The sequence below is a fragment of the Anopheles gambiae genome, chromosome 3 (assembly GCF_943734735.2).
Source record: "Anopheles gambiae chromosome 3, idAnoGambNW_F1_1, whole genome shotgun sequence".
In the NCBI taxonomy this organism is placed as follows: Eukaryota; Metazoa; Arthropoda; class Insecta; order Diptera; family Culicidae; genus Anopheles; species Anopheles gambiae.
Window position 1 is genome coordinate 5269590 of NC_064602.1, and position 286804 is coordinate 5556393.

The 286804-nt window shown below is 48.6% G+C and overlaps 11 protein-coding genes across 16 annotated transcripts; 5 read left to right on the forward strand and 6 right to left on the reverse strand.

The window, feature by feature from the left end:
• Positions 1–4972: 4972 nt before the first annotated feature.
• Positions 4973–6377, reverse strand: LOC1277867 (TBP-related factor). The gene is made up of 3 exons (XM_317373.5): positions 6097–6377; positions 5926–6005; positions 4973–5685 (listed from the first exon to the last, which is right to left on the reverse strand). The coding sequence occupies exons 1-3, from the start codon at positions 6184–6186 to the stop codon at positions 5166–5168; spliced, it is 690 nt and encodes a 229-aa protein (XP_317373.4). The 5' UTR covers positions 6187–6377; the 3' UTR covers positions 4973–5165.
• Positions 6378–6593: 216 nt separating this feature from the next.
• Positions 6594–12008, forward strand: LOC1277866 (endoplasmic reticulum transmembrane helix translocase). The gene is made up of 4 exons (XM_317372.4): positions 6594–9971; positions 10047–10386; positions 10456–10732; positions 11034–12008. The coding sequence occupies exons 1-4, from the start codon at positions 7106–7108 to the stop codon at positions 11148–11150; spliced, it is 3600 nt and encodes a 1199-aa protein (XP_317372.4). The 5' UTR covers positions 6594–7105; the 3' UTR covers positions 11151–12008.
• A 44-nt stretch (positions 12009–12052) lies between these two features.
• LOC1277865 (mitochondrial-processing peptidase subunit alpha) lies at positions 12053–14202 on the reverse strand. Of its 2 annotated transcripts, XM_317371.5 has the most exons (3): positions 14061–14202; positions 12526–13925; positions 12053–12459 (listed from the first exon to the last, which is right to left on the reverse strand). In XM_317371.5, the coding sequence occupies exons 1-3, from the start codon at positions 14114–14116 to the stop codon at positions 12287–12289; spliced, it is 1629 nt and encodes a 542-aa protein (XP_317371.4). In that variant the 5' UTR covers positions 14117–14202; the 3' UTR covers positions 12053–12286. The 2 variants fall into 2 exon arrangements, with proteins under 2 accessions (XP_317371.4, XP_061514330.1); XM_061658346.1 differs by having other exon boundaries at positions 12053–13925.
• A 145-nt stretch (positions 14203–14347) lies between these two features.
• LOC1277864 (ribonuclease 3) lies at positions 14348–19238 on the forward strand. Its single transcript, XM_061658342.1, has 3 exons — positions 14348–15157; positions 15220–15803; positions 15871–19238. The coding sequence occupies exons 1-3, from the start codon at positions 14513–14515 to the stop codon at positions 19142–19144; spliced, it is 4503 nt and encodes a 1500-aa protein (XP_061514326.1). The 5' UTR covers positions 14348–14512; the 3' UTR covers positions 19145–19238.
• Positions 18480–20742, forward strand: LOC1277863 (ribonuclease H1). 2 transcript variants are annotated; one of them, XM_317369.5, is made up of 3 exons: positions 18480–19663; positions 19748–20161; positions 20226–20742. In XM_317369.5, the coding sequence occupies exons 1-3, from the start codon at positions 19566–19568 to the stop codon at positions 20596–20598; spliced, it is 885 nt and encodes a 294-aa protein (XP_317369.5). In that variant the 5' UTR covers positions 18480–19565; the 3' UTR covers positions 20599–20742. The 2 variants fall into 2 exon arrangements, with proteins under 2 accessions (XP_317369.5, XP_061514335.1); XM_061658351.1 differs by having other exon boundaries at positions 19491–19643.
• Positions 20743–20747: 5 nt separating this feature from the next.
• Positions 20748–41370, reverse strand: LOC1277862 (uncharacterized). 3 transcript variants are annotated; one of them, XR_009766145.1, is made up of 5 exons: positions 39992–41347; positions 27455–27824; positions 26686–27382; positions 26286–26600; positions 20748–26179 (listed from the first exon to the last, which is right to left on the reverse strand). XR_009766145.1 is itself a non-coding variant. In XM_061658348.1 (4 exons), the coding sequence occupies exons 2-4, from the start codon at positions 27596–27598 to the stop codon at positions 26353–26355; spliced, it is 1089 nt and encodes a 362-aa protein (XP_061514332.1). In that variant the 5' UTR covers positions 27599–27824; positions 39992–41370; the 3' UTR covers positions 20748–26352. The 3 variants fall into 3 exon arrangements, 2 of the variants coding, with proteins under 2 accessions (XP_061514332.1, XP_061514331.1); XM_061658348.1 differs by having other exon boundaries at positions 20748–26600; positions 39992–41370; XM_061658347.1 differs by lacking the exon at positions 39992–41347 and adding an exon at positions 27939–28230 and having other exon boundaries at positions 20748–26600.
• LOC1275140 (uncharacterized) lies at positions 31687–39976 on the reverse strand. Its single transcript, XM_314369.4, has 2 exons — positions 37333–39976; positions 31687–35622 (listed from the first exon to the last, which is right to left on the reverse strand). Exons 1-2 carry the CDS (start codon positions 37547–37549, stop codon positions 33506–33508), a joined length of 2334 nt encoding a protein of 777 aa, XP_314369.3. The 5' UTR covers positions 37550–39976; the 3' UTR covers positions 31687–33505.
• A 1009-nt stretch (positions 41371–42379) lies between the features above and the next one.
• LOC1277861 (nuclear pore complex protein Nup205) lies at positions 42380–126665 on the reverse strand. The gene is made up of 7 exons (XM_061658341.1): positions 126532–126665; positions 96635–96756; positions 49173–49405; positions 45910–49037; positions 43095–45846; positions 42852–43028; positions 42380–42788 (listed from the first exon to the last, which is right to left on the reverse strand). The coding sequence occupies exons 3-7, from the start codon at positions 49180–49182 to the stop codon at positions 42586–42588; spliced, it is 6270 nt and encodes a 2089-aa protein (XP_061514325.1). The 5' UTR covers positions 49183–49405; positions 96635–96756; positions 126532–126665; the 3' UTR covers positions 42380–42585.
• On the forward strand, positions 96057–128264 carry LOC1277860 (inactive serine protease scarface). Of its 2 annotated transcripts, none has more exons than XM_061658343.1 (8): positions 96057–96474; positions 102673–103723; positions 104137–104390; positions 108699–108851; positions 124687–125835; positions 126332–126486; positions 126555–126832; positions 126901–128264. In XM_061658343.1, exons 2-8 carry the CDS (start codon positions 102673–102675, stop codon positions 127314–127316), a joined length of 3456 nt encoding a protein of 1151 aa, XP_061514327.1. In that variant the 5' UTR covers positions 96057–96474; the 3' UTR covers positions 127317–128264. The 2 variants fall into 2 exon arrangements, with proteins under 2 accessions (XP_061514327.1, XP_061514328.1); XM_061658344.1 differs by having other exon boundaries at positions 96058–96474; positions 102673–102811.
• Positions 128265–128287: 23 nt separating this feature from the next.
• On the reverse strand, positions 128288–129665 carry LOC1277859 (probable GDP-L-fucose synthase). The gene is made up of 4 exons (XM_317364.5): positions 129355–129665; positions 129041–129284; positions 128758–128982; positions 128288–128700 (listed from the first exon to the last, which is right to left on the reverse strand). The coding sequence occupies exons 1-4, from the start codon at positions 129480–129482 to the stop codon at positions 128326–128328; spliced, it is 972 nt and encodes a 323-aa protein (XP_317364.4). The 5' UTR covers positions 129483–129665; the 3' UTR covers positions 128288–128325.
• Positions 129666–230979: 101314 nt separating this feature from the next.
• Positions 230980–238965, forward strand: LOC4578304 (extracellular serine/threonine protein kinase four-jointed). The gene is made up of 2 exons (XM_061657209.1): positions 230980–231250; positions 233746–238965. Exon 2 carries the CDS (start codon positions 235493–235495, stop codon positions 237158–237160), a length of 1668 nt encoding a protein of 555 aa, XP_061513193.1. The 5' UTR covers positions 230980–231250; positions 233746–235492; the 3' UTR covers positions 237161–238965.
• Positions 238966–286804: the final 47839 nt, after the last annotated feature.

The following is a 286804-nucleotide window of genomic DNA, read 5'->3' on the forward strand; positions in this document are numbered from 1 at the left end:
CGCATATATATGGAAAAACTATGAATCAAACTATTATTGATCTTTATTTTCATAAAAGATGGACGGATGATTAATAGTTATATTCTTTGTCTTGTCCATGTGTCATCATGTTATTCGGTAAAAAACAAGTGCGGCCTAAACCATACACGTTAGTCGATGTAAACAACCGTGCAAAACTGCCATAATTACACTCGTCTGCCTCGTTGTTTCGTATTTTATCAAACCCACCTCCCTTCATAGTTCTATTGCTCCTTGACCTCCTAATTTGATTCATTTTTTTCCTATATATATACGGAGCAAACAATTATTTTTGGATTTATTTTTGAAAAAAAAAACACACAAAAAAATTTCATATCAATAAATGAAGAAGACTCTTTTTTTACTCGTAAGCTGTTTTTTACAATAAAATTATCACTAATATCGGGAAATTAATGCACTTCAGAATGCTTCCGACTATTACAACTACTCCGACGGCTCCGACGGCTTCGGACGGCTCCGACGGCTCCAACGGCTCCGACGGCTCCGACGGCTCCAACTGCTCCGACGGCTCCGCCGGTTCCGGACGGCTCCGGCTACCGACTAGCGGCTCTGGACGGCTCCAACGGCTCCGACGGCTCCGCCGGTTCCGGACGGCTCCGACGGCTCCGCCGGCTCCGGACGGCTCCGACGGCTCCGGACGGCTCCGGCTGCCTACTATCGGCTCCGGACGGCTCCGGACGGCTCCGGACGGCTCCGACGGTTTCGGACGGCTCCGGCTGCCGACTAGCGGCTCCGGACGGCTCCGTCCGGCTGCCGACTAGCGGCTCCGGACGGCTCCGGACGGCTCCGGCTGCCGACTAGCGGCTCCGGACGGCTCCGGACGGCTCCGGACGGCTCCGGACGGCTCCGAACGGCTCCAGACGGCTCCGAGGTCGGAGTTTTGCACCTACCTTCCGGAACCGCTTCCAATTTTGGAGGAGTCATTCGGAAGCGATTCCGGATTTTTGTTGAATTTACCCATCACTAGTATGAAGATCGTGTACCGCGCCTTTGTGTGACGAAGAAAGCGTAACAAGAGCACACCCTTAAGACGATGTAACGATGAGCACACACCTACAGTACCGCGGAGAACGCTATACTACTACAAAACAGGTGTGTTATTGAAAGACAATCTTATGTTGGTGGTTTTTTTGTTTATGTTGGAAACTATGCTGCTGTAGTTATCAAGAAAACTTTGATTATATTTATACGGGATGCTTAGATTTCAGCATGCTGACCCACATAAAGGTCAGCCTGCCCACGGACAGTGTATAGATGCCACAGATGCCCGACCGTACACTGTACGGGACATGGTTGAAATCTAATATCCTCCCCCCCTATTGGTTATATCGCTCAGGGTACGCTAATGGGTTATGGGCCACCGTACCACCGCGTGCTGGGCAACGTGTTACTCCTCTCTGCAACGTTGGAGGCATCATTGTGTAATTGTTGTTTCATCTCCCCCTTCTGTGTCATTAGATAACTCTAATGTGCTGATGTAACGGGAGCAGTGTACGTAATATTATGGTAATTGGATAAAGACGAAATGTGTTAAAGGAAATAATTCTGCAATATTTGACTTGCTGAAGATGACGTTGCTTTTACATGACGTATGCTACAGCTAATATAACATGAGTAGCATTGCATTAAGCTAATATGGAATGACTAACGTCTCTCAAACCAGGGGTGGTCCCGTGGTACAGTCGTCAACTCGTACGACTTAATAACATGCCCGTCATGGGTTCAAACCCCGTAGCAAGGACTTACTATCCAGCTGTGTGGTAGTGAATTAAGTCTCGAAAGCCTATATACGCCGGCATGTTCGCGTAGGACGTTACGCCAAATAGAAGAACGGTTCTCAAAGCCAGAGTAGGTTCTAGGCTTTCTTTGAATTTCTGCGAATGGTCCAAGTTTTTCGAGAGAGCATCGGCAAGGTGGTTACTGAAAATAAAAGCATCTTGTTCAGTGTCTTTCATAACTTACTTTAGCTGCGAAAGTGCAAAGATTCATGAATCTCCAAATATTCTTGAAAATCACCAAAGATTGATGAATCTCAAAAGACTCCTGAATCTCGAAAGATTCATGAATTTCACAAGATTCATATCTCTAGGGATTCGTGAATCTCATGAGATTCATACATCTCCAAAAAATCATAGCGCTTGAACTTCTCATTATTCTTCTTTTTGAAGCAAGAACCTACATGATCATGCCATCCTATACAAGCTTTCGAGACTTCTTGGCAAGTTCACACGTTCGCAAGTTAAAGCCACGACGGGTTTAAGATGTTGTTTAAGATGTTGAGGATGTTGTTTGGTGAGACCGCACAAATTAACTTTTTTGCAAATCATACATCTCTAAAGATTCGTTAATCCCTGGAGAAATATGAATTTTAATGGATTTATTAATCTTTTAGATTCATGAATCTTTGAAGATTCATATATCTCTCGAGATTCATAAATCCTTAGAGATTCATGAATCTTTACAGTTTCATGAATCTTTGAAGAGTCAAATCGAGATTCGAATCACTCATCACTGAAGATTCATATGAATGAATCTCATCGAAAGAGCCATGAAAACCCAACACTAATGTAGAGCTCTAGGGAGTTTAGAAGAGCCACATTAGCAAATATATTATTGAATGATGGGAACCATACTAAAAATGTATAATTTTGGCTGAAGAGATTATCTTCTCGTCATCTGACCCACCATATTGTATCAATAAACTTCTGCAATTTGTTGAAGAACCTCAATGAATCTCGGTTTGAGATTTGAACTCAGTACAGACATGTTGGCGATCGGTGCATTTAACGGGTAAGCTAAGTGAAGAGCTCTTGCTGGGAGCAACTAATTGGATTCACTTCTTAGCGTAGAATACAATATTAAACAGCTTGAAGCTGTTTTTACTTACTCAAGTATTCATGTGAATTGTGTTGTATTTCTACCCAACTCTTCTGCACTTTAGACGTCAATTTCTGAGCACCGAAACGAAATAACATCCGAAACGAAATAACACTAAAAAGATATAGCTCATTCCGATCGTTAAGTGGAAGAGCGTACGGAGCCGCGATTTCCAATTTCCGCCAAATAACTTCTTTTATATTTCATCCCATTTCACCCTGCCCCAAAAACTTTATGAACCTCGTCCACCTTCCAATCCACCCACAATTTGGTACCACCAATCATAACTATTAATCTTCCAACGCAGTGGAAAAGGTTGTTGCCGTCGATCGTTCGCTTTCCCCCCCGCGCGTTCCTTCGAAACAATCGCCACAGCCACTAATTAAATGTGCTTGATGTCGTATTACTCGTAAAAATGTGGGAGTAGTAGCTTAATTTTCCTTCCATTTACCAGCCATTTATTATCGCTTCGGCTGTGTAATTCGGAAATGACTTGCACATTGATGACACCGGCACTTAACTGGTCGGTCACTAAAGCTTCAACGCCATTGCCTCCCGAATATTCCCGCCCTGTAGTTACTAAGCCGGTGTGGGAAGTTGGGAGCACAAACCCCCCAACATAGTGCTGACCCAATTCCTCGTCATTCGCTCAACATAATAGCTATTCAATCATACTCGGTGCGCCGGTGATGAGGAAGGAATGCGAATTTAATGCGCTTCCCACTTCCCGATTGCACTCAAATGCCATTTCCCTTGTGGGGTTTAGCGGTAGAAATTATTCTGCAGTTTATGCTGTCGCCGATGCAGCTAGCTAGGATGGGACAGCTTAGCTGGGTTGGGGCGGTTCGTTCAACGACCTGGAACGAGGAAACTGCACAACGGAGGAACCGCTTCCAGAACGGAACCAATGACACCGGGGAGAGGGGTGGGCAACTTCCACCCCGGTCGCAGTTGTGCAATATTTATTAACAAGTCGCGGTGGGTTGAATTGATTTTTTGCCATTCTCTGCTTGCCGTCAGCGTCACTCCTAGGGGCAGTTCGGCAAGGGGATACACAGGGGATCTATTTTTAAGCAGTCACGGTTTGAAGACGCTCGCTTTTACTGCTCCTTTGGCACCACATTTAGGACACATTCCAAAAATCGAATCAATGGACCACCATCCCATTTGCACACACCACCAGCAGCAGCAACGAAAAGCTCGCCGATCGCATAAGATATGAACTCAACACACCGTCAGTCGGATTCGTTCGGGTTGCAGTTGGCAAACACTTGGTCACCGCCGCTTCGAGCGTCTCTGTATGCTCTTTCGAGTGCGTGTGTGTATTCTTCCATTCTAAAATGGATGGCATTCGTCCCCGGCCAACGACAGTATCCTTCTTCCTTCGTCCTGTAGAATCGGTAGGAAAAAAACGACAGAAATCACAGCATGAGCTCATGTTCCGTGCTATTCTACTTTCGGGTTCCTTTCTCTCTCTCCCTCTTACTATCCTTCCTTTGCCACCCAACCTTCCAGCCGATGATCATTGCATAGCAATGATGGCAAATGCTCTTGGTGACAAAACTTTTGCGTCAGTCAACTGCACGACTTCAGACTTCCAGGAGCCGTGATGGTGTAGCCCTTTCCCTCTCCCATACTCGGGGGTAGGAATTTTATACACTCTCGCGCCACATCGCTGTTGCTGGCCGGCGTGTGGCGTCTTGCACAGCATAATCCACGCCACACACACACACACACACATGTGCACGCGCACACATGAGGGACACGTACACGCAAAACGATGGGGGACATAACGAATTCATTCAACTTCCGCGCGTCGCCAAAATGGAATTGATTTCCGAGGGTTGCTTTCCACCAGTGCTGGGGTTTCTGTTTTTGCAACGGGACTTGGGGGGTCGGAATGAATTGATTTGTCGTTACGAAAAGCTCACAACTTATTAGAACCACTTATTCGCTTATTTATGGGTTATTATTATCAGAGGAAATGCTTCAATGAGGGATGAATTACTAATTATTTTCGGCTTTTTTACAGTGTTGGTCCTTCGCCCATGGTGCATTACGACGTTAAATAAGAGTATATTTTATTTTAATATGTATATGCAATCAAAAAACATTACAATTGAGTTTAACTTATTAGCAAATAGTTCAAAATTAAAAAGTGCACCAAATGCGTTTCCTTCCCTAACTGTGGCTCTGTGAGAAGCTCAAAACAACAAAATGCACACCTGCCTGTGGTTGACGGGGGAAATCTAGTTCTTGCGGAAGCTTTGCAAGATTGGGTAAATGTTTTCTAAGCTTTCGTGAATCTCTCGCTGATTTTTAGCACCGGTAAAAACGATCTTGCCATTCACGAATATTAACAGCACGACGCGCGGTTTCACCATCCGATAGATAAGCCCCGGGAACAGTTCCGGCTCGTACGAGCTGAACTGCCCGTGCACCTGGTTAAGGTTTTCCAGCCGGATGGGAAATCGCAGGTCCGCCGTCGCTACCAGATTCTGTACCTTAAAGTCTAGGAACTTGACGTCGAACCCGAGCTTCTGGATGATGCGGACAAACTTGCGCAGCCCGAGATGTGCCTGCTGCTCGTTCTTCGCCCCGGTGCAGATGACTTTGCCGGAGCGGAACACCAGTGCGGTGCAGCGAGGGTCCCGTATCCGCATGACGACACCATGAAATCGGGACGGGTTGTACTCCGAGTTGCGCGTGCGGAAATTGATCGTTTTTAGGTTTAGCTCGCAGCCCACACTGACCGTCGCGACACAGTTTCTGTTTAGAGGTGGGGTGGGATTTTAATATCATATCAGGTTTATTTGGAGAGGAGTTTACGTATAGTGAAGGTATTGCAATGGAAAAGGGATCCATAGAAATGGAAGCATTATGGCTACTGTTCATGGGAAATGGTTAGAGTTATGTGTTTATCGCATGGTTTTGAGGTTTAAGGTATTAAAAATATACAATACTCACAAAACAGTGAAAAACGTACAGCAAAGAAACCAGAAATATTACCTTACTAGCACTGAGTTGATTGCTTCCTGTGGTCCGGTAGGTACGGGAGTTTGCATCTGTATCCCCGCTTGTGGAGGTTGCTGCAAATTAAACGACAGATGCAGATTATAAATGCTCGAAGGAATAACCATTCAATTTTGGTGTGTTTTTCACTCAGAACATGCCACTTACTTTCACTGTCTGCCCGATTGATGTGCCAGCCTGGCGTGGTGCCGAGCTGAGCAGCATCTTCAGCGGAGATTCGGGTGCCGATTTATCCATTTCCGATTGGTAGAACACTCCGGCCAGTTTTCCGCAAGCTCGATACCACCTGTTTTATTTTATTGCACTAAATTATTAGCAACATTTAACCGGCGAGCGTACAAAACGAACACACGCACGGTTTTTTTTTGCTGTGGTTTGTTTACGTCGTAGAGAAGAAAACAACTCCAAACGTCAAACATGGAGCAGCGTCTACACGTACGTTGGTGGGAAATGGATAATGTTTTGGAAATATTTGCAATTCTTTTTCCTGAAAAAATTGAACAGTTTAGCTCTTTTGTCGAAATATGATAAATCCTTGCATTAAGTATTTATTAAATTACGAATTCTTTGACATTTTGATAAATGAGCGCTTCTACAACTGTCAAACTTATGACACCGTGTAACAGCATATTAACACCACCAACTGTCAAAAGAGGAAAAGCAACAAAAAGAAAACTTGTGACGAGTTTACTGCCACGACGATTTCTTCTCGGTGAAAAATCCGTGCTTTCCGGTATTTACCATCGGAAAAGCTCACCACCGTGCATTTTCGTTTGTGTCTGGCAGCTGGCACTACTGTTGTGTTCGCCGTTTCCATCCGCAAACCACCGCACACCCGTTTCCCGGCCCGGCAATCACGTGTCGGGTAGTTGGCAGCAGCAGCGATTCTCCCGGGAGTCCGGCGTACGGCGATGGTTCGGTTTTAGGGTTTTTTTTATCGTATGTGCGTGCGTGTGCGTGTGTGATTTCGACTCCCCACCGTCGGAGCAAATCCTTCAAAACGTCGAGGTTGTGACAAAAGTATTCATTTCCCCGCAAACCCACCGTGTTAGCACCGGTTGGCGGACGGGGCTAGTTTCTTAAGGCGAAGGCGTGAGCACCGTCTGAAGGAAATCTCACCTGCCAAAACCCACGGAAGGACCACGTCACGTCCACCATGGGTACCGGAACGAAGCGTCTAACAGCCGGCAGCGGTTCGCTGGATGAGCTGGTCCAGTATGCGACGATACACATCCCGCTGCCGGTGGTGCTGAGCGGTGCCGTGATGCCGTTCATGGTCGTGTACGCACTCTGGCTGTACCTGTGGGTGTTTGTTTACGGCGTCGAGGAGTACCAGGATGCCGGGCTGCTGTTTCTTGCCGGCATTGGCTTCACGCAGATCTTCGTGTGTCTGTGCTGCTTCTGGAGCGTGCACGTGCAAACGTTCCTCAACTGCCGCCGAACGAAAGTGCCGTGTGCCGGAGCGGTTGTGAAGGTTGTGCCGACCGAAAACAATGGCTCCTCGGAGTTGGTGCGCATTCGCCAGACGAAGGCGGAAGGAGATGCGAAGCTGGACGGCGAACTCACGTACTGGTTTTTGTTTCAAAAAACCAAATACATCTGGGACCCGAACAAGGCCCAGTTCCGGAGCGTCGAGTTTCCCATCTACAAAACGTACGAGGAGTACTTCGAGTCGAAGGGCCACCTGGACGATGCGGACGTAACCCTGGCGCAAGCCACCTACGGTGACAACGAGATGGAGATGGTGGTGCCGGAATTTCTCGAACTGTTCAAGGAGCGTGCCACGGCACCGTTCTTCGTGTTTCAGATATTCTCCGTGCTGCTGTGGTGCCTGGACGAGTACATGTACTACTCCCTGTTCACCCTCTGCATGCTCGTCATCTTCGAGTGTGTGCTGGTGCAGCAGCAGCTCCGCAGCCTGTCGGAGATCCGCAAGATGGGCAACAAACCGTACCAGATCAACGTGTTCCGCAATCGGCGCTGGCGTCCGATCAGCTCCGCCAAGCTGGTGCCGGGCGATCTCGTGTCGGTAACGCGCTCGCAGGACGAAAACATCGTACCGTGCGATCTGCTGCTCATACGCGGCTCGTGCATCGTGGACGAAAGCATGCTCACCGGCGAGTCGGTGCCGCAGATGAAGGAATCGCTCGAGAACAACACGGACGAGCACGATAAGGTGCTCGACATCGAGGCGGACGGCAAGCTGCACGTGCTGTTCCGCGGCACGAAGGTCGTACAACATTCCGCCCCGAGCAAGGGTGCGATGCGCTCGCCGGACAATGGGTGCATCGGGTACGTGCTGCGCACGGGCTTCAACACATCCCAGGGCAAGCTGCTGCGCACGATTCTGTTCGGTGTGAAGCGCGTCACCGAGAACAATCTCGAAACGTTCGCGTTCATTCTGTTCCTGCTCGTGTTTGCGGTGGCCGCCGCCACTTACGTATGGATCAAGGGGACGGAGGATCCGGAGCGCAACCGGTACAAGCTGTTCCTGGAGTGTACGCTCATCCTTACGTCGATCATTCCACCGGATCTACCGATTGAACTGTCGCTAGCGGTCAACACGTCCCTGCTACAGCTGTCCAAGGTGTACGTGTACTGTACGGAGCCGTTCCGCATGCCGTTTGCCGGCAAGGTGCAGATTTGCTGCTTCGACAAGACGGGAACGTTGACGAGCGACAACCTGCTGGTGGAAGGTGTTGCCGGTCTCAAGCAGGACACCTCGATCGTACCGATCGGTGAGATTCCGGAAGCGACGGCCCACGTGCTCGGATCTTGCCATTCGCTCGTACAGCTCGACGAAGGCCTGGTGGGTGACCCGCTGGAGAAAGCCACACTGACGGCGATCGATTGGAACCTTACGAAGGGTGACTCGTGCGTGCCAAAGCGTGGCAAGTTCAAAGCGCTACGAATCTACCATCGGTTTCACTTTTCCTCCTCCCTGAAGCGTATGTCGGTGCTGGCCGGCTACCTGATGCCGTTCTCGAACGAAACGTGCTACATCGGCACGGTCAAGGGAGCGCCGGAAGTGATCGTAAAGATGCTAAAGACCGTCCCCGAGCATTACGAGCGTACTTATCTGGAGTATTCGCGCCGTGGTGCCCGCGTGCTTGCGCTCGGCTACAAGAGCTTTGGCACGCTGGACAACAACACCGTGCGGGAGCTGAAGCGCGATGATGTGGAGCGTGATCTTGAGTTTGCGGGATTCATCATCATCTCCTGCCCGCTGAAGCCGGACTCGAAGTACGCAATCAAGGAAATCATACAAGCATCGCACAAGGTGATGATGATCACGGGGGACAATCCGCTGACGGCGTGTCACGTCGCCAAGGAGCTTCGATTCAGCCGGAGAACGATCGTCATTCTTACGCCACCGGAAGAGCTTAACGGAAGCACGGCGGGCGCGGGCGAATGGCACTGGGAGTCTATCAACCGGGAGCTACGACTGCCGCTAGATTCACGAACGGTTAAGGAGCTGTACAAAGAGTACGACTTTTGCATAACCGGCGAAGGGCTGCAGTATCTCGGTCGCGAACGTCACGCGTACCTGCAGCAGCTCATACCGTACGCGACGGTGTTTGCGCGCTTTGCCCCGAAGCAGAAAGAGTACGTGCTAACGACGCTGAAAAAGCTAGGCTACTATACGCTCATGTGTGGCGACGGAACAAACGATGTGGGAGCGCTCAAGCACGCGCACGTCGGCGTATCCCTGCTGAGCCACATGCCCTCGCGCTCGGAGCGCAAGCAGCAGCGCGAGCAGCAGGAGGAGAAGGAGGAGAAAAAGAAGGCACTGAAAGCGAGCGGACCCAGTGCGGGAGCGATCGAGGATGGTAGCAATAATCGGCGGCAGCTAACACCGCGCGAACGGGCAATTATGCGTGCGCGGGAAAATCAGAGCGCGGCGCAGGAACGGCTGCAGAAGGCGCTGAAGGAGATGGACGAGGAGCAGGTGCAGATAGTGAAGCTGGGCGATGCGAGTATCGCGGCACCGTTCACGAGCAGGCTGACATCGATCAATTGCGGTAAGTGCGGATGGTAGTAGAATGGCATGGAAAAAATGTGCGTTTTTTTTTAATACAAAAATTACCCCCTTCCAGTGTGTCACATCATCAAGCAGGGACGATGCACGTTGGTGACGACGTTGCAGATGTTCAAAATCCTTGCACTGAACGCGCTCATCTCCGCCTACTGCCAGTCGGTGCTGTACATCGACGGTGTGAAGCATAGCGACGCTCAGCTCACCCTGCACGGCCTGCTGACGGCGGCCTGTTTTCTGTTCATCACCCGATCAAAGCCGCTGAAGGTGCTGTCGAAACAAGCGCCCCTGCCAAACATCTTCAATCTGTACTCGGTGACGACGATTCTGGCCCAGTTTGCGGTCCACTTCTCTGCGTTGATCTACATGGTGCACGAAGCCAATGCGCGAACACCTCCACGGTAAGTTTCTGTTGAATAGATTTTCATCGCAGCTTCTAATTAATGATTTATGTGTTGTTCTCTCCACAGGGAAGGAAAAGTGAAGCTAAACGTGGACCTAGCACCGGACGAGAAGCAAGAGTTTGAGCCGAACATCGTGAACAGCACGGTGTACATTATCGGCATCGCGATGCAGATCGCTACCGTAGCGGTCAACTACAAGGGCCATCCGTTTATGGAGAGCTTGCGCGAGAACCGTTTGCTGTCGTACGCAATCTTCAGCTCGAGCGCGATCGTGTTCTGCCTGGCGTTGGGCATTGTGCCCGATCTGCTCGAGATGTTTGAAGTGATTGACTTTGATGCCGATGTGAGTGCTTTTAACCCCTGCAGTACAGGGCTTTCCAAGCCAAGCTTTCGAATGTGCACATCATTATGCATCACCTGCAAGATGTTTTTCAACAGCTCTCAAATCGGTGTACTCAACTGTCAAACTCAATCCTGCTTGCTGGCGTGTTGAAAATCACAAAAATACAACATTTGACATCTGTTGAAAAACATCTTGCGATCAATGAAAAATGTTGTACATATTGGAAATATGAATCGCCGGAAGCCCGTGTAATTCCTTTTAAAACTGCATTTTTAACTGATTGTTGTCTTTTTTCTTCCAGTTCCGGCGGATACTCGTTGGCGTGCTGATAGCGGATATGGTGCTGGCGTACCTAGTCGATCGCGTTTGCTCGTTTCTGTTTGGTGAAACGCGTGGAAAGACGGACATTATTACTTAATGCGCTTGCCGTTGCGGGTAAATAAGATATGGTGGCAATTGGGGAGGCAGGATGGATCGACGACCATTCAAAACATCTCCTGCCCCCCACCTCATGCCAAGAGGTTGCACAAGAGTTCACAGCAAATACTGCGCACCACACGATCGTTGAAGAGCAGAGTTTGATTTTGCAGCCAGGTTTAAACAACATTGGTTTCGATGTTGAGGAATCGTTCGTTAGTATTTCACGAAAACAATCGGGAAGGAGAGCAATACAGAGCTAGAATTCGAATCGAATTGCAATGTAGGTAAGACAGCTCCCGGGGCACATTAGAATAGTTTACTTTAGTTGCATTTACGTACCCCTTCTAAGCTGCTTGTTGGTGTCACGTGGGTTTAAACGTTTTAGCTGATTTGTTTTATATCTCCATTGAATTCATTTAATTGTCGAAACTAGACTGCATCCAATCATTGCGGGAGTGTTTGGAGTGAAAAAAGGGGTTCTTCTCTATTCACAAGCCAAACCGCGGAACCATTTTCAATCATCATCGGGAATGTGTGGCGAGGGGTTTAATTCTTTAAATTATTCTTGAGGCCAAGAAGAGCTTCGGGATCGTGTCGTATGTGTTTGACCGGTTAGAATTGTGTGCAGGGAAGAACAAACAAAAAAAAAGACTTATCCAACATCCCATTGCGTGAACGGTATCGAATTCAATGATTACGGGACGCAAACGGAGACTCGGGCAGGGGAGCTAGTAGTGAAAATGATAAGCTAATGATAAAACAAACGATACAAAGTTGTGCACCGTTTTCTTGCAGTGTGTGTGTAAGTTGAGCGGAACGAAGGGACGCGACAAAATAGACACAAATTCCAAAAATAGATCATTTCTTCTTTGCTTTACGAGAGAAACAAACACACAGACATTAGATTATCACGACATGATCCATACAAACGCACACTTCCTTAGTGTCGCTGCCTGTAAGGATACGGTATATTTCCAAATCTTGATTCTGAATCTGTTGTTTTAACCGAAAAAAAACGCATCGCAAACTCTAGCTAAAATCATAAAGGCTGGAAAATACAGAAAGTTGCAGTTTGGTGGTGAGTCTAAGATTTGCCTAAACGATGATGGAGAGATGTCGCTTGGAGAAGGCTATCTATCGAAACAGCGTCAACCGCCGATTGCCCGGAAACCGTCCCTCGTTTGCCAGTGCCGAATGGATGTCCTTCACCTCCGGAATGCCCTTAATCTCACCGCGGGCGGCCAGTGCCGGTGCAGAGGAAAGCATCTTGCGCGCAACGTTCTGTACGTCTTCCGCAGTGATTTTCTCTGCAAAGAACAACACACAATTAGGTAACCTGTTCATAGTGTAAAAACTTGGAGTTTGCTGCTTACCAATTTCCTGTATGAAATGTTCCGGTCGACGACGCTCTCCGGTCGCTAGTACCTGCCGGCCAATATCCTCAAACACGACCGGTCGCGCCTCCAGGTTCATCAGCAGCATCGACTGCAGTTGCGTTTTCGCACGCCGCAGCTCCTGATCCCCAGGCCGGGACTGCATCGTGAACAGTTCGCGGGTAATGACCTCCACCAGGCTGCGCACGTGCGTCGGTGGTGCGGTCGCGTGGATGCAGAACAGTCCCGTGTCACCGTAAGCGTGGTTGTACGCGGTCGCACTGTACATCCAGTGGTACCGGTTCAGCACGTTCGTGTAGAGCCGCGTGTACATGCCCTTGCCGGGACCACCGGCCGAGAACGAACCGCCGCCTCCCATCATCATGTTCAGCACGCACGCGGCGATGAAATCTTTGTCCTGATGCGAGCAACCCTTCAGCCCAATCACGACGTGTGCCAACTCGGGCAGTCCTACCGCCGCGTACACCGGGATGGCACATTCTTCCAGCTTCGATCCGCCGGTATACTGCGCGATGGATGTGTCCACGCTCTTCGGGTTGGACGAGCGGCTCTTTTCGTTTTCCCACGTGGCCGACCCCTGCACGAAGTAACGCTCAGCCAGCCGGACAAGCTCATCGTGCGGCACACCGACGCCGGCCAGCACCATCCGCTCCGGGGTGTGATGAAGGCGCAAGTACGACAGCAGCGTATCACGATCAATCTTGGGCACGTTGTCGGAAGGGCACAGCTTGGGAAAGCCGAGCGTATTATCGCGGTAAGCGGCCGCGTGCACCATATCCATCACGATCGGTTCCTGTTCCGGGCGCATTCCGAGCGTCTCAAGATCGAACTGTACCGCCTGCCGGGCCAGCTCCACCTCATCCATCGAGAGCTGCGGCCGCAGCACCACCTCGGACAGGATGCGCGTCACCGACTCCAGCCCCCGGCTGTCCGCGCTGGCCGCGTACACGAACGTATCGCGCGTGCTCTGGCAGTCGCAAATGCCGCCGTGCCGTTCAAGCTCCCGGAAGATTACATCACGCTCCCCGTACTCGGAGGTTGACTGAAAGGCGAGCTTCTCCAGGAAGTGGGAAATGCCGCTCGGGAAGGCGAGCTCGTACCGTGGTCCCGAGTCAATCACCACACCGACGGTGCAAAACTGTCCGAAGCGGTTCTCCGACGCCACGCGCAGCCCATTGCTGAGCCGTGTGACTTGCGTGACGTTCTTCTGATCACCCGGCCGGGCGTACTGTACCGGTGGCAGGTCGGGAATGGGCTGCGATAGGGGCGGGAGCGGCGTGACGATATCTTTCGACGGCACATTCACCGTCGTGCCGGCCGGGTCGCTTGCCCGGCCGCCCGCCGTTTCGCTCGCAAACGTTCGCCACTGTGAAGCGATGCTGTGCGGGGGAAAAAAGGGAAGCAGAAAACATTATCGCATCATGCAGCCCGGGTGAAGTGAGTTTGGAATTCCCCTGCCCCACACACACACACACACCGACTGTGGGGACGGACGATGTTGTCGGTTACGTTACCATTTGTTCAGCAGTAGCCGTTTGCCAAGCGCACGCAGATTGTACGGAAGAACCATTTTCCGGCTGTTGCTGTTGCGACCGTTCGGTAGGGTGATGTATTTTCACCGCAATTAGTAGCACAATTGCACGGTCGATAACGTGCGCAACTTCTGGACTTTGTTTTGCAATTTCAAGTGCTGAAGTCGGGCCGGTATAAACGGCCCCGACCGAGCTGTCAACTAGTGACGGGTATTGGGTTTGTGTGGGGAAGCCTTTTCACCGGGGTTTGTTTACATTGCTGCGCAGCGCCGGCATGCTTCGGCTGGCTCCGTGTTTTTGCAAAAAAAAATTAAGAAAACTCGCGTTTTTTTGGGATAAAAGTGGTACAGTTTAAGTGCTCCAGATTTGCTTTAAGTGTTTAAGTAGCAAAATAGTGGAATTTCATTTCTCAACGTTCCTCTACCACATCAACAATGAACCACCAAAGACCGCCGAACTATTCAGCACCGCCACCACCACCGCAGCAGCGACAGAACCATTATCTGCCCCGGGGCGGCCACACTGGTATTCCTCCGCCCGGGGAAATCGCAAGTGGCCACAGTAACGCTGGATTCACCATGCCAAACTTTAACTTTCCACCGCCGAGTCTTCCGCCTGCCATGACGCGACCACCTCCACCAGCACCGTACTACGCCCGGGAACGGCCGGAGAGGAGCCACTCCCCAAACACTGGCTCGTATCATTCCTCCTCGCAGCAACACGCGTACAAGCGCCATCCACCACCGTACAAAGGCACGGGTGGGTCACAGTACCCCCCGCAGGGCAGACGCTACGGATCACCGAGCAATAATCCCGTTCCATCGAACACTTCCGGTGGGACTGGGTACAAACATCCCGGACATTCGTATTCTTCGGCAGGACACAAAACTGCCTCGTACACGCGTCCTTCCGCACCATCCCGATACGCACCGTCGGGAAGATCACACTCTGTGCCCAGCAACACGGACCGGTTGGGCCGACCGCCTCGAACGGATCGTTCCGCTTCCTGCCGGCGTGATTCGGACAGCAATTCTTCATCGTCGGAGCGTGCCAGTTCGAGACATTCTCGTTTTAAAGTGGTAAGCCATTAGCATTCAATCGATTTCAAGCACAATTATGACGCTCCCTTTCTTTTACGCAGGACACGGAGAGGGCTGAAATCCTATCAAAATGGTGCCGCAACTACTGCGAAACGTCTGAGGACATCGCGCGCAAGCTGGCCGAAATGGCCAACGATGAGGATCGCACACTTTGGGTACGTTCCTCCCCGGCCGAGCTGTACTACAAGCGCGTCTCGGACAAGGTGGTCGAATCGACGGCCCGACTCGACGCCCTTTGCACGCTGTTCGAGGAGGAGTTGATCAAGCGGGCGGAACGCATCCGTGCCACTCAAACGCCGTACAATCCGCCACCACGCAAGCGCAAGATGAAGATGTGCCGCCACAAGCACGACAAGTGTTCGTCCTCCTCCGAGTCGTCCGACGAGGAGATGGAGTTTGAGGATGAGTGCAGCATGGAGGAGCTGACGGCTAAGATTAAGCATCCGCTGCGACTGCACGTGGATCTGTGGTACAATGATCCGGGGGAGATGAACGACGGACCGTTGTGCCGATGTTCGGCACGATCGCGGCGGACGGGCATCCGGCATGGGAAGTATCCGGGTGAAGAGGGTTTTCCCAAGTGCATTCCCAATTCCAACAATGCCGATAAGCTGTATCATTACCGGTAAGGTGCTTTACATCCGACCACTTGATCACATTCTTAATTGTCCTCCCATTCTCCCTGGTTGTAGCATTACGATCTCTCCCCCAACGAACTTTCTCACGAAAACGCCCACCATCATCAAGCACGATCAGCACGAGTTCCTGTTCGAGGGCTTCTCGCTGCTGGCGCACGAACCGATCGGCGAACTGCCCACCTGCAAGGTCATCCGGTTCAACATCGAGTACACGATCCTGTACATCGAGGAGCAAATGCCGGAAAACTTTACCATCCGCGAGCTGAACCTGTTCGATCGGTACCTGTTCCGGGAGCTGCTCGAGCTCGTTGACTTCACGGTGCAACCGTCTGGGTCGGGTGAGGACAGCTCCTGCCCGTGCTATCACTTTCTGCCCCGGTTTGTGCGCGATCTGCCCGACAATGGGAAGGAGGTGCTGGCGATGAGTGAAGTGTTGCGCTATCTGCTGGACAATTCGGGGCCACTGGTACCGCCCGACATGCTGAAGGAGATGATGGACATGAGCCAGAACGAGTGGCAGGACTATGTGGACTACGTGAAGGGCATGGTGGTGTCGAATCCGGGCATGAAGCCGTGCTCGGTCCGGGTCGATCAGCTGGATCGCAATGTGGGCGATGTGCCGGAAGCGAACGCAATCGACGAGAACGGGTTAGTTCATCCGGTGATTGTGCACTTTGGTATTCGGCCACCGCAGCTCAGCTACGCAGGCAATCCCGAGTATCAGAAGGCGTGGCGTGAGTACATCAAGTTCCGCCATTTGATTGCAAACATGTCGAAGCCCTCGTTCGAGGACAAGCGGAAGCTGGAGGCGAAAGAGAACCGTCTGCTGGAGATGCGCATGCAGGGACGGATGAAGCGCAACATAACGATCGCGGTCAGTGCGAAAGCGTTCCATCGGACGGGCATTATGTGCGATATGGTGCAACACGCCATGCTGATACCGGTGCTGACCGGGCATTTGCGGTTCCACCGGTCGCTGAATGTGCTGGAGCGGTACATTGGCTACACGTTCACGAACCGTTACACGCTGCAGCTTGCGCTGACGCACCCGTCGTACAAGGAGAACTTTGGCACGAATCCGGACCACGCACGGAACAGTCTAACGAACTGTGGCATCCGACAGCCGGAGTACGGTGATCGTAAGATACACTACATGAACACGCGCAAGCGGGGCATCAATACGCTCATCAGCATTATGTCGCGGTTCGGGAAGGAGCACGAAACGGACAGCAACATTACGCACAACGAGCGGTTGGAGTTTCTGGGCGATGCGGTGGTAGAGTTCATTACCTCGATTCATCTGTTTCACATGTTTCCGGACCTGGAGGAAGGTGGGCTGGCGACGTACAGGGCGGCAATTGTGCAGAATCAACATCTGGCCGTGCTGGCGAAGAAGCTACATCTGGAGGAGTTTATGCTGTACGCGCACGGGTCAGATTTGTGTCACGAGCTGGAACTGCGGCACGCACTGGCCAACTGTTTCGAGGCGTTAATGGGAGCTCTGCTGCTCGATGGAGGTATCGAGGTGGCAGATCGTGTCTTTGCGTACGCACTCTTCCAGGAGGATGACACGTTGCGTGGGATATGGGTGAACTATCCTTCTCATCCGCTGCAGGAACAGGAACCGCTGGGTGATCGGCATCATATCGATTCGTTTGAGATGCTTAAAACCCTCACCCGTTTTGAAGATTCCATCGGTGTACAGTTCAATCACATTCGTCTGCTGGCACGTGCTTTTACCGATCGTTCCATTGGGTTCACCAATCTAACGCTCGGATCGAATCAGCGCCTCGAGTTCCTGGGCGACACTGTACTGCAGCTGATCTGCAGCGAGTATCTCTACCGGCACTTCCCTGAGCATCACGAGGGACATTTGTCGCTGTTGCGTAGCTCGCTGGTAAACAATCGTACGCAGGCCGTCGTTTGTGACGATCTCGGCATGACGCAGTACGCCGTCTACTCCAACCCGAAGGCGGACCTAAAGACGAAAGACCGTGCCGATCTGCTGGAAGCATTTCTGGGCGCACTGTACGTCGACAAAGGGCTCGAATACTGTGAAATGTTCTGTCACGTGTGTCTGTTCCCGAGACTGCAGGACTTTATCATGAACCAGGACTGGAACGACCCGAAGTCGAAGCTGCAACAGTGCTGCCTAACCCTACGCACAATGGACGGCGGTGAACCGGACATTCCCGTGTACAAGGTGATCGAATGTACGGGGCCCACGAATACGCGCGTTTACTCGGTGGCGGTGTACTTCCGCGGGAAGCGTTTGGCGTGTGCCGATGGGCACAGTATACAGCAGGCGGAGATGAACGCGGCGAAGCAGGCGCTGGAAAACTCGAAAGATTTGTTCCCCCAGCTCGACCATCAGCGGAGAGTGATTGCGCAGAGTTTGAAGCGTCAGAAGGTGCCGCGCTCTGCCGGGGGACCTGGTGGTTGCGGTGGACCAGGAGGTGGAGGGGGTGGTGGTGATGGTGGTGGTGGTGCCGCCGCTGGAGGTGGATCTTCCGGAGCGAACGGTGAGCAGGAACCCGGTGGAGAGGATGAGCTGGAGGAAGACGAGGGCACTGGTGAGCAGCAGGCGGAAGGAGCGGCAGCAAAGCGAACACGGGAGCAAAAGAATGCGTCCGTCTTTTTGCCCGAATCGGCCCGGCTGCCGAAACAGTACCAGATCAACCGCCGTTCACGGTCGTCGGATAGCAGCAGTAGTAGTAGCAGCAGCAGTAGCAACGACAGTAGAAGAAGGTCTCCCAGCAAAGAACCTCCCGTGGCCGCCAACGCGGTCGAGGGAAGTGACATTAGCTCCGATTCCGACGTATCGATGACTTCAATCAATGGGGAAGAAGATGAACGTGAGATTCGTGGCACCGAAGAAAGACCTTTGAAACGAACCCACAGCGAGATGGAACGAGAGGAACAGCCCAGAGCGGAAGCGGCGGACACACCGCTGCCGGAGGTGATAAAAATGGAACCGCTCGACATCAAGGAAGAACCGTTGGATGCGTGCGATTACAGCTCCGTGTCGGAGGAGGAAGACTTCGGGCTGGACGACATTTCCGAGGGCGAGGAACAGTTTACCGCCGATATGACCGATGATATTAGCGAGGAAAGGGATGAGGACGTTAAACCGAACGTGGAAGAGTTAGAGGCTGCTGCTCTGAAAGAGATTAATGACGAGGGGAATCGCACTAACGATGAACAGGACGGTGGAGGTGGTGGTAGTGGCACATGCGGTCCCTATGTAAGCATACTGCAGGCGTATCAGTTGAAGGTAGAGGGCACGGATGAGTTGTCGTCCGATTTGGAGGCAGGCGAGATTGATTGAAATTACTATTCTTGTGCGTAATAGGAAATATCCGCAAATAGCTTTTAATTATTATAAGTATTTGAGCAACTAAAGAAATTATCGAATTGCTGTACCCATTGGTCTTGAATCTATAATAGCTGACTGTATGCCATAAAAAAGTGTTTTTCAAGTTTCTTTGTCAATTGCATAACTTGCAAAAATAACTTTAATGCGAAATAGATTAAAAAAGGAGAAAAAGTACAAAACTCCGATTTGAAAAACCCGTTACATCTTCGCCTTGTTAACACACTGTCCAGCTGCTGCCTTGTCGCCTGGGTACTGGTAGCAGAACTGTCAGTTGAATAAACGTAAACAAAGCAGCTTTGGCGGCAACCGCATCCAGCTGTTTCCAGGAACTCCTTTCAGAATCGTAGCCTTCTACGATCCCTTGCCAAGCTGCATGTCCCTCAGACAGCTGCTACAGTGGCTACGCGCACTACCGGGGATGCCTTTCTACGCCGTTGCCAAAGGACGCCAGGTGGGCATATTCTCCACATGGTAAACCAACTCTCTGCAACAGCATTTCTTGGAGTAAAAAGTGTGTGTGTGTTTTACTAAATGGCTGACCCATTTTCATTTCAGGCCCGAATGCCAGGCACAGGTAACCGGATTTACCGGTGCTCGATTTAAGAAGTTCCCGACCGAAGCAGAAGCAAACGCGTTTATAGACAACAACCGTGATGGTGGTGGTGGTGGTGGAGGAAGTGTTCTCACCGGCAAAAAACCATCGACAGCGTCTAGCTGGAGCGGGAAGCGGAGTGCATCCACGAGCTCGACTGGCGGAGCACTTCCACCGGCGAACAAGCAGGCGAAGAAAACCATCCTACTCGACAAAGCTCCTACGGCGGTGGCTAAGATGGTAAAGTACGGCGAGTACAGCTTCCTGCAGGATGAGGACGGATTTGTGCACGTGTACACGGACGGTTCGTGCGAGGGCAATGGGACGGCCAGGGCCGTTGCCGGGCTGGGCGTGTACTTTGCCGAAGGACATGCACTGTAAGTCTTCCAACGTTACCAAAGTGTTTGAGTGTTAAGTACAACGATGTTCCTTTCATTGTAGAAACACAGCCAAACCGGTCAGTGGCCGGGCGACGAACAACTGTGGCGAAATACAGGCCGCCTCGCTAGCGATCCGGCTCGCCCGGCAGCAAGGCATCCGGCGGTTGGTCGTTAACACGGACTCACAGTTCCTGATCAACGCCATCACCAAGTGGCTGCCCGGCTGGAAGCGGCGCAACTGGACGCTGGCCAGCGGTGGGCCGGTGAAAAACCAGACCGATTTTATGGAGCTCGAGCGGGAGCTGAGTGCGGGCGATATCCAGATCAAGTGGAACCACGTGGACGCGCACTGTGGCATTTTGGGCAACGAGCGGGCGGACCAGCTGGCACGCAAGGGTTCCGAGATGTATCGGATGGCAAAGCGACAGGGATGACTGAATTGAGTGATCGTTAAGGATCGTTCTTAAGAAGTGTTTAGAGCTCACAGCTTCAAATATCTGACTGAGGAGTTGAAAGAAGGTGAAATTGGACAACAAATCCGTGATAATACAGTGAAAAACAAACACTACACACCCAAAGGCAATGAGAAATTGTAGTTAAATTTTATTAAATAGCGCCTTTCACCCAAACCCCCCTTTTTATGTTTCACAAACGCTGCTTTTTCCCCTTAATCCGTTCCTCTCCCTCTCTGCAGTTCCCGTAGAAGTAGTGTTTCCATATTTAGCTTATGTTTAAATGTTTTTTGTTTTGCTAATAATTACTTAATTAATGCTTTTTGCTTTGCTTGCTTATATCTTGTTGTATGACGATACTTCTTCTCTCTCTCTCTCTCTCTCTGTTTTGCGAGCGTATTGATCTTGACCAACTGGAGGAGAGAAGCTGCACACTTTTCTGCCTTCATTTTCCACGTAATCATATGCTTAAAACAGCACATTGGGCTTTTGTTTTGTTTAAATTGTATGCAAAAAAGCGTTCCATTGCGTGACTCTTAGTAACTATTAACTTACTGTGTAGTACGCAGTACACTACAGCAGTAGCAGCAGCATGAGCAGCAGCTTTTCTTCCTGTGGTGTGTTGTTGTTTTCTGTTCTCGTTTACTACTCTTTTGCATCACTCGCTTCTCGTCTTTTGCTTCTTTAGCATTTATTGTGGTTTGATTATTTTAAACTGTTTTGTTATAGGTTTTCTACTTTCCCTGCAAACTTTTGATCTTACTAACTCTTCTTCAATGCTGCACCTGGTCCTGGTGGCTACGTTCTGGCACAAGTCTCTTGTTGTGTTTGTTTTGTTTTGTTTTTTTTTGTTCCGAACCACTTTCCAAAACAAGCCCTATGACTTTTATCGTTTTTTTTTTTAATAAACTGGATTTTAAATATGAAAAGCATCGCATGATGGCATTGTTGAAAGTAGAAAACACCGTATCGTTTTAAACACACATATACAAAAACACAACGAAATGGATAGTGGATCAATGAAACTCGCCTTTTGCATGCACGACGGTCTATCTTAATTCTTTCTTAAAATGTAAAAAAAAAACAAATACCCAAGGAAGCTATCATTCGAGGTGATTCATTTTGTTCGTAATAATTCGTCCTGGTTAGAAATTATTGTACGTCGATCGGAAATCGTTACTGATCGGAAAACGCAATTGATACGCATCCCGCCTTCCACTATTACTAAACGTTATTACTGGCTTTGACGCACGCGCACTGCAACACGTCCACACGTGTGCTAGGCGCCTTTGCTGCACCTCGCACATATCCTTTCCTCCGCTTTGGCTTGGTTTAAGTTTAGCTTTTTTGTTTTTGTTCAGTTGCGTTTTTTTTTTTGTTCACCCTGATCGCAATTCCTGCTTGTGATAATGATCTTATCTTACTCCTAATCTACCCACCTAATCCCTCCCCTTTTTTTAAGCTACCTTTATGATGATCGAGCTACGCTAACGAAACGATTCGGTCGTTGTTTTCGGTTGTCCAAAACTGTTTCTTTTTCAAATATCCGTATATTTAGAGGGGAGGGTGTTTTGTTGCTGTCTGCTTAGCATTCTAGAAATCCGACCTTACCTCTCCTCTCATTATCCACCTGTTTTCGTCCATTTTGGGGGGATTGTTTTACTTTTTTAACTTTAATAACAAACTGGTCCGCCTAATTTTCGTTTTCTTGTTCTCTCTTTCTCCCTATCTCGTTCTCTAGTGCGTGTTAGGGATTATAAACTTTTTCTTTTATAGTACGTTGGCTAGGGGCAGCTAAAACATATGTAACACGCACATACATCATCATCATCATCATCATCATTATGGGTTAAATTTACGGCATGGGAATCCAAAGAATTGTCTCTTAATCGTTCCGCCAGACTGTTGGTAAGAGATTCTTCTTGTTTTCTGCGATTTTATGTTACTTTTGTTTGTAAATGCTAACGATAAGTTAATACCTCCCCCGCCCTTATCCAAACCATCCAGGGTGTTCTGTTTTGTGTTGGTGCTGTTTTCTTCTATACCAAATTTGCTTACATATCTAACTTGCGCATTCATTGTTTCGGGGGTATTATTGGTTTTGTGTTTGCTTGTTTGTTTCGTTTAAGCTTTTAACCTTTTCGTTTGTCACTTTCACTTATCGGGGGCTCTCGCTCTAATGATTACTTTCGAGTTTTCCTTTTTGTTCGCATGTATGTTTGGCTAGTTTTTCACGGTACGGTAATCTATTACTCTTTTGCCTTTTCTTTTTGCTTTTAATTATTAAAGCTGATTTAATTAACATTTCCTGTGCTTTTATGTTGTTCTTATTATTTATTATTTTCTTGCTTCTTGTTCTTCTTGTTCTTCTTTGTTGCTCATTGTTCAATAGTGATACTACTGTAATGTCTACCTTCGTCGGTTGTAGTAGTAGTAGTAGTAGTAGATATGTTGAATGGTATGTGTGCATTTTCCCGGGTTAGTGGCTTTAAACTAATGCAATGCTTCTGTTTTCCTGTAACATTCGTAACGCGAGTTGGTAAGTTTTCATGGTTTGGGGATCAATTTTTACGTTTCTTTTATTTCTTTTTTTTTCTCTGCAACTGGACCTTATGAGTATTTTTCAATAGCGAATGTAGCACACATTGCAGTACGTTGTTTGTTCGATACAGGAGCAAAAGCAGTGAGTAGCAGCAAAACCGAACCATGACGCAAAACTTATGCATTTATCATATTCCTCCTCTCACAAGAGCTTGGTCGTTTTTGTTTATCAAGTAGATGTAGAACACTAACACTTTCCGGCTTATATTCACTTCCCGATCACAACTCCGAGCACCCTGTCCCGATAAAACGATAAACGAGTTGCACAGTACCAGTACCCACACCGAATCGAGTTCTTCGCACAAGGACGTAAATCTCCTGGACCCCGCTTCTTTTGTATAGTTTTAGCGTTTAAGTAAAGAAATTCGAACAACACAAAAAAAGCACAATAGCACGATAAAACGATTAAAGCAAAGCGCATAGAAGAACGTTGGAGAAGAAAATTGCAGCTGGAACTGCACCGCTTCCTTCTCGAATTCTTCCTAAGCTGGAGTGTGCTGGACGGTACCACAATCAATAATATTAGTATGTATCACAGGAAACCGGTAAACCTGTTATCCATCGTCGAAAAACCGTTGCACACGCACACACACGCGCGCACAAGGGTGAATGTGAATCAATGCTTACGATATCTGGTGATGATGAAACCCTTTTTCAAAAGCAGGAATGCGCGATCTGTGGTGCCCTTTTACTAAACCGGATTCGGGCGATCATGACTAGACAATATTACTTATGCTGATGCACAAACACGCTTAGGCGGCAGCAAACCCCAACCCAAGCAAGCAAGCAAAAAAAAGCGCGCTCACTACACCTTTATACACTACTATCGGGAGGATAATATCGCTGAAAAGAAGCCCAACACGCACCAATCAGCAACAGAACGAACGGGTGTGCTTTATGATTGTCAGAAAGCAAATGGGGAATGAATGTTGAATGAGCAAAACAAACAGAATGGTATGATTTTACAGTATGCAGCAGCTGTGCAGGCGCGACGTGCGAGAAGTTTAGCCATAATCGGTTGAGTATTTCGATAAAATCATGCCCTAATTACATGCTGCACCACAGAGGCTCTACTGGCACCGGGGGTGGGGTTTGTTCAATGTAGCGGCTGTCATGAGTGTGAAGCAGAAACGCGCTGGGAGGCGTGTGTTGAAACGGTTCGGAAAATGATTGTCAATTAATCGGTGTACGTACGTAGGATCCTTTGGAGGGTGAGAGGATGCGTGTAGACGACATACGACGACGAGGATCGACGACTATCGCTGGGGCGGATCTGAGAGTTTGTGATGTGTTTTTATGGTATAAGCATTTTAAAACAGTGTTTGCAGTTACAACTAACGAGTGAGAAACTAATCATTATCCCTTTTACTGATTCCAGTCGATCGAATCTCGAGTTACGAGTGGTTCATCTTTTTGCCACTTCCTTGTCTTTCCTTGTTTTCCCTGTTTGGCGCGACAGCTACTCTTAAAACTGCAGTTTAAGCCATTCTCTTAGAGCGATCTACACTTGATAGCTGTGATTTTATAGAAAAAAAATGTTGTCTGTAATTCCTAGCGATAGTGTAATTCACGTACTTTCAATGCATCATTTACTGCAAACAGTTCCCTTTTAGTACCTGCCTGGAAGCTGGAACCCGCGACAGTGACTTTCTTCACGCTCGCTAATCACGATGTTATCACCACCTTTACCTTTCTATCCTTTTCTTACACATTTATTCTCTTATCATAGTATCGCATTTTACGACGCAATGCAATGCCTTACGTTTTGCTTACGTGTAAACGAGTAAACGCAACAAAAAAAGCAGGGAACGTACATACAAAGCATATACAGTCAATTATATACATATTCAAGCCGCATTCGAACGAATTATTACTGCCTACGCTCCCAAGGGTAGGGGACAACAAAAAACAACAAAAAAGCTATAAGACGGCACCAAAATCACATTACATCCCCATGGATTGGAAAGAAAAACCCGTACCTAAATTCTACTACCACTGACCAATGCATTGGCCGAAGCTCGTAAGCTGATTCGTGTGCGAGAAATCCTATCTATTCCTGAATTCATCCGTCACTGCTCTCTGCTACAGAATCCCTTTTCCATCTGCTACAGTATGTTTAGTTCACCCAAAGAAATCAAACATGAGAATACATAGAGTCGTGTCGTGGAGTAGTGGAGGCAAAACAAACTCTCAAGCACATTGATTGATATGGACCAAACCTGTACGGAATCAATGGACCAAACTACGCACACAGCGCGCATATCATAACAACTATAAAGCACAACAAAATTCTTACAAAAAAATAATAAGCAACTCCTTCTCCCATTTCCTTCTACCTTAAGATCCGTATCCCCTTCTCGCGCCTGCTATCAAGTAAGTGGTTGTGTGTGTGTGGTTGTCCTGTGTGTGTATGTGCAACGTTTAAGGGGATACAAGTGCAATTGAAGTTGTGCTTTGAACGTATTTACAGCCACACATTGAATATCGCTTACGTACCACCCTTCCCTTCCCTCCCACACAGGTAGCCTCCCCCCCCCCCACAGCAAGTGATGTATTTTTAATGCTTTTTGTTTTTATATGTTGCTGCGGGCACGGTTTCGTGACGTGATGTTATCATTTTTGCTCCCAAAATTAATACTTTTTGTTATTTCTTTTCCATTTTCTTGTGTGTCGTGTGTGTGTCTGTGTGGGCCGATTGCTTTCGAGCAAGCATGCAATCACGCACCATCTCGTACCTATTTCCTTGGGAAATTTCTTATTAAATGTTCATCGAAAAAAGGTCCAACGTGTTCTTCAGTTCAGCAGCAGCTCGTAATTGAATATTGGAAATTGCTTTCTGAGCGAGTGTGTGTGTGGGTATGGCATTTGTTTGCCGCCACCCTTCCGGCGATATCTGTTCAAAATTTCATACAATTTGATGAGATACCGTGACGTGACGGGATGGTGGCACACTCTGAAAATGCTGAAAATCAAATTCGAGAAAAAAAAATGCGTTCCTGCGCTATTTTACACGCTATATGGTCGTTTTGCTTTGACGGTGGTGGAGAGTAGGATGAACAAAAATCTACCTCAGTACGACGTACCCACAACAACAGACAAAGGGGCAGTGACGGGCAGCGCGGCCTCCAAACACGCTTACTCCTCCGTGAACGGATGCTCCGAGGTGTCGCTGATGTTTTTGCGCCGATTTTCCAGTATCTTGGTCGCCTGCTCGAGCGTTTCCAGATAGTACAGGTTGGCGAGGTCCAGGTTGGAGTAGTTGCTCTCGTCGTACCCGAACGTCATGCCGAGGATGATGTTGAACGCGCACGTGTCGTACTCGTGGCAGCCGGAGTACCGGTACAGCGGCTTCTTGTTGTACTTGCAGCCACCGGTTTGTGCTCCTGCAATGGGGGAATTACATTTTAAAGAAAGAAATTCTTTACCACTTCCCACAAAAACACACACACAGACAGAACGACCACATACCAATCGGATGCAAGCACTCCAGCGTCAACGCGCAGCGCACCCAGGGCAGCAGCACCTTCTCGTTCACCGTCGCACTGTTGCGGAAGAACACAAACTCGAGCGATGTCATCGGCAGGAAGTAAAAGTTGTCCACCGCAATCTCGAAGTACTCGAACATCTTCGGATGCGTCCGGCTCGTTACTGGCTGCTTCGTCGCACACCCCAGCACCCCGGAGGTACTGTTTTCCGCCCGCAATCGCACATCCTCCAGGTCGCGCACCACATTGCTGCTACCCCGCAGCCGCACACTGTTCTCGGTGAACAGGATCAGCTTCGACCGGGCCAGCGCATCGTGGATGATGATCGGCCGAAACGCGTGCATGCTCCGGTCGACCACGTGCGCCGGCAGCCGGCTCATATCGTACGTTATCACAGTGCAGTGCGTGGCCGCGGTACTGTTGCACGATCCCTGCAGGATGTGCAGGTCCGCCTCGGCCAGCCCGAGATCGTACACCAGCAGCGGCTGGGCGGGCAGCTTCATAGCCACGTGCTGGACGTACAGCAGGGCGGACGCAATGTCCCCCGGCAGTGCGTACGTGACGATGGTGAAGTTGGCCCTCGCGCTCGCATTGTACAGCGGTTGGGTGAAGCCGAGCTGGGCGAGATACTTCGGGTCAACCTCGGGCCGCGGGTCACCATTGGATTCACGGAGATTTTTCTACAATGATAGGGAAAAGGAAGAGAGATATTGAATGACCTTTCTTCAGGGGGTTTGTGCTCCAAAGCTTACCTTAAAGTTGCGAAACTGCTGATGCGTCTGGGAGACAATGTTCTTGAGCGAATCATTCTGCTGACCGGCGGGACCAAACAGGATCAGTAGAAAGGTGGTCATAAGCACGCACGTCAGTATCAGCAGGAATGGTTTCGTTCTCATGGTTCCTGCCGCGTTGATGCCCCGTTTCTACAGTTGCCCTCTCTACACACGTCCGGTCCTGTCCGTTTGTTCTTCTTCTGTTCGTTTTGTTGGCGCTTCACGGGGATGTTGTGATGATTTCGATGATGCGCAACGCGCTTCTCTACGACGGTTGTTTCAGTTTTACAAAACACGACGACGATGACGGCAACGACAACGCTTCAATTGTTGCAACAGCAAACGGATACTGCAGGTTCGGTTTTGGTGAGTGAGAGAGAGAACATGGAAATAGACCAAAATGGGGTGAGTAGAAGCAAAAATCACGTCGGTAAGCGTAACGATTAATAAAATCAACATTTACACTGTATATCAGCAGGCAAACACAACATTTGGTGATAAAGGCGTGGAAGCGCAAAATTTCGGAACCAGAGCATACGCAGTGAGGCATTGAGGGTACATTGGACGGATGGATCATTGCTTTGAAGTAAGAGATGGTTACTTTGATAGGAAAAATGGAAATGTTTGAAGTTTTTGCTGCTGAGCCGTTTATTTGACGATGCTCATACGACACGTGTCAATGGCGAGACGTGTGAAATCCGTGACAAGACAACTTCATGCCTAGAATATCCACAACGGCATTACCGGGGGGGAAAAACCCCGATAACACCGCATCGGAACATCCTCCCACCATCGAGCGATCATGCAACCAACAACATCAGTTGTGTTTATCCTCTTAACCACCAACAGTGCACACATCGCAAATGCATTTTTAAAACAGTCCTCACCATACTAAGGCATCAATTGTCTCATTCTAATAAGCACATCGGGCAACATTGTTTCCCTTTGCACCATCCTGGCGCTTGTGTCGTGCTCCCTCAATCACGGCACAACAGCGCGGGTTGGACTTTCCCTGTTGGTAGGCAGAGACAGGCACGACCGCGATGTATCGGAAAATTGTAGGTGCGTGTCAACCCGTCATCGGGTTTCACCATCATAGGGCACAAACAGACAGGACGGGGGAAAAACAACGACTTAGGCAGGTTGGTGTTGGTCTCCTCCCCGTCTATTAACGCTTTAACAGACTCGGCGGCCGCAGACTAACAGTCCATTTCCATGTGTCTGGGAGGAGGTGGAGGATATCTAGTGCCGGCAGCCTGGAGGACGTGTCGGAAAATGGAGATTTAATGTTACAATATCCGATTGGACCGATTGGCGCGCGCGCGCGTTCGACACGGTGTGAACGAAGGGCTTTAATAATGCTCCTGCCTCGACTAGTAGGCGCTGCCGGCGATGAGATTGAGGTGAAAGCGATATGATAAGACGTGCCAGTGTGCTTGCTGCGGTAGAACCAAGCAATCGCAGTATGCGGCCTTTAAGCGCGACCCGGCTAATGGTAATGTTGTGTTGGATTTTTTAATGCACACAAGTAGTATCACCAAACGAACGTCGGAAGTTAGCACGCGTATCTATATTAAATGAAGCTCGTTCAAACACACACACACGAACAGTTTGATCCAGCAGGGGTGTGTTGTCGTTAATTAACATGAAATTGAACTATGATAACAGGCAGGCGCATCATCCTCTTCTTCACAGTTGCTAAGGTCAGAGCGGCGGGAATTCAACACCCATAAAAAGCTAAAGTTTATTAGAAGAACTACAACTTCATGGCTTCCTTCTCTTCCCCTAACCACTCCAGTACTAAGCAGAGCGATGCAAATTGGACACGTGACCCCCCTCTTCAACCCAGTACAACCTTCTCGGGACGGGTTGATTTGGTTTCAACCTTTGTTTTCTCCCTCCTTCTCCTTTCGGGGGTGACCTTACTCCGTGTCTGGGCTGGTTGGTAATTGATCTAAGGGTCTCCCCCTCCACCTCGCTGCAGTGTACGTTACTCTCTAGCCCGGATAATTAAATGGCAGTTAATTCCGAACTCTGTGTCGCAGTCTGTGTGCGATGTGTCGCATTCTTTCAATAGTATAAGCTGCTCGCTGTGTGCTCGGTGATAGCATCGTTAAAATAGATACTAACAATTTATTGTTCAGTTTTTTTCGGAACGACCGCACCACCATCGGGTGTCACACAGAAGAATGAAATAACTATTTTTAATAATGACACAAATGCATCTCCCGGGGAAGTGCAGTTTTGCAGCTGCTTATGTTGCTGCGGGGGGCAACTCTTTGGTATGCACCTCAGCTCCCAGATATGGGACAGGTTTTTGGGGTTTTAGAGTTGGGACGACCTAATTCTACTGATAAAAAATAAACGATACAAAGCGTCGGGAATGCTACTTCGCTGCTCCAAAACCCCCGTCAGTCTAGAAGGATTTTATCCAAGTAAACCGGAATTTTCCAGGGTCTAGACGCGATAAGCAAATTCCAACCAAATGCGCTGTGTACTCCAATACTTATTGCCTGGGATAACACACGGGCTTTGGTGGATAAAACTGTATCCACAGGTGTAGGTAACATAAAACGGCACACAGCAAAACACCCGTTTGTACCGGTGTTTACCTGGTTCCCTCTCTTCGAGCGAGTTAATTGACTTTTTATCGTACTACTAAACGACAACAAGTGCCCCGAGCGAGACCACACCGCAATGTCCCAGAGTTCGGGTCGGTGTAGAAACAAACGCATATTTGAAATCCCGCGTAGCTTATCAGCTGAGTGGGAATGGTGCGTACTCGTGCCGGCCGACGAGACTAAACCCTTTAAAAACATGTGTTTTGTGCTTCTGACCGTGGCGCTTATCTGTATGGAGTGGCGGCTCTACTGCCGTCGGTGTACTTGGCAGTGTACCTCATTTGCTGGCCGAATTCCCGTGCTCTGAGACAATAATCTGGGCGCGTGTACATATCGGGGTAAACAAACAGTTAAGCCAGTTCATTATTCCGAAGACAAATTGTGAAATTTCGCTGCAGGAAATAGCAAACTCTTAGTTTTTACCCCTTTTTATCATTTGTAGGAAGCGAAAGGACGTCCCAAGTAGCATTGAAACAGTCCTTTTTATCCAACACGACGGCAGTATGAATCACACATACCAGACACAATGTTATGGCTCCGCTGCTGCTCCTGACAAGAAGGAGGCTACATGGAAGACACGGGGGCAGAATTGATTTCCAACTGCGGCAAATGAAACAATACCTCCGCTCCCCCTTCCAATCACACCGGGAGGCCCGACCAGTGCGCCTCCGGGGGGGCTGGTACATACGAAACACCCCCCACCCACCCAGCCGTCACAAGATGTCACAACAATCCGGGGCCCGACGAATATCCGATATCCGGTGGGTCCTCCCCGCCCAGCGTGAGGCATCCCATTACAACAACAAAGAGAAAATAAGCGGGCCAAACCGAAACCGTATCGATTGACGGCGAAAGGATTATGTAACTCCTCCACATCATCAACATCATCAGCGTCAGCAAGCAGCAGCATGTGCCCACCCAGCAGCGCCGGTTCTCCATTCAAACCCGGGGGCGCCAGAGGTGGTCTTTTGGCCTCGCAGGAACTACTACTACACAGCGCCCGGTGTGCAACCGAAAACAGCCACTATACGAACTATACGGAAGAGAGAGAGAGAGAGAAGGAGAGAATATCCTTTTTCTGGTTGGGATGTAACCAAAGCAGGCAACATATTAAAGAAGTGACACGGATGAGACCGGCGAGGATGGAGAGGAGTCGAGAGGAGTAGGGTGGGGGTTTGCTTTTCTCCAACAAAGCACGCCGCGGCCGCTTCCTTTACAAACTATTGACGGGCGAAAAAGCAATCTAAGCCAGGCGAGCGAGGACAAAACCACTAAAGATTGCATGTTGGCCTTCCTTTCGGTGGTCGGGGTCGTGTGCTACCTGATGAAACATTCTACAACGGGACGTTCTCGTGGCACTTTCGTGGCCGTCCAATTTCACTTGACTGCAGTGCGTCAGCAAGCGAGCGGGTAATTGAACTGGGGCCCGCCAAACCGTCGCCCAAACAATGTTTCCGTTTTTTTCGCCTACTTTGCCATCCTTTTTCTCTTCTGCTTCCCCACACACACACACACAACCATACACACACCTGGTGCCAACCGATTGCTGGTCCTAGTAGGCCGTGATGTAAAATGGAATTCTGTATTAGATTTGTTTTTTTTTTTTTGGTTTGGAAAGTCACGAAAGGCCACGACATAAGTGGCACCCGAGGAACCGGTGATTTCATTTATTTTTATTCTCACCACTAGTAACCGCGATTTAATTAGGTCCTCATGTCCCACCGACTGACGATGAAAGAGGGCGTCGGTGTGTGTGTGTGTGCTGGATTGACAGGGTCGCAACCGGTGTGACCAGAAGATGTCTGTCCGATCGAGCAAAGGGACAGTTTTTCGACAAGCATCCCAGTAGGCAGTTAGTCAACAAGTAGTGCAAAGGCAAAGAGCCCCGGGATCAACGGACGTGTCGTCTGAACTTTGGATCAACTTAATTAACACTTTCCTGTACGCACACACACACCACAACGGTGTACACGGGCCGTTTTCTATCTCTGCACAGCTTCCAAACCCTCAAACCTTCGCCTTCCTGTGGCCGGATGCGATGTATGGTTGGAGAAGCAGAAACAAAAAACTCTGAAGCGATGTTTTCTACTGTTGCTCTAGACTCGGCGGTGGTTGTGTGGCGGGGGAAGCTAGCTTTGCGCGCGAGTGCAACGTGCCTTGGCGGAGGATGGCGTTTTGTGGACTCTTCTCCGTTCTCTATCTGATATTTCTGACGCCACAGATAGGCCCACACTGCCCAAACACACGGAAACAGGATCAACACAGGCCCTGGGTGGGTGGTGAGCAACTTCCAGTGGCAACAAGATTTAATTATCGCGTTGTGGTAGGTGTGGAGGAGGCAGCAGTATCCCTACCACCGGGGCTGTGCTTATCTGTCCTCTCTCGTCCAGCGTGACTCAAGTCGTGGGTCCAATAAAAAGGCAACACTGTCGCTCGCTTTCATTTATTGTTATCATGTGTGTTTCGAGAGGGGTTTTTTACAGTAGTACTTCAAGCCTACTTTGGGTCGGGTTGTATGAAAGATGCTTTGGGTTTGATAACTAATCTACGGAAGGAGGCTGTCCAGTGTGTGTGTGTGTCTTGCGATTAGAGGAAGCGATTGACATCTTCATGCGTGTAGCGTGAATTGACAGGAATTTCTTCGAGTGTGTCCTATGATTAGACGACATTTTACAGCTCCCGAGCATGCAGAGAGATAATGATGATGCAGTACGAAGCATATTTTTATGTATGTTTCAGATTAAAACTAATCCTGTCAATTTAAACCTAACTGTAGACATTACGTAAACCTTACAGGGTTCTCCAGGGGTTCTCACAGTTGTGGGACACCTTCCTTGACTCTTTCTTATGGGAAGTGCACTTCATATGATGGATATCGGATCCCTTATTAGACAGGCTCCTTGGAAATTCCTATTGGATTTGTCCAACAAGGGTGCTATATAGTCCAATTCCCATTACATTAAGTTCATTTCTTATAAGAAAGAGCCAATAAAGTGTCCGATAGCTGTGAGTACTACTGGAAAACCCTGTATTTTAAAGAAAAAATGAAAACTCAATGCCCTAATCGAGACTTGCCATTCTGCACAATACAGGGTGGCCACTCGAATCAGGATTTGAAATTCCCGGTTTTTTCCCGGTTTTTCCCGGATTTTTTAGGGGTTTTCCCGGTTTATTACACTTCATTTGCCCGTAGTTGATTGCCTTATGCGATACTAAAATTTCAAAGCATTTTTTTGACAATGTTATAGGTAACTCTAATAGTATTTATAACTTCGTCTATAATTAGTATGACAGTGCAAAGCTGCATGTTATCGATGTAACAAGAATTAAATAAAATAACCTTAAACTATTATTTAAAAATAAAACTATTAAGCATTATAAACGTTTTTTATAAGATTGCTGAAACAGCTTATTTATTCAAATTACTCATTTTCTCTTCGATTAAGGCTACTTCTTTCTGAGCATCTGCGAGAATTTTGGCTTTAACTAATTCTAATTCCTTAAGTGCTTGATTCGTTGTCTTTTTTCTAGCACTGGCATCGTCCTTTTGTGCCCTTTCCTTTTTCTTTTGCTCCAGGCTCTCGACGTATCGTCCATGCGCGTTTCGGGCGTACTGGATGAGTGATTTATTTATGTCTACCCCTAAAACACCACCGGCGTTCAAAATAGCGTCGTATACTATTCGCTGCGCCACTAAGCTTTCGTCGATTAAATTAACTATCAGACACTCTTTGTTTATAGAAAATCCTCGCTCCAGTGTTGCATTGCCATGTGATAGAATTAAAATTTTTTTTAAAAAAATTCTTAAGTTTGAGAATTCTTTTCTCGAATCCGCAAGAACTTTAAACCAAAAATTATCTAGTCGACATTCATGTCGCTTGTAGGCAGCTAGAGATGACTTTATGCTAGAAATTTCTACCGCATTTGTGAATTCCTGACGAACTTTGTCCGCTACATTACCCCCTAAATGGTCTCTTTGGACCATGTAATCTAGGCAGTACTCCAACCTTTTCAAGGCAATATCAAGCGATTTTGTGATGGTCTCTGGATTGATACATGAGATATATCGTGTAAAACTGTGTGACAGTGGAGAACGGTCACAAATTTTTGTTAAAAATGCAATATAATAAGCTTTACAATCGTTCTTAAACTGAAGGATCACCTTTTCAGATATTTTTCCACTTGTCATTATTGTTTTAATTGCCGCTTTGACTCCAAAGCCTATATCAACTTGCGATGTCGGTAGTGTGTTGTTATCTTTGAGCTCAATATTGGTAATCGCTTTAGCTTTTACATTTAAGCATTCCGATTTTAAAACCTTACTCATTATAGAATGGGTAATTGAAGTTAACTCATCAAACAAAAATGGCGCCATAGGAGCATCACATTGAAATTCTCGCAAAAAGGGTTCCACACATCCAGCTGAGGAAATAAAAAAGGCAAGTTTTGGGCTCAACATTTCATCAGAAATGGTCTTTTCTATTACAGCGAATGGCCTAGACTGAGCAACTGCAGCAAAACTCCTTTTGAAAGAATGGTGACCTTCCTTGAGTTTTTTGTCACGTTGGTTTTTGACCGCAGCCACATAGACTTTCAAATAAGGAATCATTTTAGATGCACGCTCAGCCACATTCAAATTTTCAATCCATCGAATAGGACAAAATTTCAGTGGGAATAAATTGGATCCGGTAGTTTCTTTATAATCTGCACGGCGCAACGGAAAGTCTTTGAACAAATAATAGAGGGATGTCAAAAACTCGTCAATGTTCCATTCAGTGTGCTTCATACCATTTTTAAAAGCATTATGAATAGCATGTAAGCCGCAACTACCTATGTTTAATAAATCAAAAGATGGTACCCCACGCAGATTTCGAAGTTCTTCGCATAAGTCCTTCATTAAACGCCAATTTACATTCGGTCCGTCCATGCTTAGCTGAATCACGTTATTCAGTAGAGCAGGCTTTCTTTCTGTGCACTGTTTCAATCCGTTAAGGAGATCAACTGCACGAGAAGAATCTAAAAACGCTGATCCAATGTATCGACATTCTACCTGTTCCTTATTTTCATTCCAAAATCTCACACTAACATCCATCTGTTGGCGTTGTGAAACTTTGTTCAATGTTTCATCGAAACCAATTACTATTTCGGAACATACATCAAGTTGCTTAAATATTTCGTTTGTGAAATAAGGTGCCAGACCAAAAGTTATTAGATACGCAAGTTTTGTGCGTCCCATCTCGAGCTTGGCGGCAATTTGGCTGTCCGGAAACATAGTTTTGAATAAATTAGTGTTAGCCCCAGCACTGCGATAGGAGTTATGAGTGGCAATAGTTTCCAGAGCCCACACAATTTCAGCACTTGTAACTTGCTCGTTTAGCATGAATCTATTCAAGACGTTGGAAGCCTTAGAGTGTTGATTATCAGTGTTCGTGGAAGAATCTGAAGCTGAGATTTGGGTAGCCATTGCAGTGGAAATTGAAGAAAGTGACGGAGATGACGACAACAGGTTATTACCAACGATTTGATCTATAAAAAAGAAGAAAGGAACTCTCTTAAAAATCAATAACCATATTTTTGCGTGCATAGCACTACCATTATATAACACTACATAAATTTAATCATTAAGCTGAAGTTACAGAATTCGTGAAAGTGTAAATTAATTGCTAGTTATCGGGTTATACACCAACTACCATAACTGTAAATTAGTGATCTCCAACCTGTGATCCGCTGCATTAACGGTTCGCGAAAAAAAATGTTTTTCTAAGAATTGCTTATTACCATACACATAGTGCAATTGTTTTCACACCATCAAGATAAAATTTACAACAGTTACGTATAGAATAAAGTGAAATTGAACGTGAAATTTTGGGGTTTTCGACTATATTGCATAATTTTTTTATTAGAATATGGCTTATTCTACACCAAAAGAAAGGAAATTAAATTCCCCAAGTATCTAGACTAGAAATCATATTGAATTAATAATCTAATGCTTTTCATTGTAACTCCCAGAGTTGTTCACGGTGAAACAATAATGGTCAGCGGAGAATCATAACGAAATGTATTTAATTCTACATTTTAATATTTAACAGTCGAAAAAGTTGGGGAATTGAATATTCTTTCTTTTGGTGTGTGATAGGCCATATTCTCATGAATATTAAATGAAATATAGCAAAATATCTAAAATTGCACATTACTTTCACGCAAAGTCTAATTCGTTCTTATGATTTTACACAAATGCTTAAAAACGTTGAACTAAGTATATAAAATAAGATGTGGGCCGCATCAAATATATTTCCAAAGCCAAGTGGTCAGCGATCCTAAAATAGTTGGAGAGCACTGCTGTAACTATATGATTTGCAGAATATTTTATGCCGCATATCAGTACTACAACCAATATCACAAATACTTTATTAATACTTGTAAATAAAATATCACCAACATCCAGCTATTATTTATACTCATAAAATACATTGTTAATACACAAAGAAACTTTAAAAACGGCCGGCTGTGGGCGCCTTTATAGCGGTTTAGATGAAGTGGGAAGTGAGATGAAAAAAAAAAACAGGTTATGATTAAAATCATTACGTTGCTGAGGTTTTTGTAATCTGATCTAGCTTTTGTCTGATCGGATTAGCTTTGAATCTATATTCACTTTATGGGTAAGGCTGTTAGGCAGTTTTTAAATAATTTTTGAAAACCTTTTTGCACATTTTGGTTTGTATTCTCAAAACAATCAAAACTTCCAAGAATGCCAACGGCATACGGAAATGATTACTGGTGGTCCTTTCCTTGGTGACCGGCATTAGCGTTTTGCGGGAGTAACAACAATCATCGTCAAGAACTGTACTCTACTCACAAGAATAGCAGCGAAGCGCAGATCAAAGAATGTTTTTCTAAGAATTATTGCGGTTGGCCAAAATCTCATCGCACACATAACAGTATTGATGTACTTTGAAGAGTTTAAATCGTAATACAAAAAAAAAAAACTTAATTTTGCTGCAGCATATTTGGTTCAAAATCAACTGCTTGCGTTGGTGATGCCAGCGAAACGGAAAGTTAATAAAAATCAGCATCGGTCGGAAAGGGTTAATCTACTACAAACACTATTTTTAATACTTCTATATAGAACACCATCCTAACTTTGCTACTTTAAAATTATAAACACGTTATAACTTTTACACATACCAAAAACCAAACATTAAAAATGTAACTACCGCCAAACGGTTATTTACTTACTTGGTAAAAAATGGCTGATTGGAAGGTTAGTTTTTCGAACCAACACTTGATGATGATGTGCTTTGCTTTTTTCATGACTAACCAAAGCCACTCTACCCATAGTGTTGATTTTTATTTTTTTGTTACACCATTTGCAAACCGCTGCATATACGTCCTTCGGGTCAGGAGAACACCATGGAAATGAATTTTCATAGTTTGGATTGTATGTGGTAGGCATAGCAGACAATCTATGGGAGACTATTATTAATAATTAATAAATTAACCAATTTGCAGCCAGTGCTGTATAAAACTTACCTGATAGCAAATTGAATAATTTGAAAAACACACTTCAATAAACTGAATATCAATTAATTCAAACGACACCGTGATTTGCACTTGCACTTCGACAATCCAATTTTAAATCTTATCACATCACATCCGATGCTGTTCAACTCAAACCGCAAAATGAACTAAAAGTGTCCACAACCACGGCAATCGAAGCCTCCAACTAGCCAGCGATTCGAACTCTCCTGCCCCCCACCCCCCACCCACCCACTCTTATATACTCCATCCATTATTCTGTTGCAGCTTAAGCTTTTGATTTCATTCTATACACATACCATACACGATCACGGATGCGCTATCGAAACGGTTTGTCTTCGATTCTCAGGAACGGAAACGCCGCAAGACTCATCCATACTACTAGAGCAGAATGGATGGGCTAAAGCAAAACCCCGTGAAAACAATAGAGCAACAATTGGACTGTGGGAGTAAAGGCAGATCAACGTGCGCGCACGATTTCTGAGACTTCACACAATCGGGAGGAATGATGGTACAGACCATCCAAACCGAAACGTAAAAGGCCAATGTACTGGTGATATGTGGTTGATACGTTGAAATTGTTTAAGGGGGGAGGGGGGATAACAAGTTCCCAAAAAATAATACATATCGCCTGGACAAATACGGGGCGTAATGTGGATCACCCATTCCACCCACCGTTAAATCCGCCACTGCCGCAACCTACGGCTTGTTGAACAAAATACAGGCGCACGGAATAGCGTGTACCCGATTCGGCGAACGTAAGTTTTGCACCAGTGCGAATGAGAAGTACAATCAATTCGTACCATACGACGATGAAACAGACTGTGTTTTCCATACACATTGGTGCGACAATGTAGGTATGCCCGCGGTACGTTGCGAAGAATACACAAAAGAGATCAGGTGGCTGAAAATACACTTGGTACACGAGAGCTGTGACAAATTCCCGGTTTTTAAAGCGAAATTCCTGGTTTTTCCCGGTTTTTCCCGGATAAATAAAATTCCCGGCTGATTCCCGGTTTTCCCGGTTTTCCCGGTTGAGTGGCCACCCTGACAATATCATTCCGCCCCACTACAACAGCGAGCTGAGCGAAAAATTAGAACGCAGTTTTCCTTTGTCCAAAACCACCCACCAAACAAAGGTAGCACGAGGGGGGATGAAATGGGGGGGTGAAAAAAATGTGCTAATCATCGACTGGTTCGAATATTCTCCACCGTCATCGATGGGGATTATGTAAACATACACACACACACCCGGCCCTCGCGGTTTCTCGCTTCTCGGTGTCTGATTATGGTAACATGTTCTAAGTGATTATTCACATGCCCTTCTCTCTCTCTCTCGTTCTTTCCACCAACCCTCGGGCTCAAAACAATCGCACAACCCACCACCCGCCCCTTACAGTACATATACCAGGAAGCGCTGAGGGCTGAAGATGAATCACAAACACACATCAAGGCAACCCTGCAGCCGGTTCTAGTTAGCAGCGTGCGATGGGGGCTCCACTACATGTGTCGCCACGGCTACCGAGAAAAGTTAAAGACCGACACCGACCGACCGACCCACATGGGTGGGGGAGGATGGTGAGTAATATCTTCTGCTCGTGAGGAGGCAGCAGCAGGTTCATGCAGAAAGATAAGAAAAAGCTCACCATGCTGACCTGGTCGTAGAAACAGACACACAAAAAGTGAAACCACCTTCGCCGCTGATGCTGTGACAACACACCGACGGGGGCGGTGGGACATTGGGGTATGCTAAATGAGGTCGGCGGTTGGGTTGAGTCGGTTTTGCAGCAGGTGGAGAGTATAATCTCACCCCCCACCCTCCCTTTAATTAAACACCACCACACGAGCAGGGCCGAGGCGCGGGATAGAGAATGGTGACGAGTCTCAGGGCAAGCCATGAAACGATCTGGGCGATACAGCAGCACCGGTTGCTACACAGCAACCGATGTCACCCGTGGTTGACTGCTTGGTTCTGTGCGATGTGCCCGAGTTGATAGAAAATCGTACCCACCGCAGCACGGCAACCGCACGTCGTCGTCATCGTCGTCGTCGCTTGCACAATTCGCAATCATGTGGAAATTTCTTTTACGCCCGGGCATCGAAGCTCGGTGCACGAAAGGGGTAGTGGGTTGTTGGGGGGGAGAAGGGAGCCAGGGAAGGTATAACACACTGGCTCTCGCAGTGTCTAAATCTGTGCTGCGAGCTGGTGGAAAGGAAGGATAAACGCACTCAAGGCTGAGTTTTAATGTGACCGTTTCCTATGGCGAGATGTAACCCGGGTGGGAGAAAGAAGAAGGAAAAAAATCTACAACGCCCCCCTAATTGCGCCCTACCCCAACTGCCCCGTTAGTGGACCTACCTGTTGGTGGTGGTGTTGGTATTGCAGCCCTCGGTGGAAATCCGGACGCTCCGTTAGGCACTGCATAGTGCCGCAAACCCGAAACCGACCGCGAAAATGCTGCTATGCGCTCGCGTGTGTGTGTGTGCGTGTATGTATGTATACGGCGGCGGCGGCGTTGGTGGTGGTGTGATTTTCCCCCAAAATTATGCTTTCCGCTGCGTTTGTTTCCTTTTCATCGCCGTTTTTTCCCCGTTGACGGCGGAGGGAGGTTTTCTCTAGTTAGCGTATTTTCACTGCACTTCGAGCTTCACCAAAAAAAAAAACACACCCACAAAACGGCCACATTTATTGCTTTATGCTGCTGTCACCTCGCACCCTCTCTCTCCCTCTCTTTTGGCCGATAATGAAGATGATGATATTTTTCACTTTTCGGCTTTTCCGCTTGCTCGCGCGCTTCAAATGACACGGAAGAGACGAACAATCACACACACATACAATGCACTCACACACTTACACAGTGCACCACCACCCAGCAGCGTTTGCTACGATGGGCGACGAAAACCGCGTCGATGCAACACACCAGCCGATCACCTGCCTCCCCCGTCCGGCCGAGGATGCTATCGTTCAGCCTCGAGCTTTCCTTCAAGCGCCTTTTCCCCGCTCATCGGTAACGGCGGCGGTGCGCGGCCGGGACGACGACGGTATTACGGCAACCAGTAGCGGCGGAAAACACCAGAAGCATCATCGTCGTCGTTGCGTGCACTATCATTTTCACTATCACGGGCGGGTTTGCGCGTATTGGTTTCCCCCCCGGGCCCCAGCCCAAGCCGAAAGTGGGGTGGAAAAACAGGTTGCTGCGATTGCAATGTGTGCAATCTCCCGTCGACCCCAGTAGCACTCGTTTCACCTTTAGCGAGATGTTGCAAAAAACGGCAATTCACCAACACACACGCACATACCGAGAGGAAAATGGAAATAACGCAACCTGTTCACCAGGCGATCACGGGCACGGCGGCACGAAGATTTTCCGCGATAACCAGCGGCCGACGGATCACGGCCGTTCACGGTCACGGGATTTTTTTGTTGTTGTCTATTCTCCCTCCCTTCTTCCCAGCTTTCGCTCGAGTGCTCGCTGGGGCTTGTTGGCTTCCCTCTGCAGGAACAGGCGAATGCACTTCCCTTGGTCTCTGGCACGGTGAATCCTGTGATGCTGCCGTTCTCACGGTAGTGTGGTACAGCTCTCGGGCTCGCTGCTACCGTTTGCCGTGCGTTTTTCTTCGCGGACCGAACACTAAATGCAGCGCGAAATGGGGGAAAAGATGGAACAATATAAAAAAACCTGTACGGCTCGCTTGCGGCGTTGACAGTTGGGCGTGTGTTTGGCCCGTACAACATGGCGAGCGGTTTTGACGTTCGAATATTGCTGCATCTCGCTCATTTTCTCTACCCGTCCCTTTACTTGCCTATTCGTGCTCGTTTCAAAGAGAACCTTGGTGCTCCTCTTCTCCCTCTTCTACTTCACTTCGAACGCTTCGTCCACCATTGACCATATGCCTTTCGTTGTGTTGGTAACCGTGGTGTGTGTGTTCTCGCTCGATTTTGTGGTGCCGTCTCTTTCGCGCATGTAGACGCGTGAAACAATGGAAACAAATCGTGAAGCTGATGTGAATTAAAAGTGCTCAGTTTTGTTGATTATTTTATATGATATCAATCAATAGAAAATCGGTACACGTGTTATTTTATCAATAGCTGAAAGGGTTTGGATTACTGTGCAACGCATAGAATCGTCGTTCAAATCGGCCGCACGCGTTCAGCAGCGCGAGAATGTGGCCAGGCATAACCGTTAAAAGTGCTTTACCGGCTTTACTCGATTCCCTCAGCGGTAAGGTCACCAGCGAATAAAGACTGTGAATGAAACGGCACTACCGGCTGATGCTTATGCAATAGCAAGTGAGACAGTCAAGCGAAGATGCTAATATGTCACACATATGACATGAAGGACCCCGTGGGGTCAATGAGGGTGAGGTGAAGGAGTGGCAAAATGTATTTTTTTGCCACTTAATTTTGTTCCACCAACACAATCGCACACCAGCGCGAGCTTTTTGGCGGCCATCTTGACCCCTCAAAAACCCTCACAACGACTTACAAAAACGCTCGCCAGCGAGAGAAAATCGCACCGATTTGGAGCGTTGGCGAGCTCGTGAAATCCGTTTTAGCCCTGCCTGCGGTAGAGCCGGGTGTAGCGGGGGGTTTGGAAATTGACTACGTTCAAAGCGGTGGGTTGAGGAGTTGGCCATGGCGAGCCGGTTGAAGCGATTTTGCAATATTTCCGTTAACTTTTCACAGCGCGCTGAATTCGTTGAAATTTCGCTACTTTCTCTTGATTCCTTTAAAAAAAGCGCAAACTTTCTCTCATTATCTGAACATTTTATTTACTTATAGTACAATTAAACCTTCGCTAACTGTGGCGCTCGATCCGTACCAATAGCTACGTTGGGAAATAAAGAAAAAAACATCATTCCATAAGGTCAGCTTACTCGCTATACTGATTCCCGTACGTTCGTTAAATTTCGCCGCACGCGTGCAACGCGATCCCGCTTATCCGGCTGTTCTCACTTGACTGGCACAAACTGAATGGATTGTTTAATTCGTCTAATAAATGACACCACAAAACCCTTCTCCGATTGTTTCTGCTCCATCTCGATCAGCTGCTTGCAGAACGTTTCGTTAAACACGCCGATGAGCGTCTTTTTCAGCGCGATAATGTCCTCATTCGACACCCGCCAGCTGGAATCTGTTTTGTCGGATTGGAAGTCTGGAAACATAGGACGACAAAGATTAGTGACACGAGTTTTCAGAGGAGTCAACAAATACTCACTGTGCCCGGTAAAGGAAGAGCTTCCGACGCGATTGTTTACGGGCAGGACGCGCAGCATGAAAAAGTCCAGATGCGCCCACAGGATGTACAGATAGTGCTCGATGATGAACACACTTCGCTGCAGTTCTTCCTGCTTCGCCGTTACACGCTCAGTTAGCAGATTAAATTGTAATTGAACTGCAAAGAGAACAAACCATCTTTATTTCAAACTTGCTTCACGAGCCTTTGCCAAACTGTACTTACTATTTTTATCTAAATCGATACTCGGCAGTGAGTTGCGCTGTTGCTGTAGGCTTTCCAGCACGTTTCGCTCCTTATGGTAGAACTCCACCGTACACCGGAGCTGCGTAATCACGACGTACAAGCTGTGCGGCACATCCGACGACGATGTTTCCGTCGCCGACCGGTACGTATCCTGACGCAGCAAAGCGGTCGATCCAGCCCCAGAACCGATTGTTTTGGTGGGCGTTGCCGCGCCTGCCCCAGCTGTCGTACCATCCGCGTTGTAGTGTGGCGAAAACAGTACATTTATCGTCCGATGGTCGACCACGTGGTTCGAAATGCAGTTGCGTGTGTACAGGGCAAGGTTGGCGGCCACCTCGAGGAAGTATTTCACGTGCTGCGACCGTTGCTTATGGTCATTCCCTCCCGCCGGGTTGTTGTTCAGTGAGCCGCCGTAGTTTACGCTGCTACTAATGCCCATTCCACCGCTCGCGTACGGTTGCACGATCATGCTGCTTTGGTGCAGCTCCTTCAGCGTTTGCTCCGAAACGATGAAGCGGGGCAGCAGCGCCAACATGAACTTCTGCATCCGGTACAGCTGCATACCGAAGGCTTGGTTTGCGTTCGGGTCAGTTAGTTCGTAAATTTCCTGATTCGCCGACCGGGCGATTAGGTTCGTGATGCCGGCCAGCTCCTTCAGCAGCCCCAAATTCATGCTCGGCGAGCCCGCCCGCAACACTGTTTCAATCATATCGCTATGCGACAGGAAGAAGTGAATGATCTGGCTCAGTGCAGAGTTGTTCTCGTGGCCCAGCGTCGACAGGATCGCATCGCAAAGGTTCAGCGCGGGAAACAGGATCTGCTGGAACCGTGCTTCCACCGGCGGGATGAACGAGGACGACAATGAGGCGGACGCTGCTGCAGCTGCCACTGCCATGGCCGAAGCGTACGACTGCTGATGTATGCTGCCACTGTTCAGGATCTGCACATCGGGGTGCAGATCGTATACCTTCATGCTTCCGAGCACTCCAAGGATGTGCTCTTCCAGCAGCATTCGCGCACCGATCTGGCAGCGGGCGAGGCGCGTCAAGAGAGCCATCTTCGACTCGTACACGTACAGCGCGCGGAACGTGCTCGGATTGGTCTGCAGGATGTGGCACAGGTCGCCATCCTTCTTCAGCAGACTGTTGATGATGTGCGATAGGTAGCCGTGCCGGGCGATAAACTCCACTATATCGATCGAAGCATCCATGCTCAGCAGCATATCGAGACAGGACATGGCCAGCATTTTGCAGATATCGTGCCCGGTCGTACAGTCCTGGCAGATCACGTCGATCAAGCTGTCCCCGAACGAGTTGAATATGTCCATTATCATGTTCAGGTGCTTGTAGTCCTCCGTCTCCGTGCCGTACGGTTTGCGGCCCGCGTTGCTAATCGTTCGGTTCAGGAACGAACCACCGTCGTCCTTATCGCTGTCAAGCTTCTCACTTCGCTCGAGACTGTCCCGATTGCCCTTGATAATGTACATGTAGTTGAGCAGCGCGACGTACAGGTTCATCTTCAACTGTGGCGACCCGTCGCTGCTGATCAGCAGCCAGTCGAGAATGTTTTTCAGAATAAACTTCAAGCTCAGCGCGTTCGCACGTTCCAGATAGACATACGCGCCCTCCTGCCGCTGGTGGGCGGTGCTGTTCATTTCACCATTCAAACCATTCCTGCCACCGGTGGAAAGCAGACTCGTTCCGTTCATGCTGCCATTCTGATGCCGCTCGGACAGCATGTGCAGTGACATCTGTTCCGATTTGAGCAGGAAGCAGCTGCGCAAATTCACCATCAGCAGCGAAATGGTGGACGACGCAATGTTGCCCAGCTCGGGGATGATTTGGTTCGGCACCGCCTTGCTCAGCATTATCTGCAGTATCTCCGTGATGATGATCTGCTTCGTGTCGAGGGACATGATCATGGTGGGCGTAACGCATACCAGCACCTCCGCCACCTGGCCCCACGCCTCCAGGAACTTTATCGTCGAAGCGCACAGGCTGCGCTGCGTGTTCAGATCCACCGCGTACTTCAGGATCGTCTTAATTTCCTGCACGATGTGCGCTCGCTGACCAGTTGCGATCGATTGTATCGAGTCGAGCTCGTCGCGCAGAACGTCCTGCAGCTTGCGCGTATCGATCAGCCGCATGCGAGCTTTGAGCGTGACGGGCATTTCGCAGCTTTGCAGCAGCTCGTGCAGTACCGTGCCGTTGAAGTAGTTCCACTGCGGCTCCTCCAGCTGCTTGATGGTGAAATCGACACAGTCGAGCAGAATGCACAGCAGTCGCTTGGCCGTTTCGCTCGATTCCTTCGTGGCCGCGATTGCTGTCGTCGACATGTCGGCGGTGGCATTGATCGCGAAGCTTATGTTCGTGTTGGTGTAGTAATCGCCCAGCCCAGACGTCACCGGATCGACCGTTGGAGTGTTGATGATTTTGAGCAGAATTTTGCAAATCGTTTCGAACTGCGTCGCTTGATTGCGCTCACTGGTCAGCTTCAGCTCGATTACGATCGCTTTCAGCAGGAAGGTCATCTGGTTCAGCAGGAACGGATTTTTCGCATCCGGGAAGGGCAATGACGTCGTGTGCCGGCAAAGGAAATCGTTGCATGAGCGCAAAAAGCGCAGAAACACTTCCGAGGTGTGATAGTTGCGGCAAATTTGGTACAGCAGTCGATAGGCGTACTCCATCAGCTTGTTGTAGCTCGTCGACAGTGCGTTTCCGGTTCGTAAATGCTAAAATACAGGAATATAATTATTATTTTTGATTTTTGACAAAAATGAAAACAAACGACTTACCTCCAAATGTTTGTCCAGCAGCGTGATGAGCGATTTCGAACAGTGGCTCGGGAAGTTCATGATGCCCGGTTGCTGCAAGCTGGTCAGATGCAGATCCTTCCCCAGATCGAACCCTAGCAGATAGTGGGCCAGGTTCGGCACGACGGGCTGCTGCAAGCACTCCTGAATCAACTGTATGACCGCGCCTTTGATGCTTGTCGTGATGAACGTTTCGTTGGTGCTCTTGGACGATGCTTCGTCCTCCATCGGTCCAACGCCCATCACCCAGGCCGTATCGTTCAGCTGTTCCAACAGTGGCAACGGTTCCGCCTCCTCCGATACGTTCAAATCGGCCTCCAAACACTCCACAAAGCCTTGCCGTATCTCGTTCTTCAGCTCGTCGGTTTGGGTCACCAGTCCGAGTATTAGCTGGTTCACGTCCGGCAGCGTCATGATGATCGAAAGGATACGCAACGCCACCAGGCTATTCCCTGGCAGCCACGTACTGTACGTGATGTGCTTCATTATGTTCAGCATGTGGTTGGCCGTGCCGCTGCGTGGATTCACCCCCAGCAGCAGCTTGTTGATGCCGTTCAGATTCACCGGGCTCGGTGTGCTGAGATGCATGTTGAAGAAATCTTCCTGCAGGTTCAGCGCCTTTTCAATGATCTGCAGACACAGCAGCGATGCGGCCTCGAGGGAACTCTTCCCGGGGAACGGTGTGTACGAGTCAAAGCACACGATTGACTCATCGATAATGTGCAGAATGAAGCGCAGCAGATCGGACTTTGTGTTGAGCTGCAGCATAATCCGGTAGGCCGGTGGCGTGCGGCCCTCCTTCAGCTCTCTCATCTGATTTGCGTTGGCAGGGTTAAAGTTAAAGCCGTTCACAAACATGTGCACGATTTGGAGACACTTCTGTGCCAGTTGCCACTTTTCCGCACCGTCCTTGTAGTTACGGCTAAACAGTCGCAGCAGCACAGTGTTGACCACGTACGAAAGGTACGGATGGATGCCGGGCGCACGTGATCCCTCACCCAGATCGTCCGGAATGGCGGTCCTCATGAGCGAGGCGAGCAGATCGAGCATGGCCTGCGTGAGTGGGAACGTTTCGTTGCGACTTTCAACCTCTTCCAGCTCGGAAATCACGCCACGCGTTTTGAAGTTGCTCGTCGATGGGATCGTATTAACGATCTGCGAGTCTTCCAGGTTGTGCCACAGCTTGATCGCATTCTCTAAGCTCCCGGCCAGCGACGCAAGGGTGCGCACGATTTCCGCCTTCAGTTGAATGGGCACGGAACAGCTGATCAGCCCAACCAGCACGTTCAGTGGCGCCCATTTGTCACTTTCACACAGCGCGATGCGAGACAGCTCGTCGTGTTTGGCGACCGCTTGCACCACCTGCAGCACAGCCTGCAGGCCGAGAATTTCCTGCGGGCTGATGCTTTTGCAGATCATACGATTGCGGTACACCGTTTCCGACTGTGGGTTCTGCTCCTGGCGCAGGTTGAAGTAGTACTCGCTGAGCGAGTTGAAAAAGTGGTCCCACGAGACGGTGCTGCTGCCGGAGTAGGCGCTGCCCTGCTTGAGCAGGTTGAACGCGCTCCGGGCGGCCTGCACGTTGCAGCTAAGCCCGGACAGCATCTTGAGGTAGGGAATGAAGAGCGTCGGTGGCAGCAGTTCACCCGCGAGCCGAATGAACTTGAACAGGCACACCGAGCGAGATGACACCCGGTGTCCCTGGAGGCCGTGGGCGAACTCGGTTGGGCCCCAGTACTCCATGCTGAGGTTCAGATGCAACCGATCGTTGGCGTAGAACTTCCCGACCGAGAGGAGCAGCATTTCGAAGTTTCTGCACAGGTTGGCTGGCGGCTCGATGCCCTGCTGCTGGTAGACCTGCACCGTTCGGGCCGTTTCGTCCGCTCGGCCGCGCAGCTCCGTCACCTTGGAGTGCATCAGTTCGATAAAGTCGGCAAACAGCGTGTGCAGCCGGCGGTAGAAGAACTCCGTGTCGAAGACGAGTTCACTGTCGAGGAAGGTGTAGTACAGGAAGTCGAACACCTTCCCCTGCAGCGCTCCGTTCACGAGTAGCTCGTCCTGGTCGATCATTTTCGAAGCATCCTGCACGAGCGTTTGCGGCGCTAGTCGAAGTGTCGCAATGGACAGCCCAAACGCGAACAGTGTCAGCGCGTGCAGACCATCGTTTTCCCAGCTGTTCGACAGGGCGTCCATCAGGAAGTCGATGTACAGATCGTCCTTGATCATGGGCAGCTTGCGGACCAGCTCCTCGCCGTCCTCTCTCCGCTGCAGTACGCTCAAATCCAACGCGTACAGCAGGCCCATCTGCAGCGTGACCGTCACGTCGTCGATGCCGCCGCTCGATTCCGTGCACTTGTACCCACGCAGGAACTGTACCAGCTTCATCGTCACGCCCCTCGGCAACCCGGACTGGGCGGCGTAGTAGTAGATGCACTGGGCCAGCAGCAGCCGGATTTCCTCGAACAAATCCAGCACCTGCCGATGGTGGCGCGGCGGCCCCAGCGCACGGTTCGTCGTCAGTATGTCGAGCTCCTTGGTGATGTCCAGCTCCTGCAGCAGATCGATGATGCGCTCAAGCAAACCGTCCGCAACCAGCCCGTCGGTGTAGTTGGTCACGATCTGTGTCACTTCCGGCGGCGCGTCCGTGCACCACGACACGCCGGCACGCGATTTGAGCAGCTGCTTCAGGCTGGCCACGAGCGACTTGCGCCCGTCGTAGTACAGCAGCACCGCGACCAGCCCGCGCGTCAGTCCCGGATGGTTGATGGTTTGCTGCTGCGAGGTGCACAGCAGCTCCAGCGCCACATACTCGTTCATGTCGAACATGTCCGACAGGATGATGCTCTCGTCGACCAGCTCTTTGGACAGGATGGTGTGACCGAACTCGGGCAGCGTGATGCCCTCGGTGATGCCCTGTTTGATCGCTTCCCGGCATTTCCCGTTCTTGGGCGGGTTTTTCAGCAGCGAGAGAAAGTTCTGCTTGTGCTTGCGGAGCAACGCTTCCAGCGCGACGGCGTGCGTCGTGTCGGCCTGGTCGGTCGATGGAAGCAGATAGGTTTCGACGTTGTTCAGCAGACATTTGTACGGTGTCCACAGATCGTCCGGCGTGCCTACAACAGAGAAAGCATTACCACGGCGAACGGAATGTGAGCCCGAAAAGCGTTTGTTGTTCCGCGCGCTACCTAACCTCACAATGCCGGTTCGCACTGGATCGGGGCTGTGATCCGGCGAACACACACACTTACCATCGGCCATTGTGTCTGTACTCCACGCTAACCACAAACGGAACTGTACGGCGCACTCGTTAGAGCACTTTTGGGGTGTTTTTTACACGGTTATGAACTTATTTCACTGCGAAAAGTGTCGTTTTGCGGTCGAGCAGCAGCCGAGACACAAACAGGCGGCAAACGAATTCTTTTACTTGTTTTTTCCTCTGTTCTATGTTTGTGCTGTCAAACTGTGGCACAACGGGATGGAGCTACGGTCACGAAGGGAATGCAAACGAAAATTATGCGAAAGAGAACAATTGAAATCAGAAGTAAAATGGATACTTGTGATGATGCAGATTATTTTTCATAAATTTTAATAAATATGCGAGATGCAAGAAGCAAAATGAATAAAATATCATCCAAAACTACATAAATATTGTAAAAACATCGCGATGAGGTTTGCGATGTTTTTAACGTTCAAGGAGGATTCTATCTTTCAAATTGGAAAAATTGCACAAACACGCTATCTCGTGCTCCGTTTGGCCGTTATGCAGTTTTTAGCTGATATTAAAAAAATAAAAAGCTATTTTATATGCTTCATGCTACACGTAAAAGTTAATTTCTATACCCTACTGACCCAGATCTAGGCCAGCACAATCCCAAAGACAATAAAAGAGTTTTAAATGTTTGCAATTAAACTCACTCGATTCCATCCACGCAAAAGCCAGAGCATACAGTAGCATAAAATAGTGCTTTCCATAAGATCGATGATAAGCATCGGCAGCATCGGGGCGCATCATGAAATCCATTGCACTCGCTTGCACACTATCATCGCGCGCGTCCCGTCCACACGTCGACAGCGCGATTTCATCAATAAAAGTCATCGTTTATAAGTGCTGATTATGTAAAAATTTATCGCTTATCGCACGGATATAATGTCAGAGAATCAATTAAAACCGCGCCATCACCGCAACGAAAGATGCGTCCCGAACGAGGTTGGGCGCCGGTTTCTGCGACCGTTGCAATCGGTTGCGCGTGGTTCGGGTCATCTTGCGGCTGTGCAAACGAGCGCTACATGCGCTGCAGGGAAGGATGACCGAGGGGTAGAGATGATCACTGAATCACGATCCTTTTCTGGCGGGCTGGATCGATAGATGATGGCCACAAATATGTTTATCCATCAAACTGTCAAATTAAGAATGAATCTTTCAAATGAAGGAGGTGATATTTGCACAACTCGTTGCTTCTCGCTGTTGCGTATTTGGTTCATGTGAAAACTGTGAATTGAATAATGACATTACTTCAGGATAACATCGCTTCAAACGCTGTGTGAACTTACATTATATAAAAGCAGCCTAGAAAGTGAAATATAAAATACAACTTTAGCCTTTACAAGTCCTGGCTACTTTCAGGATAGCCTTTTGGTGCTATTTATTGGGCATGCAACGTGATCATAATTGCAATATTGTACCAAACTGAACGATCGACGCTGCATCGCCATATTAGAGAGCACTGGTCATCTGGAAGATAGTTGTTGGCAATTTCTTCACACCTCAATTGCTTGGGCTGAAGCTCAATTTCAAACATTTCGGTACCACTTGCTTTACCAAAGCCCCACTCGAGAGAGGTTGGGGTGGTTAATCATCCCAATAACTCAACGCTACTACCCCTGGAGGGCTTGCCCGGTCTACTGCACCGGTAGGCGAATATTTACGGTCATTGAGGTGGTTTGCAGATAAATCTACCCACCGGGAGTCGTTCGGACTGGTGGCTGAGGTAAGAGTCAAAAGGCAAAATTCGCACCGAATACAAGCGTGGAGTGAATCGTTGGTACCACCGTCTTACGAATACTTTTGCACCTTGGCACTTTGGTAAAGGAGCTGTGTGAAGATGAATGAAACGAAATCGCTTGTCGCAACATCGCTAGGGAGGGTCGTGAACGATCGAAAGATTGGGTCGGTATCTTTCGTGAAAGGTGACTCCCGTCGAACTACTGAATTTATTCGCCGTGCGCTCCGATTAGTCCGTAAGCCAAAGGTTAGGCGATAGATCTGGTAGGTTCGATGCGCTGCCCACCCGCAAACCTTTTTATTCGCGGGTAGGTCTATGTGCATCAGCGATCGTTAATCAATTTTCGAGTGGAAAGCTCTTTTAAGGTAATGAGAGCTCTCAACGAACAATCCGGGGAAGTTCTAATCGAGTTGGGTGAAGTTCACTATCGTTAAACCCAACATGCGCCCATTACGATCACTAGCTTATGTCATAACATTCAAATTCCCGTATTCCACCCGAAACACCTGCACTCGAATGGAATGCAAATGCAATTGCATGTGTTGATGCATATCACCGTCGTAAGGCATTAGTTGGACATCATAACAACCGGTACGTTTGGATGCTCCAACAGAGACGACCGAACCTTAACAAAAACCTCATTGCACGAGTAGTACCAGCACCTCCGTAGTCTCGAGAGAGATACATTGGACCTACTGCAGAAGCAGCCGATGATGTCCGACGATAAGGCACGCTAGTGTTCAATTTCAAATGATATTTATAAATGTCACTTTTCTAATGGGCACGCAACTCAATATTGCCCGGTTAGTTGCATGACTGCAGTCGACCGAACTGCCGGCGGATCAGATACACACTCATAACTGGCGTGGGAATGGAGCTCTTTCTCTTCAGATAAATCCATTCCAACTCCTATTGCACAAAAGTTTGCAGATTGGGACAGCTCAAGACACTTCAAAACTGGCCAACCGACGAAAGAGAAGTCATAGACCGACGTCATAGATTAATGATTAAATGTGACATTTGTTGAAGTTTTGTACTTCCTGATAGCATCTTCCGGTACAATCACTCAACCACAGTAGACAAAATTAAGCAATTAACACTATCCTCAAGTAATGGCAACTGAACTCTTGACGCAGTCTTTAAAATATGTTGCTATAAAACGACAGAATTTGATAGATAGTGCGACCTCTTTTGGTGTTGGTGATGAATCGTTTCCACTCTCGCGGACAGAGCTGTATATCCAAAACGTGCCCGGCCAAAGCCACCCGCGGTCATTGCAATAAGCTTTTAAATTAGACAAAACACATAAATTGCAACCACTGCCAACACCTGCAGCCTGTAGACAATGCAAAATACAGTGTTTTGTCATATTTGTGGCAGTCCCAGTCACAAGGAAGTTTGCACTAAAACTGGTACCGGCGCTAAACTTGGCGAATTGTATGCGCAAAACCCCCTGGCTTATCGTGACGCGCTCATCAAACAGAATTTAAATTCTAATTTATCCAACTGCCGTGGTGTGGTGTGGTATACCCTTTTGTTTGCAAAAGTGGCATAATTCAATGCACTGCACCCGGGCGAAGATCAAAACCGTCACACCTCTAATGCGATTCTGTAGCTGTTTGCAGAAGTCATAATTATGTTGCCACCCCCTCCTCCCAGGCTGTAACGCAGAGGAGGAGAGGAAAAACTGGGCAGTTTCGCACGGGATAAGTTATTGTCGTGATTGTTTCAACAATTTGGTGGCACACTCCCAAACGTCCGTTGTTGTGTCACCTGTCAAATTGTTAGTAATTCTCCAACGCTTTTTGGCAAGTTAGTGCACCCAGTTGGTTCCAATTCCAATGTGCTGCATGCAGTGGTGTGAATGAGGGAATTCAGGTCTACTTTTTACATTTTTATTTGTGTGTGTGTGTAGTGTAGCTTTAAGCAGATTACGAAAGGATGTTGTGACAATTTCTCTGCTATCTGTTTGCAGCCTACATTGTAGCGCGAAACAGGAAACCTTTCATGTCAAAGGTTTTATCGTTCACATGCCTTCGATGCGGGCTTATCTCGCCTGAATCGTGTGTCCGCTGAAAGGTCTGGAATAAAAAGACCACACTTTTAAAAACGACCTCTTCCCCACCGAAAAAGGACTGCAGGTGTGTGCATTGCGCTCTGCTTTTGGTCCTGGTGAATCACTTCTGGTGCACGAAGGCGAAGTGCAGACGACGAACCCCATTAATCTGCCCACCATGTTGCGGACGGGTTGGAGAAAGATTGACGATCGTTCACGCCATCGGAAATGGGTAGAAAAGAGAGCGACCACACTCACTTACGAGCAATTAGCGTGACATCCATTGGCCAATTGATAAGTTGGCAAATTTAATACACCAAGCGTCGGGTGCAGCTTTCCGATGCACGCAAAAGGGTGGAGTTAAGTCAGGCGACTAATTTTTTTTGTTGGGTTTCTCTCTCTCTCTCGCACGATTGCCTTCCTGACCGGGAGCAATCAAATGTGGATGGGTCATAAAATGAAAATGAGAGTGTATAAAATTCGTACGTTTTCGTGAAATGAGGCTAAAATTGAACGAGTTTTTAAATGATACGATCGTACGAAAGGTGCTTGGAATGCAGTTTTGTTTGCGATACTTCAACTTAAACGATCGTATCGGGAACATAAATGATCGAGAGGTGGAGAAACGCCCTACTGCAAAGTTAGGATAATTAAATTATATCATTCGAAATTAAACGTATTTAGCCAGTTAATAGCTGTTTTTGTTTGCCCATGCAATACTTCCTTTTACCGATTTAAAACACCGGCTAGAACTGGATGCAACACAACCGCATGGGCCGCGCTTGAGTGTTTGGAACTAAATGTGGGACAACTTTCTTTTCCCCTCTGCTCTGCCACCAATTTAATGTTGGCATTTTTTTGCGTATCACCATCAAAATGCACTTTGACGCCGTTGTCGATCACGCCGGTTGTTGGGATCGAAAGAGAAAGAGAGAGAGAGAGAGAGGGAGAAGGCTTTTTATCTTTTATCCATGGGGTGGTGAAAAATGTAACCACCTCGCGCTAAATGCATGTATGCAAATATGTTATACGGATTGGCGTGTTTTTTTTTGGTCCGGGGGATCGTTTTCGGGGTGGCTTTCTTTTGCAGTGGCTTTCGGGCGTCAGGATGGGGAAGTCGTGTGCGAACGGAAAGGAAGGCACACCCGACCGCCCGACCGAAGGCAAATGTGTGTGTGAAGGATTTGTGGTTGCATAATTGTTGATTGGTCAAACAAATTAGGCCAAGCTTGTCAAACCACACGGACGTGTCGGGTGTGGGGCGTACGGGTGTCATCTTCGACGCCCGAACAGCAACCGTGACACGCAGGTAGGTAAAGGCGCCCGCCGTTTGGCCTATTAGTAGAGGAAGAGGTTCAGCCAAAGAGGGTAAACATTGTTGGAGTTGTGGAGGTCTCACAAGGGAAAAGAGAGCTCTGGCGGTCCTTTATCACTCGTTCTAACTGGATGTTGATTGTGTTTGACAGAAGAACGGAGATTGAAGGTTAGCTGAGTAATTGAGTTATTACACCGACTGACGCGTTAGAAAACTCCCATACCGTGATGTTAATTGGGGTTGATTGACGCATTCTTTTCGCTTCCTCATCGTTAGATCATCCGCGAAACGAACTACAAGAATAATATGTTTATAGCTTAGAATTATCATCTATCTTCTGTCTGTTTCGTTCGAAAACAAACTTTCTGCAAAACACAACAACGCAAATGTAAGCAAATATCCATGGATATCTGTTGGATCGGCTGTTCGCAGTCTTTCTTATTCTCTCTCTCTCTCTAGTTCCATTCCGAACAGTGTGCCCAACAACCGAAGGCGTAATACAGGCAGCCCCCCCGTGATGATCACATGGCGATCGGCTCCGGCTTACAATTCAGGTTTTTTTTCGGGAGTATTCAGGTTTTGTTTGCGCGGGATAAAGTTCTCCGTGCGACTACGACTCCGGTGGCGTCGCCCATTAGCCCACTGCACTGCTGACTTATGGATCGGGCGATATTTCAGCATGTTGTCGCGCACACTGATCCGATCATGCAATCGGACGTTGTAATCCGTCGGGAATCGGGAAATTTGATGCGCCACAGTGCACAGGGGGCTATGGTTGATGGTGCAGGGGTATGTAATGAGGAATTGGACGTTCGTTGCCTTCTGCAACATCCGAAGTATTTTGGGGGTTGATTGAAAAGTAGAGATGTCTGAATTTCAATGCTGCCTTCAAATCAGAAACAAAATTGAGGAACTTCAGCATCGAAAAACAAGTAGCTGTTTGGCCTCACTAAACGTTTCTATCATTAGACTCACCGCGCCAATACCTTCGCTGACAGCGATAAAGCAATCCGATAATAAATTATGATAGGGGTTTTGGCGACGAACCATCCTACCAAATTTGCCAAAATAAATCAAAACGCGCAATTCAATACTTCCGGCCCTCGCTGGTATTGTGACAGCCGTGCGTCTGTCTTGCAGCTACCGTGCATAAATGGCGAAGAGATGGCTAATGATTTCCTCCCAGCTGCGGACGTGAATTGTGGCCAACCTTGAGAGCGGAGTGCAAAATTGTTTTTCCACCCATTTGGGAGGATTACCCCGAACGGTTAGCAGCCGAAACATTAGCGAAAAAACGGTGCTCGATTCATTAATCATCGTAAATCATGGTCAAATGGCTTCCAGGATGTTGCGGCTGCTGCTGAAAGCTTTCCAAAACGAAAACTAGAGTGTAGACACGAAGACGAAGGCGCGCGAAAGAAGATCGGTCCGCTGGGATGGCATAACATGCATTGCTTTGCAAATAGAAGAAGAAAATATTTAAATAAATCAATTAAATTGCATTTTAAGGTGACTTTTATGTACCCGAAATGTACAACATCATTCGATTTCAATTTAAATTCAAAACAGACACTCCATTCAAACGCCCTCTACTGATGTTTCGCTAGTTTTTTTTTTTGGGAGGGAAGGAGTGCACTAATCCTCCTCCGGCTCATAAAAAGTGGACTGCTGTCGCACATAAAATAGTATTAACTAAAACCCTCACTTCATTACAATCGATCGAGGACCGTGACGAAAGGGATACAAAAGGGAAGGAAAATGGTTCGATCTCGCCCGATTTCAATCGAACGCAATAAATTTGAGCAACAATATTAACGCGCTTGTAAAAATGGTAGTAAAATTCCACCCATGCTACCACACCGCGTTGTGGAACACAGCTCAAGACATGCATTTTTGATGCTGCCTTCGATGCTACTGCGATTGGAAATGCATTCCAACACAAAACGGACAGAGTCGAACCGACACCTACAGGTCGAATGGGACGGTTTGTCAATACACGACCTCCGATAAAGATGCATCCTCTAACTCGAAGTTGTGTGTGTGTGCGCCGTTCCCGATGCAAACGAAGCCGCGGTCGTGGCGTGTTGATTTTCCTCCTTCCACCATCCCCCATTTCGTGTCAAAGCCCAAATGTGGTAACAAGTGGCCAAGCGAGCAGGAACAAGTTACTCGGGAGCATCGTTGCATTCGCTTTGGTCGCACATCATAAATAAAGAGAAAGAAGAAGAAGGAGTAAAAGCCACGGGGAAAGGAGGAGCAGGAAAGGCGAGCGAGGTCGGCGCTGGAGACGATCATCGTCCGATCACGCACCAATTCAACGCACGCGTGTTTACGCAAGCGTCGCCGGGCGCAACATTAAATCCTCCCGCTTTTTGGCCCACAACCGTTTGGCACGGGACTGTCGGAGGGGTGGGCAGAGGAATCCGTCTTTGGGAGGGAATCCCGAAGATGAGTCGCTGTAGCAGGATGGAGCATAAATTACTTGTCGTCGAGCGAGAGAGAGCGAAAGCATAATTAATGGTCGCAGCGCAATCGTGCACATGTGTACAACGGCATGTGTTGGGCGGATTTGTTAGCTTTGGGGCCGGTGGTTTGGTGGCGGTTAATTTCGGCATCGGTCTCGTTTTTTTCAACCTAAGCCGACCGGTGTCAAAGGTACCGGGACCGGGCTCATCTGCAGCAACAAACCTGTCCCTAAAAGCTTGGCGCCGCTAGCCGGTTCCTCCGACTTTCTTGTTTCTTTTTACGTTTGAAGGTGATTGATTTTGAACTCCCTTTTGGCATCGACCACACGTGGGAACGGGGCAAGGAATGGAGGTGTTGAGAAATGTGTACAAACCTTCCTCCATCCCCGCCCTCTGCGCAGAAAACAAAATGTCTATGATGTTACTAAACGTGACCTTCAGGCTGCCATTCGTTTGGTGTCATTAATTATGAACCGAACCGAAGACTGGATTCATCCTTTAAGCAGCGGGAGAAAAAAAAATCGGAACCGAACCCTTATGGAATGTACGTTGCGCGCTGCCGAATCGAATCGAATACCAGGGCACTGGGGAGTCTGAGTGAAAAAGGGCCCCAAAAGTGTGTTCGATACTTTTGAATGCAGATTTGGAATTTTTCGGAGGTACGCTTTGAACTGCCCGTTGGTGATCATTTTTCATCCCCAAAATCTAGCGCGCCGAGGTGTTTGACACTCGGCCTGGGCGTACAAATAAGGGCGTGCGAACGGTGCTAAGGCCCTGTACGGTGGCAACAACCAACAGGCACACGGTGGCGCCTGGTGTTTTATGGAATGTTCATCGACCGGGAGCTTTGAGCCCTTTTGAAACCTGACCATTTAAAACCAGTGACTATGGAGCAAGGGGTAACAATAATAGAATTATTAATGATCGATTAATTAACAATAAACTACCCCATACGCCGGACTTGTGATTATTAGATTTCAACAGACAATATTTCAAACGCAAATTTCCTTTTTTTTGTGCTTTGTCTGTCGCCAGTTAAAAGTGAATCATTTAACAAAAAAAAAAAGAAGCCGAAATTTGTGTCAAGGTCGAGAGAACGAGTCGATCCAGCCTTTCCGTCGGCACTGCAACCGGCACTACCCGCTCAAGGAAAGCAATGTCTCAGCTGTTCCTGCCTTATCTTCTGAACATTTCCTCAACACCGCTCTGACCGCCACTATATGACTCGAGCCGAAAATACGAAAATATTTACATAAAAAAGAAATTAGATTAATGGGCGATACCGATCATTATCGACGCTTTGTCCGGCGCGCAGTTATCGCATAATTTATTTCGAATCCGATCGAAATCGCCAAGTCGATCCAGTTAGTTATTGTTTGCGGCGCGGAGGTTAACATAAATGTAAATCGATCGAGCAGTGAACCGTAGACGTATTGCAATCGTTCGAAGGGATGTGCTCCTGGGTGATGGTTGGTTGGTCTACTTCTGGTCGATAGGATTCGCTTTCGCGGTTGATCGATTCGAAGGTTCGATCGTGTCGATGGGTGAAGGGTAAGCTTTTTGATGGTGCTTAATTGGGTGTTATATTTTCAAATGCTACTAAACCCATAAAAGATAGACTTTTAAATGGGCTAACTAAGCTAACTGGGGCGATGTATCTGTTTCTGTGCTTAAATTTGCGTTGTTGTTGCGTGGACCAACATCGCACGAGTACAATTTATGATTATATGACTCCCGGGCAGCGAACTGACCTTTGACACCTTTGTCCATAATGGCCAATAAAGCTTGCTACTCCTTCAAGCTTCCCACCCACGGTAATCGAAACAATCGTCCAAATCGCCTCCAGTTAACACCAAAACCGATCACGATCACGCTGGAACATCGAATAAAAACAAAACAACAAAAACAGCCTCCAATCGATCATCGCTACTATGCTCGCCATTATCACACATTATGTTCGACGACCGGCTCCCCCATCGCCATTATCACCTTTTGCCAGGCTGCAAATGCTGGGAGGGGTGGTACGAACAAAAAAAGAAGAACGCCCCGAATGCCAGCAGCCATTATGCGGGTGGCCGATTGGGGGGTCGAATCCTGGAAAATTCGCTCACCGTTATGCAAACGTCGGACGGCGGGGTCGCCTCACAGGCGCCTGGACACGGTGAAGAATGGGCGCTGCCAACACTATCACCATCATTGGCCAACGGTTTCGGATGGAAGCGTTGCAGATGTGCGGCTGTTAATTTTCCCGCTATCGATGGATTACGATTACGTCCATCATCGGGCAGGTCTGTCAGGCGGGATGGACGGATTCGTCGTGTTTTTTTTTATGACGTTAAGCTTTCGGTACTAGTTTGGCACGGTTTTGGAAGGTTTTTTTTGGTCTTCTCTCGGTTAGTCTCGAACTTAAAACGCTTTAAGGAAAGTCGGGATCGTTCCGGAGACGAGCGAGCGAGGCGGGTGTTTAGCTAATGTGTTCGATCCGTGTGTCCACGCTGCCTGTGAATGGTTAATCAGGGCGAGAAAAATTGCCACTCACGAGTCGCGTCGAGTGGATTGTTATGGAAATGCCAGCCGACACAAACGCACGATAAAGTAATCCTTAAGCTCGTCCTTCGATGTAAGCCGTGGTTTTATCACATCCGGGGGATGCCTGATATTGATTCTTAGTACATACGGATCTAAATCCGGAATGCTGCTCAGTGTGGAGATGCTAATCGGCGGGCTATTAATAGCGCTATTCTAACATGCACACCAGACTAACAATGGACAGTGAGTGATAGAAATATCTGCCTTAGAGGACGGCAAAGCGATTGGAATGTTGGCGCGCTCCACCGCCAAAAGGGAGCATAAAATTTAATCAGCGATGGTGAAATTCGCTCGCGCGCGCAAACACATTTGCTTTTAATAATCCTTTAAACGATCCGATTTACATATTCATGTGTGCCGCGGGCGAAGCTCCGGCGCTCACTGGCCACACTGCTCGGTTGTCATTCCGATGGCAGCGGCGACGGCGGCGACTCGATTCGAAACGCTTTTGCTGCCTAACAGTCATCGACAGGTGACGTGACGGGGTGGACGATGGGGAAAGGGTTGCATGCAGCATTATGTTGCTTGCTGAGCAGTCTCAGTTGAAGTCTCCTATTTTCTGTTTCTCTCTTGCTCTTTCACAATTGTTGGAGGTGGCCATCGAGGTCGGTTTGGACGACGCCCTTCGGTAGCATCAGCAGGGCGTCCACCTCAAAACAATCTCTCAACGTTTACTAACTGCGCTTAACTAATTGGGCGCTCCGGTAATTTAACGCTTGTCCTCAGGGTGGGCCGAAAAACACCGCACTGAAAGGGAAAAGGCACGACAGTTCTCCTCCATCCCACCGAAGGGTTCAATGGGTCATTGGGTCGCTGGGAGGGCTCGTACTCTCTCGTCTAGTTATGGCAGCGCTGTGTGCATTGTGTTCACACCCGAAGGCGGGTGAAGAAGCGTCCGTAGATGATCTATGATGGCGCATTTCCCGAATACTGTCGAAACAGCAACCTGACACAGTGCATGGCAGCCCTTGTGTTCATGCGGGGTGAAGGGTTTTTGGCCCAAACTGTACCGTGCTGTGCTGGGAATTGATAGAGTGAGAAGAAGAACGCAGCGCACGCTAAAGTGACGCGTTTTGGGAGGGCAATAAAGCATAAAACAACATTAAACGATCGAGTGAAGATGTAGCATAGTGTTAGGTTGCTGGGTGCGTTGTTTTTTGTCTGCGGGGCTATTATTATTTTAATGCTGTGCCATGCTGTCATGGCATTGTGGGGTTGAGCTGATGCTTTGCTAGGGCTTAGTGAAAGGGGATAATAATAATAAGATAATACGTTTGGTTGTTATTACATCAATGTCACGCCCGTTTTAGTGGATGTTGCGAAACATGAAAATATTAGATATGACTGTAATGTTCCAGTCATACTTATACTTAGAAAGAAATAAGACGCAAAGTCCATTCGGTGTTCTTAATACAATGAAAGTAAAAGTATCCAACCTAAATTATCCAACGATGTCATCTCTTCATGAACTTTCATCCTACTGCCCCAGTTACAAGGGCTGCCTTGCCAGCCAACTCAATGCGTACACTACATCACAGAGTGCCAAGGCCACAGCACACGCAACGAAGATGATACACCGGTCCCCGAACCGTCCCAGGGCGGGTTGTGACGCAAGCGACCATGCGACCGATGCTCTCGCACACACAACCGATGAATGGATTTCACCAAAGATGAAACACACAATTCCCACCCACAATGGCATTCCGGGGCGAGAGTTGTTTTTCCTTCCCCGAACCTTTGCCCGAGCTGGCTGGCTTGAACTTGAACCTTGGCCCGCTGGCTCAATGGTAGTGGGTGAGCTTTTAATTAAAATTACACCCGTTCTATTGCTCCATATCGCTTCCAAATGGTGGCAGATTCCTTTGCGTCAGCAGGGCGGCCCGTTGCAAGCCTGCAGCCCCTGTGCTGCAGCTTCCAAGCGTAACCAGTTGCGTAGAGGGTTTTGTTTTTGTGCAGTAAAGCGTTAGGGTGTTTTTTTATTAATAAAGCTCTGGATTTACTTAAAGCGTAGAAAAAATGCATTTATGACAGGTTTAATTTGGTGTACATTACTTCTTCAGAGGTTTCTATGGATAATATATATTTGTTAAAGTGAGCAAATGCTTAAGAAAAAACACACTATTTACTAACGATTTGTTCCGCACTACTCAATGCCAACCGTTTCCCTTAAGCAAGTGTTCTTAAACAAAAAAAAAAAACACTACAGTCTTTTCAAAACGGTTACACGTTCCACACGTTCGGACTCCTTTTTATGCTTTCCCATTGTTTGCTTTCGGCACAAAAAGATGACTGCCACCGATAGAAGCCACCATACCACTGCACCGTGGCCTCACCACCGTACTGGTCGTAATATTTTCCTTAATTTACGATTTGATAGCTGCCTCCTCGTGTGTGTGTATATGTGCACCCTCATTAACGCGATACGAAAACGTTCGTAGATGGGTTTTCGCGTCCACCGATACCGGGTCCACGCCGAGCTTCGAGTTGCCGGATACGAATTGCCAAGTGAGAAAGTAAAGGTGTATAATTGTGATCGCGTTACGACTAACCCAAGGGTGCATATGCCCAAACAATACCCGAGCCGTGGTAGCTGGTGCATTATTGCAACTTTTGCTTTGCTACGGCCTTGTTACGGACGAACGAACGGACGCAAACGGGCGTGAAAATTGAGCAGAGATCGTACCGCGATGATAGACCGAAACTGGGGAAACGATTGAATGCTCGCTTCCACCCACCTGAGGTGAAGATTGCGTTCTCTGTTGGCGAGTGGAAGAGGAAGCTCTCCGGCAGGCAAAAAGAAAGGAGCGCGTAGGACCCTGTTTTTTCTCACCTTCTCTTTAGCCCGTTAAGGGGCGAAAGGAATGCAAATTTTTCTCCATACTCCCGCTTGTGCCTGTTCCTTAATGTGGAGTTTCGCCTTTTTTTGAGTGCAAGAGCTGACGCACAAGAGTGTGGCCTGATCCCAACCATGAGTTGTGGAGAAAGGGGAGGCGAGAGAATGAAGAAACAAAAACGATAAGGAACAGATGGAGCATCCATTGCTCGAGAAAGTAGCAGAAGCTTACTTATGGCCCCCGCGCGGTATGCGATGCAAGATTACTCAATAATATTCGCACCATTGCATAACAAACGCTTTTGGGGGAGGTGCATACTCACTGGTAGGATGCAACGAATTGGGAACGGTGCGGTATAACAAATGGAACAACTTCGAAATGGGTTTAAAAATTGCTCATAAAATACACAATAATTGTACGGTGTAAAATAAGGAGCCACGTGCCTCAGCTCTAATTGAAACGCACGAGCGGCGTCCACGATCGGCGTCCACCGATCACACGTCCCGATAAGATGCATTATTTCATTTTATCTCTTTTTCATGAACCAATCTCGCATTATGATAAACGTACAATCTTCTATTCCTCTGCATGTGGCAATAGTTGCACGTACATCTCTCCTCCCGGGCAGCGTTTGTTTACACCCTCAGCAAAGCTAGCCCGATATGGGAGTCACCGCGTGACTGCTGAAGCGAGACAGACATACGTGCCGAGATTAGGTGACCGAAGGGGCAGCCAACAGCCAGCCCAGGACTACCAGCCGAAGACGAGCACGGTGGCGTCGTTTTGCGGTAGCGATTATGTAAATTCTCGACGTTCGCTACTCCCGCACTGTTTGACCAACTTTTCATCGATCGTCCGCTTCGGTACGGTATCAAGCGCCCGGTTGTGTATGTGAGGACACTTTTTCTCTCCCCTCCCCCCCTTCCCCCGTTCCCGAACCCGAGTCCGACATCATTCACTTTCATGCTCATCACCCGCGGTTCCCGGCCTCGGGAACTTGCAAAGCGCAAAACTGCACGAATAGGCGGGTTCGTGTCCGTCCCGATCGCGCAAGTCTTTCGATGCGCTAAGACGTATCGTTTTTAATTTAGCCCCTTTTTTCCTTGTGCGTGTGTGTGTGTGAATGCTTCGGCCGCGCATAAGCGAGCTTTAGTATAATGAAATGAGGCGAAGCCTGATACGTTGATAGGATGCACATTTGATGGTTTTGATAATCCTCTCCACACATTTCTTCCCCTTTTCCACCAGTTAAATCCTTTGTCACAGGTTGCATGATTTTGCGTACGGGTACGGCGCTGTGCGAAACCTTATACCATGGTGGCCTCTGTCTTGGTGGTGCAATTAAAATCGATGAATCAAAAAAAGGTAAGTGCAGCTAGGCGAGTCTGAATGATAGCGAAAACCCCCTGATTTCTAGGAAGATCGCAACGCAACGGTCTGTCCTCATACACTGCGTCGTTATCGTTCATTTAGATACCTTTTAATGTTGGCACACACGCCTTTGCTCCACGGTGGAATAATGCGCGTGCCTTATAATTTTGCAAACCTCACCGACCCGATGACGAGCAGTGCGTGTGGGAAGGGACGCGGGAGGTTCTTTTTATGTTAACGCTTCGTTAAAAACACGCCTGGCAAGAGGGGTTTGTAAGTGATGCAATCGATAGACGCATACACAAAGGTACTACTACGTTGCCCACCTTCTTTGCGCGTAGAAAGCGGCTCGGCATCCCATCTTCTCGGCGGCTGCTCACTCACCTGAGGTACTTGATGTCAAGCTGCACCAGCTGAGTGTCCCGAAAACAACGGTCCAGGTCGCGCGAGTGCAGAGTGTGGTAAACAAACAAATTAGTGTCGTTTGAAGGATTTGTTTTGGGAGGCAAAAAACACACAGCTTTCGGGGTGCGGGTGCTTTCTTCTCGTGGGTTGGGGCTGGAGTACTCTCCAGCAAATCGTTGGTGTGTATTGGCAAATGATAGGCACAGATGAGTTACAAAATCTGCTACCGTGGGGATGTGATCATCGCCGCCAGATACGACCGGATACGGTACTGGTCAGCGCGCAGTATCGTTAGGTATAGATTATACGGCGATACGGCTCGTCGATGTCAAATTAACAAGCCATTAAATAAAATTAAACTTTAGCGCAAGATGGAGTGCTAATGCGCGGCGGTTAAGAAGAGTTTCATCATTAAACTGATGATTTGGAAACATATGAATACGGTGGCAAGACGGTGTTTGTCTCTGTGTTGCATAAGGATGTTGGAATTCAGATGTAGATTGCGCGTTTAAATTGTGATGGGGAAGGAAGAGCGTTCCCCATTTTTATAAATATAACTTCTAGGTTACGATCTTGACCGAGATTCAGTTTGCACATGCTAATCCGCGAAGGGGCAGATTACTATACTTATTATTCCACAGCGCGTGCTCGACAAATGGCTTCCTCCATTGCGGCAGCGAAGCAATATTTTAATGAACACAATGTCGCCGAAGTGGGTATTGTGCCGCGCTAGAGACATCAAGGTCACTGGGTGAGCATCAATAATAGTGTGTCTTTGAAATTAATAATTACCTATGTCGCGCAGGCTGACATATTAGAATTCTAGGCATCTAAAAGACCATTCTCTTAGATCACGGGTATGCGATCACCGTAACTCACTAACGCACACACCCTACGAGCGATCGATCATGCACTACGCAGGGCGACTAATCCATCTTGCGACGAACGATACCACCAGTGTCGTTTTTCAGCTCAGCGTCCCGGCCAGCTCGGTGCTGGAAGCGTAATCTGCATAACCTTATTGCCGCTGCACAAAGAAAGCCGGGGAGGATGGCATTGATGATGATTAACTGATGCACATCTTCCAATGTCACGCGACAAGCTATCGATTACAAGGACTGGCGTCTACCGCAGGACAGGCGGAGGCGAATGAACGCTCTTGAGCTCGAACACTCCCCCTCGAACAGTTTCGTGAAAGCTGTACGAAAGTGTGAGTTACTGTTGCAGTTTTCAATTAGGTCTCAGCTGCTGAATTATAGCTCAATTGTTCGTGCGCCTCAAACTCATTGAACTGATCGATTCCCTGCACACTCTGAATGAATGACTTCATCAGTAGTGGTTCGGCTTTTTATCAATCGCTTGCGATCGTGGCTGTATACTCAGCCATCACTCGCTCGAAGGAATTTGTTTCCTTCGCCGCAGCGCTCACGTAAGATTCTCGATCGTGTGCGCGCGTGCGCCTCTACTCCCGGTACGATCCGTGTACCGGCTCATCAATTATTATTTCACGCATCGTTTCGCGATGTCATCGTGTCCTTACCCCTGGGGACGCCCCGTTTGCCTACCACCCACCAAGCGACGAACCTGCCTGGATTGGATTTCTTCCGCTCCCGTGGGGCCACTTCCTATCTCTGCCCTCGTGGGACGCAAAACGTGCGCTTGTCCTGTTCGCAGATTATAAATTTTAATACACCGTGTGTGTGTGTGTTCGCTTTTTTTTTAATGAACCAAGCACCGAGAATGACTCCGACGCTGATGCAAGGATGCCGAGCTGCGTGCGTGGCGTGTTCTTTTTCTTCATCGTCCGCTCTGCCGGCTTGGGTGTTAAGTGAGTTATTTTATGGATATGATGCAATTTCATAATTTTGCCACGTCCACCGCAGTCGGTCAGTCAGTCGATCGGTCGATCTTCGGGTCTCCTCAGCGCCTGGGTGGTACGGACGGCGCGAGCCGCAGTGCCTAATAAAGTAAGGTGTTGCTTTTTTGCTGCTTCGCGGAGAAAAGTAAAGCGACTTAAGTCTCACTGCACAGTCAGATAAATTTCTTTCGCTAAACCGTAGTTTGTCCAATGATTGAGATAGCAAAAATTTGTCACTAGTGAAGTAATAGTCGTAAAATAAGTGTCACGCAAAAGTTCATAAGACATAAAAGCCACTACAACGCAAGTTTTCGAGATGGAGAGCCAGATTAAGTGTATTAAAATAAATTTCAAAACTACCTTTCGGCTGAGCTTGCTTTGCTGTGCCGTTAAAAATTATTTAATGTGCTGCGCCTGTGCGCTTTAAGCCCACGATGTATGCACCCCACCCCACCGTGACCTATTCGAGTGTGTGGGAAAGGGAAAGGTTTTGCTTTCAATACGATGAGGTGTGTAACTCAAATAACTGTTTGTAGCAAGAAAAACCAAAAAAAAAAGGACGCATTCAGACATGTCAGTCGAACGTGTCACTGTACTTGTCAGGCAAGTGTAGCCATAAATAATCAATTATGCATCTTGCTGTATCGATGAATCGTTTGTACGGCGCAAAACAGCCCCGTTGTAGCTGCGAGAATATCTAGGAAAGGGCTCGTAAAAATGTAGCGCTGCAGAATATCCTCTCCATAAGAGGATAATCCACAGCACCAAACCGAACTGGCACTGATCGTGAAAGCATGCGCTCGTGGCCACCACCTGAAGGGCCAACGAAACTTCCTCCCCCCCGCCTGGGTGGTGTTATGGGATGGTGGATGTTATGCAACGGACGCTGGGCGACCTTCACACCGGTGGGACTTGGTCGCGACCAAGTCGGCGCAAAAGGGAATAGTTTTCCGATAAATTACTTTATTAGCATTTAATGTGTTACGGCTGAGATGGCGAGGATGCGCAACCGGTGGTGTAATTTAATAATAAAATCAGTACTTTGGTGCGTCCGGCCGGGCGCGTCTGCTGAGCGGAGGACGTGATGCTTTTGCCGTGCGTCTGTCTGTGAGCGTCGTGCTGCGGAGGTATCATCTGCCATTAGTTGTGGTTGGTGTTCGTGAACCGAGGGGCGCACAGTGCGTGCCCGTACCTCGTGCGCTGTGCGATAGCCGGCCCTCGTGTGCGTGCGCAGTGACCTTGGTGGCCAGCCAACATCCTTGCCGTTTTTTTTTTGCCGGCAGGGACCGTGAAGGTAGCACAAATAAATTACGCTTCTTACCCGAGGAGCACTGCGTGCTGGTATTTTCGACCATTCCCAGTGTCCCGGTTGGGCCAGAAGCAGAGGATCCACTTCATGCTTTGGGGTGAGAAGTGTTGTGTGTTTGTTGTGGAATGGTTTCGTTTTTGTGTTTGTTCGAAGCACGTGTAGAGTAGTCGTGCGGTTATGCATTATTGCTATAATCCAATCTGCACAATGCAATAAAACAAAGCGCACCAGAAGCTGGTACGGTAACGGTGGCACCAAGATTCGGATGGGAGTGTCCGGTACGGGCAAGTGTCGAAGGGAGCGTGATCGCGTGTCAAATGAAAAACTACTTTCCCACAGGCGCCCATAAATCATGGTGACTGCACTGGCGGCTGCAGGGCAGGACAGGGCAGACGGGCAGACAGGGAAAGTGAAGCGTTATGTTGGTCGCCTCCGTTCGTTCCTTCGCGATCGGTGAAGGACGCAACTGGAGACGATGTTTTTTACGATGTTGTTGTGGCAGAATCGTGTTTTCTGCTCCTTACAATGTTTGCCTGGGGGTCTTCTTTCTTTTCACTGGCAGTGCTGTACCGGTCGTTCTGAGCCTTCCCTTCTCGGACCTTCGCCTCGGGCCCCAAAAGTAAGTAATGTAAGCGACGTAAGACGAAACCGGCGCTTCGCCTACGTGTTTGCAAAAAAAAAAAAAAACCCGCGAGTGTCGTAAATTAATGCAAATGAGGTAAAATATCGATTTTTAATTGAAGACCGTGAGGCTATTATGTGGGCCCGGAAATTGCCTACATTAGTAGGTCGAACGGCGGCAAAACAGCTCTGGAGCAGCTCCTACGAGGAGGTGACTGTTGGTTAGGGAGGGCTGCTGCGTTACTGACCCACACAGCTCATCAGGCTAGTCGAGCTCCTTTGGGTGATTACTTTTATTCTCAAGGAGGCTCCGTACCTTCTTTACAACCGTTAAGCATGTCGTGAGCAAGGCGCACACGATCTCCGTAACGAGTTTGCATGCTTGCAGGCGCACGCCGCTAGAAGTTTGCGGTGGAGGCGTGTTACAAAATTTCGGTTTTAACTAAGCGCCGTTTCGCTTGCGAGTGTATACGAGCACGTCATTCAAACAATAGGCACAATCAAGGGAGAAGTATGAAAAACCAGTGTGGAGCTGGAACCGACGCGGTCACAAGCATTGGCCCCGTGAGGTGACGGGGAGTTTGAAAAATATATGTATGCGACCTAGACCAAGGGGAATAAAAACTAATCAGCACCGAGCGCTTTTGGCTCTCCCCGGCTCGCCCTGGGCTGAGTGGGCGATATTGGATTATTTTCGCGACATTCGCAAAAAGAAAGGATCGCGGTATCGTGCCGCCAGCCTCGGGTTGACCTTTGCGAGGAAAAAGGTAATTTGGTCAAAAGTATCACGAGCTTATACGCTGATTAATAGAGATTGCGTTGAAATGGAAAAAAGGGGCAGGGTAGTGATGCTGGGTTGCTATTGCAATGGGTGGCAACTGGAATGTCCCCGACCAATAGAAGGTGTCAGAGAGCCAGGAGACACGTCAGCTAATGTTTATGTGAGTGGAATTAGATAGCAGACAGTAAAAATATTATTTCAAACGGCTGTATCGCGCTAAGTGCAAGATGAATGTCTCGTAAATGGCTAATCAGCTTCTTATCTTCCCTCCAATACAGCCGCATTATGTATGTCTACCCCAATAAATGGTAGTAATTAGTAGCTCTCATCAGTATCGAGCCTCGCATACAACCGTGATTGCAAAAAAAAACCGTCAAAAAGATGTTTTCGTTCCAACCGTCCACCGTCCTAACCCTAATTGCTGGTGGTTTTCCTTGTGGCTTATGCGCATCTTGCCCGCCAGCAGCCGCTTCTTACGCTCTCAATCGATCCGTCGCTCATTAATGCTGTCGAAATATGAGTGAAATGTGTAGAAAAAAAGAAGCGTTAAAGGCGCCAAAGAACGAGTGGAACCAGCTGAGAGCGGGAGAACCATGCGCGTCAGCCCAATCGAGTTGCAATTAAAATCTTCAACACTCTATTGCCATCGTGTGCCAGGGGGGGCTAGCAGCACCAACTCGTTTGGTACCTCGATACTGGCCTAGCCGAGACGCTTCACCGTCTTCACGCTTGTGTTCCCAATTTGTTTGGTGCAGCCGTTTGTTTATGTTCAGGCCCCTGAGTCAGGCTGACCTTCACGCCCCAAACCACGATGAGTCGTGAAAGGGCTTTTTTGTCCTAATTTGTTACTAATCGAGCCTCATATTCATGTTTCAGTTCCTTCAGCAGAGAGGAGCGAGAGTGCGAAAGCCCACAAACACAAAAGGTTATTTCGCTGTTGTCCTTATGAAAGCCCTTTCAAACATAAGACAAAAAATCAACTAAAGGATGTAACGCGAGGCCCTCCATTAAGGCATTTGCCGCAAGTGGGAACGGAATTCCTCCGGTGGCATAATTGACACGTGAACGACAACCAGCTGATGCGACCCCTTCGTTGGGTACGGATCATCATCGACGGCGATCGGGGTCGAAAATCCATCTTTCTATTGGCTCTGTCATCTCCGTGCTTTTTGATCGTACAGATAATGATGGTGGTGGTAGTGGTGGTGGCAGTGCTCACTGAAATTATTATCTACGCAGGGTTTTATTTTTGGACAGTAAAAAAGAGATGCGTAGATGATATTGTTTAACAACTGCGGGTGCTGATGCTGCTGCTGCTGCTGTTTGTTGGTTGCACCAGGGACCTTGTCAATTTGTTGGACTTGAAGGGCAAAATCAGCGGCCAACGGCTTCTCAGGCACGCTCGTCAGTCAGTCTCGTTCGTTTGAGATGCCTCGATTGAAGATTACGCTAATTGCAGTGCTAAGCGATCAACGGGGAAGCTACGAAAGGCCAGAAGTAAGCATAGCGGAGCCGGTTTGCTAAGGGAGGCTGATCACTGAAGTAATATGTAAAAAAATAAATAATAAAAACATGCTAGAACTATTAACGTTCGAAGCAGAGAAGAATGAAAACGGTTTGTTTCTTGAGCAGTACATCGTCGTTTGTCGGTATCTCTTAAGTTAGTACCAGGCGTTCCCAGCAGAGGGCCTGTCAGTGTCAGAATGCCTTTTTCTTTTTCGAGGGAGTAGGTCATTTGAAGCTTTAAGTACCCGTGGCAGTGACTTTCAACGCCATCGTGCCGACCCGGCGCAAGCAGTATCCCACTGGGCTCTAGGGGGGTGACCTTGCTAACCTAAGCTTCCCGCAGCGATCAATCGGTCCAGCGTTCTTAACAGCGTTGTGATATTGATTATCGTACAGCATCGCTTGTAGCATCGCTGGACAACGCACGCAACGCACGCGAATCGAGCTCATGCCGAAGCAAACCAATTAGTCGAATAGTTCTTTTGCGGGAGGGATGACGGGTGCCTGCTGGGCCCTGTACGCCTGCCTTTGGATCACCAACTTTAACATCTTCTTCGTGGTGAACTGCAGTAGCCGGTGGCCTGTCGGATCGGTATCCGGTGGGCTTGATTTAGTACACGCGCGTTGTGATTGTGTTTTGCCATTCTAACATAGTGTTTCTCGTTCTTTAACCTATGTTGAGTGGAACGTTGAAGACAAATGATACGATCGATTTCCTGCTGGTGTAGTTTTTTTGTTTCTGTGGTAGATGCTCTAAATCACATCACATACAGTCTCATCAATATGATTGCTTCTGACTGTAGTGTGACAGGGTCGCTGGAGGCTAGTGTTCCGTGTTTGCCGGCAGCCGAATTGGGAGAGGGTTTACGAGCTCGTCAGGAAGTGCTCGATAGTTTCATTCGTTGACAGTTGAGAAGCAATTAAACTTCAATCTGAAGACGCAGTACAAGGATAATCGTTTTGCGGCCCCTGCTGTCCGATGCCATTTGGAATTTGGAGGACAGAGAGACTGTTGGAATGTTGGAAAAAATTGGATCTTAGATTGATTGTTTTTCACACACCGATCGATGTGTTTGAAACAGTGTAAACTGATTATAAACAATGTATTTTACGAATTAAAATAAGAAAACAAAACTTCAACAAAGACAATTCATGCGCAACCTTGTCAATCATCGTGCAAAGGAACAGCATCGAAAGATCAGTACGCTCACGCGGTGCACAACTCGATTAGCTCCATTCGTGTTGTTTTTTTGCGTCCCCATCCGCACATCTTCAGTCATGATCTACCCGCCCCATAGCATCTCTTTACCGGCTCTCTCGCACATGATATTTAGCACAAAACCCGGCAATGATTAATAGGTTCCACTCGAAGTCAATCGGAATTCGATTTGTTTGCATTAATGTTGGCCAGCTGTTTTGGGGGCTGTACGCTGTTGTTTGTCTCGTGTGTACGCGTGTGTGTGTGTGTGTGTGTGAGTGTTTGTGTCAATATTTTTCTAATCTTTACAGTTCCTCTTCCATCACATTCCAAGAAGATCGTCTGTAGCAGCTTCGCCTCTCTATACCATCCAGCGGTACAACCTGGCTAGCTCAAGAGAGGCTTTGTGATGGAATATTTTCAAAACGGCTCGTGCGGAAACAAAAGACTTCTCGAGAGGCTGCCGAATAGGCGACGAACCTTTCCCGATTAGGATTGGAAGGGTACCGAGTGGCTCTTCTTTCGGAAACTGAATTGAAATTGCTTTGACTTTTGACTATGACTATTGGCACACTTGGGCGAGCAGTGTGTGAGCATCATCACCGCGAGATAGAGACGGCCCGGTGGGTGGCCAAAGGATAAGGTTTGGAGCCACCGAATTGAGACTGGCTCCTCGAGTTGGTAGCATCACAATAGGTTCGTCGTTGGAGGTCCAGTCGAAGGTGAAGCTTCGTCGTTGGGTTGGTATTCGCGTAGATTGATTGATAGTTTCATGTGTTTGTTGGATAGGGTTCTATCGATGCTACTCTGTTATCAGACGCATTTTGTTTACCGTGGGATAGGTAACTGAAATATAATTGTAAATTAAGGCTTGGATGGCAGGAGGAATCCAGGGTAGCTTGATTGGTTTATTGCATGCTTGTGGTAGAGAGATATAAAGCAATCTAGCAAATCAAAATTCACATTAGTAATACTACTGCTATTCCGGATGTACGTCGAGCACTCTGAATATTTTCAAGATAGTCTACCAAATTCTTTTAAAAATGCCTTCATACCTTAAAATATTCGATCTGATCACACATTCATTCACTGTTCTTACGATCGATAAACTTCCCATCATGCGAACCCTACAAGCAGCGTCTCTTCCACGTGGGAGATCCGTTTATCATTCGTTCGTGAGAATGCAATTACTTATTCGCGTGCATGTTCGAAATACACGTGTGAGCAACTGGCGCAAATTTGCTTTGCACGCAAAATAAACAAAAAAACTGTTTCACTCTCTTTGCGTTTATTCCCTCGCCCAAAAGTCTTTGGTCGTTCGCAGTGTTGGTATGTGTTGTACACATGTTGGTCATGTGTATCTCGCACAATTTACATGCTTCATTGTTGCCTCGCCTGTCGCTTTATGTTTTGACTTCATATCATGCGCATTATACGCGGTCTAAATTTGTGTATCGTTCGTTAAATGGCGATCTAAACTGTTTGCCTTTTGTTCGGGGAAGGTGCATGAGTTTACACGCAGCACGATGGGAGTGGTAGCGATTAGCGTTTAATATGCACTTATTCGGCGTACATGACACTGGCAGAGATAAAAAAAACCACACGAGGAATAATACGAGGCTGAGAAATATTTAGCCGCAGGTTGATTTTCCCAGAGCTTTTCACGTGCCCCAAAACGGTTCAGTGACATGAGTTATAGAGCAATTATTGCCAATGCGTTTCTTTTTACCACAAAGGGTGGTAGCGTTTGGTGCCCTTGGGCACATTTGCCACGAGAAAAGAAACGTGCAAATAGACGAGAGGGTTTTCATACTTCTTCTGCAACGGTGGAAATAGCTCGTTATGCGCGGTAGCGCGTTCGATGTCGCGAATAATTATACGCTAAGGTGCATGCATGCGCTATGCGCCTAGGACATGATGCATCTTGGCGTATCTTCTTCTGCGAACGCGCCAGATTGGGTAATAGAGATTGCCAAGATCGTTTGGGTGAGTATTTAGTTTTGACATTTATTGATGGACTCGCAATCGTTTTCGTCGAACGCGTTCGTTAGGTAAGGTGTCGTTCGCTGGAATGGTTTGAGTTTTCGAGCCGGCGTTTGAAGGATGTGAGAAATAATGAGCAGACATAAGAGACGAAGGTGAAATGAGTTCTACTCTAGCATGGGGTTGGGTTGCCAATTACGGCAGAAGGCTTTTAGCTATTTTTTAAGCGTGTAGGACTAAATAATTATTAGGATTTTATGTGTAGGACGACGAAAGGAGAACGTTCACGTACTTTGTTTAAATCGATCGCACTCGATGAGCAGCGTTTGAGTGATCGATTTTCTGCTGTTTTTCTTCCTACACCCAGCGCACAAGCGAGCGAACAAAAGGATGCGGAGGGTTCGCCAACTAGGTACGCAAACAAGCTCTACCTTGAAATTGTGTTTGGAGTACGCATTTTGTTTGACTGCGCAAACAAAATTGAAAGCGATCGTTCAATTCGCAGCGTTGAACTGTCGTTGTACGATCGCGTGTGCCACCTTTATGCAAGCAACACACACAACAAAAACAGCATCTCACCCTCCCTACCTCCCTCAGGACTGGCAATTGGCATTCCAAGTGACCCTCGTTTTGACCGGCTTCTTGCCCTCTTCATACCCACCTGTTCAAACGCGCAAGTGTAATGGCGCGTACGATTGCGCACATTGGCTCGCGAAAGAAATCACAACTTGAGCGTTTACAAATCTGAAGACGAACAAAAAAGCACCACAGCTAAACCCCCGAAATGCTCATCTTTCACCCTTTTCACGCGTGCGCGCGCGTCGGTGTGGGAAGCGTACGTGTGTACGCAAGGAAGGGGTGGCGCAGGTCGAAACTATTATTTGCACGCCGAATGACAAGCCAAAGCGACACCGATTTGCGTTGTCGTCGTGCAAGGGTGGCTTTGCAATACGCAAATCAAACAAACGTTTCCCGCACCGCAGGGAAAGGAATGGAACGCGAGGAATGTTTATAATTAAAACATAAATTTGATCTCTAACCTCTGGCAAATTAGCGAGATTTGTTCGTATCACTCGTAAAGGGCAGCTGTGGCAAAGTAGCAGAAGAGGGTTGCCGGTGTTAGGATACGTTTGATGCACAAGGCGACAAAAAAAGAAAAGAAAGAAAGGCTCCGGTGGAAAGACGGGGAGAAAGATAGACGCGCAGCCCGGTACGGTCAACATAACAGCATCGTCGAGGTTCGTCGCTTTGGCGCGTTGACATGGCGTCAAAGTCGTTAAGGAAAACACGGCAACAGCAAAACAAAATGTATCAGCCAGACACGACCGTGCGACATGAGGGAGGGGGAAAGGGCGGGTGAAGATGAATAAGCTGTCGAGAGTATGGGCCGAGAGGATGAGTTCAAAAAATCAGCTGACTGCGCATTCCGTGCGATACGTTAGGGGAGTCTGTTTTTGCTGTTGATGGTGTTGCTGTTGGTGTTCCTGGTGTTGGGGACAGCTTAAGTTTTAGCATGCTTTTGGGAGCCTCACACCGGCTGCCCAGTTGCCTTGATTCCCTCGAGACGAGCACGATCGGTGGAAGACGCGCGGCTCGAAAAGTCACGTTATACAATGGGTGTGATACGGGTACAGAGTCAACGGGTCCTGAGCAAACGATCGATTGATCGAGTGGAATGGATGAATCCTGATGAGGAAACCTTAGCATCCTCACATCGCACACCGTTGTTTTTTTGGTCCTCCAAAAAGGCTTTTTTGCCCATTTGAAAGGAACGTTTTGGCCCGCTGGGTGATATAAAAGCAGGAACTTCTGGCCTACTCGAGGCGAAGGGGTACGGGAGGCTGGGTCATTAGGCCGGTTGCCAATAATCTAATTAAATGAATCAATCAAAAATTCAAATTTCCCCATCGTCACCCGTTTTCGGGGGCTTTTTTTGCCGTCTTGGTGCTCCCGCTAAACGAAACATTTCGGGATGCTTTTAGCCCCGGGCTCTTATGGTCCAAGCGGGAGCATCTTAAGCGGCCTGATAAGGACCGGGGGTCGGTTCACCATCAGCATGAAATCAACACCCAGTTGTCACCCCGATGGATGAGCCGCGCTTAAACGTTTTATCACTCGTCTGCTTTTCCTCACCCTCATCTACACATTGCCTATCATAATCCAAGTCCATCCGTTTTGTTACGGATGACATCCCGGGATAAAAAAAACCCGAGTTGGGTGTAAAAGAAACAGCATTAGCTTTGATCCGCGTCTGCAGCGGCAAGCGACGAACCTCTCGATCATATAGCAGCCCCAAGTGACATCGACAGCGATCAAAAGTGTTACATTAAGAGGTCAGCGATCGGTTAGCACGAGCTGCGTTCCAATCAGATGGTGCAACAGGTGAAATAGCTTGTCCCGGTCTGCCCTCCCCCGTTTGGGTCAAGGCAGTAAAACGGCACGCTTTATGGTGCATTCCGGTGGCTCTTGAACCTTTTGGCGTTCGGTACCGACGCTTGGTTGTGGTGGCTGGTGTGCGGTAGGTGTGAAATGCTGCCGGTCTATCGCTGCCGGTGACGAAACTGTGCCAGGCTTCTTGATCCGTGCCCGGCCCTTGCGACGTAATCCGTGTCCAGGCAACATTATCACGCTCGCGAACGGAAGGTAAGACACCTAGGCCAGACCTCGTTAACAGCTGCCACGATGAGATCGATTCCCATTCAATGGATGTTCGCGTATAGTTTGAGCAATGAGTAATGCTTGCGTGTTGCAACCAGGCGACACCTTACCGTTCTCGTGATGGCTTGTTCTACAAATCGGTATGCTGTTAAATGATTCTTTATAAAGGGTTTGTGGTCGTGGGACAGCATTCACTAGCGTGGACGGACATTTTGCGAGAGTGAATAAAACTCCCACGTAAATGTAGTTTTAATTATGATGAAACAGCCATTGCTTTCGTTGGCAAATTGAGCAATATTTGCGAATCGAGCGTGTGAAGAGAATTGCAGAAATCGTTCATATATATGCAAAAATATTCAAATTAATTAGACAACTTTATCGGTCGTCTTTTAAATAAATTCTTGACAATAATGCTTGATCGTGTTGATCAATAGGGGGCCTGATCGTTTCGTTACAATATTATGGACATTAGACCAGCAATAGCCATTTGCATTCACCAGCAATAAAGCGACATAAAACACGATTATAGCACGCTAGGTAAACATCCTACAGATGGCAAATGCTATGAAACAAGGTTTTATTTGTAATGTTCTAAGGTAGAAACACTTCATGTGACATTTCAATTCCACCAAGTGACTCATACTTTCGGGAAAGATAAATTGCAACTTCAAGCACTCCAACGACCTACAAGAAGTGACCTACAAGCATCCAAGCGCATCCACTACGGACGATACAAATTGTACAAAATGTGACAAAGAACGGAACGCAACCGAGACCTACACCCTCCACACGCCCGTGCAGTGGATGTCTGGCTGTCAATATTTAATCATACGGATAGTTCACCCAGGCCCGAAACTATCACCTCCTTTTTTCCCATCCCAGCTAGCGATGATTTTACTGACCTACTGAGTACACTGACACCTCGATTGCATGAAAGTTTCTGCTCGGCCGAAGTAGGGGGCATAGTTGGTGGCGCCACTGGATCGATGGCGGCAGACGGTACTAAAAATGAATATCCAACACGAGTCAGGCGCTGCACGCTGGTCGTTTCATCATCGGACCAACGAAGATCGGTCGTCCGCGAAGATCGTTCAGGAGGAGCGTCAATGGAGCTCCTGATAGTCATCGGCAAGACGGTTCGAGGATCGTGTAGGTCATAAATAAGCGTTCCCTTGATGTTGGTGTTGGTGTGTGAACGCGCCGTGTCCTTAGAGGAATCTTCCAAGCAGATCCGGCTCGAGGGTTTACGTTTTTGGTGTGTCTTCTAACGCAAGGTGGAATCGGCTGGTGAAATACTCGAACACTTGTTCGCTCGATGGATTGCTTTCTTTGATAAACAGCGTGACCAGTTCGATGTCAACACAGTGCATAAATCATCCAACGCTGCCTCGCCGGGCGGTGAAGCACAGTAAGCCAGAATCGTTTTGTCGCATTGCCGGTGGTCCACACGGTCCACGCAGTCCGCCAGCGAGTCAGATGGTATCTTAGCAGACGGCCGAAAATTGTCTGTGGCTTTAATTGAAATACCGGTAGATTGGTTGTGGACATGGTGGCGAGTGAAGATCTACGATTGCCACTTATTACAGTTCTTGCATTCCTCGACGGACGAAGGGCACAGTATTGCCTGTAACAACTCTCAACGATTATTATTTATTAATTAGGCAATAAATCTATCCACTACGGTGAAGCTACAACCGGTATCAATTGCGTTATTTGGATGCATCGCATACGCACACGGTCGATCGTTTAAAATAGAAGAAGACGCGGTTTAGAAGTTTTGAGTGGGCAAGCGTTTGCATTTGCCGCTTGGTGAGAAACGTAAATTAGCATCGAATAGGACAGGTCCACTGACGATAGGTCCTTGCGCGAGGCGCATGGGTAGAACCACAGAAGCGCTTAAGAGTTAGCGCTGCCGAAGAGATACTGGCACCTGTCGTACTGGCTGACAGTAATTAATATCGTTTTATTTTGAATTTAATATTCATTACGCACTGAGGAAGCTTCAGTCTGTGCTTATGGTTTTAGGTTTTGAGCGGTTGATCAAGGCGCAAGTTTCAATTAGCACGGCAAAGATTGTTGGTTCTGTTGGGTTGCAACATACTAATGCGAGTTTGTATGATTGCTTCCTTCATTTCAAACAATTTCATGCAAGCTTTTCACTTGATTCGGGAAAGTGGCAACACTACTTCAGAGCATCCTCGCATATAAGCCCATTTTAAGAAGCTTATAGGTCAGACCGGCTCCAGACAGGATTAATATCATACCCACCGACGAACACCATTCGCTGTTTCGTCCATATCGAGGCAGATGAAAGAGGAAACGAACACATCACGAAATGAAATGTGTTAAAAAATGACCGTGAAGCAAATGCAGTAAACAAACAAACAAACAAACGAATATCAAAAGAAAATGAAAGAAAGTAGCACCAGTTATCGGATGACGAGGAGAAACTAAGGGAAGAAAAGTGCCATAAAGCAACAAACAAAACTTCAGCCACAGCCGTTTCGACACTTTCTTGATTGGCGACAACAGAGCATCGTTTCGATGGCATATTTGTGCCTTAAAAGGAATGAATGATTCTTGAGTGGTAAGGTCAAGTCAGGGATGAAGTTTTAAGAGCTGTTTTAATGTTTGTTTGTTTAGTTGTATTCCGAAACATTATTGTCAATCAAAGAACGGTTTATATAATTTAATTTCCAACAGAACAAGCTCTTGATTGTGCCAAACTTCCCAGAATAGATCAGCGTGTGGCAATAAAAAAAGGCGTGTGGCAAGGCCTGGAACGGTTGGTCCAACTCGTTCGGAACGTCATAAAAATTACGTCACTGTTGCGCGTGAAGTACACTCTCGTGCTCTTGCCGTGATTCGAGTGGACGGCAAGAGCCACACGGCAAGCCAGAACCAGAAACCAACACACCGGGGCCCATAATCGAAACGTTTGCGGAACACTGAACCGGATCTAACGTTCACGGCAACGCGTGCGTACCAAAAGGCAAAAGAATGCCGACCCGCCAGCAAGAAGTCGAAGATGTTCGCGATCGTGTTTTGGTATACCTATCTCCGGTGTCTTCCGATGGTTCGGCAAGAGAAGCTGTCTCCTCCGAAAGAACGAAACTGGTTTAACCGTGCGGTGTTGATGACGAAAGTGCCGTAGGCGTTCTGGAAAAGGATTCTGGATTTATTTTTAGTCGTGCGGCCGTCCACGCCGGAGGGGGTAAACAAGGTCAATAAAACGAAGCGGCTGTGATGTATTTCGGCAGAACGGTTGTAAATTATGCGTCCGGACTGGGTCCGGGTCTGTTTTGATGGTTGCGAATTCGAGGGGACGGAAGAGTGGCAGTTAGAATGACGAAATGACTCACGACGAGATGGCAATCAAAACAAAACGAATGTACGGGAAGTCAGCTGAAACGAACATGCGAGCTATGAACAATTTTATGGACGCTATATATTTGAGGTGTTTTATTGCGAATGTTTTGAAAGTTCTAGAGTTACCCAGCGAAAAGGATGAAGCCTTTTAAATGATAAACGTGTATAATCGAAAGCAAAATTAGGTTAGGCATTCCATTCCGGGAACTCGTTATAATCTGCCCCAACCAAACACCGAAAATGAAATATTGACACACTCCTTGAAAGCTTCAGATTACTGCCCGTCTTCATACGTTTCGCGTGGAAAAAGGAGGATCCGCCTGGAGATTAATATACCGGTAGCAGGCAACGTGTGCTTGCCGATTAACTCGGGTGCTTCCCACACTCTCAGCATTACAAATGATCGCGAGCAGCTTGCTAGAGGGCAGACACGATAAACGAACAGACAGCCGAATTACCGGAACCCCCTTTCGATTTTGGGTTGCGTTGGAGGCTGATGGAGGAGCCGTTCTTAATGTGTGTGTGCAATTTTGGGATTATACTTTTGTGGTTTTTCCCCCACTCATGCCAACATCTGTGAATCGTGTGTATACGATCAAGCAAGTACAAAAAAAGATCGAGCCGGTTCAGTGACTTTTGCTTTTGAGTGTTTTGAGAAAGGTAAGCCGTCACTCGGGAACTTCCACATGCGAAACCCTTGACAATGAAGAGCCTTAAGAACGATTGTGGGCGCTTTCGATTACACCCAAAAGTGCTTCCCCGGAATGGAACGTGACTCACACCGCAGCTCAGAATGGGCATACGCACCGTTGACAGACACTTGAGTGAGTGCTTGTCGGGGTGAACTTTTCATGAAGATTCCTTGAAGATCGCATCCTTTAGATCAGATTCTGTCCAGAGCGAAGCTAAGACGAAGGTTCGCAAAAATAGCCAGAAACAATCGCTCCAGTGTCTTTGGTTGGATGGCTAGCTCTAGACGTGAAGGAGCAGACGGTCTCACGGATGACCTCGAGCGACGTCGTCCAACACCTTAACGGTGAGCGGTGAGCTGAGTGTGTATGTGAGTGAGCGGGGAAGAATCATGAATGTATAATGCATTATCATTATGATTGATCACTTTGCCATCTCTAATCGTTCAATTTGGCATTTTTGTCCAGCCAGACTGTGGTGTCCCCCATTCGTTTTTTTTTGTAGCTGCTGCTGTTTCGTCTGCCAGACCACATCACCTCAGCAAGTCATCGCACTTTTGTCGTCACAGGTTTTTGGGACAGTCTCCGTGTTCGGGGTCCGCTCGGAGCAATTCAGCAGCCGGGATGGGGTGCGATGGTGTCGGAATAGCTTTTAAAAGAAGGTGTTTACATCGCGGAGATCCGGTCACAGCTAGCTAAAGCCGCAGCTAGCCACCGAAGCAAGAGAAGTACCGAAACTACTCCGCCTCTTAACCGTGAATCTAAATGTCATCATAACAGGCACGCATGGAATTATTAAGCGTCCGTTTTTTTTTGTGGCCGCTGCTAGAAGATCGCTCGCACGTACCCTTTTCTGGGATTTTCCGCAAACCAGGGCCCTCTTCGGGCTGAATGATGAGGCGCGTGACAATCTGATTGTGCAGAAGTAGAACACGACGAGCTCTCCGGACTCTTCGTTCGGCCGTTGTTTCGGCCTCTGATGGGCACTCCCCCCATCCCTCGCAACGACCTTGTTTCGTCTGAGAAGACGACAGGCGGGAAGTGGCATTTCGTGATAAATTATGATTTGATTTCAGATTACGCGATCGTAAGCGATTTCTAGGCTCAAGTTCTGCTACCCGCAAAACCTGAAGAAGGGATAGAAGGACGCAGCAGCGAACGCTAATGAGTTTATTCAGATGCGTCGCCGCGTCACAGTGTACGGCAGTGTCTCGTGATGGATTATTTCGATTGTGGCTCAATTATGCGGTGCTTCCTGCTACATCAGTTCAACAACATCTCGCGGGTGTCGTCTTCCTCATTCCACAGATTCTCAAGGAAGATCAGATTGCGCAACACATCACAAGTGAAACGAATTAATTCAATTGAAACAGATAAGACATTCACAAGACACGGAGCTATATCTCACCTCACGCATAACGCGTCACATTTTCCAAACGCCCAAAAGACACCAAGAGCACCCGCACCATTAAGCAGCGGGGCCTTTTGTCTTAATCCAACGATTGATTGGTAATTCAGACTGCACCGGAGGGTCAATCCTAAGGCCACCCAGGAATGCCGTGCACGTGTAACCTGAGCCTGCAGCCGAAAAACGATTCATTAGCAGCAATTTGTATTCCCGAATCGATTACGAATCTCAAGATCGCGCACAAGATCACGACACACGATATGATGGATACGCAGGCTGGCTAATAAAAACTGAAAATGCCAGCTAAATTCCATCTCGGCGCATGGGCACCGACTGCAGCCGAGGGTGTTTTTGTAAAGCCCGAGCCGTAGCGACCCAGCGTTGCCCAATGTCTTAATTAAAATCTATCCGCTGCCCAGAAGCAGTGACCTGCGATCGGCCAACAACACAACAAGCCTAATCCCAAAAAAGACAAGACCCCGGGTGTACGGTGGCTATGGGGGCAGAAAAGCGCAGCATGACGTACGCGTACGCTTGGGAAAGGGCCGCACTCGCACACTGTCTGAGTGACGTCGCTTGGGAGGACGAGTAGGAGAGAAGGTTGTTGGTATCATAATCCCAAAATTAATTCTCCACGCCTTGCAGGTGAAGGACGTTGAAGGCTTTTCTCAGTGGCGGGGTGGGTTGGCTCGTTGGTGGGAAGCGTTTGCCACCTGTAGGGAATCAACATTTTCGGACATGTTTTAATCTAGTAGTTGAGATTGAATTCGTTCTTTTTGCTAGACGCAGGTTAGGCCACGCTTGTGGAAGAGTTAATGTGGCTGTGTCGCTAATTTTGAAATCTAGCGTCAACAAGCAATGCTGGTTCTGTAGTATTAAGGCAAACTAATAAAAATGCAAATCAACTTTATAATCCGAAACTCGCTTTTCGTAATGTGTCTTTTAATTAAGAAATTTCTATAATATTTCCTCCGCTGTGAACTATGAGTCTGGGTGATAATGAATGATTTCCGTTGGTGAAGGATCGAGTTGACGAGTGGTGTAGAAATCGAAAACGGGAGCAAAAACCAACCTGATGTTCCTAATGTTGCTGAGATCAATTTAATCGGTATGTTTTGACCGGATGCAATGGATAAAATTTAAATTCACTGTCTTTTATCTCTACCCGCAAGAGGGACTGGAATGCAACCAGTTGGTTTGTTCGAAGGCAATATTTTATTGTTATTCTGTTTCGTGGATAGGTTCGCACCGTTTTGATTTGGGCTTGCAAAATCTTCAAACAAACTACCAAAACTTGGTTTAGTTAAAGAATGTCGCTGTATCCTTTCGTAAAACTATAATATTTTAAACACAAACGATGCCAAAGGTACCCAAATAAATTTCATTCTATTTAAAGGCTCTGCAGGTGTGTGGTTTCACTGACATAATATTAACTCACAAAAAAAGAAAGAAAGATCCAAAGCCAACCTATCGCGCGGACGAGCGATAAAGCATCGATTGTCCTTCGTATTTTTATCACGGTCCGAAAACAAGTTCCACTATGAAACTGGTTTCGCTTGTTCGATTTTGATGAATTCTCGCCAATAATATTAAAATATTCGCAAGCGGTGGTGATGTTTTTTGTTGTGTTGCTGTCCGTCTTTAATAGCATGTTTTGTGGTTTTAAATAAATTTCATTGATCTTAAGCTGTGCTGTTAGAGTCGCAATTCCCCAACCGGGAACAAATTGTCGATAATCTCATTGAACTAACAAGCGTTGATGGATCACTTTATCATCAATATATACTCTTTCACGTTCTCAAGCCACTTAAAACGATTCTAGACCGCTGCTTCAAAGCAGGTCATTGATCTACTTTACGATCGGCCAATCTTCAATAAGGCTTAGTCACGTATGTTACGGATTTATGGCACCGCGAACAAGTTCGTGAGTTGCACAAAAAAACTTGCTGGCGGATTAGAATCGGTGACGAGAAGGAACACTTTCTGACCGGTTGACACAAATCTTTGAACACGGGTTGCTGAAGAACTCGATCTTTCTATCGTTCGACATCACTGGGAGCGACGAAAAAACAGGAAACTGAAGAATGTTTGGCTAGATAAGCGCATCACGCAGACAAGCGCTTCTCTTTGAACGCGGTGAGTCGTTACGAATTTCCAGAAACCAAATTGATCCATCCTTTTACTCTTTGCTTCCCTTTTGATCTCTCTCTCGCTTTCTCTCTCTCTCTCTCTCTCTTTCTCTCTCTCTCTCTCTGTGGGTAGTTTGCCTGATACTTGCTAATTTTTCGGAATGACAACCACCACCAGATTACCAACGGTGGGATATTTTTTTTTTGTGTTTATCTCACCGATTTCGCTATCGGCTAGAAAACACGCGAAAGCTGCCTTCCTTGTGCGGTGTTTTTGCCTATTATCATCTTCCACCTTCCGCCCGGGCATGCTCATCACTTCGTTGACTCACCTGCGCCGGTGCGGTTTGGCAGAAATCGTCCCCAGCGAAATGGTCACCTGCCCCCGGGCCCGAAAGGTATTTCAAGGAAAGGTCGAACTGTGTCCCCGAACAAGGTTGCGGAGCTGCCTTCACCCCGTGTGTGTGCGCACACACCCTCCAGTCGGGTCCTTTTGCTCACGCCGATGAGCCGATCACCGTTTGGCGGGAAATTTTTTGGTGTATTTTATCGGCAAGCGATTAGGACGACGTTGTTATGCAGTCATTGGGGTAGCCGGGTGAGCCACCGAATGCGTCGACGAGGGTTTGAAACGCTGACGCGCAATGTGGTTGCAAAGTTTCCGATCCGCTTATCAACCGTGATGGCGTGAGAGGTAGCCGATGTCGATGGGTGAGCGAAAAGATGTGTTATGAATATTTACACCTTTTTTCGGGTAAAACATTTAATGCTTCAATGCATGATTTATTGGTCACAAAATGAGGCATGCACATAAACGAGCCGGTAAAAGGGCTTAGGTCAAACGGATGCCAAAGGAGTTATATTTTGAGGGAAGATTTACATTCCACTTGTTGCATCTACGGGGGTTCATCTACGTGGAGCGAACGTTTCAATCCAGCCTGAAGGGCGGATTATTTAAAAGCTCAGCAGTTTCATTAGCAACAGATAAATTATATTTAGACGCAGCAATGCATGATTACCATAAATGAGACAAACATAAACAAATGCATCTTACAGGGTTTCCCACGATTTATTGGTTGGTTCCCACGATTTATTGGTGCGTTCCCACGATTTTTTGGTCATTTCCCATAATTTTTTGGTAGCAACCCACGATTTATTGGTCGGTTCCCAAATATTATTGGTCGGTTCCCAAATATTATTGGTCGTTTCCCAAATATTATTGGTCGGTATTATATTATATTATATTTGGGAACCGACCAATAATATTTGGGAAACAACCAATAATATTTGGGAACCGACCAATAATATTTGGGAACCGACCAATAAATCGTGGGTTGCTACCAAAAAATTATGGGAAATGACCAAAAAATCGTGGGAACGCACCAATAAATCGTGGGAACCAACCAATAAATCGTGGGAAACCCTGTAAAAGGCAAACCGAACGGGAATGCTGTACAATCGCTCGTTCGTAAAATGAGTTCATCGTTGGTTTGCTGGAGGCCTTGTGGAAGAAATGAACGGAAAAATAAAACAAGAAGTCACCACTTCATGACTCGTAAAGCGTGGTACTTAAGATAATTAGTCGCTAATGAGACCATGTAAAGTGAAGGACCCGCTGCCCGCTGTCACTGTGGGCACGTATGACATCTTCTTTCGCTTCGCCGCTTCAATCTGCTGACGATGCGTCCAGGAAATGATATTCCAATTCCATAATGCAAACGGCACAAAGAACCTGATGAGAACACGGCTGGCAATGCCTACACGCGTGCACGCTTTTTACAACGGGTGACCCGGATCACTCATGCGACATCCGGTTCATTCGCCGTTAACAAGGAATGAATGTGTTTCCCTCTATTTGCGTGACTTTGGGTAACTGTTCTGCTGGATCAGATGCAAGCTGTACGTCACTTGAGTCACTCGCACACAGAGTTCAACATCGTTCGCGCAATCGATCGAAATCATGACTAAACGGATGATAGAACTGACGCGCGACTAAGATGGCATGGGTGTGGGAACTCCTAGCCCGAGGTCGGGTGCATATGCGTTAGTGGCTTCGTTTCGTTAGCGGCAGTACCTTAAAACTGTACGTGTGGGCGTCCTGGTGTCTGTGTGTGGACCGGATACCAGTGACCTTCGCGGGGAAGCAACGGAACGATCGAAGCCGCATAAGGAAATTCGACTGAGTCATCGGTTGAGTCGATTAAAAAACGATAATTTAAGCTGCAGATCAAGGATTGAGGGAAATCCGTCAGCGAACGGTTGGTCACCAGTGTCATTGACAAAAAAGTCAATGATGCTAATTGATCGAGATCTAGGATGTGTCTGCAATGTCTCTGATTGTTTCTTCGATTATTTTGAAGTACAGGTTCAAGTGCCCATAGACATTCAGAAGAATCCTAATACATCTGCACAAGGTTGTCGACTGTTAACAAAAGCATTTCAATATCCACTTCACGTTACAGTTTTGTACAAAACTCTCAGGCAGTTCTAAGGTCAAGCATGCAGTTTTTGTTCCCGCGCGACCTAGAAGACCCATTGAACCGTTGCATCATGTTGCGAAAAAAAGCTCAGTAGCCCGCAGTCTTTAATGTCCTCTTACAACAGATACACTTCCCATCGTCCACATCTGGGAACAAAACGCGTTGCGTTTTATGTCCCGCACTATTGGGAGCAGCCGAGGACTCCGGCGATGCAAATTACCCACAATCGCAAACCGCTAAAGTCCGCTAAATCGCTACGCTAATGACATTTGCAAATAGTGCCGCAGAACCGTATCGGCAAGTGTCGATTGGGTGTGTGTGTGTGTATGAGAGAGGGCTATTTTAAGTACCCGACCACTGGGCTGGCGAACCATCCAAATGTTTTGTTGTCGCGCAAAAGGTTACGGGGGCTGGCACACTGCGGCCCAAACCGAAATCGTGAGATTTGAGGCGCTCGATCGTTTTCTTCGAGCTACCCATCCGGTTGAATGTCAATGCAACTGGGCACGAGAATGGGCAATTAAAACGATATTTGCTCGTTTTGACCAAACGACCGAAGCTCCCCGCACCCGCAGTTGAGGTTTTGATGTGCGAATTCTACCCCAGCACACCGAAAAACGCAATCCGCTCAAGGATGTGCGACCGCGCGGAGCGCACAAGCATAAATCATGCGGTAACTCAGCATCTTCAGCTGCATCGCCGTGGCCGATCATGATTATCTTTTGGCGTACCGTTTCCACCTGCTGTCAGCGCGCCGTTGCGACAATCCCACTGGACCGAGGGCTGAAACTCCCAACACCCCACGGCCGGTGCCATTTGGCCAAACGTGCAAATAACGTTGCTTCGCATGATGGTCGGCCATAAAGCAAAAGGTGACATCCGCTCGACTGGGCAAATGAGCGTGCCGTTAGGGCCCAGGTCCGTGTGGATGATCCGAGACAACAGTTTAAGTAAGTAATTTTCGATAAATCAGTCAATCTGTTCGCCCCACCGGGTAAACTCGTTCGCGGTTGTCGCGATTTGGGACGAGTGGCACGATTCCGAGGGTATGATTGAGTCGTGATTTTAATCAAAACTAAATCACTGCTTCTTCCCTCATGCTGTTTGTGTGCTGCTGAGGAAGCGTAGCTTTACAGTCCGTGACTTCTTCCTGAAGCACATGAGATTGAAAGTTTGAACCTGATAGACAGGTCTAGTTTTGGAACCCAATGAAACATTCAGTGTGCGCAGTCTTCTAGAGTTTAAGCCAATCAACTCACTCACTTGTGTCTTAATCGCGTAGTTCTCGCAGACATCATATTGCCTTGGTGGTGACATCTGGTGCCATTGCCTGACCTTTCTCCACTTTGTACCGGAGTGCAAACTGCCGTCTGCTGCTGTTGCTGCTTCTTCTGCCAGCCTGTTTGTCATTTGTCAAGTGAACGCATCCGTCACCCGGACATTAATCCCTATAATCCACCTCGATATGGCTGGCTCTTCACGTGCGCGTATGGGCCCGCTAGTCGTACGGGCAGGTCCGATCGGTTCGGCCGGCTTTTTGCGCAATGGATGCAACGCTTCGATTGCGACACTTTACGTTCTGTCACTTTCTTGGGGCAGAAGATGGACCGCGCCGTGGTTCAAGCAGAACCGGGATGACAGCCCGCAAGAGGTGCTGTGTGTTGGGAAATTTAGTTGTGAAAGGAGAGCTGTTTGTGGAGGTTCTACGGGGCGAAATTGAGGGTATTAAGTATAACAAATGACCACTGGCAGGTCCAGTTTGACTGGTGCGGTGATGGTTGTTTGGTAGAAGGTAATGGTTTCGTAGAAGAGAAAGGAGTTTGAGTTGAGAAAGGTTATCTAATGAACACTATTAATTAGCTGTACTAAAAGGTTCAATCTGAGTTGTGAGCTTTAATTTCAACTGATCTGACGGGACCGAAGACCACAACAGTGAAAGAACACTGTTGAACTTTTTGCTTTGATGATGGTTCACATTTATGCTAATTAATGTAGGTGAGATTGGGAGATTATCGTGGGTGGATAAATGCTGCAAATTGCTTGTCACAAATATTAGCTTAAAAGCCCCCGCCGGAATGTCTGTCAAGCAGCGAAGCGTCACCGTAGTAACCTTCTCGCGTCAATCGGATGTCATAAGATCGCAAAAAAGTGCCCCCGCCTCTTCCAAAACACTAACGCATCCTTCCATTTCACCGTCCAATGCTCCAACGTCTCCAGCTAATTTCGACACATGAACTCAGTAAATTCCTCCCATTTCGTAGCGTCCGGGGGGGCGCTGATCGCAATGATCGCGTGCTCGGAGCACATGATTTCTTCACCCACTCATCAGAAATAGGTCGACCCGGGTGTGTATTCACAAATCACCGTGCCGTCACAAAACACAACACTTACACCGTGCCGCGGTCGATGGATTGGAAGCAGCGGCAGAAGCTGCTGCAAGATGAGAAGGAAGGAAAAAAAACATACCACAAGACGCGCTATCTACCGAAGAGTTGGGGTGGCTGCGGAAAACAAAAGAAAAGAAACACACAGCCGTGGAGGATTGCTACTTGAAATTTGCATTTCATTATGAGCGGTGTAGTAATATCTCCGCCCTTCAAATTCACCAGCGGAACCGCGTAGCTGCCCTGCGGGGGCCACGTGGTGCCGGTGCCACGGCGAGATTGACCGCCTGCAGGGAGATTCCGAGCGTGTGCGCGTGCACCTTCGCCCTCGCACCGATCAAATGGCCCAATTCCGGAGCGTGCTGCCCGGAGGGAAAGAGGACCGAGCAGATTGGTACGTGCACCGGGTTCTACGTTCCAACGATCGTTTCTGTTTGATCGCTGTTAATCTGTGTGTTTTAAGTGCTAATCGTAAGCGGTTCCTTTAAAACCGAAGTAAACGTTTGATAATCTTTCAGCAGTCACATTCCCGTGATTGTGGTTGGGACGAGCAATTTGTCTGAATTCTCCAAAAAGACAACGTTGTTTGGTGGAAGCTCAGGCTCAGGGAATGGTGCTGAATCTCTGGACGCACCACAAAAAAGTACACCCAACGTACCCTTCACTTGTCACATGGTAGACATTCACTCACCGAGGCGGTGTGCGAAGAGCCAGCCACAAACGATTTTAAACGGTACATGGCTCATCGACTTTACTGCTCCACATTTACAGCCCACTAATAATGGACCATTGTGTTGGCTGCGAGCTGCGAAATCGTCCAAACCGGTGGCGAGGGAAGTATAATTTTGCAGCCCGACTTGACGAAACGCCTGCTCGCGAGGCGGGTTGTCTCTCGGGACAACAAAAATGTTTGACCACGTCTGTTGGGTGAGTTTTGCTTGCCAGCGTTGCATTCTTATCTGCCAGTTTGGGGTACTGGCGGGAGGGCTCTCGTTCGTAGCCCCTTGCAAAAGAAGGAAACATTCGTAGTGAAACCCTCTTCCGTGGGTGATGATGCAAGAGGCAAACGAGTGCGATGGTGCGAGTGATTTGAATTAGATTTTCTAAAGAGCCAATTTTGCCTATTTTGCATGAAGGTTCGTAGTGAGTCAACGAATATTTCTTATTGTCGCGTGCCTTCGTTTGGGAACGTTTCAGTGGTGCCGCAGCAAAAGGAAGAGGACACATGACAAGCGTCAATGTGAGCGCCAATAGCTGGTATGCAGATGGAATGTTTTTGAAGCGATAATTCATCCACGGTCCAATTGAGGTCCATCGTTCTGGCTGGACGTCCCAATGAGACGATTATTCGATGATGGACGGATTGGCATTTGATGGTGTCACGTTCGTTATTCAATTTTGTGTGCGCTAAATGGAACAGTTTGTCGTCTTGAAGTCTGTGTGAAAGGGAGACAAGCTAGCGCTAATTGTGTACAAATTAAGATCGAGGTTTTGTGGCAAATTGTGCTCTCAAGATTAGCTTTAACGTCATTGGTAGTAAAACATGTTGATTAGTATTTTACAAAAAAAAGAAGATAATTCGCTTGAACCAATGGATGGTGATCCATGACTAATCCATTGGGGCATAGCTTTATTGACATCACTGCGTCTTTCCCCAAGGCAACACAAACAATGCCAACGCGCTTTCGGATGAAGTACGCTAATAGGCACGTGCTCTCTCTCCCCCTCAAGACATCGAAACATCGCAGAATAAACGCCAAACACACCTATTCGCCCGCAGCTAAGTGGCAAGGTGATTGAAGATGTGCTGACGTTCGGGAATGGAGGAAGTTTCACCAAAGGCGCACGAGGCCACCAACGTTGGGTCGGCACCGGTGGCATCACTAAGCCGCCGTCTAATGGGCTAATGTGCGTAACCAAGGTTAGGAAGCTTACGCGCGGGTCCCTCCGAAAGAAAGAAAAAAAAAAACGCAGCACAAACGCCGAGGACCGTTCCGTAACGTCCCGGTGTCTCCGTTCGGGGCGTTATAAAACTATTTTCGCTAATTCTGCAAGATCATATTTTTTGACGCTGAGGTTTTTATGTTTTGCGTGCCTGCCCCGTTATGGAAAGGTGGAGATTATGTTGCGCGACACAGGCGCCCGTGCCCGTTTTCTGTTCGGGCCCGTCGGTTAGGAATGATTTATTGGCGTGTGAAATAAGTCGCTGAAAGAAAGAAGTCGCTTTATTTGTATGGCGTTCGTGTGTGAGTGTGTTTTTTCGCGGAAATCTTACGCATAATAAGAAACAACCACACAAAAAACATACAGTTGGTTTATGATTCTGACGAAAAAACAAACCTGACACCGCCACTAACGGGTCACTAATTAAATGGCACATTGACGGGTGCCATCGTCCTCTCGAAACAATGGATGCAATCCGGAAGTGTCACTAAAAATTGTCTTCGGTCCAAAAACAAGAGCCTAAGGGGCAGAGAAGAAAAAAAAAACGGGCTATGGTGAAATTTTATAGCCCACTCATCCGGGGGGGCCCAATTTGCATCGACGGGGTGATTTGCGTCTACCTGTACCCGTCAGGTGAAGATCAACTGCCCCCGGGGCGTGATGATGTCCTCAAGCCCAAGCTGTAAGCGCCGGGCGCAAACAAAACGGCCCCCGTGCCCGCGCGCATACAAACAAGCTTGCCAAAATAACAGTGCCCGGGCGCTCTCACAAAGAAGCAGGAAAAGGAAGTGCGGATTAATTCCGCGGAGGCTGTTTGGGTGTTTGAATAGCACCGGAGGGAGTAATTGACATTTCGCAGATTGTTCATTAAAGGCAGAGGTTTTCGGCAGACGCGCGGCGCTGTATCTGTGTAGCCGGTTGAAGTTGAACGAACGCAGGAGAATGGATGAGCCGTACGGCTTTGCGGGCATCGGCTTATTTGTGTCCGCTGATGGTCAAGTTCAAGGGAAATGCACTCGGAGGGTGTTTTTTTGCGAGCAGTAAGCCGAAACTTAATCCCCTTTTAGTGATAAATGTTGGGGAGAAAGCTTGTGCTTCCTGTAGACTTTCGCTACGAAAGGAAATTCGACAATATAAAGGCATTATATGTTATTGATTTGCTGCAGAAAGGTGTGAGCATGGCGCCAAAAAGTAATGTATTATAGAAAGCCCAGACAGAATACGATACAGGTTCAACTTTCTCACCCTTGTCGACAAAAAACTCAAATTCCACGCTACCACGTATGGTACAACAAACATCTTCCCAGCCCCCACTCTGGAGTCTCATTTGTAGACGATCCGATTTTCATTGAGATTAGCCCGATCGTCGTAACATTTGTTCGCTTTATCGTTTGTAATCGCTGTCGATTTATTTTCCTAACGCTCGTTCGAAACCTTTTCAGCCAAGGCTCAGCACCGTGCTTGACCTTACGTGGCCATGTTCTGGTGCTAGATTTAGAGCTGGAGTTTTGTTACGAAAAGCGCTCCGTGGGAATGTTTTTCATCGCACGGACGTAGACGCCCGAGCTGGAACAATGGAAAATTGACTGAATAATATTTTCCTCGCGATATTTACTCACACCCACCGCATCGACTAGCGGGTTGCAAATTTCCCGGAACCAGTTCCAGTTGGGTAATTGCTGTTGCTGCTGCTGGGAGGGCTTAAATCGGATGGAAGTTCTAGTGTATTTGGTAGAGCAGCACGACATAGAGCCGGCTCGGAAAGGGCTTCCGGATGTACTTTTTAATTGACCGCTGTAGGTGCGTAGGCTTAACCGCAAAACCTAATTATGAAATAAGAGAGAATAAATACAATTTAGGGCTAACATAAATCCCGCCAATTGAGCGCGGTGTGGAACCATTCCTAATGCGCTGTTTGATTGTCGGAACAAGATTGGTATCGTGCGGTGAATTTGGAGGGTACACACGCTACACCGAAATAAGTCGAAGAGGATGACACCAACTGAGCGTGAAAAATTGCAAATGAGAATGTTTTATGGGCAATTCCTCGTTCGGTCCATGGCGATATCGGTGGCGCCCTGACCGTGGAGAGGTTGTAGCAATTTAACATTTATAATTTCCTCACCATAGGAACGCAACGGGCACTGTTTTTTTGTTGATTGTGGTCCACGCAAGCCCAAATTCTAACAAAATGCCACAGGGAACGTCGTCGTGCAGTTCCGGGATAGGGACAGGATTCTGAAGCTTTGCACTGGCCGGCCCATTCTTCATTCGGAGGCAGATGAGCTGTCCACAAAGAAGCTCCACAAAGAGGGATGGTTCCAATTCGGTACATCCGGGTGTGATGGAAATCAGTTCTCGCCCGCGAGGCTCATGGGCGCTAAGCAGAGACTTCCAGCTAACCAGCGCTTCCCGTGAAGATTTCTGAATTGCTGTGTTCAGGGCCAGCGATCGTGATCTAAAGTGCCCTGGGGCGGATGAGGAGTGGATTTTGTGCGTTCTTTTATTATTGTCAGGTGCCATTTTTGTTTGCAATCTTGTTTTGAGCGTCCGTTGGTTGGATGATTTGGAAAGAAACGATCGGTATGGGACTTATTCATTCGTAACTTTTTCCCACTCGGTTTCGGCTGCCGGAAGTGGAATTGCAAATGAAAGGGCGTTTGTCATAGGTTCGAAAATGGGGAGGAAATTTCGAACGCAATCTTTCGCAAAAACAAAGAACCGGGAAATCCACACAAAGAAGAACTGAACGCAGGACCAGCGACAGTGTATCCGGGAAACCCCTAGAATCTTCGCAGAATGCAGGAATAAACAGCGAAAACATGTTTTGTGCTAAAAGCCCCGAAGGAGAGGACGCTGGGTTCCGGGTTGAATAAATTGGATGCAACAATAATATGCCTAAGTGGTTCTGCTCATTTTGTCCGACACATTAAAGTGTTCCATTTAGGTTGGAAGCGATTAAAAGAGATTGAGAGGAGAAAAAAAAACTGGTAATGCTTATCAAGCATTAATTGATTGTGATCTGAAGAGCATATCGAAGCAAAACGATGCGAAGATGACTGCAAAAAAAAACCTGCTTGCGACTCTAACAAGCGCTGCCCGAGCCGAAGACAAATCGGCTGGAATGTGTTTACTCATCGCCCTCAAGTTACAATGCTGGCAACAAACACCCCTGAGAAGAATGCTCACAACACAACGTCATAGACAATATGCATCGCGTTTCTGTAAAACATCGCTCAATTCTAAATATAGCTGCGAGCGTTCGACGCGGCCTAACGGAAATCGAAACTGCAAACAATCTTCTAGCGGGGGAAACTATCGTAGAAGAGCATCTTGGGGAGCACTGGCGGAAGTACTAGCGAACAGGCTGGGGGTGTTATAATTAATTATTGGGAAGATGTTGTTGTTTTCTGTTAACCTTTGTAAAATGTGCGGTATACACAAAAGGTAAGACATTGTAGATTTCCGATCGGAAAGTAATTGGAAAAATAATGATAAATCATTTAATAAACACATTCTAGATGGTTGTTGTTCGCGTAATGAGAATAGTAAACAGTTTGCATGTTTTATGCTACTTTTATGTACTTTTAATCCTGGTTATAGAGTATGCAGTTACAGCTTCATGTCTAAGAAGTGTCATAATAAAGTAATTGAAGGAATTACTACTGACTCTTTGGAATAAAAATACTATAAAAATATTATCGATCGATGACTGATTCCTCTGATTGCGAAATGATGCATCAAAACAAATAAAATGCATTAACAAAACACGCGTTGCCGTTCATAAGGTACCATATCGTACGTTCTTTGTCTTCGTGGTCAGTGTAAAAATGATGCATTAAAAGACTATCTTAGCTACATTGGAAAAGGAATGAATCTTCTCTATATTACTGTGGTTATATATGGTACGATCATTAAGCTAGCGTGTCTCAAGACGAACCTAGGAAAGGAATGGCTCTTTCTTATCTTTATAATGCGCTTGGACCATCGAAGACACTCCGTCAAATGCAATTCTGAGAACGATAATGCAGATCGTACACAATGTCTGAAGTCATTTTCTTTCTAGGGCTTGCAGACTTCTTACGCACTAACAGACTCCTCGTAAACGATTTCGTTGAGCGGCCAAAGTACTCATTACCCTGGGAAATAAAACTCAAACATTACCTGCTCATATGGAAGCGCAACGACGTGCTTGTGCCTTCGGCCCGTTCGTACAGGTTGACTAACACGATTCGGACAAGTGTTTCGGTCAAACCGGCGGATAGACATCATCCAATAGCACTTTAGCAGGTACGGCATAGACGCTTAGTCACCGTTTCAGTTACTGTTGGCATAATAAGACCGATCAATTTATGAGCCTGTCTTAAGGCACCCCAATGCCAGACGCTAGATTAAGCCGAAGAAAATCTCTTGGAGGTCTCCGTGCGGTTTTGAGGACACACGATCGGTATGTGAACTGTATCCGGCTCGATAATCGTGATAATCACCTTCACCTACTGCTCGTCTGCCGGTCGGTATGTTGGCACCATGGCACAAACGATACCCCGGTTGGAATCAATTAAACAGTTCGCTCGTAGACCAAAGCAGTGCCACCCTCTGCGAAAAAGGCCACCTTGTAGCGCCTGCGCGCTACTCCTGGTTCTGGTGGCGATGGAATGAAAAATCACCACCGAAGGATGCTGTCAAGATCGAGGCAACGATGCTGCACAAGAAAACAAGAAGAAGAGGTCAATCGCTTACCGGGCCGGTGACATCGATCGCATGGTTTCGCAGCCACCGACTTGATACCGGTCGTAAGAATCGGAAATTGATTACCACTCTTGCATTCTCGTTTAAACGAGCGCAAGCGCATCAATCAAACTCATTGTCCGGAGCATCGAGAGCTTCGGGCCGCGTGAGGAGGTGCAGAGCGCTGCGCTTTTAATTGGTTTGTTGATTGGGTTGTCATTAAATCGAATGAACCGAGAAAAAATGGACAATGACAAGCGCGATAATGGCTTTGTGTTAAGTGATCAATTTTTCTTCACCAATTCACACGTTGACATATGTTATTTGGTCACAGTCTGGTGTAGAGCGGGAATTCACTTTGGAATGCTCTTATTGTGCGCCGCCCTAAGATCACAGTCACTGAAGGATATGCACATCAATAGTATTTGACTTTAACATGAAAGAAACTCCAAAAAATCAACATTTTGCTTACGGAGGCTTTTGATCAAGCGTGCCGATCGTACGTGCTGCAGCGACAACAGCAGCAGGCAATGCGATGCGATGCCAGCTTGCGAACAATCGTCAGCGATGAGGTGAACAAGAAATTTGCATCTTTCGCTCGTTTGGGAGTGACCCCCGGTTCGTGTAACTCACGAGAAGCTGCGGCAGGTTCGTCGCCTGCCAGCGCTCGGCAAGTCTTTTCTGGCGCTATCGGTGAGTCTGAGAGTGAGCGCCCAGAGTGTTTGGGTACCGTCTCGCGAGAGTACTACGCGTGTTTTTATCCCGCGTGCGTACCAAACGGAAAGGGTGAGTTGTAAGCAAAGATCGCGATGCTGATGACGATCGTAACTTCTAGGTCCGTGATCGAGTCTGAGTGGCTGAGCGCTTGGGCCACGTTTGGCGGGCACTCACGCGCCAAATTCCACCCGGATTCATCTGCTTCCTCCCCGCGAGCCAAACCGTCCCGAGTGAGAGAAAGATCGCACAAATCGGAGGCGACCGGGCACCCCGGACGCTAAGGAAATCCCCGCCGCCGGCACACACGGGCACACGGGCTATATATAAAGTGTTGATCTTGGCGACCCGCACTCATAGTTTAGGTGGTCGTTCACCAAAATCGTTCGTTTTAGCGACTCGCCTGGTTTCGTCGAAGCCCGGGTCGAAGTGACAAGAAGCGTACCGTACCTGTAACCCGGACCACCCTTGCATGGACCGCAGCAGTGCACAGTGATTTTGGGAGTTTTTTTTTGTATGCGAAAAAATTGAAAAAAGTACAGACGAATTGAATCGACCAAGAACAACACAAGTGTGAAAACAGAAAACGGCTCGTGTTCCGTGCCGAGAGCTTCGGAGAGTGAAACGAAAGCGAAAGTGTTGATACGTTCTGTGCGTTGCAGCTGAACGGCGGCGAACAGTAGTGTGCAGTGCAGTTTGGAGTTTCGTGACAAGATTCTCGGTCTAGTTGGAGCGCTGTGAGAATATTTCAAAGTAAGCATCAAGTTGTTGATTAAATGCTGAACATGCAATAGATTAAGGACAAGCTGGGATAATTCGACAGTGAAACAGTGAACATTTCATCAGTTGTGACATTATTGGACGAAACACACTTTAAGTGGTTTTAAAACGGAACGGGTTATGATTCTCTTACCTCTCGTCCAAGTATCCAGAAATTTCGGTTACACGCAGCAGGACATCGGGAATCAATTGAAAAACTTAAACTGGCGTCAAGCGACGAACGTTGGCATCGTCGCTATATCGTGTTTGTTGCGTCTGGAATTTGACAACAATTTGCGATTATTTAGCAAGAAGTGAAATTTGATCAAGTGATACGATCCTAAAGCATGATGTTGGCACTCAGTAGTGAACCATGTAATGGGTGCGATTTGGGAACTGCATTGTGTTTATTTTCAATAGCAAATAATAGCACTTATCGTGTTAACCATGAATGTGAGCGATATTAATCGTTGCTTTCAGTAATTTTTGCTGAGATTTTGGTGTATTCTGGTTGTGTTTAGATCAGTTTTGCATTTTTCTTTTAATCGTTGTACATAAATTTGAAACTTTGAGCAAGGTGTTGCAAATATTTAATATCATATTTTTTAATTCAATTTTTATTGATTTCTAAAATTACACATTTGAATTGGAATGTATTACGAGCTTGTGAATGCAGCTCTTTGTATGCCCAACACCGTTCAAACACTCCGACACCCTTTCAAGATTGCTCAACTCCTACACAATCACCTTCGATTGATCGCTAACGCATTCGAGATACATGACACATCCGTTTGTGTCCGCCAAAAGATCGGACTAATTTTTGTGTGTGTGTGTGTGCTCCATAATCTTTGCATGTACCGACGACCGGGACCAAAGTGTACGGCCCGCCCCGTTCTCCCTCCATGCCGATAAAACGATCCCATCGGACCGTATCTGTAACACTCAGCCATCTCACCTTACCACGCGGCAGGGACAAATCGCGACAGCCCGCGGGCAAGCGTGTCAACGGATTGCGAGTTAATCCGAAATTGATTAAACACTTTCAATTATCGTTGACTTTGATCTCTTTCTTTCACCATCCCCTTGCTTGCTCCCGGGCCGCTTGTCGGTTGGGAATCGCAACCTTCTCGCAAAGTTTGTGAAAGTATCCATTTCCTTACGTGTGTCTCCTGTTCGGGTTATGAGTAGCCTGGTAGCCTGGCTGCTTCCCATCCCGAACGAGTTCGAGTGCAGCAGCGGAGGGGGGTTGGACACATAATATTAGAGTATCATTAATTACGCCACGATGAATATTATTTTGATTTTTTCCTTCTTTTGTTCGTCGCTCGCCTTTGGTCGAAAAATTCAAGTCTCCGCGCTTGCTGCGGCTTAAAATGCCACAAAGCAAACGGACGAAGGAATACGGCAAGAAGGCGAAAAAGACATGCGCCCCGAGGGCATGGTCAGGGTCTGTAATCGTGTCGGGATCGTTTTAGATCGAGCTGATGTTGTTATCCTCTTTTAAAGCGCTCGGCGCGGGTTTTTGTGCCGCCCGGTCGTGTTAGCATTAAATAATGCAACTGTAATTGACACTTTATTCCTGTTTCCCCTCGGGCGGGTGGCGGTATCACACCACGAACGGGTGGCAAAAGTTCGAACCGTGTTTTTAACGACCATCATTAGCTGGCTATTAGTTTTCTAATATCCAGCTCCAGTTCACTTGATTCGACGTATTCGAGTAGGATGGTTGACACAGGATCGCGAAGAAATTGGAACCGCCTGTTGTGTAAACGTTTAAATGGTATCGGGTGAGAGTATTATTTAATTGTTCTCGGTTAAATTTTGGACGCTGCTGTGGCTAGAAGAATTAGGCAGGCAAGAGTGGCCCAATCGAACCATGTTCAATTCACAGTTTTTGTGTCCGTACACGTTTTATCGCTGAAGGCAACAGGAAAGGTCAAGCCCGCTCGACGATGAGTGATTTACCTGCCCGGTGGCACAGTCAGAAGCTCAATGCCAGCCGGAATTACTATTTTTCACTCAAGCACCCAGCGCGACAAAGCCGCCTCTTGCGCTACAAGCCGCACGCAACGCTTATGCATTGTCAATTCACATTGAACACAACAGATGGGGTGAAGCCCAGAGAAGCAACAACAGCTTGAAAAAAAAACGGCCACAACCAACCCTCTGCTTTTCCCTCTATTGATCAATCGCTGTTGATGGTGTGCAATCTTCTCCGTGTGTCAAAGAAATAGACGAAAAATTATGAAAACGTACATCGTGCCGATCGGGCCCAAAAACTGGACGGCCAACTTATGCGTATGCGCAGCCAGCCCGAGCCCGGGCCCGGTGCGGTAAGGTCAAGTTGAAGCCGAAACGGCAGGCAAATGCGCAAGCCTTGCCGGCATCTCGATAGCGCTTAATCAATCGCTATTTTTGGAGGAAAGGCTCTATCGTGTCGGAACCGACGCCGCGCATTACCCAATCCATCGACGCATCCTCTCTCGAGGACGCAGCGGACGGACAACAGGTTCGTTTTGAGGGAAAAATATGAGCATTTTTTTGTTGTTTTGTTCGTGTGATGCGCTGCTTGGTGTCCTCCCCTTTTTGCTTGGCTCTATTGAGTGCACGAGGGGTGGCTTTTATTTTCATTTTATAACATCTAAATTAATTCAGCCCCGGGAAGGGTCCGCGTGTGAGATTGCTAAACGTCGTATATCCTACGCGAACTCTATTTTTCTTCATTACAAAAGGGGTTGTGCCACAAAGACAGCGATTGGGTGGCATTTAGAATGGACGCTTGCTGGCGTGCCTTTAGTTGCAGAGCTTGGTCCAGCTACAATTTGTTTCGGGGAAAAGGAAAGGAACTTACGATTAAAAAACAGACCCACGGCTAGTAAAACGCTTTCGCTTATGCAACGCCGTGGAACTGGTTTTAGCACTGTGCCATTTCTTTCTACTGAGCATTTTCAGTCCACATCCTCGCGTGAGGCTCGCTGCCTTCAGTACGCTCGAAGACTCCTCTTTATCCCGATTTTGGCTTGGATGCTTCGTCTACCGATGTGACCCGTTTCGATTCGTAGCGGTTCACACTTTTCCCGTGCCCTAGGTCAGGGATGGGGATGGTGCAATCGCCTTTGTCTACAGCTCTTCTTCGAGTCGGGTTGCATAAGCGAATTGCTCGGGCAAGCACGTTGACAATGTAACAACAATCGTTAATCTTTGTTTCTTACTAACCAATTCACACCATTCCGAAATCGATGTAGGTCTAAATTTGACTAGAAGATTACTGGTTTGGGGACAGATCAACAACTCTGGCGGTGATACTTTCCTTCCTGCCGCTCTCGCGGATCACGATGCCACAGACCGTGGGTTTTAGAGGATGTTTGTGGCGCACTGGTGGTGTGTGATTGAAAATTATCGCGACTTTACTAATTGGTCGGTGACACAATAAACCTCAAAAGAGAGAGTTGCGATGGGTTGATTGATGGTGTTAAATTGCATTTAGCACATGGCACTAGAGCGTTGCAAAGGGAATAAGCCAACCATTTCAAGACAAAAGAAGGAAGAAATAAAACACGGAAACTGTATGATGAAGCCAATAAAAAATAAATAAATGGATTCTCATCAGGCTTTCAGGCTAATCGTGCGTGTTTTAGGCACCAGAACGTCTCCTTGAATTGAGGTAATTTGAAGCTATTAAGCAAAGCTGGACTCACTTCCCTGGGTGATGTCAATTTCGGTGCTGACCTCACGATTCTGATTCTTCGACCATTTTAATTCCCAACCAAGCGGAGACATTGTATACAAAAAATAATAGATCCACATCCGCAGAACGAGCCAAACGTTTTGCTCTTTGAACCACCCCGTTGCTCTCAACCAAACAGCTGATCAGCGCATTCTCATCGAGCTAATCATCCGTTGCCCGTTAGCAGCTGTGAGATGCTTGAAGCACTCTAGCCTTGGCAATTGTGGCGATAGGCAAGGTAGTTTACGGCTACCAGATAACCATCGGCGGTGGGCGCGTATAGAGATCGCCCCCTTCAGGACGGGCTCAATCTAGCAATGCGCTGTTCCGTACAGTTTATCATCATCGAGCATCGAGGAAGCCGTCAGCAATCTCGAGACTCCCGACTTTGATTTATACGGCCGAGGGTGATTTGTTTGCTCAAAAGGGTTTACTGTTTGGCCACAGCTCCATCTTTGGGGACAAAGCTTTTTATTCTTTCAAGTGGCAGATGCGCACCGCGATAAAAACGGTACTCCGTACGGCAGCGATGCACCGAACTGTGGAGGCGACAAACGATCACACGTTAAAAAAAAACTCTCCTTTTAGAGCGCATAATTATTTGACAGCCTTTGCCGAACAAAAGCGGGAATATATTTTTTAATGTTCCACGGTTTCAAATTACCCACCGAAATAGCCGGGCAGCATAATATAGCACCTATGGCGGACGGATTGACAGGCGCACAGCGGACGCTTTGGAGGCGTGCACAAGGTCTTTACTTCCGCCGTGTTGAAACGAAAAACCCTTTCGGTGACGATACCGGTCCCTGTAGGGCAATCGGTTGTCGGCCGTTTCCGTGGCTTAAGGTCAAGCGGAGCGGTGCGTACACGAAGCTGCTCATCCACACGCGCGCTCCCTTCCGGAGATGAGATGAGCCAGCCAGCGTGCCCATGTGATCATGTGATCGCGCCGCATCCATAAGGTCGCAGCAGCACGAACGTGTGTGTGATTTTGCTGCTTAATGTTAACTTAATTTTATTCGTGCACCCTGGTGGCAACATTAAATGTTTTTTCGATCCTTCGCGATCGGGAAAGAAGGTGAAAAAAACGCACGTTAAAAAGAAGCTAGGCGGGCAACAAAACATGCTCCGCAGGCTTGAGTGAGCGCGCGCACGCACGTAAATAATGTGAATTTAAAAAGCGTAGAGGTTGTAGTAGAAGCATAAAATAACAAGCGAAGAACAACAACACAACAAAACAGCACTCCGATCGTGGCGATCAAGAAACAAGTTGAGAAGATGATCATCTTCACGCATCTACCCCATCACCTACCGCCGAGGTGCCGGGGGAAAGAGGCCGCTGACGAAGTTCAAGGTTGGCAAGTTAATATAGTGGAATTTTTGGTTTTCTCCTCTGCTCCAAACCCTCCTCGCACATGGACCTACAGCCCGTTTTGATAAAGGTGAAAACGATCATCTAAGATCTAAGCAGCTAGAAAATGGTAAATTAAACAAAGAGGAGCGCAGATCCGCTGTTGGGAGGCTGTTGGGAAATTTCCCGTCTCCGGATGCGACTTTCGCAACACCTACTAACCCGTGCGTACAAACAACGGTGGTCTAATGAAGCTGTCGCTCGCGATCTCGGCACGATGCACGAATTATTAGCATATCGAGCGATTAGGACCGCAACTGTTGCAACCATTCCTTTGCATGAGGGCTGCTGCTACCGGTGCTGCAAACAAAAGGCTTTTGACACATTCACAACCATTCACCCGAAAGGGCCAAGCGAGCGTGTAGATTATCCGTGAGATAATCTCGTCGAGACAAAGGCCTTCGGCCCTTGGGGAAAGGGGCAGGCTGCCGCTAAACGTGGACCAAGTGGTTGGGTTAAAAATCGATTAGCGCCGATTTGCTGGCAAAGATGGAACAGGTCTCGCTGGCCCCTCGGGCGTGTGGAGCGCTGGCTGCGGCAAGAACTCCATTGCCGTTGTCTTCTGGTGGTCACAGCTAATCAAAAACGCCAAAACAACTTTACATTTTCCGTTCCCCACGGCTCGGTCGGGCGCGTGCATTAAAGTGTTTTTGGTGAGAACGTTTTTTGTTATTCTTTCTTCTTCTTCTTGTGCAAGCTGGAAGGGAGATGTGGGCGATGCTCTAGCAACACTGTGTGCTATTGTGTGCACGACATTATGAGATGCGCACATACACAAAGTCACACACACGCTCGTTGCGTAAACGAAGCCGCTCACTCGTTCAAAGTTCGATGCGGAATTGGTAAAGGGTTCGTCGCTTGCTTCTCACGAGTCTTTCGAATAGAACTACCAATGTAGCGGCAGTAGAAGAATGTCGTTTGCTTGGCGTGTGTTAATGAGGGAGTTTCGTGCCGTTTTTCTGCATCTTCAGCAAGATGTCTTTGTTTGGATGCTTCGTATCGTGCAGCGTTTAATCGTCATATTTTCTATCTCTCTCTCTCTTTCTCACCCTAGATGAACCATCGAACGAGGGCCCTGGTGGGGCTGCTGTGCATAGCGGGGCTGGCGACGGGCCAGCTGAACCAAAGCTACCGTCCGGAGTTCTTCTCGCCCGGTCAAGGCTTCCAGTCGGTGTCGGCGCAGATCTCAAGCAGTAATGTTCAGCAGTTTAAGCGACAGGCTCCAGGCGGTGGCGGTCCGGGGGGTGCCGATGTCATCCCGCATGACCAGAAGAAGCAAACCACCTTCTGGTGGGTGGCACCGGACACCCCGTTCAAGGCTACTAAAATCGGTGGTGGTGTCCAGGAGCCGCCCAGTGCCGATGGTGACGATGGTGGTGCGGCCGGTGCTGCTGCTGCTGGGGCGGCAGGAGCGGGTGCGGCAGGTGTTGCCGGTGGGCAGACCGTGTCCCAGAGCGCTTTCCAAGCTTCGGCCGCGCGCACCGCGTCCGGCCAGGCTGGGCAAGCGTTCGGAGCGGGCGGAACCACAACTTCCATCCAGTCGGCAACGGCTTCCCGCACGATCGGCACACAGACGCAAGGGTTCCAGGGGGCCGGTGTGGCAGCGGGCGGGGCGGCCGGTACGATCGGTGGCACGCGGACGAGCATCAGCCAGAGCTCGTCCAGCCGTACGTTCGGCACGCAGGGAGCCGTGGCCCAGCCCGCCGTCATTGCCGGCTCTTCGCGAACCAGTTCGACCACCTCGAACACTCAGGTCAACACGGGCACGGTACAGCCGGGCGTTGGTGCCGGCGGTCTGCGCACGTCCACGATCATCCGCCAGTCGAAAACGCAAACCACGACCGGTGTTGCGCCCGTTCCGCCTCCACCACCCACCACCTCCATCCAGAGCACGACGACCGGCGTGCGGACGGACACCATCACCTCGAACGTTAACCGGCCGGTGCCTCCCACCACCGTCGGCATTACTAAACAGACTAACGTAGATACGCAGCGTACCAATACTATCCAAACTAACCTCTATCCGGGGCAGCCGGGGCAGCCGGGCAGTACTTCCACCTCGTCGGTCGTCGGGACCGCTACCAGGACGACCGGATTAACACCAAGTAACCCTCTTTGCTTTCCCTTTTCTATCTTTCCGCTAACTCCGATTTCAGTTTTCAGCTATAACAAGCGGGGGGGGGGGGGGGGAGTTGGGGATGGCAGGACCCTCTCGAAAGAGACCCCCTCTCCCAAAGCAAGTCAGTAGCGTTTTGGGCAGGATTAATCGATAAGGAAGTAGTTTTGCATGCCTGTAGATTAGACAACTGTTTGATGTCTCAATTTCTCCGTTTTATTTCGTCTCTATCCGCTTCTGTTTTGTTAGTAGTTGTTGTGAGTTTGTTTTTTGCATGCGTTTGGTAACAAGTTTTGTAAAGATTTCAAGCTTGGTAGTAATACTGGATATAGCAAAATACGGACAACAACAGCCCGTGTAAACACGCGTAAACTAATGCTCCCAATTTGTCGCACGTCGCAGATAACTACGGCGGCACGACGGTGACGAAGACGCAGGAGCGTACCGACGGTGGCATCACGAGCAAGGTTATCACCACCGGCACGATTACGCGCCCGTACTTCAAGCAAACGACGCTCACGTCCGACGGCTACAACTACCCAGTGCCGGAAACGATTCCGTGCTACGAGCCGAGCAAGATCTGCGCCCCGAACCAGTACTGTAACGATGGATTCGTCGACGAGTCGCAGCTGAACCTGTTCAACACGAACAATCAGGTAGGAACAATAGTTTACCTAAACTCCAAAGCGAAGACATCCTTGTAGGATGGAAGAATGTGGAAGGATGTCATTAATAACAAGGTATCAAAGCAGTGACTGTGAGGTGATTGGAATCAGAACTCGAGCTGAGGGCTGAAGAAGCTCGAGCGTGGCATTCGGCACACTCCAATCGAAATGGTAATTGGAGGGAATTATTCAACCGACGTGCTCACGACACGCACACCTTGAGAAAGGCGCACGAAGAATAGGTTACACACCGCGCGATAGTGTCAGTTGCTGTAAATGATTGATGAAGTACGCTTAATCGCTTGGCCGTGCGTGTGGAATTCCACTCTGCACTCGTATTACTGTTTTGAGTGGTATTGACATTTGACGGGGTGGTGTGGGGTTGTGCCATCGTCAGAGTGACTGATCGGACGGAGAAGATGTCACCTGGGGGTTCCGTTGGGTGTACTAATAAACCCACCATAACTCCCCCACTTGTGTGTTAGTAGGCCAATGGATTTCGTTGGTGTCGTCGTGCCATGATGACCATGATTGGTCACTCTACTCGTCCGTTCACTGGCGCCCCTTCCGGGTGATGAATCGTCTATTAAACTTTCACTTTTAATGCACTGCTCGAGGGATGCTTCATCTTGGAGTTGTGCGACAAGCAATGTAGTACCAAGTGACACAAATTGAGCAGTTTGTGTCGCTGTTAATGCGCTGTAAAGCTATTCACCGTCACTCATTGAATTGTGATCATTAGCCTGCTTCTTTGCCTTTTTTTTTCGTTACCCAGCTGCTCATTGAAATGTCACCACCGCACGCCATCTTGCCTAGAACGGCGTGAGGGCGTGACATTTGTACCACATGCCGGCACTTTGTAGCTCAATGCGCAACATTTTAATCCACGAAACGAAACTTCAAAAGACGCGTTGCGGTTTCGCTTATCGGCAAAGCCTGGGCGGTGAATGATTAATAATTTCATAATTGACATCGCTTCAAAACCGTCGATCGGCGATTGATCTGCTCGGGCCCAGGGTGGCGGATGACCTACTTTTTTGGGGCAACGTTCCGAAACTTCGGAATCTACCAGTCGGCACAAACCGAAACAGGCGACCATTATTGATAGGATATCATCTAAATTGTCGTTGCCGGCATGATATAACATCGCCTCGTGCGTTACATCTGGGGGATCATAGAAGACACAGTGCGGGACACAGACACACACACACAACATCGAATGTCTCATCCCACTACAGCAAAGCACCGAATCAAGTGACATATCAATAAAGCGCGGAATGCGCGAAATGTGACACGCCGTCAGCGGACGCGTTTTTGGGGGCCTCTGTCTGCCCGTTTTCCGCTGTCTGTCGCATCTAAAATTAACGGCCCAATCCGCGCATGCCTACGTAGTCCGCAGTCGGTGTTGCCTTTTTGGTGAAGCTCCCTGTACCGGTGCGTTGGTGCTTCGTTTTTTTTGGCGGCTGCTCCTGTTGTCGGGTTGTTGTGGTTTTGGAATGTTGTCTTGTGAGCTTTTTTTTTGCTTGGTTTCACCTCGTGTTACCGAACCCGCGTGAGGTTTGTCCAGCTGATGCGCCTACCAATTTAAGAGGAGCAAAACAGCCGCTACAAACAGCCGCACGGTGGAAGCAACGCCAAAGTAGTTCACGCAATCCGGGACGGCGTCGTTTCTGTCAGATAAATTGGTTTTCGCACGACGTGCGCACGTGCTCCGAGCGAGCGTTGGGTTTTGTTATTTCGTTTGCTGAAAAGAAAATGGCCATTGAATGTGACAGATGAATGTGTGCAATTGGAGTTTTCGTGTACCTGTGTTTATGGGTACAGTTGTTGGTCACGTTTCCCGTTTTCGGCCTCTTTTATCGAGCGACTGTTGCGCGATGGTAATTTGTTACCAATTTCGTGGCACATGTCCGGCACACGAGGAGTACTGCTTGCGGATGCAAACGGTTCCGAGGCTCAGGACGCTCCCAAAATAGAGGAAAACTGCAAGAGCTAACAAATGTTGGTGGCAATAAAACTCTAGACGCCACACTCATTGCGGAATCCATACGAAAGTAGCTTCGATCTCACATATCTTGTACCTCCAATCAAGCGATCGTCGTGTCAGCACACCGCTACATTGCGATCACAATTTGCATCCTTATTGCATAATGCGCAACCGGCGTCCGCCGTACAATTTGTCATTCAAATGAAGCAACCTTGCCATTTCGTGTCCACGGGTGCATCCCACCAGGAGCGGGTTGCGAGGTGAATTATTGCTGGCGAAACAGTAGCCACCAGGGCCGAGAACCGACTCGGACTCCTCGATGGCACCCCGGGCGCAGCAAGCGCTGCCAATGCGCAACGGAACGGTAATTAAAATGGAATCATCGAGCGATAAATTTGCGAAAGATGCACATTCCACTGGAAAGGGGAAGAGGCAAGCGGGGGCTCAAGCACGGCACACGGCTTCGAACATCTTCGAACAGGCCCCTGTCGTTTGCGCTGTCATTGAAGGATAGTTTACGCGTGCGTGCCATCGTCGCGATGAGGGGGAAGTGCCTGCCGGAGGAGCCTGCTGGGAATTAATCTAACAACGGTGCAACACACCACCTTCACTGCGTGCCAGGTCAGTCACTGTGTGTGTGTGTGACGGTAGAGGAAGCGTTAATGGCGCCAAAGCGCAACAAACACCGCTAGAACGCGCAAAGGTTAAACATGGGTGCCATTTAAATCGCTTTTAAATCATCCATCGCTCAGCGGGCTGATTAAAGCGGATCGTCCCCACGCTGACAGGCGCTGCAATTGCACACGCAGGACATTGCACCTGTCGCACGCCGAGATTGAAAGCTTCTTTTTTTTCGCTTCTGGTACACCTGTAGCACCGGTTGACTGTAGCATGTTTTGGATAATTTTACCAACCACTGCAATCGCTGCTGGTAACGTCGACCGAGAAGCTTCCGAAGAAGCGTGCGCGCCGCCTGCTAACGAACCATTCAATTGCGGGTTCGTCGTCTTTGGCCCACCAGTCACCGCGGTGCGTCGTGGGCCAAACGGTGCTTTATCAGATGGTGTATTCGTTAAAAACGACCGATTGTATCGTAGACATGCATTTTTGCATGCTGTTTGCAACACGATGCGATGCATAAGGGCCGCGATAGCGATGGCAGCAAAAGACGCAAGCGTAAACAAACCACCGCAACACGAGCGTGTGAAGTGTTGGCTTGTTGGGTTGGGTGCTGTGGGAGAAATGTTATTCGCATCGTTCGAATGGTTTGGCGCCCGAATGGTACGGAGCTGGCGGAAAGGTACGCTGGTGTAGAATTTTTGGGCTCCGATTCGGTGTGACCTTCTACGCCGGCGTTGGCAATGGATATTAATGATGTTTTCGCATGCTTGCCCCGTTGCATCAAATGTGTGTGCTGGGTGGTGCTGAAACGCAAATCCAAACGCACACACACAGATATACAGACAAGCGCGCACGTGTAAGGTGAGGAAGTAGATTAACATTTTAACGAGATAATGAGTAGATTATCTTCGTGTTTCTTTATGTTGCGATTTATCACCCAGCCGGCTGTGGGCTGGTGAATGCTTGGGAGGGAGATGCTGGGTGTGGTGCAGGAAATGTGTCCACTTCGCAGTCACGAAAACGGGGAAGAAAATTAATGTCTGGGAAGGTTCGGAGCCTTGGGAAAACCTTTCCATGTTCCGAACATTTCGCCATCAACCTCAAAACGGGTTGTGATGGATTTTTGGAAGGCAGTTTAGGGGTTGTCTGAAACTGATGTCACCTCAATAAATACTGCTCACTTCCTGCTCTCGAAAACGGTGGATTGAAACACACACACACAACCTTCATCTGATGATCGATGTCAACAAATTACGGCTCGCTTGGCATTGATACGACGATCGGTACCGTTCGATTAGTCATCCTTCCACGATGTCTACGGGTGCGTCTTGAGAACGTTTGGCAAATCTCCAACCACACGCAGCTGCCAGGTGTCTGTGTGTTCGTGCACACCTGTTTGTTTGCACGAGCGTCGGCTCAAAAGAATTCTCCCATGCATAAATATTCATTGATTTGTGGTGTGTTTTTTTGTGCTCGGCTGTTCGCGTTAAGCGACACGGCATTAGTCAAACACTATTATTTACATCATTCTGGAGGGAATGCGTGAGTAGCACGCGCACATCACACACCACAGTTGCCAGGCTAGAATGTGTTCAATAGCTGAAAGGAATCTTTTGACGTAGACTTTACACTTTCTGTCAACTTCTTTCTGAAATAACTCATATCGTTTTTTGTTGTCCCATCTTCCACAGAACTGCAACTCGGCCACGGAACAGTGCTGTAAGATTCGGCCGACGCCAGCCACGCGCTGCCCGGACGACAGCTACGTCTGCGTATCGCCCAGCTTATGCAACAACGGCCTGCTGAACTTCGATGCACAGAATGCCATCTCCACGAGACAACCGGTAAGTCGACGCCGGGGCACACCGTTCTCCACCGCAAACAAATGCCGTTCGCCGTCTGGTGCAAGGAAAGGTTCACTTTCCCGAGCCCAAGCCCCCATTCCAATGGGGACCGAACATTCGGCAACAGATATGCCTCATGTTATCCAATAGCCTGCCAGCATGTCTTCCTGTCTTATTTAATGGTTGGCTGTCGTTTTTTTTGGCGAGGATTGCCTTCGAACGTCCCCAGACGGCCTTGCCGTTCGCCGGGTGACTTTTCACCTCCCGCCACAAGGGCTTCCGCCGGTTGTGACCAACAAAAGTGAAGCCTAAATGGAGGGATCTCAGAGGTCTCGCCCAAAAAAGAGTCAAACAATCGCTCTCCTTCCTTTTTGCGCTGGGGTTTTTTTTTTACGAAACTTTAGCTGTTTTCTTTCTGGCGCCGGAGTCTTGTTACACTTTTCTCTGGGGGGTATGAAACGAAAACCTGGTAAAGTGTGTCCTCTCCTGTAGGTCACTTCCAATCGATCGCTAGAGGAGTGGGAGCCCGTTTTTTTTGGTATGTTTCGATCCCTCTATCATCACTCTTGCCTGGTTGCCACGGGCAACGGCACGAAAGGGGAGTGTGAGTGGTGTGAAATGTTTTATGTATATTTGCTTTCATTTTTTTTTCTTCGGCTCCCTCTCTCTCTCTCTTTCTCTCTCTCTCACTTGACGATTGGCGATCAAGTAGCATATCACTCGACATCCTGTGCGAACGTGATCGAGAGAAAGTGAGGAGCCGAAAACAAAACAAAAAAAAGTCCGCAGTCCTGCAGGAGCGGAGAACACGAGGACGTTGGCGACGCCTACGATATAATTGCGATCGACCCATTGGTCGATTGCGTAATAGGGGGTCTCGCTTGAGACCTTTCCTTTCCACACTGCCAGTCTGCATCCTTTTATTCGACGTTCCTGCAACGAGGTGACCTACGAGCGTGAGCGCGCAGGACTCGTAGCCAACATTAACCGGGGGGTTCGCCACTGTCAAGTCGCGCGGAGATATCGACGCGTTGATAGGGAACTAATAAACGAAGAAGCATGAAGCCTGAAAGGAGTCGGCCGAAAAGGAAGCGAAAAGACAGCGCAAACCGCACCGCAAGCGGCAAGGATTCGCCCGGCCGTACGGCAGCGTTTGTCTTGTTTATGCCACTAGCGTAACGTTAATTTACCCCTCCCCAAGGATGGAGCCACGATGAGACGCTGACGACGGAGGTCCTCCCGGAGTTACGTAAAGTCCTGACACGTTTGTGGTCGCTTGTTGTTTTTCGTTGTTTTTTTATTTGCCTTCGAGCGGGACGACGACTTCACTTCGGTCACTCACCCACTCACCCAACAAACAAGAGCGTCCGGATAGTTTTCCCTGTGTGCGGGGTAACCGGTAGCTGTGGATCGGCGTCATCGGCCACTTCCAGCGAGCCAGCGAGCATCGGCACTAACCGGCCTAACCGCATCACCACCACCACCACCGCTGCCGCCGATGACGTCAAAGGTATTCCTGAGCGATGGCGTAATCGAGCTGAGCACGCGTGCGCTTTCGCGTGGTTGTTGTTGTTTTTTTTGGGGAGGGAAGTAGCACGCGAATACCATCACACCCATTTGGGGTTGGTGAATGAAGAAGACAAGGGAAGGAGGCTGCGAAACGCACACCAAACCTAACGCCAAATCGCCAACCCCGAACGTGCGGAGCGCGACAAGACGATGATGAGATGTCGGCTGACGATGATGCCGCCGTTCCGATGGTAATGTTGTCTTAACCTTGACTTTCGGCGTGGTGCGTTAGTGTGTAGAAGAGTGTCGTCCCGCGGCCCGCCGGAGCTCCCGCATCTCTCAAGCGGGAGTAAGGTTTCATTTCGTTTCTGTAGGCGAACTGAAGGGACTATTAGTACATAGATTGTGCAGGTGTACTTCCTACTCCCACATTGCGTGATGCGTGGTGTGGTGGGAAGAGCAATCTGAGTGCAAATCGAGTGAACTTCCTCTAGGCGTTAATTGCTGGAAGCAATCATAGGGAAGGTGTGCAACTGCTGTGTTGACTTTCAAAAATGCCAAGGTACGCGCTGTGTCGAGTTTGTCGAGCTTGCTGGAAGCATGGAAAACGGCAAGCACCGAGCTCCAGGCTGGTACTACAGTAACGGTGTCTTTTTTTGGGCATCATAATCTCTATTGCGAAAATAGCAAGGTTGTCGCTGTTTGCCCGAGAATTCGGAGGTTACGGTTGAGATTATTTTTTGGTCCAAACAAACACAACAAGCTACTCAAATCTTGGAGGAGACATTTACACCAACATCATTAGTGGTTAAATACTTGTGGTGGTTTTCCCCATCCAGCAAACAACCCCCGGGTTCGATAATGACCGATCGATAAAGCTGACGATCGATCGATACGCGAGTGCGCGTGTTAACGTTCCCGCGTTTCAGTGTCAAAGGTGACAACTGTGGTGAGGAAAGTGTTGTGTTTTGGTGGTGTTTTATTTTTATTTTTCGAAGACGGCTCGATTTGAAGGTTAGATTGAATTTATGCTTTTGCCGCCACAGCTTGTTTAGCCGGCGCTGTTTAGCCTGTTGAAGGTGATTATGGTCTCTTAATAGGTGATTATTGGCTCGTGCGTTTGTACACGAAACCCACACAAGCAAGTGAGTGGCACCGTTTGTGAAGTGGACTTCATTTACTACCACTTTTATGGCATGAAATATGAGAAACGTTGTATCGATGCCATGTAGAATTATGCAACTGCAAAAGCTACTACTACCCAACACGCTGCGGTCAGCCTCGAAGCGTAAGCATTCAATATATTCACCGAAAATGAGAAACTTTAACCACACACAGCCGCATGTAGTCCGCAAATCAAGCGCAACGGGAGCAAGGAAAGCCCACCGATAAAAGAAGAACATACAAAAGCGCGGGGGTCGATCAAAACCGCAAAACAACGAAAAGGCATAGCCCAGTTATTCGCAGAAATTAAATCGTCAATTCATATCCTTCCTTCGATCGAGATCTTGTTTTTGCTGTTTATGCTCCTCCGGTGCAAGTTTCCCGTTCACGAGGGAGGAACCGTGGTGTTTTACTTTATCGATCGTAGCGCTTTCGAAACGGATCGATTGGCTTTTGGAAGTTGCTGTAAAGGGGTGGGGAGAGAGTGTACGCCAGTACGCCCAGCATATTATTCCACTTCATTAAGTTGTAATTGATGAAAATTAAGCAAAAAGCGTCTCGCAACGCAATGCAACGCAGCACCCATGAAGAACAGTGAAATGAAGTTCGGGCAGGCAATGGCGCGCATTTCGGTGGCGAGGAAATGGTGCAATGAGTGGATGTTTCGCTCGTTTTGCTTTTACCGTGCCGGAGATGATGTGGGCTTAATGACAACTATTAAGCGTTATTTGGTTGCCGCTGGCGGGAGGATGAAGTTGATTGAACGATTCGATGCACGGGTGCACTCGAGGTGGTAGCGAGATTAATTTGATTTATTTCCTGCAATAAGGTTAAGTGCGATTTCTTTTCGGTCGAAAAATTGAAGCTTTTGCTTTTTTGTACTGGCTAAGTAATTGTTTGTAGATTTTCGTTACGGATAGTAGAGCTTGCGCGCCGCAATCAAGCAACATTGTGAAGAGGCTCAAGTTCAAGATCGTTGCGAATCACTTTCAGTTTCAACACTTTCGCTACTTTCGTGGCGGCGAAGCAAGCAGTTCCAAGGTTTCGCTCGTATGTGTGTGTGCCTCGTCTGTTTCTCCTGTTACGCCACCAGTGTGACCCCTTTCTGCAAAAGGTTAGATTTGTTCGGCAGCTTTTTTGTTAGTTGCAATTTTGCAACCGAAGGACACTTGCGGTGACCGGGTTGTCGATTCCATCAGCAGAAAGTAATGGTACATCCAATCATCATGCAGATTCAGTAGTTCGATTGGTGATGATTTCATCGTGGAGTGCCCCGCAGTGGCCCGCGGAAAGTCACCGCCGGGCCTTTTGTTGCCGGTGCCGTGACCAGGATGACCCGCTGAAAGGGTGTGGATTGTGATTTGCAGCATCGGTTGCAACCCGCGGGCTGCCCAATCCGACCCCGGGGGGGGGAGGGTCTCTCCAGCACGCCAAAGAGAAAGATGAAAACGGAACGCAACGCTTCTTCTTTCTCCGCTTCTTTCGCACACACGGTGCACGTTCGATTTCAACTTAGAAACCCAGTGCGAGCGCAATAAAAACGAAGCGAAAAGTCACACTGACCAAGAAACGGTTGACTCGTTTTGCATGTTTGGATTGGCATTTCATTATGCACCACTCTCTCTCTGTCTCTCCCTGTGTGAGTGTGTAAATGTGTTGCTTTATACTCTCCCCCTGGCTACACCACATGCCCTCGGGTTCAGGTGGCCCAACACTCTGGGGGGGAAAAGAAGCCAGGTCAACAGTCCCTCGGGTGAAGACGAGCCCGCGGTCTGATGATGATCGGTCGGTCTGAAGAGAATCGATCGAACCGGCGATGATGCAGTTTTGCAGACGGAATGATCGCCACGGTGCACGGCGGCATCATATTGCACAATAAGCGCAAAAGGCGAAGGAACGACCACGAGCGCGTAAACACGTACTCAGGGCCGAGGTGCTCGTACCAGTGCGGTGACAGTGCAACCCAAGTGCTGTCGCCGTCCGTTAATCCCGCTGCATGTTGCGATTGCAGCAACTTCGATTGGTTGCTTCGGTTGCTTTTCTTCTTTTATTAGGATTACTGGAGAGTGCGCGAGAGTGCGCGCGTATGTACCGGTGGCAGAGGTCAGGACAGTCGTAGGGTAAATGATTTGCATCTTCCCAGCGATCGACGGCCGCCCCGGACTGGTCGATGCGCGGGTGGACCGCTAAGATGGGCGCAAAATTAGGTTTACGGCCGTGCGGTTGAAATGGTTGCGCAATTCATTTGTCTAAATGTCAGAGTTAATTTCTTTGACAGGCCTCGCTAGGTATGTGTAGGTGTAGTAGGTGCAACCGTCATTGGACGTCACATTTCGCTTGATGTATGACTTTGTCGGCCTTTCTAAGACGTTATCAACAATTGCTTTCATGAAGCTCAGAGTTCCAGCCGACTGGAAGATTGTTTCCAACAACGAGATTAACGATCTAAAAGACCGATCTAGCCCGAAGGGAGGCAGCCTGCTATGTCCGCATTTCGATTGCATTTTTCAACAATTGCTCCGAATCACGCTAATGACTGTACAGCACGATGCACGCTTCTCCCGCCAAGCGTGAACCTCACACCTCATTCGAATGTGCATCGCGAATGAATCTCGACACACGAGTAGAATAATTTGAACCCGGATCCGACTGTTCGGTCGGGTGGGGTTCAACCGGGATGCACCCACAGGGTGTTGAGCGATGGAATTACGCGAAATTGTTGAGAATCCGCGGAGGCAGGAAACTCGATTGCAATCACTGCTGGAAGCTCGCACGGCCGCTGAACACGGCACGATGCCGTTGCTCAAATCATTAGACCAAAGCCAAGGGGAGTGAGAACGGAACTAACAGACGTCATTCGCATGCTTGCCCCGGGGCAATGCGATTATGATGATCTTCCGGTCATAAATAGCCACCGAAAACGGTCGCGCGTTCTGGATTGTTAATTGTGCCCGTTAGAGAGCGGCAGTGAAGTCAGCAATTAGTCACTTGACAATCGGGTTAGCCAAACTCTTGTTGTGGGTTTATGATCTTGCCAAAGCAAAGAAGCGGACCCGCTGCCCACTCGGCAGCTACTTGACCGTATACAATGGACGTTCTCGGATCCGGGTTCGTCGCTTGCAATGGAATTGAAATCTTTCGCACCGATACGCTTGTTTATGGCTCTTTGTTTCTAGCGCGACGATGCCGAACGTTGACAAATCTTTGAACTGTTACGTAACGTGTCGCTTTAAAAATCATTATAAAAAGGCGTATTATATTGCACACTCGAAACCGTTTCCCATGTGCTGTAACGCTTTATCCTCCCCTGTTGTGCTATAAGGTTCGACGCTTTATCCTCGGATTAGCCACATCGCATTTGCTAGCCGGCTGCCGGCCGGGGACGCGAATCGGGAAAGCGAACGCGTGATCAAATTATGCAAATGATGACCAGGGACTAATTATAACCGATTGCCGGGTTGGTTTCGCGATCGATCGGAGATTGGTGAAATAAGCTGCACCTTTTGTTGTTGTTTTGTGCTCCGTTCACACCATCCTGCGTTTGTGTGTCATTTACGGCTTGCTGACCGAATTCCAAAACTGATTACGACTTTATTGCTCTCCTCCTGTTAAGGTAGGTTTTTGTGTTGCTTTTCTCTAGGAGCAATAGGAACCATTTTTGAACGACAAACGTACGCACGGGTTCAAATTGCTCGAAATGTTGTTGTTTTTTTTTTGCGAGCTTATTGTTCGATGTTCGTTGGCGGGTGGCGTTCGTTTCACAGGTCATGATCGCGTTGCATAATGAAACCAGCGATCGACGGTGCCATTAATCAAGATTCTCATCATATACAATCGACAGGCGGGAAGGGTAGTGAAACGCTGCAGTGAAGCTGCATGTGCGTCTGTAAATGCATCATACTTCACTGATTGATAAGTAATGAGCCTTACGCACTGCGTAAACGCATGCAAATAGAATGCAATTATAAATCAATTGCTCCACGCATTTTGTTCTCGAACAAGCAAACATAAAAATAGTTATTTGGATAAACAATGCACTTTTGTATCTTTTCCGGCATTGAAATCTAAGGTTTTTTATAGAACATTTATATACAAATTGTTTCTTTGTAAGGTTTACACGAAAGCTTACGTGTTTTTCCTTCCTTCAATTGATTGTTAAACATCATCAATGATCACACCAAACCCATTAACCTCGCAGCCTGCAAATTAATGCCTACTAAGCCATCCCTAAAGGATGCAATTACGAGCCTGCCACGTCCAGCACCTTTGATCGACACCTGAACGCGTGGCTCGATGACTTTGTTGCACTAGGATGCTACATTCCGCCTCCCGAAGCCTTCCGTATCGATCGCTATCGGCCGTTTGCAATCGATTCTCTATACGATCGTATCGCGAATTCGCTGGAAGCGCTTGGAAGTCGTTTTTTCTACCGGCCACCGCAAAGCTTCACCGTAATCGATGGGAGATTCGCTTGACGGCGAATGGTAGCTATTGTGTCGGTGGGCGGCGAGTGGTTGCCCGCTTCATAGCACCACGCTCACCACGCGGCATCACCCTTGATTGCCCACGGAACCCGCGCGAAACGACACGCTCGGTGCTGATGGAGTGCAGATTCTAATCAGTTAATTAAGTACACACCGTACAAGACAATGCGCATGTCGAATTAATGACGTACGGGGGATGGTCAGAGAGCCACCTGTTTGTGCATCTTTGCAGTTTGCAGTCAATGTGTGAGTGTAGTTTCTCACGGGCACGATTTCCTTTGGCTGGTTATTTCGATGGGAAAATGTACCTTTTATCGCATTCCGTTAACGGTTACACATACTCTTGCGGCGTTTTCATCAACAAGTTTCTCTTTCAAAAAGCTTGTTCTCAACGATCCATCTAGAAAACGTTTTTAGTTTTGGATCCTTCTCACCAACACATCCAAACACAACATATGATGGAATGTCTTGTTAGGTCGATAATTAGTCGATGGTGATCCAATCCGAAGGACTTCCTCTTGATTCGATTCGTAAATTAAAAAAAAAAAACCTTTCACAATCCGCGTCGTCCCCCTGTTGTCCGAATTTGCTCGCCCGAAACTTGTGAAAGATCGTTGATCAGTTTTACGAGCAAATAATGAAGCAAGGGCTCGGGCTTTTGGTCCGTTCTTGAATCGCTAATCAAGCGTTTCGAATGAATATTCAAATAAGATGATACTTGATTTTCCTTCCTTTTTCGTACCAAATCAGTTTACCATCTCATTCAAAATGCTGCTTGTGTGAGTGTGGGGATGGTTTCGCACCGTAAGCCCTATCCGAAAGGGTTGCAAAGCCCTTCGAACACGATTGGAATGTGCCTTCCGAAATGCGTTCATTATTTGTCGAACGAATTTGATAGCTAAGCACTTAATGAGGAATTTAATTTTATGCCGATTGACGATTGTGTCGCTTCGGACGGCCAAGTTTGAACAAACTAATCCTTTGTTCTGATGGTTTCGTTTACCTTTCGTATGATAACATCCTAACGTTATTTGTCCCTTTACTGTACAATAGCAAGAAAGGAAGAGTACATAAAACCAGATAAAAGAAGTTTGCAAAGCATTCAAAACAAGCCCGGCTGGAAGCTCCGTATGTGTGTGTGCTGTTTGCCGATCAAATTCACACCTATTCCATGCGGCTTACGTTGTTAGCTTCCGCAAACGCAAAGTCTGTACGTTCAAGGGACAGGGTGCACCGAAGAGCGGAACGGTTCACATCGTATACGCAGACGATCGGTACATAGCATTGACCGTCAGCAGCCGAGCAAACAGAAGACTTGACCGAGCGCTCAAGTGACGAGCGCATCGCTATCGATCATTTCGAAAGATTGTGCCAAAGTGCAAACGATTTATTATTCCGCACTTCAGGCGAGCGGGGTAAAGTAAACGAAAGCAAAACTACGATAAAAATGTGCGATTTTTGTGCAAAATGTACGGTGGTGCTAGAGCAATAGGCAAACAAAAAATGGGACAATATTTTTGGCACACTTTTTCACACTTCATGCTGCACCAGGCTGACCTCTCTGTAAACTGTTTTACTTTTGCCCGTTTGGAACCGGTTTTTCGGACCACTGGGGTACGATTAGAGCGGACTTGACATTCCTACACAGGAGGCTCGGTAGGAGAAGCATGAAGAAGCAAATGAAAACGGTGCCGGTGACAAATCTTCACCGCTGACAGCGCAAAACCATTACCGCTCATATTAAGGGTAAACTAATATCGTACATCGTACAGGGGGGGGGGGGGGGGACGAATGGTTTGAATGTCACACCGAAAATGTGAACCAGCTCACAGATGAGCCAGCTAAACGCAGCTGTCGGCTAGTGCGCTAGTGCGACGCAACCCATTAAGCGGATGGGCTCCCACCGTCCCTCGAGCGCTGCACGAGACGGACTTGCCGTGTTCAGAGGCGCCTTGTGTCGAACACCTCCGACCAGAAGGTTCATTAGGTATGCCGCCTACGCGCACGAAGCACGCGCTCGGTCGTGTCTAAACAAGGTTAAATTGGCGAACAATGTGCTTGATGGAGGAGGAGGAGGAGGAGGAGGAGGAGAAGACGGCATCAAAAAGAGATCTGAATAAAAGTGTGAAAGGAGATGCCAGAAAGTACGCTAATCCCACGTAAATTGGGTGCTTCCGTCAATGATTTGATTGCTCAATTCGGGCAACGGTAATGACTCACTGTTTGGGGAAGATGCAATCGACGTGTTTGGTACGTGCTTCAGAATGCGAGATGTTCGTTAACGAGGCGAGGAAACAATCACCGAATTTGGAAACCGTTTGAAGAATGTATCGTGGACCTCATTAGGTAGGAGTTTGTTGTGATATCATTATGAATACACGAATCTAATTGGTCGCGTAATAACGAAAACTGTTGACTTCTCGTTGCATCATCAACGAAAAAGCATCGATTATCCTTCAGCATGTTCTCTGACAGTTGGCCCATTCTTACAGCATACGATCGCTGTCACTGGCTTACGTTATCCTCCCAAGTGACATGACCTTTCCAACTCGTCCAAGACGGATGCTGTTCGATTGACATATTAAAAAACCTATAAATTTCACTGTCGTTCGAATCGATCTCCTCACAAAAAAAGTAAAAACGAAACCTTACCGCACAGTTATCAGCAAGTCCTGCCCTCATCCAACCGCAGCCCTTTGCCACAAGGGAAATGCACATAAATTACCAGCGCGTTATGTCAATGCGCGACCCGACGCACACGGTGTGTAATTGTTTTGGTCTCCCCAACTTTTTTTTTTGAAGGAGTTTGCTTTGATACAGAAAAATATTACACGGCGCGGTGCAAAACAAGAGCGATCGCCTCGAGGGCACACAACATGGTCCAATGTGGAGCTGGCCCGCAAGAACCACAATTACGTAGCGTTCATCGCTGAGTTATTAAGCCGTTTTGGGGCACTATATCGGGGAAGCGGAACCATTCGGCACAACGGTTGATAAGCTGGTCCTTGGGTCCATGGGTGAAGGAGGGTGGTGCAGTTAACGAACCGGGCGGATGGGTCTTATCCAATTCACAAATTGGTCCTCCCGCGGGTGACACATGACCGGGCACGAAGAATGCGGTTTTTTGGCAGGTTTTTCTTTCTGCTCGTGTTTTCTTTTTTTTTTTGTATGATGTTTTTGCTTTTCATCTTCCCTTTCCGCACATATGCAAGGGAGGACGCTTGGCTGCTGTCACAACACACTCACAAATCTTTGCTGTTGTCTTTTGCCAGGGTTTTTTTTTCTGTTCGTGCCGTGCCGTGTTTCGAGTTTTTGATTTCCTCCCCAGCGGCACCGGCCGAGCTGTTGGAGGGAACCGGTTTGTTCCTCACAGGGGGAGAGAGCCGGGAGTTCGGGAGCGGGTTGGCATGAAGAATTCACGCTCCGTCCCGGTTTTTGGTGTCTCCGCAACAGGTGATCATGGGTTTGCTTTCGATTTTGTCTGCCTTTTTTGTGTGTTTGTGTGCGGAGGAGCTTGGAGCTCGTTGCATTCCAGCTCGTGTAACTTCCTTTTCACTGATTTCAATGCGTTAACGATGGAGCATTTAAAAAAAAAACATGGGCAGACAAAAAACAAGCCCGAAAAGAGGGAACTGTTTCCTTATGGGTAGTTATGGTTGCATTTTTCGCTTGCCTTCCCCACCTTGAAGGCATGTGGGTTAAGTGATAGTGATAAGTTATCACCACCCAGCCCATGGAGCAACCGAAAAAAGGAGTCTATGCTTATGCAACAACTGGTAAATTGCACACTCGCTCGCAAAGCTCCGGGTCAGTTTGGCAAACGGAGACAATGTTGCTATCAGCAGGTTTTTATTTGCACCCCATTTGCACGAGACGACATAAATCAGAAACGCACTTTAAACGGTTCACTCCAGACGGCTCCTTGCAACGGTGTTGGAATGCTGCATCCCCGAATGAATCATCATGCGCCTCCATTGTGGCAATGAAATGCCACAAGGTTGTGCGCTGATGGCCTGAAGGAGGAAAACAAACACGGTTTCGTTGTTGATAGTAAGCATCAAATGCGATCGTCGACCTTTGATTAACTGCTAGTATCAACAAACAACAACGCGTTCCCAACCATTCCGCCGAAGGTGCCAATGGGCAACGTGCTGCCAGTGCCGTGACCGTAAACGGGTTCCTAGCCGGCCAGTAAAACGCTTAATTTGTTGCTAGATTCCTAAACAAACAACGTTAATTAAATTACAGTAGAGAAAATGAAGGGGCCGACTAGAAAGAGGAGGCCATAATGGTTGCAAATTAGTTGTCCGGAGCTCTGGACGAGAAGAAACATATTTGCTAGAGGTTAAGCTCCCTGTTCGAATGTTGTTGTGTTACCACGAGGACCCTGAATTGGTCGTTTTCGGTGTGATTTGGCAACGGTTTTTTTTAAAATGGCGATCGCAAATTTCACAGCCCACTTTATGATCCCTTTCCTTTCCCCGGGCGGGGTGGTGCTCTAGATTTAGTTTTTATTCCTTTTTTATTGCTCATAAACTGTTCTCCCCCCAAAAAAAAAACAGGGGGCGTTTTCAAACGGAGGGAGATTGATCGATAAGCTGTCTAGTACGACTTTTTGGGCTGCGGCGATCGTTTACTTTGGCGCCACCGTCGTGGGTGGTTAATTGAATGTTTTCAAATCGCGATCGCGGGAACGCGCTGCTTAGAAAGAAAACCGAGGTGGTGCGTTTTAAAATGGAAAGCTTTGCGTGCCGCTTGCTTTACGACTCCTAATTGAATGTGATTTACTGGCGAGAGGTGAAAGAGTCGTGTAGCCGTTAACAGACAGGTAAAACCTTTTCGTCCAATGCTACATAACATTCCTGTGTAATTTGAGAATCTCCCTCCGCCACTGAAAGTACGGAATTTAAAGCAAGATTTATCACACAACTTCCAGTTGTCTGGCAACTGCTCATTAAAACCCGTGCAAGCGCGCAAGCGACGAACCTTGAAACCCACCTTTTTTCTAATGGGTTGTTGTTTCGGATGCACTTTATTAACCACACACACACACACAAAAGCCTGCTACCCGAGCACGGTATGCGCAAGGTCAGGTGCTGAAGGTGTCAGCGTGTCGGTGGTCAAATTTATGGTTGCCCTTTTTTTCTCGTCTTCTTCACCAGCCCACCTCGAAACGCCAGCTGGTTGGGTCGTGCGATGTACTCGTCTCTAATTTGCTTCCTCTAATGGCACGGTAAGCGGACTGTTGTCGCAGCCAGCCGCTGCCAGTGACGTTCGCCCACCGAAGAGTGAAGCGCTTGTGGCGAGATGTTTTGATGAATGTTGTTTTTTTAATCTTCTCTTTGCCAACCTCTCTGTCTTTCTTTCCTCCAACCGCCACTACCGAGGAAAGTCATGTTTATGTAGCGCGGGTTTTTTTTTACTGTTTTCGTTTCGTTTTTTTTATATTGTCCTTCGTGTTGTGTTTCATGGCAGCAAAACAACAACACTCAGCGCTATCGTTGAAGATGAGACGCCTAACACGCGTGTGACGCTCCAGCAATAGCAACCCGTCGGAGCCCGTCGTACCGTCGACGGCACGCAGTTCGAAGATCACTTCAGCCGAAATGTGGCGACGAACCTGCATGTGCTCTTTTTTTTCTCGGCTTCCCGCCCCCCTCGCCCGTGGCACACGAAACGGTCAAGAACCAATCTGTCCAATAAATCTTTCGCGTGGCGGCGGTGCTGGCTCAGAATGTCCCCCAGCATCCTGCCGCACAGCTGTTCGCCGCATTCATGTTTAATGTTGCTCGAATGGAACAACTCCTACTCGAGTCGGGGGCGATTCTTCTGTCACGCCCGTCAATCAGCGGTAAAAACGGCAAGCTCCCTTGTGGTTGCCGGTCCGTAAATCAAAGCAGCAGCAGCGGATCGTCTCCTAGCCCTTGCGCACAAAAAGGGCTGCCGATGCTGTCAACTGATTGTGAGTGTGTGTGTGTTCCGTTCTGTCGGTTGACATTTGTTTACGGTCTGCACGCAACTGTGTCAATGGCAAATGGTTTTACGCGAAACCCCCAGCACCATCTCCTCCACACTGCCCGGGTTCGACACCGTGTGGCTTAATTTGAGCACATCATAACCATATTGGCAAATGTTGTACACGATTCGCGCTCGCGGTCGCCGTCGGTGGAGGATACACGGATGCGGATTGTCATAAATTCCCCCCGAGCAGCCGAGGGTTTTATGTTTCACGCTGCCAGAACGAACGGAAGACAGCACCCGGATCTGGCCGTGGCTCTCCGATGTCCCTTTAAGATGAAGAATTCACGCAGATGTTGATGACATGTTGTGTGCTGTAGTTTTTTTCCTCTCCTCAGCTGGCTTTGGGCATTTTTTTTACGACAAACCGTTCTACCATTGCGTTGGTCGCTTCTTCTAGCCCTTCCACACTTTCTAAGCGATCAAATAAATGGCCAGCGATTAGCATACGATTTGCATACATCAGCTCAGTGGCTCAGTGGTGGTTTCGATAACACGGATCTTGCGCCTTCCAGACCGAAACCAGGATGTAGAAGCGCGCAAGCTTAACAACAGTCTTTTTTGGTATTTGGCAATAATCTCAAAAGCTCTTTAGCAGCGCTTCGTCGTAGAAAATCTAGGAATTCCCCCTTGAGTTTCTCTGCTTAAAACACACACACAAAAAAGACTCCCAATAGATCAGATACCGATCGATCAACTCGACCCAAGCGTGCCTTTAAACGGGGGAAGTATTTGACAGTTTCCCTGGGCCCGCCAATCACAGCACCAATCAAATATTGATCTTTGCCGCGTTCCACGTGCTCTCCCTGTGTTTGACGAATTGGCCCGTTTGTACAGCGATTTGTCTCGCCAAACATTGACAGTGGCTACCGGTTGGCCTGCGGCACGCACCTCATGTGCTGGAGGCTGTGTGCTTACATCCCCCTGGCAGCTGCTTTGTGTGATCGGCCGCACTTGAAATGGGTCAATATTTTTCTATTACACAAAATCGATGACCCATCGAAAGCGGGTCGGATGACTCCGGACCCCCTCTTCCCCCGGCTCCTTTTGGTCGAGCGGGGATGGGATGACACCGTTCGATACCGGTATGGCGGCTCGCCCCAAACCTCTCCAGCTCCAGTGGACGATCATTTATTTGCTGATCGTGATCGCGAGCCCGCGGTTTTGCTTGCCTTTTCCTTTCCTTCCCATTCCCGCCACTGTTGCTGGTATTTTGCACCACTGAAACTATGCTGACTCAATCGACTCAATCGGGATTATGTAAAAAAAAGTGGGCAATACTGCTCGGCCAAGAGAGGGAGAGAGAGGAGAAAAAAGTAAGCCATACACACACACGCACCGAACTCCCGCTCATGCAAAACCGTGACCGAAAGGGAAAAGCAAAAGAATCCAGCCGAAACGATCGGGTCGACGTCGCGATTATGCGCACGCTCCTGACTCTGACCTACCTGCCCAAGCCACCCAAGTCACCCGCGACGGGGGCTACATCCGGGATCGGGCCGGTTTGTTTTTCGGTTGAGCTTCGCTTTTGTTTCGTTCCGTTTTTTTCTCCATCGCCTGGTGAACTGGCCAATCAGGATCAGGAACCCTCCTGGAAAGGACGGGTCAACCGAAACAGTGCAAAACGGTTCGCTGAACGGGTGAGGGGGTTTGTTGGGCCAAAGAGAGAAGGATTACGAAATGTTTCGCGCTGATAAGAGGTGTACATGTGGCGGTTGCGGACGAAAGTGGAGCTGACATCTTGGATACACTTGTCCTATCCTAGCCATACTGTGTTTCCACACCACGGTAACCCTTTATGACAGTCTGACATCTGACAGGCCCCTTCGATGGCCCCGCAAAAATGGTGGAAGATGGAATTAAAAATTGTCGGTCGTTACAGCCGATGCCGATTGCGGGCTACTGCAACTCCGCAAGCACGTCTCCGCGTTGTCTTAATTCAGCTTGGAGGCAAAGGCCACCGCAACATGACCACCATCGGCAGCAGCAGAGCGCGCTCCGGGCAAATGTGTAAGGCTAGTAGCAATTAATTATGCACGTTTCGGCTTAGCTGCTCCGCTTGGGGTTTATGGGCACGAGTGGCGAAGATCGCGCCGTCGCCATTAGCTGGCCATCTCCAATTTTGGACACGTACGCGTTAGGAGACTTCCAGCGACTTCCAATGAGTGGATGATGATCAACAGCTGTGCTGTGGATGCTGCTAAAGAACGAACGCTTCGGCTTAAAGCCATCGTTAATCCAACCATAAACTGATTGCCAAGCCCCATTCATCTTCGGTGCGAAACTGAAGAAGAAGTGCAGCGAAAAAAACAATCTGCGCCACGTTTAGACAACGAATTCTAGGCTGCGCGTCCTTCACCGCTTCACCGAAGGCCACTGGGGGATGATTAATGTGGACAAAAGTGTTTGCGAAATTGATTGATCGGGTACTGTGGTCCGTCGTGCCAGATGGTCCCCGCTCGGGGAGCTATACTTATGAATCAATTTGCTCTCGGCCGATGACAGTTCCTAGCGGGGATGCCCCCCACCCATGCACCACATGTGTATGTGGTGTTCTTGAACGTTTTGACCAAACATTGCCACCCACCGACCTTCTTGATGGACATCCCAACTCATCACACACAATTCTTGTTGTGCTCTTTTCTTCTCCCCTCCGACAGACTGGCGAATGTTACGCACCGGAAGTATGCTGCAAGCAGCAGTCGCTGCTGTCCCAGTCGACCGTCCTGACCAACGAGGGTTACGTCGTTAAGGTACCGGAAAATCAGTACCTCCCACCGGAGGGTCAAAACACCGTCACAAACATTCAAACTGCACCCCCACCACCACCACCCACCACACCTCGCCCACCGCCCACCACAACACGCTATGTACCGCCACCCACCACCACACGCTACGTCCCACCGCCGACCACCACGCGCTACGTACCGCCACCGACCACCACCCGGTACGTGCCGCCCCCGACGACGACGCGCTACTTCCCCCCACCGACCACCACGCGTGCACCGTTCCGCGGCGAGGAGTACATTCCACCCAGGGAGGAGGTGCCGGCCCCGTCCAATGACGACCCTAACAAGATCAGACCTCCACAGGACGAGATCCCGAACCCGGCCAACGACACGCCGGTCGTGATCCGGCCGACGACCCAGCGCCCCTTCCAGCCGCCGCGCCCGCAGGGCCCGGAGGCACCGCCGCCACTGCCGCCGGTAGGCTGCTCCGCTGCGATGAACTGTACCGAGGAGGAGTACTGCTCGTCGACCGGCGTCATCTCCAAGACGCCCGTCGTGCTGACGGAGGAGCAGAAGCTGTTCCGCGTGCCGGTCACGCCGTGCCGCAACCTGGAGCGCGGCTTTACCGGCGTTTGCTGCCGCGATCCGGACTACGTGGACCCGTGGCCGGTCGGTCAGCTCGGTCAGTACAATCCGGAGATTCTGGGCTTCGACGACGGTTCGTACAAACCGACCAATGGCAACGGCAACGGTAACGCGGTTGGTAATGGCAATGGAAACGGCAATGGACGTCGTCCGGGCGAGCCGATTCAGGCGTCCCCGTCGCAGGTAACGTCCACACAATCGTTCGCACCGAACCAGTTCGTCAGCCAGACGGCCTCAGTCACACAGTCGAAGTCGCAGTACGATCGGGGCGTAACGGCGTCCGCTTCCTTCCAGTCGACCGTCGGCCAGCGGGTGAACGCGGCACCGGCCGGGCTACAGTTTACCAACAGTGGCAACACGCGCTTCCGCCCGTTCCAGAACCAGCGTTCGGAGAGCACGTTCGCTAAGCCACAGCAGTGTGCGCCGAGAAACTATGTAAGTATGAGCTCCGTGTGTGTGTGCGATCTATGAATTATGATCATCAGAAGGGGTAATCCAACGATTGCGACTATACTTCAATGTCACATCGAAATGAGGCCCTTTTTTGGAGGGGGATCTTGTAGACAAACCGTTTGACATAGCAGGTGACGGTGCAGGTCAATGGATTTATGAGCGTCATAAAAGAATCTGTGAGCTTTCGGTGATCCTCCGCCGATCCGATCATAATAATATGCTAATGCATCGCAGCGAAATGGAAGGCCTCTGGATTACCTGGTCGTATATCAACTGCGTCTTGGTTTAGGTTTTCACCCAGAGAGCCATCGGAGAGGTCGTAAAATTGATTCTAAATGCCAATCCAATATGATCGCCTGTTTGATAGGTCTTGAACCGGAGGAGTAGGTCAGCTAATAGCCATCTTGATGTCTTATTTGTGTGCTTTAAATTGTGATTATTCTGTGTTATTGATGATCTTTGGCTTTGGATGTTACAGAACACACAGCCACGCGGGGCAGGACCTCTTGGAACCGGATTCGGCGAGTTCCCGTGGCAGGCGATGGTGCTGCTGGAGACGAACAAGTCGCTGCTGTGCGGAGGAGCCATCATTTCGGATAACACCGTCGTAACGGCGGCCAACTGTGTCTATGGGTAAGATCACTCATCAAACTTCCTGCAGATGTTCCAAACACTCACCCGCTTGCCACTTTCCACTGCAGACTGAACCCACGAACGATCCAGATCAAGGGAGGCGAATGGCGCCTGGGAGTCGACGCGGAACCAAAGACATTCCAGATCGTGCGCGTCAAGGACATCGTGTACCATCCGGCGTACAATCCGACCACGCTGAACTACGACGTCGCCATGCTGGTGCTGGAGGACCGCCTGAAGTTCGACACGCACATCGGCTCGATCTGTCTGGATGAGAACGACGTGGTGCCGAGCGCTTCGTACGAGAACTGCGTTACCACGGGCTGGGGCAAGGAAGTGCTTAAGAGTAAGTGTTGATGAAGGTGGCAATGATGCGAGAGGCTAATACTAACGTGCTCTCTCTCTCTCCCACAGTTCACATCCAAAACGCTCTGATGCAACAGATGTCGATCTCGCTGCTGTCGGAAGCGGAAAGCCAAAGCCAGCTGCAGCGCAACGGTTTCGCACCGGAGTCGCACATCTGTGGCCGACCGTCCGGCGACGCCTGTGAGGTCGATGTGGGCAGTGCGCTGGCCTGTGCCGATACGAGCGGTACCTACTACCTGAAGGGCGTGTACTCGGCCGACAACGGTTGCAACCGGCCGGATCAGATCGTTTCGTTCTCGAACATCGATGTGCAGTGGATCAAGCAGGCGCTGAAGAACCCGAACCAGTTCATCACGCCGGTGCCGAACTATCAGACCGCGGCCAACAGTCCACAGGTGTCGCGGGTACAGCTGCAGTCCACCCAGGGCCCGGCCTATAACAATAAGTACCTGCCACCGTATTAAGGCGAACCGGACAGAGTCGAAGACACGGCAGAACAAAGCACCTACACCAACTAATCAACATCCAGTGATAGTACACGAATATAAACATACACACATGAACAGGAAGCTCCGTGGAAGGTCCCTGAAAGTAGAGCAAGAGGATAATGGTGGATCTTTCTCGGCATAGAGCAATCCGTTCAGCATTACATACCATTTCACACGTAACGTACCACCAATCAGCATCATTATTACACGCCCATTTACACATTACACTAGAACAACCAGTACACAACCACACACATATACATACACACCTTTCCCGGGTGGTGCTACACTTAGGCGTTAAGTGAATCTTGTCCCCCTTCATTTTACACCATCGAGATGAAAACACACGAACCCCCCCGAGAGAGGAAGAAGGGATCCAAATGGATGTTCAAACCAATTTTCCCACAACACTACAAAACACTTTAATCTTCACCATCTTCACCCAACACGTCCCCAACTCGTCCCCAACTCGTGCTCCACGTTCAAAGCTCGGGTCCCGGGTGTGTTGCTGTGTGCGCCAGAGCATCACACGATGTGTCTTTCGGTGGCCAACACTACTCACCATTAGCCTGTAGTGAACTGCTGGATTTTCTTCAACAACATAGTAGCGCTCGTATCCACAGATCAAGTTAATCGTCATCACCATAGCAACACATGACACACGCAAACACGTGGCTACACGCGGTATTGAAGCACATCACTAAAGTGAGGACTCTGGAGCACCTGGGATCATACTCCGGTGCGCTCCGGCAACGTCTCGCAAACACGCACACTAAACTGGCAGAATGGCACACCAGCCACACCGTGACCGGGCGTTGGAGCGCGAAGCACCACGTGGGCGTTACTATCTTTTTACATCTGTAATATTATTTAATTACCTGTACATAATAAATATTGTAAGCTTTCATCGTTTTTAGGAAATAATTCAACTGTCTTTCATTGCAAAATTCGTATCATGATGACTCTTCTGTTCTGTTCTGTTTATTCACTTCCTCGCTTTGTCGTAGTTGGCAATGTACCACTGCACGGTATCCTTGATAGCAACGTCAAAGTCGGTAAACTTAAAGTTGGGCAGGTGCTTCCTTAGCTTCGCATTCGAGGCCGTCTTCTTGTACTGACCGTCCGCTTTGGTGGTGTCGAACTCGAGCTTCCCTTTGAAATCGAACGCTTTGGCAAGTGATTCAGCCAGTTGAGCGATCGATACTTCGGCCGATTCATCAACGGAAAGGATGATCGGCTCGACGCTGTTGTAGTCGCGCAGCACCCAGATGAAAAGTTTGGCTAGATCCAGCGAGTAGATGAACTGCCGGAGAGGCTTGCCCGTTCCGTACACGGAGAAGGATTTGCTTTCTTGCGGTTCCTACAAATGAGGAAAGAGTCAGAAGATGTGTTTGAAGCGACATCATCGCATACTCACGTCGGGGTTTTTAACAAACATTAGTTCATGCAGTCGATGGATCATGCCGGGAATCACGTGGCTTACACCCGGCACAAAGTTATCGTGCGGTCCAAATACGTTGCAAGGCACTACTGAAGTGAACATGTCGCCGTACTGCTGGTTGTAGGCGCGGTTCAGCACGTCGATCATACGCTTGGCGTGGCTGTAGCCGAAATTCGAATCGTGCGGCGGTCCATTGTGTATCTAAAAGCATATTAAAATGAGACATTTCTTCCTTGCATGTGTTGGCAACCTTACTAACCATAGTTTCATCAATGGGATAAGACGTTTTATCGGGGAAGATGCAGGTCGACAGGCACGATACGACCTTCTTCACCTTCAGCTCGTGACTGAGCAGCAGTATGTTATCATTGATCAGCATGTTTTTGCGAAAGAAATCTAAATTATTGCTCATGTTGTGGAACAATCCGCCGACCATCGCTGCCAGGTGCACTACATGCGTTGGTTGATGTTTCTGGAACATTTCCCTCGTTGCTGCCAAGTCGCTGCAGAAGGAGAAGATTGTTATTAGAGAGAAACTTGCACTTTTGCTGGCAACCTGTCAGCATAACTTACGTTAGATCCGCATCTTTCGAGCCGACAAAAATCCATCGCTCATCTGCCGGATTTTCCTCCTTTATCACCGTTTCGATGGCCTTTCCTATCAGCCCGGTTCCACCCGTTACTAGCACCACTTTACTCATTTCTTCGGACCGGTAAAAGAGAATTACAAAGGCGAATGATGTAAACTAATGTTGGCTCAGTTTAAAACCGGCACACAAACATAACAAACAGCGTAAAACACTAAAAAAAGAGTTGCTAACAATATTCTAATGGATTTTGCTTTCTGTTCTGCAACAATTTGACACGTCAATAGGGCCCAAAATGTAAACATTGGCCCAACTAACAAAATGCTTGTTGACAATCGGCGTTTTATAGCAGGCAGCTTAGCATGCTATAAAATGGTGAAAAGAAAAGAATTAGACTGTGTTGAAAAAGGACTAGAGGTGAATTGGTGATATCTAATAAATTTTGCCAATGACAAAAGCCTACATTTAGATGCCTTTGCGATATCTGTTGGTTGAATGTCATACACATCGGCGTGTTGAGATACACTTCTTATGAATTTGAATATCATATGATTCTACCATAAAAAATATTTTAGATCATATTATAAAAATATTCAACTCATCCGAGACAACAACCTTTCTTAGTTCGAGTATTGTCCGTAACAACATGATGACGAGAATGCGCTAGTGTCCAGTTTGGATTTATGTGTTCACGAGCTATCTTTTTCATCTATTTATCTAACAGTCTAATTATTTGACGAAGTGATTAATATAAGAAAAATCTACGTATACTCTTCGTTACTATTATATTACAAAAACGTTGAGTGGTTCAGCCCTACTAATTGATGACTAATTGATTCCCCCAGAGCAAACAATATAATGAAACCAACCTCAATGATCTTGTACTATGGTTTTGACGGTTGTACTAATCGGCCTCGAGTTGTATACCGTTTCTGCAAATAACGACTTTCATATTGCCCGTTAAAACGACTAGCCTTCATCTACATACAGACCTGCACTACTTAAACCGATCGACGTCTACGCCTGGGTGGCGACAGTCAAACAAACCTACCATTTGATCCTTTGACGGCGCACAGCGATCAACCGATCGTCATATCCCATTAATGTGCACCATTTTTAGAGCCTCACACAACCTTCCCGGGACTAATCCCTTCGTCCTCCCTGACTTCAACCCCCGTATAGGGTGCGAGATTAAGGTACGCGCACGCACCAGCACAGAGCTTGCATTGTTATTGCGCTCATATTTCAGGATAGTTCACGAAGTGTGAAACGAAATGGAAATGCAACAATACGCGAGCGAGCGATAGAGAGAGAGAGTAAACAATCCATTTCCGCGCCCTATCTCGCTCCGGTTGCGGTAAATTCTGCAGGCGTAGTCTGAAATGTCCTAATAAGCCGCTCAGGGACATGTAAATAACACCTCGGAGGTAGAGCGAAGTGTGGCCGATTTATACCACCCGGCCCATGGACCCGTGCTCTCCCCCAACAGTTGAACGTCACGCAGCGAGCACGAGTTGGTTGGGTGATTTACTCGGCACGAGAGTACTGGGAGAGTACTGGGCAATGGTAATAACGCTTTGGCAGATAAGAGCAAGGCGGCCTACACTCGCTGTGCCCGCGCGAAGAGGTGTCACCAGGGCCGGTAACGAAGTAGTTTCACGCCGAAGTAGCATACGCGCGGCGAGCTAATGTGAGGCCACCAGTACTGGTCCAGCGGTGGCGGCGGCAAATATGGCAATGCGAAATGGCGAGTTCCTTTCCATCTCATTACCAACGCACCACAGCCCATATGGAGTGGCGTTCCCGTTTCCTTGGGTTCGTCGCTTGTTGTTCTTTTCTTAATGGAAAGTGAATAAGTGACCGATTGCGATCGGGGTGCGATGGAAGGGGGCAGGCTGGATTACGCGTGAGCGGGAAATCTCCAAGACAGACCTTGTGGACAATTGATCTATACCGTTTCGATTCCGGTCTGTAAGATGTAGCATATTAAAATGAACTATCGCCCCAACGCAGGGCGTTCGCTTGCGCCACCTAGACGATTAACAAATAATCAACATTAATAACAATGGTCTCCGGGATAAGATGCCCCACACGCATGCCCTCTCTTCCTCTAGATGGGTGTGGCGCTCCCGACCATCGAGGGAGACACCCGTTCGGCCGTTCCTTCCAGCGAATGGACCATCTGCAACAACGTGCTAAATAAAGGTGTAATTTATGCCTTCATTCTTCAGCTTCGTGGGGTCATCCTGCTGGCTGCTCGGTGTCCAAAAGAAAGGACGAAAGGGAACACACACTTTTGCAAGGACGTGTGATGTGTGAAACGTAAAATTTATGACGGGATTGGCCGAGGGGATGCAAAATGCGTTTTGATTATGATTTGAATGGGTGCTAAATTTCAATTTCTGTTTTTACGGCCCCATCGTTAGTTAGGGTTTAATTCAATTACTGTTTTCTCTCTTCTCTCTCTATCTCTTTTTTTACAAAATAGGAAGAGAAAGAACAAGGCTCCACAGCTCCGTTGCGGAGGTGATCGCGGGCGGCTTCCGTAAAGTACCGTCTTCTTCCTGATGTACTGAGGCGCAGAGTGCTGAGAGCGCTGCCGTATCGCCGTACGTCCCTCCAAAGTGTGGTGTTGAAGGGTACACAGAATGGATGGTGTGAGTTTGGTCTACAAAAAAAGACCCTCCACGGTGCCGCCACGATGCTTAATCGGGTGAGTGATGAGGGAATTTGTATTTATTAAGTTAGTGCCGCGTTGCGCTAGACGCGTTTGCTAGGATTTGGCCCGGGGCCCACGGTCTGGGCACGATCTTTGCCACGCATGAATTATGGGTGTAATGTAACGACAGAGGTGAACAGAGTGAACGGTTGTGGAGGAGGCCGGTGTTGATGAAGAATATCTTACTTTATGTTGTATGGATGATGTGATTAGAAAGGATGTATATTCATCACGGGAAATGATCGCGCTTATAGCAGAGAGGAAACTGTTGATTGGAGGTTGATTTATGCTTAAGTCTAAGGGAATGAAAGCAATTCGCATTGGAGTATTGATTTTTGTGTACTCTTGACTGATGTTAGTTGAAGTTTGCTTTAAAATGCCAAATATAAATAGTGAAATGTAGCAAAACGTAGCATAATTCAATCACTGAATGTCATACCTTGTATATTTAATTCCATCTCAGCGTTATTACGCCTTCCAAACTATGAATCATTCCAGCCTTCCAATCGTTCATTACGATCTTCATTTCGATCATCACAATTCAAACAATCGACCTCAAAATGCAACCCATCCCATCCCTAGCTCGATGACGATTGATGGCGCAACAGTCGGAATGAACTTAAAACACAACGACCCGATCCGGTAGGTACACTCCCTCAACAAAACGGGCTAACGATTGATTTCATCCATCTCGCACCCTATTACCGCGGTCACGTAATCTGGCTACAAAACCCGGCCCGGAGCGAACCGACGGATGGATGAAATAATTTAGGCTGGAATTGAAAGTAGCGAACGCCAACCGCTCTTTAACTCCAGTGTCCCTGCTGCTGATGTTGCCAACGACGGCCCCTTTCGACAATGAATACCCTATTGCCATCCGTCATCGTGTCCTCTCCCGCAACAGGGGGAAACGGGGGATGAGATTTTACTTTCCACACGATCGCGAATTGGGCTCAAATTTCGGAGCTTGCGAAGCGTGTGGGCTGCACCGGAGCCGGTATGTTTCGCAACCGTCCAAGTCCAACACTACGGAATACGGTCGTCCTCTGCTTTGCCTTGAAAGCCTGTGAAGACGAACGGTGACGAAGGCTGACGGTGGGATTAGTATTTCACGGAGCGATCCTTTACTTACCTGCTGATCGCGTGACCCATCAACGGAACCTTCTGCGCCAGCGGAGAGGGATCTACCGAGATCTGCCCACCCCAAAAAGGGAGAGTGTTCCGTTTCTGCTGATGGCTGATGCCCGATCGCGTGTCATAAATTTCGCGCATGGTCATCGGTCATCGGCTGGCAAAGGTCTCTCTGGCCGGTCGCCCTCTCCTTTGGAGCGTTAAATGCGTACTTTCGCTTTCGCCCTAGCGTTTCCCCTTGTTTTTTGTAGGATGGCAGATAATAGAAGCTAGGCGCCTCGGACTATCTACTATCTTACTCGGGCAATCCTTTCCCGAAATGGACAAGCGTTGGTCTAGCTGCGGCAAGGGAGAAATGATCGACTTTACTGCTGCTGTTGGTTGTGCGAAGTTGCCCGTTTGCTTCCTTTCCGTTCCGTCCGCTGTTCAAGAACTGTCATCATATTTCACCAGGGCGGTATGAATGGGGAGAGCAAGGGTGGAATAAAGCACTGTTAGGGAGACGACGTTGATGAGGACGATGACAGCGGCCGTCTCGGTGGCGATAACGATGGTAAGTGAGATTGCGGATGTAGGATGAGGAAGTTACTGCAGATTGATCGAACAGACGATGGAAGTTCATTCAATGGTGTAGAAGAGAGCATTTGTATGAGATCGAATGAACAAAAGACTAAGAAATAGATGTCAGCTTGAAAAACTAGGTTCAATTACTTAGTCCTTACTGTACCCAGAGTCATCGTTTCCTTATCTTAAAGCAACTCTTGATGAAAGCCTATACATAAATAGACATTCATAACCTTTTTCATCGCTTCAGCTACGCTCAATGAGGCTTCAAAATATTCATTAATCAAACTCATAAAAAGCGTTCATCGCAGCAACATTAGCAATGGCAAATGTGTCGTTTAGCCCTTTTCGACGCGCAGGCCGGGCTGGCAGGGAAAAGGTTGACCGTTTCACTTTCGCACGGTGCAGTGAAAGTTCCACCGGTGGCGACCCCACGGCAAGAAACGGATTAACAAGCCGCAGCCGTGTTTTGCAATGAAATATGATTGGCAGGCCATCGGGGGGAACCCAGCGTCCCGGCGGCAAGCGTTTCAAGCGTTGTGCAAATAGCGGCTCAGCCTCAGCTCGACCCCGCGGGAGCATTCCGTATGAGAGAAGTGGCACCGCAGCGGCACTCGGCTGGCTATGACATTTATGTTGCCCTCCCCTCCCCGCAAGCACAGCCCGAGATTGGAGAAATCGATCGCGGAACACACCAATTCCCCCCCCCCCCTGTTTGTACGGCGGCAAAGACATTAAAACCCATCCCGGGCGCAGTGGCGGACAGGGGCAGCAAAAACAATCATCCCGGTTTATGATCCGTACCGAATACACTTTCCGACCGTGTTCCGTTTTGTGACCCGGCAGGCAACACGGCCCGGGCAGCGCTACCTGCTACCGAAACCGTTCCGTGGCCCGAAACCGACCGACCGACCGGGACCGTCGTCGTAAATCAAATCTTTTAAATGTTATTATCGTAAATTAGACTTAAACGTGTCGTGCCACATTCGCCGGCCCTGGAGCAGCTTATCAGCGGGTTCTCTGTTTTTTTTTTTTTGTACAGCGCCTGTGTGTGTGTGTGTTTGGTGAGATTTTTCCACCCCAGCCCACCAGCACTGGGGTTCTTCTGAGACGAATCGGGCTTGGGTAGAATATTTAATCGGGTGGCCGCGGCGATGTGGCTCTGCCGTTCGAGACTCTGTCGGACTTCCTGCTGCGTGTGTGTGTGTGATTTTGCGCCGGACCGTGCTGTGGGCCACCGTGGCTGTGTGTACGCTGCGTGTGCTGCGGGAAACTGTTCTTGTTGCCAAATCCTTGCCACCTTTACGTCACCACATCAAACGGAGCAGAAGCGGGCTTCCGAAAAGCGCCAAACTCCACCGTATTTGTGTGTTTGCCGACAAAAGGCCCGGGAAGGAGGGTGGCGGGATGAGCGCACTTGGTTCATTTTGAGCAGGTTTTGAAATACGATGTCCGAAAGGCTTCGGCTGACCTACAGGCGAAACGCAGGCTTGTGGAATAAATTTTCCAACCATTTGGAATCGGTACGTGACCGTAGCTCGGGGCGGGCGGCTGCTGCGACTCCTGGCGGCGGGTGAGTGAGCGCGTGAGCTGATTCGCTAAGAGCGGGCGTTTGTTTGATTTATGGCAGAATGCAGCTCATTTTCCGGTCGTTCATTACCCGGTTTGGACCCTGGGGTCGGCCGCGTTACGCAGCTGTGTGGGGCGAGATTGCCATCTTGCGCTGCGGGGTGGCCAGCGGTTTGCGTTCTATTGCAGGCCGGGAAGTGGCTTTCAACGGTGTCGAATCGTGTATTAGCTTGAAATGTGTTTGCCGTTCCAAAGGAAAAGCTGTACTTCTCCCTACATTAAACTAAAGCACCGCTTTACTGCACATTTTCTCCACCAATTATCGATCGTGCCCTGTAAGACAAACGTTTAAAACAATGCTCACCATTGAGCAATCACTCGATCGCTCACGCGCATAACCTCCGCAGCTTCCATGCAATTGTGTGGCCGTAATGATCACTCTCAAATGAAGCACGATTGATTTTGCAGATACGAATCGGGCGGGTTCTGGGGCAAAGTGAGCCAGTCGTCGTCGTCGCCTCAGTCGCCGCTAACGAGTGTGGTGCTGATTGCGCACCGGATGGACCGTCGCCCATATTGAGCGCGCAGTCGATCGCGCGACCGATTGGCGATCGATCACGATCGATCGCATTGTGATGGGTTTGCAAAACGGCACACAATAAAATAGTCAACTGCCGCTATTGAGAGGGAATGGGCGATCGAGAAAGGGGGAAAGAGTGGATAGAACAGACCGGGAAACCGGACTTATCCATTGGAGGGCCGATGATACGCTTCGCTGTCAAGCGTTTCATTGTAATCAGATGATTTAATGGGCAACTTGCGCGCTGTCGGTCGGTGAAGCAGGTTGGAGAAAGAATCTTGGAGGGAGACAGGCAGGCACAAGCGACGGGTTTTTTTGGCTGAAACCGGTACTAATCCTACGCCTAGAAACAGATTGATTGCCATCAAAAATACGACACATCAAGATTTGTGTTTCGGATCTGGGTTCACCTCCCGCCCCTCTTCTGCCCCACCGCGTCTAGGCTCCAGAATCTTCTTCCCGCACCGTCGCAAGCCCTCCCAGCAACCGGGTCTCAATCGAGCCAAGAGGTTGTTTTGCTTTTATTGTTACGACTGTTCGTACGGTGACGTGAAACAGTCCACCGGCAGCGGCAAAAGTACAAACGATCGCAAAACCGTTTCTATCGTTTTGTATCTGGCATGTTCACAGATTTAATCTGCTCCGTTCTGGGCGCTCTCTTGCTATTTTTGGGATCCGGCACTGTGTTGTGTTGTCTAGTTTGTCCATGTACACGCGCACACACAGTTGCTGCATTCTTGTGTTGAGAAGTGGAGCCTATTTTTTCGTCGCTGAGCCGAGAAGAACCGGAAAAATACACATGCTTGTCCACACCTGGGCTGTTGTGTTCGTATCTGAGTGATGTGTTGTACTTACGGGTGAGTTTTATAGCATACAAATGTGTGTTTTTATCGTTAGTGGAGTGTAGGTGTAAGTTTTAGTGTTAAACATGCTTTATAACTTATTAGTATCTTCTATTTTTATTTCCTTTTAGTTCTTTTCTATGTTCTCATAATGTTTCCGAAATCCTGTCATACTAAATAACTCATCTAAGTACATCCATACTTATTAATTTGCTATAATTCTTGCATAGTCTTTTGCTATAAATTATTTTCATTCTAGTGTTAACAGAACCCCCACAAAAACTGCAAACTTAAAACAAATGCCTCTTCAAGAGCAAATTCCCATGAAACGTTGAGCGATCACCTGACCCATGCGAAAGATGTCATGCCAAAATCATCCCAAACCACACACACACACCCATAAAACGCGTTTCCCACTCGGCAAGACCTAAATTCGAGCAAACGGAACAACCCCCGGTAACATGTCACCGTTGATCGTTTTACGATAGTGATGTTATTTTTGTGTTTTGTTTTACTTGCAGATCGTTTGCAATGTGAACGACGTCTCCCTGGTTGGTCGGCTCCGCGGCCGTTCTATCGAGCCTGCCACGAACCATTTCTCCAGCCATACTCTCCTCAACCCATTCTTTCAACCCCGGAGCCGTACCCGTGTAGCCCATAATTATGGTCTATCGATCCGAAATCGATCGCACAGGTTTCGCGCGCACAGGTTCCCTTTTCCGTGCGCAAAATGCGGCTGTAGATTATCTGAGGCCCCGGCAGTGCCCGGGACCGGTTTCATAATTTACAGCCCCATAACATCCCGAAACTGTCCATCCGTGTCCATCACGCCGGGGTGGTTTCGCTGCCTGCGAACGGGGGTGGCTGGGAGGTGTTGCTTCGCTGGAACTGCTGAGGCCAAGCGTTGCAGGATGTGATGTTTTATTTGCTGGTCCCGTGGCCGAAGATTGATGGCTGCTGAGTTTGAGCGAGCGAGCGAGCGTCTTGCGGGTGTAGAATGTCGAGTAAAACCGATCGGTTATCGGGGCCGCCCGATCAGTGCCGGAAGCAATCCGCGATCGACACAGGACCGACACGGGCACACCACTCGGCGGTACCATTCCGATATCTGATATCCGCTCGGGGAACCTCACACACACACACACACACGGTACGTGATGGGTTCGGTTGCTACCGATCACCGGACTACCAACCGGGGGACCGCGCGCTGTAATTTGCAAACTGAAACCATCCGGCAAGTAGCAGCCTGCACTTGGGCGCAGTTTGTGATAAGACCCGGCCCGGTGACGTATAAAGTAATTTCGGGGTAGAAATATAAATATTAAGCTGCGGGCTGTTCCATGAGCCTGACGGATGGATTCTCGGGCTCGGGTGGTCAACACGGGTCGAAAGCCCAAACTGCAATGTACTCCCCGGGCTATGGATGAATATCGATCGGTCAGCTTTTCCATGCCAGCGAAGGGATCCTTGGTGCGGTTCGTCGCTTGTATGGATCGAGGATATTTTATTCCCGAAAAGCGAAAAACCTTACAATAATAACGTTTCATATTTTGAATGTTCGCTTTCGGCTACGTTTAAAATGATTTTTGACATATTTCGGGTCCTACCGGGCCCATCCATTCAACCCCGAGAGGCCGCATAATATACGCCCTCTGTATCGATGCATATTGATCTAGAAGCAACAGAGAGATCAATGCCCTTTTTGTGCCTTCTGGAACACTGGAGCCATTTTTCGTACGTCAAATATGGTCATCATTCGTGTTTGATGCTAGCGATATCGATCGTGTATCCGGTTTTGTAGTCTTCTTTTAAGTCGCAACAGGATGTGTCTGCGTCAAAAGGATAAGTGACAAAGAAAATGTGTGTCGGTAACGTATTATTTAGGAAAAGTTTTATGGTTTTGACCAGTTTTGGGTTATAAAATTTGATCGATCATTGCCTTAAATGATAAAGCAGCCCAAAGAGACGCATTTTTAGAGTATTGAAAGTAATCAAGTGGATCATAAGACATTATGTTCATACCGTTTTTCGAATAATTTGCCTCAACTCAATGATGTGGAGAGCAGATATTTTGTGTTGCAAATTCCTTGTAATATTATCAACTCTATACAAAAAACGCAGCAACTGCAAATCAGACCGACGCAACCGTCAACATCTCAATCGATCACTTGCGCAGTCGCAGTACCCGTTCTCAATCAACTGTTGAGTACCGTGCAAGCAACCAACACGACCAAACAAAACCCCCTCAACGCACAGCAAGTGAAAGCAAACGCCGTATAAAACAAAAACCCGACCCGGCCGATCGGGAATCGGTCAACCAGGGTTTTGTATACGGACGTCAGGACGCTGACGAAGACGAGGTCGGCTGCGAAGGTGTCTCGAAAGTGTCCAGCAATCGTCGTCGTCGTACTGCGTGATTTATCGATGCAATTTATAAATGGACACATGTATGAAACCGTACGAAACACGCACACACACACGGACCCATAGTTTAGCCTTTTTGGGGTATGCTTTTTGGTGCGTACCGGGCCTAAGATAAGATGAAGAGGCAAGCGGCGTGAAGGAAAGGCGTTGGATTTGGGCGTTGGACCGGTATGGTAGGATATTTCTGGTTCGTGCGTGGTCCCGCGTGGATCGTGTGCACTTGAGTCGTCGAGGGCGGTCGAGCACTAAGTGTCTGAATGATTATATAATATTCAGAAAATACACACACCCACACGCACACACACACATACGGTCAAGGGGAAATGTGGGAGAAAAGCTATTTATCTTCCGTTACCGTTTCAATTCTCTGGCCGTGTTTGATTTTTCCCTTTTAATCATCCGCTTGTCCATTACTCTCCGAAGAACGGATTTGTGTGTGTGTGTGTGTGTGTGTGTGTGTGGGGGCTTTTCGGTAAATCGTTGAGTTTTATCTTATAATTTTCACCCCGCTCTTGAGGGTTCATCGCTTTCGCCAGCGTTGCTGTCGTTTAATTTGCGATGTCATTAAAACAAACGGAACCGAACGCAAACGACTGATGATCGTCGTTTCGCGCAATCGCGGTGGCAAATGGTATGGTACAGCACGACCCCCTCCCTCCCCTTCAATGTCCCTGTTCGTATGTGTGTGTGTTTGTGTAATTCTTCGATGCCTCGGTGTGGTCCGAACGGTTCCGCGCACGATCGAATCGATGTGACAGATAAATTCGATCGCCGGGTGGCAAAGTGACAAACCGGCGCGTAATCGTTTTATCAAGATTTTACGCTCCGGAACGAAAGCGTTCCACACGTTCGGGTGTATGGCAACCTCCCCCCCCCCCCACACCAACCTCATGTATGTGTGCATGTGTCCCTGCCTGTTCCCTGCGCCGCTCGGTGGAAAGTGCGGTCTTTCGGTGATAAAGTGATTCCCATTTAGGAACGGTTCTCGATCATATCGTAATCAGATTTGTGCGTCCGGAACGTCCGTGTGCCGTCTGTATGAGAGCGAAAGAGAGAGAGAGAAACATACACTCAAACGGGATGCGGCCGGGGTGTCGCGCTTGTGTCGTTGTTTCGTTCATTTCTTTCTTAACAGCAACCCTGGGGGAGCAGCACCGTGGGCTTAAGCTGGGAAAATATTTGTCTCTTGGTTAAAGGGTGTGCGCTTAGCGGCAGGAATGTTTCATTTTTTGTTTTGTACCGGGCAATGGTTGTGGCTGTGGTGTTGTTTCAATGCTTACATTATAATTTCTCTCCATCTCTGCTTCTCTCTCAGCCCGGTACCCGGATTCCTTCTGTTCATTGTGTCGGGCCGTTTGCATTTCCTCATTCATATGCGGTGAAATTAATTCGTTTATAATTGTTGCAATGGATCTTCCGTACGGGGTTTTTGATTTTATTTTGATCGTAATCGGGCTGAGGACGGTAAACAAATCGTGTCCCATCTTGGATGGAGCAGGACACAGAAGAAGGGGGACTACAAAATTTGTAAGAAGCTCACATTAATCATCTCGCTATCGGGCACGATCGACAAGCTTTGTGCCGCTGCTGCACCGAGCTGGCCCCGAAGTGTGGGAAGAAGGTATCGATCAGCAAAGTTAACTGATTTATCCGAACCGACCCCACCACCGGGAAGGTGTGCAACTGCATCGATTGCGTTTGTCCGGTTTTATTGAAACTTATCAATAACACACGAACACACACACACACGCATGGGGTTGAGTATATAAATAAAGCAAAAAGCGGAGCAGCAAAAAAAAAAAAAACAATCAACAACCAAAGCACAACTGTTCAGCAAGATAATTCTGATGTAATACACTCAACCTGTTTGTGCTTGACACTCAATCCAGTCAATCAATATTACAACTTGCTTGCTGCCACCGCGTCCCGACCTTCCTTGCCTCCCTTTCGGCCGGGCGCTTTCATTTGTTCCTATTTGTTCGCGCGCTACTTTTGCGCTATCCGATGCTTCCATGTCCCTCGCGCATGTGCATGTGGTTTTGCGTGGCCAGCGTGGCTCACCGACACATCGCGACCGTCACCGTCGAAACCGCGATGATGAATGATCGACAGCCAGCAACAGCGTGCCGGCCTTTTTATGGCATACAGTATTTTTCCACTGTCTGCACTAAACGATGACGATTGTCGCGCGGGTGCAGCCCCGGCAGTCAGGGCAGCAAGCAAGCAATCCTGTGAAAACCGTTTATTGTCACTTCGCAACCTATTTTAGATATTTCACAGAATCGCTGGAACTGGAACCGGACGTGCAAGCCGCGATGCCGCCACCGAGAGCTTAATGATGCGCGGGAAGGGCTGGAAACGGAGGGCTAAGCTGGAGAAAAAGAAGCCCGAGTGGATGTGCAGATGACACAAAATAATGAGAGAGGAAGAAAAAAAGAGCGAGGAAACAATCCTTTCCTATTTTCACAATTTCCACTCTGGTCGGCTTGGAAAGCAAGGGGAAAGATTCTTTCCGTCGTCGAGCGATGGAAAAACGCCTTACTGGGACCGCGATACGCAGAAGCACACCTGAGAAAATGCCGCCTCTGATCCCGTAACAGAGGGTTGAACAGGTTGAACCGGGACGAAAATGTTGAAAATTTCATTAGAAGTAATTACACCGAAGACGGGGGAAACGGGGATGGGCAGCATGATTCCGTTCTAGGCTGGGCCAACAGGGGGGGGGGGGGGGAGTGGGGGGATACTGTAATCAGCTTCCACCGGGCACTTCTCACACTTGTTGATTGCGCTTCAGCAATGTTTGATATTGCAAAGCGCTTTCTATGGAAAGGATTTCCCGCTGCCGTCTATTCTACTTGAGTGTCTACTTGGGAGGACCTGAGACGCGTTTCACAGCTGTCTCCATTGTGTGTATGTGTGTTTGGTCGGACAGTGAACGGGTTGACAGCGATGAAAGCGTTTCGCAACGTTTTTCCCTCCGTTTGCAGTCGGATGGCACACCCATCATAGGCCATCATTATCCGGCCAGCTGCATTCTGCTGGTTCAGCCTGTCTTTCCCTCCGTTTGCAGACACACACACACACATATATATACGTGCGACAATTCACTGGGTCGCTGGTCGCATCCGATTGTCGCCAGCGGTTCGTCGCCTGCCTGCAATCGTTGAAATCTTTCGCTAGGCAAAAAGACTTAAGCTGAGCGCGCGTGTCTAGGTAGTGGCAGGGCTGGCTGGCTTCGTTGACGTCCACTACGGACGTACTTCGTTTCCGCTTCGTGCAGATTGAAGTGCGGTACGAGGGGGACATTAAATGAAATATAGATATGTGCTTTAATTATAAAATATTTTCCTATACAGTCCGGTCGGTCTCGGGCTTGATTAAAACCTGTTACTAGTCGGGGTTTCGCCGCACCGCAAGGGGGTTGGCGATATTGTTGCGCATTAACGCACTCACGAAACCGAGACGTTTGTAAATCATGGAGTGCAGCGCGGAACACTTGATGGGACGCTTTTCTTCCGCCAGCCCGTTGCATAGTGCATAGCCTTGCGTTGGTTGAAGTGGTGCAAGTGGCTTTAATTATTTCTTTGCGATTCGATTCGCGGGAACTGTTTTCGTGCGGCAGAGGTTAGGCTTTTGTGTGTCATTTCCACGTTGTCCCCAGTTGCAAGTGAGAGGGTGGAAAGGGAGGAAGACGGAAAATGGTGTGAAAGGTTGAAAAGGGAATATTTTAATGTTCTTGTTGGGAGCTGCCTGGTTGTTGGAACGTTCTTGCGGGCTGAGCAGTGCGGCTAGAAGATGAATGCAAGATGAATATTTATGTGCGTACCGTATGGAGGAATGGAAGAGCCATACAATGTAGCGAGCAATAATTCCCGAGATCAATGGTAGGAATTATAATTAAATAGATCTCTATCAGCACAACCCCTTCTTAAATATGAGTAATGCTGCTCAATAAAATAAAACTGTATTTTAACAGCTTCACGAATGGAATGAGCAAATGGATGGGGAAATCCTACACAAATCGAAATGCAGGCACATTCTCTATTTCCTTTTACGCCATAGAATAGTGACGCACTGGCAATAACAACCACAACAACAACGAAAAAACGTCTCAAGGTGCGACGAACAATGCGGCATATTTTCACATTCGTACGCAGTCGCTCTAATTAAATCAGTCGCTGCTCACCACGGCCGGCCGCCGACACCTGACGAGGTGTTGATTTTAGGAAAAAGGCTGAACCATTTATTCCGAGGCCCCGGGAATGGCACACCATAAGCGTCGTCGTGTTCGTGGTCGCTGTGGTATGGAAGGCCATCGCCGGTGTGAGGACGGTGGACGACATTCTCCAGTAAGTAGTGAAAATGACATCGCACCTGTTTGGGCAGTGCGATCCATTCCATGCGCAATGCCAATCAAAGCTCCTGCTGCTGGCTGTGGCCGGGCCTGCGCATGCCAGCTAGAGTGCTGCCGGACGTGCCGTGCAGGTGCTATTTGAAGGCGTGTGGGGAAGATATTGATGGTTGGGAGGAGCAGAGCGAGAAAAAAATGGAGCAGAAAGTAACGTTATAATTTCAACACTTTCCATGGTGGAGCGATTGGTATGATGGTGAGGGGTCGTGTGCGTGTGTGTGTGTTGCAGTGCTGCATTATTTATAAGCAAAGAGAATGCTATGAATCCATTTTCCAAACCAGACCAAGGCTTGCGACTAGTTATGGTTGTAAAATGACATATATTATGATATTTATATACTAAAAATACAGATTGAAGTTGTTCGAAAGGCCTTTTCACATCTCAATCATACTTTTTAGGATGGATTATACGCCAGGCACACCCTTTTCCGGTCCATCTATGTACGATCGCATGCGATTTACTGAACCCAACTTCTGCCTTTGTTACGCCATACCACACATCAAACGTTCGAACCGCCTGTTCTAAACAGCGCAACCCGAAAGAACGAGACGCGCTTTAGATTTAGGAGGTTTGAAGCGGAAAGTTATGATGTGATACACGTTCAATTTCCTCTCCCAGCATCCCCCTCGCCCGGATTTGATCGGTGACATTCCTGGGCTAGTAAGGGGCACGGGACCCCCAAACTGCGAGCGGGGGTTCGTCGCTTTTTGGGCTTAAAGTCGGCAGTGTAGTGGGGGGCTTGCCCGACCTCTCTATCGAGCCCGGGAATCAACCGAATCGACCAATCGATCGCTTGTTTGCATAATCAGCTCATAAATTATGATCGTGTCATTACAAATTGCAACTATTCCCACTCGTTTCATTCCTTTCCCTCCAACGGGAACGCTAGATGAATCCGATAGGCACGGCAAGGCAAATGCCAAAACGGTGGAAAAATCGTGACAAGGCGAGGACGGCGAGGTTGACTTGCAAATAAGCGTTTGCAGAAGGGCAGCACGGAAGGAAGAGAGTGTGGGAGAGCGTTAGAGAGATAGAGCGACAAAAGGCTGGCTGAAAAATCACATACCATACCCAGACCCTGAGCGATCGTGGAAACGGAAAACGAACGCCCGAAATGCCGCACCGACGACGACGGATAGCATCGATTATGAATTTGCCGCCGCTAGAGGCTTTTGATCATGCAAGTCAAAGGCTTGTATCGTTTGATTTGTTGTTTCTCTCCCTCTTTTTCTACAGTTGCCGGAGTATGCGTTTGGGGTTTCGAAGTTATTCCGGCATCCGTTGTTGAACCAGTTGCTCAAGTTTCGGGACTGGCCTTTTGAAGCCTTTTGCTCAGAGCTGTTTGGAAGCTTCGGGTTTCGTAGAGAGAAAGAGAGAGAGAGAGCGAGATCGCGGGAATGCTCTACGGTTGTGAACTATGGACACAGCTTTGATTGTTCCGTTTCAAACAGATGCTGTGTTTGTTTGTTTTGCAGCAGTGAAAGATACGATGAAGTTGAACCGATAAGACCTGAGAGTTGACGGATAGTGAGTTTGCGCCGGTGAGCCTGAGGCGAATTGGAGTAGAGCCTGAAGTTGTTGGGTAGTAAATTGCTTCATCAGAAGTACTGCGTTCGGTTGGGAAGCAAAAGGTTGGGTCGGTGTCTTTTGAAGCTTTTTGGATTGTTTTGACAGCGAAGCTTTGGAGAGGTGCAGCGAGGCTTAATTGTGGAGTTAAGTGCAAGCAAGACGTTGTGCAATTTTTCTGGAACTTATTAAACGATTTCATATCTCAAGATGTTTGATACTAAGTTGAAATTAAGATATTCAATAAAAGCTGTCTTATAAATGATTCATTTCTTTGGAAGGTAAACAAGAAATATATTTCCCACTGGTTTGTTTGTGAATGAAGGCTCCACCTCACAATACCAACGAGTTCCACTGTTGAAAGCTAATTTGTAAACTGATCTTGTCCGGAGACAATATTACAATGTAGCTGACAAACTTACCGAATTCCAGGCAAAATTGCCCTCCAACTACCGAAACCGCGTTGCTGGCGTCGGTAAGCATCCCTTCCCCGCGGCCCCACAGCCGGCAGACATTTGCGGACAGACCACCGCTCCAGGGACAACCGCACGCAATTTCCGGTACAAAAATGTGATAACAATTTTGAGGAATCAATTATTTGACCTCGACATTGCCACCGCCAGCCAACCTCGAACGGCTCGGGCCGCGGAACGGTGCAATGCAGTTTTATCGGGGGTCCCGTGTACACCGGTGTACACCCATGTCAGCGCTGTCAGCATTCCGGCATGTTTCGCTTTAAGGTCCGAGTCGCCTACAGTACAGGGAAACCCGTGTATGGTCGCTGGGTCCGCTTCTAGATATAGACCTCACGCCCCAGACATGGGATTCGAAGATAATAAACGGGAACTGTTGCAGGTAGAGGGAGAGAACGAGAGAGAGAGAGAGTGCGCGCGCGCAGAGACACACAAAAAAGCTCAACGCTTAACTAAACCCCAAATCGGACAATCAGCGCGAAGGCGAAGGTCTGGCCGCACTGGAGCACTCTGGAAGTTATGCGAGTGTGGACAGGTCGGAATGTTCACTACCGATACCGGGCAGGAAACGAGGGAGAAGGGTCGCCGCAGAAGGCAGGAAAAATCCAAAATGACACGAAAAAAAAAAGGCAGCCACTACGATCACTGCAAGCAAAACACTCGGTGTGTCCCAGCCATTGCGTCGAGGGGAGAGAGAAAGAGAGACGTGTGCTGCCCGCCTATCGGCGGAGGGTAATACTTCTGGGGGCTCCCAGAAGATAAGAAACCGACTCTGAACTGCGTGTTCGGATCGGATCTTTGACCAGGTATGCACATACACCTCCAACCACCTGTACCGATAGTCGTGAGGAAAGGACTCTCGAGGACGGTAGTGGTGGTGGTGGTTGTGCACTTTGCTCGCCGAAACAAGTAAAATATTTTGCTTCGCTTTTGATAAACCACTCTCGCACACGGTACACGCTTTTGATGGTTGTGTCTTATCGGTTGACCTGGGTCGGATAAGGTGTTGGGGGTATAAATTATGTCTGTTTTTATTTTTCTTTCAAAATGGACAACCATAGTGGAGGTTTGGAGGAAAGGGAATTGTTGTATTTTGGAGAGAAAATAAGAAAAAAACAGTAATGATGTTAAAACGGTTGCTGAAAGTGGAAAGGCATGTTGTGCAGGTTCGTCGCTTGGCTCATTTAGACGCTCAAGATAAGCCGCACTGATAGCAACACATCATAGAGATTATGAGTCATCAGATTGGGTAGATTGGGACTGTGTGGTGCAAACATTGGTGACAGCCACCCATCAACCTTCTAACCTCACCAACGCTCTCGATGACTCATGAACTCCAAAAACGCTGACCAAACTCCTGCCAACGGAGACGCATAGAGAGCTGCATTGAAAATGACACTCACTGAATGCAAAGAGACACAAACAAAAAAACAGCAAACGAAATCGGTCTGGACATTTGCCATAATTTATTTCGCTCCTTCACGCGCACAGAGCGACCCCGTTTGCTGTTGGGCCGTTGCGTCACCGTCAAACCGTGGTCCGAGTGTCAGTCAGTCTGGTCGCGCCCGCAAAACAACCCAGACCCTCCAGCGCAGGAGCAAACATAAATAACGGCCATTATTTAGCCGGCTGTCATAATGTACCCAGGTTGCCACGGGAGCACCATGGAGCCACCAAAGTTTGGCCAGCTGGAGTTGGGGTTTTTTTCCTCCGTTCTCCGTTGAGTTCTGTGTTCGGCTGGCTGGCGCGTATTTGCTCGAACCTGGAGATGATCTGCCTGTTGGTGATGCTGAAGATCTTCGATGCTATTTGTTGAAGCCGCGCAGGGCTCAAAGGTGGGACGCGTTGCAACATTGTTCGGTCCGAAGGTGGAGGAGTACTGTGCGGCTGGTTTCGTTTCGGTTTCGTAAGCGATCTTTGCTCCAGATGGTGTGCACACAGCCACGGGTCAGCGACGAAATCAACACTCGGCGCGAAAAGTTGTCCATCAACGGGTTGCAAGAATGTTGCGCCGGCCGTGCGGGACAGGAAGTGCAGCTGCGTGTGTTTAGCCGGGGGAAACAGGGTCGCGTCTAGGGCGCCACGACCACTCGGCTAGACACAATCCCTTACGGCATCGGTTGTGCAAATTGTGCACTCCACAAAGAGAGCAAAAAAAAAGGGTCCTCGTGTCTCGTACGCCAGACACGACCGGTTGTTGGAGCAGTTGCTTTTGCTTTGCTCCTCTGTTCGTCTCTCCCATCCTGTGTCACCTCTCCGTTTCGATCTTGGGGTTATGATTTATGGCAAAGCTTTTGAGACGTTACAAATTTGACGTTTTGTACGTAACGGCGCAGAACAAAACAACAACAAAAACCGCTCCGTCTCGTAACGTCTAAATATTAGCGATCGCATCAACAACTTTTCACCGTTAGTAGGGCAATGAGCATGAAAGCAATAGCCATGGACCTCACCTTCTCTCTTTACTGTCTTTCTCTCGAGTTGGTCACAAGCTGCAAAATGCATTTCATTTTCACGTACACACACACAGACACAGAAAATGCACCCACAATCGTGCAACGATTTCCCCGGGGCCGGATCAAACCCATTTACGTCATCGGTCGCAAACTGAGCCGATTTGGTAAGGCTCGTGAGGCTCGTGGGCCCCGGCGAGATTGATTGCTGAAAGCGGCCACAGCACTTCCCTATCGAGGTGCAATCATAATTTATTTTTACTTGTCCCAACCCCTTTACTCCTCTGCCCAAAAGTACAACCAAACTCCTACTTACCTTCCGTACTCAGAGCGGCTGAGAGGGAGGGCTTTGCACCCACGCACGTTAGCAAGGGGTTGACTGCATTCGGTGAGAATTATGATTGGTGTGAGGTTGCGAGGTTTCTCGCTGCAGTGGAAATAAAACTCCCAGCCTCAGCACCGAAAAAAAGCAGCAAAGGAGGGAAGAAAACAGTGCACAGTGTCGAGGTTTCTTTCTCGTGCTTCTTTTGGGTTTTGCGATATGGCAAAAGGTAAAACACAGATGTCAGGCCCGCTGTGGTGTGGTTGGCCTCATCGATGACGCAGCGATGATGTGCACTGGAAGATGATTGATATACTCCAAGTGCAGTTACGGGGCGGGAATTGGGATCAGCGTGGCGATTTCGATATTGCCAGCCAGCTATTTATACCCATCGCTGCGGAGAAAGATATTGATTTAGTGTCATAAATCAGTGATCGAATGGCAGGTAAGGTTCAGTTGCATCTGCGAATAGCTGAGAAAGAGCGCATGAAAGAGTTTTAGTTGAAGTGAATTATGCTTCAAAAAACATCTACAAGTGAAAAGTTTGAAAATAAAGATAACGATTAATATAAAAGGTTGAACTTCATACTTCAAGGTATGTGCAATTCCTCAAAAGACTTAAATGCTAGCCCAAGCAGCATCACAAACCTGTCATTTCTGTTCCAAAACAAAGCCAAACCTGTGTGCACATAATCCACCTGATTCCAACAAATGATCTACGATTAGGCATCTCCCCTAAACCATCGATCCCTTTTCTCCTCTCGCCAGCAGTTCACACACGTTTGACGACTCAAACCAAGTCAAGCCGGTTACAGATAAGACATCCTAGCAGCTCTCGAATGTCACCCCCCTTTCCGCTAGATCGCGCGATTGATCGCACACGTCTTTGCAGAGGGAAAAGAAATAAACAAAACTAACACGCACAAACACGTCCCCAGAGCCGGCAGGTGGGAAGCAGCATCGGAGCCACAAAAGCTAAAACCAAACTCCAAATACCATCCCAGCCACACATCGTCGGAGGTGGCCAGCCGGAATGGCAGCTTGCTAGCAAAACCAGAATCGAAAAACAACAACAACAACAAAGCGGGCGGTTAAACAAATAAACCAAATTGATACGTATAAAGTGGTCACTACCGAGCGGCGGACGGCGAAACGTGTGTAAGCGCCCCCGGGGTCATGTTTTTGTTTTTTTGTTGTTTTTGCCCCATTCCTACGGTTTATCCTGAGCCTTGACATCGTGCGGTTGACTATTCTCACGTATGTTCCAGATAGGAGCCTGGGACGATCGAGTCGTGTAAAACCTTTTTCCCGCTGGCGCAGACAAAGCGGATAGGGATGCTGACGGTGACTAAACCGCCAATCCTCGCTCACTTGCTCACCGTGGGTCCGAAGGGGGGAATCCACCCATCGGGGATCCTCCAAATGCGGGATGAAATACACACACACACACACTCACTCGCGCGGACACACATAACTCATCCAAAGTGCTATCCGATTAGCTCAAATTGCTATTGGGAAATCTATCAGTCCTAACAAATTGCCATAATTAACTGCCACTATCGGGGGTCATTTATAAAAATTAACGATCGAAAAAGCTCAACTGAATTGATTCGAATGGCCGATCATTGTGGGCTGTGTGTTTAAAGGGAGCGTATGTGTGGGTGTTCGGGTGGGTGGCTGGTGGTGGTGCCTAAGCCCTGAATATTTCATGTTTGCTTGACATTCCCTTGTCCGAAACACCTGTCCATGTGTTCCAAGCCGAACCATCCGATTCCTGTAGCCTCTTGGGAGGCTCTACTACGCTCTCTCTCTCTCTCTCTCTCTCGGTCTTTCTTTCTCGATGGGTGGATAAATCGATCGCCAAACATGGCACAAAGCGCACTCCCTGGAGGGAAGACATGTGACAAATAGACTTCGTACGACTATTTTCAGCGTAATATCTGCATTTACATTTCCGCCATGGGACATCCTCGGGCCGTCCCATGGCTAGCGCGCCTTCTCAATCGTAAAGCTCCACGGAACTGGCAGAAAATGGTTTGTTGTGAGTGAAAAAAAAAATAGGAAAGGAAAGCAAATGTCTCCATTTACCGACAAATTTATGTAAATGACACTGGACGGTGTTGGTTTTTGCAGACCATGCATGCGGAGGCTCCGATTTTTGTGTCCGGCCCTGTCTGTGGTCGAGAAATCGGTTTTGTTTGTCCACCGTGTATCTTCTTGCCCGGCTAGACTATTGTCGTTCCGGGAAGGCTGAGAGAGAGAGAGAGGGGGAGAGAATGCGAACGTATCGACGTGCACGGATGAAGGTACTTAAGCCATATTGCTAGGCATTAAGATGAGTAATGAAGACCATTTTGCTGTAGGGGGTTGGGCTCTGATAAATCCTATCCCGCAGGCGTAGAGCCGTCCATGGGGACACTGTGATGGAAAAGCTGTGTTTCAACAAAATTGCATTCTAGAGAAAAGAAAAATAGCAAAACAGGAGAGAAATTGATAGAGAAGAGTAAGAAAAAAAACACACACTCGAGACAATTGTTTAGCTGGAGATTATAGAGAACGGGGTGGCTAGAATCACACATCCGGGTGAATAATACGGCCATCCCATTGATACCTAGTAGACTTGAGCAGGTGGAAAGAAGCGAAAAAGGCACGAAGAGTTTTATTGAATGGGAAAGGAATCATCTTAAAGTTAGAAAACTCATGCGTCATTGCATTGTTTCGAACAAAGATGATCATCGATGACAAATCGTGCGCAATAATTTGCGCTAAAATCGTATGCAAAATCGATGCGATGTTGTTGTCATAGAAGCGGATTTAAATAACGACACGCTCTGGCCACGCGTACATCAACAGCAATTTTTCACATTGTTGTGATGAAATGCCTTTTGTTGTTAGATTGAATGAAATTGTTTGAGGGACTATTCAAAAGTGAGGCGTGTTTGCATGCTGGTTCTGGAACTGAAGCGAAATCAATTCCAACCGAAAGGTAGATCGATTTTTAGTACATGGGGGAAGAAGTAGGGTTACAGCTTGAAACTTGGCCATTATATTTATCCATAAAACAATAATATTTTTTTTACGTTCATATTTCAAACATTGAAGACACCATTTATCCAAAAACGTTTAACCTAAAAAGCTCCAAATCCATCCTGTAATCCTCGAACTCAATCCTCTTTCGCTTTATTTATTTTGTACCCTCGCCCCAAATGATCATTTTAGCATGTTTCTGCAATTGGAACATGATTATGTCATATTTTCTTAAAACATTCCATTCCTTCTTCCATCTCCCCGCTTTGCCTCTCTCCCTTCTTAACTCTTTAACACATTTCGAGCTTTACGAGCTTAGCCCACTCGTGTCACGGTTTTGGTTGGCGATGGCGGTTGCATTCAGAGGCATTTCTCGTTAAACGCGTTGCTAGGGTGCTTTAAAAAGGCATCAGGTATGCACCGACCGATCGTAACTGTCAGGATTTTCACCACACCACCCCGTTTCGTTCCCATCCGAAGATCAACAACAACCGAAGAAAAGAAAAAAAAAACACCGAACGCACTGTTCCATCCGGAGAAAGGAAGCAGCTTGTAAGAAGCAAACCAGGGGGAGAAATAACAATAACAAATGTTCAACAAGCATTCATTCAATTTTGGAAATTTTTATTGTAGGCTTGTGTGTGTGTGTGAGCAGTTTGTTTCTTGTTGTGGTTTGTTTTTTTGTTGTTCACCATCGTCGTCGTTTTTTTGCGAATCTCTTTGCATTATTCTTGTATCGTGCAAGAGTTTAAGAAATATTTTCGCTTGCGTCTCCCGTGTACCATCGCCGCCCGTTTTGGCTGAGGTTGAATGGTGGAGGCTCCTGCTTCTGCCGGGCTAGCAGCTTCTAGCGTTAATCCATGGGGATCCTTTAATCCTTGCGCGCTTTCGGACTACACCTCACCCCCCCCGGGCACCAAACAAAGGTCTGGGAAGGCGTTCTCGGTGCATGGCGAAGGAACGATAAATTTTGTGTTTTATTCGCGTGCTGCATGTAACGTGCCGGAACCGGGTCGCCGGAAGGGGTCGCCCGTGATGGTGATCGTGCTTTTTTTTGGTGCATTGCTTTTTTTACGTTTGGTTTGGTCGTTTGCTGCTGTTGCATCGTGTCGGAAGGATTGAAGGTGCTGGCCATTGGAACGGGATGGAGCTTGGAGGTTTCTTTTTCGGCTTTGCTCCCTTCTTGCACCCGGGGAAATGTTTCACATAGTTTATTGGTGGTTTTATGCGTGTTTCCCCACACATGGCCCGCGTGCGGCTGTGGTCCTATTTCGGTGGGCTAGGCACACGGTAGGATCGTAAAGTGTCGCCCGGTTAGCTAATTTGTGATCGTTTTTTAGCGCTGACGTTTCAATTGCCGATTGCGGGGCCGGCAATTTGAGCGAAATCATGCAAGCTACAGCCGCGGCCAGCGGTCAGGACGGTCAACAAAAGGCACATAAAGTCGAGAGTATATTTGTCATAATCATTCTGTGCGGAAATGGGAAAGGAGTGGCAAGTGCGTTCTTGAAAAGCGACATTCGAGCGAATTATACTTATTTTTCTGTGGTTTTATAGCCAATTTTTTACACATTCATATTGCTGCAAGTAATGTGTGGTAACTACCCTTGGCTGAAGGTCACAGAGCTTACAAAGAAGTTTTAACGAATGCATTTTTTACACAAAACTCGAGATCCCACTTACAATAATCCAAATCATGCCCGAGCGCTCGTGTTGGAGGTTTAAGGCTTAAGAAGCTTCCCTACCCCCCTCCAAAAAAAGACACCTATCGTACGAAAAATCAATCATCGCTCAATCCCGGTGATTGACAGAACCTCCCGGCAGGCGCGCAGCAAAAAGCAAGACTCATTCAAACAAATGCACAAAACCACGATGGCACGATGTACGCTCGATGTAAAAAATGACATCTGTTGTACAAATTATTCGCCAACCAACCGGGTGCACGGGAACGCAACCGAAAAGGCTGACACCGAAAAAAAAGAATAGCTTTGCGTTCTGGGGAAGCATTCGATGAGATCATGTATTTTACGGCAAAAGCGACACACGATCAAGGGGGGGGGGGGAGGCAAACAACATTTGAAACACGCTTTGCTTACAAAACGATCGATGATGGTGGCTGGGTGCTGCTTTTGGCAAATGAGCAGCAGTGTATAAGCACCCCCCAAAATGCAAATAAAATACCATCCACACACACACACTCGCACAAAAAAAGCGTTCTAAAAACTCGAAAGAACAAGAAAAATTAAGTCATGTTTGGTTGCCTTTTAAGCGTTACTGTTGCGCTCTCTTTCGGTCATAAGCAAGAGTTTTGCATCTGGGTTGCATCGGAGTGTGGTTTAGCGTTGATTGTTTGGACCAAGGTTTTCGTTGTGTGCTTTTTTTTAATCTTCCGTTGAGCGTTTAAAGCCCCCAGCCCCTCCTTTCTGTGGCCAAACGCGCGTTTTATTTGGCCGAACATTAATCTCACCGTTTTCGGGAACTGAACGATTTCATGCAATTTCGATGCCCCGCACGAGAATGCGTTATGCATTTGTTTTGTTTTGCATCTTTGCCATTTCCTTCCCCCGTGATTCCCCCGCCGTTGGAGGGCTGGTGGGAGAGGGAGGGGGGAGGATTTTTATTTTGCAAATCAGCAGGTGGCAAAATGTATTTTGCCGTCCGTTTTTCATCACCCTGCAACGGCGTGGGGATGCCTCCCATTGCGAGCGCTGCAGCAGGAGTCACAAGTAGACCGAACAAAAAAAAAGCCCCCAGAAAGTAACCATGTACCAGCGCAGCCCATACAAGCGCGCACGAAGCAGCGAAGCAGGAAGGAAGGGCGACTTGCCGAAAAAAAGCAACCAAAGAAAGCAACGTATGATTGATCATGATCATTTAGAACGATTGCTTGCACATTTTTGCGGTCAGTTGGCAACGGTGCAGTTTGATTGAAATGGCTCGAATCGCGCGTCAAATCGGGCGTCCACTGATCGGCGTGAAATTCGGGACGAATGCGTCATTGCAGGCCACTGGGGGCGCGTTGAATTGCACGGTTTGTTTCATCTTACGCTGTACAGCGTTCCTGCTTTTTCGCAAAACCACAGGCGTGCAGCCGTTGCTAAGCGTTGATTTAACGGCGATTAGGCGCCCCATTCAGCGCAACCATAATCAATTGACACGTCACACGGTGGTGTTGTCTTGCGCGTGGAGACGCTTGGTCCTTGTTTTGGGGCGATCCCCTTTTTGTTTGCTCATTGCTTGCCGCCCTTAGATACTCCCACAAAAAAAAATCCCTCATCACTTAACCAGCCCCCGGGCAAGCGTGCGTGCGTGCACGCGTCCTGGTCGCCACGTCGGCCATTTCGGATCGAATTTATGAATTACACTCACTTGCCGAGCATTAATTCAATTTGAATGCTTTCCACAGCACGAACGCACGAACCTTCGTATGGGAAAATGGACCCGCGATCGCGCTGCACGGTAAATCGAAAAACATCGCAATGCAGCGAGGATGCTCGGCACAGCCGCAAAAGGTGTGACGGTGACCATGCCCGGAGGATATTTGTAATATTTTGCTTCGCAATATTTCGGAATGTTACGCGAATTTAAACAATTTCAGCCCACGCAGCTCGCGCAGTGTCGCGGCAGGGTAGAACGGTAGGACGCATCAAGCAAATAAAGCTGCAGCACGTAGAAGAAGATCTGCCATTGCGACGGCCGGGCAGATAAATTAAAGACAAGAAATTGAATAAAAAAAAACAGGCCTGAACCTGAAACGAGAGAAAGGGAGGGGAAAAAACCCCAAGGAAGTCACTGTTTATTATTATTGTGTAGTAAAATACTACCGGGACGAGTCTCCACGGAGAGTTCGTTGTCCTGAATGGACGCTACCCAACCACCGGGGGCTCCACTCAAGTGACCTAATGTATTGCAATGATTAAATCGCACTAGGAGGTGAGATGGGCTGCCCTCCCCAATGCGTCCAGGAGCGATCGGAAGATCGGAACGGAAGGTGTTCGGAAAGTTCGGAAAAAATTTACACTTGAATTATGATCCCACTGGGGATACGTGCATACCCAGCAGCCCGCCTGGCTGTGACTGGCGGCCTTTTGTGGGGGTTGCGTTCTTCTCCGTCTGGAAGGAATCGGTCAACCTGGCGAGCGGTCCTCGAAATTGAATTCTCGCAAGCCGAGCCACTTGCCACTTTTTGCCATTGTAAATGCTTGCTCGCCCCTCCCCCCCATCCCTTGCTGCAGTAAATAAACCCCAGACACCCCGACGGAGAAAGTCAGCATGGCGGCAGTAGTCGCCATGTGGCCCTGGCGACGCATATTGTAATTTTAGAATTTATTTACGCACTTAAATAAAAATCCTCCACCATCGGGCATCGATGAAATACGGTTTGCGGCTACCTGGCACGCCCTGGGCAATCGACATTAAACGACTCCACAAACACACACACATACACACAATCCTTCGGTTTGTCTGTCTCCCGTATGAGGGCGGATGGACGAGAGTCTTGCATCCCGCTGTCACCCGAACGCGCCCAATCTCCCGTCCGCCACAACCGATCGGCTATTTGTCTCGGCTTTTATTGCTTCATTGCGTGTGCATTGGGCGGTTTCGGGTTGTTTAGGGGTACGTTGACCTTTTGGTGGGCTTTCGCACCCCCAAGGTGCCTGCTTGAGGTGCGATAAATCGAGCAGTAGGCAAAGGAATGATTGTGAAATGCTCTCGCCATGGTTCGTTTATGATTTTTGGCACATTTTATGAACTGCACTGCGTCTGGTATCGAAGTGAGGAATGCAGTTTTTCGACTAATTACCAAATCATTTCTTAGAATTTCTCATATTGAGGTTTTATGGTCTTCGAAGAACCTCAGCTGTGTTTGCATCGGTTTGATCGGTCACTTTCTTGGCAGTGACTTGGCACTGTCCAATAAAAGAAGGACCCAGAAGTGCCCACCTTGCTCTGCTGTTCCCATTGCATTAAACCGCCGACTTGTTGCTCGATCTCCCCTTCGGTGTAAAGTTTTATATCGCGCCGGGTCATGTCAATGCACTGCAGTGCAATAATCCGTTTCCTCTTTATTGCTCCCGGGCCACATCGAACGCTTTTATAGCAGCCCGCCCAATCCCGCATACGGTGGAGCATTTGGCATGGGCATCGCTTGCGAACACGGTGCTCAGGAATGCCAATCCCATCGGCTGGGTGCAGCAAATTGCAAATCACACAAAACCCGATGACCAATATTAGTCCTTGGCGGCGCGCGATGCACACAGGAAGTGCACCATCTCTGTGTGTGTGTGTGTTTGTTACGTGAAAGACAAGCGCGCTTCTTTTGTGGTGACCGATGTGCGGTGCTTGGTGGGTTTAGTTTGGTAAACATCAACCGGACCAAACCGGCCGACTCGCCGCAGCGCAGCCGGAATCACATCGGATCTCATCGGATTATGCAAAGCGATCGACCAAATATGATTCCAGCCGGTTGAAAGGAAGCCGGTTGGACGCTCAAAGGTGTCCCACAAAGCCGTGTGGCGGTTCCGGAAAAGAAGCCCCCAACCCCATGTGTGTGTGTGTTCCACTGGGGGAGTGGTGGGAAGAGGCATTTGTTTGGCATTAACGGAACACCTCCACACGAGATTCATCGGCGGACGCGGGACCGTACCCGCGGAACGACAGCGAAGATCAAAGCGCACCTTCGAAGGTGGCACGAAACCGCTTAACGAGCGGCTCGGGAAAGCAACAGGCCGCACTCACGGCCGCCGCCATTAAACGGGGAAAGATCGGGAGAGAAAACCTCGCCCAGAAATCATAACGCTCCGAAATGTGCGCGGTGCGCCCGAAAGCACAAAGCACCACCGCACCGCAACGGGCGGCCCCAGTCAGTCAAGCGCGGGGGGGGGGGCGGGGGGGGTTATAATCTCCCGGGCCGACCAAATATCTCCAAATATTTGCGGTGATTTGTAGCGTTTTTATGTCTAATATCTCTATCAGAAAGCTACTTTGCTGTTTATGTGTGTTTTCTTTCCCGCTCTCGGGCGGGAGGTTCGTCGCTTGCTGGGCATGTGACGAAGCGATTTGGGTGCGGCTTGTAAAGCAAGCCTGTAACCTTAAACTCGAGTTCGGAGGGAGGATATTTGTTTTTTTCCTTCTCCTTTCAAACCAGCCGGTAGATTGTATAAAGATCGAGAAGAGTAAATTTCGCGTTTTGATGCGACATTTCACACATTGTCGATAGTGGGGCGGCTGCAGCGGCTTTGACAAAAAAGGGGCCTCCCCTTGCGCATGGGTAAATCAAAATCGATCCAATATTAAGTCGCCACCATTAAGTCGCCATTAGTGACGCGCTGGTTTTAGGGTGTTTTGTTGTTGTTGTTTCACTCGCTTCTGCGCCGATCTTTCGACTTTAAGCAGAGTCGCGAGAGAGACAGAGGAAGCATACAACTTCAAACGCTTGATCGACAGATCGCGCAGCGGCTAACGATGGTATCGGAGCACCGCAGAGATGCTGCACAATCAGGTGCAGGCCGCGTTGTTTCGATTATTCAAAGGCAGTAAAAGCGATGCAAAAAAAGGAGAAAAGAAGCAGGGAAAAAGTAGCGCACCGAAATAATTTGCGTTGGCTCTTAGCGTTTTCCACCGCACTGGACGAAACGCCGCACCAAAACCGCCTACGAAAATGGCTAAATCTCGCTAAAAAGACATTTGTGAATACAGCTTAATAAACGTGTGTCCGGGCCGGGCTTCACCACTGCCGCAAGACCCGATGCACGTATGCAAATCAGTTCTAAATGGTTCGCCTGATGTTGTTTCGGTTGAATGTTTCTTATTTCTTGCCGTTTGCTTGCAGCACACACACACACACTTGCTTGCTTTTATTTGTGCGAAATGTGGTTCGGTCCGGTTGATCTTATCAGCGGTTTTATGTAAATAAGGTGCAGCACGCTGTAGAAGGAAGCGCATTATCCACGCAAAGCAGGGGCGCTTAGGAATGGTACGGCACTGGTTTTTGGAGGCAAGCAGAAGGTGGCCCGAATGCTTAGCCCGACAGATTAATCGATCACCATCAGTCGTGCGAGCGGTGGTCACCAATGACATACGGCAGGGCACATACACACACAAGACTGCGGTCTGTCAGATTTGGTCGGTCGGTAAGCGAGAAACGTTTATTGTATGTAAATATCGAACACGATCGAATCGGTTTGTTGGCCACTGGTACATAGCACTGGCAAACGAGGGGGACAGGAGAGAAGAAATCAATAAAAAATCAAGTCTAGTTGCTCAGTTGTGTATGGTTTGGTGGTCGTAATCGAAAGCGCCTTTTTGAAACAGTGCTAGAGTAGGAAAATCATGATAACGAGGGAACATTTACGCTAGATCGTATCTCAATTGGACCGTGATATATGCATACGCTGATTAAATGTAATCTGTTTTAAGATCATTTTGGATAAAGCATGAGCTTGCTCAGGGAATATTCGAACTGTCCCAGGCGATGAAGATGTTGAAACGAGCTTTTGCGAAGTACATTCTGTTAATATAAATTAGCTCAACAGTGCATGTGCGAAATCAACCGAAGAAAAACACACCAAACCATTGCAACAAGAACGCTCTTGCCCTACTCTATACTCAATCACAAAGAAGCAAAAGGCTAGAGCGCATGTTTTCGAGCATTGTAAAGGGCAGCGACAATAAATGTTTCCCCCGTCGCAGTTACTGTACATGGATTATGCAAGATTAAAGTTCATTACGAGTCGAGCAAGGGCTCGTACCGTTCTTCAACTCGGGGGCGCCATCAAAGCGCCGAATGGGTTCGTTTTCCATTTCACCCGCAGCTCATGGGCTGGATCACAATGTCACTGAAATGTTTCGCTTTCGCCTGCTGGGTGGACTCTTGTGCTGCTTGATCGTGAGAATTTGAATAGCAGTGCTCCTCCGTTCCGGGAATGGCTAATGGTGGGTTGGATTTATGTTGTTGTTACTGCTGCTGCTGCTGCTGCAACAATGTTGTCTAATTTCAGTTCAACGAGAACGATGGGCGGTTGTTTGCTTACCTAATTGGCGATAGCTAATTATCGTGAGCGGTTCCTTGAAAGTGATGCTTTTTACTTACGTTGGCAAGCATTCCGAAAGGTTGGGGTTAATCGTTTCAATTGGAAGTAATGAAAGTAACGTCGGAAATCGAACGTTACATTATGTGTTCCCAGAGCGATTGGAAGCGTTCATAGCAAAAAGGAATGAAACCCGTGTGCGATACGATCTATTTGTACCCATAGAAACATAGACACCAGTGATAAGATCAACCTTTTCTATTTTCGATCGATACATTTAGTGCGGCGGGCACTCGCTACCAGCATTTCATGTATTACGCGACGTCTCCTAGCGTAACCTAGTTCACCTGACAACCATCGGGCGCAGCATGTCAAACAACGAAAATGATGATTGATATCTTTCATCCCCATGACATCTATCCGATTGAATTGTGCCTTCCGTAGCAACGCGCCCCGCGAAGGTTCCTTGTTTTCATAGCGTTGAAGTTCTTTGAATTGAGTTGGAAAACAAAATAAAACCACGCGTGGTACCAGAAACTCATCATCAAGGATCGATCGGAAAAAGGGACACGCATAAACAAAAAAACTGTATCGATAGGTATGCTCTCTGTCCCTCTTGGTGTCCTTTTTCGTGTGCAAAGATCCTGTATGTTTGCTTCTTGGGCTGCTAAAGTTCGTGTATGTTGCCTCCCTTCCAGAAGCGTAACGCTCCTCCGCTGGAAGCAAACATAAGCCAAGTGTCATGTTTTTGTTTCATTTACAAGGGTTAACCACTTCTCGGATCGGATCGAATACTCGCCCGGTGAAGCCCCAAAACATACCAAAAACAAAAACGAAGCAAGGCTTGATCTTCCGCTGGCTTCGGGATTGGGCTCGAGAAGGAATGGTAAATAAATATCTTGCCCCGATCCGATCCGATCCGATCCTCCTTCGCATCGAGTGCTTTGTCAAACGGTCATGTCTGGTGGCAAGTGCTGTGTGTGTGTTAAGGATTTTGAGGAGCCATGGAGAGTCCAAGCCGTAGCAGTAGCCATCGATCAACTGGAGTTGACCATCCTTCATCCTTCATTTTATTATCTCCAGTTTATACTCGTTGCTACTCGTTCTCGCACCAAACTTTGGCCATTCTTTTCCGTCTCACTCCAAAGACCCCTCGGTACGGTATCTTCCCGATCGACGCGGGCAGGAGATTCAAGTTTATTCCTTGCTTTTTTTCTTGAATCTCAAATTTTGATCCATAGTCGATCCGAAACGAAAGCCAAAGCGTCACCCCTGGGATTGTGTATTTTTTGTTTCAGGGGATCCGCGCACTGAACACGGGGATCATTTTTCAAATACCCGCTCGCTATCGTATCGCTCGATCTAATTGCTTGTCTTAATGTCCATCGTTTTGTGTCTATTAATTATGATGTTTTTTTGTTGGTCGTCTGTTTCGTCGCTCCGTGGCTGTCTTGCTTTCCGTTGTGAACCAGTGCACAGACACATGTTTTGCGGAGCAGGGAAACTCGGGGACGGTTTCCCTTGTGACATGATTGAATTTGTCATCCTCGGTTTTTTCTTCGGGTTCAGTTCAGTGGCCCAGATCGATGTCGGAGCGATTCTAGCGGGCAAAGGAATTTGGAATTTAGCGTTAGATTGGAAAAGGGGAAAAACTGTAGCACAGATGAGTGGAACCACTGCTGCTTGGCTTTAATCAATCACCTTTTTCTCCTTGGACTACATTCCAATCGCGTGAGCTTTTATCAGCAATCGAAATAGAAAAGACTGATCTCGACCTTCAAGCGACGAACCTTGGTGAAGAAAGATGTTTAGTTTCTCTTGCTTCATTTCCCCCAATCTCGCATAGCGGCCCGACAACGTAATCGAGTAGATCGCATCCCGCAAACCGGAAACCCACCGCTGACTAATGCCTCAGCAATGCTATGCCTGCTCTGGGTCTCAAAGCTACCGAGGGTTACCGGTTATGCTGTGCCATGCGTCATTATGAGCGCGCACGCTGTCTCAATCGCAGTACCCGGGGTTTTTTTTGTGGGTCTAACGGAGTCTGCGCAAAATATGCGAATGCATTACGATCCTTGCGTTTTGCCAAGGGCGTGTGGGCTACCAACGGGTATGTTTGTTTTTGCTTCCCTACTTCTTTGCATCGCCAGCGTGGCTCCAATCCTTTTTATGGAGATTTCGCGCAAACCCACGTGGCTGCTCGCGCACAGAACAATGTGTCGAATCGGAGGGGGGGGGAGAGTGCGCTCCAAAAGCGCGGCCAGCAGCTGCAACCACACAGCTGCACAGCTGTCGATGCTGCCGATGGGAGCTCGGCAGTTTCACTTTTTATTCGACTTCTCCGCCCCGGGATGGAGGTTCCGGGTTTTGGAGGGTCCAGCCAGACAGAAGACAGGGGGGTCGTGACAGGGCTCTCGAGGGGAAACGACGGTTGACGGTTGTTGCGTCGTAGAATAAATCTTTTCCCCCTCCCCGCGGGGGTGTGGGGTGGCCAGCGCACAATGTTACAATACCGAACGCCCATTGCTCGCGCCCCATTGCTCATATCGAGCGATTCCTTGGTGGTGGCGGTTTCCCGCGTGGAGTGTGCGTTTTCTTCTGGGCTTCTTGCCTCGGTGCGCCTGGGTCGTGCACAGTCGCGGGTGTCAGTAGAAGGATAATAATAATAATAAACAGTCATAGAGCCCTGTCGGTGGTTGGTGTTGACATGACTAAATCACCGTCCCAGATCGTTAAATCAAAATCTCCGACAGCTTGGGCCCGCCTCGTCCGCTCTCGTAGCATTTTTTTTGAGATTCTGTCCAGACGCCGGTCCAACATGATTTTGGTAGGGGCGGTTGCGCGAGGTATTTTGAAATGTTTTTCCATCGATTCGGTGCGACAGTTTGGTGGAGGAAGCGGTTTGGGCGTTACTGGTGGTGGCCGTCTAGCAATGAAATGTAGCTCAATTGTTGGATTAGCATACGCTGTGAATAGGATATTCGATTGTGTGTTGATTGCACGACAATTTACGCAATTGTTGAATGCTTTCGACTGCCGATGGTGGGCTGTCATCCTTGTACTTGTACGAGCTGAGGAAGGAACTACGTAGGTAATGGTAAAGCACGATTTGTGTCATTAGATACACATGAATCGAATATTTGTGAGAAAGCGGTAGTGAGACTGATGAAGCAGTAGGTCAATTACATACCTTTTGGCACATTTTTTTTATTGTTTAATTTATAGGCACAGAAGGCACCCATCGCGGTAAAAGAATGAGTTTAATTTGAGTAATTCTACAAAGTTGATGAAGCTCCCACTACTTGATTGGAAAAATAATACGCCTACCGAGGGCACAAGCAGTGTTTGATGAAAATGGGCTCTGGTTTTATGTTACCACTAACGACAGTTCATCCACCTTTTGGGCGCTTCTCCCATGGCAGTAGGTTGAAGTAACCACAGCAACGAACGGAGCCACACGTACCAGCTCCAGTACGCTACGCATCGAACAGTGCGGTGGCGGAGGGTTTTTTTTCGGAGGTTCAATTTGTCAGCCGGCGCATACAGCATACCGAGCGCAAGCTGTAACCATTGGAGATAGTGTTTCACTGTCTTAAGCAGGGCGGAGATGAAGATTGAGTACTCCACGAAAGGTTGGCAGGAGATTTTGGTGTTAGGGGGAAGAAGCTCATAAAGATACCAGCCCTACAAAAACGCTAGTTCATTTAACTGTCATAGCTATGGTAGGAACAGTTTGTTCGACACTCAGCTGCTTCGCACTGTGAGTGTGACGGGTACACCATCCTTATTCGCATCAGCATACGCTACCGTGTCGTTTTACAGTACGGCGGCACATTCCTCCGGTGACAGGGACCCCAGATGCGTCGATGGCGTCGACGGTCGAACAAATTAATGTCCGAAAACGAGGCAAATATGCCAACCGTACCCGTGCGCGTTGCAAGGGCCGCCGAGACGCTTTCGGTATCATAAAAGGCAGCTTCTTCGGGCAACGCAGAACAATCCGTTTTTGCATCACCGTACCATTGCGCATTTGGGCGGACGACGGCGCAAGGAATTCTTCCGGAACAAGGCTTGTTTTTTATCATGCGCTTTGAGCTTAAGAACGATGGATTGTGTGGTGGAGTAGGCTCGCAGACGGATGCAAGCGAGGGTAAGAGGGCCCAAAACCGTCCGCAAGCGCACAAGGTATCGATTTACATGCAAACACGATGTGTTATATGCAGTGCGAAATATATTAACATCAAGCAAGAATGCACCCGTCGTCATTGCAGTTGGGATTTGTGGAGGAAGCGTTGGAGTGGATTGCTTGCTGTTGAAGTTGCTTTCCTGGTGAGCCCTTGCATTATTACAGCATTCAGCCTTATAAGATATTACAAAGAATGTTTACGGTTGAAAATTATGCAATGGAAAGTTTAATTGCTCCAAGTAATAAAGCCACAAAACGCAACATTTAACATAGACCATTGGTACCTTCATTTCTTAAAATAATTGGTAATTTCTCTTTCTCTCTTTTACTTCCTTGTAATAATGACCTTGTGCTTTCTGGACCAATTATTTTACTTTTATGTGTGCAAAAGTGCACTCCTTTTTAACAACTTCAAACCCATCTTCAGGCTGAACCTTGAATGAAAGCAGCACGGTGAATCTTTTGGCTGAGTATGCATTAAACGCATTCCGCAGCAAGTTTACAACCCTTGCGCAAATTGCCACACATCCGTTCTTACCTTCCCCTCTTAAGCTTAAGCGCAGAACCGAACGCATTGATTTGGTTTCGAGCATACCCCCGGGATGTGTACCAAATTCCTTGCACTAAGGTCACACTTTCGACGCCTGAAGCTCACCCACTCGTGAGCCACCAGCAGCCAAACCACCACAACCGTTCAAGCCAAACCGGAGGGGACGAAACAAATTGAATGAAATCGAAGACAGTAGTAATTATTTTTCTTATTTCCTTTTTTCCTTGCATTTTCGACGATCGTTTGGGGTGACGGTTTTTGTTTTTTTTTCGCATGCTCCAGCATGCAGTCCCTGTCCGTACGTTCGGTCCGTTTTCGTTTGCCATTTCGTTTGTTAGTGTTTTATTTTAATTTGTCGTCTCGCCGGGCCTTTGCCCACTGCGCGCGTGAGCGGGCCGGAGGTAGTGGCACTTTGGTCGTTGGAGCTGCGTAAAGAAAACACCCATCAGCGTGCAAACGATCTGGCACAAATGCACCCAGTTGGCAGTTGGTGCGATCGGTTTGGTTAGTGTCGCCCAAGGTTTGGTTTGCTTTCATCCGATCGGGTAGTGTGATTTTGGTTTATTTGCTTCGTTTGTTTCTTTGTTGCGAGCCTTTGCAGTGGATGGGTAAGATCGAATCACGAAACCGGACCCGGAATAGAGTGTTGTCTGGGTAGTTGCACGCGGGCAAGGGGGTTGATCTTTGGCGTTTTGTGGCCCCCGGGTTCGGAACTCGATCGTTTTCACGCTCGATCGGGGATGGGGCAGACGCGGCGGGCGGGCGGGTGACTGGGTGGGAACCAATTTGGATGAAAATCAGCCTGCATGCCACGCGTGTGTGCACCGTCGCCAGCCTTTGTGCACGGCTGCAGATGCATCTGAAAAGGGTTTTGATGGTGGTGGAGGTTGTGGAGCCCGATCTTCACGCCAACCGCAACTCCCCTCCCCCCCACACAGCCCCGCGAGAGCAATCATGATTCAGGAGGTGCGAGCGAGTTTATTTCCACTTGCGAAACGTGTGAATTAATTGGAGGTTAATTATAATGTTAATCCACTGGCACTGCCACGGCTGAGTCATATTTTATTTCCAATTCCCCCTTACTGACGGCGCGCTGGCGACAAACGGTGGCTGTCAGGGTGACAGGAAGGTTGAACAGGACACGGGCCGGGCTTCCGGGCGGACGGAGGGGGTCACCGGGAAAAGAAAACCGATCCCAATTAAGACATTAGCAAATCCGAGCCTGACCCTAGCCTGGTGTGTATATTTGAGGGTTTGCCTTTTAGCCCCCGTTGATCCGTGCTCCCGTGGAGGGTGCCCCTGCAGCTTGGCGAGCTTTTCGATTTGTGTCTGTTTGTGTGCTTTGTTTTGTCACCTTTGCGTGGCTTTGGGTTCGCATTCTCCCCTCGTGATCTCTACACCTTGCTGTATTCGTGTTTTACGATCACGATCGATTAAACCGGTGTCAGGGAGTGGAGTGAGTGAGCTATTGAAGTCCACTGCCGGACTTCCCGGCCGATGCGGAATGTTAGATAGTCTAGGCAGCAGCTTGAAGGACATTAATTGTACAAATAGATCACATAATTGGAATGCTCCAACAATCCCCACGATCAATCATAATTTGTCTATTGCCCTATTGGTAAGTCCTGCTAAACTATTATGCGATACAAAAAAAACAAACAAACTTCAAAGCCATAATTAAAATTATTGCTATGATAATTAAAATGTCCGGAATGTGTAAAGCGCAAGACAGTTCGATCGCACGATCGCTTATCGCGCGTTTGCATGAGAATTCAAAGCGTGTAGTGTAAAAAGGCATACCCACAACACCTTTATTGCTGCTGGCGCTGGGGATCGCGATTGTGATCGCGCGGCATACCCGGCACGCTGCCTCCCCCGGCAACACCGCCTACCGCTTGGCCGTGCAACAGCGATCGGGCGCAGGCAGCGCTTAGCATATCGTCACCGATTAGCTTCTCGGCAGTTGCAAACCTTTCGAAGGGGTGCGGGTGTGCTGGAAGGGTGGAGGATGCGAGGACCAGGAGACCGCAAGTTTCATACCGCATCAAGGCGTTTTGGTATGGCGCGCAAAAAAAGGAACGACTAATTGAATGGTTGAAAGCAATCGAAAGACTTCAACGCAACGGTAAGGCAGGTAGGAGGCACACGGTACGGCTGCTAGTACAACTTAATCCCGTCACCAGCTACGACCGGGGCGCCGAATGATGGAGCGCTTCTAGCCGAAGGCACGAACGTGAAGTGTAGATCGAATTCGGTGTTTGTGCGAGGACGATGGCGTGCCACGCGGTAGATTCGGTAAGTAGCCCGGGCGCCCGGTCGCACCAGCCCGATCGCTGCTGGTGAAAATAATTAAAATATTCATTTCAATCCCCCGACCATCAGTGTGGCCACGGAGCTGGCCGTTCGATCGCTCGTTCACCGGGTGCAACAATTTCTACATTTTGTCGCCGGTGCCGTCCCGGTGCTTCTTGTGTGCTGTTACGAGCTGCTTTTAAGCCACTTGAAGGCTACAAAACGCAGGGCTGCGTGGAAGCGAAATAAATAGCAAACAAGCGAGCGGTGTCCGACGCGGCGCTATCTAACTGTCCGCATCAGGCGCGAGTAATTATAATGCTGACAAAATGAAAAATAATTGCGCAAAACTTCCCGGGCCGTCGACACAACTGTGGTGATGCTAAACGGTTGTTTGTAAAGGGAGAGAAAAAAAACGCGCGTAGAAGCCTGATGAGCGCTGCATCGCTGGACAGATAAGGCTTCTTCTCGTTCACGGTGTTGAAAGGCTACAAATGGCCTGTTGAAAGGACATATTGTAAAGGCGAATAGAGCTGTCACAATGGGTTTAAATAGATGATGTTGATCGGAATGAAAATGATGCGTTAACAATATGTAATCGTTTGTGGGAGTTTTCCGTTTATAAAGACAGTTTTAGGGAAGAAATAAAACCAACACCATGATTCATTCCTCGCTGCTTGCTCGGCCAAATTTATGACAAGCCAGCATTCGAAGCATTTCAATTTTCGTTTGCGTACAGCCGAAAAATAAATCAACACACTGCCCCGGCACGGCGTTTGCTTCGCTGCGCTCATGTTAATAAGCAATTAATAAGCGCGCAAGATGCGAGCACATTCCCGAGCGCTTGATTTTCTCATCGCACGAATCGCACAACGCTTTGATTCCTTCCGCCTGCGCGCTGGAAACAAGATAAAACATTCCAGCAGAAACATAAACATATTGGAAAAGGATTCTTCAGCTCGAGCCTCCTTCACCGGCGGGCGTCTATTTTTCTGGGAAAAGACGGAGCCAAAGAGAGGAGGGTTCCCCCTAACGCAGAGGGAAGGTCAGTTTGATGCATTCCTGACGAAGCGTGAGATCGGACGGGATGAGCTGAAGTGTTTCTATTTGCTTGTACTCGCTCTCACAAAAAGTTTATTTGAAAAAGCTCACATCACACGATTCTTTTTAAATATTTTCTTGATCGGTAAAGAATTCTTCAAATGCCCGTAAAATACACACCAAAGTTCAAGGTCGACTAAATGCAGACATCTCGCTGTGATCTGTCTAGTTTATCATCGTTTCAAACCGTTTCTGCAGCAGCCCACCGGTGCGATACAATTCCTAACCGCTGATTCACTTTTAGTTTCGTAAAGACCGCCACCGGTTCGTGATTCATGCAGGAAGCTGCGGACCGTTTTTCATTAGCATTCCACCCAGCGCCACCAGCGCGGATGAGATGGAAATAATTCATCATCAATAGACGAATAAATCAATTTCCCTTTTTTTGTTTGTCTGCTTGCCTCACCCACAGCCACCGAGAAACGTGCAAACGCTTCGTGGCTGGGCGTGTGTTGCGTCTTTCTGGTCCTCGCGTCGCGTCGTTCCACCCAGCAACCGAGCAGCAGCCTTGAAGTGCACGCCAGGAAGTCCAATTTGCATTTTTTTTATCGCACCAAAGTTTGATATTTGAGCATGACTAAATGGTGTGCGCTCAACCTTTTTGCTCCGCGACGGCCGGCTGTGTATTAATTTCATATGCTGCAGTTATCTATCCGCTGAGAGTTTTCGGTTTGGGTCGCAGCCACGACTGCAAGGGTGTGTGTGACCTGTGCATGTTGTGGCTGTTTGTTGTTTGTTGCAGTTTATGGAATGTGCCAAGATTAAGAGCAACTTCACAACTGTGTGGGAGTTACTTACGGGACGACTCGATGGTGGCGCTTTTTTCCCCGTCCCGCGAGCAGATAGCTTGAAAAGACAGCGAAAAAAGGGAGAAAGAAATCGCTCCGAAGGTTATCGTGCGCCGTGAAAAAGACCACCGGAGAAATGGACACTGGACACACTGGGTGTAAGAAGCCCATCGGTGCCTGGCCGTAAATGGAAAGGCTTTGCTAAAAAGCAAACTAATCAGCGACCTTAAGCGATCGTCAGGCACTGGTGGGGTGAACTGACACAATTTTTGACTAGCCGAGGGTGCGTTGGATTTCGAGCGTTTTAATGGGCGTAGTGTTTCAAGACCGACTCCCACCAGCAAGGATCCCACGCTCGTCGACACGTGAAGTGCATTTTTATTCCGCCCCAAAACGCTAGCCGCGTAAAAACAATTGAACAGTTGTTTATCGAGCTCCGAAAAGGCACGATCGTGATCGTGTTCCCTCGCTTGCAGCTGCTTCCCCATGCAAACACTCCGCTTTCGCTTCGTTTGCTTTAGCGATCAAAATTGGTAACAAGCGGACGGGACGCAACGTGTTGCGTCCTTCAAAGCGCTTTCGGGAAAAGATTCTCACCCCGCGCAACTTGGTGCGATAGAAAAACAAAAACACGACGAGCGCTTTGCTTCGGGTCGACGGATAGGCAATAGGAAAAGCAAACAGTTTCAGCTCAACGACGAGACCGAGATCGAAAGATTGTTAAATTTCTGTTTAAAATCTGTTCGCCGCTTTCGTGGCGGCTGAAGTATGAGTCCGAATTTTTCGTTTGTGTCAGCCAGGCCAGTTGGAAGATTCGATTTCTGCGCTGAAGTACCTGCTGTACGTTGGTGCGGTGTGCGTATGGAACTGGGCAAGGATGAAGCCACTCGAGGCGCCCCATCGTCGCATGAGGACGGTTGGCTGGGGAAGATTGTTTTGCTATTGAAACTATTTATTTATTTATCACTCCAACTGTGAATACCACGGAGGGTGAGTGTAGCATTTTTTTCGAGAATTTCCAGCCCGATCTGCTGACGTATGTACGTTGCTGACCAGCGATAAGCGTTCGTGTGGTGGGATGTTTCCGTTGCTTGAGGATCGAATTGATTTGTAGAATCGTTGTTATGGAATTCGTATGGAGCGGGTCTGTTTCGGAGAAGAACTGATTGACGGGTTTGATAAATTCTAAGCCACGAATATGGTAAGGAATGTTTGTTTTGTCTTCAGAATAAGGTATATCGTACGGTGAAGATGGATTACGTCGGGCGAATTGTTTCTGTCTTTAATATGGAAAGTATAAACATCGAAGAGGAAACATAGAACGCATTGGAACGCTTCGTGTGTTCAAGCTGCTTTCAAGGATCTCGGCGAGTGATCCTGCTCCATTTGATCGCCACCCAGATCCTATCGCGATGTAGATTGCTCCGCTTTGTCCTTCGTTCTTGTGGTGCGCTTTTGAAGCACTTTGAATATTCCGTACCATTGTCCACCTTTTAAGCTTTAATAGCCTTCAATTTATCTCAAATTGCTTCATCGCTCAAGCTCTCGCTTTCTTCCTTTCGGGCACAGCCCCTTTTTGTCCACTTTCGCCGCACTATCAACGAAAGCGGTTACTTTCTATTCCCGCTGTACCTTTCCTCTACAGCTTTGTTTGATTAACTACACACACTCGCGCTTTCTTTAGAATAAAACTGACGCTCCCGCTGTCATGTGTGCGTGTGTGTTTTGTTGTTCCTTTTCGTTTTGTTTCTAATTTCATTCCATTAATCCTCGCGCAAAGAGGGGGACGCTTGCTGCTAAGGGTCAGATGCTGTGACAACTAGAACCGACCTCGGGAGACACATTTATTTCCAGTCAAAAATGTCACGATTGCGATGACCCTTTTCTTTACGTTTGTGCGTTCCGTTTCCGTAGCGCTCGTTGAAGTCTTTTGTACCGAGGCAAGCGCAGAGAATACGTACACACGCATGAATGAGGACGTTGGAAGCTAAAGCGGGGAAAAAACGATATGAAGATAAAATATGACCATCATTTCTATCTCTATCATTCTTGTGACTGTGTTATGGAAATTGGAATTGTGAAGGACATTGTGGTGCAGGCAGCACGATACTGTTTCTTTGTATTGTCGTTTGATGAGCAAGGGGAAAGGGATTCCACATCAGAGATATGGCATGATGTGTGAACGTGCGGGCTGTGTTGGTAGCAGCCTATTAGTTGGGTCGTTGTCAGTGACTCATGCTGTGATTGGGACTCCTGTTCAAGATTTTGCGTGCCCGTGGCGTTGTATGCTGTTCAGAATAAGCTTAGAAACCATTGCATCTCACGTCGCAAAGGCTCGCGACTGTCCACATTGTCTGGATGCATACAAAAATGATCACATTATGCCGTGAGATGGTGAGAAGGCTCATCAAAGTTTGTTGGCGTAGGTAAATATAAAAAACATGCTAAATCTAGTAAAATAGAAACTTCAACTTATGGCATTACTGTAAACTATTTTGGACTTTGCAGAGCTTTTATGTACTTTTTCACGTGCGTTTTCGTTTGAAGCCCTGAGTGCTGAATTTCCACAGCCGATACGAGACTGCCTTCCGCTGGTGCAGGAATTCCATGTTCGTTCCACCGCAATATCAACTGGCCCGTATCTTTCGCCCCGATGCAACACGCAACCACCGCCCGAAAGGGCGTAACGTAACGTAATCCGGTACGAAAACATTAGCCACGACAATTGGTGGCCACTGCCTTCCGGCAGCATGGTGTGAAATACGGCACGCGGGTCAGCCAGTGAACAGACACCGCAGAACGACCAGCAGCAGCAGCAGCAGCACGAACGAAGGGGATTGCGGATGAAATCTAAACACTCTCCTGCGCCCGGTGATATCTCATATATGCCGAAGAAAAGCACTAAGCCGTAAGAAATACAATGTTAGGGTCACGGGAAGCCGAACAAAACGCGCACAATAAGCGACGGTGGGGCTTAGGTCGTGGCATTCATCGAAAGCAGAACCCAGGAGGAAGATGCCTGCATGATCACGCATGAGTAGAACGCAATCCGAGACGATGCGTAAGGCAAGCAGCCCGATAGCTTGCAACAATGTATGGGCTGATGATGAGAAATGTATCCCTTCCCCCGCGCACTGATGAAGGCGTCGTGTGTGTGTGTGGTAGAAGGTGTGGGAGGAAGTTGTGATCGTGCACCGCATTATACCCTGTTTTATTAATAGTTTATTTTTAATCGACGTCGAATATGGCATAGAAATGGAAGGCAATGGAAGAGAGAAGTATTCGAAATGCAAGGAATGCTGTATAGCGTTTTGAATCTATTGTGTAGCAGTTGAACTAGAAATTTAACTATTTATAGTTATTCAACGAACCTTTACTTCTCTTGTAACAAAACCTTTATTTTCCTCCGTTTTTCTAACAAAACGCTATCATTCTTTTACATCTCGTTTCATGCGCCAGTTCTTCGAATATACGATTCTGCATGTACCTTGAGCCTCATAAATTAGACACTCGCGAATAATTTTCATCGACGCCCCGAAAGAACCTCCCCGGCACAATTAATGCAGCTCGGCCCCGTCCTACCAGGCTTACGCAGAGCTCACCGCTCACTGAACAACCAACATTGCGAGAGAGGCTGTTTCTCTTTCTCCTTCCATTTTCCCTTTGATTCAACGCACCATCTTTGGGAGGCACGATCCCCAAATTTTTCCTCAAAAAAGCTCTCTCTGCCCCGCGACGAGGGCGGATTGTGCGATATAAATCAAAAGTCGCAATTGCTTCACCGCGCGGACCGGGTCGGCGCAACAAATTACCCTCAACTCATAAACTGAACCCTCACCCCGGCCGTACCGGCACGCCCACCACCTTTACCGCTGTAATTAAAAGTTCTAATTTAATTATCGGAAGTAACCGTCCGAGCGGACCGTCCGGGGCCGTGCGATCCCGACGGCCACACTGGGATCGCGAAAACTGGGAGGAGAATCCCGGGCAGCGGATCTACGCTTTGGTCCGGTGCTTTCTTTGTCCATGCTTTTCACCGTCAGCTTCGTCGACGGTAGCGCTCGTGTCTCGATCGTGTGTCCACACTGTCCAAGCGGGTCTGATGATCTTGCCCCACGACCGCCCCCTTTCGATGGGTGATGATTATGACGATAATGACCGTAAACGGTGTGCGTGTGTATGTGTGTGTACCGGTACAATCATAATATGTTGGGCTGCGGTGTAATAAAACAAAACCGAAACGACATCGCAAAAGGGGCAGAAGGGGCGTTCTATGGGGAAAGCGATTGAAAGAAAATTGATGTACCCGCTTGTTGTTGTCGATGGTGGTTGTGCTGCTGCTGCTTCTGCTGCTAGAAGAACGGATGTAGTGGATGGCGAAAGAAGCCGTGTTTCGCTCCCCGCTCGTCGGTTGGATTTGAGATGTCGATTCGTTAATAAATTAATGATAGGATAGGGTGGCCATTTACCCGGGACATCTCGTTGCTGCGCGCCCATTATGTCTCGGATCGAAGGGGATAGGGGGCTGTTGTTGCTGCTGCTGCTACCGTTACACCACCGTGGAGTAGGTGAGCTTTAGCACGCGTCCAGCGATGCGTAGAATGACGCCTACCGTCAGGCGGGGCTAATGATGGCTGCTTCGTTTGTTTCTCATCAAGGAGGAGTTCATTGTGTTTTGCGTTGTTTATGTGGAAAAGGGTGTTAATTTATGATTTTAATCAAAAAGTTGTGCAATATTTATTCGATAAACAAATAATTTAGCTCTTAATTTTACTCCTTGCGGCACTTCCTTCTCGTTCTAAAACGACCCCCAAAACGTAGCATAAAACAAGGTGTGAACTCGATCAACGCTCGCCGCGTCTCTAACATTAGCGCTAATCAGTTTGATTGCATGTTCAGTGAATCATTTATCACTGATAAAAAAGCGGTAATTTCGTTTACAGTATCATCACTGTGTGCCGCCCTTGCCTCAGCAATAGCAGGTCGGCCACCCAAAGCAGGAAGAGGAGTACAACAACAACAAAAAACCAACGCGGCCTCACCAGCGATAAAAAGCGCGAAGAAGGTTCACCCTTTAAATCATAACGATTCATTCGTTCCACCCCAAAAAAGGTTTCGTTATTTGCCCGGTTTGCCTCTTGTCCGTTTGCCTGGGCACGCTCTGTCGGTGGTGGAATGGGTGAAAAAAGAGCACTGACACACACACGCTTAACTAGTGCTGTGGTTGGTTGTGTGGAAGGCAGACCACCGGCTGGAGCAACGCAAAACGGGGATGAACGAAAAGCCATCGACACGAGGAGCCTTTGCCGGTCGGAAGCATGCAAGGGCGTGATTAGAGCGTTTATGCTTGGTTGATTTTTATTATCGACAGCGCTTGTGATGCACCGCGAACCAGTGTCGGTGGAACATTGCAGCATGCATGCAAGCGAAAAACAGCAATTCGAGCACGGAAATCAGTGCATCATTTGCAGAAAAGCGATCCTCAGCTGGCTAGATCGTGGCCGGAGGATGCAATTCAATCGTGCCAAAAAGCAACAGCCAATGCTCCCCAACATCTCTGTTATTATACCATAAAAGAATGATTGAGCAGTTTTTTGCTAATTATTTTCCTAACAGCTCCACTCACACACACAGACACCAGTCGAAAAGCCACCAGGGAGGACTGAGAGCGTTCGCCTGAGTAGAAAAAGTAACAAACCGGGCGAAGCAGCAGCAAAAAGTAATATCATCAGAAGGAGTGTTTGAAACGAAAAAAAGAAAACATAAAGACAGAAAGAATGAAGCAAGATACTTACATTCGATCTTCGTGCTGATGCTACCGAGCTTCGATGGAGAGCGATGGAGCGTGCACAGGAGAAAAAAAGCTCCTTCGACAAGGGTTGGGCAAAACAAAAACAAAAAAGCGTTGACGGTACAGCCCCGTTCTTTCCCCGTTTGTGAATGGAAGCGCAGGCCGGAATGAAGTGTTTGATAAGTTATTGTTTATTTGCTATTATGATCACTTATTTAATTGATGGGGCGCATGGTTTTGCTGTTGGGTTGCTTGCTGGAGGAAAATCGGTGAGAAATTCTACGGCATTGGTCGCTTTTGAAGGAGCGATAGCTTCTGAAGTAGGGGAGTTTTCTCACGCCAATGCACTTGCTGCGAGTGTCGGATTGGATTCGTAAGTGTTTATAATCTAACTGTTTCTTTGTGGTACCTGTTGAAGGGGGTCTGACGTGTCGATTCGAAAGTTAAGCAAAAGGTTCAGTTGACTTTGTTTCAATTAATCAGTTTATGTTGTAAGCTAGAAAATATGATATATTTATTCTGAAAGAACTTACTGTTGGGAACAAACAATTATTACACCTTTAAGATAAGGTTTTAACAGCTTAAGAAGAGTCTACATAAGTTTGATTTCCTCTATAGCTGTTAGTTTTCTGACGTAGCTCAATAATGACATAGACAGGAACCATTTTGTCCGCCACGCTTCTACTATTAATAGCTCCACAAAAGGAAGTCCCACGGTCCGTTCAAGAGCAATCTTTCCCGTAGCCTTCCCAGTGGTATGCGATCAACTTGCCAGATCGCAAAGATTTCGTTGTCGATCGTGTCCAATTGGACGGTGGATAAAGATCGACATCGCCGCTGCACCGCCAGCCTAACACTAGACTCAAGCGTTCGGGCAAAACCCGAAGCAAAAGACTACTATTCCCCCGGGGCTGAGCAAAATGGCATCCAATCAGCAAATCCGAATCGCCAGGCTGCGGGAATTAACGCTCCCCTGTACGCCGTTTCCGACAGTGTGACATTCGCTCCGGAGCTCCCATCACAGAAGGTAGGATCTAATATAAACTGCTAGTTTACGACGCGACGTTTCGGTGTGATTTGATTAGCTTGCAAACCAACAAAAAAAAAGGAATGGAAGAATCGAACAGCAAACTCACATACCGGCCGATACCTAATGCGGGCGATCGAGAACGTGGACAAATCGTGTGCCGCGAGCCCCTAAATGCATGTGACGGTGGCGTTCGATCTAGCTGAAAGGTGCTAGATGTAGCGAAAAGAACAAAACACAAACCTGCAAAGCAAGTACGACCAAGAAGGCCTGGATCCAATCAGCACGGCCAAGTGACAGAATGGGCGACGGGTCCGAACGACGCCATCACAGTCGTCATCTTAATCATCACACGCGCAGAGTACGCGCGGAGGCAACACTGTCCAGGGAGATCGGGTGGGTGGGTCTGGACAGGAACGACGGGAATGATTATAAAAATATGCAGATGAGGGACGGCTAGAATTATAATATGCCATTGGACAGAGGATATGTGTGGTAGGGACCTGTGGGCTCGAATCCCGTTTTTGCCGCCCCACAAGGAGAAGGTGGAAGTTGCTTCGGTTTGGTTGGTCAGTTGGCTTGTCTCGGCTTGATCGACTAATTTAGCCATAGGTATGGCAAGATTATATAGCTTGTCATAAGCCGAACGGAAGAAGGAGGAGACATCTACAGTGACGGCATTATTGTTTGCGCAATTTTATGTTACAAACAGTATGGCGTCCTAGAGAAGAATCTTTGTGGGAGTTTTTTATTTGAATATTGCTGTTCTTTTACACATCTTAGTGACATTTATAAGATTATTACACTACTTTTTTGTAACAACATTTTAATGAAAAAAAGAATCAACCAAATCTTCCTCCAGACTCCATCTTTTATGTTCAAAACCATTCTTCATTTCCCTTGTCAGGATGATGAATCATTCCCGGTTCTTCAAATTACGCTTAATCCTTAGCAGAAAATGCGCCCTGACAGCTGGTGAGTAATTTGTGGGTGACGATCAACCGATGCTGCGTTGTCAAACAATGGTGACGATCCCGTGTCCCGTCCTGGCTGCGGGATCCTTTTCATTCCATTCTGTCATGACAGGATGCTTGATGGAAAGGAAACATTTTACCGTTCAAACTGTAACACAAGATGGATTTTAGCTCTCTGAATGTATGACTGAATACGTTGGTATTTTGTTGCAGATGAGAAAGGTTACGAGGATTACGACCGACGAGAGATTAGGACCTAGAGCGCATTTTGGAAAAGGTGAGAATTAGAGTCATGTTTCTTGAATATCCTAACAGAAGCTCAACTGATGGTGAGTTCGTTGAATAGATGGGCTCTAATCCAAACACTGAAGGATATTGTACGGTACAGAAACTGTCATCAGTGTTGTTTTGTAGGATTTTCAAGCTCCGAAATGAACGTCTCGTGTGATGATTTTATATTTGAAGATTTAAAATCAATACGAGTTCCTTCGGTCAATCTATGTACTCCACTATGTGTGAATGAACTATCAAACTGTTGTTGATTAATCCTCTAGTTCAGCAAATGTACAATTTAATTATTATTAGGAAGGAATTTCAAATGAACACTTAAGCAACATGGCTGGCCTTTGAGCAAGCGCAAGAGCTCAACTCTCTTCACCCTGACAGCGGCACAGAACATACGCGTGTCATAAAATTCTGTACATGTGCACAACTGCGCGAAACATTCATTGCACTCCACGGGCAAGATCGGCTTCGATCGACCACGATGGTAAAGATTCCGATCGCGTCCGGTATGGTGTGGTAATACAAACGATTTCAACGAGCGCTTTTCGTGTCGCACCATTCCCGTAGAACGCGAAATCACAGCGCAGAACGGAACAGTTGAAGGCAAGTTAAAGAAACGCACGGCGAGGTGTTGCGCGAAGGACTAAACTTCGCGCCATGATCATCATCATCCACGCTTGTAGGCATTCTATTTCGCTGTCGCCCCGCTGTTCGGCCCGATCTAGGCCCGCCGGTCGTCTGCAATGGATGCACCGGCATGCTGCTGCTGCCGCTGCTGCTAAATGCTCGCTGGCGAGGCGTGAAGTACGGACGCGCTCTCGTTGCCGTTCTGCGCGTGCAGAAATCTCGACCCTCGACGGGCAGCCTCGGCTAACCGGGAATCAAAGGAACGGCATCAGTGTCTGCGTCTGTGGCGGCGTCCCGTGGGCTAGGTCTTTAGCGGGGCGACTTAAATGCAGCGACGAACGGCGAACCTCAAGCAGCGATCGGTCGGATAGGCATTTCACCCTACCACCGCACGCCTGTTTACCGCCCCATTTCCCGGTCGTCGCCGTTTGGTGGCCGCCACCGTGTAGCGTACAATTCATTCAATTTGTTTACTATTTTATTAGGCATTAAATTATTCAATTCCTCTGTTTCAACATCTTGTTGCGCCGTGTGTTTACGTTTGTTTATAAATATGTATATATTTTAATTTAATGAAACAATTGCCGGTTGCGACTGGAGCGCGCGATGCTGGAGAAGAGGATGCAACAGCAGCGGCAGCATTCGTAGCATCATCGTACGTAAGCTCCCAGGCAGCGTGGAGCGGGACTGCTCGTCGTGAAGTCGGCTCGCTGTGGATGCCTGGCTGGGTGCAGTTGTAATTGAGTTAAGGAAACGTAGGCGCAAAACCGCAAGCAAGGCTCGCACACGGAGCGCCGTCGCCGCAGCCGTTTATGAAGCGAGACGAAGCACACCATTTGCAGTTGCAGAAGATGATCGTGCGGTGGCGGCATTTGCATCACGCCCGACGTCCCGCCCCACCGAACAATTGGAAAGGAATGATCGGCCGCTGCGAAGGTGAACGATTTTTGCGCCCGCGCGTGTGTTGGGTGAAGTTTATTTGCGGCAGCGATTGACACCGTACTGCCCCGTACGTCCGGGGGGAACTCAGGGGGGACGTTTGCGATCGTTTTGATCGTGCACGATTCGCGAGATGGAACGCGTTCGGGAGAAAAATGGCAAATTATGTTGTTAAATTATAGAAAATTCAGTGGTAATTAGAATTTTTCACAGCTAGAAGCAATGGACGCTTGCCCGCATTCCTGAGCAGTGAGCGGAGACACAGAAGTGATACTTTTTAAGTACCGCCATTGAGTGGATGGTTTGTAGGGTGAGAAGTGAGAGTAGATTCACGCCGCTAAGTGTGGGAACTTTAAATGAAGGATATTAAATCTCCTCCGTGATGTATGACGATCGTTTGAGGGATGGAATTTGTGAGTCTTGTAAGTGAAACGGTTCAATATTGTTTGTTGCATTCTGGGGACAATGTTTTATACTTTTTCTTTAATTTTATAAGTATTTTGTACTCAATATATTCGTTCATACAATGCTACAAGTGTTCAAGAAACACAGACAATGTTGGTCGATTGCATGCTTGTTGAACGTAAATGAGCCTTATCGCCCTATTTACCATCCGCATCGCATCGGCCGTGTTTACACTCGCCTATTTGTTTACGAGATTTTTAAATCAAACAACTCGTAAAACCCTGCTAAGCCCATCGAAAAGGGAGCCTTCATTCCGCGGCCGCCGTACCTGGCCAGCGGCGAACATTAGAGGTGCCATAAAATGTGATTGATTTCCTAGCTTTCGACACCGGAAGGCCTCTTTGAAGCATAAAAAAAAACTGTAAAGGAAGGTATTCACTTACACCGAGCCCTGAGAAACAAACACGAACGCATACACGATACCGCACAAACAACTTCTCACCTTCCTTGCCTTCGGTTGGACGATATGCTTGCTTGTTTTTTTGTTGTTGTTGCTTCTCCGCCCCAAACCATGTATGCTCAAGCAGTGCTGCAACACTGCACCACCATCATCGTCTGCCGGGGCGGAAATAATAACGAGCGTAAAAATGGAGCATGGGAAATAAGCAACGTCCAAATACCGCACCGAATCTTCACCCCCAAGTCTTTCTCCCTCTCCCTCTAGTTCACTTTCTGCCTCTCTCTCTTACTCTGTTGTGCGGAACGCTTTGCTCTATTTATTGCGACCGGCAGGTCCACAGGACTGGCAGGACTCGGTCAGGTTTCGTGGCACAGCGCGCCCCGAAACAAACGATAGGGGCCGCCGTCTGGTGTCTGGTCTGGCAATCGTGAACGTTAAATAGAAGAGCATACTTGTTCGGCCACAAAAGCGAAAGCACTAGCAAAAACCAAAACCAACAAAAAGCAAGCAAGCAAGAAGCCTCAAGAACAAAGCTCAAGTACAACATCAACGCGGCCGCCACCGGGCGATCGTTCGTTGCATGCCATTTGCGTGAGTGCTGTGTTTTTTTTTTTTGTTGAATTCTTACTTTTCCCTCTCCTATGCTCCATTTTTGTGTGTGTTTCTGTATCCTGTAAATCACACCTTTTGCCGGAACGATTCTCACCACGGCCGGTATGTGTGCTAAAGATGATCGGCCGCTCGGTATATGCCTTTGGCCGTGGTGGTTCAATTCGCACCGCAAGCGCAAAGCCCCCGGGGCGGAAAATGCACTTCACAGGCGTGTGTATTCATTTGTCCAGTTGTGTAGATTTGTCTCCCGGCTGTCGAGGTGGAACGGATGGGCAGGCCTTTGATGACAAAAGAACAAACGGACGGCAAGACATTTCTGAAGGGCCGAAAGACGCAGTACGTGTGAGTGTCTGGGCTGCTTCCTTTCGGAAATTGGAACAGCCTGCAGACTCAAAGGTTCATAAATAATAATGGAACTGAAACTGAATTTGGTTTATTGATTTCTTGAGTGCTCGAGCGTGTGTGACAAGTGTGGCCGAGGCGCGTTGCTAGTTGCTTGAATGATTTACATGCGCCCGGAATGCACCAAATGCATTGCAAGAAACGGAAATGTAAAGAAAAAACACAATTTTCTCATTTCCTTTTTGGCTCGTACTCTCCATTTGTCCAAAGTGTCACAAATGAATTGGTTCTAAAATATGTGCGGTGCAGCAAATTCCTCCAACACACACACAACACCCAGCACATGCAAACAAAAGCCCACAAAAAAGCGATGCTAACTCAACCGAGCGCACCTCCGAACCAAACGCCACAACATGAATCAATCTAAAGGCTCGGCAAGGGCCCCTGACAGGATTTGCCTGCGGGAACCACTCGAAGCGCGATCGAACCATTCTCGCGTTCTTTCTCTCTCTCTCTCTCTCTCTCTCTCTCTCTCTCTCTCTCTCCCTCTCTCTCTCTCTCTTGCTCTCCCTTTGCACTGGAGGCCACATCCTTGCGGTCTTGTGGACGCGACCAACAACATGCAACATAATTTCCGAGGCATAAACATACAACCTGTCCCGCGCCCCGTTTATCCTCCGAAGTTCCCCATGCAAGACGAGCGTCACTTTTTTTTCTCCACCGTTCCGTTCCTTGTTTGTCGTCCTCGTTTTTTTTTCGCTGCTGCTTCCAACTCTCCCTTTTCCCTTTCCATTGTGTGCGGCACTGTCGGCGTCCGTCCGTGCGATGGTGTGGCAGGAACAAATAAAATGTAAACACCATCAGCATGATTCATTTGTCTTATTTGAATAAAACCACGCTCCACACGTTCCACACCCGGGTTCGGGCTGAGGCATTTTTTTTTGCTTTCTTCGCAGGTTGTGCGTTTTCCATGGCTCTCATGCTCTCCCTGCTCCCTGCTGGACGGCACCGGAACGGATTGCACGCGGCGAAGTTTTGCGTTTGCGCAAAGATTGTCCCTTTTTCTCGGGCCTGTGTTTTCTTTTTGTTTTCGCTCCATCCCTTTGCAGAAGGGTCTCGATTTCTGCTCGCTTTTCTTCCTGATCTTTCGCCAGTATCCAGCTTCCCTGGGCACTGCTTGGTTGCGCTCCAAAACCAAGCTCCTGGTCGGAAAATGGCCGAAAAGCGAAAACAAAATCGTTGCTCGTTCAATACTGCAAGTGCAAGCAGGTTTGGCGATAGGGCTGAGAGCTTGGAAGAGAGTGGGAAAATGGGGGGTTTGGTTGGAGGGATGTGGTGATGTTGCTGCTGACGTTGTTGCTTCGGAAGCCTCGTGGATGCCTGCGAGCGATGCATGAAATTCAATCGGTTCGCTATAGGCTGTCGCCGAACGCGCACAGGTTGGTTGAAAATTTCCCGCAAATGAAAAATGTTTGGAGAAAAGAAAAGGTATAATTGCGAAAAAAAAGTTAGATAATCATTAAACAATCCAATTAGGCGTATCATGTTTTTAAAGTGTTACTAGGTTGATAAAATAAATATTTTATTATTCAATTTTTCTGTAAAAGTCTATATGTTCTAGGCTTCTTAAAATATAGATAATTGGATTTTGATTGCCTTTTTACTAGAAAATATTCGTGGATAATTGAATAAATATCACATGATAGTTGAGCAGTACGTTGAAGAAAAATAAACAAGTTGGGTAAGAATTAAAAAATCGATACTCCTTCCATTACTTTCCAAATCAACCTCAACCACGACATGGCGCGAGCAGGCGAATACACCTCAACCCTCCAGTACAGTAACGATCCGCGATCAGTTATCGACTCTCGTCCAAGCGGCAAACAAAACCTCCGAAACCGATTGCGCTCGGCGTCCGGTCGTCGATCGGTGCCAAGCGCGGAATAGCCGGCGCAAAAGGGAAAAAGGGCCTGGTGCGAGCTGTTGCGACGCGGTTGCGCAAAACGGGCACTGCCAGCAATTCCCATCACCTTCACCCTCACGAATCACGAATGCATCAAGCAAAACGATTGCAAAACGGTCGTGAAAGATTTCCCTCCTTCACGACTCCTCGGAGCGGTGGTGGGCTTCTTTCTGCCTTTCTTGCTTTCGGCCCTTCTATTGCGTGGTGGCATCGGGGAATATTGAGCGACGACTGTACAAGCGCGGCACTTGCTGGGCCCTTGCCCAGGACACCAGCCACACAGCTCGACAGATAAAGAACGCAGATATTCAAATAAATTCTTCTCCAGTTTGTACGAAACGGAATCAATCTCCGGATGATATATTAAGCGCCGGAGCCCACCGTGGGCGCGTGGCGTAGTTCCCCCCCCCCCCCCCACTCCAGTTTGTGCAAAAGAAAGAGAGAAGAGGGAGGGAACTGGCATCGGCTGCATTAGCATTCTATTTGTCTCCTTTGTTTCACAGTTGTAACATTTAAATTAAAAATCTTTCTTGACATAATAATTTGTCAACTTGATCTCTTTGATCTCGCTCGCCCCGTTTTGCGCTGCACTGGGAAAGGGCAACAGGTGGGCAAGAGGAGCGGCGAGTTGGCGCGTGTGCCACGAAGGAATGAAACAATTTGCAATAGCACCCGGTCCGCGGCAAGTGGACAATGTCAATCCAGCAGATTGAATCAAGCGGGGTACGATCGTGATCGACATTTGCGTCGTGAGGAGATCTTGTCGAGCTGTCGCATTGAGCGTTGCAAGCGTTCAAGAACGAGCTGTAAGGGGATTGGGAGTTTTTTTTTTTTTGCTTGCTGCCCCTTTGCTGTCTTGCTGTCCATTGTTCTCGGGGAGAAATTGCAAAGAGATGGTGTGTGGAGAGGAGCACAAACCAACAAAAAAGCACCAGGAACAGGAGTGAACCTCCTGCGCAATTGCATCATTCTCTTTCACCGACATTCTCGACTCGACTCGGTGACAGTTCCCCCACCGATCCGACCCGTCCACGCCGGCTGTCACCGGTGACAACTTTTCGCGCATTTTCACGCCACCCGTCGATCAACGTCGAGCGTGGTCAAGCGCTTTGCTGCGTCCAAAAACCGCAACGCGACGTACCCCAAAAACGCTATCGCTTTCGAATCGGTTTGTCAATCGGGGAAGGAACACTGAAGAGTACAGCTCAACCCACCTGTTTGCAATCACAGGTTCACTTTTACCTTGATTTACTCGTTTGTTTTGGTGCTTCCATTGTCGTTGCAGACTGTTTTGTTTCTTTCGATTTCGATTGTCTCTGCATTCGCGCGGCTTGGTTTCGCGAGCGCATTGGCACATTTGCACAGGAATGCGCGTTAATGCACCGGGAACGGTTCGCTCCCGGCGCACGGAAGGTGCAAGGTTCGTCGCTTGCGTCTCGGTTTCGACGCTCGGTCTTTCGTACCCACCGTAACGAAACGGGCGGCCCCGGTTTCGTGCACGCACTTTTTCCCCGGTAATTTAAATGCGACCGGGAAGACGATCCTCCCGTGTGCTGTGGCAAATGACAGTGGTCTGCCACCAGTCCCGCTTCCACTTCCCAACCAGCAGTGCGCGTTTCGATTTCAGTGTGGTAGTCGATTGAGCGGTATTCGGTAATTTGAGACGCGTACAGCGAAACAGTAGCTGAGGGATATTGATTGCACAAATGAAGCAAAAGGTGATTGGTTTTAGCTGGCTGCAAAACGCAACACGCGAGTGGCAACGCGATGTGGCGCGTCGATACGATTAGCCGAACGAATCAATCGTTCCGCAGCATTGCTGCGCAGAGAGAAGCAAAAAAATAAAAAATAAACGCACAGAGTTGAGTAACGAGCAGAGTGAGACGAGGGCTCGATTTACATGGTCGTTTCGTATCATGTCACCGTCGTCTCGTGGACAGGAGAGCCTTTTCCACCCCAACCGGCCACGACCGTGTTAATGCGTTGTGCAACATTTTTCATTTTCATTAAGGCTAATGCTTTCACTACCATTAAGTTGAGTGATACAGTTGTTGTTTTTTGTTGTATTCCTTCTCCGCTCTGTACCTCGTACTATATTGTTATCGTGTTCTTTTTTGAGCGTATGTGTTTGAGCCACGCTGGTGGGTAGTAAATCTAGTTTGTGGGATTATTTATTACGTATTTTAGTGAGCGTACTTTAAAAGGCATAATTTGTTGGCAAGCGAAAGCTGTTTTGCTCGACAAAAAGGAGGTTAATACCTTATTGCCTCATTGCAACGGTTCAGCACGGTTTTGGGAGGGTGAAGCTCACGGTTTGTCTTCTGCAACAAATTAGTCTGCAATCGAATCAACGACAACATTCCTTTGATTTGGATTTCAAACTGCATGCGTGATTGAGCTCGTCCAAAGCAGAGAGCTCGGAGCGGATGATAGCGGCATGATACGCTCAGCTGTCGCCCGGATTGGGGGATAAATATTTTCCCTCCCGAGCTCAATTAATTGTTTACTAAATAATCACTTCGCGCTCCGGTTCCTTCGACAGCGTGTTGACGGGCGGCTGAGTTACCGTGCGTGCGCACAGTCACACAACGCACAGCAACGCACTACAAATACGTCCGCTCCGTCACGCGGTACTCGCACGCCATCAAAACCCATCACTTGACCCCGGCAGCCTCGTTTCAAGCCCAATCAGGCCAGATTCACCCGTTCGTTCGCCGATCAAGCCGTTGTCATCGTACCATTACGTCGTGAAGCTCAAACACACAGAAGAAGAAAAAAAACGGGATCGAGAACACAATCGGAAAGGGTCCGAACGAGCGGGGATAGTTTGTTGGATAAACAGCTTCGCCCGGGCTACAATGCGTTCGATTGTTTGCTTTCTTCCTGCTTGGCATCTTCGAGATGCCCGTGGATAGTATTACGAAGGCTTGTGGATCGCCGTGGCGTTGTGGTGTGTCCGAAATTGAAACTATCCAAAGCACCGAGCGATGCGACTACAACAGCAAGCGCAAATCTGAGCGAAAGCAGCCCTGACAGTGTTTGGTGAAGCGTGTGAGACTACTCGGCTAGACTCCACGCGGCACCAAGAGGTGATCCTCAAGGCAGGCCACAAAAGGGGAGTTGTAGACTTGAGACTCTCAGGAGCATAATGTTGCGGATCTGGCGAGAGGCAGGCGCGTACGTGTTGATAAAATTCAAGTCATTCTCGATCAAAACTCACCACCCTCAACCTCAACCGCCAGCCTACGGTCAACTGGGGAACGACATAAATGTCAGGCACCTTCAATACTGCCACGCCACGGTGTCAAGTGTTCGCCCTCGTCTTGCGCAGTGGTGAAACGCTCTCTTGCACTCTTGGTTTGTTATTATTACTTTCATCATTCTACGTGCGCTAGAGCTCACGATGCTGTTGAAGTAATCCTCTGTGTGCGTGTGTGTGTGTGTCTGCATGCTTCTAATGCGCTCCGGCAGACCCCGGCAAGATCTCGTCATCATTCTTGCTTCGCGTGCTTCAAACCCGCACTCCGGACCCGGAGGCCCCGATAGTTGGGTAAATATTTATTCAAATAATCCCATTCACCTTCCCCGAAGGCTTGATGAGCTCCACCAGAACGCAGTCACACTTATAGGCCTACTCCCTGCCCTCCCCAGGCCCACGCTTTCAATGGCCGATCAATGGTCGAGGTGCGTGTGCGTGATTGTCCGATACGGGTGGAGTGACTGGAGCGGCGGGAAAATTGTTGAAAAGTAACGCAAACGGACACAAAGTGTGGCCTAACGAACTCTGAGACCTTCGGGGACAATGCACGCTCGATGACACTGCAACTAAGCGCGGCCGGCGACGGGAAGGAGATACCCTGTGCGTGGTTGATGCATTTAGAGCAGTGCGGTGTTGTTTGGATGGAAAAGCTTGATTCCGTCATCTTGTTTACGCTTCGCTTTGTGTCCCGCGCCATGCACAGGAAGCGAAGTTTTCCCCGTTGATTAAAAGTAAGCACGGTGAGCGCGTATAAATCAACCACCTTCAGCAGTTTAGTTTTAATGCTGAATGACTGTCTGGAAAGTGGAACATTGTTGGAACGCACCAGAAGGAAACACTGTGCTGTGTGATACTTGGGCTAACCCGCGCTCCGGTTTCGACGAGCGATGTACCTTCGGGGGAAAATGGTCTCCTCTGTGCCACATTTTCCAGATAAACATCACTCCACGATCACTCTTCTGCTGGTTGCACAGATTTTCGGTCAGTTGTGTTTACTCGCTATTAAAGCGGGCAGGCAATTTTCGGCAACCCCCGAAGCCCGCACAACCGAAGCCACTCGCTCAGTCACTTATCAGCACTTTGCCATCGAGAACCACGAACCAGCTCCAGCGGTTCCCGACAAAAGGCGCAAACGCCGCAACTGTACGCGCGGATTCATAATTTAGGATTCACGCGGAATCGATCCCACCGATCCGCAAGTTCAAGTATCGTCACCTCGGGGCAATTCCTCTACATTGTAGGCACGGAAACGTTTAGTAAGATCATTTAACGCTCCGACTCTTTCGCTCCGTCCGCACTGAGCGCCCGGTCGTGAGCGATCCCCTTTCGGTAGGAACCGTTGCCAATCCTGCCAAACGTTTTGTGTCCTCCGGTGGCCGTCGGAGCACCGTCGCCGTCGTCGTCGTCGTCGAACGTGAGGGATGAATATCATTAAGGTAATTTTCCTTTAATCAAATAATTGCTATCGCGATCACGGAGCTGGACCGAGGTTTGGGTGCATCAAACTGGAGGAAAACCGTTTCCCAACCTCTCTTTCTCTCTCTCTCTTTCCCTTTCTCTTTGATCGAATGTCGCTCGCTGAAGGGCTTGTTGGAAGGTTGCTTTCCGTGTGCGTTTTTGCGGTTTTTGCTTTAACGGCTCGAGAGTTTCTCCATCCCGAAGGGCCCCCGGTTTCGCAAGCAAACACAGTCCGGGAGGACGATGGTGGTGTCTTTTGTTCTAGAGCGGTTGGCCTGGCGTGTGACGGGAGACGGGAGGGGCTTTTTGCTTTCCGGCTGTGAAACCGAGCTTAATGCCCGGGTGAACGCGCGCTCTCGTTCAATGGGTAGTTATTATTTTATTATCCCTGGTTCGCCGGCGACGAACCCCGCGCGCGGTGAAGGCAAGGCTTGCGGCTGGGTGGTGCTGAAAGGTGAAGAATGTGCGGGCATGAATTTAGAACGACCGACAAACACCTTCCGGCTTCTGTAAGGAGCTGGTCTGGTAGGGGCGGAACAAAAAACGTCAAAACAAAGACACCGAAACGCGGCGAAAGGGCGAACGCCGGTCGGTTGGTGTTTTGGTAGGTTAAAAAAGTTAATTTCCCTTTTTTTCTCTCGTTCTCGAGGATGAGTGGGAATCGTGCACGGTTGGTTGTTGAGCGGCAAAAGGATGGCAAGCAAAAGAAAAGTTTGGGAATAGCAGCTTTAGGATGTGAATTTCGAAATGAGTCGCATTGAAAAGGGTTGAAATCTTAATGTTTTCCAATTTATAGATTTTTGAACATAAATCATAGAATCTCATCAACTTAGTATCTCAACAAATGAGGTTATGCCCTCAAAAACTAGCGAGGCGGCATTTTGTGCTTTATGATAGATTCAAATTGCTGGAACAACGGATGATTTAATCCGTTCTGACGATTTTATTGTTGTATGCCTTACTCATCGGCCTTTCGATTTATTCTTTGAGCAATTAAAAATATTATTACCATCCCAACATGAACACAGATATCAGATCTAGCGGTCCAGTTAGTCATAAAAGTTGACCTCTTCTCCCTGTTCAGATTGCTTAAATCTGTGGCGGTTTATTCCGTACAGACAAAAGACGTGTTCTATGATTTACGATGCTCTTTTTCTACTTTTGATTTAAGAAAAGCAGTGTGGAAAGGAGTACATTAACATTCCATCGAAAACATCCCTCATCGAAAGCATGGGCGCATCAATACACGGCACCGTCGGCGAGGGGATAAGAAAATCGATCAGCATTAAAAAATGTGAGACCGCCAAAAACGACCACTTCCTCGCGACCACTCCGCGAGCGATCAGGGGAAACAGTTTTCGTACGGAATTTCTAAGCTGGAATTCATCTTTCGAATGGCGTTCCTCGTTTGGTGGTTAACTGTCATAAGCCTAATCGAATCAACAGCCGTGCCTTACTACTCCCGTCGCCCTTCGGCCTCCCCCAAAAAACGGTTGATGATGTGCCAGTGCCATTGTGTCGCCATGATTGGGAGAAGTTCCTCCGCAAAATCAACCCCGTGCCATTCCTTGCCCGAGCGCTAGGTGACAAGAACACTCACATCGTGCGCCGTGTGATCGAACGATCGAACGATTCCCGCTGTAGCTGCTTGCCTCGCTCCTGTCCCCATCCGGAATGAAGAAATCTCCCCCCTAAACGCGGTCCAACTAATTTCGTTTGCGTCCTAAACACCTTGAGACCTGTCAAACCGTAGCCGGTCGTCCGGCCCGCCGTCCGATCCGTCCACGCCGAAGGTCCGAAAAACAGCGCTTGATGTGTATAAATATTGATTTTATGATTTTCCAAATTTATGATCTAACGTCAATATAATGTCTTGTTGAGCATCGGTAACATTTCTCAAGTGCTGGTGCGATCGATCCGGGCGACGCGCGAGCTCGCGCGTTTGTATTTGTGTGTTACCTTTTTTTTTTGCTTCTCTTTCCCCTGGCACTCCACCTCGTAGGCTCGTTGGTGATGGCGCGCATCGAACCTCTTCGCCATCGATGGTCAGTTGATCAACACTCGGTGGTCTTTTCGGGTTTTGTTGAGTCTTACTCTTCATCTTTCTCCCTTATCCCAACCCGATCAGTAACGCAAGGGAACGGCGGAAGAGAGCGGGAGTGGGGCAAAGGGAATGAATTTTAATCCAAACTGCTCTATTCGGGGCGAGCGCGAACCATCTCCTAACTTCACGACTTTCCGGGCGCGGATCGTTTCGATTTCTATCGTTCTTTGGCTACAAAGCGCACACACACCCCCGTCACCGGGCGGGTTTGTCCTGTTTAGCGTTTGAGGATGTCTTCCGTCCATCTCATCGACAAAAAAACCAGCGACTTCTCCACTAGCGTGGACTTTTGATCGATACTCTCAAATTTCAAAAATGGTATTGTACCTTTCTCGAGCCTGCAACAGGAGTGGGGTATGGTTGGGCAGGCTAGGACAAAGGAACGGGGAGTTGATTGCGCCCGCGAGAACAAGATCGATCGCCGTTTGCCGTTGTCAAATCAAATCCAATGATCGAACCGACACACACACACAAAACTGAGCCGGCCCGCGAAGATCGGCGTGCGAAGATCTACCGCGGCGCTGGTCGGCAGCGCGCCAGAGGAAATCTAATTTGTGTTTTGATGTGCGTTCGAATCGGGCGCAAGATTTATGCGCCGTTGCGGGTTTGCGGGACGGGTGGACGAGGGAGGCTTTGTTTCTCGAGAGCTTGAGCGCTTGATGGGGTTCGCTTTGGGTGGGATCACATCTTCAGGGTTGATGGCCGAAGCTGTCGTGGCTGTGGTGCGAGATTGGGGTGGGAGGCGATCAGGATGAGGAGTTGGAGAGTTTTTGGAGGAGATCGTTTCCTATGCAGGAGATCGTGATCTATGCCTATGAAGTTTGTGTTGAGAAACAAATTAGCATGATCTATATTCTTGTGAAATTCAGCAACAGTCTAGAAGTGATTCATGTACGTGTGAATATTACAATTTAACTTAGAAGGATCAGAGCTTTTAAAGAGAAATCGTACAAACATGATGTTCAATCCTTAATTAAGTACGATCAAAGTTGAAGCCGATCGTTCGTTACAAAGGTTCTTCATCCCAAAACCACATCCACCTGATCGAATCAAATCCTTTTGTGTTTGTGTGCTTCTATGCGAGCATGATGTTTTATATTGAAAAAGAAACCTCGGTTTAGTTCTATGCAAGGCAGCAAGAGTCAGAGTTCCGTTGGAGCTCACACAAAAGAATTCCTAGTTCTCGATGCATTCCTTACTCTTTCTACCTGTTGGTGTGGCTAGTTCCGCTCAAAATAGAAATGAAGAGAAAATTAGGAGCGCAACCCACACTAATGTAGGCCAATTCACAACCGTACAGGATGTTCTCCTTGCGACCCGATACCTGGATGAGTCTTCGCTTTCTGTCGGCTGCTCCCATTCAATTAGATCGAGCAGCAGCAGCAGTTTGAACTATGTTTCATCCCTACCCCAGTATGATTCAAGTTTGTGAAGTTCTCGATTTCCACCAACTGCCGGCGTTTAGGGAAGGAGTGTATTTCTTCACGCCGTATTAAGGCACGAGCAAGAACACGGTGTGGCTGCACAGCCGTAGCTAGGAATGCTTCGTGTCAACGGTGCGCAGGTTAATGGATGCCAGTTCAGGGTTCAGATCTAAGAGAAAAGAAACGTGGAAAGGGAACGGACATATTACAAACACGCCCGCCATGAGGTCTGGTAACGACGTACTCGTTGCATTGTGAGCGAAGGAAGCCTTGTCGAAAGCGCGAGCTCTAATTGAACAGCTGGAGGCAATGAAATCGAACTCACCGCTACAGATGCAGCTGGAATGTGATGAAAATGGCATTTGGTGGAATTGGGATGATGATATAGAGAAATTGAAGCGTTAGAATAACTGAGAAAAAGCATACGATTCAACAAAAATGCTGAATTTCGTAAGGCTCACTTCTTAACAATTTCTCTAGTATTTTGGAATAGACATTCCAAGGTGAGACAAGCAAGAAAAAACTATGAAAGTATTCAAATGCTAATCAGAAGGTACAAAAAACGCACCGAACGCCATCTCCCTATCGATCCTATTAGAAACTATATTCAAATCGTCCATAAACGTCTGCCCCAGCACCGTCTCGGTCAAAATTAACGTTTTGGTGCCAGCCTGGGCCAGAATGGTTCAAACTCGTAAAAGTCACTTTACCAAAAGTAGATTTATGTATTTTCGCTTTCTTTTCATCGACGATCGTCGCCCGTCCAATAAAACTGGGCTGAGCTTTTCCCAAACACACCGTTACCGGTGTTATCCTCGGGATGCGTTTCCATGGTCCCCATGCATACAGACGAGAGCAGTGTGTATATTACTATTTTGCCATCTGTTTTACTAACTGCGTTACGGTGATGGTAAATTCATTCCACTGTTTTGTTCAACCTTTTCCCGTCCGTTGAAGCGTTTTGTTCGCGCAAACTCCTTATCTGGCTGCGTATTTCAACCGAAATGGCCACGGAAGGCAAGAAATTTGCTATACAAACCCATCGCTCTCTTCACTCGTTTCACTCTGCGCAGCTTCACCAGAATGTCGGGCTGGAACGACATTTTATGATCGCGTGAAATTTTATGGACCATCTTCCCTCGACGTCCCATATTGTCCCCGAATTAAAGGGTTCGCTTTCGCAGCCTACAAGCCACTTGGAAGCCCACGTTCCAACGGAAATAGTTTTGCTTTTTTAATGTGTTAACGACCACCGTAACGGGCTGTTTGGGGGGAGGGACTGGTGGAAAAATAATCCCAACACCGATGCGGGCAAGGCTAACGCCAGTGGGCAGTGGGATTCGGAACTTTACACTAATGTGTCGTTTTGTTTGGGAAGGAGAATTATTGCCAGCCTGTGAGCGAGAAGTAGCGTTTCGATCCAGCCTGCTCGGGTGTCCCCGGCGATGATGGGACGGGGGGGCCATAATCGTTGACAAAATGGGAATGATGGCTTATTGTGTTACTGTGGCTCCAGTCAATCCTCTGGCGCGTTGTAGAACTTTCCCGGCCTCATGCGAGGACTCGAGTGCTTATGACGGCGGGGTCGAAGTTGTAGCATTGTTGCGTGTCCGGACTTGGAAACGAGTGTCATACTGGTACGGTCAATCATCTTTACGTGAGGCTGGGTGAGATGCTTTCATTTTAATGTTCTATTTCCACCCTGCACCAACCGGCGATATCCAAAATCCTATCGAGGCAAATAAAACGAATTAAGCATGTGGGAGTAGCAAATGGCTGGAAACGCCGCAACGGCCACCCAATTCAGCCGTGTGCTTTCGATCGTTTGGAGCGCGTTTATCGATTGGAAGGATTTTTATTGACTTGTTCGAGCAGTTTTGGTGGGAGTCCAGAGACTGAGGGGGGTGATATAATCCGTCCCCGAATGGACACCTTGTCCGGGCGACCACGGGGATGATAATAGGATTCTGGTTTATGTTTAGCGCGTTTGTTTGGCCGCACCGGTCACAACCGTTGTTGGCTGGCCGTAAATCATACCGACATTTTCACCCGGGTAAATCACGCACACACACACACAAAGTCCACCAGACCGTCTGACCTCGTTATTATTTATGCTATTGGATTTCATCGATACCTTGGTGATGCGGCACGCGGAACATGTTTTAATGGATTTTCACTGCTTCACGCCAAAAGATACCGTTACTGATTAGATGCGCACAAGCGCGGGCGCTAGAAAATGCCAGCCAAAACAACAGCACACGCCTGTCGCCTTAACGGGACGTGTGGATCCTTTGCTAAACAACAACAACAACAACAAACGCACGCTAAACAACAGGCGCATATTGAGGACAACAGCTTGCAACAGCAGTAGCAAAAAACTATTCAAAATGGGAATAATTTAAAGGAAAGAAAACGCGCTCCACGATCAATATGCTGCCAGGCGGCTGTGCAGTGGCTTGCGATGCATTAAAGATGGCGCTATCAAATTTGTCTGGTACCCCGATGTCGATCGGTCGCTCTCTTTCGGTGCCGGGGTGAGCTTTTGCAACCACAGTACCTTCATTGTGAGATCACGTACACCGCTACCTACTCGAAGCTTCCTTTCCTTCGGCCATCGTTCGCCGTCATCGAGAGCAATCATCGTCACCAGCGCGGTTCGTCAAGTCTTCATCGTCAAGGATCGTTCGATCAGCGGTAAACGTAAATGAACTTTAAAACTTCCTTTCCCCTTGTGCAATTTCTGCCCATTTCCCGCTTCCCGTAGCCCCACGAACGGGCGAGTCCTGCTTGCAGTTGCAGTGCGTTTTTGTCGTCGCCATATCGGACCCTTTTTTTCGGTGATTCGCTGCTATACTCACCGAGTTCCTTTGGAGCGTTCATAAGTTCGTCATCGTCATGTCTCGATGTCTCTTTTTATTCTCCTCCCATCCGGGGCCGGGAGAGTTGCACACATACGCCGGCACCATCGTCGATTCAATTGGTACACACACGCACACACACACGGTGGGAAATCGTACCACATTCTGACAAATCGAACTCCACCCCGGCCAAACCAGTATGTGTCCAGTTTGGTGTGGCGGGTCCGAAAGGTTTCCAGCAGCCCAAAACCACCAATCCAGCCGGCCGTGGTTGGCTTTGCCGGCACCGCGCTCGTTTTTTTTTGCGCTCCATCATTTTCGTCAGTGTCCGGGCGCAGTCAAAAATCAGGTTCGTCGCTTTCGGCGCAAATCTTTCTCTCGGTCTCGGCAAAGTGAGGGTCCGATTGTTTGTTCTTGTGTTTCTTGCTTTCCTTCTTTTTTCTTCTTTCCTCTCAATTCGCTCCGAGAAAGAGTTTGATTTCCGCTTCAATTTTCGCTCCCTTCACCCCCCCCGTTCTCCTCCACTGATCGCATTTTCGCCTGACGCGCTGACATTCCGCGAAACGGTTTCGGCCAGGGGCTCCATTCCGTGGGGAGATGTCTTGAGTGCGCCGAGTCCGCGCTCTCTGCTTGCTGTCACTGCACCGGACGGAGTGGACGGAGCCTCGGCGGAGACGCGAGCGCTTTCGCGCTGTTGGCTGTCTCTCGGCTTTTATGATGATTCTTGTTATAGTTATTAATTTAAACCGAAAAATGTTAAACGAAATCAAACACTTTGCACACACACACATACAGAGACAGACAGGCAGCCGGGATCGGGAGTGCACAAATGAGAGCGACGCACCAGTGCCATTGGGTAATGCCGATGGCGGTGATGGCGGTTCAGCGAGCGCAGGATCTGCTTGGCTGTCGGTTCAGTATTTTTTTCTTGCACAGGGAAAGGGTCATGCAGCTGGCTACCTAACGTACCGATGCCGATTGGATGGGTGTGATTTTTTGCTGTGTCTCTTTTGCGAATCACTTATTCGTTGATTCGTTTGATTTTCGGGGATTACCCGATGAATGAAAAGGAATGGAATGCGATTGAGAAACAAGCAGCTAAACCAATGGCAAGAGAGACTTGTACTAGATTTTAAGGGCAAAGAACGGGAAAGTCGGATGAAACACAGTGCATTGCACCGCAGTGTACCTTCAAGTGAGGAATTTGACGCAAAATGCTTGACAGCCGATTTGTCAGTGTCATTAATTGCACACTGCATGGATGCGGTAGCGATCGCAACGATAGCAAAGCAGTGCCCGTCACGGTAAATGAAGATCTGCCTGTGCCCTGGCCAGCGTTTTGCAGCGCTTGCATTTAAAGATGTTCCAAACCTCCTGCAAAGCATCAGCTATCTACCGATCAATAATCATCCTCCCGTGAGATCGATCGTAGTACTGGGCAACGTAAGCCACGATGGTTGGACTATGAAGCGAGCGGAAGAAAAAGAGAAAAAACCCACCCAATGCACCCACCAGAAGTGCATAAAAACCAATTCAGGCAGGTTGTGTGATTGCTTTACACCCTGGCCACAAACCAGTGCCATTTGATCGGCCTCTCCCCACTGGGTGCTCGGTGGGAAGTGAACCCTTGCCTGGAATCTTAATCTTCAAACGGATGATGATCTTCAGCCGCTGACTGGTTGACCAGGGGCTACCCTGCATCCACCAACACCGAACGGATCGGACACAGTGTGAGCTTATGCGAACCCCCCTCTCCTTCCTTCCCATTCTTTGTCTGTGTGTCTCATTTCCGCCATGCGTCGGACGGAATCAGTCGGGCGATGATGAACGTTCCGCTGGTGACATTTTGACAGCCGTAATCAAGCGAAAACACGATGTACTGTCAGCTACTGGAAGCCTTAATCGGTTTCCCAGTCCCTCCCGAAACGGGATGGCAGCTCCGAGAAGGGCAAACAGATGAAGTGAGTCCGAAAAATAAGAGCTAATGGCAGACGAGAAGCCAATCAGTGGTGATCGGTAAGGATGGTGATACCGTACCGACTGCAGAATAATCTTTGCAAAACAACTGCATTCTTTCGTGCCTTGGTTTAGTCGTTCTAGTGAAAGAAAATTGATCAAGTTTTACGATCAAACAGCGCTTTAGTCCACTTGTGTTCGCGGGAGGGAATATAAACGTGTCGCCAAAAATAGCGGCCAGACCAACACTCCCTCAAAAAATCCCGATGGCATGCTGCTTATGGAAATAGGCTTTCTTATTATGATTATATGCACCCATTAGTATGCCAATGTAGCGGCCGTTCGGTCCGGCACCGCTGTTTTTGCTGGAGCCGTTTTTCTTTCGCTGGCCTGCCCTGCTTGACATGCGGGACCACCGCCGGTGACTCACTGATAAAGCGTTGTGCAAAATTAAGTTCTTCTTGTAATGGTATCTCACACGTCCGCTTCAAATATTCCAAAACCGATCGTTCGGATGCTCGCTCGCTGTCCCCCTTCTTCCTCGGCCCTGCTTCCTTATCGATCGAACGCCTAGATGGAACGCCACACGGCTCTGTGTCGCCGGTATGTCGCTGGCGTTGTCGCGCCGTGCCTGTCGCAAATCGTCTCAAGCCTGGTGTCCTCCAAACGAAAACCCCAGTGAGAGTATCGCATTACCACCAGAGCGCGATAGGCAACCGAAAAGCAGACGGAAAAGATAATAACATTGATCCTAATTAAAAGTGTGATATATGCGATATAAAACAAATTAAAATACTCTCTCTGCCTCTTTCTTTCCCCCGTTTTCCTTCATTTTCATACACAACAACACGATTGAATAAAAACTAGTTACGGCACACAGAAAAACACAAAAAGGCTCAATTTCTTTCCCCATCCCCCACCCGCTTCCCTCCTGGCACTGGATAGAAATCGATTTCGGTTGCTTTCGTCCCGTTTCTCTGCTCGACCGCGGATGATAACGTCTTCTTCTACGTGCGAGACCCGCGGCCCCCAGTGCCCCAGAGTGAAATGGGTACGATTCGTCGAGATTCGTATGTGATCGCAATCGTAAAACGATGCTGGCGATGGGCTTCGATATTTGATATAGCAGTGCGTTTGATATCAAATCAATTTTTATCGATCAAACACCCAACGGTGCCCATCGGTCGGTGGGAAATGAGCCGCGTTTTTGCTGAATGGAAACACCCTGGCGAGATTGTTGTTTGCAGAGACAGAAGGAAAACTAATCTCGACATTCCTTTCTTCATGTGTTGTTTTGCGAAAAAAAGGTTTTTATTGTTGTTTCTTAATTTTGAGAGGAAACAACAGCTTGATCAACGGCTGTACGCGGCGGCGAGAAACCGTTCACGAACCTACTGGATGATGAAGCTGCTGAAGTTCGAGGGGAAGAAAAACACACACAACAAAAATATCTCAACCAATTCCCTACCGGAGAGGACGATGCTGGAGTTTGGGCGTCCTCCGCCCGGGTCATTCTATATTTTTGATGGCACATTATTATATTCTGCCCACGTCGTCGCGATCGCACCATCGTTACCAGCGCCACCGAAAGTGTGAGATTTTGGCTTAACAGGTTGTTAAATTTTACGATCCCTATCGAACCTGTCAGCCCGATGCGCCCGATGCCTGCACCAGTCCCTGCGCGGAATGTGAGCGCGGCCGAAGAAAGTTCCCCCATGCCGTGCCGTGTTGTGCCGTGGTGTTGGCGCGTTGCCTGGCAGGAAAAACGAAACCACCACCACCACGGGGGGAACGATATCGGAAAGTGTCGCAAAAACGGTCCCTTGTCAAGCGGTACGAAATTTACTGTTATTGATTGTACACGCTGCAAACTGACTCGCACACACACACACACCGTGTCCCTTTACCCTTTTGGCCGGTGTGTGATGCAGAGTTTTATTGATTTTCTGCCAGGATGGGAATGGGGATGGAGGGTACCAGTGTCGTGCTCGTCGCAGAATCGATCGCAACGCTGATCGCGGGAGGAGTTGCTTTATCTCTGCCTTATTTATCCATCCGTTTCCAGGGGGGTGGTCCCGGGCGATCGATGGCGCATGAAACTGAGGGCTGAGGGCGGTGCTGATGCTGGGAAAGATGTTCCGTTTCGAGAGACGCTGTGTTTTGTTTGTTCTTTTCGCATGCGTCGTGTTGTGTCTTTCAATATGGGACCCTTTTTTTCGACGGCTAACGACAGCAAACTGTGATTCGCGCTTACTGCGTACGGTCGAGCGCACAACAGGGTGGTGCTGTGGCGAACGGTTTCCCGCGCAGAGGGTGATCATGGCGAAAAGCGTGATTAAGTTGTTTTGACACATTTCACGCTGCTGAATGACGGTGCAAAAGCAGGTTCATATACTGATGGTGGAAAGACAGTAACAAACTGACCATTGATAAATGGTTTTATCGTTTTTTTTGGCGATTGAAAACTTGTTAAGAGCAGGTTTCTTTTTTCCTGTACACAAAATAGTTTAATGCGAATAATAAAAATATTTTACTTTTCAAAGGCCACTCTCTAAAGCAACGGTCAAAACAAGCGCCTCGCCAGGCAGGACCACGTAGAAAGTATTTGCCATTGTTTCGCCGCCGACTCCATGGTATTTGTTTTTTTGTACAAAGCCAAGCCAAGCTGATGCAAATGCACCGAAAACATTCACCCGTGTACGGGTGAAGGTGTCTGCGTTTATTGCGATAATTTATAGCTCCAAATTTTATCACCATTAATCGGCTTCCCGCGATCTGGCGCAACGGGCCAACGTGCAGCGTGTTTTGAGGTGCATTTAATGACTTCCTTTTACGTTCGTCACGGAGGAAGTGTTAGATATTATTATTAACAATCGCTTTTGATGAGTGTTCGATCAAGAATGTTTTTTTTGGTAAATAAGGTTGGGAAGGTAACCTTAAATAAAAGGAACAATATAACACATAGAAAGGATATTCCACGGAGGATGATAAAACACGATTGAAATTGTGCTTCATATTCGATCGATTCCAAAGTCGTCTTAAAGACGGATTTCGACCAGGGAAATCAACACGGGAAGAACGAAGGAAAAAAAAAATACCAAGCCTCCCGATCGGAACCTCACCGACCGACCCCCGGCTCAGGGCGCAAATGGGTTACGCCGGGCGCTAGCAGAAACGGGGTGAAGCGACCGACGTTTTCGAAATAGTATTCTGTACACTTTAGACTTAATTTTATGTTGTTTTTATTTCACTCTTTTACGATCGAAAACTTAATATCCTACATAAAAGTGGGGAAACACATTTCATGTCATTCCATTCCGTTTTCATGGCGCATCATAATGTCGCGGAGGATTTCGAAGCGCAAGCGAACGCCGAGGAGGAAGCTTGGGTTTGGTGTGGTCGCGCGGGGGTTGGTTTGAATTTGGAAACCGATTTATTCTGTGTGTTTGGGCCGTTTCGGAATATTTGAAAGAGGTGTAGCCTTTTTTTCTCTTACTGATTTAAGCGCTGCGTTTTCCTTTGCCGAAAAAAAAAGTTTATTGATCGTTGTTGTAGGACTTTCTCGCGAGATGATTTCGTGTTTTACGTACTCCTACACCATATTCATACAACAATGGGGCTCATTTTGTATTGGAATTGACATTGCGTGTTTTGGTCGATAAAATGAGAATAATTCTAGTAATATGAATCTATAATTAATAAAAAATGAACATGAAATAAATTGTATCCTTAACACGATATTGCACACTATGAACTGAACACTTTAACTTTATCATATTTCTAAAAAGGTAGGATTGCCGACATCACACAACTTTGACGGGATGGATCCGTCGGGGAATCACCGTTTTATATTGGTATCATATTTGGCGTCGGTGTCGTAAATTCATAGCTCGCTTGTTGTTGCTCTTCCCCCGCTCTTCTGCGCCGGGTCCTTACCTGCCAATAGCTCACCCAAGAATGTCTAGGATGACCTCCCAGAGCCGGTCAGTGCCGCCGGATCGTTTAGTTGTTTACCGCCGAAAACTCACTTTTGCATTTTACGAGCCGTATGTGGGTTGTAGTTGTCTGAAGAATAAGGAAAAAAAGTTACAGGAGGTAATAAAAACTACCCGAAAGAAAATCACATTATAGATACAAACAAGCAGCCCTTCCCTCATTCCCGGACAGCTCTTTGTGTCACATTTCGCTCGGGCCTAAGTGGCGATGTCATCGACATCCACGCCGAGACCACGCGTGATCGTAGGATTAGAGCAGCCCGATTATCGATGGCAAAAGCAAAAATGGTTGCACCGGATCGCACCAGCATCAGTGCGCCAGTGTCGCGCCCTGCTGCTTGTTAGATATGTGTGAAACAAACGGTAAACATGCGGACGCCCCCGCTCGCATTGCAGCGCGTTGCACACACACACACACACGGGGGGGAAAACGGCCCCAAAACCCCGACGGCGACGGTTAATCGGTGTGCATCAGCGGTGTGACCCTTTTGCGTGCCAGCCGCCCGTTTCGAGTTGCGGGTGAGTGCGAGTGAGTCAGTGAGCCGGTGCCTATTTGCATACGATGATTTGCGCGATGCCCGTGGCGCTTTCTTCCACGATCACGCCGGTCGATGATAATGCGTCGAGCGCAGTGCAGTGAGAAAAGAGGGGCGCAGTGAGCGCACTAGCAAAAAGCGCTAGACATTCTTGGCCACAAAGGGGTTAGGCTAGCCGGGGCAGACCGACCAAGAGAAAGCAGCAAAAAGGGCAAATTAATCCATCGTTATCGCTGATGGGAAATTAAACATGGGAAAACATAAAGAATGGCTATATGCAGCATTAGAGCATAGTTGTACGAAGGGAAAGATAGTTTGATGGACGTGCATCATAATGCATATTTATTTTAACATGCTTGTAGCACGCTTTGAATGTGTCTTTTATGTTTTATGAGTTCTGTAAGTCTTGCATCAAACCTCATCAAGAAATTGTTTGGTAATTTCCTTTTAAAACTCGCAATAAATGACGTCTTTAAGTTTATTTCCTCTCTCAAAAAAGGGCATGCTGCATACATCCAGCAGCTATAATTATGACGTTCGCCACAGTTGGATCACTCCCGGCTCGCTGACCGCATTCCGCTGCCATAAGTAATGCCTTTTTATCGGTGATTTCTTTTACCCCCGAAAAGCACTCTTTTCTATAAAAATAATGTTTCGCACAAAAAAATCGAAGGAAGGCGCATGAAACGGCAGCGCACTTTAAAATGTGTATATATATATGGGCTTGTTAATATTTCTTCGGACACCGTATTATAATTCAATTTAATGTTGCATCCGCTGCCAGGAATGCTGCCACATCAACTACTCATCTCGTTGCCGCTTTCCGCTGTCGTGTAGCGGCCCCGTTTCACCTACCGGCGGTGATATAATTCTGCGGTGCGGCAAGCTTCACGCGAGCTCGCGACTCTCCTACTTAGCGTTCGTCGCTTCCCCTTTTCGGTGTGTGTGTGTGTGTGTGTGGTGCTCCTGCCCACCGCGTGGAATGCACATTTCGGGAGAGTGATCTGCATAAATTCCTTAGCACGCGGACACAGACACTCACACACACACACACACATCACGGGAGCCCCCTTTCGCTGGTTGATTTCGCTTCGGGGGGTTCCGCGGTCGATCAGAGCGCAAGTCGTTGGCATTTTTCTGCCATCCATTGTGCGTACGGGCGTCCTTTCGGCAACCATGCTGCTGTTCCTGTCCTGCTGCCTGCCGACTGTGGTTCCGTATCGATCTGTAAGCTACTGGGAGCTTTTCGATGCTCTTTTTCATTGGTGAATGAAACGATAGGTAAAGTAATGTGCTTCCAGCTAGCAGATACGGTGCAATGAGGAGAAAAATATAATAATAATAATGATAGTAATATTAGTAATCATACAGTACAGAGTCAGCGATTGGGCAACGAAAGCGCGTAGTTGGTGCGTATGGCTGACTGTGTTTAAAATATATATATCCGTAATCACCTGCATGAACGAAGGAAGGAAGGCTGCAAGTAGCTCCGTAACGCATTATCTGACATTTTATTTTTCTCCAAAAAAACATTGTTTTCTTGCATTTTGAGGAAACATTTCCAGAGGCAAACAATAAAAGTCGTACAGGAACGATCATTTCGATAAGCTTTTTTAACGTTATCTTGCTGCAATTTTTAGCCAATTGCAAAGGTATGTCCTTTCATGCGCGTTCCCTTGGTGGTTATAAAAAAACATCACTTTTTGTCTTCTTTTGTACGCAACACACTAACGCAAGCGCTGCATGAGGATGGTTTGATGTTGCTCTTTGATTAATAATTTATACGAAAATTATTATGATAAATTATGTTGGCTGCACTCTTCGCTCCCCCCGCTCCATTATCGTTCCACCTTGCAGCCGTTCGTAAATAGTGCCGCAAGGGGAAGCATGGAAAAACATTTTCCAAGATGGTTGATAGTGAGCCTGGGGTGTGAGTGATTTCTGCCTCGCACTCGGGAGGGGGCGGGTGACGCCTTCCATCCATCCCGCTGGAGCCCATTATGAGCGATAACACCATTTTGCATGTCGACTATATTTTACTCCACTTGTCAAAGCGGCCATATTATTTTGAATATTTTACCATCATCCCTTACACTGCTCCTCTGACCACTGTTCCCTCCCCTCGACCCTGAAGATCAGCAATAGAGGGGTGTTTATATAAGCGCTGTTTCGTATGTGTGTGTGTGCCCCGGCAGATCAAACTCCTTTCCAACCGGCCGCTTATCGGTGCATAACATCGCAAATGGATGTTTTAGCTGCTGGACAAACCGGGGGGCAAGTGGCGCAAGTGGATGTGTTTTGCCGACACAGGTGACCAATCTGACGGCATCGGGGCATCGATCAAGCACGGACTGCACCGCTGCATCAACCGACAATCATCCGCATCATCATCCTCTTAGTGGTGGGCTGGACTGAGTGTATGCATGCAGCTCAGCGACAGCCAGCCCGGCCCACCGCCGTGCCCGTATGTAACATATGTATGTTGCCGAGCTGTATTCCACTCCCGCCGTTCCAATGGGGTGAGATTTTAACGGTCAGATTATGTTATTTTAAAGAGTGCAAAATTATTTTGTGGGATGTTTGGGCCCCCTTTTTGTGTTGTTGCTTTCACTTCACTCCCCGATCGAAGCGGCTGGGCGGTGGCGTTCGAACTTGTACATTTAAATGCCATCCCGTGCGCGTTGCACATGTCGAAGCAACTCCTACCGTGTCGAACTGGGATGTATGCACAATTACAAGACGCTACACACGACAAAATGGTGGACGGGACGGGGCTTGATGAGATTACTTGGCGGCCGTATCGCGGCCGCTTGATCGCTGGAGGTTTCGCGAGATCGATGTAGATCCCAGTCGCGGTCAGGGCGGGCCGATCGGTGCGAGCAGGTGAGGAGTTACCCTTACGGAATCAAATGTGACGAAGATCCCTTCATTTGATATGCAAAGTTTCGCATGGATGCATCCTCGGCTCTGCCCAGTGCCGGTGGCACTTTCCGGCTGTGCGATGCCAACCTGCTGGCTCGGCACGGCGCGCAAGCGGAATTGCCTTCCGGTGCTCGATCGTTTGCTCGGTCGTCCATTTTCTTTTCCTCCTTGCACTTGCCCCCCCTCACTAAACCGACCACCAGCCTGCGTTCCCTTCGAGAAAGGCCGCGCGAGAACGGATCGAGATTGATTGTTGATCGATCATGCAATCGCCCCGCGGATCACCTGCGTGCATTTACGCCTGCACCGTTTTGCCGGTTGATCTTTTTCGCTCCGTGTTGCGCTTGCACACACACACATGGGGACGCGCAAACACATTTTGCGCAAAAATTATTGCTCCAAAGTATGGGGCTGCAGATCTGCGCTAAAAACGTCCTGCGCTGCAGGCTGACCGGTGATTGCAATTAGTGATCGGGCAGGAAAAAGTGAAAAACAAAACAACAACGGTGCGGTTGAAATTGTGCAATGGTTTGGCAAAAAGGCAGAGAGAGAGAGAGAGGGATAGAGAACGAAACAGAAACAAAACACACATATGTATAAACGACTCATGCTTCATCACCGGGGGTTTGCGCTGGTGTGTCACGAACATTCTTCATTATTGAAGAAAAGAACCGACGCTGATTTAGCGCTGCTTTGGCCTGGCAACCCACTCTGCACGACAAGTATGATCAGCGTGATGTCGTTTTCGGGGCCTTGCTTCCTTTTCCTTTCGTGTGTGTGTGTGTGTCTTTTACCCCTTCTGTTGCTGCTGGTTTGGCTGCAAACCGATAAATCCCCTCGAGCAGGAGCAGTGCAATCGCGAATTGCGCCCGAATTGATCCCAGGCTGAAGGAGAAGACGCGAAAAAAACACGGCGCACGAGAATTGCTTAGCGTTTAGGTTAATGTTTCATTAGCAAATTGATTCACGCTCGCAGCGCTAGCGAGATCGGTTTGGTGGCCGAGCGAACGGCCGAAACATTGAGTTCATTGTAATTTTGATTGCCTCCGAGTGAATTGAAAAACGTTTATCGAGTTACAGAAATAATGTGTTCACTTTCAGCGGCGTGTTTCCTTACGGGGGGGAACGTTGTTACTGAAGGAAACGAACGTGCTTTTGATACTGATGGTTAATATAAGAAGGGAATTTTGATCCTTTTTCTTTCGATCTGCTGTATATGTGAAACGTTGTTGATGGTGAAAGGTATGTTTTCTTGTTTATAGTAATTATCCCTTTTTGCAATAAACATGATGTGATTCCGAAAGTGTCAAAACTAACACACGTTTCCACTTCCCCTTTTGTCAATTATATGTTTACTTTGTTCACTGATTTACTATTTTACAACCTCACAAAACCGATCGTTTTCCCACATTTTCCCTCCGATCTTTTATGATTGATCACAGTGCAATAAATTGAAGCCACGCGGCAACATAGTTCATCCCCATCATCCGTCGCACTGTTCGCCTGTTTGTTTAGCCTGCTGCCGACACGCCACGGCAACAAAATTGAGTCGCTCCGAAAATTCACACCTTTCGCCCTGCTCTCCCGCCGCAACCGCCGCTCCCACCTCGCACGTCTCTTTGCAACGAAAAATTCAATAAATTGCCCACACTAATCATCACATCATAGACCATTTACGCGGCGGCATAGAAACACACTCCCTTTTGCCCGTTCACTTTTCACACACACCCGCAGACATAGAAGTGTTGTTCCCTTCTGCATATTCACTAAAGTCCATCCCGGCTTCAACAGGGAGGGAGAGCGAGAGAGCAACGCAGAGGCCGGTGCGCGTTAATCAACACATCGTCTGTCATGTTGGCTGTCTTCATTACCACACCTCCGAAAAGCAATCGATAGATTACCGATTGCTCACGGGCACGTGATTCGTGGACCCCGCCGTCCCAAGTCATGCTTCGTGCTTTGATGCTTCGCGCGCGCGCGCCCGCTCACACACTCAACCTAGCGTTTTGGGGACGCTCCGGGGACCGGTGGAAAGTGTCGACAGACAGTGGGGCCAAAGGGGGCATGCAATATGTGCATACAAGTCATCGGTGTATCGACACATACACACATACACACGGCTTCAGCATGCTCCGTGTCGATCCGTTTGCCACGCCGCGATGCCGTTTCATGCGATTCGTGTCGAGCATAGAATGTATGTAGTCCTCCCCGGAACGACTGATGGCTCAAACGACGGCAACGACGACAACGAAGACGACGACGACGGGGACTGGGGACGTTTTTCTCAACTGTTCTGTTTGCATCGAAAGCGTTTCGTTTTATGTCGTCTTTTTCCCCGTTTGTTTGTTTTCGCCTGGCATGCCTGGCACCGTTGAAGGCAAATCGATACAAACGAGAATCAGTTAACATAACATTTCAATTTCCCTTTAAACGGTTCATAAATTTTCTTCACCGTTCGAGGAAAAGGAGCGTTTGCTGCGGGTGGCCAAACAATGTGGAATGATCGTGAAATGAGTCTTTAAGTGAAAAATGAGTCACACCGAGTAACGTCGCACCGGATGGTCACTTTTTCCCCGTTCAATTGTTTTGGGGTGGGCTGCTCGGAGACACTCACACACACAAACAAAGAGGCGGCGGATGTGCCCGGATGCGCTGCGTGAGTAAGGACCAAAGGCACCGGCTGTCGGGGATGAAATTCGAGGAATTTTCGTACACAAAAAGCTAGACAGTGCCTATTCCACAGCAAAAGACGTCAACGCTTCGCCAAGACACGAACCCCGTCGGGATGTAAACCGATGTGTCCGAATTCTTGGAACGTGGATTGCTCAAATTCCAAGACACCGGTGAGCGACACACGCACACACACACACCGTCCTCCTTGCATGTCCTTCGTGTGGTCCTGCCACGCTCTGCCCCGCGGGCGAACATCCTGGAAATGGGATCAAGCTCATTCAATGGCGGTGCACGATTTACGCCATTTTCCGTCCGTTCGTCTATTCAGCTGACGGTGCGCATTGAACCGAACCGAAGCCGAGTGGTGGTGACGTTGGTAGTAATGAGAAGCGGAAGGACACACACCATCCTATACCTGAAGCCTTCGGCGGGGGGTTTTCGGGACTGTTTGATTGTTGTGAAAGGATCTGTCCCGACCGTATCACAACAAAGCGCTTTGGCTTTGGCGTTCCGAACCGTGAAGCAGGAAGTAACGCTGACGGATTTAAGCCGTGTGAGCCGATACTTTATGGGCATTGTCTAGGGAGCGAGAGAGCGAAAAAAGGGCAGTTGGAACGGTCTCGGCTGGATGGTTGGGTAAACGGTTTCAAGTCTACTTTATTTTAAATCAGCTTACTCTAACCACAAATTACTATGCTGAATGATCTGTTTTCATTAAAAGAACGAACGAATGAGCTCAACACTGCATGCATCTTCATCACACCTTCGCTTCGGCCACATGCAATATTCAACCACATCAATCGTGATGAGTACAGCCAGATAGGCCCAAACAAAGTTATTACAAAATTTGTTTTCCCGCACATTTGCGGCTAATTACCTGTCACGTTCAAAATTTCCGAAACTGCCGCCCCTTCAGCTCCCTTTCTGGCGAATGCAGCGGTAGCGGCCGACACCGACAAACAAACCCGACCCTAATTAATCCATCCACCAAACAAAATGGCCGTACCGGATCAAAACTCATCAAGGATTCAGCCAAGCCGAACGGCGCGCCCGGACAGGAGAGCCAAACGCCCCAAGAAAGAGAAAGAAAAAGGCAAAACACATATATCTACACACAGCAAACAGCGAGCGGCACCTACTCACAAACATGCTAAACATCTTCTTCGAGGGAGGGCTATCAAACGCTTTATTATCGTTCGCACAACCGGTAGCTTCGTTCACAATATTTTTACTATCTGCCCACCAGCTCGCGGCTAGCACACCGAGCACCGCCATACTACGCAAAAACCACAATAGGGGGTCCGAGCGAGCGAGGGGCGGTGGCTAGAGGAGGTCGAATGAAATGATGAATACAACGAGGGAGAAAAGGAAAGAAAACGAAGGCAACCGTCGACCAGCATCGGGCATATATTCAACAAACCACCCGCGCGCCACCAAGCACTTGGCGGGGGCACCCCATTTCGTTACGGCGTTCAGCCCTGCCTGCTGTCTGTCCGGTCTGTCCAGCCGGCTTATCGGAGGGAGGAAATCTTTACGCTACCAATTAATATTTATAACAACTTTTAAACATCTAGACAAACTTATCAACCTCGCATCAGCGAATCGCCCCGATCTGCCGAACGAAATGGAAAACGAACGACCCGGACGGTGGATGGTGGAAGCGGGACTGTATCTATTACACGCGAAAGGAAATGGGCGAAACGACCAAGGACGAACGGTGCCGAAATGGGTTGCCAATGGAGATTGTTTGGCTCATAGCTTTGGTATTCAAATTGCGCCCATTTTACGCACCTTAAATCAGGGAGGAATTGTGACTTTAAGAACCCTTTTCTTGATTCATGCTTGTCGTCAATGAAAGTTTGTTTGAGAGAGTGTCCCTCCCTGCAAGACGAGTGACTCAATCAATGGCACTTCATCGGTGCAGGAATGGGAATGGCCGGGGAGCAAAAACAGAAACAGAAAGCTCACTTCCTGTAGGCAAACCCAAGCGCACAGAAAGTGTGCGCAAGCAACAAACCAAGCCAAGCAGCGAGCAGGAGGAAATAAGGAAAAAAATTATCATAGATCTTTATCGCGCCTGCCTGGTGCCTGCCTGGGTGAAGTTACACCACCACCACCACGAGGGTCGGTGTTGCTGGTCAGTGTGCTTCACTCGTCGGCGCGACTTCCGTCGAGCCGTTTGCCTTGTTTGCCAGCGACTGAAGCCAACGCAAACGCAACACATTACATTGCATCTCATTCCATCTCCAAAGCCAGCCCAGTGTCTTTATATCGCTGATGGTGATCGTGCACGGTGGTGTTGGCGGTGGTGTGTAAATGTGGGCTTTCCAGCGTACGCCCGCCCGGTCCCATCGGTAGGCGAATGAAAATGTTCCCCTGTGCGTATGTATAAATAATCATAATCTGACAGCTAACATATTAATTCGAATTTATCACGTTCAATACAAGCACCTACACCTCGCAGTTCGCTCGCTCGCTCGCTCGTGGTTCCTATTTCCGGTACGGTTGCCCGCTCCCGACCCTCCCGGCCTTCCTTTTTCGGGACATTTATCCCACGGTGCGCTGCAAAACCAGGCGCGGAATGCACCCGTTCGTCGCGAGCCAGTTGAAATATTTGGTTCAATTCGTTCAAATCAAAACACTCGCGCGCGCTTTTCCACCGTCCCGTAGTTGGGGCCCGGCAGTGAGTCGTGTCGAAAGCGGCTACAGAAATAAGACAAAACCGACTTTGAAATATTAAGCGGCTATTTACCACGCAGCATGCGCAGAGACAGAATCTGTTGGCAAACAACCATATGGAGCTCGATCTATCACCTCGTGGTAGGGTTGCGCGTTCTGCGGGGGTGCCTGAAGCTGTTTGTTAAGGCTTCAAGATGGCAATGTTTGATTAGGGAGCAAGATTGATGCCTGAGCAAAACTGTTGGGCTGCAATGCAGTGGGGTTGGCTACAGTGGGTTTGACAAAATTTCATGTGATTCGTGCTCCGTTGCATTCAGACATGTTCAACGCTCAAATTAAGATATAAAGCGAGCCTTACAGATGGTTAGAATGCTGTGATGGTTTCCTATTCAAGGGAAAACATTGAGGACTTGTTCAAAAGTAAATAGTCTTCGGTTGATTAAAGTCGTTACATTAATTCAAAACTCTCGTTCGTCCCTTCGAATCGTCATTACCATTATTTATGTAATAAATGGCTCTCCAAATATGTTGCCATTGTCGATCTAGATCAATCACGAGCCGTTCCCAGGAAAATTGTTTCCCCTGGTTCACTCCATACACTCACGGGCTTCTAAGAAACGCATTCCTCCGAGGCTGCATGCTGTTTCTTGCCGCCATTCTAATCCTGCTGCTCACCCCAGGCGCAGGCAAAGCCACCGCCGCCACAAGCAATGGTGGCAACCCTCTAATGTAAATACCATCACGTTCCGGTACTTGAATACCTAATGATCTCATAAACATGCGCCAGAATTATCCAATTTGGAATCGATTCTGTCACACATTTTATGCGAGACGCGCAGGCGGGATAAGGATTGCCTTTTTTCCACCCCAGATTCCGAAATCGAAAACGAGCTGACGGGGGAGAACGGAGGACAGTCTAAGTAGCCGACGGATTGGTGGCCGACCCATCCCATGTACAACCCCGTCCTAGCCGTTCCGTTCTGTGGAACCGACAGTAAGACGGTTAGCATAAATGCTTTGATATGTAAATTGATTGACACCACACACATGAGTGCCGCTGTAAATGATGCACGTTTGGTTGTGTTACCCTGTGCGTGTGTGTGTGTGTGTGTGTGTGTGTGTGTGATGTTGTATTGCAAGCGATGGCTAGAGGAGGAGAGCGATGAGAATGCGAGAAAGGGAAAAGAACAAACATAAATAATTCCATCACGGCGATGCGTCGGAACGTGCGACGGTGTGGTCTTCCAAATCATTCCACCTCAACCGGTCCTTCGTTTCAGATTTGTCCTCCTCGTGGTTCTTTTTTTTTTTGGGAAAAGAAGGGACCTTAACAAGACCGTCACGTTTTCAATGTTCCCCCTCTGGTGTACCGGCGAGCTGGCAGAAGGGTTCTCAATACGTTTCTAAAGTTACTTGGCGGTAATCCGTGGGTACGAATAATTAGAGCGCTTTATGATGCCGCAACAGCCCTCGTGTGTATCACCGAATTGGCCACACACATATGCACTGTACAACAAGCCCACGATCGTTCTGTGCCACCATCTAGCATCCACTCCACTCCAGGTTCTAGGCACGCTAATAAGGCCAATAAGAGTCAAAGAGTCGTGAAATCGAGCAGGTCGTTCAATATTGCCATAAACGAGAGTCCCTGGCAAAGCTTCGAAAAGAACGTCCGTCTATCTCTTTTAGTCTAGTTTTTTGTTTCTTTCACTTCCGTTCCCCGTGTCCGTTGGCCCCAACATACCAGCTTGGCGTGACTAGCAAGCTCCTTGGAATCCTCGCCTCCTCATCTGCCTCCTGTTTGGCACCGTACCAGAAGTGTCAGCCTTTGAATTGGAAGCGACGAGACCTCGAACAGACCGCTCCTAGCGAACGACGAACGTCGCTCACGGCAAGTCAACACACAGCTCGCGCCACGACCCGGAACGGGGGTCGCCCCGTTCGTTCAATACTGGAATATTTCTAATAAAATAGAGAATTTATTGCCGCATATCATGAAACGCCAAACATGCAAGCCGCCATCCACTTTGCAACGCAAGAACAGCGCGCAGAACACATCAAACAACCAGAGCACGTGGGGGCAAGGGGAGGCAAGAGCTCCGTTTCCGATGCTCGGTTTTGGGTCGTTTCGCCCTGATCGAGCGGCGGTTGGCGGCGGCAAACGGAATGTACCCAGTCCTTGGAGCTTGGTCGACCCTCTTATAACCGAACCCAATGAGTGGGGGGTGTAGGGAAGGAAGTAGAAGCATCCCCGCAGTTCGTCGCATCGGAACAGATATCGAAGCGGGCGCGGAATAAAATTCTGATGTTCGATCGTAAAAAGTCGTAAAAATTAGAATACACATAAAACGTAAGCGTGAAAAAAATACTTCTTTTACATTTCTATCACCTTTGCGGTTGGTTTAGGCTGTTGTTTTATCGGCCCGTCTTCTCTATGGTTTTCTTTTGCTTTTTTTCTTTCTCTCTCTCTCGGTGTGTCAGTACTATAGCCTCGGTCACATCATCTTCACGGTCATTCCGTTTGTCGCTGTTTTGACCGGATTAAGTTCTTTTGCCTCGTTTCGATCTCCATCTCGTTTTCGAACTATCTGGGAAAGCGTACGCGTACGTATGGGGATTCAGCATTTTGGGTCGTTGTCTCTTTGTTGACTGTTACTTTTCGAGCCGCGATTGAGGTTCGTCGCTTGCCCTTGACGGGTCGTTTCTTCCCACCTCCCAGCGGCATTGAAGTCTTTCGTTTGCGTAACAATAGTAATGCGATGGCTCATTTCTTCTGAGCAGCATCGTTCCGGGGTGGCTTACGAAGCTTACCGTCTTGGATCGTTTTACAGAAAACATCCCAAAAGGGTGATTCGGTGAATGGGTTGTGTTCTTTCCACTGCATTCTAGCATTCAAATTACTCACGCAAACTAAACCCGAATGATGATCACTGTTTCAGTTCCTTCCAAACAAGCTCATCTCTCTTTCACACAGACACATCTATTTGATGCGGTCTGTAATGAGCTTAAATATATTTGTGTTTTAATATTTATTTATTTGTTTACAGCACAGCCTCGGCCGGTCGGAAATGGCCGGAACACGGAATGCTTAGCCGTGCCCAAGCGTGTAAGCCCAACCCACCCTTGAAACGGACGCTTGCCGCAGAGCGAGTTTGGACAGTTTAAAAGCTAATTGAAGATTAATTTTCCCGAAAATGAATGACACTATCGAGCGAGAATATCTTTTAAGCCACCGGACTGGGAATGGGTTCTGCGTCGTTTGAGGAACAAAAATATGCGGTAACCGTTCCTTCTCGCACTGAAGATGCGCCCTCTGCAGCAACACACACACACACCGTTCCAGTACCACCTCACTCGCGCTCACTCTCCTATTGTCAGGCAGCCCGCTTTTATTCCATCCATTCACCCTCGCACGGTCAATTTCGTTCGGCTGCGGAACCATGCACACTTCGCGCACCGGGGTAGCCGTGTGTCGTATATTTAAATTTTACGCCGATTGATGAAGCTGATGTTTGATAATGTCACTCCCCCCGGTTGCGACCAGTCTGCCGGCCCGAGGGCCGTTAAATCGATGTAAATTTATTTAATGTAGTGTATTTTCCGGTTCGTAACGCGACAGTGAGGCGCTCATGAGCCCGTCTCATGATAAATGAACTTCCCATTTTCGAGATGCAAACAATTTCGAGCGCATCGTTTAGCCCGAAATGGTTAACCGTGAAGTGGCAGCGTGAAGTGAAGTGTTGTCCCTTGGCGTTGAGGCGTTTGCGCGAAAAGAAGCCTCCTGCGTCCAATGGCCCCGAACAACCATGAATTATTTTAGTTGTTTTTATGATACCGTCATAAATACTTTAATTGCCGCTTAATCTACTGCGGAAGGATGTTTTTTCGGAAATGAATCTTTTCGGCCGTAAACGATCTGATCGGAGTTGATAGCTGTGTGAAAAAAAAACGCCTGCAAGTGTCGTAAGCGGCCAGGACGATTAGCGCCTGGTTGCAAGCGGGAAGAGGGAAAGAGCGTGATGCGGGATTAAGTTTTACACACTCGTTAAAACACGGCACTGGCCGTGATTGAACATGTACGCCGCGGTTGGCGTGATTTGTATGGGAAGAGGGTGAAATATTTCGCGCAAATAAAAGTGGCTTTAAATTGCTCATTGTGACCGCATCGGTGGAGGACAAAGCAAATGCCTCTGCCCAAAAGCCTCGTCACAATCGCTCACTTACTATGCAAATCCTTGACAGCGGTTTCAACTGCCTATCCATTTCCAAATTGCGCTCCGAGCCAATCGCGTATCGCGCGCGCAACGACCAGGCGACGAACCCCATGCCGGTCCGCTTCTAATAGTCCCGGGCTCAGGAAACACTTTCCATGTCACAAATATTATGCAAATATTGCGCTGCACTTCACTCAGATCTGGCCGCCGTTTGCACTCCATTCGACATCCTGATAGCACACTGCCTCTCCCTTCCCACCCCGATGCTGCCCCATTCTCGCTCCCTCGGGAGTGGAATTTCGTTTATTATTTTTTTCACACTTTAATCTCGCCCCGGCACGCACATGTCCGAAATGCCGAATTCTTTTGCTGCCTTTCGTTGGACGGTGGCCTGGAACTGGAGCAAGTGTTGGGTTCGGTGCTGACCACCGTGCCTACAGCGTCACACAGTGGGCCCCGGCACACACACACGCTGGTCAAAAAGTTGGGTTCCGAACGACGACAAACGAACGAACGGGCTTTCGGAAGGATTTCACCCCGGGAGCGACGGGTTGCGACGGTCGCAAGAGGCTGACATCGGCCCAAAAACCGGCGGGAGGGCCTGCTCCTGCAACAGCAGGAGGTGTCTGGCGAACTGTTCTGTGCCAGCTTTCCAGCATTCCCCGCATCCACACGCATGCACACACACGGTGGGGGGAAATACGACAGAAAGACTTCCGAAGATAAGCCCATTACGACGATCGCAATGCATTGGCACTATCGAATGGTGGAGAAGAAGGAGGAGGCGAAGGTGTAGGTGGGGATAATTCCGTTTGGGGTCGCTTTCTTGGGTGCGCTGGTATTTATTTTTTCGGGGTCTCCTTCCTGCTCTCGTTCTGCCGGTGGGGTGGGGTTTATCGCTCGTCTTATACTTCTCGCCACCGACGCCTTCCGCTCGATCCTGCCCACTTGAGTGCCATTTTCTGTGCCAAAGCGATCGTGTTGGAAATCTTTTTAACGAGCATTCGATTCCCGCCAGGGGAGGCAAGGTTCTGTGGACGAGGTTTTAAGGTGTGTGGATTGAAGATTCCGTGTGAAATAAATACATTTAAAACAAACCATTCATAAATGTTTTCGAAAAGTAAAAAGTGAAATACAATTTCATAGACAAACTGTTAAGTTAAAACCCCTTTTTTTCCCGTTGTGATACTCCTCCCACCAGGGTGCTCCGGTTGCAGACGAGTGCCAGTTCCTTCCCCCCTATTCATGTGTTTATCTTCACCTGTCTCTTCTCCCCATCCACCGCACGACGTGTCTCCCTTTTTACGGTCCGCTACTTGCAGCGCGCTTATTGCAAAATGCCAAATGTCCACTGCATCCGCCAACGATTCAGCAACTGCACCACCACACCCCGTTCCCGGACCCGATCCCTGGTGCGAACGGGATGGCAGTCGTTGGCAGTATTCATTATCAACTACTTAAGAAAGCGAAGATAACTCTCGTTTTATTTATTGACATGACTTTTTAATGGTTAAATGGTTTTTTGTATCATTCATTTGCCGTCCGCCGTACCGGAGGAGTTTGCGCGATCCCCGCTCCCGCACTCGATTGCACTTTGTCTCAAGTGAGCTTTTGCATTTGGCATCCAATGAGGAGCGAAGGGGGTGGGGAGGTTTCTCGGTTGACGGGACGGATTAGCGAGAGTTCAAAATCAAAGGCTCGCGAAGGGGATGCAACGACAACAGACAAACAAAAAAAACACGAAACGGAAAGGAAACGCTTTCTGGGGCTCCCGATGATATGACTTATAGCGCGATCTGACTTCTCATCCCCCCCTGCCTTTGGTCTTCTTGTTTCCGGGCGGACGGATTTATGTGCGAATCGGCGAATGTATGTGTGTGTGTGTGTCTCGTTGTCAAGCCAATTTCGGGGTGATTTTCATGCGTTTTCGACCGCGGACCTTATCGGCAACCCCGGGCAACCCCGGGCAACCCCGGGCCGGCTTCTTTGCGCTTGCCGTCCTTGATGAAGGGGATTTGGGGCACCAATCTGGCAGCCCGTTTCTTTGAGCGCGTTTGTTGTTTTGTTTTTTATAAATTCTTTGCAACTCATTACCGCAAGGAAACTTCTGCCCGCGGCTTAGCCGCCAGCAATCGTCTCAAAACTGAAACCATACTTCAAACCGTTCCGACCGGGACGGAAGCACATTCGACCCGAAATCCGGTGGCACCTCCAGCGCCTTCGCCTTCCGTCCTAGGCTTCCCGCGGCCAGCCGCGGCCGTGCATCATTGTTAAAGGATTAAGTCATTTAAAAGGCAAGTTGTCCGTTTAAAATGCAATCATTTGCTGTGCGGCTTTGGGGCCCGCAGAAACGCGCAAGCACAAATAAATGGCAGGGCACCCGGCGGCCGGTTGACTTTCGATAAGTAAAAGCGCGATCGACGGATCTTCGGACCGACGGGAGCGTTCCTGCGAGGCAAAATGTCAGCCAACATGGCGTACCTTTTTGAAGGGTACAGCTGGTTGAACTGTGCACAATACGCCCGTGTCAAGATGGGAAACGTTGCGACATGTGAGGCGTCTTTGCTGCGGAACAGTTCCAATGGGCGATCGGGGCTAACAGAGAGGGCTGGTGTGCTGAGGAAACAGATCGAAATGACTAATCGGACTAATGGTGCGCGTTTCGTGTTTGAAATCGGGCAGCTGCACACACACACACACTCATTCAAACATGCTCCGGTCGGATTTGCAATCGCGAACGCCCACACGGAATGCTCGAATCGGTCAGTCCGGGCCGGTCACTTGCGTTGATTATGCAAATCGGTCGGAGCGTTTTCGCGAATCGGAATGTTCCGACAGTTTTGCGTGAAGATGCGCACGCTGAGCTTACCCTCACGACTTTGTTGCAACGCGACAGGAACGATTTGCAAAAAACAGGCGCACGTGCGTTGATTGTGGCCGGTTTTAACTCCGCACTGACTTAAACGGCTTCAATTCCACTGCAATTTGCAATCGGCATTACTTCGGTTTGGAGTAAAAGCTATTATTCCAAGCATACGGCACACCCCGTACGATCGATTTATCGAAACCAAATTCATCAACCCTACGGCAGCGTTTGTCGTCCTCCGATCGGTCAGTTTGCCGTCGCACTCCCGGTGCCATTCCCGGGGGACCCCTGGATCGATTTGTCTCGTTTCCCGTTTCGCCCGTACATTCCGACCACAGGGTTCGAATCCATCAATCGCTTATCGCTCGCACCATTTCCTTGGTCCCTTTTTGCTGCTTCTACTTGCGAGGAGCGGTCGCTCGGTCGAAGCTTCTCCTCGGTTGCCTGTTCCTTCGCCCGAATTTCTGGTCCCGAATCCCGATGGGAATGAGGACGAGGTGGACAATTTAATTTATACCTAAGCTCCTGGTTTGATTAATAACTGCAATAAACAAATAAATTAAGCAAGATATGTATATATATATTTTAAAACATATTTAGCTCCGTTGGTTGGTGGTAGTTTTTTGTTTCTGTTCGTTTGGGCTCCTTCTCTACTTCTCTTCCTTCACTGTTCAGTTCCTTCCAGTTCGAGATTAGCGTTTGTCGTAAACTTGTTCGCTCGTTTGTATTTCATGTGTGTGTGTGTGTGTTCGAGTTTTGTTTTTATTTTGATTATTCCCAGTGGTTTGCTAGATTTTGTTTAAACGATCCCCAGAGAGCCCGAGAGTTTTGTTTTAGGGTTTGTTTTGCAGTTGCTTGATGCTTGTCTAACTGCTTTTCCACGCCGGGAGATCATTTGTCCCACAAGCTCCCTCCCCATCTACCCCACACTCCTCCACACCATGCGACACACGCAGGAGACACACAGAATGAACGGAAAACAAATGACTCCACCCGACGCTTGCGGGCACCGTCCTCGGGACGTTCGGGCAGTGGCGGTTTTGGGAAAAGCGATTAAAGGAACGGCCAAATGGAACGGCAGCGTGGCATTCGAGCAAGCACCAAATCCAAACCATTTGATATGTGTTTTAAATATTTGGAGTGGAAGCTAAATATTTTGCATAAATTAATCCGACGACACCGACTGCGTTACGGTTAATTTCGCGGTGCTGCTGCCTTAAACAGTTTTCCGTACAAGATTAAGCTCGGACAGCTTGGGAGTGTGAGTGAGTGCGAGAGAGAGAGAGAGAGAGAGAGAGAGAGAGAGAGAGAGAGAGAGAGAGTGATGGTGGCTTGAAGCATCAGCATGACGAGTGGATCCATGTTTTCTACTAATATCTTGCACGCAGAAGCATTGCAGATGTTTTCACAAACGGTCGGACATTATCAAAAGCTAGTTTTGGGAAGAGGTAAAATTTTGTTCTATAAATTAAGCTTTGCTGCGGGGGCTTCCGTAAGGCAGTGAACCGTTTTCGGGGTGGTTAGCAAATAAAGTGAGCGATAAGATTGGCTGGCGCCTTGTAAATAGTTAAGCCCACAGCCGTAAGCCTCCCCCCCTTGAGCTCGGGATCGAAATAGTTCCCATGGTTTCACGGCGGCAACGGGATTATGAAATTCGTAGCCAAATCGATGCCTACACTTATCAATCTTTCCGTTCGAGAGCTGTCTCTGTGTGCTCCTCCAAATGGTTCGACATACATACGCAGATGTCACTCAAGCTACCACGCAGGCGGGAGCGAGCCTAACAGAGGTGGACTTCGCTTGGTCCATGTCCACTGTCGCCAAACTCTGTTTGATCGTGCGCTGGGTGAAGTGGAAACAGATGAAGCAATTCAAGGAGCTTGGCTGCGGCGGGAAGGAATAAGAAAACGAAGCGATAAACGCTACTCGCTTGATGAATGACTCGCTCTGTCCACATTGCGGTGACCTGCAAGCGATCTTCAAAATCGTTCCACACACGAAGTCGAACGAAGAGACGCCAAGCGACGAACCTTTTTTTCTGGGACGTTCAAAGCACGACAACTGGACGAGGATATTGACAACAACAACCATAGAAAACTAACCTCTTCGGTGGCTGCGTGGAGAGCCTAAAAAGCTCCGCCGGAATAACGATATGGTGCAGGCAAAATCTGTATTCCGTTGCTGTCTGCTGCTTTGAACGCAGCGCTGCGAGAGTGCAAAGATTTATGCCTCGCCTCTAAGGCTGATCTTCTGCCGGTATACAAATGAACAGATCAGTGCCCGACATAAGTAACATTAATTAAATTTTGACAATTATTCCGTTTAATGTGCGATTAATTTGCATTTTCTCCTTCCGAAACCGTTTGAGAAACAACGCTCACGAGACGAGGGATGTGTGCGAAGGTACGCTTAGAAGTTCGTGTAGCTTTTGTTTGCTCACGTTTGTTGGCTGTTATCGTTTTGTTGCCGTCTTCTCCGTCTTTTTTGTTCAGCACGGTGAATTCAAGTCGATTTCTTCCTCGTTCGATCCCGCCTGATGGTGTTGTAGCCGAAAAAAAAGAGTGATAAATCAACATTCTGCTGCCACGAATCATTCTCATCATCATCCCGGCTGTCGAATGTTCGGCTTCACGCAACAATGTTACTGCACGGCATGGTCTGGGCCAAGTACGCCCAAAAGTGCATTCGCATCAACAAAATCTTCCGAGCGGCAAAAGGGACTCCTTACAATTGAAATAAAATTAGCCAACTGGGGCCGATTCCGTCTCCGTCAAAAGAATTATCGACCGTGAGTAATTAATCATGCTGCAAGTCAAAACGTAACGCTCGCGATGAGAAACGAGCTTGACTGGGGAAGAAGCAAAAAAAAAATGAAACGGAACACAATCCACCACTGATCCACTGAAAGTGACGTGAGGAAGCAAACTTCTCCACAAACTCCTGCCCAAACTTTCTGCACGAATAACTGCACAACGCCCCCATTCGTTTGTCTCAAAAGCGCTCCCAAAAGGGTGTCTCGTGCTGCATACGTGCCTGTTTGTGTGTCTGAATTTTGTTTAATGTTCTTTGGAGTTTTTAACGGCCAGCACCCGCCCGGACCGGACGCAATGCAACGATTATCCGGTTCGTGTGCTGTGGCTCGGTGCGTACGCCACCCGCCCCGGGAACGGGTCAATCTGCAGGCGGTCTTTGGTGACGAAAAACGAATAAAAAATGATACGAGCAGGGAGTAATAGTAGGTTTTTTTTGGTCGGAAACTCCATGCACAAAGACGTGTACGGCGTGTGTTTTGTGTGTTTGCACGTTTGCTGAAAAATTGATCGCGGCAAAAGAAACAGAAATCCACAGCAGGCACGGAAGGACCTGAACTGGCCGCTGGGAACGAGGGGGGGTGGGGGAGGAAAGGGCCAGGCACCGAGACGAAAGGTGACAGCAAACGCTCGGGTGGTGCTTTTTTACATGCTGTTTATTTATTGGTTTGAGCCGTTCGTTAAAATCGTTACTCGTGTAATTTATGACAGCCAACAACCCAAGGGAGAGAGGCCTGGAAGGATTTGCAGGAGGCGGGAAGGAGATTTGCCGTGGTCTGATTACCTGAAAACATCAAGAAGAGCCCCAGAGGTAACGCAAAGAAGAAGTTATATGAATAAAATGATTTTAAAAATGTTCTAAAAAAGTATTCTTTCAACAAAATAGCAGCAAAAATATCCTAAAATACCTTATGACTCATATTGTCACACATTGGAACGTCATTCCTCTCCAATGCCTGCCTATTGTACCACTGTCATCAATCAACTCAACCTTTGCTTTTCCACCAAACAATGTAAAGGAAGTGCATTTTACCGGTCGCACCCGCAACAGAAATTATCCTTCCCGTTCGTCTGCTCACGCGCAATTAGAATGCTCGCCGCACCGAACCGAAGCGGCCCACTTGACAATAGGAAGCAGCCAGACGGACGACGGCAAACCCAGCATTGACTTCCTTCTTGAGCGCAACCAAATCAATTACTCCACGGCACAGCATCATCACAGCAGCTAAAACACACACACACACACACACACACACACACACACACACACACACACACACACCAAAACGGCCAGCGGTTGCGCTGAGCCGCTCTGCGACAGGAAGAGAAATGTGCCATGTAATGGTTTGCTGTCAAAATCGACACGAAACGTGGCCCGGGCGAGGCAAACCTGGCAGGTGGTGGCGGAGGAGAACCGGGTGGGACGCTTTTAATCCGACAGGAATCTCCTTAGTCATCGACGGTGTTTAGGAATGGTAAGATTCTCTCGCTTAGGGCTCGTTTTGTTCTCAGTTTCTTGCCTGCTCGCTTGCCGCATCTGTGGGGTTTTGCTTCTGTGCGCACCGGTGCATCCTGCAATCAACTGTGTGTACGTGTACAAGCGTAAGCAGCTTGCCTTATGTCAGCAACACGCACACACACACACACCGAGCCACTGAGGTGAAGAAAAATGATCAACAAACAATGAGGGACTACAACCATTGAGCAAAAAGGGCTTTCGGTAACGAGCGCAACAGTCAGCGGCAGCCGATCAGAGTCCTTCCGAGACAGACGGTCCGGACATACTGGCGCGCCTCGTTGATCTCCTCTTCAGCCAACGAGCTAAGGCGACAGTGCTCGAAGCTGTAAAAAGGTTCGTCGCACCAGGGGAAGGATTATTACCGATTCGTGTGGGTGTTCGGAGTCCTCTGTTCTGCTGAAACGGACGGAAGAGGCAGCCCTGTGACAATAGGGCGACCCAGAATCGGCCGTCCCGGAGCTCCCTGTAAAATAAAAAGGGCTCAAATTTAGTCATTTAGGCGTGTCGTGACTCGGGTGGAAACAGGAAAAGGTAGTTAGGTGCTCAGATGCCACTTATGAATTTTCGGGAACCCTGAGGGCTGAGCTACCTGTGAGCCAGCCAGGGGGAAAACGGTCGCAGAAAAACCACCCTTGTGATGATTGTTGTGTATTTTTTCCTCAACAAAAACTACAAGATGATAAAGTATTGCTTGTACCTTTACCTACCATCCTGACGTTCGTTGTTTTTTTTTTTTTGTCGCTTTATTTTGCTACACGTTCCATGTGTGGGTTTTGCTCCAGTTCCTGGTACTGAGCACGAAGGAATGCGATCAACGAGCCTCATCCTCGTCTTAGCATTCCGTGCTTCTCTCTCCCTTTCGCAAACGGCAAACGTGGAATGTTTGTGCTGTGGTTTTGTTTTGATGCGATCGTAACGTGTTGGTTCAAGTTAAAGGCTTTGGAAGAGAAGCTCAGAGCTGCGTCAACGTGCCTTTGCCCTACTGGTGCCATGTGCTTTTTAGAAAACATTGAAATTGTTTGCCGAATCTTTACTTTGCGGCGAGTTGTCCGCACGTTTCCGCTGAGCGGGTATGGAACCGCACCCGACAGCAGCCACACACGCACAACAAAAAACCGGCCGCAAAACAGACTGCCAAATGAGATTCTTAGCTCACCGGTGCAAGTTCCAGGATCGCTCGACCGGGGTTTGATCATTTACGCCACATCAAACCGCTCTAACCCGGCGCAATGCTAACCGTGTGTGTGAAGCCGGTGCTGGGAGGAAAGTGAAACGCGAAAGGACGCACAATCACAAACACACAGTCACAAACAAAAGAAAAAGGTATAATACCAAGCGAAAGCCGAGGACACAAAAAGCGCACCAGCAAACACCAGAAGTAGTAGCAGCGCGTTTCTAAGAGCGGGGCAGCAAAACTTCAAACCCTCTCTAAAGCGACGAACCCGTCAAAAACGGTTCGGGCACGGTTGGATGGAGGGTCGGACGACGGACGGACGCGGGCGGGGGAGCGCCGACCGGAGACAGATAATATGAGTGGCATTTCTGAACGTCGTACGTCTGTCTGTTTCTTAATTTCTACCAAATGCCGAGCTGCCGAGGAGTGCCCTCTTAGTGCCGTCTTCCTTCTCGTCCAGCGCAAGGACAGTGTACAGTATGTGTGTGTGTGTGTGTGTGCCAGTTGCGGGCTGCCGGTAGCGGAATGCAGCCGCTGGAACCTCGGAAGCCACTCGGAACCACTGTTTTGGGTGTCTCCTTTTCTACACTTCGGCCTGGAGCAGGCGGACCACGAAGAATGCCACGACGGTAAAGTATGTATTAATAAATCGAGAACGAGCTGCCGCATATTAGAAGCGGTCACACGGGTCCACACGGGAAGGGAGGGGAAGCTGTGCTTTAGGGAATCAGGAAACCGTGCTCGTTAGAAATCAATCAAGTTTGTCATTGAGTGAGGTTAGAGGAAGTCGGGGTAGCATAGCAAACTCATTGGAATGTTCCTATAAGAGTAACAACGTTTATTTAAATAATTATGAAAAATAATAAAAATCTATATTATTGTTCTACAACACATAAGTTGCTACAAACTCCATCTTAATCTTATTTTATCGAGATTTTTCTACAACCTTTGCACCACCATGGCCATTCATCCGAAGGCGAAATAGAGTAAACTCCCAATCGAAAAAGAGTCTATCATAATTTATTATGCGTCCTCCAGTCACAGTCGAGTGAAGAAAGGGAACCGATTCCAAAAGGATATGGACATACCAGCAACATTTTTGTCTGTCCCCTCACTTCCCTCCACTAGAAGAGAAAAACCCAGCCAAGACAGATACTTGACAGGCCACCATCTCATCAACAGTGATCATTGTCTTTTCTGACGTTTTCGACAAGCGTTTTGTATGTCACGGTTTCTCGCTTCCTCCCCGTCCACGCGGGGATTAAAATCAATTGTCAGATCGGGGTGGGGTCAACGCTTTAACTAAACTAATTAACAGAAATAGTGGCCAAACAAACAACCATCCCATACACGGTGTCCGAAACTGCTCGGGAAACATTGGGTGACGGGGGAGCGTTCAAGATCTTCTAGAGCACAAATCAACACGGCGCGATATCTCAGTCCAATCGCTGCGCTGAAAAGGGAACAACTTTATTTATATTTATTTTCCTTCACGCGTGTAGGTGGTTGTATATGCTCGATTACGATTGCTTTTGTCTTGCGCAGTGCGCAGACACAAGACAATAAAACTGCCCGACGAATGAACTGCAAACATGTACTTGGTGGTGGTGTACTTGGGAGGTGAATTATTGCTGCCGGCCCAGTTTTTATCGCTTCAATCGACATATGCACACGCGATTTATAATTCAAATGTATTCCTCAAGGTCGATGGCAACCATACATCAACGATCAAGGAGATCAGATAAGATCATAAATGGGTCTTGCTTCAGAGAGTATGTTGATCGAAGACAATTGCTTAGCAAAAGTGTCATAAAGTTTTGACGAAGTGCATCAAGTACTTACTGGTGAAATAATTCAATTGCATCATAAATTCCATTCGTTTTCACTTATCCTCATCCCAGACAGCCATCCCATCTTACACCTCTTGGCTCAATCACCTTCCCTAACAATCGATCTGCCCGGTCCTGTGCGCATAAAACAGAAACCGTCCATCACGCTGTTTCCTGTTGAAACGAGATCCCCTTGTGTGACCCCGTGTGCACGCATTCGCCATTCGTGCCGAGGTGAGAAAAGCAAACGACGTGTTCTGGCCAGTGTTTTCCGCACGTGTAACAATACACGACGCCATACCCGAGCAAGGGGTCGAGCAGCAACGCAGCCGATTCCGATCCTGCACAAGGACATTCTGTGCGGCGTTTGCTCTCCAACGGCATCGTGTTGTAGTTTGCAAAACAGAACCAAAGCATGCGGGAAACCGTGCCATGGCACGGTGGATGTTGGCTGGAGGAAAACAGGGAGGAAACCACACGAAGCGGCACCGAATAACCGGTGGGGACAAGTTATTTTTTGGCAAGGATCGCATCGGAGGCTTCCTGTATCCCGCATTGCACCGATCTGGCGGCTCCGAGTGCGGTGGAACTGAGCTTAAATTTCAGCAGCAGCAGCAACAGCAGCAGCATAAAAAGGAGGTTTGCTCTTTGTTTGCACCGTGTTTCAGCTTCTTCGGCTGTGTCTGCACAAGAGCTCAATGGATGGCACCCGCTTTTCGTGCAGCTCTCTGTGCGGATTGCGACGAGAAAACGGGGGATGGCGAAATGATACGAAAGACATCAACGATCGCACGGCCGACGAAACCCGTGGAATGTTGTAAGAATGTTCATTCGTCTTCTGTGTTTAGCGTTGTCCTTCCCGGTTTCCCGATTCTATTCCCGGCGGCTTTGGGCCATTTTTCAGTTCAGCTCTTTTGCGGGGCAAAGGGTGTGTAGAGTTTTTGGTTATTTATATAACTTTTACAAAGGGAAGCATGTGAGTGAAAATTAATGGAATATTTTTATTCTTTGGACATGTTTGTTTTAAAACTATCCAAAAATGAAGAAACAACAACATTTTCCAATCAAATAAATCATTTGTAGCCTTTGAATTTACAGATAGTTTCCAACCGTTGATAACCTCTCACACCTATCTATCCTGCCACACGCACATGCAAAGTAACCATCAGCAACGAAGGACTTTCGCTACTTGACACTGTTCCCTAAGTGCATTCCAGCTTCAATTGCTGTGCCGTTCAACAATCGACACCGAAAGCCCTCGTTCAACAGCCTGCGGGCTGCGCCGAGCCACACGAACCAAACCAGCTTCAATCGGGACCGTTTGGCAGCGCTCGGACCCGTCACACGGGAACGCTAGCGTTTGTTTATGCTCTTCAGTTTACCCGTTTCTCTCTTGTGTTATTTCAATCTAGTTCGTTTGGTTCTGATCGTACGATGAGCAATACGGTTTTTTCAAGTGTGAATGAAACTATCACCTACGAAACATTATTTATTGTATTGTGAACATTTTACCAACCTAAAAGACATTTTTTCGTTTTAATGTTAGCATCTTAAAATGCTGCTCAATTACAACCAGTTGAAATGTGAACAGCTGAACCTCCCATTCAGCAGCTTCTAGCGGACCTAACGGAAGCAAAACCATCGCGCAAAAGTTCTTAAAAATCGCCACCCTGCAGAAGCGGAAAGTCCCCGAAAAGTAAGGTCCCGGTTTGGACAGGCAAACGGCACCGGGCCGATCGTCGCACAAGAAGCGCATGAGCGACGGCAAACGCAAAGGCAGGGCCAGATAAAACTGACACGTGAGAATATATGAACGTGATGGCGAGCGCTCGATACGGAGCGCTCGGGACCGAACTTTAAATGGTCCACGACCACGGCACGCCGGCACGCCGGTGCGCTCGTGGTGCTGGCAAGTTCTTACCCCGGCCACATGCATTTCGGGCAGCGGGATCCTCCAGTCACGTAGGTGGATTTGCCGCACTTTAAGCTCCGCAAATAGATGGCTCGCGAAAAGGGCATGCGAGGAAGCCCGAATGCCGGAGGAAGCATAAAGTGCGCAAAGGGTTTCTGTGGAGAGCGCTATTGCTGCAGCCATAGCCAGTGTGTTGGTGGTGTTGCTGTTGCTGCTGGTGGTGCTGCTTCTGCCGGCAGTGAATGCTTAGGAGGTTATAAGCATATTTTATCAAAAACGGGTATTAAAGAGTAAATGGTGTCAAAGTGAACCGTTTAAGCTTCGTGCGGATTGTGCCTTGCATGCCATTGCAAGATTTAATGGAGGCAAATGGCACAAACAGGCGAGGAAGCAAGAGAGCAAAATGTGTTGCATTCGGTGCAGAGTTGTCACTGGCACTGTTGCGTCAAAGGTTGGGGACCCTTTGGCGGTGGACAGAAGTGGGGTTGTGTGGCATTGATTTGATAAGGTGGTTGCGTAAGCAAAATATTCAAATCGTAATTGCCTTTTCGCAGGGTTTTTTTCTGTAGCTTTGAAAGGGATTATTAAACAAATCCGAGTCGAAGGACCATTAAAATCAAGTTGATTTTTACATAATAATTTTCCTTACAGATATATTTGTTTCTTATACTATTCATAAATAAACATCACGTATACTAAGAGTTCATCTCATGGTTGTCTTCCTTTGTCCTTGCAAGAAAACAGAAATATTTAGATTTTTTTGTAATTAAATGCACCATAAGCATGAAGTACAGCTTTAATACCCCATGGAGCTCAGTACTATCAATCTCTTCGCCTCTCACATGATAGCAAGGTGTACCATATATAATGAACGATCCTTAGCACTGCAGCAGCAACAGTACGACACAACAGCGACACCTCCGACCGGCACGCCAAGGACCGGTAATTAATTTTGATATATGTTATAATTAGCTCGAATTGACGTTACGGCCTGTACTGCGTTTGATGCCCGAATGCCCATTGCCCAATGCGCGTGTGGAATTTGCCTCCCCGTTCTCTTTATTCCAGTTTTTCCCCATTTCCATGAAAGAGCTTCCAATTTGTATCCAAAGGTACGGTCTTCCGGGCGGTCAGCGAACGAACCAGCCAACGTGTGGAATCACCAATGGATTGCACACGTTGCAGAAGGAGCATGCAAAAGATTCTAAGTAGTTCTCCCTTGAGTATTCCTTCCCCGTTTGACGAGGAGGAAGGGAATTGCGTAAAGCATGAACATAAACCAGGCGCTGTTCTAAAACATGAGTTAAATCCAGAACGACCAATGGAAGGGAAACATAGGGCCACGTTGAGAAGAAAAAACTACAACTACCACACACACAAAGCACTTGCACGAACACTTGCACTGCAGAGGAAGATGCAGCCCGGCTGCTGAACTGGCCCGGTGCATCAACTAGCACTCCAGGCGTCCGGTCACTTGCCCCTCCCCGCGTCGAGAGCGATAAACGTCGAAGCGAAAATACTTTATAAATCTTTAATAAACGAGAAAAATGTTATTATTGTCCCTCGGAGCTGAATAATCATGTTTTATATATGTTCCATCCATCCAGCACGCCGGGACACGGGGCGCGCGCTCGCGCATCGGATGCATTTCGCTTCACGTTCATCGCTTGCTGCACTGCGCTTGTGAATCGCAACCTGACGCGCGGCGAAGCGATCGCACCATCGGCAGCGCCACCATGCCATGGGCAAGGAAGGAAAGGAGCGCTGGGGGAGCAGCGGACAGCAGCGAAACAAAACAGCAGTAAAAGGGACGCAGCGGCAATGGGGTTGTTTTATTTCCCCCTCAAGGGTTGTGGGGGGCTCTCGGTTTGTGCCACGGCACGGCGAGGTTGAGCGACATCGGTTTCGTGTGTTTTGCGACAAGAGCCACTCATGATGGGGCCTGACACATGCTGGCGGGTGGGTGAAGTGAGTGACATTGCAAAGGGAGCGGGATGGAGCGAGCTGAAGCAGCATGCAAGTATTTGAAAGGCAGGATGGGAAATAGTACGTACGCGCACGGTACAATCCATCCATCGATCGCAGATAAATATATTGCAATGATTAATTGATTATCACGCTGGGCAGATCGCTGGGGGACGATGGTGATAAAGCAGCAAACCCGGGTGGGATTTTAAGCACTCGGGGAAGCAAGGAGAGCCAGCGCTCCTCTATTTGTCTGAGAAAGTTTGCCCGCGTGGCGATGATCCGAAGGGGGATGATCCACCGCGAGAATCAACTGTTCCACAACTCCCCACATGCGCTTTCCGCGATCCCACGCCTTAAGGGAAACGAAGCAAAGGGCACCAGAAGATGGCATGGTGCTTGCACCAGCTTCCCCCCTCCAAACACTCGCAATGGTCGCAAATCGTTCACGACACGACAGCATAATGTGCCGGATTACGATGCCGTCACGCTTTGCGCCCTCGCCCGGGATACAATTTCCCGCCCCAACTGGCTCGATTGACGATCGAACTCACCTCGCCCGGTTGATCGAAGATCTATTCGGGCGACTCTCATCGCTGATGTGCCGTGTCAAACGCGACGCATCGCAATCGCGCATCGCTGATCCTGCGCATGGACGGAATCGTACGATCGATCGGTAGGTGAGAGCTGGAGGTGGTGGTGGCGGACGGTGCGCAGTTGTTCGCGTCGATCGTAGATCAGTTGATTGAGTTGACTGCAGGGGCTACCAGGAGGACGATTGACGGCTGTTGGCTGCTGCTGCTGCTGCTGCCGTTCCTGGTGTGCTTCTGCTATCATCGGTCGTCGTTGGTTCGCGTTGGGGGTAAGGTTGGGATGGTATGTGTGCACCGTGCACGTGTGAGAGCGATTGATTGTTACGGGCGAAACGATTTGCAGCAGCAACAGCGTGGTTGCAGTTCGTTCGCCACACTGCATGGTACAGGGACTGCTTACCCTTTTTGCGCTATGACGTTGATTAATTTGCCTTTGTCGAGCGGGCGAGATGGTATCGGCGATTATCGATTGGTTTTGTGTTTTCGAGGTTTCCTATTGTTTTACTTAAGAGCTGTCCGACAAGGATACAAAAATAGCTATTAAAACGTTTCTCGATGAGCAACTTGACAATGAAAGGTTAATTCAACTTCTAAGCTGAAACACCTTCCCCTAGGCGGGTTCGTCAGGTACCGTTTTACCGATGTCAAAGGTTCGTCGCTTTTCTTGCATCCAAGTCTCTTTCTTGCAGTCTACTGATAACACACCTTCGTCGCTTTAAGTCTTTTTATACGTTCTATCGATTTCCCAAAGGTTCGTCGCATGCAGTCTTTTCTGTCAAGCTCCAACTGCGCCGTTCAAACGGGAGCTCAAACAAACTATGGCTATAGAAACAACATTGAAACCATCCAAAAATTAGCTTCATACATTTTCTCCACCAGTGTTCCGTTAGCTTGTATGACCATCAGCTCAACTCAACCGTGACAGCTCATGGTCTAAACGGTGCGCTCCCTAGAGCCCGCGATGCTAAGTGTCAGTGTAGCTCATCATTGTGTGTGCCTTCGTGCCCGGTTTTCGAACCAATCAAAAGTTTTGAAGAATTCATTTGCATTTTCAAATGGCTGGCTACAACCAAGCCCAAGCTCCATGCTTTGTACGATGGCTCCTAAGAGCCCTGCGTTCAGCGAGCAGCTCTAGCACATCGGGAAGCGCCCGGGCCTGGGCACGAGGGAGAGAGAGAGAGACAGAGAAAGAGAGTGGAAAAGCCCATCCTTTGGGACGGCCGTTATCATAATGTGTTTTAATGCTGCGCGTAGTGAAAAATAGATATCAATAAAATTTAATATGGTATTTTCTTATCGTTCTTTCTGTTTCCCTTTCCCTTTCTTGCCTCGTCTGGTGGCGTTTCCCTTCAGCTGTGTGCCGTGAGTGCCAGGCTCTATCGCGTTTACTTTGTCACCGGTACCACTTCGGTGTATGCATATGTGTTTGTGTGGCTTTGATTGTAGCCGTCCCGTTCGAGCAACTTGTTTGTGGGACACAAGATGTATCGAAAGTCCATATTCCACCGCCGCGCTCCGGCTGCGAGATGTGTCGCAACAGCCACGCCAGCACGCCAGCGCTTTGAGTGGCTCATAATTCATACTACCGTAATAAAAAGGCCTAAGCAGTGTCCGTGGCAGTACGCATGCTGCCCTGAGCGATGATGATGGGGAGGCTCGCAGACCTGCTATTTGGACGTATGTTTTTCAAATGATAAAGCTCGTAAAATCCTAACCATCGATCCAAAGCGTCGGGAGGGTATTATTTTGCATCAGGCTCGGCCGACACGTCTGTCCGGTGCGTTCACATTTCCACCGGTCGGAACAGGGCTTGGGCCAATGTCACATCCGGCAGGTCGGTAGGAAATTGTGTGAAAGAAGGAGCGAGAGAGAGAGGGAGAAAAAGAAATTGTTCCAAGGGATGTCATATTGTTTACGCTTGGAATGCAGTTCCACCTATTTCTCGCGCAAGGGTTCGTTCCACGCAAAGGGTACAGCAGCATTACGGCATACCACGCTGGTGTGTGCTGGTGATGATGATGATGATGATGATGATGATGATGTGGTTGGCAGCTGGTTCTCTCTCCCCAGCTCTCCGGTCGCTCTCTTTTGCACACGCGCACACGCGGGAGAACGTCCGATCTCTTTTACCGAAATCCCCGACGGCTACACCATAAATGCCAGACAAAGATCGTGAACGATCATGTATACACGTATTAATTTTTTCTGTGTTACTTTTTTGTGCCTTCTCCTTCGCTTGCTTCTTGGCGAGCGGTTCTATGTTCTGCACTTCCAAGCCGCCCTCCAACCGCGCCGCTCAACGCAACCCGCATCCAGTGGTCGACGTGTTGGTCTCCTGCAGCAGCCTTTCAATGGACAGTGTGCTCGGACGGTCTCTCGCAGTGTTGCGATCTCTTTTCGGCCAAAGGTGTCTTGGCAGTGGTGTTGCTGTTCACAAGCAAAGCTTTCAGAAGATTAAATTCTTGTTTCACTTTTTATGTTTTCTCTTTGCTCTCGCTCTTGCCTGTGAACGCTGCACGACGTTTCATTCGCACTATCTACACCGACATGTGAGAGAAATGTTTAATTTCTAACCAATTTTAACCATCACGGCTGTTTGGATTTTTCAGAACGTTTATGCGGAAAGTACACGGTTGTCCTGACCTCCTGGATGCGATTTTACACAATATTATACACATCAAAACCCCACGAAAACGTCCACATACCACAGAAGGGCTTCTTGGAGGGTGCGAGCATGCATCGAGCATGGAGGAGGTGTAGACAAGCACCGTGATATCGATGTTCGAGCGAGCTTTTATGAGAGTTGCTCTTGCCAGCCAGAGCGCGCGCCATGACTGTGTTGGTGCAAGACTGGAAAGCTCACTCTCATGCTGCGCTGCTACTCTCCTGGGCATTGTTGGATCGTGTTTTAAAAAGAAAAACAAAACCATTCTTTGGCAGAGAAGAGCGAATGCCATGCTCGTGAGAAACGATGTACGACGCGCGTGTGTTTGTGAATTGCACGCGCTCATTGAAGAAATAAACAGAAGAATCATTCGAGGAGAAGGAGAGACGCACGATCGTGTGAGCGAGATGCTGCATCGTGCCGAGCTTTAGCCTCGAAACGCTACCCGGAACGTGCAGAAGATTGCAAAAAGATTGTCGATGCCGCAAATGCCGTCGGCAAAATGGACCTCTTGCAACTGCTCGGAGTTTAAAGGGAGAATTATAAGTTTATTTGTGATTTGATGAATTAATTTTTACAGAAAATGTGAGAGAAACTGATCTTAAAGTTTTTTTTCATAATTTTGCGTAAATACGTTGCAAAACTTGTGCTAAAGTTGTAGCATTTCTTCGCTATGACACATGATTCAAGCTATTCCAAGATTGCAACGCAATTTGTTGATACGTAATAAATAAATTGTTGTAACATCAGAAAAGAAGCCATAATTTACTCAAAGACAATTGCTCAGAACAGGGTAAAGAGTTCGTCACTTGAAGTCTTTAGTGCCGATCCATAAGCCTATTGAAAACGGATTCAAGTTAAGTTCGTCGCTTTATGTCTTTCGTATTGATTGTTTGAATACACGCATCCTAATCCGAATAAAATCTTAGTGTTTTTTTTTTCAAATATCATACTTTAAAGTTAACACTTTTCGGAGAGAGAGAAATAAAGTTTTTTCCTCGATTATTAATTTAAGTGCCAACAAATGATACCATTTCTTATTGTTGTCACTTTCAAACTTCTTGAAAACGCTGTATGCCATTGAACAATAAAATAAAACTATCCAAATTGTATTTTGAACACACTCAAACCCCAAAACCATCCCGCTCATATGCCGTTAAATCGTCCCTTTGCTTCAACATACTGCCATGGACGAATCATGAGAGCCCGAGCGACCGATCGCACAATTTTTGCGTTTCCACCGGCAGCAGGGCTATCGGTTGCGACCGCCCGGCATTGCGACACTCCCAGCGGCTCACAACATAATTTCGCCTTCCCCACAACAGTGTTCCAGCGGTCCAATTGAGTCGAAACTTTCCACGCCAGCGCCCCCGAAAAAATATATCGCAATTCCCGGGCGCAACCCCGTCCTGACAGGCATTTACATTGCGTGACAGGCTTGCTTTGATTATTGTTATTAATTTTTACACCCCCCGTTTTCCACCGCCTCCTTCGGCCCCCTCACCTTAAGGGTTGGTTCTTGCTCAGTTCGTTTCACTCGCGCACGCACTCCAGCATGCAGATTGCACAAACGAGACAGCTAGTGGTACCCCGTTGGACCGAAAAGCTCACCCGAAAGCTTTCGGCTCAGCTCGCTCTTTCTCTCTCTCGAGGGCGCGCGCGCGCTCGTCCCAAGAGAGAGAGAGAGCCGAACGAGATTCACCTGTGTGTGGGTCGAGAGATCGAGCCCGTACCTGAACTGGCCCAGCAGCACCACAACGAGGAGGCCACACCGAGCCGGACTTGCTTTCGAGTCACCAATTTTGTGGTAGATTTCGTGGCGAACGGTCCTTTTTTCGAGCTCGCTCCCGTGTGTTGTACCGAGCTGGCGTGTTCGCAGTCTCATACTGAGTCGAAGTACGGTGTTGCAAGTAGGCAAGCGCTTTATACGACTACTTTAACGAACTTGATTGTTCGAGGTGCGGAATTGTAAATCAAAACAGCAAAGTGTCAACAGTGTTCGGCTAGCATTAATACGGTACGCATTAGTTTTAAGCTATGTAGCTTTAAGCGAGTGATAGCTGTGTGTGGTGAAGGTATAATGAAGTGTTGTGGAACTGTTCAGAGTGTGAATCAAAGTGCAAGAACTCAACCAACTCTTGAGGCGTGCCGGCGGTAAATGCCAAGTAGTCGAAACATCCGACGGGATAAGTGTTTGAACGCTGCAGTTCATTATCAAACACAGGCTCAAGCCTCTGCGGGCTGTGATGTTTCGTGTGCTGTTCTCAGTTCTTTCCAATGTTTTTCCCTACTTTGTACGGTGAACGTCTTCGATAGCGACGCTAACAGAGCTGATTCAAAACATTTCTCTGCGGTTTATGCAGCTTCAGCGATTGAAGATTTGGGTCACCGAACCACTGCATGGTGCTGTGCGTGTGTGCGTGTCTGTGGACTGCAAGAGTGGAGACTTCTAGCCGATATCAACACTGGCGCACCGGCGTGTTGAGATACCCCCGTCTGAGGGTGGACGGTTTCTACGCATCCCCGCTTGCCCTCTGGTTGAAATTAAAAAAGGGATTCGGATCCGATGAAACACGAGATTTTTCCCAAAAAACAGTTTCGTTCGCTAACCGCACACGGCAACGTTCTACCACAACGCCGTTGAGTGACGGGGGTGGGTGAAGGAAGGGGCCCATTCCGTCCGTAGCTTTTCATCTCCGATTTTTGGACGATCCAGGAGGCCCCTTGAAGAGCCCGGACCAAGCTCTCAGGATTTTTGAGGACACACACCAAGACACTCGATCGTGTACGGGCGGAGGGCGGTGGCTTGTTTTGCCTCCTGTGTGCGTGGTGTGTGCGATCGATGTGCGTAACTTGAACCGGTTGATGTTTTTCGTCCCCCTCGTGGTCAGTCCCTTACCCACCCTACTCGCCATGGCGAAGATTCACCGTACATCCTAAGAAAGTGAGCATTGAAGACATTGAAGCAGGGCACGGAACGGAGGACACAGTCCCCGCGTGCAAGAATTGGACGGGTGTGTGGAATACCTTCTTCAACTGTCGAGTCCGACACTGTATCGCCTCGAGCCAGACGCACACACACACACAGAGTTATACACAAGATGGGTTGGCCGTGGCTCGCACGCAGGATCCGGACACTTCATGTCGGTCCTCGCCCATCAACTCCGGGCGCTGGGGATTGGTAGGGGGCTTGCAGTTTTTCGAAAAGCGGGTGCGGGTAAGCGATAAAAAAACGGCTAAAGACGGAGAGGGAGCTTCGAGAGGACTCGCCCCAGCCCCGGCCCTTGTGTGGTCAGTGGAGGTGGGAGCCCCCTGAAGCACTGACTAAGCCGCTCAAGTGGCGACGGGCGCAGCAGCAGCAGCAGCAGCCTGAAGAAGCTTCAGGTGCCTCCTTCTCGTGCGTGTCGTGTGTGTGTATGTGGAAAACGGGCTCGGGACAGAATTCCAGTCCCCGCCAGGCGAACACCTCGTGCTTCACGTGCGGAAGGGAACAGAAGAAAAAAAAATAAAAGCAACACAAGATGAAAGCACACACACACACACACACACCTACAGACACACACACTCAGACACTTGCAAGATGTGTATACGCGCTCGATCGGGGTCGGCTGAGGCCGAGGAAGCAGGCAGGCGACTAATCAGGCGGACCGGCGGAACGGCGAGAACGAGAACGATAAAGAATTCCAAAAGGCCATCCCCGCGCCATCCACAGTGGTCGGGCGCGGGCGGGCGGACCGCGGTGTGGCTGCAAGCACGAAGAAGGAGAACACAAAAATCTGAACCCCGTCCCTTGCGCCGCCGCACGGGGACGCATGGGTCGGTTTGTGCTTTTTTTTATTATTTCGGGCCAGCACGGCACGGAACGAAACGAACGAAAAACCGCCGCTGCCATCCGATTCCATAGCGGACGGATTTGGGATTTTGGAAAGCTGCACAAGCGACGCGCGCGGCCGGAGCGAGCCCCGGGGAAGCGAGCGAGAGATTGTGGGTGTTTTGCGTTCGTGTGGTTTTCCAGCCTCCCACCCTGACCACGCGGTTTCATTCAAGCGTCGCTGGCTTGATAAAACGCTGCGTGCTCTCTCTCTCTCTCCTGCGTCTTTGTGTCGTTCCTCGCTGTTCACTTTGCTTTGAGGGAGGATCGGAGCCGCGGGAGGAGGCGGTGCAGCAGCGGGTGTCGGTTGATGCATTTCTGTACTTAAGATTATTTATAAGGGTCTCTCGGTGTACCATGCTTCCATTTAGAGAGCTTAAGAGGCGATTCTCCTTCCCCCCTGCCTGCTTGGTCCGGGTCCGGTTTGGAGGACTTAATCGAAAAGTGTGTTTAAATGGAATGGAAAACGGTTGTGTTATGGGGATAACATTGAGCGCGAGCTTAAATATGGAAATACATTATTACCACCTCCCACCCCTTCTTTTCTCTCTCGCTCACCCTGCTGGGGAGAGCATACATTGTACCAGCACTCGTCTAACACGCAGCCTCTGTTTTCTTCTCTTTCTCCGCTCTCATTACAGGACCAGGATCCAGAAGCAGCCAGCAAACGAAATCAAATTGCGCGGTGCGAAACGACTGTAAGCGACGAACCTCCGCCCGCGTGCCGAACTGTGTTTTGAGCGATCATCCGCGCCGACATTCGCGGTGAAGTGTTTGCGTTTCGGTCTTGCGCGCGATAAGCCGGTACCGCGTTGACGTGTGAGCGATCGTGTCGTGCCGATGTAAAATGATGCCCCGAAACGGTGGCGCCCAAACAGTGGATCAGAGTACCAGTGCAGTATCGGCCGGAAATCAGCCCCATCGTCGGTGGTGGTGCTTTCGCGACTGTCGCCCCTAAAGCCGCGTGCTGTGGGAGAGAGATTTAGCGCAGTGAGACCGAGTTACGTACTTATACACACACACACAAAAAACGGCCAAAAAGAAAGCAACGTTCGGTGCAACGGGAAGTGCAAGAAAACATAAAAAAGAACGGCCCCCCGAAATGGTGGTATAAAAGAGCATATGGTGCAGCCAGTGAGATGCAAGTTCGCGTTCGCGTTTCGCGGTGATAATAATAATGTGTAGCACCTTGCCGGTTACTGCCCTGTTGCCACCGCCAGCAGGAACCGTGTACTAACGAGCCGCAATCAGTCCTGTGCGGGCGATCCTCTGCCTCTCGCTCTCTCTCTCTGTCCGATCGTTTGGATCGCATATCGCGCGGCAAATCGGGCCCACGACAACCGAACGACGGCGACGGGCTTGTTGCGGGAAAAAGGATTTATTGTCCCCAATCGTGATCGGCAAACAACCCCGGCCCACAGCCCTTCCCCTTCCCCGCCGTGTGTGTTGGTGTGTATGTGCCAGAGTGAGCCTGTGCGTACCGATCAGTGAGCGCGTGTGTGTATGTGTTTGTGCTTGTGTGTGAGCGTTTGTTGATGTGGGGCTTCGAGGAAGCGGCCATCAGAATCGTGATTGTGCTCAGCATTGTGCCAAGCCATTCTTCCTTGCGATTTTTTGTTTTACATTCTCAGCAACCCACCTTCTCCTTTTGCTATGCGCCCCGGACGAGTGAGATCGAGTGAAGCATCAGCAACAACAAAAAGTATGAAATAAAAATAATCCTTATACGTCACCGCTTCTGTTGCCCACCCCCGAGTGGCCCTTTTTGCAAAACGATCCCCCAGTGGTGCGTGATTTCGGTTTATGTGTCCTGTGTGTCTGTGTGTCTGTGAATGTGTCTGTGCTGATGTGCCGCGCGAGTGTGCGTCTTGCGGGCAAGTGCGGAGGAGTTCGTGTTCCCCAAGGAGGGTTCGTCGCTTGGTGATGTGGTTGTTGCTGCAGTGCCGTTTATTTTCCGTGCGCTGTTCGCCTGCCCGGATTCTGTGAGGGAGGAAGAAAGAGAGTTTATCGCACACAAATAAATCAATTATTATAAGCTCCACACGCGCAGTGGAACGCGCAGTGAAAACAACGCAAAGAAGATCGGCAAAAGCGAGCGAGTGAGTGTGTGTATGATGCGATCGTGTGGGTGAAAAATCGTGAACAAACCGAAAATTGCTGTTGCTGCAAGTGTTTTAAAAATGTTTACGCTGTGTTAGCGATACGAAAAAGCATTAAAGTGTCCCGCAGTGTCTAGTACATAAAACTCCTAACGTGTGTGTACGAGTGTCTCTTGTGTATGTGCCCTCTCGATCAACAGCGGAAAATCAATCACAAAACTTAACCGAGCAGCAGCCAGAAAAACGTCCTCCCCCCCGCAATCTGGTGTGGTGTTTCTGCACGTGGAAAATGTTTGACGTGCGTACCGTCGAAGCGGGTGCCTGTTGTGAACAAGAGCGTGATAGTGCGGACGGCGCAATGTCAATGACCGCGCGGCGACGGCGCGCCTTCCAGCGGCAGGCCTGTCTGCTGAGCGTGCTGGCCGCGTTTTCGCTCGGCCTGGCGCTCGGCGTGTTTGTGCCGCTGATCGGCATCTCGCAGGCCGCCTCGAAGGGTTCGATCGTGGCGGACGGCAGTCCGGAGCAGGAGCCACAGCAGCCGGCGCTGCAGGCGCTTCATCATCCCGCACACCAGATGCCACACTTTCCGACGATCGACGACATTCGCTCGGCGGACGATGGGCCGAGGGGTCGGTACGCGTCCGTGTCGTTCATTGCGGAGGAAAAGCTGACCGGCGAGGGCGAGGATGTGCTCTTCCATCCGAAGCTGGAGGTGGACGGGTTCGTGGAGCGAAAGCTTCCCTCGCCGGCCACCTCGATAGTGCAGCAAATGTTGGCCGGCAGTTCGAAGATGGCCCAGGCAGCGGTTCCGGAGCGGCGTGAGTCGCGGGCGAGTAAGTTTGACGATGCGGAGCGTGAAGATGGCGAGGGCGTGATACGGGATGGCATCTACTGGGGCCCGAGCGTTGAACGAGCCCTGCCCGATGGCTTCGATCAGCGGCAGAGCGAATCTTGGGCGCGATACCTGCACGAAGCGGAGGTGGAGCGGCTCGAGATCGGCTGTGGCCGTATGCAGAACCGTTTGCTGGTGTTCCGGGACGGTACGAGGGCCTGCGCGCGGTACCGGCAGAACACGGACCAGATCCAGGGCGAGCTGTTCTCGTTCTATCTCGGCCAGCTGCTGAACCTGACCAATCTTGCGCCGAGTGCGGCGTCCATCATCGATCCCGAGGCGCGACTATGGGCTGCGGCAACGGAAGAGCTGGCCGGCGCCCAGTGGAAACCCACCAAACCTGTCGTGATCACCAAGTGGATCGGGAACCTGGAGCCTGCCGGCATCCCGCAACCGTTCCGGCCGCTCGAGCGACATCTGAACCGATTCGACGTGCGCAACATCACCGAAGGACTCGATCGGCCGCGGGATGGCGTGCGAAGGCTGTTGCTCGACCGGCTCGGCCCGGCCCGAGACGGCCCAGCGGCCACTCCGGCCACGCCATCGTCGAGCACGAGTACGCTCCCCGCGCAGCCTCCCACGCCCGAGGTGCTCGAGCGGCTGGTCGAGCTGGCCCAGTGGTCCGATCTGATCGTGTTCGACTACCTGATCGCCAACCTGGACCGGGTCGTCAACAACCTGTACAACTTCCAGTGGAACGCGGACATCATGGCGGCGCCGGCGCACAACCTCGCCCGCCAGACCGACTCCTCGCTGCTCGTCTTTCTCGACAACGAGTCGGGCCTGCTGCACGGCTACCGGTTGCTGAAGAAGTACGAAGCCTACCACGGCCTGCTGCTCGACAACCTGTGCGTGTTCCGGCGGTCGACGGTGCGGGCGCTCGAGGCGCTGCGCGACGCCAGCGTCGGCCAGCGGCTGAACGCGCTGTTCGAGCGCACGACGACGGCGCAGATACGGGACGTGCTGCCGCCGCTGCCGGAAAAGTCCGTCAAGATTCTAGTCGACCGCATCGACCGGGTGCTCGGGCAGGTGCAGAAGTGTCGGGAAACGTTCGCCGACCGATAGCCGCCGGGCCCGCCTGGTGCTGGAGGTGCAGTGGAAGCGGCCAGTCGGAGACAGGTGGGTGGGTGGGTGAGCGGCGCACGCGCCATAAGACTGTGAGTCCTTTGTGTGAGCGATGGGAATTTATTATTATTATTATATTATTGCTAGTTTGCTAGTTGGTTGTTTTTTTTTTTTATTTTGCATTTACATTTACGGACTGTAAAGGTAGTGGTAAGGTTAGCCCGTACAGTTAGGCTAGGGATGCAAGACTAATCGAGGAATGATGATAGTAGACAGCGAGATTGCGTGAGAGCGAGAATGAATGATAATGAGTATAGCTTAACAAAACAGGTAAAAGAAAAGAGAGAGAAAAAACAGCAGGAAAGTAACACAAACAGAACAATTCCACTTACACAGATCTACCACTAGTTTGAGGGTAACGCCAGACCACAGTTTTGCTGCTCTTAAGGGGTTGATGCATAAAACAGAGCGATACAAGTAAACTATTTCCTCAAAAACTACTTTTCAAATCCCACCAGCAATGGCTTCGAAACAGTGAAAACTATCAGAGATGTCTAGGTTAATACGATCTAATCTTCCTAACGTTTGTACAGCCGATTTGACAGATGAACTATCTGCTTCATCTTCGTGAAGCCTTCGCACACACACAAACACACACCTTTTGCTCGTTTATTTCTAATCTCCATTTTATTGTTACTCTTTTACCGACGTCTCCCTTCTAATAACTGTAAGCCATCAGTCTGTCTGTCTGTCTGAACCGTGCTCGAAACAGCGCCTACTGCGCGCCGAGCAACACACAACCGAAAGCCAGCTCCGCATTAAAGGACCTCCTGGCGCGGCAGTTAAATAGAAATTCCCCCCGTCGAAAGGCCACCCTTCGACCAAAAGCGGTTTCATTTTGTGAGGGAAGCGTTCTGTGTATTCCCATTTACACACATGCAAACACAAAGCCAAAATACACACATATACACTTGAGCGCGCCCGCGTTTGTAATCGCGCTTCAGCTCCCAGCGCTAGAATGTACAGGCAGAGACTTGCGCGAGCGTGGCAGTGACGAACCCCTTGCCAGAGGAAATAGAATTTTCGTACGTCTTTTGCGCTGCGCAACAAAACCCAGCCAAATCGATCGGCGAATCGGCACCGGCAATCGAATTACACGCCAATAGAAGGCCGCACGTAATCAAGCGTCATACAATAAGGAGCGGATGAACAGGGGGGAGGGGGTGGGAGGAAGATTGATTCGCACAGATAGAATAGAGCTGGAAAATTGGATCGATTGAATCGCGCGCGGTTGATTTGATTCACGCACGCGGGCATGGTCTAGCCTTTTTTTGTTGTTGTTGCGCCTCTTGTCGTTTCCATTTCGTTCGCCCGGTTTTCGGCACGGCCAGTGCGCGCGCGCCGAAGGGTGGACGACGCCATCTTGTCAGCTTTGCGAAACAGTTTCCGCTGCCGACAGCAGCGTGTGCTGCATAATTGTTACATGCAATTTTGCGTGGCTTCTTTTTGCTGTCCGAGGGCCCCAAAAGCTATCTTCCCTTGCTGCTGCTGCTGCTGCAGAGAAGAAGAGCTTAGAAGCCACGCACCATAAATGCTAAAATTTCGTGTGCAAGCGCATTACCTCATCCTGGAGAGGGACAACGATCCTCCTGCCCGTCGGTCATCGTTGTCGTCGGTGCAGAATATTTCAATTTTCTCACCTTTCCCCGTTTTTTTTCGGGGGGTTATTTTTCTTTTGCTAGTGGTGGTGATGGTGGTGGTGGGAAAAATATTGTTTCTTCCTCCTCACTCCCGCCATGCAAAAACCAGGGCTGGGGAGGCCATTGCAATTGTCCCTTGCGTGATGGGCATCTTTGAAAAGTCGGGATTGGGGAGATAGAGAGAGAGAGAGAGAGAGCGGCTGTCGCGTTTTTAAAACAATTACCCGCCAGTCGCTGAGCCCGAGCAACCGTTGCCGCCCACCTCCCCCTCCCACCTTGTAGGCTGCAGAAGAAAGGCCACCAAACATCACACACATGCAAACAGGAAGACGGGCCTGTTTCGAAAGCACACGTTTCGAGTACAGGGACAGGGGTCTCTTGCACTCGCTCTCTCTCTCCCTCTCCCTCTCTCTCTTTCCTGCCTTTTGGCGCAAAGTCCTGCCCGCCCCGAAAACTGACCACGACTCGAGCTGGCCGGTGCCGCTGCATCGAATAACCCCCGTTGGCTGTTCGAGGTCGTTTTACCGAGTGGCCTTTCCTTCCCTGCACGCGCGCACACGCTCCACATTTTGTGCTGTTGTGCAGTTCCTTTTGGGTAGCTCTGGATATTGCGTTTATTTTTGTGCGCTTCATTTTTCGTGGTGGTGCTGCAGTTTCTTCTGGCTGGCTTGGCATGGTTACCTCCAATGTCCCCTCCATGCGCCACCCCCCCCCCCCCCCCTCAATTAGTGGCCCAGCTCGAGAAGACTCTAATCCTCGCTACGGTCACAGTATCCAAAACCCGCAAGGAAGGGGTGGGGATCCTTCCCACCGAAACGGTTGGCTCATAATCTCGTGTGCGATATTTTCGCATTTTAGCTTATGCTTTATGAAACTTATCTTACCTGAGCACTCCACAGTCCTGGCCCATTCCCCACACACACACACACAAACACTGATCTCCCACGAAATGAGAAGGGTCCCACGAGGTGGGCAAACCGGCCGGAATGCCCTTTGGCAGCGAGCGCGAGAGCGAGCTAAAGTCGAATGAGGGAAGTTTGTCTGCACACACAACAACAAAAAAAACAGCCCCGCGCAAGGAAGAAACACGGCGGCGCGATGAACGGTAACGCTGGGCTGTAGCTGTGTGTATGCTGCTCTGCCGTCTGCCGTTGGTGGACACGCATGGGTCCCATGCGCAAGCGCTTTCCGAGCGTAATCTCGCAAAACTCGCCATCGCAGCTAATATGCGCGATATTGTACCGTGCCCCGTGTGTTCCGTGCCACAACAATTGACTACCGAGAGTGGCTGTTCAGAGGGAGTGGAGCAGGGAAGCAGGGAAGGGTCCTGAAGATAAGGAGAAAGAGTGTGCTTTTTCCCTCCGCAACGCGGGGTAACAACCGACGATGACGCCGCTGCTGTTGCTGGCAGTAATCGTGGCTAACCTCGCGAGATAGACTGATGAGCCCCAGGGAGCGAAGAATTTTTGTACAAAGAATATCCGTAACCCCCCGTCCCCTTGTTCCCACTTTCCTTTCACCACGTGTACCGTGGTCCCGTGCGCGATGGTTCTTCTTTCCGGCGGTGGTGTGCAACGTGGTCTTGTTTTTGCGCATGCTCCACAGAAGCATATCGGCACGGAACGCTCGGGTGCAGCAGAAATGCAGCGGAAATGTTGTGGGTGGCGGTGTCGTCGGACAGCGAATGTGTTTGTTGTAATGCGAGCTATTATTGTGGTTAATTTTTCTTCACCGGGCTGGGGGTATGGGCTTGCCATATGGAATTTCGATACCATTTGATAGGCAATGGATTTTAAACGAGGGCGATTCCGGAAGACCTATGGCTTGTCTTGTAAAACGTGTGTTGTATTAAATGTATAGCGAGTTTTGGAGACTCTTTGGAGAATAGTTTGAAGAATGATTGAAGCATGGTTTGATATATAACAACTCATTAGTTGGTTGATGCATCGCTGGCAGTAATGGATGTCGTTGTGCAAGGGACCAAACAAGTTCTAAACATTTCCAACACTCTCACACCGTTGACCAGCCGGCTTTCCCATAATTCATCGGCTTAAAATGATAGTGCGATGGCGTCCCAAAGGGTGGGTGGCTTTTTCATGTGCATCAAACCGCGGGAGCAAGCAAAAGCGTAGGGATGCTCGCTGCCCTCAAAACTGTGGCCGTCTGCCGTCCTCGAATAATGTGGTGAGAATAACAAGCAGCAAGGGCAAAAGTACAGCAACGATGCGCGAAAAACAAAACAAAAAAAAAACAAGAACCTCAGCACAAGCAACAAGCAAGAATGAAAAGAAAACAACACACACACACATACAGAAAAGGAACAAGAAAAAAACGAACGACGACGACAAGCGTGACGTGGAAAATGTGGAAAAATTGTGATCTACTATATATAAAGTAATTTATCTTAAATTTATCTAGTAAAAAGCTAAATAAAAACAATAAATTTACCTTGAAACGAGTCGCCCGGGTCGTCGCTTGTTTTCGCCCCGCGCCCGGGGCGCTCCCTTCCCCTGCCGCGACAAGCGTGCGCAACAAGGAAACAAAAGGGCCTGCCACGGTTAGGGCCCGGGATGAAAACGAGCGACGACACCGACGACGACGACGACGACGATGAAGGAGCAGAACGAGCGTGCCGTTCTTATCACGACCTTTTAGCAATGATGAAGCATCACGAAGGTATCTTCTGACCCCGCCATCACCGACGCCACCGCTTCCATCTTACCCCTCACCGACCCTTCTCCCACGCAGAGATGGGGGTTTATCCCCGCTCGCTCCACCCGGGACGAACCATCAGTCGTGGCATCCCCGCCGGGATTAAGGGAAGGCGAATTTGGGAAAGGGAAGGGGCCTTAAGCTTTCCTCTTCGCTGCTTAAAACCCTCACCCAGGGCTCCTCTCAATACATCCGCTCGGTTGTGCATTTTTCCGTGCACACCCTTCCTTTCTGCCTTCCCTCACCCTCCCTTTTGCAAGAACGAGATACCTTCCGGTTGATGTTGCTTTGTTTTAATTTTTCTTTTATATTTTATTTTCGATACTGCACCACCCGCCGATCGAACAACGGCAAACACAAAAAGGCCTGAAGACGGAGAGTCGGAGATGGGAAAAGGTGGAAGAAAGGGGTGGGTCATTGGTACAGCAGCTTATCTGCAAACGTTGAACCGTTCTGGTTAAGAAATGGGGGAAAATGCCCTAACAAGCGCGGCGTTTGAGGTTTGAGGCGCGAACGGACAAAAAACATATGAACGTACGGTATGTGTGGTAAAGAACAACAAAAAAAACGAGTAAAAAAGGTGTAAAGATCCGCCCCGTGCGCAAAACAATTGTATCATAGAACGATTTTTGGAATATTGTTCCAGCTTGTGAATGTGCGTGTACATAGTTAGTCAGTAAACCAGGTGCCAGCAGAAAGCAGTCAGCAAAAAGTCAGCCAATCAGGACAGTCAGGGAAAGAGGGGGGAAACAACGATCAGCTGGCTCAGTTTGTAAAGTAACGTAAATCGTGAGCCAAGCGCGTCCGGGAAGAAGAACTATGTCCCTCAAACCTGCAAGCAAGCAAAAGCCTAAACGAAACGTAGGAGATAGGCGACTATTAAGGAGATGTGTGTGTGCTCGAGTGCATTGTGAAAGGAAGCTGTATAAAGAAGAAGAAGAAGACGAAGAAGAGCAAGTAGAAGCACAACAATCTTGTACCAAAAATTGTGAATGTTTGTGAATAAAGCACTAGACAACGGAGGTTTTGCCAATTGAACCGGGCGAACCGCCAACACGTAAGACGGGGCATGTATGCTCGATGGAAATGAAACGATTCTGAGTTCGCTTTATTGTTGTGTTTTTTGTGCGCATTTGAAACGAGTTTGAGAAAGAAAGGTAAAGTTCGTTTGCACTAATTTGTCGGGTTCGTCGCTTGTGCTTGTCCAGGTAAAGCAGTCTTTCGTGCTCTTTTCAGCGTATCGTTCAAACGGCAAATGCATCTGTTTCTCCGATAAGAAGATGACGACGATGGTGATGAGGATGATGCGTACAGTCGACAGCAGGTAACCTAACAACAACCAAAAAACTCCCAAACGCCTCGTAAAATTTTCATTTTAGCGTGCTGTACCGTCATATTTCCGTCATCATGGTCGGACGGACGCTCCCCAGAAGTTGGGCAAGAAAGCAGTCGTCCCGCGTGCAGGTGAAAACGACCTCAACACCGTGAAGAAACCACAACCAACGGGGATGGGAGGGCATGACAACAACACCAGAGCAACAACCAACCCCCCCAACCCAAAAAAACGAAAAAAAAACTTATGTTTCATCTTGTCACCAGAACCTCGACCATAAAATGGCGTTTCATTTGTTGCTCCAACAACAGCACCGGCCAGACGGCAGGATCCGACACCGGAAAGGCAGAAAGGCGGCAGGTCGGACAGGCAGGCAGGCCCGTGCACTGAACTGGACTGGACGAATGTTCGATGAACCGAATTTCTTCTTCCCCGCAACCCAGCCGCCACAACCAGCCTCCCTCGTTCCATCGTCAGCCGTCGCCGTCATCATCGCCGGTCGTCGTCGTCGTCGTCGTCATCAGCACGCACCATGGCAGCATTGTCAGCTTCATCAGCGCTAAAGGGAGGGCTTTGCCGGGGCCCGAGCCGAGCCCGAGCCTTTCCGTTTTTGTTTTGCGCCGTCTGCGCTGTGGTATTCACATTTTTATGATCTTTCTGCTCCCCTTTGCCGCTTTCCCTTCGTTCCGGTTCCACACACACACATACACACATACACGCAAGATCCCGCCACAGTTCTCTGCAGCTCCGTAACCGAAAAACCGGGCTACGGACCGGGCCAAGCTTGAATGGTGACAACGGTAACGATTATGATGGCTCTCGATCGTCGCCCCGGAGAAAACATTCCGTCCGCCCAACGGTTTTGCGGTGTGTATGTGTGCGTGTGTGAGAGTGTTTGAACCATTCCAACCGACACTGACGGAGGGGGTGCCGACCGATCGTTGGTTGGTGTTGGTTTCATGGTTTGATCTTTGCCCAACTGGGGTGTGTGTGCGAGAGCGCGCGCGCGTTATCAATTCCAGCTGACCAGTGGAAACACTTAATGGAAAGGCATCGCAGGCACTTTGGTAAGAGGGAACGTGGTATTTTATCACCGAGTAAGGTTTTTTTTTGTCACACTCCCCCATTCCCCCAAAAGCCGTCTAATGACTGTGACATTTATCAAGCAAACAAAACAGCACTGCTACATGCCCACAACACCCCAACCCGCCAGGAACAGTCGAGGAAAGGGGTGAGTAGCAACAAAAAAAGGCTTGAAATTGCAGCGTCAGAGAAAGCCCCGAAACGACCCGAGTCTGAGCGCTGCGGCGGCAAAGCATAACGAGCGCACAAACATGATTAGGGAATGCTAATGCTTTACGTGAGTGAGTGTGAGGATGGACCGTTGCGTGAGGCAGACAAAGAGCGGCGAGCGAGCGCCGTGTGTGAATGTTTCCGTTTCGGAAACATTCTGATCTGATGTTTTTCGCTGCAATGTTTCCCCACAAGCTGGTAGCTTGGCTGCCCTGTGCCCCGACAGTGGAGCTGGAGAGTGAAGCAACTGAAAAGGAGGCCACCGCCAGCTTCGGGAGCAAATTTTGGGAACGGTGCTCCATGCTGTTTGCGTTTGGGTGCTGTTGTTCTACCCCTTTTTCTACCGTTTTTTTTAACAGAAAATAACCACCAACTTCTTAATTGTGCTAATCGTTTAGGTTTAGCGCATCATCATCTGTAGTTTGTGAGTGTATGCGTGTGTTTTTTTCCCTTCATTCTTCTGTTTTGCTTTTTCAGTCCCTTTTTCTACAGATCATGTGTGAACCATCTCGGCCAAAGGGAAACTGGACCATCGCGTCTGAAGATATGCATTCGGTGCATCCTCAATGATAGGGGACGGGGACGCTTTTGTGGGATGGGCTTTCAAATAATAGTGGAGAGCGCGATGCGCTTGAATAATGAAGCAGGTTGTGAGTCATCGTGTAAAGAATTCCCGAACCTCTACATGCATGCCGAGAGAAGCTCCCATACATGGTATCTGACGGCGTGCGGACAAACAAGGTCAACAGATCGGTCTATGATAATGCAAAATACACACCAGCAACACCATCAGATGTCTGGAAGTGATCAGCCCACCGAAGGCAGTCGTGTGAGGTTCGTCGCTTACTAATAGTCTTTTGTTTTGCAGAAGGTAAGTTGAACACAGATTTCATTCATTCTTTTCATGCTGGGTGTTTGCTGTCCAATTCGACACGGATCCAACACATGCACGCTTACACAGTTTCTGGCAATATAATGATAATTTCTTACCCTAACATCTTTCAGTATAAATATAATAAAACTTTATTCAGCACAAGTCACGACACAGCATCCAAATACCACCAACCAGTGATTAAGTTCTAATGCACTTTAAGCTCTCGTCACGCTCGTACGCTCTGGCACCTCCGCGGGAAATCGCTTCCCCGGTGACCGAACCGAGCAGCCATCCAGCCGAGGTGTCCATAATAATGGCGAAAACTGACAAAACGGGCGCGTCGAGAGTGCGCGAAACTACGGAGAGCTAGAGAAACAAACTACATCTCATTACGCACCATTCACACCCGTGCGCTAATTGGTAAATATAATGATCGGCTCCACCGGACAGCCGGCACAGGGAGCTCGAGCCAAACCCAAACGGTGGGTGCCCTGGCCAAACGGAAGAAACGGGACAACTGCACAACCGCAACATCATCATCATTTTGGTATTTTGCTATTGCACGGTGGACACACACACACACACACCGTAGCCAGGACAATGTCAAGGTGGAGTGCAGTGGCGTTGATTGCTCGTCGAAGCAACGTGGAAGGACTGCCGGGCATACCACGAGAGGGTGCGGTAAGTACACCACTAAAAGGGGAGGTAGGGAGAAGTAAAAAGTACACCAACAGAAATCACGATCCCCTTCGGTCAAATGAGCGCGGCTACAGCAGCAGCAGCAACAGCCATTGGCATTTCGCACTTGTGCTGGCGACCTCGACTCGCTCCGGTAGCTTCAAAAAAGCACACGCACTAAACGCCTTGGGACATCGCCCCAGCACAAAACGGGACGGGAGGAGAGGGCTGGAGAGGACAAAGGGTGCATGGTGCATGGTTTTTGCCACCGGTGTCGCTTCTATGTCGCGCGGCGGGTGCAGCTGCGTGTCTTGTTTTTCTTCCTTTGGGGAAGCGCTTCGGCCACCGCAGCACCGCAAACGGTTTCCATTTGATGATATTTATACGCTTCCCCCGAGTGTCGGATGTACTCGTAACGCTCTCGTAGTGGACTAACCCAACCCAACGGTGGTGGTGATGGTGGTGATTGCAATTGGCAATGTCAACGAACGGGCTAGGAAGCGCTAGGAATGAGATCGGAAATGACTGCGGACTTGGTGTGGTGTGAAAGAAGGCAAACAGAAGCAAGCAAGCACAACGCAGCGTAGCAAAAAAGCGGACGCATACTTTTGAGCAGGCGTAAGCAAAGGGCGGTGGTGTGTGGAGCGCAACAGGGTCCGGCCACTGAAAGTGTCGCGGCGTTGACGATTGACGAAGTGCAACAAACGTTTCAACGCCCCGCGCGATAATTGTCCACGGTCGGTCGGGTCGGGTAATTTGGTGACGGAACGCTTTGTGTCTTTGTGTCTAAAAGGGGGAGAGGGCCTTTTCTTGTAAGAGGGTGTGCTGTGAGGTCCAGCAGACACGTTGAAGGAAGACTGGATTGGGAATGATTTTCTTCCAAAAGTAAAGACACTGTCCAAAGTGCTTTTAAGATCGAATTGGTTTGATTTTTTGTTGCTTTACCTCATAGACCACAGTTTCTTCTACATTATACACGCATTTCCTTTACTCCCATGATCCATTCTATGACGCAAAAAAATCCCGAATTGCCATTGCGCCCCAAACGTGGCAGATCGGACGGGTTCGGCGCGAGCGATCGAACCGCGAGAATCAAACTGTTCCACTTCGAACAAGCTGCTGCCCTCTCGTCGGTCATAGAGAGCTGGTCTACACCGGGCAAGGCAGGGAGCGGGGAGGGGAAGAAATGGATGAAAACGGTGCGGTGCCACAGGGTCCCACGGAAGATTGTGTTTCTGTTCGATTCCGGCGGGCGGCGATCGTACAATTATGTAAATCTACTACACGCTGGCCTAACATGCAGACACACACACAGCACACACACACCGAGGCGTGCGCGAGAAGCGTACGAGATGAAGTAGGAAGGAAAATAATCACGCTCGTTGTATCTGCCCATATGTGTGCGTGTGTGTGTGTGTGCGTTCGTATGTGTGTGGGTGTAGTGTGAGTGGAAATGGTACTTATGTTCTTCGGGGTGTTGCGGTTGCTGCTGCTGGCTTCGCTGGTTTGACTTGGTTGCGCGCGGTTGCTTGACATTGTGACGCGCTTTTTAGCGTTTCCGACTGCGACTGGTTGTGCGGGAAGTGTTTGTGTGCGTGCGTGTGTGTGTGTGTGTGTGTTGGTGCCTCATCAGTGGGCCCCAGCAGAACCAGTTTGGCCGTCTGCTGTTGCTGATGTTGCTACGCGTTGGGGCGCGCCGTCGTTTCTGGAGCGACGCTCGCTGCGGCTGAGATTGCTCCGAAGATCGGAGGACTGCACAACCGGCCGCCTCGCAATGACAACAAAACGGTTCTCGCACGCACCCTCACCACCACTTCAACCCCTCCCTGGGAGAGTGTCCAAGGCGTGCGTGTGTGTGTGTGTGATTGTGCACGTGGAGAGATCGATCCGGGCGGACCTGTTTCCACCCGAACACGGCGTTCAATGCGCCTTCTTTGCCCCTTGGAGCGCTTGTCCCGGACTCCGTCCCGGAGTACGTTCTTCTCCTAGCCTCAACAGCGACGGTAAGTGATCGATCACTTGTGCCCTCGTGCCGCGCCCGCGTCCTCGGGAGATTCACCCCGCCAAAGCACGTGCTCGGTGCAACCTATTTGCGTTTGGGGCCGCTCGTGCAACGGCGACGAGCGTACAGATCACTCGATCTCGCGGGGGTCACGATCGTACCGTGCTGTCGCACCTTTGTCACAGGGTGAGAAGGGAACTGTACATGTGTGTATGTGTGTATGTGTGTGTGTGTGTACAAGAGGGTTATGCAGCGCGAACGTTCAGTGCTGTATGAGCGATGCCAGCTCGGACGGAGGCACAGTAAGGTGTAAAACATTTCAATTAGGCGCTGCATTAAACAGCCGATCGATGTTTGATTAAGCGCATATTGCTATGTGGCTAAGATGAATTGCTGGCAGACGGATCGCACATGTGGATTTCACATTAAGCTGGGTAATATTATGCATTATCGATGGTGCGATCTGTTCGGAAAAAGCTTCAGGTTTTAAAATTTAGTTTTTATTTTTAATACCTTGATTTTTCCTTACGATTTGAAATTGTTTTTAAAAGATGCTTAAATCTTTCATATATTTTCCATCACAATAAACTTCATCACAGAATGGCTATAGAGTTCCTCCAGTAATTGCAAGTAAATCAAACAATCAAAATAAAATCAGCAAACAAATCAAGCCTCCAGCTAACTTGCTCTCGTAAACAATAATTTTTCATAGCGTTCCGCTCGCCCGTACCTATACATCCTTTACATTCACTTTACACACTGCAATTAAGCTAGTGATATATGTTGGACAATCTTCCCTTCATTTCGGGGCTCGCTTCCATTACAGCACGTCACTCATCTCCGCACCGACAGTTCTTATCACAGCGGCTCGACGCTGCAACAGGATTTTTGGCGTATAATCTCCCGTTTCCCGTGGCATCCGCGGCATCCGTTTACCGCCCTTAAAAAGGACCGCTGGCGATTTTGCATCGATTTCAGCAATCCATCGCCCGGCTGATCATCGGTTCGGAGCACTTCCTTCGGTGCGCCGAAGTTAATCAATCATCGGTCCGCTGACGCCCCATTTTGGGAAGGAAACACAGTCTCCGAGGAGTCCCCATTTGCCTTGCCCGTCGAGTTTGCACAGTAAAATTAGAGCGAAAGCCCACCGCATCCCATCCCCCGAGGGAGCTGCACCGGGGCGGGTTTACACAAACCCATGCATACTTTGACAAGGCTCCTTCGACTGTGTCGGCCCAAACGGTTCCTCGGGCCGGCGTTTCCAGTGCAGCTCGAATTTGCCTCCTCAGGCCAACGTTTGATGGAACGCGAATTAATGCGAATTTAATACAAGCCAAAGCGGGCGAACATTTGCTGGAGTGCACTTGGTTGTGGGGCCTTGGCTGTAAAGTGCATTTGCCCAACGGGACGTCCCATTTTTTTGCATTGCAATTTTCACACAGGGAGGGAGGAAAAACTCACACACACACAGGAAGACAACAACAAAAACATGAAACACTGCAAAGTAATAACTTAAATGTGAACTTTTTGGTTTGTGTGTACGATCCACTCGGCGAACGGCGGGCAGGTGCGGCAGCAGGAATGTGGATAAGATCCCGATTGGAAGAGCCATTCATCAATCCTTGACTTTGGATCCGGCCCACTGCGCTTAGGGAGGGACCGATCACATCATAGTTGATGGATAGCAAATTAAAGGCTGGCAGTGTGTATGTGTGTGTGAGAGAGAGAGCGTCTGCTGCAGACCGTCAATGCAGCCCGCTGCACCGCGATGTGCCCCGTGTGAGTGCATTTTGAAGGGCGGACGGATTGAACTTTAAAAACTTGCATTTAACTTACGCTGCATATGAGGCTTTTGCAATGCCTTCTTACTCATCAGGCCATGCGGTACCATTTTCTCAATATTTTAACTTTAAATAGCAAGATTTTTCATCAAACAAAATCGCTAAAAAATCTTTGGAATAACATTAAACAAACAACAGTTGCTTCTGCACAACATCAAATGTAAAAACATCCCATATGCGATCAATCGAAACGCAGCCTCACAAACGGTTGCGCGTGATACGCGCACAAACGGAAGACTTCAACGCCGGAGACGCAAGCGACGAACCTGACAATAGCGCTCGAGTGATAATGCTCACGGTTCCACAGCTCGGTACCTTCAAAAACTTCATCCACTGAACGGACGTCTGCCTCACTTTCCTTCCCACTCTTCTTCTCCCTGTTGCTCAGTCTTCCTCGCCTACCCTGTTGGTTTGGGTGCTGTACGCTGTTCGGGGTTTTAATTTATGCACGGTGTCAAAACTGCAAAATGAAAAGTTGTCCCGCCGACTATGGCCGTGGTCGTGGTGCTGGAGCGGGGTAAAGGTGCGTTCCTGCGTGCGCGACAGGCAAGCTGGTCGGGGATGGAGCAGGGAAGGATGGCTCAAAATTGAGCACAACGGAAGGGGACACAACGGGATGCGAGAAATCGAGACGAAAATATGTTATGATCGGTTTTCGGTGCGTGGCACAACCTTCAAGCGCTATCGTTTGGTGGAATTTTAGCATAAGGTTCGGTGGTTGGTTGTTTTTTTGTCTTCTTCTTTTCAAGCAAAAATATCCCTAAAAAATGCGTGTTTATTTAGAAGAGCGTTTTGTTTTAGTAAAATACGGTGAGCATACTTTTCCACGAAAAAAAAAACCACCACACACACACACACCGACTCATCCCTCATTCGAACCACCGGGGCATGTGTGTCACGGAACACTGGGCACAAAATAGAAACAACACATTTTTCTTCACCTTCGCGGGCCGGGAGGGTAGGCCCGTACCAAGCGGGCGGCGTGGGCTGGGAACGCCAACTCCCAAAAGTCCCGCGCGCACGTTAATCAGCGGACAAGTTGCTCGGACTGCTAGGACTGATTGACTAGCAGCAGGTTGGAGGGATTAGTAGGATCGATTCCTGAGAAACTCTACACCGGATCCCAAGGTCTAGGCGGTGTTCTGCCAACGTCTCTGGGTAGCAGGGGAAGTGCGGAGAGAAATAGAGACAGAGAGAAAAAGAGTGAGCAAGAGAGCAGGATGGGGCGGAGAAAAAATAACAAAAACAAGCATTTAACCCTCGTTTAACACGCAGCAATCGCACCGAAAAGGCTCCCGTCTTGAATTTGATGGATTAGGAGAAACCTGTCGTCCTCTAAGTTTTTGGAACCCCGCTCGGCACCGTGGACGATGACGACGACGACGACGGCGACGGTGATGCTGTTGCGGTTCTCTCGGAAGACTCTTGAAACGCCAGTCCGAGGAATAGCCTCCTCCCTTTCCTCCAAGCGAGCTTGCAATCAAGTATTCGATGGCTGCTGCTGCTGCTGCCGTTGTTGCTGATGCGGTTTTTTTGGTTAAAGTTGCTTGTTATTTTTGTTTATTTCAATTTCTTTCCCTCTGTTTTCCATCCTCGACCTCCCCTCCTTGGCGTGTTTAGCGGCAGTCGATTTTGGTTCGGTTCGGACTCTAAGCGGGTTTTCTCCGAAATCAACCCGGCTCCGGCTCGGGTGCGCACTACCCGTGGCGTACTTATGAATTTTGAAAAATAGCTCCTCTTCCATTCCGACGTTTTCTCACTCGCGCAGAAGTGCGCGCAAGAGTGGAGCCTGGACCCGCCAGTTGAAACAACAAAACGCAAACCACCCAATGGTTGGGGTTGCTTTTGGGAGGGCGAGAGGTAGGAAGATCAACGGCAGCGGAGGAGAAAGATGTACGTAAAATATTAGACGACAGGCGCTGGGTGATTTGTTTTTCGGCGGTTGAAGACAAATATCTTTATCGTGCTTCTCTTTTGCACCAACGTTCGCGCTGTGTGTGTGAGTGTGTGTGGTTGTGTGCTTCAGTTCCCTTTTGCTCTGTGTAGGGCTTTGACCATGGGCCATGCATTTCGGAATAATTATTCAAGCACATAGTGAACCCCCGCCCCGGTTGAACCATTTGCTCGCACAATCAAAATTCACATTTAGCCGTGTTTCGTGTCTCGCTGACCCGCTTCCAGCAGACCCAGAAAATGAACGCGACCAACAACACAACAAAAATGTGTATCAAACAATTTGTGTGCCCCGTTACCCTTCCCTACCGTCCTTTATCTGACACATGTTTCCCTTCACGTTCGCGGCCACAGGACGGGATCAACTTTCTCGCGGACGGCGGGCATCCGTTCCGACAACGGTGACAACCTCCCGAACAAGTGATTAGAAGCGGAAAATGTCAAATATGAGTTCCTGTCAAACTGTTCCTTCAGCTCCAAGAGCTGGATGGAGCGACCTGGAGGAAGCGAGGAAGAAATTCAACCAACGTCGATCAAACCACCGATCGACACAGTGGCCCGGGCGCGTATCTGCGGGTTAGGATGTACGTACAAAACATCTACACAAAATAGAACATCTCCCCTCCCCCCCTCCACCCACTCCATGCGCCACGAGTGTCTCCAGCTTGTCTCCCTTGAGAGCCCCGAAATACTCCCAACTCCCAGGCAGCGAGCGAGACGTTGTCATACAGTGAGCGAAAGACCGAAACTAGTTCTGTTTTGTTTTGTTTTTTTTTTTGTGTTTGTCGGTTTCCACCTTCAAAACTCCTGTTGGGATTTTCATTAATGTGTCACTCCGCTGTATTTGGTTCGTTCGCCTTGTCATGTTATGCCTTGTCGTCGTCGTCGTCGTGGCCGTCGTCGTTGCCGTTGCTCTCTTCTCTTTCATATGTTTAAAACCCTCCGAATCCTTCGTCCACTGCTCGACGGTGGTGGTGGTGGTGGTGGTGGTGGTGGTGTGTCTGCCTTCCTTTTTTGACGGATCTGTCAGCTATCGATTGACGTTTGGTTTCCTTTTTTTTCCTGGACGGCCGCTTTATGTAGCAGGCCGCGTGCGCCCGCTGCTTGTGCAGGAGGAATTCGGGCGCTACGGCCTCTCCATCGCTCCATCGCTCAACGCTGCTTTGCTCCAGATCTTATTCTAGTGTGCCGTTTCCTCTTCGCTTTCGGTCGAAATTTGGTTAATCTTTTACCATTTGTGCCATGCTGCTCGTTCGTCTCCCAGCACTGGTCACAGCACCCCTTGGAAGTGGGCCTTCCCGAAGACACCCGTGGTTTCTTTTTGTCTTTCGTCTCGTGTCCGCTGCTATAGCCATTCATTTTTCCTCGCTCTCTGTTGCTCAAACGCTTTCCTTTCGGGACGAGCTGGGCAAACGGGGCGATAAGAAATTAAAACATTTATCACCGATTCTCTAACCTTCCCCTCTCTCACGCACAGTTTTTGATAGATATGAGCAGAACCACTTTTTTATTGCACTTGTTATCTCGTTCTTGCTTTTGTGTGTGTTCTTGCTCTTGTTTATCTCTCTTCGTAAGCCAAAGAGAGAAAGAGAGAGTAGGAATCGTTGGGATTGTAAAAATTTAAGCAAATTTTAAAGCCCAAAAAGCTTGCTCAAACTAAAGAAAAGTTAAGTGCGGTCAATTGTCCTACGTTGCCTCATTTCACTTTCCACCTCGGCAACTGTGCACCGAAAACAGATAGCTCGGCGGAATAGTGAGCGGAAGAGAAGAGAAGCATGTACAGATAAAACCGTTTCCCTTTTTCTTTCTCTTTTAGCATCGAGCATAGACACACAGACACTGCAATTGAGACGTTTTCCCGGGTTTTGTGATGAGGAAAATTAAGCTTATCGGTTGAAATTAACCTAAACGAGCGATAACATTGTTCATTAGGAAGGGCTAAAGCTGCAGAAATTGAGCTTACACAACACTTAAAGCGAGAGTGTAAGATGGTGAAATAAAATAAAAGTTTCATCATTTGCCCTCAAATGGTATAAATTATTCGTGGCCCAATGATAAGCCTCTCATTGAGATAGTGTTTTATAGTTGTGTAAGAGATTTGCATCACTCCACAATCTTTATAAAATTTGTATCGTTTCTTAGGGTCTTATTCAGAGATAAGAAAAGAGAAAGCTTTCAAAGTTATTCGTTTAGCCTGTTTCATAAACACTTCCCAGAGCGGTTCACAACAATCCAGTCCATAAGTATAGTATTTAGGCTCACCTATTACCTACATACCACATCCATCACCTTGGGTTGGGGTTCTTCATGTGGGTAACACAGTCAACCGATCACCCTGCTCCCTTGTCCGCTAATCAAGCTCTACATTCCTCAATGCTCACAATAAAAAAACCCATTTTCGACACCGGAAGCCCGCAAACGAGCAAAACGGCGTCTGCTGAAATGGGACGAACAGGACGTTTCGGTTCTGTCCCCAAATGATCCGCTCTCCTCCCCCACATACACACGCAAACACCCCTCTGCCTCCCTTCCAAGGATGCTCACAGCCCCCGTCCGGTTTTTGGGGGCCGCACGCGGGGCTTTGAAATTGATTTCAAGCTTAACTAATGACACCAGGTGAAATAATCCGATAACACCGTCCGATACGGACGCGTACAGCGAAATGCTTTCACCAGTCCAGTAGCCCCTAGAGGAGAGACCCCTATCCCAGCCCCCGGAAAACGAAAGAAGGGGAAGGATCAAGCTCCCGAAACAAAATTAAAATCCCTCATGCGCGTTCCCCATCATTCGCACCGGCAAAAAAAAAACAACAACAATGGGCAAAAATCGAACCCAACAAGCAAACAAAACAAAAAAAAACACAGCTTTCTTATCTCGCTCGCTCAGACCCGTTTGGAGAACGGGTTGGAGGAGAAGGGGGTCCGAAAATCGTCGATCGTTCGCCCGACGAGTGGCATGGTTGGCATGCAAAAATATGCGCCCGGTACGAGAAAAACTTGCGCTCACGATTTATGTTTTTTCGACGAAATGTGTCTTCGTGTTTTTTTTTCTCGTTTTTCTTCGAGCGAGGTGCTTTGCACTTGGTTAGGGATTTTCTAAAAATTGCTTCACATCGACCCCATCCGGATCCGTCCGTGCGTTCTGGCGGTGTGGGAAGAATGATCGGGGTAGACGATAGTATCCCATCCTCCCAACGACTTTGGCAGGCAGAAGAAGGATGACCACTGGGCTTTTTGTCGCACCAGTAGCGCCAGTAAATTAAAAGGCCCCCAAAAAGCGCTCGCCTGCCACTTGGGTAAATCGGTAAAATACGGTAGCAAAACGGTTTGTTGAAGGCGTCCTGCGAGAAGGGATCTTTCCTGCTCACATATGTACCGGCACAACCCCGAGCAGTGGGCCGCCGAGTGGACGGGAAAGGGAAGGAAAAATATTATCCCAACAAATGCGAACACAAATCGCTACCTTCTTGGTGCGAATGAGGAAGAACAAAAACCAAAACCACCACACAAGCACAGCTAAAACAAAACGCGCCGAACCAAAAATAGCTAATCTTTGGAGCTGGGACGCAAAAAGGCCCGAAAATTAAGGTGTCGTCCTTAACTTTCAACATTTGCACCGTATCGGGGCTGCCGCGGGTTGGTCAGCATCAGAAGACCCAGCCCGAAAACGCCCTGATCGTGATGTTACGCATACGCTCGGCAAATAAAAAGGGAAACGATAGATAAGAGGACGAGGTCGATCGTTTCGGTGCCGTGATTTCGGTGCTACGGTAAAGCGAGCCAGCGAAGGGGATGCGAAAAAGATAATGAACCCAAAGGCAGCCAAGCTGCCGAGTGGGAGGAAGAAGCAATTAAACGAAAAACAAATCATTTCAACGGAGCCGGCAAAAACTTCTACTTCTGTCGGGAAAAGGTGTGTTTTCTTTGGCTACCAGCTTGCACAAACCTACGACCATCGGTGAAATAGAAGAGAAATGGCACACTTCCGAGCTCGAAAGGGATTTTTGGCTACAAAAACGCTTACTCAAAACTATTTCGGTTTGCCACACCGAACTCGCCGCCACCAAGAATGATGGTGCCCGGACCCGCAGTCAAGTGCCCGCTGGCGATTGCAGGCCAGCAAAGGAAGCAGAAAAGAAGGCACTCTCACGCACGCACACACTCACTGGTAGATAAGCGGGCACCCCGACGAAGAACGGAAACCGAAAAACTCCCGTGCTGTCGTCCGGAAAACGCAGCCGGAGAAACACCTCGCGGCGGGCGAGAAGTCGAAATGAAGAAATTGAAAACGGCCATTAATCACCTTTTCGGAATGCTTTACTCTACGTTTGTCCTGCGGAAGGTTGGATGGAAGCGAGAGGATGCGAGGCGGCAGGATTCGTTGCCGACCACCGGGACATTTTCACTTCCAACAGTCAAGCGGGAGGCACAAAGACAAAGGTACCAGATTAGAGGCACATGTGTTCGCATTACGTTGGCATGTTTTGCTTTCTTCCATCCGCTCCTTCGAGGGTGGATAATTCTTTTGAGCCAAAAATAGCATTAAATTATTCAAAGCTAAAGAGAAGAAAGCTTCCGTTCGATTTGTGTACCGCACAATTCCTGAAAATGGCCAAAATAAGAGTAAAAAGGTAATTAAAACTGATCTTCTCATGCGTGAAACTAGCAGCAGCTGTTGGGTGTTGGAAGTTAATCCGGAAAACCTTCAAAACAAAAGACACATGCATACCTTTTCTTTTTCTGCTTTACACCCCACATCGAATCGCACTGCAGTGCGGAAGGATCAAACGATGTGCAGAAAGCAGGACGCCCCTGCATCGATGTCGGTCCCGAATGGGAATCGAGGTCCCGAAGTATGTTGTTGGACTGAACAAACAAAGCCCATCCCTTCAGGAGCTGACGCTTCGCGCTAGAGTTGCCAGGGGAAGACCACCGGTCGAATGATTAATGGATAGAGCGACGGAAACGGTAATCATGTTTTGCACATTTGAGTTAGATACAGCGGAGAAGAAAGAGAGCGATGCGGTTTCTAATAGGATTTGTTTCACATTTTGAAATCGTTTTGCTTAAGCTTTAGGTTTTTGGAGTAATATTGGAATTTTTCAACAGTCACATTTATAATTCTTCACACAATTTAAAAGTTTGAGACATCTATGCCTTTTCTTCCTCAACTATCACGTTCTATCTTATTCGTCCAAGCGCTCTTTGCATCTCAATCCGATCGTTCCAACACGATCATGCTGCCATCGACATCGCACCGACACAAAAAACGCACCCTCCACCAACAGGTCGAATCGAGGAGTATTGTGCACTTTGCAGGTTATGTTTTGTCATGTTGTGAGCATGGTAAAGTATTTCTTACCATCACTATACACCCAACACCTCTCTGTTCCTGCTCTGGCGAACACAAGCTCTCACCAACCAAGCGAGGCATAATTTATCATCTTTTATTATGAATTTTCGGTGGTTTTGGAGCTCGCTCGCTGCACGCGGAAAGGGAGGAATGTATGAGGGCATGAGCACGGGGGAGGGAGGGGGGGAGCCTCCCGATCGCTCTATCAACCGAGGCTGTTGTATCGGTACCAAGTGGAAGAAAAGGTACAACTCTCCGTAGCGTCTGAACAACCGGGCAGAGAAAATGATCTTCAGCGTCAAGAGGCAGCATGAACAATCCATCGTTCCATCGACGGTTTTGCATTTTTGTTTCCCAGTACACACACACACACACACACACTCGAAGATCACACACACACACACCAACGTACGAAAGGAAAATAAACATAGCCATCCAATTCTGCCCGCTTTCAGTTTCCATGTTCCATGGGTGCGCGCGCGCGCGCCCGCCTGGAATGTGCCATTTTATGTCCAGTTTGCTCGCACCTAGAGCAGCGCTTCCTGGTGGGTGCTCGGGACGTTTCAGCACCCCGCTTTGCTACCTTCTGGAGATCAACAAGAATCACCCAGTGAGCTTAGAGTGATGTGTGTGTGTGTCTGTGTGTTTGTGAGTGGAAAATGAGATGAGCTTGACGGGCTGGAATGAGGGACGGGCTTTTGGAAAGTGTTTGGAATCGGTGGAACGAGTGATGCCCGAATTTGCGACCGCGCTATGATCGCGAAGACGGATGACTAACGGGGAAGGTGTGGCCAGTTGCACAATGATTGGCTGCTATTGATCGCTGCTCAAGAATCTGAGCACAAGCGATACAGAGATGGTGGCCGATTAGCCCGGTCCTGGGGGGGGGGGGGGGGGAAGATCGTTGGGCTCTATTTTCACCTGGATACTGGTGGTTTGGTCTAGTTTTGATTGGATTGCTCAGGACTGGAATGGTTAGTCATGCTTGAAGCTTTCTCAGCGGATGTGTACGTTTTAACCTTTAAACAACCACGATTGTAATTTGTGCTCTAAAAATACTTAAATATGAATTGAATAGTTCTAGCCACAAGACACACAACCAAATATTTGCGTAAGCATCACAAGAACACTCCATGTTGTACCCTTCGCGAGCTAATCTTCCCTCCCCTTGCTAACCTACGTCCACCGCTCGTACCGCTCATCAAAATGCGTGCAAAACTAAACAAACGCAAGATGTGTCTCGTCATCTTGTCGCTGTCGTGCCCCGTTTCGCACACGTTTCCTCTGCACTGCCTCAACACTTCCAGCCCTCCCCTTCGCCCAGTTTTGCGCCCAATAAAAGTGTCGACGAACTCAATTTCCTGCACGTGGTGTGATGGCACCCTTCCACGTCCCCGTCGCTTGGCTAACGAGACGTGAAAAAAGGGGGCGAGACGGTGCTAACTAGATAAGCATAAGTGATCACGCGCACACGACGATCACCGATCAGCACAATGCTAGTGAAAGGGCGCTGTCTGGCGCGAAGGTAGAGAGGGGGAGAGAGAGAGCGCGCGTGTGTGTGCGTTGGAGGGGCAGAATCAAAACATAAAACAAATCTCGTACCCCCCGAAAAAACCACGGCCGGATCGATTGTGTCCGATTCGCGCGGGGATTTATCTCCTGCGAGCGCGAGTTGCGGGCTTTTGTTTGCGCGCTACACTTTTTCTCGCGGGCAGTTTTGTTTGCGCAAGCAATGGGGAGGGAAACATTAGGCCGAGGCGGGCTGGCTTTGCGGGTTTTGGTATTTTGAAAATCATCCTTTTTTTTGCTCCCTCCCTTCCCCTTTCCCCAATAATGCTTCTCGTCATCCTCGTGGTCCAATTTTCAATCCCTCCAAAGATCAGATGGTTGCGATATCGACCTCGAGTTGGAAATCAGCACCACCGAGCACCAGCCGAGGAAACAGGCAAATGGGCAAAACGGTCCAAACCCACCAACTCGCACATAGACACACACACACTCCCCACTGAGTTCGGTTTGACACATAGATTAGAATATTTGCGAAAATGCTCGTGTCAGAAATTAATTGGATTTTGCCGATTCGCCGGCCCGTGTGCGCCATCCGTCCGCGGGTTTTTGGCCGTGCGGTGCTGCGGGTCCGTGCGGGACGAAAGAAAACCAAACACACACACACACACACGAGCGAGCGTCACTATCCTTTCCATCCATCCGTGTGGTGTGTGCGTTGGCCGATCCGATTGATCATCTTTTGCTCATGGGACTCGCGTGCAGCGTGGCTAAGGCACATTCCTTTCCAGCACACAGCTTCTAGGGCCGGGGCGACCTCACGCCGGTATTCGCCCGCGTTTCTGCGCTGCGTACCAGCGTGAGGTCACCGGGTACGAGGGTACGATGTTTGTGTAGCCGGTGTTAGAAGATTCATCAAACAGTCAGCTCGCCCCGTCAACCTTTCTTTCAACTGGAGGGGGTTTTGGGATTGCTAACGCATACAATCATTATCCAGCTGATCGTTTGGGGCAGTAGAAGGCATGTTGATTCATCAATGGGTATGTTGAAGTATTTTTGAAACATTGAGGATGTAAATATCATCTAAATTGAGTTGTAAGGAAGGTCCTGTCCGATTGTTTTCATCAAGAGAAGTCTGAAGAACAAATTCTGTAGTCTTTAGTTGATACCATACGGTCATACTTACATTTCACCATCGAAAACCAAACTCCCAACAGGCTTATTCCATAACCTAATGTGATACTTCATACGCTGGTATGTAGTAATAGGCGCTGATCGTGCTTAGAGAATATAGATCACTCTAAAACCAGCCTCAAATGCCTTTCCATTCCAATGCCGACACTGTTATTGACGCAAATCATCCACTACGAATGACACACATACACACACATGTCTTCAAACTCCTTTCCTTCAAGGCAATGTACCCCATGAGACAACACACGAAACATTCATAACCAAAATGGACAGATATCGGTCGAACGGAATCAGTACACAAAACTGGAGCAGACACATACACACTCACACACATGGGGTCACTGCTCACCGGTGGTAGTAGCTGGTGGTAAAATTGGCAAAACAAAACCTCCGACTCTACACCACCATTCTGATGTCCCACGGTGAGCCTGTTTTGCTCTGTAGCGAGCGAGCAACTCAATCGGATTAAACGACACCCTGTGGGACCGTCGGCTCGTGCCCGTTGGCTTGTAGGGCGTGTGGGGCAGAGGAACAACAACTCACACAAAAAAAAACATATTTCTAAGCGCCTTCAGTTATTCGTTCGCTCGATTCAATCAAACGCCAGATGCCGCCACACTGTGTGTGTGCCGCCTTGTTCCCAAAATCGATCGATTCACGGTTTCACGTGGCGAGCGATTCGAAAAGGAAACTGCGCCGATACAATGGAAATCATCGAACCCGAGTTTCCGTTAAGCTACCTACCACCCCGTTTCATCCAGGTCGTTCCCAAACCACCGATCGTACACTTATAGAAACAATACAGCCACTGACTGCCACTGGCGGGCAAGGGAAATAACTTTTCACCTCCCACGGTGGCCGTAGCGAAATGTGTGCCCCGAACAATTGCTTGGTCGATAGTTCACGAAGCGGAAAATTAGGGAAAAGAAAAGGATCGCACAGAACGCACCCGCCTTACCCTGCCTTAAACAGCCACTTCCTGCCACGAGCGATGACATTCGGTATTTTGTTCGACATTGTTGCTGTTCGTCTGCGCGGGTTCGTCGCTTCCGATACTGCCGGCGACCGGAATAGAAGTCTTTCATCGAATCGCGCTACCTGCGGAATGTGCGCACGGTGCTAATGCGCTCGAAATAAAGCAATTCGTGCCAGACACTTCCCACGTTGTTGTTTTTCATGTTGGGGGTAGGTTGTCCACGCTCTTGGAACAATTGGTCCGTTCGGTCACTCTGCCGGAACGGGAGCTACTGCTTTCGAGCCTTTTTTCCTGCAGGTGACTTTTGTTCTGAAATTTTCGAATCATTCTAACCGTCGTCACGTCGTTTTTGTGTGGTTTTGTGTTTTACAAACTCAACCTAGCGCAAAATTACACCGCCACCGCCCACAAAGCGTACCGCCAGGCTGTATTCAAATTAAATTAATCAAATTGGTGACGAGCTACGGTTATTATCGGTCATCAGTGTAGGGTTACTGTGGGGATTTCTAACGACCTTTTTACCATACATACACATACTCTAACCAGCTTCAATCGAAACGCCATACCAATCCATCAACCTACATCGAACTGTAGTAAATATTACTCACATTCAAATAACCTACTTTCCACAGCTCGTTTTCCAGCACACACAAACGCACACACTCCCACCCAAAGCCATGAAGCCGAAAAGTCATTAGTGTCACATCATTAGTTGCCGGATTAACGATTCCATTTGGCCCCTTCGGCAGCAGCTGGCTTGCGTAATCTGGCCCCGGACGCAGCAAAACAGTGCGCAAAACGATCACGGTGGTCAGCCGCTTCACCGGTGCCGGTGCGAAACAAACGCGGACAGCTGCACAACGCTAAACAGTCTTAAAACACACGTTCTCGCTGGTGCCCGGCTGACCCGGCCGATGTCAATTACAGAAAACACCGATCGGTTGCTGTTTGGTTTTCAATTTTTCAACGGAAACCCACCTTTTTCCACTTGTCGCGCGTCTCGTTTGCGGCGAGCGAGCGTGTGAACATAATGAGAGTGACGGTGGCTTTGCGGTGCTTTGCATATGCTCGTACCATAAATAGTCAACTGCAGCCTGTTGACACGGCCAACTACGGCCCGCCGTTTGCTGATTATTACGATCGTTTAATTGATCGCGCGATCGAAAAAGGCATTTACTACCGGCCGAAATAGTCGGCGGGTGGATTAATCATGATGTCTATTGTGCGGTGGGCTTTCATTACTTTTGAACTCTCCCTCCCTCTCTCTCTTTGTCCACGCTCCCCTTGGTTCCACTGTGACACGTGATTACGCGAGCTCAAAACTCGCACCAATCGACATTAAACCTGAAATTGCTTGCTAAACATGGAGCGAAAACACTCGAACATGAGCGCACAGATAATGCGCGCCGGAACGACAAACGTTTAACGATTATGCTGCCGAACATATGCCACCGTTGCCCAACCTTCCCCCGCAAACCCTGCACTGCACTGTGGCAGATATAAATGGCCCGTGCATGACGACAACGGCAAATAAATAAATCGATACAAGCCATTACACGCTGAAATCGATACCGGCGCAACAGACCGAGGCGCCAAGGCTTGGAGCAGCCAGCGAAAGTGAAATGGCAAGCAAGAGACATCCTCGGGGCCTCGGATCGATCGAAAGGTACGCCGTGCTGTTTGGACGGTTCGGCTTGGAGCCGAGCTTGAAGCAGAAGATAATTCATGAAGGCCGCCGACAGACACGGGCACACGAGGTTCGCTCTGGGCGGCGACAGGCTTATCATCATGTCAGGGAAATGTCACCGTTTGACACCGTACTCAACCGGCTGAGTCGCCTGCAGCCTCCAGCTCGCGATGACAACGGGGCACTTCGGTGCGTGTACGATGGTTTGGTTTAGGATTTCCACTACTTTCCTTTTCATCTTCCTAATCACTCTCGATTGCTTTTCAGTTGCCTCCCCTCACCCCGTTGCCCGTAAGGAAATGTTGGAAAATGTAACAACGTTTCAACGTTACGTTGCGATTTCTTCACCTCACGCGTACGCTGCACACGGGCAGTGGGTTTCACATGCACTCGGGTGCACCTGCAGCTAGTCGCTTAGCTTAGCTTTTCGCTTCTGTCGGCGGCCCACAACTAATTGCTCGCCGCTTACTGCAATGAAAGCAAAAAATAAATCAGCAACGCAAGACACGATTCAGCGCACTGGCAAGACATGGAATGGGAACGCGTTAGCACGTTGACAAATAGCGATGGTGTTGAAGGTTTATGGTGTAAGATTTGTATCAATTAGACGGATTGTGTGCGAAAGGTAGGTCTGCGCTGGCCTGCTGATGTTTGTTTTGATCGATTGACTAGGAAATGTAAATATGGTATTAACGCTGACACACGCACACTCACACACCAGCTGCATATTTGTGACACTTTGTTGATGCTGATTGAAAAATACAAGTGAATTGAATTAATTACCTGTGTGTCTTTCTTTACAAAGTGACATGGTTTTAGAAAAGTTTCTTCCACTACATGGACACTGCGCACCAACTGCGCTGTCAAATAAATGTAAAGTTTATCATTCCCATTCGATGCCACACTTTATTTGTCCTGCTGCAACACATCCTCTCTTTCTCTCTCTCTTTTTCTCTTTCTCTCGTGTCTAGTGTTTAAATATTAGCGACGCCGGAAACGGTGACGACCCACTACCAGCACAGAAAGCACACGCAACCGGCCGCCCAATAGGGTGTACTCAGGTGCAGCTGAAGACAACTTTCGAGCACACCTTGGTGCACGAAAAAAACACACTCACACACACACACACACACCAATGAAACGGGTTGGATTATTTTTGCCATGGCGTGCGCATCCTCCAGCGGACTTCCCGGTGCAAACGGATACAAACGCCGAACCACACAGACACAAATACAAGCCAAGGAGGGACATAAAACTCGCTTCGCTTTCGAGCTGCAAAATCCGCCCGGAATTGTCCCACTCTACCAGCGACACTCCTCCATTTCCCTCCACTTCGGGTGTTCAATAAATAGTAAAATTTATGCAAATCACCTGCACTACGTGGCAGAGGCTGCGGCCGAAGGTGTGATCGAGAAGTATCTTTGATGGGACATAAACCAGTCAATTTAATCGACTAGTTTATGACTATTATGGAGATCGCGGTGCGCGGTTTGGCGGTTTTGCACAGACACACACACTCTCTCTCTCTCTCTTCACCGGCTAGCAAAGTGTGCACACACACACACACTTACAGAAACGTACACCGTTGAGGGGTTGAGTTTTTGCTACTTCCATCGGGTGGGGTTGGGATTGTTGATCTTTTGGCTTCCAAGTTTCCGCTGGTTTCCGCGCGACGGGTTGACTCGCACCAAGCGAAACTACGCAAAGCGGTTCAACGGAATGGGACAAATTGATGGAATTGGTTTGAATGGCAGGATGGTAGGAGGGCAAAGGAGAGTGGAAGGAAGAAATCAGGGTGAGGATTCAGGGGATATGACCAAGATGAAGAGAGTGTTTGTCTCCGGGGTTATGGGATATTTGCATTAATTTCTGAACCCAAGGTTCGTCTCCACCAGAGACTTCCGCACAAGCGTTACGGTGTGTCGCTTTGGCGTTACTTTTTCGATTGTGATGAGTTTCAGAATGTTAAAAATACTAACATAAGTTTCACAATTTGTAATTTTTTTTCTGCTAAGTTTGTTTGGATGATTTTGTCTCTCTAATCCCACCATTGCACCTCGCCCGATAACGGTTTACTGGTGCACTAGGTCAAACCGGACTTTGAACCACAAAAGCTGACCCGTTTTTGCTTAAATGGCATTCTATATTTCATAATGATAAGTCCAATTTATAATCAGCCAACCAACCTATTCACCTAAACCAGCCACAACCCGACTAATCGTAAGCTGCTTCTGCGATCTGCACAGCATGTGATCTAAGGTAAAAACAAAACAAAAAAACTCACAACACTCCAGCCCCAAATCGAACGAACGGGCAGCTCAACGCGGTTCCCGTTCATCGTGGCTCCCTCCAAGGTCCAAGGTCAGGCCAATTGAGCGATAATTAATTAGCGATTACCAGCACCCGGTGGCTCCCGTCCCGCGAATGACGTGATTCATTTCAAACCGCTGCCAAAAGTTGACCATTAATAACGGGGTCAGTCCGCTGAGCGTCGATCGCTACCCTGTGCTAGGAATGTTGATCCTCTTTTTGTTTTGCTTTATAAAGTAATCGATTCGCAAATCACGTGCCCTTGTCGAGCGCTCTTTCGGGTGGTTGCCTTCAGTAGATCGAATCCCGATGCCCTCCCGCTGGCGGGCTTTTGCGCTTCCGCTACGCTAATCAAATTTATCTAGTTTTGTTTCAAATCGGTGGCAATCAATTCCCAGCTTTTCGAAGCCCCCGAAGCCCGCTTGTCGAGCCCGTGCAAGAACTTTGAATATTTTGAGTGTTTATTCCCCTCCCGCGATCGAGCCAATCGGCATTCGGCTAGGTGCTGGATCAACATGATAAATTATCGGCTCATTTCTAAAACCTCCCCGAGAAATATAGAGTGTATCTCCACACACTTTCGATCGTATGATCGTTCTCGGTCGCGGCAGGCCCGTGTGGAGTGTGATTGCAACGGAACCCCCTTCCCGTATGGTAGTGCTACTCTGCATAGTTTTACTCTGCTAGAAAGGAGCGAGAAAAAAATGAGACAAAAGCACCAATAATTCCCATATTTATTGGATTTGAAAATATGGTTCACGTTCACGAACTGAGTCAACTGTGGCGGCTAGGACGAGGCGAGAGCCTCCGCCGTAGCCATAACACTAGCCAGTAGAGCGGTATAAAGAACATGTATTTTCCCTTTGCCGACACGCGCGCGTACGCCAATCGACCGTGGCATTAGAATCGTTTCATTTGCCGCATAGATTACAGCACGTCTAACGAGAATAGAAAAAAAAGCGAAACACACACACACTCACACCGCAACAAAAAGCGTTCTTCTAGCGTTAAAAGCATCGAACGACTTGGCCGGTAAGTAAAGCGACGAACCTCGCGAGCGCGCACAAAACTAGAGGGAAGCGAACCGTACGCGCAGTGACAAAACTAACGGATGCGGATTATTGAAGGTTAATTTTATGGCCCCCGAAACCGATCGTCTCTATCGACGCTGCTCGGAGCAGCGCTGACCGTGAACCGGAATTTGATGTAAAATTTCGCGCACCCTTCCCGGGGGAAGATCGCATTGCGTCGCAATCGAGCCGCAGCTCAGCATGAATAATCAATCGATATTCGACCGGTATCGGTGGTGCCAATCGCTACCCACCAGAAATGCCGCGGCAAGAAGGTGGCGGAGGAGCAGGAGGAGGAGAAAGAGCGAAGCGCTAACGTACAACCACTGCCAAAAATGTAGCCTCACCAGGGTCGACCAAAAAACCTAGTGCTTGGGATGACAAATTCCTCCCGAAAGGAAGCTCGGCAATGGCGCAAGCAGATAACGCTACGGGGAAGATCGCCCGTGATCGTGAGACGAAGACAAATTCTTCTCCAAGCAACTAGACTCTACTACAGCGGGCAAGAACAACGAAAAAAAAACGCGACCAGAATCGATGACCAAGAAACGCCCGAATAATAGATTGCGCGATGGAGGCTACGAAACGGCTACGAAATAGATACACAGGAACAAATTTCGAAGGGAAACCCAAATTAGTCACATGTTTATGGTGATTTTGTCGCTCGCGGCCGTCGCGTCTCAGTCTCTCGGATGTCTTTGCTTCTTTTTCCCAGCTGCCCCGACAGGCCAGATGATTCCGGGTAACATTGGCGCGCGATTGCGATCGGAACCTTTTCGGCGATAGGCGATCGAAGTGACGTGATCGTGTCGCGATCGTCATTTCCGACACACACGCACACCATTTTCTCGCCATGGGGCATGATGATGATGCGAAGAGTAGCGGGAAGGGGGAAGCAAACGATCGGCACACCGTGAAGAGACACTTGCTTTTTATATTATTTGTTTCAACCATCAAACAGTTGGAATAAAATCACTCACCCTTCGTTTAACAGCGATGGCCCATAAAGTCGCAACAATGCTGATTGGGTGAGCTTGCTGTGCGCAAATAAATCGCAGCGAAATCACATACCCAATCGAACGAAACGCCACTACCTCCATCCAAAGATCGCTATCGCCCGAGCGCTCGATTAAGGAAGCGTAAAGTGATTTGTAGCCTTGTTTGACGGAAGAACAAAGCAAGACTACTAATTAAGATCGCTACTACAAGACACGGCACGGCATGAAATGGGTAGGAAATGAGTTCATCTCGCTGAACCATTCGAGGAAGAGGAGGAGGAGGGGCTGTGTAGCTTTGTAAAGGTTCCCGATTTTGTGTTTGGCCATATTTCTCCGGCGATGAGTCCCTTGAACTAGACCATGTCTCCCCTTTCCAATCCACCTAGCGGGCAGATGAAAATTGATTTAGAGTGAATAAATTGATCGTTTAGCTTTTCTCAGCGTTAAATAATTAAATTCAATACATGGAAGTTTATATTATTTCATTTATCTTTATACAAAAGACTAATTTTCATCAATTTCGACTCTAACTAAACCACTTCCTTATCTTATTCCTCCCTAAGAAAAGCACTCAGAAACTACAGCGAAAACGCTTTGTCAAATTCGCAGTGCCCAGACGCCAAAATCGTCTCTAGCACCGCGCCGTACCTTGGCCATGGTTGTCTCCTTTGCACAGGGGGGGCACGCAAACGCGTCCAAGCCGGAGACATAAATCACTTCCTAGACAGCCCGCCACCGACCGGCCACCGACGAAAGGGAGCAAGCCGTTTGTCGTGTACTCAATTTCGGCTGAACAAATTTGAATAAAGCGACTTTGCGCGGCGGAAGATTTACCGCCACCGATCAAAACCGATCACGACCGCCGAGCCCCGAAGTGCGGAAGAACAAAACAAACGGTTGGATGGCGGGAGACGGAGACGGGGACACAACACAAGCGGGATGATTCTCATTAACCTCGATCCGGGACGGGGAAGAATTTAGCAAAACGATGGCTCGAGATAAAGTTTCACAAAGTTAAATTGCAAATAATTCATATCGACAGTTTCGACAAAGCATTTCTCTTTGCTACGTTAGTACGACACACTAACGGGGGCTGTTTGTTTGTTTGACATTCGCAACAAGTACACATTCACACACACACACACACACACACACACACACACACACACACACACACACACACACACACACACACACACACACCGACACCACCTCCGCTTCATTTGTGGGTCAGCAGTTCAAACCAATCACTCCGACCGGACGATGGACATGGGGCCGTCAAAGTCGTCAAACATCCCTCCGTCGCCCCCTCCGTTCGCTAATTGTGTGGGAGGCCCAAAACGGAGGACAAAAACCAGCCACCACTTCCAAGGGCCAAAAAGGGACAAACAGACCACGGGCCACTTCATTCACGACTACCGGGGTTGAACGGTGGGGTTTCTACTAATAAATAAATCATACCGCAATTGGAGTAGCCGTTTTCTCTCTATCGATTTCCCAGTGCAGTTGGCATTTTATTGCGTGGAAGCGCTGGCACTTATTCACACGAGCCTCAGTGATCGAATGGCTTCAGTGTTGGTGTGTGTGGGACAGCTCATAGATGACACTGACACGGTGTGCGGTGGGCGCGTGAAGATCGAACGGACTTGCTGCCGCTCAGTGCCGCGTCGTTGCACTCAAACACGCCTGGACGCCCCAAGCGTTGTGCTGCTTATCCCTTATGCTTTCCCGAAATGGAGGATAGAGAGGGGGGCTGCAAATGACATTCTTCGGTCCTTCGGTCGCCAGGGCTGCCAGGGCGCCAGAATGCCAGCAGAACGCCATCCCCTGCAGCCCTTTTCGCTTTGTCTGGGCGCGGGCTTGGGGGCCTGCATGAATCGTTGACGAACGAACGCACTTGCGGGCAGCATTGGCCATTGCCAACCACGTGCAGCCACGATTGCAAACGGCGCAAACAGGGATTATAGCTTCCGTGTCCAACCTCCAAGCGCCCGCCCCTGCGTTTCCAGGTCACATCCGTCACATAACGCTTTATGGCAGAAATATTTAAAGCATCGTTAAAAAAAAGAAGAGCGTATGCACCACCGACCTCTTGGCGAAGTTTAAAGCCCCCGTCCCTCCCAAATCCCCCCTGAATGGCCACAAGCTTTATTTTGCAGCACGGTGCCAAACAAATTGGTCGTAAAAACGGTGGCTCTGCATGTGAGTTGCATTTCTTTTCTTTTACTTACTCGTTTAACTTTTAATGTGTCTGTGGCCGTTTTGACTTGTGCCCGCGCGCTGTCATTGTATTTTCACGTGGTAAAGAAAGGAACCGTTTTTTTCTTCTTCTTCCTGCACCGGGAAGTGGTACAATTGCTCATTGCGTAAGAGAAATTCCTACCGAAAGCTAAACGACAATGTTAACCGTAATCTTTGCATAATCTTTGCAATTATGACAAACCTCATTGTTTTTAAAAAAACGTCTGCTCTACGCGACGCGTTCAATCGCCGTGCCTGTTGTGGCTGTCTCGCGCATGTTGCGGGGAAAGAATTACGCATTCTCCCTTCCGGGTGGAGCGGACGACATTTACAAACCGACCGAACATGCGGACAAAACGCTGTCCGGTGTGCATACCAAAGAACGTCACTCTCCACACACACACACACACACTGGGACAGCCACTCGACGCCGGTACCGAGCTAATCGATCAACACGGACGCCGAACGCCTCGGAACCGATCACCGACTGCCAAGGGGGATTGCACGGTGCGCAGCGAGGCACGGGAGCACCAGAGCAGCAGAAAGGAATTTAAATGCAACCAAACACCGAAACCGAAAAACCGAAGCATGAGAAAGAGCGAGAAACAAAGAGAGACAACGCCGAGGAAAGGCAACGCCGCGGGGAAGAAAAGCGCAACGGAACGTATGAAAAGTGAACCTGTCCATCACTCGCGCAGAGCTGTGGGGCGGCCCCGCATGCAAACTGCAACTTTATGGCAAAGTGCAACGGTTCTGGTGAAGGCGAAGCCACCGCGATGCAGCTCACCGTTTGGCAAGATTTATCGAGTTCGACGATCCGCAACAGCCGATCGATCGAGCGGAGGAGAACGTGTCTGTGTGTGTGTGCCGTCGAGGAAGTAACAATGCGTCAGGGCAGCATTCAAAAGCCGAAATTTTGTTGCACAGCTCATGCAACAACAACAAAAAAGTACACACACACACGGGGGGACAAGGGATACGATGCGAACTTAATATCGAACATGACAGGTACGGTGCACACCCGCTGTCCAGCTTCCAACACTGACGAAGGGCCCAAAAGAAGGGTGAATGCATCTGAAAGTTTCGCTCTCAAGTCCCCTGTCCCCGATCCGAACCGCCGTGTGTGCGATGGGGTGAATTATTTGATCTTTATCGGAAAAAAGGAACCTCGGAACCTCCTCGCTCCGAGAAAGCCATCATCCTAAAGACAGCTTTTCACTTCACCGCAGCGCAATGGAATCTCCGGCCGAACGCTCAAGTGTGTATGGTTGCGCGATTTGCATAATGCTCGCCTGGATGCTGCTCGACTTTTCCCCCCTCCCCTGGGTCGGCCGCTCGGTTTTATGGCCGCCGTTGCAGGGAGGAAGTGCAGGAAGCCAACCGAACGAACGACCGACCAATCGATGGATGGATGGATGGTTGTAGCCCGTCGCCGGCCGACGTATTCGAGCGAGATATGTCCTCCGGCGTAACACCGACCGGCAAGGGAACGACGTCCCTTTCGGTCCAAGCAGGTTGATGCACAACCCACCAACCAACCGGCCCATCCGCCAAGAAACCGTTCTGGTTTAGAATATTTTATAAACCATACACCTCCACTAGTTCTTCTTGCTTGTTTTTTGTTCATTCCTTTCTCTCGGACCCCTTATGTACATGTGTGTGTGTGTTTGTGACTCTTTGAATGATGCTTAAGACGGTGCTGCTGTGCTGTTGCTGTTGCTGCTCCCGTCTTTCGGCCTGGCGGCCAAATCCAAGGGATCCCACTGCTAGATTGCGTACTAATCAATTATGTAAATTATGGGCCTCTCGTCAAAAGTCTGCCACGGCATATGCCTCTCGAGTCACCGAGCTCGTCGAGACACTGCTACCTTCACCACCTGCCGCCACCTTCCTCCACCATCGCCACTTTGCACATCCTGGGGCCATGGATGTCGACCTGATTCGCTTACCAGTTCGATCGCAAACACCACAATACACCGTTGCTGCTGCTGGTACTGCCGATGCTCTCTTTTATCACTCTGTCCTTTCCTGCGCCAACCCACATCCCACGCCCCTTTGATCTACCAATAATCACCGCAGCGGTTAACCTGTGCAGCAAACCTTCAATTTGTTTAGAATGTTGCTGATTGATAAATTGAAGCTTTTGTGAGCGCGAAAGGTCCTCCCGTAATCCATTTTTTTTAAGGTATCTCGAGTTCCGTTGGCGTTGTGTTCCGTTAGAAAAGATTAGCCGGTAAAGTATCCTTCGCCGGTGGCAAAGCGCGAATGAAATTTATGGTGTCAGTGTGTGTTTGCGTGCATGCGTATGTGTGTTGCGCCGTTTCGGTTGATTGCGACTCTCCGCGCTGCGAGCGCTGTCGATGCTGGCGACGGGATGTGTCTGATTTAAAACCACCAACGCGTACGAATCACTTCTGACACTTTAGACAACTCGGTAGCTGGCATCTTTGTCGTGTTCTTGGACGTGGCGTGGAGCTTGGCTGGGTTTGCTTCGCCATCGACGGCAAGGGGACTTATTAATATGCAGCGCGCCATACTGCAACATGCCAGCAATCGCACGTCTCGATCTTCGGGTCGATTCGGGCGAATTATGGTAAGCTTCTGGCTTCTGCTTATTTCTCATCATCCTTCAAACGCACTTGGTATCATTCCATTTTGTTTAATCGTGATTTTTAAAGACATTTTGTAAATTGCAACAAAACATTCAGCTTCAATTACTTCAATTATAAACAGCATGCATTGCTTACAATCTCCCGCTGATCACTTTGTGTCAATTGGCAACACACACACTCTCCAAAGGCCCATCTGTATGCATTCCCGCTCACCCGTTTCCCGAGAAACGATTGTCCGCAACCGGACGAATTCCATGAATGGTTTCCTGTGAGAACCGCTCCACCGGTTCGATTCCACCCTATGGCGAATTTGAAAACAACATTTCTCCACGTTAGTGTGCAACGTTGTACCCACTTTCAAGCTCCAGCTCTCCGTCCCTTGTCACCGGCCTTGTTGTTGCTGTGCGTGTTGATGAGCGGCTGGCAACGTGGTGGCAACTTTGTAGCGACCTTGGGACATGGGACTTGTTGTTCTTTTGTGATAGAACTCAATCTCAACCACGCTTCTCGGCCCACCGCCTCTGGGGGATTCACCGTCCGCTTCCACCGTTCGCCGATCGATCACTGAGCCGGACCGGACTAGACCCCGGGCACAAGGCGCACCGAGGGGGGTTCGTCGCTTGAGAGGTCTTTCGATTCGGGGCTTGCTTGCTACAGCTTCAGCTTCACCAACGGCCACCAGCAGTAGTAGTTGCCACGGTGGTCGTCGCAACGGTGGTTCGGACGGTACGCTCGCCCAACACTACGCCAACGCCATCGTTCACCGGGCGCATTCGATACGCACCGGCGGAACGCAACACGCAAGCGCGGTGGACGATGCATGAATTATAAATGAACCATAACCCGTCATTCAGTGATTTATCGTGTTGGCATTTTTCGCTCGAGGATTGCGCGCGTGTGTGTGTGTGTGTGGCTGCCACAGCATCGTTGGTGGAAAAGTTAGAGCTGTCCCAGCACCCGAGCGAGCGTATCCTCCAGGCGGTCGCCGAGCGTCCTAGTCCAATCGATCAAAGCCCCATACCAACACATCGGATGTCGATGGGCTTTGAGTAGAACATTTACCCCGTTCTTCTCCACTCTCTCTCTCTCGCTCTGTCTCTTAATCCTCATCCACCATGATCAAACAAGCTCCAACCCAAACGGCCAACGGTCAATAGATCAACCGAATGACTTGCAATCGCGCGACCAACGCAACGGAACCCACTGTGGTGCGCGCACTTCGCCAGCTCCCATTTTTTTTTCTCCAGGTGGCGCAAAATTTCCGCATATCAACCGATCGAAAGCAGAGAGGAAGGGTTTGAAAATAAAATAATAATCGTATAATCATAATCGCACACGACCGAATAGCAGCGCTGGCTCAGCGTATACACCCGGACACCGGGCAGTCAATCATGTGCCGCATGTGTTCTGGTGTACCGTGTAGCCCGTGTAAGGAACCGCACACATCGGGTGCTCGGGAAAAGCGGCACGGCTGCTGACGGAGGTAGGAGACCAGCTGTGGTCACAGTTAGAGAAAAGTCCCGACCCGCTGAAGCCGGTTTCCCCGGCGCAAAACGGAGGCGATACTAAAGAAGTCGTACAAGTAGCATCGAATCGAAACGAACCGGGGGTCTCATCTTCCCAAGCCCGATACCGATCCTGCGCGCGCAGATCGAGCCGCGCATTTCTCGCAATGTTCTCGTACATGGGTGTATGTGTGTGTGTGCAAGTGTTGCTTGGCTGCTTGCTGGATTCAAATGGGAACGGGAACCGCAAGGCGGTAGCAATCGTTTTAAAAGTGTTTACCCCGCAAAAGCACTTCACATGCCGTGCTGCTGCCGTGTTGGTGCTGATGCTGGCTGCTACCCTGCGACTGGTCTTCTTCGTACGCGCGGGTAGATGTTTCCGACCGGTGCCGCCATTTATGCTAATCTTTTGCAGGGCGCGGGAAGCATGGCCGGTGGCACAGAGGGTCTTCATCGAACCCGAGGGGGAACATGTGTACATGCGATGTATGGACATGTGATCTTGAGCTTGAGCTGCTCGCGGCGCAATGCCAATGTTGGTTGGTAGGTTGGTTGCAGAAGAATTTATTCATCGTTTGTGGAACGGCGGTTGTCGATTGAGATGAATTTGATTAAGCAGCGGAAAGATATTGCAAGAAAATTAACTTGTAAGGGAGTTTAAAATGTTCAATCTATATAAAAATATAATAAAAATTTAATACGCAATTTTCATGTGGCCTGATGGCCTTTACAAATCATGAATAACATCAAACGAAACTCTTTCATCGAAGAGGGTGACTCACACAATATGAGTACAATTTATGTATTTCTTGCGCAATTCGTTTGAAGTTGACGAATGCTGTATTGTTGGCGTACAATAATTGAGCTCTACTCTCTTTCAGCCGCGGTCTTTGCAATTGCTTGCTGGCCGGAAAGTCACCGCCAAAGCTGTATCATTGGCTCGACCTTGAACAAACTCCTCCAATGGGGCACATTGCGCACCAATGTGTCCAATTCCATACAATACATCGCATCGATATTTTTATTCCCCCCCCCCCCCCTCCCTCTTCTTCGGTCCTTTTCGGCTACATTACTCCCACATCCTTTTCATCACCATTTATTTCCTCCCTTCCTTTCGATCCAATCCCTTCCGTCATTAGATTCGAACGACACAAACGGCTTCATGCAAATCATCATTCCGAGCATATGCGAGTGGAATAATCCCAACCAAAAAATAAAACTTGCCATGTTGAAGAATGAATTCCTACACCAATCACAAACATACACACACACCCTCCCTCAACAACAACTTCTCGCCTTTATCGGCTGTGCCGATGGTTTCGCCTGTTCCTTCTGCGCAAGATAAAGATTATTAAATTCAATTAAATCCCTATTCAAGCCAGCCCTTTTTTCAACCACCAAACGGAGCCCGAATATGCCGGCACTGCTCCGCAGGTCACGTTCCTTGCCGGCACATACCTGGGCACAAACATCACGCAACAAACAGCAACCCCGGGCCCCTCCAGCCTGCAAAGCCAGACTGCCGAAAACATTCCCATTGATCCTTCCCATCTTCATCCGCAAGGGTTTCGGGTCGTGGCTCTGTGTGTTTCTTTGTTGCCGGCGTTGATCTTCGGCTCTCCGGGCAAACCACACACACACACAGTCACAGACGCAACAGAATGCTGCGGCAGCATCGAAATCGAAACGAAATAGAACCCCAAGCAAAGGGTGACGCTCCTTTCAACAGCTTATCGTGCAGAGTGGCAACGCTTGGAGCATTGTGGCTCAGGGTGGGCATGGTATGGGGAAGATTCATCAATGTTGCTGCGGAATCTTCTCAAGCATACACACACAACCATTCTCGCATATATGCTAGCAGTCACACTTTAATCCATCACCTCGAAAACGGAAAATCTCGGGCCCAGGGTGTTTTCTCACACCGGCCGGTCGGGGTATCATCTTCTAATTTACTCAGCAACTCGCCCAGCGCCCGGCTATGGGCCGTTGCTTCTTTTCTTCCTCTTCTACTACACCCGCTCTACCATCCCGAAAGGCGCACGAACATTAATCTTTGTTAGGACCAAATCCGTCTTCTTGGCGCGCGCGCGCGCTCGAGCGCGATTGCGCTCTTGTGCGCATTGTGCGCATTGATTGTTCACGCGTAATGCCATCACCAGCTTGTGTGGATGGATGGAGTGTTGGCCGGTGTTAGAATGGTCGCGACCATCATCACACACACACACATAGGTACTACCCACTTGTGTGCTGTGTTTCCTCTTCTCTATTCGCCCGTCCCACCACACCGAAAAATGCTCCACCGCCACAATATTGCTGCCTTTTGGGAAGTTCTTAAGCTTCGGTGGGGTTCGTCGCCTGTGCACGCTCGCTCAAGTCTTTCGGCGCAAACAAGCCGATACCGCCGCGGCTCGCTCATTCGCATCAACGCAGGCTGCTCGCAGGCAAAGGCCTGCTTTGATGGCGTTCAAAGATTGTCTTTTGCTCCCCCCGGCCCAGCCTCACCGCGGGCGCGGTCGAACGCCAAATTCATCCGCCGATGAATGACAGCACAAGAGCAGCTGCGGTGCGCTTTTCCGAAGTACGGGGGGAAAAGTGTGTATATATGTGTGTGTGTGCGCGCGCGAGTACCCGTCGCGGTGCCTAGATGCGATCCCGAAAGGCCAATGCCTTGACCCGAAAAGTCTATTAATAACTGCTGCCTTCCTCTATTCCGATTTCGATTTATATCGCGAGCGAGCGGGCGCACGGGCAGCGGCGTCGGGGAGTATTGACTTTTATTTTCATCGACTCGTTCAGCGTGAGGATATTAAATGATCGTGCCGGGCCGGACCGGGGTCCCCGGATCGTGAGGCATTGTTCGATGCTGGCGGTGGGCCCCGGTTATATCTAAATCGGATACCGTTCGGATACCGATCTACATCAAAAAGGGTAAACGGTATTCCCGGGGAAGGCCCCGGTGCTGATGGATAAGCCTTCGCAGCCAATTACCCGGGCTAGAACGCTGGGCGCAATAGTGGTTTGAGCGAGTTGACCTCGTTTTAAATTGGTGGATGCTTTAGAATAATCGCACGAAATTGTTGGAGTTCGGCCGTCCTGCTTGCCAGTTGTCGGTCCTACTATAGTCTTAATAAAGCATGGTTGATTGTTACCCAATGAAGGCAACGATGCAACACAGTCTGTTCGGAATAGAACTAAATTATTTGAACTATTTTTGAATAATCTTGCAAACATTCAACCTTACTCTTTCTCACTATCTCTGTCTCTCTCAAGAAACTCTTCACCGTGGCCACCTGCTGCTCGCGGCCACTGTCCGGCAAACACGTTCGTCTTAATTCGTTGTGACATTTCGCCCTGTACGTTGCAGCGCGCTTTTCGCTCGAAATTGTTAATGCATCACATAACCCCAGCGACCTGCTCCTTCGGTGGTAATGGCTTACGCGTCTGCGCTGCGCTGGTTCTGCGACGGCAATATTGTTGACCTGTGCTCCTGCATCGCAGTATTTGATAAAAGGAGCAGCCAAACAGCAACTAACCGGACATGGGAAGACAGCAGGAAAGAAAAGGTTAGGCTGTGGGATCGCAACGCCGTAGCGTGAACGAGTGCGCGATAAAACGCTTCCCTTTAGGGAACACGGTTGGAATCCCTCGTCGACAGATATTTAGCACAAAGCTACAACAAACCTACCTCCTCCCCCCACCCCTTCCCCCTCGGTCAGCCCCGCATACAACAACCGGATCGGCACAATGCATCATGCTGAGCATGAAATGAGGACGCGCGTAAGCGCAACCCTTACCCGCTTGCCACCATTAACCAGCCGAGGAGCACCAGAGCAATAGCAAAAATTAAACAAATAAACAACGGCGAAACATTTCATTTGCTGCGGACAAACAACCGCGAACCAAAAAAAAAAAACAATTTCTTAAACGCCCGGGCAACGGGGGGATAAAATAAGAGCGAAAATGAGTCCACAGAAGTCTTCGCCTACAAACCGGGACGAGATCGAGATCAGCGTGGAGAATGAAGAGGGGAGAAGAGGGGAGATGGGACGTTGTTTTTTTCTTCTTATAAAAGTCAACCCTCGGTGCCCCACCATAGCGCCGCGCCCGCCCGACCCAAAGTGGCCTCAACACTTGCCGAACTGGAGCCGTCTGTGTAGCGGTGTGCGGAATACGGAAGGAATGAAATTCACCGAAAAAACAACATGCACCATTCGCTGTCGCGGGGTACAAATGGGGTTCCCTTCCCAGCTTCCTTCCCTCGGTTTCCCACTGGACTAGGCGCGGAAAGAAAGCAGGCAGCGGCAAAGGGAACAGCACAGACACGGGATCAGCGGATGGCAGCGAATAACGAATGCCGAAGAAGTCCATCGAAATAAATGTATCAAAAGAATTCTTCGTCATAAAATGTCATCATTCAACTTTCGGCAAAGAGACACTGGAAATGTTTTTCGGGCTTTTGGCATGGATGAATGCCGTGGCCTGTGGGGCGGGGTCGACCGAGGGCAGCCGGGCGGACACGTAACTTCATTTGGAAGTGCCATGTTGTTTGCTGGTCTTTGCTGGTGCTGCTGCTGCTGCTATTCGCCTGCACTGGAACGCTCGGTTCCTTGCCTGCCGGGGCATTGAAGTTCTTCGCCGTTTTACCTCGGACGGTTTCGGGCTGGAAAGGCTGCACCGTACGGGGTGCATTCCGGCGGCAGGTTTTCATCAAGGCAGGAAGGAAAGAAGGCAAGACCGCGATCCGCTCCTGTAGAAACCCTCCCTCCTATGCACACACACACAAACATCCAACCGAACGGTCGCGGTATGCGGCTCGGTTATGATGAGTTTATATACCCAGGGCTAATGAGGGAAAAATGATGGACACAAAATCGCACGGCACCAGCGCGTGTAGAGGAATAGAGAAAGAGAGACAGAGCGGCAGTGGACAAATGGAATCAAAATAATTAACAACAATAGTAGCAACAACGCGTCGGCCCAGAGACCAGAGCAACAGAAGCAGCAGTTTGAGGCGAACATTGCTGGTACAGCGACAGAAAGGGGGAAAAAATGGACAGTCCCCCCGTTTTTAGTCATGGATCGGATTCAGGTGGACGATGGCCGGATGGAAGGCATCAAATCTTACTGCTCGCAGCAAAGCCCAAACACCAAACCGGTGACGATGACCAGCGAATGTAGCGACAAGCGCATTCTGGTGCAGACGCTGGCGGGCGGGCGCGAGGGACCCAGCAAAGGGGACAAATGGTGGCCAAAGGCAGCCTTGTGCAACTGGCTGGTACAGCACTGGCAGGCTGGCTGGCAGGAAAGTCGCGCTACCCTAGGGAGCATATTTGTTTGGGCAATCGGGACGAAATTAAGAACTCGCATACACACGTCAGCAGACGGATGCGGTGGTATGTTGGATGTTTTTTCCCCCCCAAAAAAAGTTTCCTCTTCTTATACGACGTTTCCTGTTATTGCTTTCTGTAGAAAAATGGGTTTCTTCTTTGCGCTTCGTCCCTAATATGACTGTGTTGGATCGTAATGAAATGGCGGTTCCGATTTGGGTTATAAAAGCTTCAAAATACTTAAGTATGATTTCTTGACTTGACTTGAGGGATTTGTTCGTGTTACGACCCAGGTTATTTCCATTCAAGGCTCCTTACGTTTGCCCACCGCGTCTTTAGGCAAGTCTTTCATTAAGGCATTACTTTTTGTTCTTAAATCATGTCAAAAATCTCAAAATGTTTCGCAAATTATAAATTTCCTTAAACAACTGTTCTTGCAATATTCTAATTCAGGAGTCTAATTTAAAGATATTAAAGCAACTGTGATTTAACCAACCAAACAAAGTTCACTGGCATATTTATATAACATAAACAATTAAACCTTGCATGATCTCGTTATGCATATAGGTTAGCATTAATTTAGCATAAAAAAAGCTGTATAAACCATACACATGACTCAAGTAGCCGTTTCCATACAGTTTTTCGTTCATAAATTGTACTCTTTACAGTCTATTGCCTATTTCTAACTCCAACAGCACAACGGCATAACAGTCTTAACGCAAGCGTTAGACATTTTGCATGAGCTGCTCTCATAAAGCAACCATAATTATTTACAAACAAACCAGCCCGCGTGGATTAATCTCATTCACACCGATTCTCATCGCACTGGAATGATGCTCCACCCTTTTCGTCGGCCGTATGCCTATTGATATTACAGCACAGACGTTCATGGCTCACGATGCGCTCCACCTGTGAACCGTGACGAGTAACGGATTCTACCCTACATCGACGGGGCAAAACTTATAACCTCCCTAGAATCGCAAAGTAAGAACGCAAATTCGCATGCAAAACCCCTCGGAGGCCATTTTGTTTGGCCAAGCGGTTGAGCGAAATATGCAAAATGATTGATCATGTTTCGGGTGAACTTCTCACATTAAACACGAACGGGAAATTGGGTTGATGGAAGGGAAAGGGAAGATCTAACGTTATCAACAAAAAATAAGCATATCTTTAAAGTGCTCTTTCCTATAAATCACTCACTTACTGGAGCCGATTATTAAGCGTAATTATTCCAGCGCATTACTCATGCACATGATCAATACGTCTTCTGGAACTGGCCACACAAAAAAAAACAACATCCCGGGAAACCCATATCATCATCCCCGGGCCAGGAATGCGCACAAAACAACGGATACACATATGCAAATGCAGCTTTCCGAGGCCGCCAGCCCCCGCGGGTGTCCGCCCCCTTTGCGTTAGGAATGATGAATGAGGGAAATCAGCGTTTAGTGGCGCTGTCACCCGATCAGCATCAGGTGTTCTATGGGGGTCTCCCGCTCGAGTGATGGTTTACACCCCGAGGACACTGATGAAGACCCGGTTTACCCCGGTGCATGTGCGCACCGAGAAAATGGCCGAACGTCCGGGGCCCATAATTACACGATCCCTGCTCGATCCCAGGTGGCGATCTAGCCCGGCTTGCCAATGCAGCGAGAGGACAAGCTTGCACCGCGCACAAAAGTGTATCATTATTATTATATTAAAAGAGGCTGGCGGGCACAAACATTGCACTAAACCCGACCCCCTTTTCTGCTTGCGGGATCGCGCCGTCGGTCCGGTCGTTGCTTTCGCCTGCATTCTGCCGAGCGGGTTTGTTCTTCTTCAGCATTTGCTAACCACATTACCCCTGCCGGCGCAAGCATCCCAGCGCTGCGTTCGGTTGACATTGTGTGCATATATTGGGCGGAGCATAAGAGGCTTTCCCAGTCCACCAGCACAGCCACACGTTGATCGTCATCAACATCATCATCACCATCATTGCCGTGGCCAGGGTTTGCCAAGAATGTTTGCCACCGAGCTGCCATTGTGCTGCGAACGATGAGTGATTGCTTCACGCTCCCCAGCCACAGCATGAAAAGTTGGAGAAGCAACGAAAAAAAAAATGGTGCATGACACACCGTGAATGTGAGGGGGAAGAAGGTGATACACTCCCCAGCTCAAAAAGCATCAAACGAAATGCAACAACAACAAAAAACCAACCAACAGAAAACAGCAAACGCACAACTAACTACAGAAAAAGGCACCGAACCAATCGCGGTGCGCACCGAAAAACCGTCGAACAATGCAACCACCATGTCTGTTTTTATTTCCCTCCCTTGCCGAAGCAACACCACCTGGACACTGGGGTCGCGGGGCTACTGCATGAGGGTTTTTGTTGGCTTCCCCCTTTTGCGTCCGAGCCCGAAATCGCAAAGACACACCTCACACACACCTTGCACCGGCAGAGTGCAAAAGCGAGACACACGCACACACACCAGCGCTCCCCATTTTGATCGGCCGACCGCTCGTCCCGATCCGACATGCAAAGCACGCATACAGATGCATCGGCATACCCGAGCCCCTGCCCTACCCACCCCGCGTGACACTAATTATGCTTTCAATTAAAGTCCGATCAGGTTGCTGCTGCTGCTGCTGCATCGGATAATTGCAAAAACCGGAGCGTATGAGCTTGCCTTCTCGCTTTGTCCCACCACAGCACGGCGCACATGCTCCACTGGGGAGGGGGGGGGGCGTTATGATGCGTTTTCATGCGTTGCAGTCGGAAGCATTATGCTGCGAATCAGCCAACATGGGACCGTGGGTCGGTGGGATAGGTGCAGGGATACATAACAACGTTCGCTATTGTGTTTTCGGCCTCCGCTTCCAATGATGGCTACCACTGCACGGCTAACTTTGTCCCGTTCTTTCTCTTTTCACACACACACTGATGTATTCTTCTCCTTCCGCCCCTCCTCCACCTCTTTTGGCCCGATAATTACATCTCCCGTGCTGCTCTCCCGCTCTCCCAGCCGGCTGGCAGACTGCACTGCAAATTTTCTCTTTGACACCATATAAATGAAAACTCACCTCACCTTCTTTTCGATGTGTTTGTGGCTGCTTCCCCGGACCGGGCAGCAGCACATCCTTCGCCGGTCCCACGATCGCCGGTCATCATCAAGGGGGCGCGATCGCGGGCTATCGCTCCCCGGCATCTGCCCCGGTCTGCATGTACCGAGCGCAACCGAGCGGAGCGGTTTGATCGAACGATTTATGGGGCGCTGGTCGGGAAGGGTTGCGACGCGTTATTACGATGGACGAATGACGAACCGAGCCGACTGACATGTACACATGTTTCGGTAATGAGAGGAAAGTGTACCGGTAGTGTGTGTGTGTGCTTGTGTGTGTGTGTGTGTAGTTTAATCTTTCTTTTATGTATTCATTTCGCTTCCCGAACTACAGCCAAAAAACAGGCAGCAAACTGATGAAATATTTTGAGCTGCAGCAAGAAAAGGTGGAGCTTTCAATTCTATGCTGCTCGATCACTTGCCCCCAAAAATGCCCCCCGATTGGGCTGTGTGTGTTGTGCAGTAGTATGTGGCTCTTTAGCAGTATCTTAGGCAACAGCAACCTGATAACATTGTATGCAAAAATGTGTCGGGCGTGTGTACTTTTCTGTCCCTCTTTTTTGTTGCTGCTGCTGAGCTTCTGACGCTTCGCTTTGTGTCACGGTTGAAGAAATGTGGCCCCCACACTGCACACCGCCTACCGGTTGAGACGTGGCGGAAGTGCTCATGTACGATCCGCTTTACATAAAGCTGCGGTTGGGGAGCTGCTGAGGGGGGAGGTGATGAGATGAGGATCGCGGGAACTTCCTTTCACAACATGGCGACATCGGGCGTGTACAGCCGGTTGCAACGCCCGTGGTAACACCATAATTATTGGTGGTGGCATATATTTCCCTCCCTCCCCTCACCACCGATCTCGTTATTATTTTCATTGAGGTCGCATTTTTTGTCTGCTTCTTTCATTCTTTCCCTACCCTTGCTCACATATCATTATGATCGTTTTGTAATTCTTATATATTGAGCCGCTTTCTCAGCCACCGGTCAGCGAGTCCCAATGGCCCAATGGGCAGACCGTTCGGGCCGGTTCGGCAGTGTGATTGGCCCCCGTGCGAACGGATCAAACCCCTATGTGGTATGGCGGACATGTTGCAGCGCCGGGAAGGGAGGGTAATTGCACACACGGGGGCAGGCATCCATCGCAGCGATGCACTTGCCACTTTGAATACGTAAATTAATTGCCCGTTACACGTTTGCTACCCATGAGCAAACCCCGAGCGGCTTGTGAGCTTCCATTTTGTAAATTTTAATACCGCTCAAAACGGGCGCTTAGCGAGTCGGAATCAAACACCAAACTGTCTCGTTAGCTAGAGCCATAAAGGCAACGAATCGTTTTTCTTTTCTTTGTTTTTTTTTAGCAGGCGGCATAGTAAACTACAAGCCACCTCATTCAAATGATAATGAGCCCTGCTTAAGCCCTACACGCACGCTCAATCAGGTCCGCTAATCAGTGCCATTTAAAGTGTTTCGTCAACAACAACGCATCGCCGAAAACGATGGGCAAGGTGGGACTTTTAAACCAGCTTAGAAACCCAACCGCCAAACGCCCCCAGCGCTAAACAAACAAAAGCCAGCAAAAGTGTGAAATTTCACAAGTTCGGGTGCTTGTTCCCGGCTAGGCACGGTCTACGAAACACCTGGGGAGCGAGAGGAGAACAGCCCGGCCGCAGACGCTCCGCGGTAACGGTCGATTTAAATTCCAACCAGGTCATTAAACGATTATCCCTAATACCTTAAATAAGTCATTCTTAATTTTTATGTTGTGACCGTGTCGCAACTCCCTTCCTCGCTTATATTTTATTCATTGTGCTGGCTGTAGGGCAAGAGACGGAGCGTGTTTCCACAAGCGTTTCGCTGTTAGTTTCGGAATGGAATTTGGATCATTCTAAGACTATATTATGGCGCTTATTGAGAACAATGTTGAGGTGTTTAAAGAATGGAATTAATTTAACGCAATGTTTTCATATTAACAACTTCCTGGGAATAACTTTCATCCATTTTATTGTGTTGAAATGTGATAACTCTGTAGGAAACCCAAACAAATCATTTTGCATATATTGAGGCCCATATCACGGCCCTTATGTCATTTACAGAGTTAAAGTATTTTTTTATAAAAAAAAACATATTTAAATCTTAGTTTGGCTACTTAAAACACCATTTGCATTAGCCAAGACAAGTATTTATCATAATAAAAACATCAGAAAGGTCCTAATTCTTTGCGTTTTCTCTGCAACTCAACTAAAAACCTCTCACAGTTGCAAAAACCTCTCACAAAACGTTGCATTAAACAGCTCCAACAAGTCGCATCCCCTATCATATTTGCTCAAAGAAGCTCGACATCCGTTTACCATCTACATCGCCATTTTGTAAAACGGTGCCCGGCGAAACACGACAAGTGTCGATATTAACGGGTGATGCAAAAGATCCGCCACACAGCCACTTCCCTTCCCGCACTTGATCGCTCCCATTGAGCTCCGGTAAAATTGCCCACTCGAAGAAAATGGCGTCCCATCGGCACACACACACACACGCACGCAGAAGTATTCCCGTCTCCGGGACAGCTTTTAGGGTGGTCCCAACGAGCCTCACGAGCTCAACCCCACACTGGACCCCGGACGAGGCACATGTGCAAAATTGTGTTATGATCAGTCAAACAAACGGAAGGTATGCAAATTAATTTTTCATTTTATGTTCCGCTTCTTGGTTACCATGACTCCCTCCCTCTCCTCTCCCCTCTCCTGCTTGATTTGAAACCCGCTCGGCCGCTGTAATGGAGACTGGCATGAGCGGCATCGTCTAGGGTGTGTAGACGACGAACCTCAAACCACACGCGGGAAGAGCTCAAGAATTATTCAAATCCAAATCCCTGCTACTTTCAATCCACCGGACTTGATGCAAACTTTGTTCAACACACACACACGCAGGCACAGATTACGCGAGGCGAACGATGCGACAAGATAATCAGGTAATATCCACGCGTAAAACAGGACACCTCATCATCATCGTCATCTGCGGCAGCCAACCTGGGGATTCGCAAAAGAAGTCATGCGGGACGATCGAATTCAACCACACACACACACACACACACACACACACACACACACACACGCACTCATGCATTTATATGGAGGTCTTTCTGTGTGCCGAGTGTGTGGGAAATGCTGGAATGCGATCCACAGGCACACACACACATGGTACACGATCGGATCAACGGGTATAGCTGCATCTACACAGCTGCACACAGAACCCGGTCCATTACCACCCATTGGGCGAGATCAACCGATCAGGGGGCCCAGCGTGGCTGTCGTTTCTCCCCTCACCATCATCCCATTCCCCCCTTTGCCCTGGTTTTTGCAGCTGCAGTATGGTCAAATGGCCAAATAGGCGATCAGAATCCGGTTGCAGACCCATGCAGTTCCGTCGCATCGTTGCATTCGATTGGCTCAGATCAGTGGAGAGAGTTCGAAAGGGAGTGCGGGGGACAAGAAGTGTTACTCAAGATGGGTGTTATGGCTCTCGGGAGGGCACGGAACGGAACAACCATCATCCCTGCCCCCTCCCCAGGTCCAGTCCAGAGTGCGAAACAAGTGTTGCAAACGCGATTGCATTATCATTTCGCCTGCATCTCCAAATGGTGTGTGTGCGTTTCCGTGGGGGTACGCAGGTCTGGATTGCCAAGGCCGGTTTCCGGACCAGCCGGTCCCGGGGAGAGAGCGAGCAGAAGTCGATAATTGAGTCATAAAAATTAAAATATTACCAAAGAATGTGTAGCTTCTGCGTGAGCAAGTGAATATCTGGTCCCTGGGTCGCTGCGTCCAATGCGTGCGACATGCGTGGAAGGAAATGGCAAATGTGAACGTTCGGGTTTTAGTGTTGGATGGAATAAGAGGGAGGTTTCATTTAATTCGATTTTAACTGAAGGTATGACATTTTTCATCCAATGAATATGTATTGCTTAAAGCAAAGATATGAAATGATTCTTCTTTATTAGACTTTTTCATTCTTACCAAGAGATGGGATGGAATTTTCAAGCGCCAAATTACTATTTCATGGTAAATTTTGAATAAAAAGCCAATTCTTCTGTGGTAAAACAAACGATCATTTTGATGGAGGTACCATTTGCCTACTCATTCAGCTAATTAGCTTCCAACCTTCCGGAAGTGTGCTTCAGCACATTGTCTTACTTTTATGATCTTTTCCTAGCTTCGTCACCTTTACACCTTTTGCACTCGTTCTCCCTTTTCTTATTCAAACGATTCCATTTTGCCTATCTCACTGCTAGACCAATAGACAAACTGCCTCAGCCGTTGTCTTCAGCTAGCTTTCCACAGCCCACGAGACAAGCCCTCCTTCACCTGTCGATCGTCGCACCATGCAACGACACACCCGAAGTGATGCACGCTACACAGCTGTCGATGTTGTTTGCCCTGTTTTGCTTGACGAACTTGACCCCGGTCCCCTCACATACGCGCGCACCCGGCGAACAGATCCCTCGATTCACGGCAGCCAAACTAATAGCAGCTCGCACCGAAAGCTCGAACGCTTCGACAGCTGGACGAGCCCGCTTTTGGGGGCTTGCGGTCTGTGTCTGTCTAATTCAATTTACACCCAACAATTCGTGCGCATCGCACGGCCTAACGATGCAGTAAATGACGCCCGAATGGTAGGCAGATGACGATGATGACTCCTTTTGTTTTCGTGGGTCGCACCCTTGTGATGTTTGGACGGTGCCGAACGGCAATCGAGCGAAGGAAGTGTTTACAGCCGAGCCGGCGAAATGCACTCGGATGGATGGTGTTATCTTCCGGACGGGCCCATCCATCCCATTAGTACATCATAATTCGTAATCGTCAAAACAAGGACACGACAGGAGATGCTCGATAAGAGGGCGAGAAGGCATTTTTATTGCTTTTTCGTTTGAAGCAGCTCGTAAATGAGTCATTAAAATGCATTTTTGTTAGATATTTTAGACACTTTGATGACTTTTGAGGCATTTTGAAATGATTTTTTTCTCATTTTTGTGGCTAGAAAACCAATGTGAGTTTTGTTTAGGAAATGCTAATCATCGGTCCCTAAGAATGGGTTGGTTTAATTTAATTAACGATCAAATTTAATTACGCACTTCACGAATGACGCCCCACTGCACCGATGATTCCATCATAAATCTCCACCAGCATTGCGGTTCCCCTCATTTTTCATTCCCCACTTCTGCTCCAAATCATTCAACCGTGGATGTTTCAATTCCCGTTCGCATAATACAACCACCACCGACGATGACTCCGACTCCGCGGCAATAAAGAGCCGTTTTTGCATTCGCTTTTAATTGCTTGCGCTAACTGATTGGGAATCGAATGGTGCCGCACATAAATATTGTGCCGT

Excerpts from the sequence above, each read along its gene's own strand:
- LOC1277867 (XM_317373.5), bottom strand. The coding sequence starts at position 6,186 with ATGGATAAATCGGCACCCGAATCTCCGCTGAAGATGCTGCTCAGCTCG. Across the intron at positions 6,006-6,096 it reads CAATCGGGCAGACAGTGAAA|CAACCTCCACAAGCGGGGAT; the intron begins GTAAGTGGCATG and ends TTTAATTTGCAG. Across the intron at positions 5,686-5,925 it reads ATCAACTCAGTGCTAGTAAG|AAACTGTGTCGCGACGGTCA; the intron begins GTAATATTTCTG and ends ACCTCTAAACAG.
- LOC1277865 (XM_061658346.1), bottom strand. The coding sequence starts at position 14,116 with ATGGTTCTTCCGTACAATCTGCGTGCGCTTGGCAAACGGCTACTGCTG. Across the intron at positions 13,926-14,060 it reads CGGCTACTGCTGAACAAATG|CATCGCTTCACAGTGGCGAA; the intron begins GTAACGTAACCG and ends TCCCCCGCACAG.
- LOC1277860 (XM_061658343.1), top strand. The coding sequence starts at position 102,673 with ATGAACCATCGAACGAGGGCCCTGGTGGGGCTGCTGTGCATAGCGGGG. Across the intron at positions 108,852-124,686 it reads CCATCTCCACGAGACAACCG|ACTGGCGAATGTTACGCACC; the intron begins GTAAGTCGACGC and ends CCCCTCCGACAG. Across the intron at positions 125,836-126,331 it reads AGTGTGCGCCGAGAAACTAT|AACACACAGCCACGCGGGGC; the intron begins GTAAGTATGAGC and ends TGGATGTTACAG.
- LOC1277862 (XM_061658348.1), bottom strand. The coding sequence starts at position 27,598 with ATGAGAACGAAACCATTCCTGCTGATACTGACGTGCGTGCTTATGACC. Across the intron at positions 27,383-27,454 it reads AGCAGTTTCGCAACTTTAAG|AAAAATCTCCGTGAATCCAA; the intron begins GTAAGCTTTGGA and ends CTATCATTGTAG. Across the intron at positions 26,601-26,685 it reads GGAGTGCTTGCATCCGATTG|GAGCACAAACCGGTGGCTGC; the intron begins GTATGTGGTCGT and ends CCCCCATTGCAG.
- LOC1275140 (XM_314369.4), bottom strand. The coding sequence starts at position 37,549 with ATGCCTACCACATACAATCCAAACTATGAAAATTCATTTCCATGGTGT. Across the intron at positions 35,623-37,332 it reads AATCAGCCATTTTTTACCAA|ATCAAATCGTTGGTAATAAC; the intron begins GTAAGTAAATAA and ends TCTTTTTTATAG.
- LOC1277863 (XM_317369.5), top strand. The coding sequence starts at position 19,566 with ATGTCCCTCAGACAGCTGCTACAGTGGCTACGCGCACTACCGGGGATG. Across the intron at positions 19,664-19,747 it reads GTGGGCATATTCTCCACATG|GCCCGAATGCCAGGCACAGG; the intron begins GTAAACCAACTC and ends TTTTCATTTCAG. Across the intron at positions 20,162-20,225 it reads TTTGCCGAAGGACATGCACT|AAACACAGCCAAACCGGTCA; the intron begins GTAAGTCTTCCA and ends CTTTCATTGTAG.
- LOC1277859 (XM_317364.5), bottom strand. The coding sequence starts at position 129,482 with ATGAGTAAAGTGGTGCTAGTAACGGGTGGAACCGGGCTGATAGGAAAG. Across the intron at positions 128,983-129,040 it reads ATCCCATTGATGAAACTATG|ATACACAATGGACCGCCGCA; the intron begins GTTAGTAAGGTT and ends ATATGCTTTTAG. Across the intron at positions 128,701-128,757 it reads TGTTTGTTAAAAACCCCGAC|GAACCGCAAGAAAGCAAATC; the intron begins GTGAGTATGCGA and ends CCTCATTTGTAG.
- LOC1277861 (XM_061658341.1), bottom strand. Across the intron at positions 45,847-45,909 it reads TGCTGGACAAACATTTGGAG|CATTTACGAACCGGAAACGC; the intron begins GTAAGTCGTTTG and ends CCTGTATTTTAG. Across the intron at positions 42,789-42,851 it reads CTCTTCCTTTACCGGGCACA|ACTTCCAATCCGACAAAACA; the intron begins GTGAGTATTTGT and ends CTATGTTTCCAG.
- LOC4578304 (XM_061657209.1), top strand. The coding sequence starts at position 235,493 with ATGTTTGACGTGCGTACCGTCGAAGCGGGTGCCTGTTGTGAACAAGAG.
- LOC1277864 (XM_061658342.1), top strand. The coding sequence starts at position 14,513 with ATGAACCACCAAAGACCGCCGAACTATTCAGCACCGCCACCACCACCG. Across the intron at positions 15,158-15,219 it reads GACATTCTCGTTTTAAAGTG|GACACGGAGAGGGCTGAAAT; the intron begins GTAAGCCATTAG and ends TCTTTTACGCAG. Across the intron at positions 15,804-15,870 it reads GATAAGCTGTATCATTACCG|CATTACGATCTCTCCCCCAA; the intron begins GTAAGGTGCTTT and ends CCCTGGTTGTAG.
- LOC1277866 (XM_317372.4), top strand. The coding sequence starts at position 7,106 with ATGGGTACCGGAACGAAGCGTCTAACAGCCGGCAGCGGTTCGCTGGAT. Across the intron at positions 10,387-10,455 it reads AATGCGCGAACACCTCCACG|GGAAGGAAAAGTGAAGCTAA; the intron begins GTAAGTTTCTGT and ends TTCTCTCCACAG. Across the intron at positions 10,733-11,033 it reads TGATTGACTTTGATGCCGAT|TTCCGGCGGATACTCGTTGG; the intron begins GTGAGTGCTTTT and ends TTTTTCTTCCAG.